This window comes from Struthio camelus, chromosome 2, assembly GCF_040807025.1.
Source record: "Struthio camelus isolate bStrCam1 chromosome 2, bStrCam1.hap1, whole genome shotgun sequence".
In the NCBI taxonomy this organism is placed as follows: Eukaryota; Metazoa; Chordata; class Aves; order Struthioniformes; family Struthionidae; genus Struthio; species Struthio camelus.
In genome coordinates this window covers 150,422,361-150,641,450 of record NC_090943.1, presented here as the reverse complement: position 1 = coordinate 150,641,450, position 219,090 = coordinate 150,422,361, and the positions used below count along the sequence as shown (strand labels likewise).

The window sequence follows — 219,090 nt, the reverse complement described above, 5'->3', positions numbered from 1 at the left end:
AGTTTCTGCGAGTGTGAAGAAAAATCTTGAAAACATGAATCAAATGCATCATAGGAATTCCAGAAAATCCCCAAATGGCAAATAAAAATGTTATAAACAAAACTATCTATGTAAGATACCTAAAAATATATCTTTTTAAACAATCATTATTTTTACATCTCAGACTTTTTTAGAGGATTGCCTGGCTCGTTTTTAACATTGAGAGATGGCGTTACTGAGTTACAGAGCTCAATTACAGCGCCTGGACTGAGCTGTGTTAATTCAGGATTTGTGATCTGAATGTTCTCTTTAACTGTAGACACTGCACATCAAAATGTCAACTAACCTTATTCTGTGGGTTGTGAAATGCACAAGGGGGGGGTCCCAGAAGCTACTAGCAGGACTGGAGGCCGAGGAGCCAGAAGTGCCACTGGAACCTGCTGGATCTGTTACCTCACAGAGGTTTCATCTCAATGGCAGAGTCTGCGCTCGCTGCCTGCAACAGCATTGACAGCACTTCTCAGTGGTGCCCTTTTCATTTTGGTATGCTCATCTGTGGCGCTGTTGAAGAAACTAGCATGCAGAGGGCACATCTCAGATACGGAAAGTTTTGTTTTGATACGATTGCATCAGATAGATAATGTGGAAAAAGATACCATGGGACCATTTTTCCATAGAGAAGGAAAACTGCTAGACTGCTGCTAACAGAGCTTCCTTAACCTTGAAGAACTGTGCACAAAAGAAGATATCCACAATCAGACTAGGAGAAAGTATCAAGATACCTACTGTTTGCTTATTTTTGTTATTAATAAAAGCAGAAGAAAAGAAAGTTAGAAAAAATGTGTGGTCCTACAAACCTTTAACAGAGAATGAATGAACAAAAATTCATCCACATCTGTGATCACATTTCAGAACAGAGTTCTATAATCTGTGTACATATGTACTTAGTAGTAGGTAGGTATAAGGAAACATAGTACATATAAATCCAATTGTATGTTTGTATAGAAATACAGGAAGAGAAACTCATGCATTTAATAGTTGATAATGTTATCCTGGAAGAGTTCAGTTTGCTTTGGGAGAACAGAATTTTGAAATAGTGGCTTAATGAATTTAGTGCAAGTTTTGCTTTCGTTTTCTTCCTTTGGACGACAATTACACCTGGTGTTTGTATAGGTTCTCTTTCTCTGAATTCTTATATCTATCGTAGCTGAGTTAGGCGAAAACCTAGAGTTCTTTAATGATGTTGGAGTTACTCTCTGGATCTTAAGCAAAACGGTGGGAGAAATCTGCTCCTGCTGCAATAGGATGTAGAATTTTGCTTTTCTGTATTTCAGTCATGGGAATTAGTTTTGTTCTCATATTAATCTAGATTCCTGCCATGGCTTTAATACCAGAACTATAGTATCGTATGACTAAGACATTGCTACTTTTAAATTCAGAGTATGCAGCATGATTCAGCAAACTGAATAAACAGAGATACAGAAATGTGGGGATAGAGGAGTCAGGACCAAGAGAAAAACAGAAAAAGACAACCAAAGCTTGGAATGTCGTATGAGGAAATACATACTAGCTGTGCAAAGGAGTACCAGTTGTAAAAATCACACACATGAAAACTGTGTATTCAAGTCTCTCTAGACTGTGATTATGATTCTAATAATCTGTTGATATGACATAGGTGGAAAGATGGTTTGCACAATTGGTTTACAAATTAATTTACCTACTAAATAAGAAATAGGATTTCAATATGGTATAACTGCTGAGTGTTCAGATGTGTGAATATATATAGGTATGTGAGGGTAAGAATGGCAAAACTGAAAATTGATCTATTGGCATGCATTCTGGGAAATCACATTTGTTTTGTCATCTTAATATATATTTTGTAAAGTGAGTAAGTGCAAATTACCAAAATACTGGAATGAAAGAACTCTGATTTCATTTAGCTTTTTCTAGACACAAGGTGTGACTGATTTATCAGGAATCAGAATCAAGTTTCTAATTTACATTGCCATTTAAATTTTAATTTACTGCAAGAGAAGGATTCATATTTACAGAATTACAGAATCACAGAATGGTTGAGGTTGGAAGGGGCCTCTGGAGACCATCTAGTCCTACCTCTCTGCTTAGGCAGGGTCCTCTAGAGCATATTGCCCAGGATCGCCTCCAGACGGGTTTTGAATATCTCCAGGGAAGGAGACTCCACAGCCTCTATGGGCAACCTGTTCCAATGCTCTGTCACCCTCATAGGAAAGAGTTTTTCCTCATCTTCAGATGGAACTTCCTGTGGTTCAGTTTCTGCCCGTTGCCTCTTGTCCTGTCACAGGGCACCACAGAGAAGAGTCTGGCCCCATCCTCTCGACACCCTCCCTTCAGATACTTGTACACATTGATGAGATCCCCCCTCAGTCTTCTCTTCTCCAGACTGAACAGGCCCAGCTCCCTCAGCCTTTCTTCAGAGGAGAGGTGCTCCAGTCCCCTCATCATCTCTGTAGCCCTCCGCTGGACTCTCTCCAGGAGTGCCATGTCTCTCTTGTACTGGGGAGCCCAGAACTGGACACAGCACTCCAGCTGAGGCCTCACCAGATGTGGCTGAGGAGAGGGGCAGGATCACCTCTCTTGACCTGCTGGCAACACTCTTCCTAATGCACCCCAGGAAATTTCTCTAGCTTTAAGTTAGTATTTGTCATATGTCACTGTTCTTCTAGGTGGTGGTGTATATTTCATAGCCTGTAATGACAAACTGTTAGCATCAAAGTATAACTTTAGGTCATACTGATCTTTCAAGATACTTTTACAGATATTTCTGTATCCCATGTGTGTATGTGTATTAGGGTTTGAAATGCCTTATACAAAAACATGCTTTCCAGTCAGTTCCATCTTTGCATCTGCATCTATATCACAGGACAGATAATGCTTCATGTAATATCCAGCAGACATATTCTAATCTTGGGAAAAGCCAGGAGGAACTACTGCAGCACCCTGCAGCATCTTTCCAGTTCACACATCCAGTCAGTGCTGGAAGGAGCACAAGGAAGAGGCAGAGGGAGGGAGAATACTAGGCGCCTGAGGCTTGCCCTAAAATGGAGTCTGGGCATAGCTGGGGCGTATCCCTACTCTATAGACATAGTCTGCCTATTCTGCATGCTGGTCCAGTGACAATTTAATATCACTGTTTGGTGATTAACTACATGGAACTGATCTCTTGCAATGCAAATTAACGTGAGAACAAACAGTTAATGCACTAAAGTGATCGGAGAAATTACAGCAAAGGCGTATACAAGAAAGTCTAGCAAAGGAAGTGCCACTAAGTGGCCGCCTTTCCTCTGCCAGAAGCAGCAGTTTGATAGTGTTCATGAAACAGCTCCTTGCAGTGGTACTTGCCTAACTGCTTGACAGTAGGAAGTTTCTGGTAAGGGAAGAGGGTACTAAGGGAAAATGAATGCATTACGGGGCTTGGCATTCCCTGCTGGAGATTACCCTGCTAACAGAGGCCAGAAACAGTACAGCTTGTGCTCCAATATGTCTGTCATTTACTTACTCTCAGTCATCTAATCTTCCACTTCATTGTAATAATAGGCCCATCAAATTTGGTCTGGTTACATAACTCAGAACAGTGGGTTGTTCTGACCAAGAAAGGGTTTTTTTTTTTCCTCTCCCAGATGCTCAGGGTCTTGCCCTGTAACTTACTGTGATCCTTTTAAACACTGACAAAGGTGTGGAAAAAGCAAGGGTCACTGAACAGCAGATGAGAATAAAGACCAGGAGCAGTACAGATACAAAATCATTGTTGATGCCATTAACCAAACATAGGGTAAATTAAAAAAAAAAAAAAAAACAGAATAAAACAGAAACAGTGTCTAAATACCCTGTCTGGAATCAAAGTCCCACAGTCATAACTGGAATCAGAATTAATTTGATTTTTTTTTAATAGGCAAAAGTCTTTTGTTTCATATATGAATTAGAGAAGGAAAATCACTATCTACAAAATGAACAGGTGAAGTTCTTGACATTTTGAGTATGAGCACAGAATTTGCGTGGTCCCTTAACTAGCAAAAACTAAAAGATTTTAGATTTGTCTTACTAAAAATAAAAAAGAAACATCAAAAAAGACCAGATCAGGTTCTCATTTCTAAGTAGAAAATACTATTTGTTAATCAATCTCTCTGTTTCTCTTAGCATATACTCACAGAAGCATTTGGCAGCACAAGGTAGCTAGAGGTAGTCCTTTGTTTTCATTCTAAATCTTCTATACAAGAATAATAATATATCTAGCTCTCAAACAAATTAATATCTGCACATCATATCTCTCAATTTATCTTACTCTGCTACAGTTAATATATACTACTTTTAAAAAATATTTTGGGATAAATATTTGTAAGACCAGCATTAATCCAAATTTATTAGATTAATTTAATGTTTAGCCTACAGGTATAGTGAAATAAATCAGCAAAAGTACCTGTTTATACAAGGTGTAACAAAAAATGCCATTATTTTTTCTCAAAGATTGCAAATATACAAAAGATTTTTAGACAGGTACTTTATTTTTTGTGCAGTCTTTTAGCTTTTATTGAAGTGACATAATTAAAGCCAAGCTTTATGAGAAACCTGAACTTTTCTGAATAGTCTTTTTAACAACCGGTTAGCTGTAATTCAATCAACAGATATAACCCATTTTAGATTTTTTTTTCATCCAAAACTTTTAATAAGCACAAAAGCATTTAGGAAGTTGGGATTTTGAAAGGAGTCATCTCCGCCATCCCTCACAGAAGTTTATTGCTATTCCTTAGTAATCAGATTCTGTGAGAAATCATCTAGTGAGTTATTATGACCCACTCTTAATTCCCTCACACAAGGGTAGATAGACATATTTTGCAAGTTCAACACTGGTGTCACTGTCACGCTCTTAAAATTAAGCATATGCTTCTGTGTATCAGGAATTTGCTCTTCAGAGTCTAATCTAGCTCCTGGAAAGTGACTTCCAAGGACTTCGGTGGTCTCTTAGTAGCAGTACCATTCTTTCACGTGTTGTAGGAGAAGTAAACTTCTGATGTCTTGATTAAAAAAAAAAAAAAAAAACCTTGGCAATATAATCTTCATAAAAACTATATTACACATAAGTTATACTAACCAGAAAATATTTAATTTCACTCTATTTAAAGAGTATCAAAACTGAAAAAAGGTTATATTCATCCTAGCATATGTTCCTCATCCATTTAAAACAGGTTGTAAACTTAGAAGAATGACAGAGATTTCATAAATACTAACGAAATAAAGAACGTACATGTTCAGCCAGCCACCTGAATCCTGATACATTAGTCATTAAATCAGCTCACAACAAGACTTTCCTTCAGACCAGGATTAGGATCTGCTGTTTGGAAAATCTCTTCAGGCTTGCTGGTTCAGACAGCAAACCTGTGCACTTACAAGTGTGAATCTAAAAGCAGATAATCCTAGTATGGATGTAAATTAAATTTCATAAATGTAAACATTTAAATTGTAAATGTTGTCATTCTCTTCTTACTCTGTCTGCTCTCAAAATGCAAGTGAGTATTAGTAACAGTCCAGTATCCTTACTGCTATATTAAAAGTACATGAGGTAGTTTGGGCATAGTAGGATTCTTCATTCTATTACGGTAGTATCTTTTCTTCATCTTTTCTGTCAACGCTAGAAGTTCTTGCCGATATCAGCGTAGCGACCGGTTACTGTTACAGGGCCAGGCCATTTCTCCAGTGTAGAAAAGGGCAGACTATCACACACAACACACAGTGCCATGCTGTCTGTGCATGAGAGAAACATTGCTTTTCCCATATTCAGTGAAGCATAACATAACAGTTCTCCACACTCTTGACCTGCTATGTCTTCGTAATGCTAACAGTTTGGAAAATAGAGTAGCTTATTTGACAAAGCCTGAATTAGAGGAGACGACAATATTTTTCTACAAATCATCATATAGGAACCTATGGGTTTCCTCATATGAGAGGGCATATGAGACGCCTTCAGCTTTCATTAGCTTCTTCCCAGAATGAGATACACCCTAAGCTTTCCATTTGGATTTCTTTAAATAAGAATACTCAGATTTCATCAAGCCAATTGCACTAAATTGTGGGAAATTTGCTTTAACTGTAGCCCGTTTTTCAACTACATTGAAACAAAAGGGCTGCAGAGTATTTTTGTTCTCGTTTAATGAAATTGGTTTAAAAAGTTATCTTTTCTGCTTTTTATTGAAAAACAAAAATGAAGAAAAAAGGTTTATTCTTGCTCATTTTTACTTTGGTAATCAGGGAAAAAAAAATTAACTAAGCTTCCTGCCATAGATTTAATACCAGAACTAAATAGTGTCTTATGACTATCACATTACTGGCTTTGCAAAATAAACTACAGTATGCTTCTAGATCTGAGGTTTTACTGTAAGTAAATGCTACATTTTATTTTTCAAAATATGAAAGTAAAACACATTTTGTGAGGTTGTGTTCTCTTTTTCCCTAACAGTTGCAAAATGTGCTAATTTACTGCAAGCCTACCAGTCCGTAAAGTCTATTGTGTGTCAATTCTGATACTCATGACAGGGCATTTTAGACAAAACTGGAAGTATTTTGAATAGAAATACAGATGATAAGGATTTTTCAGGAAACCTGTAGCATCTGTTCTGTTCAGCAGTATGTAAGTAAAACCACTTTAGTGTTTTTCTAATGAGAATAAAATAGATTAATTTCAGCACTGTTCTCATATTGGCACTGTAAAAGGCAGTATGTACACATGATGCTTTCAGTGGTGCTTCATTAACCTTGTCGGCGTAGTAAAGAGGGCTGACTGCACACAAACTGAGAAAGAGATTAATGCATAATGGCAATGCGTAACCCTTTCTTTGTGACAGCCAGATCTCCGAGCAAAACTTAAGCTATTTCATAATGGGCTTTGATTTTTTCCTTTTTTTTTTTTTTTTTTAAATACCATGCATGCACTTCTAACAATTTTGCTTAGCTCCACTATCATCCTAATGTCCAGCTTAGACAATCTAAACATAGCATAGCATACCAAAGCTTTGTAGAGTAACATCTGACCATTTATAATTTAAGAAATGCAAAATTAAGATTGCCCTTGTAATTCTTGTTTCCTACTTGTTTTGGCCCTTGTAAAATGGATTTAACTCCAAAATTTATACTGGCTCCCTCTTCTCCTGGGCCTTGTACTGTGTGCCTGGGTACTGTCGAGCTCAGATCATTTCTGCCAGGAATTGCAAGGTCCCTTGGTTGCACAGGAAGGAGGTGATGAAGGAGGTGAACTTGTGGGGCGCACAAGTATGCTCTCATCTCAGAGAGGGAGTGTGAGATAAAAAGCCCAGAAGTCCAGCTCTCAAACCACGTTCTTTCTGTCTTCATCCTTTTGCTATGAAGTCAAGTGGTAATGAACTGTGAGTGCTAAAAGATTTTGTCAGGGATGATGCTATGCTCTGTGGATTAGATACTGTGCCAAAAGGCGTTCTACACAAAAAAGGAGCAGCCTACAGCAAGGCTGCTTTAAGCAGAGTATGTTCATAAGAAGTGATTAGGCATTTCTTCCTCTTTTTCTCTAGTTTCATTTCCTCTATTCCTGCGCTTGGCCTGGCTTTCTCAGACTCTGCTTTCCATCTCTGCCTTTGTATCACTATCCTCATCTAGGCGACTACTTCATCGTGACACTCCCTGTTAATTTCTCTTTCACATTGTGCAACTGCCAACAGAGTACCCCACAATACAAGAGAAGATAGCCTTTTTCTTCTTTCAGATATGGCCAGAGTTAAAAGAAAACCAGGTATATATCCTGTACCTCTGCAATGAATCACGTAAAGACTCTTTGAGCAATCCTGAAGAAACAGGAAGTGCCCAGGATAAAACAGATCATCTGAGATGTTTGCTGACAACTGCTAACAAGCGTCTACTGAGAACACAGAGGTGACATTTTTGGGAGTCCATAACTCAGTCATATTTCGGCTCACTTTAACAGGAGAGTTGAAAACATGCCCAACATAATGCCAACCGATCCTGCCAAATTGCTCCAAAGCATGGTTTAGGGAAAGCTGGAATTTTCTGGCTATGTAGTTTTAAGCATGAGCAGATGAACAGCTTTTCCCTAGCTCTCCTTCCGAGAAAAATAGTACTGTTTAACCTGAAACTGAACAGAAAATATGCCTGAGGCAAACAGCTGGAATGGAAAATTTTGATTGAAAAGGTTAATGTTTGACAGTGTTATAAGCATCAAAACAGATAAGAGACAATTAGATCTCAGAGAATGAAAATGTTAGATAAATTAAATATAATTTTTTAAAGCATGCTTTCTAATCCTTTGACTCTCCCCTCGAAACAGCAATAAACCATACTTACGTTAAAGGGAAGGTAGAGCACTATTTTCTTACTTCTCAATAACAAGGGTACACAAACTGTAATTAGCACTTGTCTGTCAGTCCTCTTTAGCACTGATTAGAGCTAGCTCAGCATTTTTTGATGGGGGGAAGGGGAAGGAAATCAGAGAATGCCACTTTATCAAACTCAAATTTTTAAATGGCAGACTCCTAGGGTGATTGCATTTTCAATGAAATACAGATACAGAACTCTTGAAAACCTGCACGCTTTCTGGAGGCTCACCTGGTGGGCATTCGGGCTTCCTTGTCATATGCAGCGTGCTCAGGATGAGAGCTTCCACGCTCTCAGAGCTTCTTGGGAGGTGCATTATATTGTTCAAGCTGATATTCAACAGAAATCTTGTTATTAAAGAAATCAATTTCTTCAAGGTGCTTTATGCTTTAGCTCTGAAATGTTTAGACGTTATGTTCAGTATACTATAAAAGCATCCTCTAAATAGGCAAAAAATCAAAGTATTTTAAGAGAATAACTTAAGAAACAGCAGATACTGCAGGCTATGGTTAGTTTCAGATATAAGATTAGTCATATCACAAGACAAAAATATGATATTCACATTACAAAAATAAAAAGATCAAAAAAACTCCAAAGGTATTACTTTGGCAAATAATTGTTTTTAAGAAATAATTTAAAATATGCCAGAAAAGAGGCATTATACATGTGTATACTTCATTAAATACCACTGAAAGTTTAAAGATGTTGCTTTGGAACTATTAGAAATTCAGTCTGATCTTATTATGGAAGGTAACAGGCCATATGTCATTAGACCTGGACCTGTAAGCCTAATTAGCAACCTCTTTTTCACATAGTTCTTGCTCAAATCAGTTTTGAAATTCCAGCAGCCACATCATTTTCTCTAGTAAATACTTTAAAAGAAATAAGAACCATAGCATCACAGGTCTTTTCCTAACCTCATTTTCTTTGCTCAGCCTCCTTAAAAAAAAAAAAAGAAATCGAGCAACACACTTAAATTTTAATAAATTGGCTCTATAACTATGTAATTTCAAATTGATACAAAGCTATGCAAAAGAATATTATATTTACTTTGAAATAAATAGTTGTTTCTCCATTACAAAATACATTTTTTTGGATAAAGCCACAGTCTGCAGCTGTCCTTGTGAACCTATGCTTATCATCTAGTTTTATTTTATAGCCATCGTTAATAATAAATGATCTTAATGAAACCATTTGATAACCTTTTAAGTAACTGATTGCAACGATATACGACCCTTCACCAGGATCAGCAATTTCCATGCCACACACTATCATACGTTTGTTCACAAAATTTAGCTGAACATACTTCTTGCTAATAATCTCATCATTAAAAGAGATCCATAAAAACAGCCATACTGGCTCAGATCAAAGATCTGTTTAGCCCAGTGTCCTGTTTCCAAAAGCAGCCAAAAGGGAATGCCTGCAGTAGGATATAAAAGCAGAGAAAGCGATACCGCAATACCACCCTGGTAGGTTTTTCCAGCTTCCCACGAAGTGTAACATACGATGATTTGTTAGTTAGTCAAGCTAACAAGTAGGTTTATTGTTCTGAAATAAAAGCCCTTTGTGAGTATATCTGTAAGAAACAGTGAGCCTAGATATTCTTTTCTTGTTAGGTCAAACGACCATAACAACATTTTGCAAACATCTTGAATTGGTTCCCTTCTCCCTTTGTCTTCATGATCCCCCAGCCTTTTGTTCCTCTACGTTCATGGAACCTGCTGCTCATCAAATGGGCCAATAAAATCATTGAAAAAAATATGGATTAAAGAGGCACCCCCCCCCCAAGGGCTATTTTTAACTAGGATTTTTTCAGTGATCCGTGTACAATGCTATCCCTCAGATTCTTCTGGCAGCACAGCGTTGCTGCTGAACCATGGTATAGAGATAGACTCAACGGCAAAGCTGAGGAATTGAGAACATTCTAATCTGATTTGTCTACTGAGGCCAATGTATTTTGTAACTCCATTAGAAAGAAAATAATCTTTGGCATTAAGAGAGGATTTATTATAGAGTCCAGCTCTCAAAACTTATCCGTTATACTACATGTTATGGTTGCAATTTTCTATTGCAAGTAGTAAAAGATACTCACTTCTTAACACTGATCTGTTTCTCCACGTTATTTGAAAGGGAGACCTCAGTTCCTGACATTGTAAGTCTAAATCACACACTACTTCCTACATCACAAGTAGGAAAGTAAGATGGTTTAACTGAAATGTTGGAAAGCATAAAGAAATGGCCAGTTTGCTTCACAAGCAATTAAATAGATGGAGCTTGCTTTCATACAAACTCATGTTCTTTTTATTGTGATGCTGCCCTGCCCCGACCTTACCCTGCGTTTCCCTCCAAAGGCCACAGTCATGTATCCACAGGGGTCACGGTGACCCACGAAGGCTGACGACAGCGGTCCCGAGCTGTGCTGTTGCCCAGCTGGCACTTGTTTACTGGCCAGGGCACAAGGCAAGCCATCAGTAACTGTTGAGCTTGCTCTGTAACCTGTCACTCAGCAGGTGTGCTAAGCTGCAGCTCTTTTCTACAGAGCTGCCCTTTTTAAAGGTTTCTTTCATTTCTCTGTGCTTGAAATTGTCAGCGGTTCAAAAAAGCTGTTACAAACTACTGCTAAACAGACGAGGCAATTGTGTATTACTTTTTGAACAAAAATGTGAAATAGTAAGATAACTTCCAAAATTAGTGACTTTTATAACTCAGAAGTAAAAAAGAAATAGGTTCATGGAAACCAAACAAAGTCATTACTCATCATTGTCTTATCCGTACGTTTTTCATGAAGAAAAAAAGAAAGTCATTGAAATCCTCATTGACCTTTGAGGCCTCTGAAAAACAAGGTTGTGAGCATTACAAACCAAAACTCTACTAGTTTTGAAGTTCAGGCTTTTGTTCTACTGCTTTTTATTTTGTTTCACTTGTGATATGATCTAAGGGAAGAATACTGTTTCAGTATTACATTACTGATGCAGTAAAGAGATCTTCACAGAGGAAAAGACTTTGCAGTTCTGTATATGGCAAGTAATTGTATTTATAGCGTCTTCTGGTATTTGGTTCCAAAGCTAGGTATCTTGTTCAAAAATGCTTTATGCTCAGCTTTGTCTTAGAGGAATATTGTTTTCATGATGGTCTAAGAAAAACAAAAAACTCCAGGAATCTTTAGTGCATCTGGGAATTAATCTAGTAATCGCTTCAAAACTTTGGGTCAATGGTTGAGGCGTCAGAAGCTAGCAGCAGGGCCTTAAAAATCAAAGCAACAGGAAATGAGGTTGCGTGACGTGACTTTCCCTCTCCTGACACAACCAACCCATGGATCAGCTAGGTCTATCCCATTCCCAGCAGATGTTCAAACTTCATGTCAAACTACTCTAGCATTTCAACTGTGCTTAGTGTTAGAAAGTTTTGCCTAAGTTTCCAGTCTAACCTAAGCCTCCTTTGCCATTTCTATCTTCTTGCTTTTCCATGTCTACTTTTTATTCTCTGGTTATTTCCTGCCACCTTTCCCTATTTAAACACGTCCTTGTCAAAAGCATGCCATGCAAGGAAAAGCTGAGATAACAGGACTGACATCTTCAGTTCCTTTTGCTGTCCTCCAGATTAGAAACAATCAGTTCATACCTTACTTGAAATGTATCATCCAAAGCTAGAGAGCAACCCAGCTAAGGCTTTCCTAATACCAGAGAGGAGCAGAAAGATTATTTCATCTTTCCTCGCCGGTGCTCCCATCCCAGCATGATACTGGCACAGAAAGAGTGAGCATTACATTGTTAGCCCAGGCTCATTTGTGATACATTAGTTGATTATTCTTTCCTAGCCATAGAATTTTCTATTGATTTTATTTAATTGCATTTTCCCCTCAATTTAAGAACTTAATTTGACTTTTTATCCTGTCATTCAGCTTGCTCAATCAGCTTTCTATCAGCTAGACATAACATAGGTGATGTAGCAAGCACGCTAACATTACAAAAATATTGAGTAGTTCCAAATAGCTGACATGTATTTGCTACATCCTTCCAAGTTTAACAATCAGACTATCTTTTGAATTTAGCATTCCCTGGAGTAACTTTACTAAGTTATGTTTTTCAAGATGGCAGAATACTGCTGTTCTAAGCACTGTCAAAAAGGCAGTTAGATTGATCTAACATGACAAATCATATTTGCTTCTACTCATCTACTAGTTAGCCAAGTCCTTGTGGTCAGTTACAAGGGTTTTCTCACAACGGATACTAAAGGTGCCACCTTGTCTTTCCCTCTAATTGTAAAGACATGCATTATGTTTGAAAGAAAAGGAAAAGGCACATATTGCTCATCATCAATTTCTCAGCAATAAGCATGAATGCTTCCAATGGTGCTTCAGTAACTTCTCTAAGCACTTCATGGTGAATATCATACCTAGTGGATTTGGTATCTCTAGCTTTTTTCTATGTGCTACTTGTGATAAAGACCTCCAGATAATCAAATTACTTACAAATTACATACACTTTCAGAAATGCTACTCTCTTCAGTTTTAAAATAAAATACAATCAATGTGTAATAGGGATACAAACAAAAAAACATTAAAGACACTTACCAGCAGGTTCATAATTAAAAAAAAAAAAAGAAGTTGTTTTTGGGTCTGAAGTATTTCCTAGTCAGCAACATTCAATTTTTTTAAAGTTTTTTTGGTGGGAGGGAGAGAAGGGAAAGCAGGAAAGGGAGAACAGAAAACCTGGAAGTGCAAAAGCCCTTCCTTATGAATTTAAAAAGCTCTCTCCCTCACCTAACACAAAATAATAGGTCAAGGAAAATACCATTAGAAGTCAATGAAATAAATTAGTGATTAATAAAGCTAAAATGTTTGTAAATGACAGTATACACAGTGAACGACTCTTTTCTAAGAGTAAAGCGTACAGAAAACTTAATGGACTAAGTTGTAGTCCCTCACAGAATGTCATGACAGACTCCAAACAAGTCTGTTCCAAAAACTGTCAGATCTGTTTAAGTCCTTTGTAGGATATCTGCAAGTTCTGCTGATCACTTTCTTACAGAGTTAAGTATCACAGTTCTTAAGTTCCAAAAAAGTGGTTGAAAAGTAAGGATAAAGTGCATTTCACTTTTATAGAAATAACTGTAATGGTTCACTTTGCAAAAGGAAACAGTAGCCAATACTGTGCAGTTATCCTGATCCAGACAAAACAGAGATTGTGTAGTCCATTTATTTTTCTCATCTGTTCAAACAGATGAGGAGAAAACAAAGAAATAGGAGATAAGAGATACAGTTTCATACAGGCAAGAAGTTTCAAATTCTTTGCTCATTAATCTAACATTGTACCCAGGCTTTTTCTCTTAAGTTACAGAAGCAGTGGATGATTTTCTGCACAGCACCAGCCTGCTTTATTTCTGGATGCAGAGGGCAAGCATTATTTTGAAAAGCAAAACAGCTGGAAGGAGTATCCCAATGTTTAAGATGCAAATGAGCACAGTGGTCCTCAATAATTAGGTAAAAATAAATAAATAAATGAGGAAAAAGTATATATTAAAAAATTCTCTCAATGAGCCATTGCTACAGAGCGCATATTCCCATCAGAGGTTTCACCCTTCATTTACTTTCTCCTCATTCTTCCTAAAACATCAAGAAAACAATTTGTTCTTACTCTCACGCTCCTGAGGCTGCCATCTGGCAAGAAAAACAAGAGCTCACATCTGTTGTGCAATACCTATGTTGTTTCTACATCATTTTGACAAATTCTTTTACTTCTGTATTTATTTTATATATATGCATAAATAACAAAATATTAACTTTGAATAATAATCTTTATTTATTAGTTGATTTGTAAAAGGTACATTGTAATCCTGAGCTACTGCTTTTATACATTTATCATCATACAAAGACAGATCATTTACAGTTTGATCATTTACATTTATTGTGCTCAAAAATCCTTATCTGAATATCATTTTGTCCTTGCAAGAACATAGATAATTTAAGTTACATGTATCCCTGAAACATCCACATTAATTTACCCATCTGACCCCATTATCTAAATTACTACAGTCACCTAAACCACTCAGGACATTCCTTCTGAATTTAGCAAAAACTTGTTTAAAACTATAAAGATGGGCAGTGCAAGAACTGGTCCCTCAATCCTTTGTGAACACATCATTAAAAAAAAAAAAAAAACAACGCTGTTTCATATTCTCTTAGTAAGTCAGTGCTAAATTGACTAGATGTACTTTGATGGAATGATCCAAGTAATAGTTTACTTATTTTCCTTTAACAGCTTCCTTAATGTGAAGTTACAGTGTCTCCCTTTGTAGTGACCAGTGCATCTCTCCTAAACAGGGAAAAATCTGACACGATCAGATGAAAGTAAGGGGCAACCCATCACCAGCTTATTGTCAGCTACACGACATTGACGTATTACAAACAAGTCATATGGAATGCTTCCCTTAGACCCTGTAAAGGAATTTGTACAAATAACCAGAGTTAAGTTCCATAATCCAAGCATGGCTTTTAGGATTTGCCAGTTAAACAGAAAAGAAGAAAGAAAGGGAGAAGGTGGGGGGAGGAGGGGAAGGGACCAAGTCCCACAGTCCTTGAGGAGCAAGCATTTATTCTAGCTGAAGTCCATCTTGAATAAATGGGAATTTAGTTGGACTACCAAAATATTGCATCTTTCTACCTGAAAAGCAGAAAGCATACAGTGTTTACAAATGTCTCTCTAGCAACAGTGTCAGTCTTTTCAAGTACACTCATAAATTTCATTTCCTGAATAAGGTCACTATGATCTTAGGCAAAAAGACACAGTAAGCAGTTCAAGCAAAATGCTTATTGCTTAGGTTTTAAAGCAAGCCACTTTAATATAGTTTTAATTAAAATGTTAAGTACAAATGTGAAGCTATTGTAGAAACACTTATAAACACTTTTGCTTTTGAATTCTTACTGATCACCTGAAAAAAAAAAAAAAAACCTGGCAGACTGATTATAACATAACAAAGAAAGTGTAAAACTTAATACTGTCTGTTGGAATGAAATTCAACACCTATAAAGACAGAGTTATGAACATGTAAACAAAGCTTTAGTATTGAGAGCTAGGGAATCTAGCAGCAAAACAAACTATTTGCATATTATGTAGTGCAATGAACATTTGTTCTTATAGACCCCCACTCTTAAAACTACTTTGAACAGAATGGAATCCTTACAGGAAAGGTTTTAAAAGCGTCCAAGATGTAGTATCCAGAATTACTAGATGTTCATCTGCTATAATTGACCAATTTCTCTATGCAAAACTGTGCTCTGGATAACTGACTTTTATGGCTCCCCAGTAGCAGGCTCGAATGAGGCAGATTAAACCTAAGAGATAAGCGATAGCCCAAGAAACATATGTAGCATGAAATCGCCTGGCGAAATCTTGCGTACCAACCTAAAAAAAGAAAAAGAAAAAAGTCAAATATACAGCAGCACCTGCTCTTCAGAAAAGAGCAAATTTTATTAATAACAAGCACTTCAGTGCTGTCTTCACCCCAATAAAGATAAATCAGATATGTTATTAGCTTAATTTCAAACAACCACAAGGATAATTGAGCTTTGAAGGGCCATCAAGAGGTTTCTAGTCCAACCACCTAATCAAAACAGAGTCAGCTTTGAGGTCAGACCAGGTGGCTCAGGGTTTTGTCCAGTCAAGTCCTGGGCAACCTGCTCCAACACCTTACAGGAAAAAATATTTTCATTATTTCCAAACTCATTAAATGGGTGTTTAAAACAAAAAATACCAACCAACCAAAAACAACAAAAAAAGTGAGAGCCAGAAGTTGTTTCTATTAGGAAAATTGAAAAATCCTTCGTAATTCATTTAAGTTTGTACAACAGCCTGCATAATTTTTATGTTTAACTATAGTGCAAATCACACATATGAACATATTTCCCCTTATCTGGTTTTGGAACTGCAGGGTAAAAAGTTAGTTCTAGTGACCAGTACCAGCTTCTTCAAGTGGAAAGAAATCCAGATAGTTCATTGAATAATAGGCTAACGCAGTGTGAGCTTTTTATTTGTAAACAGTGTATTACCTGGTTTTACTCGTTATAGCTTGTACAAATTGTAAAGCTATATCCATATTTTTAACTCTTTGGAATCCCACTCCCCAGAGGAGAGCAAGACCTATTTTCCTGGCTGTACAGGAATTTTAGATTTCTGGAAATCTAAAAGTTTTGATAGCCCTAGCAAGAGCAAGATCTTCTGGTATTTCTAAAACAAAGTTAACATAAAACTGAAGTTTAAGAGATAAAGAGTCAGATTTAATATCAGGAAAATGAGAATCTCAAAGTGCCAGAACATTTTTCCAAAACAAAATGTTTTTTTTTTGGTTTTTTTTGTTTTTAAGTTAACTGTGATGATTAAATCTATGGTTTTAATAGAGAAGGAAAAAAAAATACAAACTTCAGAGACTTTGCTCAAATGCTGGGGAAAGAAGAGATGGTAATTCAGGTAACTCCTTCATACATGCACACCCCCTGCATAGCTGCAAGTACATCACAGTACATCACTCACAGTTAATCCAACTCCAATGAAGATGCATATCATTCCAATTGTAATGTATGCGCAGCATCGTCTCCGTGGCAATGCGCTTCCAACAGATGAACTGCAAGAAAATAATAAGCATTTAGATAAAAAATCTATTCAGTCTAAGTGGAAAAAAACAGAATGAGAATTCACTTGTATCATCTTAAGTTTGTACAGTAGTAGGAAAAGTCTACAATTATATCAAATAGAAAGTAAAAGACAGTTCACACATTTGTTTAAAAGGGGACTATAGATGAAGATTAACAAAAATTCTAGTACCTAAAAATCTAGACATCTGCAAAGAAAGGAATGCTAGACCTACAGATTTAGCTGCAACTTCAACATAACTTATTAGAAGACTAAAGAGTGTTTCACAATATATTCATAGCATCTAAATAACTGGAAATCAGTTCTACCATAGGTCAATGTCATAGCAATCACCTGCACAATCTATTTCCTGGAATAAGTAATTCAAAACCACTGATTGGCCATACTCTGCCCAATTTCTTGTAGATATTAACCCCCCCCCCCCAAATCCTTAGTCAGAAACATGAACATCTTTCATGCTCATCATGCTTCTGAAGACTAAAACTCTTTAGAAACATTTAAGTCACTTTTAATAGCTTCAAAAGATGTGACAAGTTCTTTTTACTTTCCTATTTTCTTTCAGAGCTCTACCACAAGTTGAATTAACTTCACAAGTCTGCTGACAGCCAAGGTAAATAAATCCCTCAGAAGTTCTGTCACCTCTCTAAACTCCCCAAGGCAGACCACTATCTCTCTCCATGCCAGATTAAACAGGCTACTACAGTCCTTCAGACAAACTGAATGCAAAATTTTATTAAGAGGTTAGATTCTTCACACTAGAAATTTATTCTAGGAGCTCGGTATCGTTTGGCAAATCTATCTCAAGTCAGGAGTTTTAATCACGTCTTTTAATCACCTACACTGGTGAGGAAAATAAAACATGATTTAATTCCACTGACAGACAGTGAATGCGTAGGTCAACTGAAAGGGCCAGAGAAGTAGAGGTGCTGCTCTCCTAGAGGTGGTTTTGAAGCCTCCTGAAGCATGCTGTCATCAGTAAAGTACCTCCTCTCGTTCTGGAAGATCAACATGCCTTTAGAAATACTGGGATGCTTGTACTTTGTGTTCAAAGATGCAAGGAAAAGCCATCTACCCCTCATGACAGTTCAACATATTTGAGATAAACACATTAAAGAAAGCAATGCTGAGCTATTCATCTGTCATATGACTGACCAGGTTTCTAGCTCCAGTTAATTAGCCACATAGCAAGGCCTCATATGCTTAGCATGTGACTAGAATTTTTTTTTTTTTAAACGTTCCTCTTAGAAAGCCTTCAGACAGATTGACTTAAGCAGCTTTACTACAGTATTATTTCTTTACAAGAAATTTCTAAAATGCTTCAAGAAAAGAAGTAGTCCTCAAGCTAATATGCACAAGTTGAGCTTCATCTTGCAAGGTGAGGACTATGGTGACCAATAACACACCATCTGCTATATGTTTTCAAAAGAAAAGAAAAAGTCATAGAACTGTTCTGCTCATTAATTTACGAGGAAAAGTTACTTCGTACTGAAAGCCTACCTGCTGTGGGTAGTGGATGGGGGACGGGAATTCCTAACTGGGGAAATAATGGTATCTTACCATTGACACACAACCTGACCTACTACACAAGCGAAAATAGTTTTGGTTCCCCAAAAGCCACCCTTAATACTTCTATGGCCATTCTAGAAGATGGGAAATATCTCATTCCAAGTAGCACGAGGGAAACAAATCAGGAGTTGTATAAGAAAGGGAAAGGGGTGAGACAGCTTCCAAAACGTCAATTAAAGTGAACTGAGCTTGCCAAACTGAACTAAGGCTCCTCCCCTTACAAAGTTTCCTAGCTATGTTCTCAGTGTGTTAATTTTCAAGTATTCAACTCCACAATAAAATAAGCATTAACCAGCCAACAAGCTGGTAGAAGCGTCATATCTAATTCACCTAAAATATGCATTAAGTTTATTGCACTGCATATTTCACATGGAGATGCAGTTCATTTTTAGGAAAGAGATCTTTACTTCTGGAGTTGTCCAATTCATGACCTTGTTTTTGCAACCATAACACTAGAACTGCCATGTTCATTTTCCACTCATATTTCCCTCAAGCTCTGCCCCCTCCTATCAAATAAAAAAGGCTGAGGGGAGGAGGGGGGAAGGAGACATCAGAAGATATTGTTTTCATTTTTTGATTAATTAGAATGAACTTATGACAAAGCCAGTTGGAAGGCAGTTTTTTTTTTTTTTTTCCCCCCCCTCCTGAGCTGCTGCTAAGGAAACAAAGGCACCTGCAAGACCTTTGGGCAGCAGCAGCACAAGTTATAAAAGATACCAAAGTCAATGTAGTTTGAGGTAGCAATTATAAAAGAGTACTATAGACATTAGGATGCAAAAATGTTAAAAATTAATTACGGGTCTTCATCATCATGCCAGACCTTAAAAAGAGTAAGTACAATGTTGGGGGTGGAGAGGGGGGAGGGCGGGATTTAATATACAACTTAGGAAAGACAGCAGCAGACAAAAACCAGCAAATATCCTTTCTCCATCATTAGGCAAGAAGAGAAAGATCCCAGAGGCCTTCTCTAAACTGCCACATTTTTGGCATCAGGCTGATAAACATCTGAGATTTTGTATTTGAAACACACAAAAATAATAGAACAGTGAAAACAGTTCCCCCCCTTCCCAGGTCATCCTCTACACTACCGAATACAACTATTTTGCAACAACTTAACTCCTTAACTGCATTTGTTGTTCTGATGCAGCAGATAACATGCAACTAACTGTCTATGTCAGGCAGAATCAATACAAATTGTAGAGCCGTCATAAACACCTTAAATATAGTGGCATGAGCAGGCTTGTAGGCCATTTCCAAAGAGAGCTGGACATTTACAGAATAAGTGAATTTATTCTGTGCATCACAAATCATTTCCTGTTTCTTAACAAGTGGTTTTGCCCAAATGACTCGTGAAAAAATTAAAAAATATTACATTTGTGACCACACTGGTGGCAGGTAGACAGAATTAAAAAACAAATAAGAAACTGAGTTTACTCAGTACTGAGTTTACACACTGAAATAGTGTTTCACCCAACATCCAGATATGAAAGGTTCTTTTGTTTAATTTATATATTCTGAGGCATGATCACTTTATTTTCTCAGAACATTATTACTGTTTCATTTTTGACTGCTGGGTATAATAAATCCTAGCTTCCCCCCTGCAATTTCATAGGATACATTCTTCATATTAAGACCTAGTTTGTGACCACCTACTTGGTGAATGCAAATAGCCTGTGTGCAGAGATTTATTGCAGAATGCATAAGAGATTGTTTACACATGCATATTCAGGTAGGTCTACAAAACTCAAACTCAGTGCACACCATTGAGTGTTCCATCCTGAAAGAAGAGACTAAGATTTTATCTGTAGGCTCATGAGCAATTTTAAAAACAAAGTTTTTAAGAGAAAAATGTTGAAAAGGATTTTGGTATCTAGAAGTCTCAAATGCCTTCCTGAAAAAATCTAGTGTTGTCATGATTTAAGGTGCCTCTTGCCTCAGTCTACTCTATCCTTTTTTCAGACACAATCTTCAGCTGATTCAACAGACGGAACGAATGTTTTCACATCTGACTGCTCAGCTACTAATGAAGAAACTTGTGTGTTAATTTACTGAAACAGAACTATACACATGCTCTTCTGACTACAGGTACAGTGACCTCTGGAAAAGGGCTGAAAAAAAGCAATGGGTCACTACAATTGTTTATTCAATCATCATGAGTCAGAGTTCTGCTTCACCTACACCGTGCCCTAGATGCATGCATAAGAAGTGTTTATGCTGCCAGAAGTGCAGAACTCCTGACTGTCACATCTCAAATGCAGGACAGGAAGTCATCAAACCACCCATTCAAAGCTAAATTTCAATGTTCAATAATTTGCGTCCCAAGCCCAAGGACAAAAGTGCCTATTTGTTAGGATTTGCTTTGTATTCTGCAACTCTTTCACTTGCCAGTTAAGTCGTAATTTACACAAATTATACTGCAGAGATGTTCCGGTTTTATTATGTACACACAGTATGCTATAGATGTGCTTTGCACTTCGAAGAAAAATGCTGAAAGGTCCTTTGACTCCAGGTAGATTAAAATACTACTTACATAGATCAAGAAAAGACAGCCAAGAGATCGCACGGTATGACTCTTGGATTATTGTTTGTTTTTGTTTGGTTGGTTCGTTAAGCTGCAGATCATTTTGTACTTAAGGAGATTCAAGTAGAAGGGATGAACTGAGGTCAGCTATCAAGTGTTAAATATAAAAACCAAAATTGCAATTAGTTAAAAAAAGCTGAAAAGGGAAAAATAAAAAAAAACACCCTGAATGCAGTTACTGACCGTACCCTGTAAAGCAACATCTCATCAAGATCCTGAGCTTATTTGATCTAAGCAAACTAGAACACGTCCACACACAGGGACATTCACCTCCATACACATTTACACTCCTGAGGTTAAAAGCATCACCAGACTGACTTCTTTATCAAATACTTCAGTAACATATTTCAATCACTTTCACTTTCTTTAAATAAACCAGCAGGACAAGTAAGTCCTATTTCACATCCTGTAGTTGAGATTCCATATAAAATTAAGGTATGTTTGGAGTATAGCCTTTAATGCTATTAATAGTAAACACACACACAAATCCCACTCTTACAAGTCTGATATTCTACTTTTAATTCTCTTTGAGGTAAGTGACATCTCTCCCTTGGTGAAGTAACGTCAAATGCATAGACAAAGTATACCATAATAATTCACAAACATTAAACAAGCTAATGCACTATGATGCCTAACACAAATTAGCTGACTTTATGAAATGAATGAAACCTCTTTCAAATTAAGAAAAGATTTCCTTTCCTTTTTTCAGATCAGGACAAATCAAGCTCTGCATTCAAACATGACAGCTGATTTACTGCATGAAGCGGTAAAATTTCAGGGACCTAAAAAAATTCCTAGTTGTTAATTTTAGCAACTCAGTTCTATCAATTTAGAAGCTTACTTTTGCCTCTGACAATTCAATCAGAGCATTTTACTAAATGCAGGTTTGATTTGTCAAAGTTACTGATCTGTGCATACTGAGGGGAGAATTCATGCGCACATAACATGCTCTTTAGTCTTGAAATTCAGGTGAACGTGGCAAAATAATACACATGGCAGACATCTCACTCCAAAGACTTCTACAGAAGAAACATTGGCAACATATTTAAAAGTTAATTTATGTAATCTTGTTCTCAGAAAACTTACATTTTTTTGCAGTGTGGGCATTTTGCCAGCGTGTTAAACCTCAGCTCCATCCACTGTAAAAAGAAAAAAAAAAAAGTTGAAAAACTGCCCTGAGAAAGTGTTTGTTTTACTTCATGCTAAATGTCACCGTGAAAATATTTTGCTTCTCAGGCTTTCTCTGACTTGTTTCTTGCTTTCTTTCGTAAATGGGATGCCCTTTTGTCAGTGGCAACTTACGATTGGGATTTCTATGTGAAATTTTCCCATGACATGCCTTACCATTACAAGATTTGCTTGACGTAATGTGATTCCTTCCACAGGCACAGTACAGGCAATATGATAATATTAATACAGTTTTTCCTCTTACTTCCAAGACTATGAACATACTCTTGAGTCAAAATAAATATGTTTTCTTTGGCACCATTAGATGTATTTTCCCATCTGCCCCCAACCCTTGCATCACTTGCTTAAATTAAGTGTTCATAGAAAGGTTCAAGAATAAAGGCATCTACTTTCTAAGACATAAGTTTTATGTAAATAAGAGAGAGAACACTATTGGCTACTTAGATGACCTTTTAAAGAGCTGACATATAGAAACACATATAGTATGGTCACAGCCTTCCACACAGAGACTGGAACTCATCTTATAGTCTTAGCAAGAGTAATAATACATAGCATCACCTTAAAGGATACACAGTCAGACCGGTTTTAAAAAACAGCGGTCTTTAATAAATTTCATTCTGTGATGATACAAGTGTTGAACATCTAGTTTTAACACATTTACCTTAAGCAGAGGAGTAAGAATATTTCTCTTTTCTCTGCAAGTAGTTATACTGTAACGGGTTAAACTATGATACAATTTAAAAACAAAACAGCTATCCAACTGGCATTCCTTGCCACTTCCTTTACTCCAAGAGGGGTAAGTAACCGTTCAGACACTGAATATTGTTAGTACTACTGTCTTCCAGGCAGACATTCTTTTCTTTTTTCTTGTGAAGTCTCCCTTCTTCGCATCCACAAGGCCAGGGAGCTGCCATTGCCAATATGATACAGTACAGTTCTATGACGGCAATACAGAAGTTTGGGAACTCTTCAGTTTCTGCTTATCAGGGATCTTTTAACGGAAAAGTCCTATTCTATCAACAGGTGTTGGGGGTAGGGGGAAAGAGATCATCACTACATGCCCTAGTCCAAGACAGGTATCAATCCAGTTCTCACTCTGGTTTCCAGATACGGTAAGCAAGAATTAACAGTTATGGCATTCTGGTCACATGTATGTGTGGGTCTTGCTGGTGTTCACATAAAGAAGGACCCAGTCTAAACATGGGAAGCTGCTCAACTCTTCTCTGCTGCTTGTCTCAACTGTAGGTGGTTAGCAGTTTCCTGGTTAAGTATACACGTAATTCTCATCGCTTCTCCTCTGATAACTTACAGAAGAGTCACACTACAAATTATTAGCGCAGGAACAAGCCATAGCACAGAATACTAACGCCTCCATTCAGATTCTCCTTATCTCTAGGAGAGATCAGAAGTCAAGTCTACTGAAATGAACAGTATTATTCTATCTGCTATAAACAAAATCAAAGTCAGACCCCCTAACAGTACTGAATAGAAGACCTAGCCACATCACAATGCTATTTAAATACTGAGAATGAATTCACGATTTTATATGCAAACTAAAATAACAGGCTTATAAAGCCTAGCCAATACAAGCTTTCTGATGCGAGTAAGATTCTGATCCATAGTATACAGAGTATGTTTTCCAGCTTTTTGAAGGTCTCCCTCAGTGTTATTTACTTCTAATGGGATTAATTCTCTGTTAAAAAACTCCTTTAATTTTTTCTGGTTCCAAAATATCAATTTACACTACAAGTTATACAGTTGCTTTTTAACAAAAATTTGTTGATGGGAAAACAGTTTGGGCGAGTCTTTGTAATTTAACTTCTACTTGACCAATTAAATGCCTGAAATGAAAACTTCTGCAATACTCCCCACCCAAGTAATGCATTTTATGGGCATTGATTCTACTTCCACGTTTTTGCCACAGAAATACATTGGCTATTTGCATGCATCCATGTCGAGCACTAATCAATTTCCCTTGGTTTTACAATAGGGAAAAATGGGGTAACATGCAGTTGGTCAGTACCCAAGATGAAGACAGACCTCTTCAAAGATATTCGTTCAGCTATTTAGATAGCAATTCTAGAAATAGACAGAAGCCTGATTCCAGGACTTACAAAGATGTTAAATTTAATTCAGTTTCATTTCTGTACACCATTTATCCCAGGGTAGGCAACTCTACTTCCAAAGTTACTTAATAGTGATTATTAAGTAGATTTCTCTTTCTTTTTTTTTTTTAAAAAAAAGATTCCTGATGAATTATCATCTGTAGTTTTTAAATGGACATAAAAATATATGCAAATGCATGTGAACTCCAATTTTTGTGGGAAATAACAGAAGCACTGATAATCTGTTTTCACTGCAAGTTACCTGGAAGTTACAGAAGCACTTTGTTTTAATGACTTCTGCAGACACAGTAATATTTTCAGAAGAACAAGAAATAAATTAAGTCACCCTGACAAAAGATTCAAACTAGAAAAATTCAGCTCGTGTTTGCAAAACAGAAAAAGCCCCTTTAAAAAAAAAAAAAAAGCTTATTTTCAAATAATTTTTAATTCTTGGAGTTTTGGTGGGCTTAAAAAGTAGTTTAACCTCAGGTTTAAAGTGAGTATTCTCACTTATATTCCAGCATGCTTTAAAGTACCTAATCTTGTTTCTAGTTGTTAATAAAATTTGAGGTTACAGTTACAGGAGATGTAGCTTTCCACCAATAATACAAGAGAGATTTTTCCAACCAAAATAATACAGTAAACCAATAATGCAAATCACTGATTAGATGTACTGAAACACTGATGGGAAATTTGGGGAAATCTTAAATGTGCCAGCTGTGGACAAAGAAAAATATCAGTCCAAGACACTACTTAAAAGAATGTGACAAGCTTCCTTCCTTCTGAGCCTAGGATTGTTATTAGCTCATCCAGTACAAGACCACGGAGGGGGACGGTGGGGGGAAGCACACACACGTGCGCGCACACACACACACACTCTCACTCACTGGTTTATGCAGCTATACACAGCTGCGTCTACCAAGGCAATCTTTTTTTCACCCCAGGAGTCCTTTTGGAAAGCAAAACACCTTCACAAATTAAAACATTTCTCTGTTTGCTGAAGAATTTAAAGTATTTCATTTAAGACAATAATAAAAATCCTTGTATATTTGAAATTGATTAGTTAAAAAAAATTGACAGAGCACAACTGACAAACCGCAGTGCTTGCTTACAGCCTGTGGCTTACATAGCCTACTCCTGGCTTGTCTTCCTTGAGAGTCTCTTTGAAAAGAAGAGGCGGCAGGAGGATGGAGATGGGGGGGGGGGGGGAGTTGGAATCACCCCTCTCCTGTCTGTCATCCTCTCCAAAGGCAGCTCAGTCTCATCCCTCTCACAGCCACAAACCAGCACAGGCAAAGGCCCTTGGGAGTGGGGGTAGGGGAATGACTTACTACTAGCTAAAACATTAACTCAGCCACAGTCCAGGTCCAGAAGATCTTTTTAAAAAAGCCCAAACCAGATCAGAATGCAGCTTCTCATGAGAGTTAATTTACCACCTTGGCCTCCTTTTCTGTTCTACCATTTTCCATTTATCTGAACCCCAAATCTGCCAGAAACAATGGAAACCTAAACACAGAAAAGGCTATCAGGTTATCCAAGATAAAAGTCTAATGAACAAGATTGCCAGTAATTAATGACAGGACTGAAGTGATACTACAGCTGCACTTAAGTTATTTCTACATTTGCTTACATCTTCTGTCTGCTATGTATAATTACACAAAACATTCTAGCATATAACCTGTCCAAAAGACCACATATTTAAGTAGTTATTTAAGTAGTACTTAATGATGCTCCATAGCAATCAGAGTGCTTTGGCTAATCTGCAAACAACAGGTATCAGGGGATAACACTAAAGTTGCCTTTCAGAACAAGAAAGGCATAAAAACAGAACAAGCATCCCTCACATCTGTAGGCGCAGAGAAAGCCCAGTCCATAATTATACTTTTTTATACCATGCAGTTTCTTTAAATGAGGTAGACAAATAGATACTGTTAGGAGACAACACAGAACAAGTAACAGACAATTTGGCGTTTTCTCCCCCAGCTATTCTAGCTTTTTCTTCTCTCTATCCCTCCCCGTTTTTCAAACTGGCAAGTGAAGTAAAGGAAATACCTTACTGAGTCACTGAGAGATACACCTTGCATGATAAAGCAAAAATATAATGCTGAGATACTGAAGTGCAGAAATATCCTCACAAAACTTGAGTTTCTACATAGGCTAAAGCACTTCTCTATTTTTTGCTACTTCTCTGCCTGCTCTCAAATCCAAGCAATTTAGTGATTTCTCTTATTAAAGTTTTTATTTCCAGCATCTAATACAACTTTGTTTCTAGCTTTTTCTGTTACTAAGAATGGTGGTAAAGGTCTGTCAAACAAAAGAAAGAAAAAGGTCTCTTCTCCTGATGTATTCTCTTACGCTGAACTAAGTTTCAAAATTTTTTTAAGATACTGATGATTTCTTTTTAATGTACTATGAAACTGTAAATCAGTCTTACTGGCAGATGGGTCTACGAAGTTCCAAATGATGCAGTTCCCTAACAGAGCCATCAAATCTGAAGTCACATGTACAAATAACAATTAGAAAACTTAGCTTCTTAGGGCACAATCTGGTAGTTACAGTCAAAAAATAGCCTTTATATTTTTTCTTATATTACCCTAACTTTTCACAGCAGAATCCCATCTAAGGAAATTCATACTGCAAACTACAGAATTAGCTTGGTCTACACTTACAGAAACAGAATAGGGGGACTAAGATACATAAAACATCCACGTTTATGAGAGTACGCAAAAATAGACCAAGAGTTTAGTAAGGAGAATTTGATGTTGTAATGCTAACTCTTCCTAATAAAAGATTTTTAGGTTAGACCATGTAGTAGAGATGCTCTTTTGTGTTAAGAGAACACTTTAAAACTTAATACCATAACCTCTTGTAGAGTATTGCTTTTGCCTGTGCAGTTTTAAAGCACTGCTAAACACTATAATTGTGTTACAAAATTCAATTACAACTTTGTACCAGACTACAGTGTTCATCTGGATGCCCAACAGTTTGTAACGTGCTATAAAAACAAACAAACCACACACACACAGCTCCAGCTCTCTAGTTACGCACTTCTGTTTTTCAGCAAGGATTATATTAGGATTAAATATAATAGGTTTATATATGGGCAGAATTAATGGAAAGAAATGTTTCTCAAGCGTCTAATGGTTTTTCAAATGCTATATGTAAATTCACAAATCAAGTCGCTATTCTCCTTCAAAAACACATCAAAGCCACCTTCTACTCCCTACATTCTTCATCTACTGTAGTAGTTAAGCCGCTATTATCCATTTAACTGATCCATGAATGTGACGCAAGATTTCAAGGAGCAAGCCTATTCCATTATAAAACCCATCACAAGCAAACCCTTGTCTCACTATGGATATAAGCCAACATGCAGTACCACCTTTACCTCCTTTCATGAGATGTCCTTGAGTCATCTTGGCCCTTACATATCTTCCAAGCCTTTGCTCCAGGAACATAACAACACTAATGACTACACTGGTCAATCAGCTGTACCACTTGCGTTAGCCCCGTTTCTTAAAACTAACAAACTGGCGAATGATGAAGTTGAAGCCAACGTACTGTCTCACATACTGCAAAATTCAAATATGGCAGCCCCTTGTTTATGTAAAGAGCTTCAAAAATGGCTTACAGCAAAACAGTATTTTTGCATTCTCTGCTACCAAAGGGGATGAAACTTTCAACCTCAGATATAAACCAACATCTCCAGTCCCATAACAGCTGACCAATACGCTAATAGGAAGAGCTAAGAGGAACAGCTTCCAGGGGTCCATAAAGCAATGGCAGAACCTGTACCACCTTAGCCACTGCAAAATATGACTATCATTGCAAGTCAAAATAGAACCTAGAAGCATATTCTCCATTACCGTCCACTCCCACATCTCTAAGAAATAACTCTGCCTTTGACCTTCCATCCATCAATATGAAAGGAACATCAGATGTTTCCTTGAAAATGCGGTGGAGATAATGAAATACATCCATGGCAATATCAGCAAAGAAGGAGCTTTAGTTCCTTGACAATACCGTAGAGTGAGGCGATATGCTCTTAGAAGTGCTTACAATAGTTGGAGTGATAGCACATTTAGGTGAGGAGGAGACTCTGGTACTTACAAGGAACGTATTTCCACAGTGCCCACATACCACTCTAGTTCCATCTGGTTGAACTGGCAAGGCAGGCTGAGCTGGCTGCTCTTCTGGAATCAGCATTACTGGACCCAGCGTAATGATGCGCCTACTGTGTTAAGAACATTAGATTTACATGCAATTAAGCTAGCAAAGGGAAAGGATGATGCATTTAAGCAATTAGCTCAGCCAGTCACTACCAAATGTGTTACACTTCTAAAAATTAGATTATAATTTAAGTAGATGATGCACCCAGTTTTGGCCTCTCTCATTGTAAGTGTTTTCTTTTTCCACTTTGAAAACATTTTCTTTCCTTATAAGATCATCCATGCATGCCAGATCCCTGTAGATCCTGCAGAGATCAAAGACTCGCAATCATATGGCAGGAACACCGTAGGAAAATTTTAATACCCAGGCTGAGCAAGGCTGTGAATTGAAATGCACACATCTATATGGAAATAAGGAGGAAGAGTGAGAATTCTTTCATAACCTACTTCTCTTTCCCAAGCCAGGTATTGCTTCTTCCCACATTACTAACAACAAGCCAAATAAGCAGTTTCCTTGCATTTTTATAGTAAAATTTCCATTCAAATAGAGTGGATCAAAGAAAAGCATCTAGGTTTGACTAAACACAAGCAGTCAATTTACTTTAAGAAAAAAAATAAATTTTTAACTATTCATTTTTATGTTCAATGTGTTTCCAACTTAATCATATGATTTGTCTATGAAAAATGACAGTGGGCAAATTAAACAATGCAAAGCAGAATGAGGATCAGACTTCCCGATATGAAATAAGTGAAGGGAAAACTAAAAGTATTGTTTAAATTGCACTGCATCTCTTCTCATCTAGAGCAAAAAATGTGGCCTGTGAGGCCTCCCTTCAAACTGAAGCCTTCCCTTCAGGGCATACTCCTCAACCCTCTCCTCTAAAGTACTATGATTTTGCTCATCTTCCAGTAAGAGAGATATGTAGGCTATCTTAGGGAAGCTGCTGAAGACACCCATACTTTCAGGAAACATTTTATTAGAACTAGGGAGCTTCAGATTCAGCCTGGTTACCAACTGTATCATGTATTACAACTGAAGAATCCCATGAACATTTTTTGAGAAGATATTTACAATTTTTTAATTTATAAGTTTTCCAAATACTGCATTAGTAAAAAAAAAATCCTCCCCACTCCCTAGCCCCAAATCACCCACGATGATCCAAAACAAAAGAGCTAGCAGGCTGGGGGCTATGGCACACAATGTGTTAGAGCTTCCACTCAAGTATCTGCACGTCCAGCCTTCACTTTGGTTTCTCCTGTTAGTGCTGCACCCCTTAGAACCAAATTACTCCTAGCTCAGTAGGATCTTCAATGATATAAACCCCATGGTAAGAATGCTCACTATGGCAATCATGCTCATCTCTTGTTACAGACAATGTGCAATCTAAAGAAAGAGAGTTGGGAGGAAAGATGTTACCTCAGGGTAACAAAGAGGGGAGGACAGGAAAGAAGCCAGCCTATTGCCCCTTCCCTCATTTCATTCTGAAATCCTTATTTTGAATCAGGTAAAGAGAGGAATCTGTGTATTTACAACAATGAAGTCTGTAGGATATTATGAATGCTACCCCCCAGAAGTGAGAAGTGGTTTTCTTCTCTGTTACTCTTTATATCATGTGTTCCTTATACAATATCTAATACATGAGAAATACACCATAAAGATTGTCACTAAATACAACAGAAAAGCAGTTAACCTTTTAATCTTTGAGCAAGTCAATCTAAAAAATCAAAATGACACTACCACTACCTGTCTATGCAGTAATTCACCAATGCTCTGTAAGTTTATGCACAGCTCTGCCCAGGCTCGAATCTCTTTAGTTTTAAATACTCAATGCATGATGGTGTGCCATTGCTTTAAAGAAAACGGTCTTAAAGCACTTAGAGTCTGTTTACTCTTACCAGTTGGGTCGTGGACAGCCTATTTTCCGAGATGTATCCTTACAGATAAGAAGACAATTACACTGACATCTAACATACTTCTTTCCTGAAGGAGGGTTTTTGATTGGCTAAATGAAAAAAAAAAAATCACATAACATACATAGTAAATCACAGCAATTCACTTTTTATACTTTTATGGGAGGGGGGTAGAAACAAAACACTACAATTTACACGACAAATTTATATTAACAGGGAAATACAGTTCTTACAGAAGGAAACTTGAGAGTCAAGTCAAACTTGAAAGTTCTCTCTCTCCCCCCAAAGAAAGAAAAAGATGATGCATATTTTCTCACCAGAACATCTTTGACAACAAACAAAAGATTCCGTAAACTAATGGAAAAGGCATTCATATTTTAGCAATAAAGAATTCAAGTCTTCTGTATAGCTCTTTTTTTCAAACGTAAGCTTAACCAGTTGTACATTTTTCAAAAAACAGTTAAAATATCAAGAAAGCCTCCTTGTCTGGTACAATGGCTTTATTCAGAAATGAAAGAATCAAAGTCTGGCTCACAGTTACTAAGAGAATAGGCAGCCATTGCTGAACTGTCATCTTATTTTAAACTGTACTGAAATTATCTTCCTCAAAGCTGGCAGTCAAGTTTCTGGGTTCTTTTCAAACAGAAAATCACAAGTCTCAAAGCTGGACAATCCTTTGTTTGGCCTGAAACATTATATGCAGGCAAAGAAAGTTATCTACTCTCACTTCTCTTTTAAGTGAAAAATGTTTTCCTACAGATTTACAGATCTTCCTGTTCTTTGGACAACAGTGTTTCCCCTCGCCCCTTCCCCCTCCCATAAATTCCAATCCAGTATTTTCCATGTAAACGCCCACAAGTAGCTGTGGGCCTCTGCAGTATCAGATCTCCAAACTAAAATTGTCAGGCAGAAAAACTACAGGGATCTCAAGAACTAAACACTTGAATTAAGAAAGGGTTGGGGGGGGAGGGGAAATCACTGCAGTATGTGGAACAGAACCTACAATTCCTATGTTGCAAAATTATCATGCTATGGTTTGTTAGCATGCTGACAAATTGATTGAACATATTTCGTAAGAAAGGCACAGATCCAGGGGAACATGCATGGGTTAGGCACTTTAGTTTCTTCTACTCTTAAAATAATTAAATTCTTTATTTCTTTCACCTTTCTGTACACATGAGCAATTATTTTAAAACTTTGTTTTTTATCCTCTGCCTCAGCATGCAACATTTCAACTAGTAAACTCAATAATATGAAGATTTATTCTAGCCACTTATGATCATCCTTGTGCTAACAATCCTTGAACTTGTATGCTAGCACACTAACAGCTGTACTGACAGATCCTTTGTAGGGATGTCAGTGACTCACCCTTTGCATGCAAGGACATGAATTCCAACAACTCTACAGTTCTACCTTTCCCCCTTTCTTCCACAAAAAGAAAATGGTAAAAAATCCATTTTTACCGTAGCTTCGTTGCAGACTGTGCACTTAACAACATGTTGGTGTAGCTTGCCATCCAAATTGATTAGTGATTGGCATACACGGCAGTTTATTACAGGAACACCACTGGCATCTGGACTTGCAATTGCAGTATATGGAGGTGGAAGCTCTGCTGCAAGAGAACATGAAACCTCAGTTGAGAAACTAAACAGGGGATTCTAAAACACCATAAGCAAATGTAGTCTCTAAAACCAACAGCCTTAAATAAAAAAAAGTTAAACTTTTATGGAGTTTAGGGAAAAAAAGAAAAAAACCCCACAGATTAGCCAAAAAACAAAAACTGGCTTCTGAAGAAAAACAGAAGATTAAACAAGATATACATAGTCCAGGTAGACAGAAGAGCCATAATCAGCGTTTACAAACATCTAGAGAGACAGCGTGAATGTGTATAGCGTGGTACCAAATAGTATTGTAAGAATATAGCAAAGTCCTATTAAGTTAAGGAGGAAAGGTATGGAAAATGAATAGCTCCAAAAGACCAAGGTATTTAGCCTCAACTAGCATTTGTGCTTATTTTGCGTAACTAACAGAAGCTGGGACTCTCAGAATTTAAAAGAGCAGAGAGATGAGTGCATATGCAGCGGATCTCGCAAGAATCCAGGCCGGATCCTCGATGGAAGATGACAGAAAGTGCTTCTTTTTTTGAGGTGCAATAGGTGTATGTTATCTTGAAGAAATAAACTGAGCTGAACCTTTAGAGCTCCTGCTTTTAAGGCTTGCAAAATTTTTGTAGACCAAAAGCCTAAGCATGAACGCACAAGGAGGTTTTCAGTCACTTAAAACAGGCCAACACAAACGGAGAAATGCAATGCTCTAATGCCCCTGTGGAAGAGCAGATTTCTTCTCCACCAGTCTTGAACTCGTGACAAGCCAGGAAGGAAACGTTTAAAATACTTCTAAGTTTAAAAATCCATGGAATATAAACAATTCATCTTATCAAACTCTCAAAAGCTTATTACCACATTTATTTGGCATGTAGTAGCTTAGGGCTTTATTTCATCAATAAGCTCAGGGTTCCTCAGGTAAGCAAGTAATAAGTGGGCATATGGTACAAAGGAGACAATTTTTTGCAGTCCATGGCAGCAAAGTACTACAAATTAGTCATCGAAAGAAAAGGAAAAAAAAACATCCTGTGATCTACTCAATAAACCACTTTGTAATTGCATCCAAAAACCCAGTAAAAGCTTCAAACAAGCAATGAAAGATCAATCTTCCTTCAGTTTACCAACAGCACTGAAAAAAGCAGTATCTGATGGGGGGGAGTGGGGGGGGGGGTTGGGGAGGAAATCACAAACTGCTATCAAAGGTGACAAGCCCAAGTATTACATTTAAGTCTATAAAGAAGCACCCATCAGTCCTTCACTCTACTCTAATAAGAATACTGGAGGCATATAAGAAACCAAACCTGTCCTTAGAATTCAAAAGTCATGGCAAAACTTTAAAGCAGCGGTATTGTTCAACGTTCTTTCTCTTTGCTGCCTGCCGTATAAACTATCCAGATCGTTACCTGGGTTTAGCTTACCAAGGCAGAAGAAGAAGAAAGGTGGACACCTTGAAGGTCTCAGAACAGCATTCATATACTTGAGATATTTTAGATAAGAAACAAAATTCACTTGTATTCAGCTATGCAACTCTGAAGTAATCATACAAACTGATGTTCTTATCTGAGAAAGCAAGCTTCATGCCTTCAGCTTTGATAACCTGGTTGCAGAAGCCAACACGTTTTCCAGAATTTCAGGTAGCTTGGAAGTGTTACTCTGAGTTTTTTGTTGCTTTTTCTGAAGGATTATAGCATCCAGGTAAAAATTTAAAAGAATAACTATATTTCATAGTACTGTGATACCATATTTTCAATACAAGAACCGTACAAAAGAGAGAAGAGTTACAAGATAGAAAATGCAACAAATAACAAAAAAAATTTGGCAACTGGAAACATTCTCAAGCCTATTAATTAGACCACCATAACTGCAGAAAACAGTTTTGGAATTTGGACAATTGAAATAGCAGTGTCTTAGCTGTGAGCATCAAAACTAAGGCTGCTGCAGGAGTTTTTTCATTTTGGCCATAAGTAGGCTGTTTAACTCTTCTGATCTGAGCAAACAGTAAAGTCTCTGGCTACAGGAACAGGCAGCCATAAAATAAGAAGCATGTTCAGCAGACTAAATACCAAATTCTCTGTTAGGAAACTCCTACAGTTCAATCCCAGCTCTGAGGTCTCTTCTCTGAAATGCTGCTATCCTGTAACTGAACTCTGCTTTGTTCTTATTTGCTCTTATCGAAAGGGTGAGTTTTCAACCCCTATCAGCTGGGCAATTGTATTTAAAAGATAATATCTCAAAGGGAACTAGAATGCAAAAAAAGAAAAACCCAAAGCCTCTGAGACTTTCAGCTTTGCGTGATCCTGGAATACTTTAAGTATTGGCAAGTATATACATAGATTTCCAAATATGTAAAAGATTCTACTTCTACTTGCAAGTGACAAGGTTTTTCAAAAGTGGTCAAAAAAGGTACATGAGCACGCACATACACTCAGTTTCTTCTGTAGCCTCACACTGGAGCTGCTTGGCTTCCAGGTAAAGCAAATTCTCTTTTCCTGTCCTGCTGTCTCAGCAGGTTTGAGATACCAAGCAAGTAATGGCTGCTTTTCAGAGCGGTGCTGCAGCAAATAACATCTGCTATATAGTAGAGAAAGCCAGAAGTATCTTAACATGCAACCCTCAAACTTAAAAAATTGCATTTGGAGGAGTTCCAAATCCAAACTGGCAAAAAACCCAAAAGCTAAGTTTAAATAAAATTATATTGCGGAGTGAAAAGGAAAATAAAGGTATTCCCTCATCATTTGCTGCTCATTAAATAAAATGTTCATAAAAACGGTGACAGCTTTCAAAACACCTTAATATATGAACTTTGGTATGTCTTGAGAGGTTAAATCTCAGGCTAAATACAGCATCTATAATATAGTTCATAAAGGCTCACCATGTTTGATGTGACTGGTGGTAGGCAAGCCTCCCTTACAAACCGCAGATATCAGTACAAACTTAGTGAGATACTAGATGTCCCGCTACTGACATTCCATTTTACAGATATTACGTTTCTTCTTAAGAAACGTAATAACTAGATCAGCAAGAGTAGCAAAATGCCCTGCCACGCAGTACATCTGACTCTAAGCTACAATTTCACACATTCCCAACACCCCTCACAGAATAGAGATGCTGTGGAAGAAATCATATATTCAACCTTAGAAAGTTCTTGAAGTGCTTACGCACTTTCCTTCTCTGCAAAAGAAAACAAAAACCACAGGGAACTACATCCCGTTTACCTTGGTCAAAGAGAAACTAAGTGACCCAGGACCTGTATAGAAGTGGGTTTTCTTTTTCTTTAAAAAGAAGAAGAAAGAAATTTTGTCCTCTCCTCCGGGGGGGGGGGGGGGGGGGGTGAGGAAGGAGGCAGCAGGGAAGGGAAGTTAGTGATTATTTCAGTGCCCCTCTTAGTCCACATTAATACTGTTTTATGGAGTCCACAGGCATCAGAAACCAGTAGTCAAGGCCTGAAAATAGAAGTTGAGGCAAAAGCTTGCTGTATAATGCAGAAGAGGAAAGCTCAAAAAAAAAAAAAAAAAAATCACTCTATACTGGAAGCAGAATCAATGGTCCCACCCCTTCGTTTGTGTGCAAAGTTTCTTAAGCATTGTGCCCTGGGACAACATCCAAGCCATCTTTTCTTCCTTGGCTCCACCACTAGGAACACCAAACCACTACCAGGATTCAAAAGCATGAAACCATCCACCATCTTACGCTGAAAAGAGTCAACTGGATCTCAACTGCAGCCCAACGAGCGAAGAGGAGGTGACCTCTTCCAAACTATAGCCTCTCCAATTTAAAGCTCAGGATTATGCGCTGGGCACGGTAGATAATTACATGCACGACGATAAATCTGTTAGCGTACACTCGGACAGTAGTTTTGAGGGCAGAGGGTTTCTTCCTCCTTCCTCTACCCCTCCAGCTCCCCAACATTCAGCTACTGATTAACAAGCAAGTGCTGTGGAAAGCATTTTTAAAAGTAAACTTCATTTCCCCTTGAGAGTGCTTCTTCTCCCTAGGCCAGACGTGGGCTGGGGAAAGAGATAAAGACTGTCTGTCAGCTAAAAAGGCTGTCTAGCTTGCACAGACAGGGAGCTGCTAACGATAGCTGAGCAAATACAGAGCTATGTGGTCTCTATAATACCTTTTCAAAATGTTGTTGTGCAATTTTTTTTTTTTTTCAAAACAGACTAGCATATTTGAACTGCTATTTGGTACAATCACTTAAGGATTGATTAAGCAAGAGATTAAACTTTTAAAAATACGTCTGACATTTAAGAAAGCTCTATGGTTCCTCCTCCCTTTTGAAAGCAAGGCCACTTCTCATCTCAAGTACCAAAATCTTCTCCTAGGGAGTAGATACCACTTGTGCCAAATTAGTTAACACAAGTTACAGATATGCACCAGAGACACAACAGGATACAACTATTAACTGAAACGAGCATTTGGGCCAGCTTGTTTGTACGTCACAAGATTTATCCTGCATTCAAACATTAGTAACTGATCTAATGCATTTTCATCACTTATTTAATACATAATGACTTTTAAAATAGATTGAAATGCACACAACAGTATCAGTTACAGAGTAAGGACCGCTAAGAATAAAGAATGTTGAACAGGAAAATGTCAGTTAAGGTAGATATATCAATTAAAACAAAAAAAAAACAACAACAACAACTTAAGGAGTGAAAGCAATCCTACAAAATCTGATGGGGACAAAAAGTCTGATTTCTGCTGTTTTTCACTATAATACTGGTTTGTGCAAGTCAAATGCAAGTTAATAGTCAAAATCAGCTACAGCACTGAAAGAAATACATTTTCATATCAAGGCACAGAGATCCAGATTTCCGTTAGTTTAAAGATTACTCAAAACACACAGACGCTCACTTGTGGGACTTCCTTTGGCAGTCCCATCTACAGTATTTTCATGTATAAATAGCTTATTCTGAAATTGTTATTATGTAGAACAACACACACATACATATCTATTTACATAGACATGTAATAAATCTATACAACTACATAAAAATCCTTAAGAAGTACCCAACACACTCTAGCCAGAAAGGGCAAGACTGTAATCTTACATTTAAAAGGCTAGCAAAGCTACAATAATCTTATTTAGTCTCAACTCTCAGCCCCTCCTCCCCCTTTCTTTCTTTTTTTGAGCCAGTTAAACTCTTTTCAAGAAAGCAGAACGCAAAAAAAAAAAAATTTTTGCATTACTGTATTTTGTAAACTGACCAAGTTTATGAAGCTGTATAGTCACATATTGCTACCTCCTAATTTGAATTATTTAAGTTACCCCCAACTACTAAATGTTCAACATTCATCAACAAGATGATTTCTGTAAGTCTGCACAAGAAAGTTGAGTACCACAAAATGAAGTTGTTATTCCAGATTTGCAACTAACTACTTGCTTTAAAAATAAAGCTGAAAACACCCATGGCCTTCGATCGGTTTGCAAGGGCAACCTAGTGTTTTGGACTTCAAGTACCACATTGCCCAGAGCTACTGGCTCAAGTCTGACTGCCAGAATAAGAACAGATCAGATCAGCTGGTGCCTCCTAGTAGGGCACTGAAGATCCCTAGAGATGCAATAGAGATGTCTGCGCTTTTAATCCGTTCTGTTTTGACTCTCTACATCATGCCTCTACTGCTTAGCATCCTACAACTCACTGTACGGAATTTAACTGTTCATAGTTAGGTATCTTTTCCCTAAATCCTACTTCTAATTAATAGGAGAACTGAAGTCCAACAATTACCTTGCAAGCTCCAACATGCGACTCAGCTATAATAACCAGACTGGTTCAAACTCGTTCTGCAACTGCAAACAACTTTTTTTTTTTTTTTTTTTTTTAAAAAGAAGAGTTCCTACTAGGATTTGGTGCAGGGTGCCACACACGACCCGCCCCGCTCCTCCACGGCGGCACCTGTCGGGCCCAGCGCTCCCCCGGCCCCCGGGGCAGAGCAGGGGCCCTGTCAGCCCGGCCCGGTGCCCCCCGCCCCGACGGGCCGCCAAAAAATAAATTAAAAAAGAAAAGCGCAAACGCCAGGAATAGGCGGCCCCAGGTTCGAGGTTGCGCCCAGCTCCGCAGCAGCGGGGCAGCACCGCCCGCGGCCGTTCCCCCCCCCGCAGGGCGCAGCGCCGCCTCCGCCAACGAGGGCGGGAGCAAACGCCTGATTCAGCACGGCCGGGCCGGGGGCGGCCTGGCCCCGCAGCGACATGGCGCCCGGCCGCCCCCTCCCCCTCCCCCTCCCCCCCCACGGGGCGGGCCCGCGCCCCCGCGCGGCCGGCCCGGCTCCGGCTCCGGCCCTGCACGCGCCCAACGGCCCGGCCCGCGCCCCCTCCCCCGCCGGCAGCGGGGCGCTCACGGCTGCGGCCAGCCCCCCGGCAGCCCCGCCGCCCGCGCTGGGGCAGCCCCGCGGCGTCCCTCGGCCGCCCCTTCCCCGGCTCGAGCTGCGGCGCCGCCGCCGCCGCAAGGGCCGGGGAAGGAAGGAGGGCGGGCGGCCGCCTTACCTCGGGGGCTGCTGTCCGGTAGATACGGCGGCGCCGTGGGGGTGACATTGCCGGAGCCGGGCGCTGACAGCAGCGGGGAGCGCTCGTCCGCCCCCTCAGCAGCCATGACTGCGGCGGGCAGGGCCCCGCGCGCTCCCTCGCTGGCGGCGGGGCGGGGAGAGGAGGGGCGGCGGCGGCGGCCGGCACCGGCGGCGCAGGGGAAGGGGGGTGGCAATGAACGGGGCCGAGGGAGGAGGAGAGACGGCGGGGGCGGCGCGGGCTAATGAGCGGGGCGGGCCGCGCTGCCTCCGCCCGAGCTGCCGGCCCCGGCCCCGGCGGCGCGGCGCGGCGCGGCGCGGCGGGAGCAGGGCTGCCCGGGGCTGGGCGCCGGCTGCGGCCTCCTCCGCCCCTCACCTGCGTGTCACGACAGGGCCAGGCTTTCCTTCCGCGGTCGCTGGCAGCTACCGGGCGCACAGAAGGACCACCTGAGGGAGGGTTGGGCGGGAAGGGGCTGCGGGGAGCCGCTAACGGTGCGACGTGCTGCGGCGCCGGCCGCCTGCAGGCAGCGTCCCCTGCTGCCCCGCGCTGCGCAAAAATAAACGGCGAGAAGGCCGGGGAGGGGGGCTTGCGGACATGGGTGTCAGAGAAGAGATGTTAAACAAGAAAACAGGGAGGTACTAGCTGATTTTGCTGTTGCCAGTTGTCTTTTTCAGGAGGTCGAGGAGGGAGACTGATGGGCCGCGCTGAGACTCTACTCACTGAGGCGCGAAGATGATGAGGTGACCTTTAATTCCGCTTTCAACGTGAGGCGATAAATCTACACGCTATAAAATCTGCTGTTCATCCGAGAAGGGTTGCCTGGTGTCACTGAACTCTCTGTGGACTTCAGGACTTATAAATTTGCTTCTGCTAGAAAGCCCACTCAGGCACCATCTGGAAGTCTCGGGCAGAGAGGGGGGAATAGCCTTTCCTCCAGGCAGAGAGCAGGGAACAGGCTTTCCATTGCAGCCAGCATTGAAATAAGCAGATGTTTGTCACCCGTGCGTCATGCAGATCCATTATCCATAGGTTAGAGATAGCCAGAGCCAGACTGTGATAATGCCACAAGATCTGCAGTTACTTTGAATAAAAGAGGATCTTCGTCATGACTTTCAAGTACTATCTAACATCCCAAAAGTGCAGTCCACTTCTTAAAATGACATTTTCATAAGAAATGGGTAGTGAGTCTTAACTGGGAAACTATATCAGATGATATCCTAGTCTGAAATTTCACTAGCCGGTCATATTCCTTCCTAAATATGATTTTTACAGGTAAAGTGCTGTTATTTACATCCCATTGAAAATTTTCTGCAGGAGCAGTTTTTCACAAGAAGAATAGAATCTAGGAAATCAAACTACTTTACAAGAATAGACTGATGTATTTGAAAGTCTGTATGAGAAATAATCAAAATATATGAAAAGGAGGCTGATGTATTTTATTTCTGTAAGGTTGAAACGATTCATTTTTACTTTAGTAATTATAATATTGAATAAACATGCTGTGGTAAAAACACAGCATTTTCATAGGTTATTGTAATATTTTAAAAATATTTTTAATTTTATAGCAAATTTTGAAATATTGCCTAGTCGTCTCACTTGGGACAAAATTACATTTTTAAACGTTGTTATTTGCTGCACAAATAAACTGCGTTTCAACTAGCTCTGAAAATACCACATAAGGAACAATACGCTACAAGGCAGCTGGCTGTTAGGCCAGGTATCTTCACTGTGCGGGAAATGGAGTCATGCCATGTCACACTGGCTCTTCCCGTAGAAAATGTTGTAACTAACTTGGAAGGTGCTTGTTTGATTTAAATTGGATTGAACTTTCACTTTCCAGTCAGCTTAAAAAGAACTCTCTCAGGATGAAATCAACACTTAAAGGCTTTTTCTGTGAGGAGTTTTAGGCCTTGCAGTGTTTTTTGTACCACTAAATCTTTCATGTTGCTGAGCTACTGTTAGGCTGATATTAGCAGGTTAGGAACAGGTCTTTACTCTTACTAGTCAACATGTATCTTGAGCACGTGTTCTGTATGTTTTTATTAGCACATACCCACGTTTCAACTGGTAGACACAGGCTTTCTTTTGGAATTTTAATATAGGACCTGGCATTTGCAACCAGGTTTCTTTATCACTTTTCATGGATTGCGAAAAAATACAATACTTTTTTTAAAGCCACTTACTAGGCAGCGTTGAGTTCCACCAAGATCCATTCCATCCTGTAATTTCATTCTGCAGTTTCAGAAAATTGATTATGTGGGACCTAGCCACTAAACTGATGTTCCATGCCTCAGAGGGAGACTAAAATCCCTAAGATCACTGTCAGCTATGCAAAGGGAAAGCTACGTCACAACTCAGTTCCGCCAAACAGCTTAAGCCTGCACTTACAGGCAAGAATTGTTATTTCACATCCCAGCATGCTGACCTATTATTGGAAATATGACTGTCATCTAAATAAGTACCCACTCAAGATTTAAAAAAAAATGCATTTCTCCAGCTCCTGTGATCTGACTTGCCAGAGTTCTTTAAATCTTTTATTCGCTGGAGCTGCTAAACATTCTAAAATAGCAGAAATCAGTTAATAGTTCAACCATTTGCCTCTTTTTCAGTATTTTGAATCCATTGTATTTAAGGTAACTAAATGTCTGCATTTCAGCTAAAACATTGCAGTCTGACGTTTAGATCTGCTGTCATCATCTGCAATATCCAAGTTAGTTTGACCCAGCCAGTAACAACAGAGGATACCAAAAGGTGCACAAACAAACGAGACGATACTTTCAGCTAGTAACAAACACTCTGTGCATGCTACTCAGGCTGCAAAGGGAAGAATTCGAGCACTGGATAATGCCAGATTTAAGACAACATAAGCAATGAGAATTTGCTACTTTCTTCCTGTCCTTCTTCCTCTGGACACAAATGCCTTATGATACATATTAATTACACCACGTGCAATTTTTCTTCTATTAAAATTCTGCCTTGTTCAGTGGGAAGGATGCTCTCTCCTGAGCAGCCCTGCTCATGACTGCGCTACCCAGATGATAAATCCTGCTTGAATTCAGTGCCACAGCATTTCTAGCACAGGCCATGATGCAGGGCGCATCACCTCCTTTTGTGCACTCAACCTCATTGCCCCTGGGCGCCTTTGACCTGTGAGTTACAGTGTGCCTTTGTGTATGCCGCGTAGTTGTATTGCGCTACCTGTTTATGGTGCCAATGAATCTTGAAGGTCCTCCGCTATAAAGCCCGTGCTGAATAGAATGTGGTTTTAACAGATTCTTAGTTTTGCAGGGGTTTATAGACTGAAACTGCTGTTTTACATACACAGAATAATGGTTAGAGCACTTTTATAGCTGGCAGCTGACAACAAAGGGAATTTTTGCTGGGGACAAGGTGGCTATGCCTGTATTTAGGATTATTTTTCGAGTTGAGGGAAATATTTTAGATACAAGACTTGCAGGGAAGATGCCTCTGAGAAGTTGATCTTCCAAAGGTTTCTCAAAGTGCCTTCATCTGTGTCGCAGACCTAAATCACACATGCACTGCTCCATCCTGCCCCAAAGTTGGGCTGTTGCATATGAACTTACGTATAATATGAGTAAGGGCAGAGCAAGACAGGATATTACTTACTAACAAGGAATATATTAAATAGAGGCATAAAATTAAAATGCCATGGCATATTTTCTTTCATTTTTTTATTTACTTTGCATCATTTTTGTGACCTTTTGAAAAGCCTGATAACGTTCAAGTTTTCTTTCATTTTGAAAACGTTATCTTCCTCAGTGGTTATTTTGTTTTTCATTTTTCCTAGATAAAAGAAAGAACTAAATTAGTTTAGCATGAGAAAAAAACTGCACTTTTTGAAGCTATTATCAAGCGCAAAATATTTGCGTATCAACATTATAGAAAGTTTAGCTACCGCTCTTTGTTAAATCAAGACTGTGTAACTCATAGTGCAAAAAATTATTGTATGGAGTCCGTAGGTATTCTACTGACTTTTCCCGGGTAACTTTGTAATGTATGAGTTAAATTTAGCAACAAATAACATCCAAATTTTGTATTGCTTAGACTGCAAGCCTAAATCCATTGTGGTAGGAGATGTTCAAACGCACAGAGCACTGCCTTGATCTTTTATAATTTAAAAAAAAACCCAAATTCAGTAGGTTTACAGTCATAATATGGGTATTGCACGTTCACATAACATCCCACTATTTGTGTAAGAAATGGAATACTGTTTTTCTCGGGTCTGATCAAAGGGCCTATTTGCTAGATCAAGCTTCCTCCTAAAGGCTAAAGGAAGAAGAAAGAAAAAACCTGGGATCATTTGCCTCTGTTATGAAACACACAGTTTTCAGATACTATGCAGGCAGTATAATAATCTAAGTAAACACAAATTAAAGTCATATTATACATCTAAACCTTTGAATGATAAAATCAGACTTGAGAATGGCTGAAATCAATGAAAAGCCTTTCTATTGCCCTTTTTGGTACTGGATAAGACAGTAAAAACAAAAATAAAAATCTACTGTAATATGCTTGCAGAATTTTAGTTTAAATTATTTTTGAAAGATCTAGTTATGGGCTATAGCTGATTGTTAGACTAGCTGAATTTCTAGGCATGTCAAAAATTGAATACAGCAGTGCTGTGAAGGAGAAGGTAAACTGAGTGACTAAGATTTTTGTAATACATGGTGTTTGTCTTAATCGTCTCTTTTCCTGTGTTACTGAAGTAAATTGATTTCTCTTCTGCTCCTTGGTTAGTATATGGGAAAAAAAAAGAAAAGTGCTTATTCTTATATTTTCCCAGATCCGCTACATTAAAATGAGGTGCAGTCGGATACAAGAAGATCTGGCTAATTTTCAAAAACTGTAAAACATAAAGGGAAATGTGAGCAGCATATAGAGCAAATGCAAAATCCTCTCATGATTTTAATTCACAGATGTATCCTATGCTGCAAGACTAAGTCTATAACAAGGTATAATTTTATACCTTACATAAGTCTAAGAAATGTAATAACGATATCGTGTATAATATGAAATATAGGTTATAATATAACAATTAACACGTTAAAATAACTAACTATAGGTTTGCATATGTGGTCACATGTAAGGTAACACAGTTTAATATAATATGTATGATACAGTATCCAGGATATCCAGGATAATTTGAGAGTATATTTTGAGAGACTGGCAAGTCTTTTGAAAATGCTTCTCAATTCCTGATCTTTGTGTTGTGTAACAACCTAGTGTAGACTTCTGACTGAAAATGCCTTTGTAAATTGGTATTGCTGTGAGCAACTCACATGATAAAGTCTGAAACTGGTAGTATGATGGGCTGTTTATTTTTCTTCTTTCTTTTAATTTATGAATCGGTCTATTCTTATTATCATTTATTCACATGCAGAAGTATACAAACAACGTGAAAATGGGAACATCATGTAAATCCCTATTTTTCTGTACTGAGGTTAGGGTTGGCTCCTCTCCATGCAGCAGAAATTGGATAATAAGTCTACGGAACACAGGAATTCACCAAATGTGAACCTCTTCTGTGCAAAAGTATTGTACGTCTAGACACATCAACACAGCTCATCCCATCATGTTTCTGATATAAGTCACCCTCCCACTAGCAAACCACAGACAAAGAAAGTTATCTTACTCAGTGATGACTTAAGGGGTTGGTAGCAGCTACTGTTGCAGCAAGTGGTTGTTCTTTCAAACCCCTCCTTCCCACCTGCAAAGCTACAAAGGCAGGAACAGCAGCAAGCAAGTGCAGCAAGAAGTGACGCCAGCTGCCCTCAGAGCCTCCGCTTGTTGCTACCCTCTCTTCCCAAAAGCAATGGGTAGCGTTTGGCCAGCAGCTTTACATACCTATTTTTTGGTAACTTTTTATTCTATCTATCTTCTCTGTTCCTATCACTGTAGAGCGTTTGTGCAAATGTGTGTATGGAGGCTGCTGTTATAAAGCTGTAATTTACTGAATTGCATTAATTTTCCTACAGTAGATGATGATGGCAGACAGAAGTGATCATGGTAAAGATGTCTACATTTACACAAAGGGGGACCTGTTATATTATTCCTAACTGGAATTGCGATTCTTATAAGGCTCATTCTTATTATTATCTTTTCCTGATGGCACATCTGTCATTTCTTTTATAGTCTTGGTGCTATTCTAGTTAACCTTATTTTTGGAATAATAGAGGTATTTCTAGCCTCAATTCTGAAATAATTCACATTGGAAAATGTAAGCCTGATTGGCAGGAAAATTGTTTATGTGATTTAATTTTTCTTCAAGCCTAGTTCCATATCAGTGTATTACCGTAACTGCTAAGCCTTTCCTTGGTCATCTTGAAAACACCAGCTACTTTCAAAAATCTTATTTTAATTTATTCATCTCCTCCTAATCACATTACACATACTCAAGATTCCTTCCTTTATTATGCATCAGAGTTTGCAACTCAATAAACACCTGTACCTAGATCCCTTCCTTCTACAGAAACATTCCATTCATTTACTAACTTCATTCAAATGTTATCCTATTAGTGGCTTTTGAATAACCTTTTAATTCCTTTTTTCTACCTTCTTTTCTATTCCTGAATGCATGAATATTACCAGATATAGTGTTTTTTAGATACGTCTAAATTATGGCATCTTAGATGATCTTCATTTGGTCTCTAATTTTTAGTTAATTTTGATCTCTGAGGGTGGGCGTTTGGGGAGAGGGAGAGGGAAGAAGTGGCATTACACATTTATTTGAGCATTTCTTCAGTTTTGATCTGAGTTATCGTTAGCTATAAAGACCTTTGAGGCTTTGGTCATAAAACTAAGCAGTATCAGACTTAGTCAATTCCTAGATGAAAGACATTCAAGAAAAACAGGCAAAGATCTAAAGTCACTTGTAATGCTTCAGTAGATGGCACTCTGCTCTAAGGATGGACTGGGCTGCTGTACCCTTGTGGTACTGGGTGGGGATTTAGAATCAAGAAGCAAGCTAAACATTGAAGTCGAGGTCATAACAGCTTTTGATCATAAGATGTCCCATGACACGTATCACAAGTATAGCAGCATCTTGGTGAAACTCCAGTTTGGGCAATTATTCTTTTTGCTTAAATTCCTCTTGCCATTTCAGTCTCATTGAGCATTATTCTTCACTTTAGACCAAAACTCTTGTCTCATGCAGTATTTTCATTAAAGAGTTGCTGTATTTCTACAGTGGATGAAGTGATTAATGCACAGAAGTTGTTTATGAAGTTGTCCAGCAGAATAAAAAAGAGTAACAGGGCGGGCCTGTTACTCTATGTTACGTGACCATCTGTATCTATTTCAGATGAGTGGTGCTTTCCACAGATGATCTAATGCTTCATAGGTTCATGGCAACATTCTGAACTGCGTTGCAAAGGCTGTTCCACATAGATTGTTCTGCATGGATTGAAGTGGCACAGTGCTTAAACTTGACTTCATTTGTTAACATGATGCTCATATGTGATAAGGAATAGTCCTATTTAACTGCCAGTCTTCAGGTTGCCAGAACTTGGAAAGTAAACATTTGAAATCAAACTAGGGGAGCGAAAATGCTGGTGATGGCCTGTCTACAAGATAAGCTTTATAAGTAGGATCTGCCAAAAGAGACGGTGCTGCTGAAAGAACGTGCAACTGTTGGAAATTGAATGAAATTCTTGAGCAGCCTTGGGTGTTTTGAGCTTGATTCCCCTATGGCTCATGGTTCTACAGGGCTTCTGTAAGTCAGGAAAGCTCCACATAACTTGATAGAAACAAAAGAGATTGAGTAGGGATGAACTGACTGTAGACACCAAGAAATTAAACTGTAAGCACATTATCTAAATATTGGCTGTACCTGCAGAACCTCTTTATTTCTTTATTTTCAATAAAGAAAAATTTAGTTTTACAGATATGAAGTCTTACTGTGTATCTCAGCATGTGGTGCAAGAGCTGTGTGGCAACAGTTAGTCTAATGAGGCTCACCAGTAAGGAGGAAAGTGTAATCAACTGGAAAACATAGTAGCAACGAGAAACCAAAAATGTAGAAGCGTGAAGGGACTCAGACTACTGAGAGCTGAAATTTCCAGCTGTAAGACTACAAATAATAAACATGTTGTTGGTACCTAGATCTTATCAGTACAGATTAAAAATGGAAAAGTGGACAGTCAACATATGTTATTCTCCCACTGATGAAAAAGACGTGAGAAGTGAGTGATTTGCCAGGACTAATGCCTGAACGCTAGAGAAGCTGATAAAGGCTTGATGAGTTCAGTGTTACGATTCCATACATAGTAAGACCATTTCTTAAATGAAGCCAAGAATCCAAAGAAGGAATAGATACTTATGTTAAAGAGCTGAAATCTGACATCCTTATGTAATTTTGGAGACTCACTAATCACAAATGGGTTTACAAATACGACTTGCTGGAAACACTTTTTTTGGAATGCATGGAAATGGGATGCAATTGGAAATTGCATAGGAACATGTTTACCAGGAAGACTGGTGAGAAAAATACCTCTAACACTCTGGAAGACTTTGAGAAGAAGCTGAGCTTTCTACGGAAGGAATCAAAATGATGCCAGCATCTAGTGCTCAGCAAGTACACAACGAAAGCTGAAGGAATGTATTAGAGAGAAACGCAGACCAGAAATGCATATGTTATAGTCCAGTATACGTGCTACAGAGCACAAGAAACAGGAGGATAATTACTCGGTATTTGGGCAGCAGAGCAAACGAATAAAAGAAAAATACCTTTTTTCATGTTCCACATGACACAATATTGATATACTGCCAACAGTTAATAATAATATTTAGCACTGACTAACAAAGTGATGATATCTTTGAGCATATTGTGGATATGTGATTAGATCACAGTTGTTAGAAATTGTCATGGAGTTATTGTTGAGTACACTCAGTTGATTAGAGGATGCTAATAAGAGCATCAAGTACTATAGTGGGGAGTTAATTGTTGCTTAGGAAAATCACTGCTGGAAGGTATAAAAAGCAAGGCATACATTCAAGACAGATATATTAGCATGCTAATACCTTCACTCTTATGATGGGAAGTTTCAGACGAACCAACAAAAGATGAACACAGCAGAATGCAACAGGCTGTAAAATAATAAATACTACCATAGTTGAACAGCTTTCAAGAAGCAGATGCTAAAGGAGGCTGTGGTGAGTGATGACTGATGGGTGCAAAAAGGGATTTTGTTCAAAGGGGTCAATCAATAGGTCCAGCCAATTTAAGAGGTGGCATTAGCTGTCATGGATAAAGTTGGGGGTAGGAGCATACCTGAGAAGAGGCAAAGGCCTCTACTGATCAAGTATGAGTATCCACTTGACATGGAACAGTGCAAAGCATGACAATAATACTGTGATCTTCAACAGAAGAAAAATTTACATCTTTTTGATACAAAACCCAATATGATCTTGGCGAAGGTCAAAACAGACCCAGGCGCTACTTGTTCTTGTCAATTCACCAGCCTAATGATTGTCAGGAATAAGATACAGGAGGTATAAAAAGGACACGGAATGCAAAATGGTAGAATTAAGGTAACAACTGAATAGAAAAAAAAAAAAAATCCCACTAGTCATACTACAAACAAGTTCCAAGATCAGTACAACTGAAAAAGGTGTACTGAAATGAGTGTACTTAATGCCATTGCAGCATTTTTATAAACAGTTCTTTTAATAAACACATTATTTGCATGTTATAACCCAGCACATAGTGCATGATACATGACTACTGTGTTCTCTTCATCTGAAGAAAAAACAAGAGACTTAATTGTTCGAGTTTATCACTGTGAAAGTTATTTTGGTGTGCCTCAGCTTTGGGAGCCAATGACCTAATATTCTTGCTGTGATCTTGCCATCAGGTAACTCAAGTTATCATCTTTTACTCTCTACTCTCTACTCTTTTACTTTTTAGATCTGTAAGGCCTCTCATCATGCTTGTATATAGTATGCATATAGTATGGATAGCTTCCACTTCACTTATTGTAGCTGGCAGCTACTACAATTCCAGCTTATCCTTTCTGCCTTCCTTCCATAACTCCTTCCAGATGACCTACTGTACTAGTTGAAGTCTGTAGTATGATAACTATTACACATCACATAAAACACTATATGAAATTTATAATCTCTATGGTCTCTTAATATGTCCTTAGCTTCTGAAAGCAATCAGACATGGCATCTCTGGGCATATTACTAGAACAGATGGCAGACCAAGAACAAATACAATTCTTCAACTGTCTTTGACGGACATGCTAGTGGAAGCTTAAATCCGGAATTGAAAGAGAGACATAGCTTTAGGATTTCCAGGGGAATGGAAAATTCAGCTCTGCCAGAGATTCAAGAGCTTAAAGTAGCTTTCCTTCTCCAAAGACACTGGAAGGAATAAAATTATGTTGGTTATTTTTGTAAGTATCACTTTCTTGTAAGTGTGGAAAAGGATTTTCATTTAATGTACAATAAGATGGAATGGAAATACACATCAGCTTTGTTTGTTACTTGCTTTGGCTTTGGGGAATCTACTGGATTTTCTTTTGTTTTCTGCCATATTTTCTTTCGGTTTCTGCTATTTTCCACTGTTAATACACATCAAAGGTATAGAGAGCTTCGGCAGGAGCTTATTAATGGGTTCTGTAAATATACAGATAAAATCTCATGAAGCATTTTGAAAGAGATATTGAAAGATGGCTGGTGTTAAGTACTGACACTGTTTTGAAATGTTTGAACTAAAGCTTTCATATTTGCAGCCTATCAGTTGTAATTTACAACTTTTTTGGTTCCTTTGACCTGTTCTCATCTGCCAAGTGCTGTATCCTTCGTATGTTCTGTACCTTTTCAAGTAATTAAATTGTGCTCATTTTTTAGTCATTTGTTGTCTTATTCCATCTCCTCAGCCTCCACAATTCAGACATAAATTATTCCATTTAGAGGCCGTTCGTTCTAACACACTGCAAGAGAGCAAACAAGTCTGTTGCCAAACTCATCAACTAGTTGTTTGTAAATGTTGTACATATTGTGATAGGTTTTTTTTTTTTGAAAGTGTGCAACAATGTCTCTGTAGGCCAGTCAGAATATTTGCGTGGCCCACTCTCTTTACGATCGTATTGCAAAGCTCTGGAGTTTGTCCGTCTGTTTTGTTAATCTCTTTTAACCATTCCTTTGCCCCAGTAACTCCTTTTTCCCACTCTAGGTCCTTATCCTTATTCTGTTTTTCCCCCAACTTCTGTTGTCCACATCCATGATGGGGATGTGGAGTCTCATCCATGATGAGAATTTAATGAGAATTAAATTATCTCTGGCTTCTCATTCAGTTCATCGTGGTTTTCTCTTGCAGCCTTGCTCCTTGCCAGAGCTATCTCCTTACTCAATCCTACAGATCAGTCATTCCCTCTCTCCTTATCTGACTAATCCTAGCCCCATTGTTCATCCCTTATATTACAATTTTCCTCATAGTGTCAATCACAGCTTCGCCAGTTCCCTCTTCCATTTTCTGTACTAGCTCCTAGTCCTTCCTCTTGTCACAGCCCTGGTCTCTTTGTCCAGCCATCCCCTCAGTAGCCCAAGGCTCCTTTCACAACGCTCAGACTCTTTCCTCTTCCCTTTTCCCTTTCCCTCCAGACTCTTTTTCTGATTCTTCTATTTTACTTCTCCTTAACATATTTTTGTCCCTAGGGCATTTAAATTAAGCAGCATCCTTTCCTCCTTGCCGCAGAAGAGAGTTCTAGACAATGTTGGACAGAATAAAACAGTGGTCTGCATGCTGGACAGCTGTGGTCTGGGGTATAAAGTGTAATTGTATTTTATTTGTATAAGAGGAAGAAATTATTGCAGTAATCACAGTCCAAAGTTTTAGTAATCTATTATTTGTCTTGAAGTCTGCTTATGTATAAGATGTAACTTTAGCACAAACACTTACTATTGAATGCTACTTTGAGAGTCTCAGAGATTGTAGTAACTGTCCAGTTACTCTATCTCAGCAGCCTAAGGAGTACCTACAGTCACTCTTTTCTCTTTCATTAAGAAGAGATCTGGGAAGATTATCAGATTGCCGGGGCGGGGGGAGGAGGGGGGGTGACCGCTTACATTTGTCACTCTCTTTTATTGTTTTATAGCAACAACACAGGCTATACTTGGCAATTTCACAGTTTAGAGGGTAGATACAGCTTACAGTGAAAACTGCAGTACCTTCAAGGGGTTAGCAGAGCATGGGTTAGGCCAGAATTCTTGCCAAGACTACAGCAGCAAAATTTGACAACGCTCAGTGCTAACCCTGTGAAACCTGACTGATAGTCTCTGCTGAATGCATTTAAGTGACTATTAGTAGTGGAAATTCCAAGCATCCCATTTTTTCAAATTTCTCTTCTGAAAAGCAGGGGAGGCGTTGGAACTTTGCTTTCCCCCCCCCCCCCCGCCCCCGCTCTCTTTTTGTTTCTAAGCATTCAGGACGCATTCAAGTCACCTTTTGTCAAATGCAGGTCACATATCTCAATCATATCGCCAAGAAAACTACTTAAAAATCCAAACACTTAGGTTTTAATGAAATCACTTAATTCCAACTGCTGAGATTTTAAGAAATCAAAACACTGTAAAACTCACAATACGCTTGCAGTGTTTGGCAAAATTGTGCTACTACTAATACAAACATTTCTCACTAGCAGTCTTCCTAGAAATCAAGAATATTTCCAGGTAATGCCTATAGTTTCTCTGGAACCTAGTGTTTGTAAGATAACTGAATAACCAGTGACCCTAAATCTGTGTGGCTTATAGTGTCTAAATATCTTACCGTACTAGGTGGCTTTAGGAACAAATTAGAATGTGATGTGCATGTCCTGGGTAGGCTTCACTATAATGTATAGTCCTTAATCGATGTAAAACAATTGCAAATCTTAAACTACTGAAACCAGCTGATATTATGGCACTGAGTAAAGGAAAGTTTAGCTACTTTTGCTTCAGTATTTGGGATCAAGGTGCCTTCACTGATTATATAGTATGTAAATCAGAAAACTCTCAACAAAACCTCAGTGCAACAATAAGGCCATTTTAGAAGATTTTTATATACAGCTACTACCAGTGTATCATTCACTTTAATGCTCAGCTAAAAACATTCTGGATGCAATGCAGGAAAACGAGATGCATTCTTACCTAAAAATAGTGATAGCTTTTTTGCTCGACCAATGTATTATACCACTTAGCTGGAGTAAGATTTGGATGCTCTTTACTGCTGTTGTGAAAACTATCTGCTAGACAGCTCTAGCTTACTGATTTTGCAACTGAAGAAACAAAATTAAGACTTTTGGAGAGTGCCATGGGTCCCACCCTGACTTACTCACAAAATACCAATGAACAAAAGACCTTCCTGATTTTCAGCGTGCTTAATAAACATTGTAAAACCAGAGTGGGAAAAAGATGATAGATAGGATGGCAAAGTTTAATAGTGTAAATAGCCAGGTACGCTTTCTTCCTCATAAAATAAATATGAAACAAAGAGAATACAACAGCTGGTTAATTCACTGTCCCAGTCCGCTGTTATCAAAGGTAACCATCACTCGTTGACTCCAGTGACTAGCATGACAATAGTAGAAGTCACATTTCAAAAGTGCCCATTAATCCTGAAAATTTCAGTTCTGACAGTATAAAAGACCCACTCTATGCCTCTTATTACAGAATATCTTACAACTATCTGATTTCAATGGGAGGTTTGAGTTTTCTGAATAAAACAGATTAACAGAGTCATAAGTTTCAATAGCAAAAATGACCATTATGATAATCTAGTCTGACTTCTTTGAATTTTAAAAGAGAACTTTAGTAAATGTTTCTTGCATGGAGCCTACAACTTACACCTCAGGTACACTATATTCAGAGTAATGCATCCAGTCTCGATTTAAAGAGGTGTGTAACAGTGAATCTAGCACATCCCAGATAAAGTGATTCAAGTTCATAATAAAATCTAATTGTTACAGGCTGAAGTGAAAAAAAAAAATCAAACGATCAAACGCAAAACTAATCTGTTAAACCATCCTTCCTACACAGGATTCATAATTAGCCAAACTGAGTTTATGTGCAGTAAGGCTTTACTAAAGGGTTAGCGCATCAGAGAATTTGCACAGAATTTGTGGGGAAAAACACACACACACATTCATTCTGACATACACGGTCCTGATGAACTGGCAGGTCAAGAGGTCCTTGAGGAGGCAGGCTTCTCGGGGCAAGGAGGCAGAGAGAGGCAGGGCCTACGGAGCAGGCAGCAAAAAAGATGTGTCAGGGCTTTTGAAACAGGCAGGGAGCACAGGCAGCACACTAGCAGCTCTGGCAATCCCATAGCAACTCCATGACTGCCGATCCCCATGATGGCCGTTCCGTTTCCCCCAGATTCTGGATTTTGTCCTTTTATAAGATGTTTGAGCTGCGCACTTTGTGATACAGGGGAGTGTTACTGTCACAGGTCACAGCAAACCTCTCCTCCTGTTGCTTGGTTGTTTTCCTCTTGCTTAGCTGTTGCTGCTTCTTTTTGGTACGCCCAAAGCAGTCTTCTTCATAGCTCTCAGTGTTGTGCAACTATCAGTAATTGACCATCAGTGAGTTGTTTATTTTGGGAGCCTCTGCTTTCACCCTGTTACAGTATTTTCAGTGTGTTTGCTGTTGTCCCATGCTTAAACTCTGTTTCATAGCAAGAGGTACCTGGCACCAAGCTGCAGGTCACACAGCAGGTTCTCACAACAGGTTGGTAGCAAGCCCAGCAGGCCAGGACTGGGGCCTTGCAAAGTTGGCACAAGGCCTGTGGCCTGCTGCTAGCAATGGCAATACTCTTCCGACTGGGCAATGACAATTTGCATCGTTCTGGAGCTTCATTTAATTGTTCATTTAAACTTCAACTGGATAAACTAAACACTTAATGGAATTTAAATAGTCCTGTTATAAGTCCTCTATTCCAAGTTTTCCAAGTCTTCGGTCATTGCTTTAGGTCTTTTTGCAACTTTCTCAAATTTTTCAACATTTTTATGATGCATGGACGTTTGAATTGAGACACTGGTGGTAACAGTCCCATTAATGCTAATGTAATAATAACACATCTCTAGGTTTTGCTTGTTAGTTTTTGTTTTCTATATGTTTCATGGCAGAAAAGGAAGCTCTTGTTTAGCTGGCTGTGTAGCATGACCTTCCACTCATTTACTTTACCACTCTTCTCTGAAATGCAGCCTTCCATAGTGAGCGTACGCTAAAATCTTCACTCTTATGTCACCCTGATCTCAACTGTATTAAGATATGTGCTGTTTTAATCACCCTACCAGGCTTTATCATCACTCACCACTTCCTTACATTTCGTCACTTGAAGATTCCACTAGTATTTATTTTATATTTTGTTTCAGATTATTGCTAAAGAGATGGAAGAACTCTGGACCAAGAATAGTCACTGTACGGACCTTTTCAGATGTTTCCCTTTTAATGGGGACAGTTGTGTTGAAGGAAAAGAGCTCCTACAAACCTTCTTCCCGAAAGATGTACAGTGGTAGTCCCACAAAACACTGCAGAATGGTGCATAAAGGATGGGATTGGGTCTTACGTCTGAACATCTAACTACAATGTCTTGTTATGGTAAAAAAAAAAAAAAACTTTGTTTTTTTCTTGGCTATAGCTTTATAAAGTTCCAAAATATGTGGGAGGTAAAAAACAGTATTTATTATTTCTGAATATAAAACATTTTTAAGAACATATACTAAATGTTCACATATACATGCATGTGTGGACAAATATATGTCATTGACAAACTGATATAAAGCATATACGTTGGTCAAGGCAAATCTAATCCAAATCTGGATTTGTCCTTATTCTAGATCTACTGGCAGTATACAGAAACATTTATAGGCTACCGCAGTATTTCCAAATGCTAACCTATTTCTCTAGCTGAAAGCTAACCTTTTCCCCACACTCTTTTTGGACGAGATTTTTTTTTCTAGCTGACAGACATCAAATTTGTGATCTGGTTTTATGCCAACTGGCAGGTAAAATCCCGTAGAGGTAAAGGCGTAAAACATTATATATCCAAGATATAGACATTTAAATCTAAGAACTATTTGAATTTCAATAGAATTATAAAGGGAATCTTGTTATGTACACTAACGAGGCTGGACCCTTCATCTACAGATTTGGCTTTATATATCTTTAAGGGTTTCCTTTCTTTGCACTTGACATTGTACTTGTAGAGGATTTGTTGATTAAAATGTAATATATTAATAGCAATGCCTAGTTAAGCACAATCTTACTGTTTCCATCATCAAACATTTTGCTCAATTTTAATAATTTTAAAAGTAGTTAAAAATATTGAAGTTTATAAAAGGTTATGACAAATAATTTCAGTGTGATGCAAACACCAACTACAAACATTATAATATAGCTTTGAAAATCTGAGTATTTTTTGTGCACTTAAGTTTCTTAAATAACTCCAGGTTAAAAAAAAACTGCACACACGCAGTACTGTATACTTTGCAGAAAAGTGAACAGGTTAAATCAATTTTTTTTCTCAACGTGATAAATCACGAATAAATCACTGATTCCTTTCCCAGCTCCATCCTTCCTCTTTACTAGGATTTCACCTCGAGTTATAACTGAGTTAAGAATACCCTATTCTCTTGGTGAAAACACGTCCATCGTCAATCCAGGACTGGGCAGGCGATTCGACGGAGTACCTTCGCAGCGCCGGGGGCGGACGTGAGGAAGGCGGTTGTTTCCCTCGTAGAAACGGTCCTCTTCGCACACGAAAACGGCGGCGGCTGCCCCGCCCCCCTCCCCCGTTTCTCTCGTGCTCTCGCAACCTGAGAACAAAGCAAAGTCTGCTTCTTCCGGCTGTGACCCCGGCTCACGGCCCCTTCACGTGCGGGCAGAGGAGGGAGGGCGGCCGCACCGGGCGCCCCTCAGTGACAGCCCGCGGCGAAGAACTGGTACGGGGCGGCAGGCAGCCAAGCGCGCGAAGGAGCCCGGCCGGGGGCGGGGCCGGGGGCGGGGCCGGGGGCGGGGGGCGGGGGCGGCGCGCGGTCCCCGCGCCGGGCGGTCCCAGCGCGGCCGCGGCGTCCGTTGGCGGCGGGCGGGGCCGGGGCAGGGCGCTCGCGCTCCCGGAAGCGCTGCGTGCTCCCGCCTCACGCGGCGGGTCGGGGGTCGCGCGTGCGCGGGCCGCGGCGGTGCCGGGGCCGGGCCGCGGCGAGCCCATGGAGGGCTCCGGGGACGAGGAGCCGGGGGCGGACGGGCCGCTGCAGCAGCTCGTGAAGCGGCAGCGCAAGGAGAAGCGGGAGCTGCAGGGTGAGGGACGCGGGGGGAGCGGCCTCCCTCAGCCCCGCGGTCGTCGGTCTCCGCGGGGCGCTGGCCGGCGCCAGGCGGAGCGCGGCCGCGGGGAGGGGGCGCCCCCGGCGCAGGGCGGCCCCGGCCCCGCTGGCGCCTCTCCGCCGAGGCCCTTGCGCGGAGGCGAGGCTGGAAACGCCGGGGTGGGCGCAGGTTTTAGGGCGCCCGGCTGAGAGATTAGCTGGGAGGTGCCGGGGGAGGTGGGGGCCCTTGTCGGGAGCCACACTTTACCTACCCTGTTACAGTAGGTTCACGTAACTAAGTGGTTCTGTGAGCTGAATTCATGTCAGTTGGAGTCTCACGGTCGGTTATCACCTTTTTGTTAAGCTTTTCTCATAGTTGCAGTATCGGTAAGGTCTTTTGCATGTTTGGCTTCTTTGGTGTCTAAAGAAATAGGTCAGCCTGCAGCCTTTCATCATTAAAATGGGTAAAGAAGATGCTATTTGTCTGCATGAAATCTGTAGGATTATGTTTTTGATATGGCTCTTCTTTCCTCAGATTTGATCGACACTGAAATGAAGGGTAGGATCTTAGACATCCGGTTAGTGGCTAGAGCACATGGTGAATTAATTAGAAGGGGAAGATGTGTATTTAGCCTACAGAAGAGAAGGTAAAAAGGGAGTATTTAGTTGCAGTGTTCTGCTACCTAAGACAGGGGAGATACCGCAGATATAACCAGATTCTTCCTGGTTAGGAAAGGCAAGTGATCTACAGGCATTAACCACTTGAAAAATGTGTTTTTGAGAAGTGCAACCGATGGATAGCAAAACAATTTTTTCATAAGAATTAAAGTAATACAAATTTCACCCCCGGAATATCCAGCATGTCCTCCACCTGATGATCCTCTGCATCTTCCATAGTGTTTGTACTCTCCTTGTGTGTTCCTTAAGTTTGTGCATGGATTTCATTCTCACTTTTAATTTTTATGAACAAAATTGCTTCCAGTGCTCAGTCACTGTCACAGTACAAAAATTTTTTTTCTTATGTTCAGATAGAACTTTCTGTGCTTCAGGTTGTGCCTATTGCCCCTTGTCCTGTCACTGGGCACCACTGAGAAGGGAGGATGTAAGAAAGATGGAGCATTTCCTATATTTAGGCACATTAATAAGATTCTCCCTGAGCCTTCTCTTCTCCAGGTTAAACAATTCCAGCTTTCTCAGCCTTTCCTCATATAAGAAGTGATCCAGTCCCTTAATCATGTTAGCAGCCCTTTGCTGGGCTTCCTCCAGTAAAACCATCTCTCCCTTATACTGGGAATCCCAGAACTGGACACAGTAGTCCGGGTGTGGCATTACCAGGGCTGAATAGACGAGGAGGAGGATCACCTCCCTCGACCTGCTGGCAAAGCTTCCTGTCCCTCTGGCAGCCTTCTTGGGCCGCCTTTGCCACAGGGCGCGTTGCTGGCTCACGATCAACTTGTTGTCCAACAGGACTCTCGGGTCCTTCTCTGCAGAGGTGCTTTCCAGCAGGTCAACCCCCAGCCTGTCCTGGGGCATGGGGTTATTCCTCCCTAGGGGCAGGACCCTGCACTTGCCTTTGTGGAACTTCAGGAGGTTCCTCTCCGCCCAGCTCTCCAGCCTGTCCAGGTCCCTCTGAATGGCGGCACAGCCTTCTGGTGGGTCAGCCTCTCCCCCCAGTTTAGTATGCTCAGCAAGCTTGCTGAGGGTGCGCTCTGTGCCTTCCTCCAGGTCACTGATGAATAAGTTGAACAGGATTGGAGCCGGTACTGACCCCCGGAGGACACCGCTAGCTCCAGGCCTCCAACTGGACTTTGTGCCACTGATCACAGCCCTCTGAGCTCTGCCGTTCAGCCAGTTCTCAGTCCACCTCACTGTGCGTTCATCTAGCCTGTACCTTGTCAGCATTCCTATGAGGATGTGATGGGAGGCAGTGTCAAAAGCCTTACTGAAGTAAGTTAGACAACATCCGCTGCCCTCCTCTCCTCTGCCAAGCCTGTCATTTCATTGTGGAAGGCTATCAGGTTGATTAAGCATGATTTCCCCTTTGTGAATCCATGCTGGTTGCTGCTGATCACCTTCTTGTCCTTCACGCGCTTGGAAATGGTACCCAGGATTCAGGTATCCAGGAGAGGCTCCATCAGTTTTCTAGGGGTCAAGGGGAGGCTGACTGGCCTGCAGTTCCTTGGGTCCTCCTTCTTGTCCTTTTTCAAGTTCAAAGTGACTTTTGCTTTCTTCTGTCCTTATCGCCATGATCTTTCAAAGACGATTGAGAGTGGCCTCACAGTGACATCAGCCAGCTCCCTCAGTACTTGTGGGTGTATCCTGTCAGGGTCTGTGGACTTGTGTATGTCCAGTTTGCTTAAAGTTTCCCTAACTTCATCCTCCTCCACCAAAGGAACGTCTTCCGTTCTCCAGAATTTTCCCCTAGTCTCTGTGGCCTGGGATTCACGTAAACCAGTCTTACCAGTAGAAACTTGAGGCAAAGAAGGCATTCAGTATCTTTTCTGTGTCCTTTGTCACCATGGCCCCTGTCCCATTCAGCAGTGACCCACATTTCATCTAGTCTTCCTTTTGTTGCTGCTGTGCTCTTGGAAGCCCTTCTAATTGTCTTTGATATCCCTTGCCAGATTAAATTGCAGATGTGCTTTGGCTTTCCTAGCCGTGTCACTGCAGGCTTGGACAATTTCCCTGTATTCTTCCTGGGTCACCTGTTCCTGTTTCCACCTTCTCTACGCTTCCTTGTTCTGTTTGAGTTTTGCCAGGAGCTCTTTGCTGCCTTTGCTTGTCTTGCCACTTATTGAGATGGACCATTCTTGAACGTGGAGGAGGTGATCCTTGAATATCAACCGGCTTTCTTGGACCGCTCTTCCTTCTAGGGCCCTATTCCTGTCTTCCGAGTAAGTCTCGGAACAAGCCAAGGTCTGCTCTCCTGAAATCCAAGGTTGCTCCTGCTTTTTGCCCTGCTCCCTCCTCTCAAGATCCTGAGCTCCATCACCTCATGGTCACTGCAGCCAAGGCTTCTCCCGACCTTCACATCTCCAACCAGCCATTTCTTCTTTAATACTAATTTTACTTTTAGAAACGTTATTCTAAGAACAGGTAAACTCTGTTTTTACTTTTTTAAGGTCTTGATTCCCAAATAATCGTATTTGAAGAAACTGAGGCTGAGGTGTTTTTAAAAAACACTGAGGTGTTTTTAAAGTTCATAATAGCAGTAATGATCGTAATGGGCAGCCTCGTGCCCATTAATGATAAGTGTAGAGTATAATGATAATACTGGAATAACTGTAGAGTATCTTATTTTCAGAGGTAATACCTTATTGCACTACTTCTTTAACAGCCAAAATTCAAGGTATGAAAAATGCTGTTCCCAAGAATGATAAAAAGAGACGAAAACAGCTGGCTGATGAAGTTGCCAAACTGGAGGCAGAACTTGAACAGAAGCACAAGGAGGAATTAAAACAGCTGAAAGAAGCTTTACCTGAGCAGAATAAGGTACGTGCTTTAACTTTAGCTGAAGTTGTACAGATACAACCTGTATTTTGGATTCTTTAACTTACTTTTAAAATTGATAATGAAGTAATAAATTAAGTCTTAAAGCATGCCTCCTTTTCCTCTGGAATCTTTGGTAAATCTTTTCATCTTGGGAAAGGTTCACCTATTACAGTGGATGGGCACTGCTGGAAGGAACATTTAACAGTATTATTGGTTTTTGTTGAGAGGTATTTGGTTTTGCTCTTGAGGCTACATTAATAGTTAAGTCTCCTTAAAGAAAGATTATCTTTTAGTTCCTGTTATGTTGTTGTTACCTTACATAGGCTTACTAGAATATTGATGACCTTTGATAGACTTTTGACTGAAGCAGTTTGTTTTATATTGCAATTCTGTCAAGAATGTAATTGAATTTTTTTTTTAAGAACAGACTTCTTGTGATGATGACTTGACTTCTTCTCTTGACTTCTTAAATGTTACTATTCTGCAGGTTTTAGCAACAGCTACTTAAATGTTGCCAGTGTGCTGTTTGATGGTAAACGTCACTGAATTTTAAACAGAGATCTAATGTTATTCAAATTAACTGCAGGAAATATGAAAATGTATGGATATATTATGAAATATCTAAATTAGATTCTATAAATACTTATGTGACTTAAGATAATTCGCCTATGTTTTTGGCACTTAATTAGTAAGTAAAGTGACTGAGACTCTTGTAAGGAATTTGCAATCCACAGATTTTATTTTGTGTATCCTGTATTAAAAAGAAATATAAATATATTTGTATCATATGCTTGAATGTAAGGACTGTTTGTGCCAATGAACCCGTTCCTATACTTTCCCTTGCCTAAAGGGGAATACAGTTAATAATGGCTAATTCGGTGCCGTACAGTTATCTGTGAATGATGCTAATGCTCCATGCTCGTACATCATCTTAAGTGTCTTCCTAACAATATGCATTTTTCAGCTGTGTAAACATTAAAAAAAAAAAAAAACAAATGAAACAAACATTTGTCCGTTTGACGCTTTCTGGACTAGTTCTTTTCTGATCAGAGACTTAGAAGCACGTTCTGCTTAAGCCTTTGTTGTTTTAAAATGAGAGTGAAAAATGGTCGTGTTGAGCTTTTAGGGAAATTGTGTTGATTGAGAAGCATCTGTTGAGCATCCTTGTGAAAAGAGTTTTGAATTGCAAGGGTTATGACCTCATAAAAATCTTACGTGTTTTAATTTTTAGTCAGATGCTTAAGCAGATGATTATTGCATAACTGCTTATGTTTATGCTTAGTAGTTATATTTATCTATAATTTAGATTGGTTTCAAGAGTTTGTTTCATTTGGCTAAATGAGCTGTCAAAACTAACTGAGGACCTTTCAAGCTAGAATCCTTGCCCTGGACATAGGTTTCCTTGAGAGGATTTTGGTTTGAGATGTGTGTGTTCTTTATTTTCTCAGCGTTTTTATTGAGATTGAAGTTATGTCCATATCTCTTTGGATGACATCTGATTAATAACATAATAAGAAGGCTAGTTTTGGCGTTCTTCTTGAGGACTAACGACTGTCTTTCACAACTGCTCATGATACTTTGGTATGGAAAATGGAGTCATTGTAATCAAACTTGGTAACAGCTGTTTAGGTACTTCAGCTTAACAGGCTGTCTGGTACTTTGAGGAGAACATTCCTTTTCAGCCAGTAAGCAGTATTCAAGCTTCAATGTGCAGCTTCTAAGAGAACATATGAATTAAATTTGAGATGTGCAGTTCATAACCTTTTTTTTTGTTGAGACTAGATTAAAAATAATCAAACACGTGATGATGTATTGGGGTGTGAGATGCTTTACTTTACCTTTGTAGGGTACTGCGCTACACAGGTTATTGTGGATAAACTTCATAAATATACACTGGAATTACCTGGAAACATGACTTAAAACTGTTTCAGGAGATGCACATCTCAGTTACCATTTCTATTAGTTAAAATATTTAACCCTTTCTTCCTTTTTAGCTAGATTCTGTAGCTGACGGGGTTGCACATTTAGAGCTTGAAGGACTTGAGCAACAGATTCAGCACCCTCGAATATCAAAAGCGCAGAAGAGGCGGGTATGGCTTAACATTTAAACATTTTACTTAAGCATTTAAATGAGTTCTTCAGAGAAATGGTGGTAATTCTGTGTCAAGAGTATACTTTCTAACATTTGATTGAAGTTACATTCATTTAAACATAACTGTAATAACTGAAGTTAAAGAATTTTGCGGGAGATATTACCTGTCTAACTCAGTATTAGGGTCTTATCTGCAAGACTGCTACCTAGAGATGTGTAGGCATTTTTAAATAGCTACACTTGTTTACGCTCAGTCAGAATCTGGGAACCAGAAGAGTTCAGGAGATGGGAGCCAGACAAAAATTCTCTCAGAATGATTTTGAAGGAATTTTACTGAAATTTCACTGAAACTATTAATAAAATAAAGTAATTGAATTAGAATAATTTAAATTGCATGAAAAATATGCAAGTAATAGAACTTCATAAATTTAACAAAAGAAGAGAACCTTAGTACTGAAATTCTTTTAAATTTTTGAGATGTTGAGGAAACACTGCTAGCTGTCTAGACCATTAGAGTTAAGTCTTGTTCAGGCTTCAGATGTGAAGTTGCAAAAGATCAACAGTCATCTTGTACCTGTGTGAATGTGAGTTTAGGGCAGACACTGTCTTCTGTTATGTGATCTCTAAGGTAGAGCTGCACTGTTACAAATAATGATAAATGGATGTTCTTAATTCATTGCACCATTTCTAGGCAAACTGGAAACTCTGTAGTCTAGTTTTCTTATATCATGGCTGCATAAACCAGTCTGATCTTGCTTTGTGGTGAATTTTAACTGTAAAAGTGAAAAGATCATCCCCTGTACTGCTTCCTTTTTTAGTTTATGTTTCTACTTCGATTCTTATTCCCTTGTTAACTTAAGCTAAAACTTACAAAGCATTCTATAGGAGTCATTATTACATTCTGCACTATTACATCTGTTCTAGTGTTCTTTCCTTTAGGTTAAAGCAGTCTTTTATGATGTGTAGCACCGTACTCTCCCTAATCAGTATACTACCTAATTTTACAAATCTCCTAGACCGAAACCTTATGAAACGTAAACGTCCGATACGTCCTCACTGCCTCAGATGCCACACCCAAAAATCATGTGACAGGAGAACTCTTAATTATTTGAGCATGCAGAAATAATACTCCACAACACCCATAAAGTGGCTATTAATCGTAATAATTTGTTCAGGATAACCTATGAATTTCACCTATGACTTGTAATATTTGTGTGGTTTGCCAAAGTGGTATGAGTATGATGTATTGGTTATTTACATTTCCTAAGGTTTCGGTCTAGGAGATTTGTAAAATTAGGTAGTATACTGATTAGGGATAGCATTCAGAAACATGAATGTACCGAGGAAACATTCGAAGAGTTAGACGCAAGCACTAAGCCAAGAACTGTACAGACGGTTATTCCAAATTTTAGCATTTGATACAGTTCCAATTTTAACAGCAAGCATGCATCTGGCAAATAATGTTGTGTGTTTTAAATCTGAGGAAAAAAAAGCTGCCTTGGAGAAAGAAAGAGAAGAAAGGATTGCTGAAGCAGAGATAGAAAATTTAACAGGTGCTAGACATCTTGAAAGTCAGAAACTTGCCTCCCTGTTGGCAGCAAGACACCTGGAGATTAAACAGATCCCATCAGATGGCCATTGCATGTACAGAGCTATTGAAGATCAGCTCAAGGATCACCACAATTCCTGGACTGTTGCAACTCTCAGGAGCCAAACAGCAAAGTATATGCAAAGTCATTTTGATGATTTCCTACCATTTTTAACAAACCCCAATACTGGAGACATGTATAGCAGAGGTAAGGATCATAGCATGAGAAAACTGTTGTAACTGTTTGTGATAATTCTTGAGCTTCTCAGCTACAGCTGAGATGGGACTAACCCATTACGGTATGTTTGTTCCTGAACTTTGCCATGATTTGGTTCTGCTGTGCTCTGTGGAACACAGAATTCCTGCTGTGTAACACAGAATTGATCTGCTGTGTAACTTGATATCTCCCATAAGAAGTGACAATATTTTACATCTGAATTGCTTGGTTACTAGGTGGTAATCATGTTCCAGGATGGGATTTTAAATTGTATTGTAAACAGTTTATCTACTAGGTTAGGGATGATTTTGTTGACTTTGATATCAGTGTTTTTAATTTGACATGGGAAAGTTATTGAAAAATAAGATGACCATGAAATTTAAGCAAATCTGTGAAAGCTATTACGAAGTAGATGTCTTTTCTTATTCTACACCTTCTTTTCACTGTTTACTTTAGTCCTTTTGGAGCCCTTTTTTTAGAAACAGATTAAACTGGAAAATATAAAGGCATTTAGTGTAGAACAGTATTGTAGACTGAGTAAATGCAGCTAAATGGAAATTGCGCGCAGTACTTATTCGAGCAGTATATGGTTTATTCATTTCTTACTATGTGTCTAGAACACCATGCAAGTTACTTTATCCACTTTTTAACTTACTGCTGCATTTATTTAATAATTATTGCTGTAGAATCCATTGGGTCACTGGATGCTGTCATGCAATAGGAGCCAGTTTGGAATAAAAATAATAATTAAAAAAAGCAGTTGAACTACATATAGTTTCAAGATTTTAAAAACATAGTTTGCATTTAGTTTAACATAAGAATTAAATATAGTATTTGCTGTTAAATTCTTCTCTAGCGTCTCAAATCACACTCCCTGAAACTTAACAGAAAGAAACTATGCAATTCCATGCTTTTTTATTATTAACCGTTTTTGGAGTTGAAAGTTTGAAATATAAACGTGTACTTTTATTCCTGTTTTCAGTCTACTTTTTTTTTTTTAAACTATGTTTTTGCTGGCCTCTAGTGTTGTTATTTTTCCCTTCCCTTCTCTTCAGGAAACACGTTATGACACAATGGATCTTGTCTTCTTAGGTCTTACTTTTTCATTGTACAGCCAGTACTTTTCCTTAGTTACTTGTTCCCGAATGAGACAATTACTGAAAGCTGGATTTTTTTTTTTTTTTCCTGCAGAGGAATTTGAAAAATATTGTGATGATATAGCAAATACAGCTGCATGGGGCGGTCAGCTGGAAGTAAGTACTGTATTGTTAGCTTTTATTTGTGAAATTCTGAAGTGAATGAATATATTTTCAAAAAGAGCTTTCTTTTTAAAAAAAAAAAAAAAAGAAAATCTGTATGGAACATATTCACAGCTTATCAAGAAGTTTCTGCAATAGTTATAACTTGCAAGTTGTCAATGGCATTAGAAACACTGACAGTAGAAGTAAGAAACAAAGGGGAAAGTATTTTATCATGCTGACTTAGATGGCCGCAAAGCTGGCTATAGTGGAAGAATATTAGATTTTGTGATATGGAATGGTATTTGAGCTTGAGAAAATACTTATTTCTGTTTGGCTTAGTTTCCGTTTTGCTTCATACTATTTTTTGTAAGAGAGTAGTTACTGAGTTACTGAAGCTTGCTAGCTTCAATGTTACCAGATTTTTTTTTTTTTTATCAAAACAATGATTAATGCAACCTATTTTCAATTAAAGTTTAAAAATAATAAAAAATTTTGCTTAGTTTTTGTAAAGTTTACTTTCTAATAATACTTGAAACTTTATGCATGAAGTTATCTGTTTATTTAAACTAAATGTTATGTCTTCCTGTCCCATCCTTGGATTTGATCCTATTTACTGAATTGTTTTTATACCTTAAAGCTAAGGGCTTTGTCACACATTTTGCAAACACCTATTGAAGTAGTGCAGATGGATTCCCCTCCCATTATTGTTGGTGAAGAATATTCAGGCAAACCAATAATACTTGTGTAAGTATGTAATTTTATGCCATCTTAAAATTAGTGCATGTATTTCTACAGGAGAGGACTCTCTGATCTGCTCTTTTATTTTATATTACATACCTGACATTGAAAAGCTGCTTAAATAATGGTCTTGCGGGTCAGAAATGGTGTTTGTGATTTTCACACTTTAAAGATTAATTAAAGTTCTTAAAAGGCTGACAATTAGTCTGTCTGATGTGTGGTTCAGTCACCGCTTTATTACAGTGTTATTTGTATATTGTATACCTGCATATGCTAATACATATATGTAATGTATATTACAATGTTATTTGACCTGCTAGATAATTAACAACATAATAGTGCAATTGATGTGCGAACAGCTGAAGACAGTTTTTATTCAAAGCTTACATAAATTTTAAATTTAATTCCTGACACAGATTAAATTAGAATTTAGAATTTAGAATTTAACTGGAATTTAAAACCTTTTTTATGCTCTCCTCTTTTATGACCATGTATTTTTCTGTGCTAAAACTTAAGTTTGTTTAAGCTTATAAATGTTAATGTTTCATGTGCAGTACTCTTTTTGTTAAACTGAACATAAATTTTGTAAATTTTTTTTAGGTATATGAGACATGCCTACGGATTAGGAGAGCATTACAATTCTGTAAAACTTCTAACAGACACTGCTACAGAAAATGGCAGCTAGCATACAGTTAACAGATGCATCTTGATATGCTGGGCTCTGGACAACTCCCAAACAGACTGGAAAGTAAAACTACCTGGAATGGATTAAAAATGAAAAAGGTTTGACTATAAATTGGAAATAGCTCTTGGTTTAAAAACAAACAAAACGGCAGTATTTTGAACTTGTGGGTATTAATTGATTATGTTTAGAAAATGTTCTCTAAAATGCTGGCCGTGTAGATCAGAACATTTTGATAGAACTTCATCCAATGACAGAGTGAAAATACTCAGTAGTAAATATTTTGCTTAATTTGCATTTCTGCTGAAGAATTAAGGTTGTCTCAAGAGTCCTGTTAAATTATTTCTGGTAGATTTGGATGACTGCGGAAGACGTAAGGCATTTAAAATTATTGATACTTCTATTTAGACTGGTGGAATGAGCTTTGCAGTGGTTCTTTAGTCCCATAGGATCAAGCTTTAATACTGTAGTAAGGATCCCCTTTATTTAGGCAGGGAAGAGCTAGAGGCAAATCCAGTAGTACTGAATATCTTACCTGGCTGAAGGAATCACAAACATAATGTTACTTTATGGACTTTCATCTAAGCTTGTACGAAGGTTTGCGGACTTCTCTCTTGTTTTGCAGCTGACAGTAGGAACCGAACACTTGATGCTCTTCCTATTACTCTATCTGTAGGAAGAGCATTGCTGTTTATGACTGTACGTCACAGCATTACTGTGGGTTAACTGTGCTCTTCATCCTTCATGATTTTTCATCTGTGCACTGTGATGATACACAAAGCTTATAAACAAAGAATTCCTCAACTTCCTCAGTTCAGGTAGTGAACTCATTGGACATTGTTTATGGATCTGCTGTTCTATGTGCTTCACGATCTAAAGTGCAATGTTTCATAATGCTTAAAACAACTGGTTGCATACATACAGATGTAAAAATAACCACCTTGATTTTTGTCAATAACTTTAAAGGCAATCTACAGGAGAAATAAGTTTATCTTCATTTCTCCTTTTGGCACAGAAAGAAGACTTGAAAATTTTTTTGATGGCTTGTCTCTTTGCATTAGAAATTTAGATTTTTGTCTTGAAGTTACTATAAGCATGACTTGAAAAGTGGCAGCATACTGAAACCAAAGTTTTCATGCAATCAGTTGTTTTTTAGTAACAGAAGTGATTTTTAAAAAGCCTTAGTCAATAAATTCATAATTGTCTGCATTTTAGTGCTTTCTGGAGAAGAGCAAGTTCTTGACAAATTTAAACACCTCTGCCCTGAGCTAACAATATTCCTCTCATAATCCTTCAGTAAAGCTAGGCAGCAGTTTGACGTTCCCGGGGCTTCTAAATTAAAATCTGCTGTTACTTTAAATCAGACATATGTGACCAATGAAGTGAACACTTATCTCATTTTTTTTTTTTCTTAAAGCATTTTGAAAGAGAGGAAAGTTTAAAATTTCAAACTACTACAGGCACTTTTTTTTTTCTTTGAACAGGCAGGATCTGTGATTATGAATTTATTAGAATGATGCCTGTCAGGAAAATCAAGTATTAACCAGATCTAGAGTTTGGCATATCCTCATTTATCTGATACAGTATAGCAAATATAGCTGTATTTATAGTAATTTGATGAATCACGTTTACTGTCTTGACTGTGTAAAATCCTGTTTTTAATTGCAAATGCAAAATTGGATACATTAGTATGAAAAGTGTTTCTATTCATAATACCATTATGAATTTCACTAAAAAACCGTTAAAAATACTCTTCTCACTGTTGCTTAAAATTGGTGTGATAGGAAATGCACATGCTGCTTTTTATAGATTCCCTGAGAAAAAAGTTCTTCAGTTTACTGGATTTTCATTCTTGTTTGATTAACTGACAGAGAAAAGATGCCAGAATTTTGGAATGCCTGCACTAACAGTTTGTCCTGTTGAAGATGTTTACAGTTTGTATAAAGGAAAAGAATGTTTTAATAGGATGAGCAGAAGATCCTAGCTCATGTTGTATGGAATTTGCCAAAAAATAATAAATTGTTTTTTGTGGCAAACTTTCTTGCTGTCCCTTTTAATTTTGTACTTAGATTGTTCATGTTTTAATTCCTAATCTTTAATAAGTTTACTCATTTAATTTTTATGGCTTCATGATCCTGCTGTAGTATGAGGAATGATTCTACTGTAGTCTGAGATCTCCAGTAATTGACTCTTCCAATTCAAGAGGGCAAAGCTGTAGTCTTTATGGAGTGGAGGTTGTTTATAAATGAATTTTACCTTCAGTATTTTGGCAGTTAAACTTGCATTCTTCTGAAAAACTCTAGAAATACCGTTGAACTTCTCCATACATGAGAATGACTGAGTAAAACTGAAGGTTTTTTGTAATTTAGCTTCTAATTTCTTTCTGTCTGGTTACATTTTCTCTGCAAAGTAGCACTGATAATTTTGAGTTTATATGTATTCAAATATTTTTTTCTGCTTTTGATTCATTTTTTGCAAGATAGTAGCGATTAATTTCCAGTAGGTACACTCGCATGAATGTGAAGCTGTCTAATGGACTGTAATGAATTTTTTGTTCTGTAAAGTGCAAGAAATGGTAATTCTGACACTGACCAGTGATGTCTATTATAGCTGTCACCGGAAAGGTAGGAGTGAAGAGCGTTGGTGACATCCAAGCTGTTGGCTCCGTGGGAAGGGCTTTGCAGAGCTGCTGTGCTCCACAGCTCTGGCGCTGACAATAGGTGTGCTCTGTGTTTACTTCATACTGGTTCTGGTACTTTGCGCACCCAATTTTTATGGCATTACACTCTTGAAGGGAAGAACTCGTTTTTGAAAGCGACTATTACAGAGATGGGCCGTGAACTCTTGAGCGAAGCCGGGTGCGGCGCGCGGAGCCGCTGCGCGCCCGTTGGCCGCGGCTGCGTTCGTGAAGGCCGCGGGCCGGCGGCCGGGCGGCTGCCTCCTCGGCCTGGCCTCCCACTCCTCTGCCGAGGCTGCGAGGCGACGTTAAACCAACCAGCGGACTTCGTGCAGGTGCGCGCTTCATAGCCGCAACGAAGCGGAAAGGGAGGAAAGGGGTTGTCCGAGCTCTGGGGCCCGGCCCGGCCCGGTCCGGTCGGGCGCAGGGCGGGCGGGCGCACCCACCCGCCCGCGCAGTCACGAACTGTTGCCGCAGCGGCGGGGCGGGGAGGCGAGCGGGCCCGCCCGGTGCTGTCCTTCGCCGCGCGCCGTAGCGTCGCGCTGTTGCTATGGCGACGGCGTGGCCGGCGGGTGGCGCCGTGCGTTTCCCAGAGGCCGCGTGGGCCGAGCCGTTGCCGTGGCGACGGGCAGTTGGCCGCTGCCGGCTCTAAACCCGGCTCCGGGCCGAGGACCCCGGAGAACCAGAGCGCCCTCGCTGCTGCGGCCTGCCCAAGCCCCTCCACCTCCGCCCCGCGCCCATCGGTCCCCCCTTCACCGCTCCTTCGCCCTGTGCCCGCTCCCCCTTGTGACCCCTTTTGCAAAAAGCGGTAGTGTGGCGGCAGGGGGCAGCGCGGGGGCGCTCGGCGCTGGGAGCCCCCCGTGGAAACGTCCCGGGCGAGGGAGCGGCCTGCGATCAGCTGCCAGGCCGTTTCCATTCGCTTCCTTTAGTGATCCCTTTTTTATGGAAGTTCGGAGTACTCTTCGTTAGAGAAGACGCGTACACAAGTTTTAATAGGATGCAGATTACTTTATAATATCATGAGTTTAACGCTTTCTTTGTCGACTTGCTATTTTATAATGAATGCTTCTGGATTTCCCCCACCCACTTGGCCTTTCACCATTCTGGTTTGGCACGTTTCTCCAACTGACGTGGAAGTACTTTCTTCACTTAGGTAGTCTTTAGTAGATGAGAACATGTAGCTACTATTTTTGTACATATGCAACTGTAATTTTACATATGAAAAAATGATTTGGTTTATGAGACTTGGTTCAAATTCAAAACGATGAAATTGGCAGGTTATCACAACAGGGAAGTATGACTGGGAGTAGGATAAATTGTTTTATACTGTTATTTTATTATTATTAAGTGTATACAGTTGGAGATTGTACATTTCATTAGTTTAAGTTCTTAGCTTTGGTGAATCACAAAGTAGATAGAAATTTTTTTATCGAAAGGTGAAACTTGGCCTTTCTACACTTAAGCTTAGGACTGACGTATTCCATTAAATCATTTTTTTGTGCATTAAAATCAAGTCACTTCACTTAGAAGGAGTCCTTAAAGCTTACTGCTAAATTGATAAAAATAATTAAACGTATGTTTTTACTGTGCTTTTAAAAACATTTTTAATTTGTGTTAGATAATCATTCAGAAGCACGTCATGGACTTAAGAGATTCTGGAAGGTTCTGTGTTTTATAATTTGTGTTTTATCTATGACAACCTCTGATTTTTACATTTACCTTTATAGTCTGCATCAGGATTTCTGGCATTTGGAGACAGATGTTTTGAGTATGGTCAACGTCTTTTAGCCTTATTGAGATACTGAGTTTCAAGTCAAAGCTTCTCCTGGTAAGAGCAGTACCTGCTGAACGCAGTAGTATTATTGCCCTTTTACATCTGCATCTGATTTACTGAATCAAACGCTCCTGTTAATAGATTAGAAGAGTAAAATAAGATTTTCTTGAAACTAATCTGAAATGTCAGAAAGTTGGCTAGGTATATGCATTTTAAGTTACTTTTTTATTTTTATTTTTTTTAGTGTTGGGAGGACTGAAAAAGTGTAATGAATATCTTAGTTTCCTGTTTAGCCTGTGCTCTTCTGTCTCTTTGTAATTAGGCTGTACAGAAGCTCTAACAATATTTATAAGCTTTTCTTAGCAGTCGACAGAACTCAATTTGGGAAATAATATATTTGACAGTGTTCTGGAGCAGCTGAAATATCTTCATGTACTGCAGAAGGTTCATTTTGTTTGGAAGTAAGATTAGCGCAATATTATCAAACATATTTGGTAAGTCATTGTCAAATACAAGATGACAGCTGAGTCACTGAGCTGAGATTGACTTTCTATTATTATAGTTTCCACATATTTTTAATCTTTTAAAATTTTAAAAGTTACCTGAGTAAGACTATTTTGTAAATTATTTTTCTCCACAATGTTAAAGAATCTTTTTGTTACACTTTTGAAAACGCATTAGTATTTTGCAGACTTTATACTATTAATTTATATGTGATTTTCGCAGAATAGTTGAGGTTGGAAGGGACCTCTGGAGATGATCTAGTCCAACTGCCCTGCTCAAGCAGGGTCAGTTACTGCAGGTTGCAGAGGACCTTGTCCAGATGGCTTTTGAATGTCTCCAAGGACGGAGACACTACAACCTCTCTGGGCAACCTGTTCCAGTGCTCAGTCACCCTCACAGTAAAGAACGCAGAGCTTCTTGTGTTTGTTTGTGCCTGTTGCCTCTCATCATATCACTGAGAAGAGTCTGGCTCTGTTGTCTTTACAGTCTCCCTTCAGATATTTATACCTGTTGCTTAGATCCCCCCTCAGTCGTCTTTTCTCCAGGTTAAACAGTCCCAGCTTTCTCAGCCTTTCCTCATATAAGAGGTGATCCAGTCCCTTAATCATGTTAGTAGTCCTTTGCTGGGCTTCCTCCAGTAAAACCATCTCTCCCTTATACTGGGAATCCCAGAACTGGACACAGTAGTCCGGGTGTAGCATTACCAGGGCTGAATAGACGAGGAGGAGGATCACCTCCCCTCGACCTGCTGGCAAAGCTTCCTGTCCCTCTGGCAGCCTTCTTGGGCCGCCTTTGCCACAGGGCGCGTTGCTGGCTCACGATCAACTTGTTGTCCAGCAGGACTCTCGGGTCCTTCTCTGCAGAGGTGCTTTCCAGCAGGTCAACCCCCAGCCTGTCCTGGGGCATGGGGTTATTCCTCCCTAGGGGCAGGACCCTGCACTTGCCTTTGTGGAACTTCAGGAGGTTCCTCTCCGCCCAGCTCTCCAGCCTGTCCAGGTCCCTCTGAATGGCGGCACAGCCTTCTGGTGGGTCAGCCTCTCCCCCCAGTTTAGTATGCTCAGCAAGCTTGCTGAGGGTGCGCTCTGTGCCTTCCTCCAGGTCACTGATGAATAAGTTGAACAGGATTGGAGCCGGTACTGACCCCCGGAGGACACCGCTAGCTCCAGGCCTCCAACTGGACTTTGTGCCACTGATCACAGCCCTCTGAGCTCTGCCGTTCAGCCAGTTCTCAGTCCACCTCACTATCTGCTTATCCAGTCCATGCTGTCAGTTACATTGACGTTTCCTCAAATGTCAGTTATATGCCCACTGGTGATGATAAATGTATGCAGCAAGCTGTCTGATTCCTGTTGCTCTCCCTTAATATGTTAGAAGTGTAAGATCTGCAATATTTGATAGAACTGATGATCTACAGTTTTTTATGCTATGCTTTCAATAGTTGTCCTGTTTCATATTGCATAGGAAAGCAAAATGTACTTAAATGTACTTACTGAGTTATATAGTTCTCAGTATGACATAGATATCTTTTCTTCTGCTTGAGAAATTATTGCTTTATTGGCATTTACTATAAAAACAATTCCTTTAACTCTTCTTGTATTGAAGCTTTTATTTTTGCAATCCGTCCATGTAATGATTTTCTGATCAGATATATGTGAAAGAAATAGTGTCAAACATATTATTTAGTGTCCTAGTGGTCGTTAGGTCATTTTGATTTGCACTTTGGATGTATTGAACAACATGCATGCAAATAAGGCAAGATGTGTGTAAGATAGGAAAATGTACTTTGTTCAAGTAGTGTAATTTTTGGATGAGAAATTAGATTTTTTTCTTTTTAAAAATTTGCTGACTTATCTAAAAACTAAGTAATCCAGTATGCCTTTGGTCAGTTCAGAAATGCATCCTTTCTGATGTGTTACTGTCTTTCTTTTGATTTCACAGTTTTTGGTATATATTCCTTTGGAAGATTTGAGTCATGCTTATGCTCTTTGTTTTCGCTTGTGTCTCTTCAGTCACTAAGGTGGTGCAAAATTGGAATATTTTTCTTTTAACAATTCTAATTTTATAGCTCCTTTAAACGGGTTTGATTTTACCATAATGCTAATTATTGATAAGATAGTGACCTATTTTTTAATTGTTATCAGAATCTATTTCCTTCCCTAAAGGAGCCAGATTGTCTGCGTTCTAACTTGTTACCCTGTTTATGGATTGTAAGATGTTTTGCAAACATGAAATAACTGTAGATGTTTGTTTGTTTTTTTACATTTGAGGGTTATAGTTTGAGTGGCAGTAGATACTAATGCCTGTTAAACACATGAGGTCACTAGTAGACTACTTTCTTCTGCTCAGACACAGAAATGTTTTAGCCTTTCTGTAGCTTGGCACGGTAGCTGATGTTTATAACAAAAAAGTCAGGTTTTGATATAAAACAAAAGATTTGTACTCTTTACTTTTGGATGTGTCTCGATGACCACTTATCTAAGTTATTTGATACATATGCAGGCTAATTCACTAATGTCTTGTGTAAGGGCAGCTTTATAATAAGTGTTTTACCACATATTTAAACAAATTTTGTTCAGTTTAAAACAATGAAAACTAGTATTCTTATCCAACAGCTATCATAATCAGTTCTGTACACTATACCCACAGGTAGTTGCAGTGTGGACAGGGTGTGCATATAGCACGTACTGCATTAAGCAGACTCACAGGATGATAAAGGAGGGGTCTACAGACCCATTTAGTACCCTGCTAAATCTGTGCTTGTGTATTTAATTATATACAAAGTTTCATTGTACACAACTAATTTGCTGTACAGGCCTGTTTGGTCATTATCTGCGTGATTATAGAGTCTGTTACACAGAATATTAGTGCTAATCAGTGTAGACTGAACAATATATCAGAAATATTGCACATCCTCCGTAGATTTGGCTATAGCAGGCACCTACTAAAATTGTTGCTCACACCATGTCAGTGCATACTTGATAACAACAAGCTATAATAATATAGTCTTTGTAGTCTTTGTAAACTTTACAGAAATAACTGCAATGCCTGGAGGAGAAGTTGGAGAAATGCAATAGATATGAGGTCATTAAAGGTTCTATTTGATGCTCATTTCTGAAATACAAAATGTTATACAAAGCAATCCTTTCTGTAACCACGTTCTTGTTTATTCTGGATAGTTACTTCAGATTGGACAGAGCTGTGATTTAAATCTGTATTTCTGTATTCAGCATATTTTCACTAGAAAATAATTTTTGCTTATATGTTTGAAATAGGAGAAGACTGATTTCTGTCCGGTAGATTTATTTTCCCTGGTTAGAGCCCTAGGAGGGATTGTATCTCAAAAGAAAGCATGCGTGCCTCTTCAGACTGAAACCTGATCCTCTTCGTTTATCTGCCCAGCTTTGTGTCAAATGGTAGAGGAAATAGGGCCATTAGCAAACGATTTGTGTTGTGCTAGGAGGACTAGGACCTGCATTTTATGCATGGACTGTACTCCTATGTACGTTCTGTGCAAATGGTCTAAGGATGGTTGGAATCCCACGCTCCATTTTTGGATTAGAGCTCATTGAATTTTTGCATACCTGTTTCCAAAGCTTCCAAATCCTCCACTGAGTCTGGAAACAGTGAGGGACAAAAGATGGCATACCTACTAAAGACTTTTTTTTTTTTTTTTTTTTTTCTTACCTGGATGCAGAATTTTGGAGTTTAAGAGTACAAAATGATAAAGACGAAGTTACTGGTAACTGGGTGTACCTAAACGAAATGCATAAAACATCAAGACAAAGAATGATCAGAGAGAGAGAGAGAGAATACAGACATATGGGGCCTAGAATAGCTGTGAGACTAGCCTGGAATAGAGACAGTGATTAAGCTAGTTGTCTGTTTTTTGAAGCAAAACATGAACTGCAGAAATGGATTCTGTGTTGCTCCACAGGATTTATTCTTATGCTTAAAAAAAAAAATTCTAAAGGGGCAAAGAAATGAAGGTGGGTGCTTTCAGCATTTATTGCTTTTTCTAGCTCATATAATTTACTTAATAGTATGAAAAATATCAATTTACAGCTTTGTACAAATCATACTCACGTGTCTCTGCACAGCACACGCTTCTCCTGCAAAATAGCTCTCCCCACCCCCAAAAGCACCATTAAGTAGCTTCACTGACAGGGTAATAGAATCCTCATTACATCTTATTTACTGATTGACTGAACTGCAGACTACTTGAATGTAATTCTAAGGTATTAACTTTCTTTTTAAATTTATTTTAATCGATAACATGTATTCATTGGTATTTGACATGCTGTTTTTTATGTCACTAGATTTAGTTCCAGTATTGCTGTCTCTTGAGTATGTTATACACCTGCTTCTGAACATTTTATCACAATTTTTCAGGTGACTTCAGATTGAGAGTTGACATGGAGAATTTTGAGTAAACCTGTATGGGACAAAAAGTTGGAGAAGGTAACGAATGAATATTTTAAATGCAACTTGCAAAACTATACTATATAATTAAAAGACTCTTAAGGAAAACTATATTTCTAGTATGAAAACTGAAATTTAAAACTATGGCATATTTTGTGTGTGGCAATCAGGTAAAAGTTTTGTTTGTTTTTAATAGAGAAGAAAATGGATGTCACACCTCAGATTGTGTATTCAGTTTTTGCAGATTCTCTCTAAAAATCTTTTGCAGATTTTTTTCTCAAAGAATCTTAGCTTTCTTAGACATAACAAGTGATATTTGCCCCTCCAATGCCAAGGACACATTACAAGACTTCTGATAAGGGACTTTCCATTTAGAGAATTGTAACTTCTAGCATCTTTAGTGAAATATGCTTGATGCTGTGTGTAGGAGTAGAGCTACATTGTTTTTAAAGTTTAAATGGTGTGTCCATAAAGGGTATGGGGTTTGGGGGGCGTGGGTGAGCAGGAGGTGGCAAAAAGTGCTGTTTGGAATTAGAAAATAAATGAACTGATGCATTAGCACCAGGTGGATATACTGAGAGCGCTGTGTTCCAAATTTGCCTATCAGTGGATCTTCTGCATTGCAGGATATGTGGTAAGTTGTAAAAACTGAGCAGTTTTTCTCAACGGGTATCATCTGGGACAGAGTTTTTGTACTGGAGCTGGAAGACCTTGGACACTTGTAGAGCTGTAACATCACTGGGATTACAAAGAAATAGTGTGGTAGCTTGCATGACTGCACTGATGGATAGAGAGGCTCTTCAGGACAGACAGGCTGGGAGTGTGAGCAGAACAGGTTTATGCCTTATGAAGAAGAGCAGCTTAGATACTTAGAATTCTGCTATGGAAGAGGTCACAGGCTTGTTCATAGCTTAGGGACCAGAACTAAAAGTAGATATAATTCTGTCAAAGTAACATCTATGCAGCTACACTTTTACATATTATCTAATCAAGCTACAGCGTGTAATGATTAATTTAAATTGAAACATGAACAAGATTTTATTCTGTTATTTTTAAGTCTCAATTTTTCAAGTTGTTTTTCTGCTCTACAGTTTAGCTGAGGGAGGGATATCGGCAGGGATTATTATGTAACTGCATCTGATTTATTGTGATTTGAAACACATTTTGTTTGTTTTCTTAGAAGATCCTTAGACATAATTTTCAGATGAGGATTTTTTTTGTTTGGTTTTTCAAAGAGAATGTCACTGTACTTAAAATACTGGATGCTGTGATATCAGTAACTAAAGTGGTGAAACTACTTGGTTTTCATGAGCTGTATTACAAATTAAAAGGCAAATAAAGGAAATAGAGGCATAAAGAAATAGCCACGCTCTATGCAGTATGCTAAGGTGAAGCTCCTCTTTGCTAAAATTTAGGAGCACGTAGTGCTTCTAATAAATGGTACAAATTTTAATCAGACAGCTAATCCTCATTTGCTCTACTAGATTTTTCTTGTCACTTGAACGACAGTTTACTGGAGAGTTAGAAGTTGTCAAAATTCGACCCACTTCTGATCATCTTAAGACCCAAGATTATCAGAATACTGGAGATTAACACAATACAACAGTTTTTTACTTGATTGAATTTAGATGTATTTAAATTTTTTCTGTAACAGATCCTGTACAAATCACAGATGAGTTTTAGTAGTACACTCTCTCAGCAGTGAAACACTTGCTTCCTGTTTTTAAAGTGAAAGTTGATAAATAATTAAAAGTTGACAAATTATTCATTAAAATACCCTAGAAAGAAATTATATATTGACAAGAATATAGCTCATGATTGTCAGTAAATCATAATGGAAGTGGCTTAAAAATTATGGAAGCCCCTTCACGTCTAATTTTGTTTGTGGTACATCTAACAAACATTTACTGTTACAATATAGAATTATCGGAATGCATAACTATGCTGAATAATTTAACTGAAGATATAGTTAAAAATATGAAAGTATGATTCCGCTTGTCACTCATCTGCCCATGAAAATATTAGAAAAATGCCATCTATGTATTTATATTGGTACTTTTTTTTCAGTTTATTTTCTTCATGAAAACAGTAATTACACAAGCAAATTTCTGGAATTACCGCTGAACACATTACAGGCAGACAAGATTGCAGAGCATAACATTCTGTTCATTTAGTTAATGGCTTCAAGGATAGTTTAACCAAGTATTTGAAGGACTGTGCACCAAGATTAGTGATATGTATTCATTCTCCTTTACTTTTTTCCACTAAGTAGAGTAACCTGTTTTAAAAATATCGTAAAGCTAGAAGGAAGGTCATGGAATTTGAAATTAGAATGTGGGTCTTGAAGCTTGGAAAAAAAATTCATAACAAGGTTCTCAGTGGCTCAGGATTATAAAAATGAGCATACTGAAGTTGATTTACAAAAACGAATGTCAAAATGCAATCACACTTTCCTAAAATGCAGTGCAAAACAGATGAATAAATATGAAGCACTGATTCCATAGTTACATCCATTCCTATACAGTGTTACAGAATCATAGAACATAGAAGATTGGAAGGGATCTTTGGAAGTCATCCAGTCCACATCCAGCTCAAAGCAGCACTAACTTCAGTTAGAACAGATTGATCAAGGTTGCCAACCTCGGCAAGTTGAGTTTTGACAATTTCCAAGGAATTGCTCTTTGAGCAACCTGGGCCAGTGCTTAGCTACTCAGACTGTGTTTCTTTTCTCAATGTATCCAATCAGAATTTCTCTTTCTGCAACTTATATGCCCCTTAACCTTACACTGCACACCTCTGGCTCTCTTTTCCCTGTAATCTCTACCCGCTTAAGTAATGGAAGACTGCACTGAGATCTCACTTTAGTCCTCTGTAAGCTAAACAGGCTGAGCTCCTTCAGCTCTCCTACATCACTTGTTCCAGTACTCTAACCATCTTTGTTGCCCTCCATTGACCTCTCTCCACTTTGTTAATGTGCCTCTTATATGGGAGACCCATAGCTGGACGCAGTACTCCAGATGTGGCCAGGCAAGTGCCAGAGGGGAACAGTTACTTCCCTCTTGCTAAAACATCTCTGTGTGCAGTCAGTCTTCATCACCATGAGGGTTCACTGATTCACTGTGTGCCAGGACTCCCGGGTTCTCTTCTGCACAGCTGTCCCCACCCACTTTGTCCCCAGTACTGTCTGTTCCACTGCGCGAGGTTATTCTGCTCCTGGTGCCAGATTTTGCACTTGTTTTTGTTAAACTTAGGAGGTTCCTTTATGCCCACCTCTTCCCTCCCTCCAGGGTCCCTCTTGACAGCAGTCCTACCCCTCTGATATAATTACTACCTCTCCCTCTCTTTTTTCGCCTAGTTTGGTGTCATGCGGTAACTTACTGAGGAGGCATTCCATCCCATCGTCAAGGTCAATGTTGACGATATTAAACAATATCTGTCCTAAAACCCCCGGCAGCACCGCTTGAAACTGGCTGCCAGCTCAAACCACTGACTGCTACCTTTTCAGGCCAGATAATTTTACAGTCACCTTTAAATTCACCCATCCTGTCCATACCTCCCCTGTTTGACTTCAGGGATGTTATGGGAGACCATATTGAAAGTTGTGCTGCAGTCAAGGTAAACAGCATCCGATGTTCCCCCCGCATCCATAAAGCCAGTCATTTCATTATAGAAGGCAATCAGATTAGTCAGGCATGGTTTACCCTTGGTACATCTGCACTGGCTGTTTCTAATCAGCTTCTTGTCTTCCACATGCCTTGAAATGCTTTCCATGAGGACTTGCTCATAGCCACTGCAGTCAAGGCTGCCATTATCACATCCCAGACCAATTATTTCTTATTCCTGGATTAGCATATGCTGACTTGGCCCATCCAGTAAGTACGTAAGAAAGGTGTCCCCAGTGCACTCCAGAAATCTCTTGGTTTCCTTGCACGTCAGCATGTTGCCCTGCTGGCAGATATCAGAGTGATTAAATCTGCCTGTGAGTACCAGGGCCTGCAACCCTGCAGGTCACAGTAGAAAGGTTAGAGTTCTGTGAAACTGTCATACAACTCTGGTTTCATGCAGATTTCTTAGAAAAACTAGGATTTTATTTAGGAGCATATCTATTGGATATTTTTGTTTCCTAACTGAGAACTTCTCTCAATTCGCCACCTTTTTTTTTTTTTTTTTATCGTCTTTATAAGTCTTACGAGATGGAAAGCTGTTTACTACTTAACTCTAAAACTCAGTGGCAATGATAAAGTTGTTTTGAAAATAAATAGTGATGAGATTGGAGACTGATCTTTGTTTCTAAAGTGTTAATTAGTAAATAATATTTGAATAAATTATTTTAAATCTTAAATGGTAAGATATATTTAGTTAAACCAAGAGCAAATGTTGTGGAAAACGTTAAAAAATTGTATCAGTCTCTCTTCACAAATACAGGAAATAGCTGCAAGATTTATTCTTAGTCAAATAAATAAGAAACAACTTTACAGAGAATAGTAAAACAAAACCCAGAAGCATGCTGGATACTTTCTGAAAAATGAGATTGTGCAATCATTGTGGATAAGGATTCCTGAGTATGTCTGGAATGTGTGTTTTTGTGCATGCAAAACAAGTAAAACAACCTATGTGCCTTCACCTCTCATTCTGCAAATGACACTCTTGATGATTTAAAGTGATCTGGTGGTTTTAGTGATCTTATGGAGATTTTTCTTTCACTTTATGGGCATCATCCTTCCGTCTGTGGGGAAAAAAAAGGGAGGAAAGGGTGCTGAGAACTGTGTAAACTTGGACACAGGAGAAAAACTTATTCTCCTGTGTTTGCTTCTGGATGCAATTCTCTTGCTTTTCTGGCCTGGCTAGTCAAAGGGACCACAATTTGAATCTTTAGTTGAGGTTTCCCTCAGTTTGCACTGGGTTACAGATGCTTGGAATCCGCACTCGTAGGTCGTAGTAAGAGGAGTTTTGGGGGGGATTTTCTGCTTGCTTTCTGTCTTTGATCAATAGAGGCAACTGACAGATTAGAAAAGTTCTAAAGATGCTTCTGATTATTCAGGTTACTTATGATACGTTGTATTCAGTAGTATTAAATCACCTGATACTTATTCCTTTAGACCAATTTTACATTCAATTCTTATCCTTAGTCATTTATTTCTTATCTGAGCTGTCATACTTAGGTCTTTTCAGATAAGTTATCATATTGGAAAATAATTAAGCCTTACAGAGTTGGATTATATTCTCTTTCTGCTGGTCCTGAGAGTTACTGAAGTTGTTACTTAAGAATTTCGCCTGTTCGATATCAGTCCCTGCTTGAGACTCACAGAGCTGTCAGCTGTATAACGTGGTACAGCTGAATGCATCCTTTGCAAAGAGGTGTTTTTACGACATTTGGGCGAACGATGTGCAATGCACCCTGCATTCTTTTCCACTTGAATTTTGGTTTGATATTTTTGGTTTGTATTTCCAAAGATCTTTTTATTATTTCTTTCTCTGCAGCGATATTTGAACATCCCTCCAATTCAGTAGCAGCTGCACACCTCATTAAAGCATTTTCTACTTCGTGCACGTCATTAAAGGAATGTTATGTAAGACTGAACTGGACATTAATAAAGTACTTTGCCACATGATATCAGCTATCTCACTTAGCTAATAGCTAATGCATTGTCCTTTTGTAATTTGTCTGGACTCTATCTTCAGTCTGTGTCACAGAGCACCAGCCCACACAAATATGGAGTATTTCTGGCAGATTTTCTTATGTGGTATCAAAGACTTTACTGTCTATCTGGAGCTAAACTACACCCACCAGTTATTACACAGAAATCATTTATTTAACATGCCTTAACGCCTCCTGTGAAAACACTTCATCTGAGAGGAGTAATGATTTATCTGCCCATTCAGGCCTTAATGTCTCTGCTGAGGCTGCCAATAAGAGTTCTAACCATATAATGATTTTTTTTTCTTTAACTCTGGACTTCATCCATGAGTATCTGGGTTCAGGCCAGGCAACTGCTGTCAAATAGTTTGTAGTAACAACTGTTGATTATTACTCATATAGTACATGATGAAAACAGTGACTTGGAAAAGAAGATCCTAAATTCCATTACCTTTTCCCTGAACCATCCAGTGCTCAAGACACATTTTTATATATATTCAATTTCTGTCATTCTGATGATCCTAACTTTTCCCTAGATCCTCTTAAAGTTATGAGGTTTTGGGAGTAAGCGATTTGTATGTTGGATAATGAACTTCCAGCCCCATATTAAATGATGTAATGTAGTTTAAAAACTCTTCTTGAAAAAGACTGAAGTGGATATACCTCATACCAAATGTGTGTGACTTGAAGGATCCCATTATGTAAAAGTAAATGCAGTTTCATAACCATAATCACTTTAGCTGACATGTTTAGCTGAGCAACAGTAAATCATACATCATCTTAATATATATTGTGGTTAATCTTGCTGATGATTTATACCGTGCAAGCTAAAATTACCTCACCAGGTTGGTTAGAATGCATGCAATGAAAAGCAGCTTGATAATTATGCTAGACAAAATGGCAAGTATATTTTTTACTGCTTAGTGTATGTTACTGCAATATATTTAAGCTCCGAAAGAAAAGACAATATGAAATTCCTACTTTTAGCTATGATTGCTCTTGTTATGAATGGATACAAACAAAAGAGGTATTTCATATCAGTAAATATACAATATTTTATTTCATTTGCAGAACTGCATCAGAATATGCTAAGATTTTAGGTTAAAAATATGTCCAACCTTGAGATTCTTCTACTGACTCTTGAAAGCAAAGCAACAGAGAAGAGGACCTCACTGTCTGGATTCTTTTTCCATTTCTTACTGTAGTGCTTGGGGGAGGGCCTTCTTGTTGTCTTTTGATTTATTCTCAAATAAGTTACGGGAGGAGGTTAGTAGGCTGCGTAGCATCCGAGAGGATGAGCAGGAGATTGACAGGGTGTTCTCGGAGACTGTTCAGCTCTGGGAGTCCCCTGCCCCTACTGCAGCAGAGTTGTCAGAGGGCTCAGCACCGTGTGTAAAGGTGCATCATAACGCTGTGGAAGAGGGCTGGAAGCTGGTGACCTCTCGTAGAAGGAGAAAGGCTCTTGCTCCTCCTCAAGAGTTGCCTGTGAAGAACAAGTTTAGCACCCTCCAAGCCGAGGAGGAGCTGGGCATGGCTCCGAGAGAGGCAACTGGCCTGGCAGACCCTGTGCTGTGCAGGAACCCCCAGAAGAAACGGCGAGTGATTGTTGTGGGTGACTCCCTGCTGCAGGGGACAGAGGCACCTATCTGCCGACCTGACCTCTTGTCCAGAGAGGTTTGCTGCCTGCCAGGGGCTCGAATAAGAGATGTCGTGGAAAGACTGCCAAGGCTTGTCCACGCGTCGGACTACTACCCTCTGCTGATCTTCCATGTGGGTGCTAACGACACGAAAGGCAAATTGGAAACCATCAAACAGGACTTCAGAGCTCTGGGAATGGTGGTGAAGGGTCTGGGAGCCCAGGTCGTTTTCTCCTCAATCTTGCCTGTGAGGAGAAAGGACAGGAGGAGGAGTAGACGAGTTTTCCAAGTTAACAGCTGGCTGCGCCGCTGGTGTTGGCAACAGGGCTTTGGTTTCTATGACCATGGGACCCTGTTTGAAGATCACCAGCTGATGGGGAGCGATGGGATCCACCTTACCAAGCGGGGCACACGTGTCTGTCTTTGCGAACAGATTGGCCAGCCTGGTAAGGAGGGCTTTAAACTAGGCAAGATGGGGGAAGGGGAGAGTTATAGTGGCAGGGGAGTCAGTAAAACACCGCTCGAGTCAGGAGGCCTCCAGCGGGTGCATACAGCCAGGGGAGACAGCATGGGACAAGGCTATGGAGGATCCTCTTGCACCTCTCCTGGGAAGCCTGCGTGCTTGATTGGCTCTCTGAAATGCCTGTACACCAATGCACGCAGCATGGGGAATAAACAGGAAGAGTTAGAGATCTGTGTGCGGTCGCAGGGCCATGATCTCATTGCAGTGACAGAGACATGGTGGGATAGTTCACATGACTGGAATGCTGTCATGGATGCCTATGTGCTTTTTAGGAAAGACAGGCCAGGAAGGCGAGGTGGTGGAGTTGCTCTTTATGTGAGGGAGCAACTAGAACGTATGGAGCTCTGCCTCGGGGTGGATGAAGAGCAAGTTGAGAGCCTATGGGTAAGGATTAAAGGGCAGGGTAACATGGGTGACACTGTTGTGGGGGTCTACTACAGGCCACCTGATCAGGAGGAAGCTGTCGATGAGGCCTTCTACAGACAGCTGGAAGTAGCCTCACATTCACGGGCCCTGGTCCTCATGGAAGGCTTCAACCACCCTGACATCTGCTGGGAAGACAGCACAGCTAGGCACAAACAGTCAAAGAGGTTCCTGCAGAGCATTGATGATAATTTCTTGACTCAGGTGGTGGAGACGCCGACGAGGAGGGGTGCAATGCTAGACCTTGTACTAACGAACAAAGAAGGTCTAGTTGGAGAGGTGAAGGTTGGGGGCAGCCTTGGCTGCAGTGACCATGAGATGGTGGAGTTCAGGATCCTACGAGGAGGGAGCAGGGCAATGAGTAGGATTGCAGTGCTGGACTTCAGGAGAGCACACTTTGGCCTCTTCAGGGACCTACTTAGGGGAATCTCATGGGGTAGGGCCCTAGAAGGAAGAGGGGTCCAAGAAAGCTGGTTAATGTTCAAGCATCACCTCCTCCAGGCTCAAGAGCAGTGCATCCCTCTGAGGAAGAAGTCCGGCAAAGCGGGCAGGAGACCTGCATGGATGAGCAAGGAACTCCTGGCAAAACTCCAACAGAAGAAGGAAGTGTACAGAATGTGGAGAAGGGGACAGGCCACTTGGGAAGAATACAGGGACGTTGTCAGAGTGTGCACGGATGCGACAAGGAAGGCTAAGGCCCATTTGGAATTAAATCTGGCAAGGGATGTCAAGGACAAGAAGAAGGCCTTCTTCAAATACATCAATAGCAAAGAAAGACTAGGGAAAATGTGGGCCCACTGCTGAATGGGGCAGGTGCCCTGGTAACAAAGGATATAGAGAAGGCAGAGTTATTGAATGCTGCCTTTGCTTCAGTCTTCACTGCTAAGGCCGGTCCTCAGGAATTCCAGACCCTGGGGACAAGAGAGGAAGTCTGGAGAAAGGAAGACTCTCCCTTGGTGGAGGAGGATCAGGTTAGAGATCTTTTGTCCAAACTTAACATCCACAAATCCATGGGCCCTGATGGGATGCACCCACGAGTGCTGAGGGAACAGGTGGATGTTATTGCTAGGCCACTCTCCATCATCATGGAAAGCTCCTGGAGATCAGGAGAGGTGCCTGAGGACTGGAAGAAAGCCCATGTCATCGCCGTCTTCCAAAAGGGCAAGAAGGAGGAGCCAGGAAACTCCAGGCCTGTCAGCCTCACCTCCATCCCTGGAAAGGTGATGGAACAGCTCCTCCTGGAGGTCCTCACTAAGTATGTGGAGGGCAAGAAGGTGATCAGGAGTAATCAGCATGGATTCACCAAAGGAGAAATCCTGCTTGACCAATCTGATAGCGTTCTCTGATGGCATGACTGGCTGGGGAGATGAGGGGAGAGCGGTGGATGTTGTCTTCCTGGACTTCAGCAAGGCTTTTGATGCTGTCTCCCATCACATCCTTGTAGGTAAGCTCAGGAAGTGTGGGCTAGACGAGTGGACGGTGAGGTGGATGGAGAACTGGCTGGATGGCCAAGCTCGGAGGGTTGTGGTGAATGGTGCAGAGTGTAGTTGGAGGCCTGTAGCTAGCGGTGTCCCCCAGGGGTCAGTGCTGGGTCCAGTCTTGTTCAGTGTATTCATCAGTGACCTGGAGGAAAGCACAGAGTGCACCCTCAGCAAGTTTGCTGATGATACTAAACTGGGAGGAGAGGCTAACACACCAGAAGGCTGTGCTGCCTTTCAGAGGGACCTGGAGAGGCTGGAGAGGTGGGCGGAGAGGAGCCTCCTGAAGTTCAACAAAGGCAAGTGCAAGGTGCTGCACCTAGGCAGGAATAATCCCATGCAGCAGTACAGGCTGGGGGTTGACCTGCTGGAAAGTAGCTCTGCGGAGAAGGACCTGGGAGTGCTGGTGGACAACAAGTTGATCGTGAGGCAGCAGTGTGCCCTTGTGGCCAAGAAGGCCAAGGGTCTCCTGGGCTGCATGAGGCAGAGTGTTGCCAGCAGGTGGAGGGAGGTGATCCTGCCCCTCTACTCAGCCACATCTGGTGAAGCCACATCTGGAGTGCTGTGTCCAGTTCTGGGCTCCGCAGTACAAGAGAGACATGGCACTACTGGAGAGAGTCCAGCGAAGGGCTACAGAGATGATGAGGGGACTGGAGCACCTCTCCTGTGAAGAAAGGCTGAGGGAGCTGGGCCTGTTCAGCCTGGAGAAGAGAAGATTGAGAGGGGATCTCATCAACGTGTACAAGTATCTGAAGGGGGAGTGTCAAGAGGATGAGGCCAGCCTCTTCTCCATGGTGCCCAGCAACAGGACAAGAGGCAATGGGCAGAAACTGAAGCACAGGCAGTTCCATCTGAACCTGAGAAAAAACTTCTTCACTGTGCGGGTGAGTGAGCCCTGGAACAGGTTGCCTCGAGAGGTGGTGGAGTCTCCTTCGCTGGAGGTATTCAAAACCCATCTGGATGCGATCCTGTGGAATGTGCTCTAGAGGACCCTGCTTGAGCAGGGAGGTTGGACTAGATGATCTCCGGAGGTCCCATCCAACCTAAACGATTCTGTGATTCTGTGATTTATTTTTTGTTTTCTTTTCTGATCCAGTGCAAGTCTGCATGGAAGTGATAGGAGCTGGGAATCTTCTGTAATAATAGAAAAATCAAATCTGCATTATTCTATTGGAAGATAACTATTATTTAGATGAAAATAAACCATTTACCAGGATGTTTTCAAGTACTTCAGAGTAAAATGAGATATATTTCATCGGCCAACTGTATCTTTCTTTTTACTTTGTCCTTTGGGGCTTTGTTTTGCTAGCATCACTGCACAAGGTGGGCTTGTCAGTTCACTAAATTTTTTAAAGCACACCATAATGGACAGTCATAATGACAAGATTCTTTAAAAAAAAGGCGGGGAGGGGGGAGGAAGGGAAAGCAGCATTAATTCAACAGTTCAACCCAAAAGTCTGGAAGAAGAAAGAATCCATCTGGCTTGCAAATTTTCTTGTTTGACATTCTATGAACAACTTGAGTAATATCCTCATAAAAGATCTCAAACAGAACTCAGCTGGCTTTTTAGTTATGGTTACACAATCATTTAATTGCGCTAGCACTTACATTCTATATCCCATTGAATGTAGAGTGGGTAGAAGACAAATCTCTTCAGAACAAAGGCCTGATTTGCTAGCCTTTTTCAGTTACTCTTAGTTTTTGTTTATGAGCGAATCATGGAAGATGTGCTTTTATAGAAGCCTAATTTTTATGCTGTTGATACATAGCTGTTGGCTTTGGATCTTTTTCGGATCCTGTGTGGTGGGCCCGTGGCTCTAAGAAGCATCTGTTATTCTTTGTGTCCTTTTCTCATTTTAAAGTTTCTGAGGTAATTTGGGGGGTGTTGGTCCAGCCCAGCAGGGTCATATTTTTAGAGAATGAAAGTGAAGGCATATATGCATGCTTTCAAATGTAGAGTGTAACATGAGGATTTTTAGGGGTATGTGAGGATGCACATCCTTCTGGGAGATAGTACTGGAGGAGTGGGTATGCCGAAGAAGGCAGAACTGATGTAGCCTTATCCATACTGCCTTTTGGCAGTGTTTTTTGGAGTGAACCATCCTCCAAGTTTTGCTCAGTTGTTTGGAAAAATCCAAAGTTACCAGGTAGTGAGCTAAAAATGAAGCAGGATGGGCACTGAAGAATCCAGTGCATGAGATCATTCTCACGTCTTCTGTTATTTGCTGCTGTAGATGTTTTTCATGAAGCCCAATCCCAGCTAGGCCCGTAGAACTGCAGTACAAATAATAAATAAATTCTTGCTTCCTAGAATTAAAAAAAAAGTATAAATCTTTTTTTTTTAATCTCAGAAAACTTCTATATATTCCAGAAATAAAATTCTCAAAATTGAAGAGAAGACATTGTTTTTGAGCCATATATTCTGCCTTAACAGTAAAATCAATCTTAGTTACATAGTTGTGATCAGCAGCTACATAACAAATTCATTTCAAGACACAGTCACTGTAGATCAGTGTACTTTTCAAGACAGTGAACATGCAGAAGTCTCCAAACATGAAATATAACCATTTGCTGCCACTACTTACTCTGTTGTTAATTTAGACAGAAGAAGAAAATTCTTTAATACCTTATACTATTTCATGCTCTAATGTCTTGATTTTCTGAAGTATTCAAAAGTAAAAAAAAATCAAACTCTTGCCAAGTCTTTTCATGTTAGGTGCTCATTTAACACAACTGTAACTTAATGGTCTAGTCTTTTATGTAAGCAATATCTGTCCACTCATAACTCAGTGTTGCATGTGACACAGAAGATAACAGTCATCCTGAGGATCTTTAAATGTAAATATTGGTCTTGTTGACAAAATCTGAGTTCAAATTGTGCCCTGGTGAGCCCTTGTGCCTTGTAAACCTTTATTAAAAAAAGCTAAAAATCAAAGACCAAAACTATTTACAAGGTATTTGACAGAATAAGAATTTAGCAGTATTTATTGTACAAATCTGTGGAAAGTGATTTTGAAACACTGATTTTAAAGCTTTTGTTTCAAAAGATATGTGAAATAAATATAACAATGTTTATAAACATAATTTTTCCTTTTTTACGCTTATTTTTAGAAGAAAATAAGCCAAAACGTTCACCTGCTACCTTTAAGGATATTGCTGTGCTCCTACAAATACGTTATGCAATGTGGTCACGGACTCTTTGCTGTTGCTGTACCGTAGAGCAGACAAGGAAAGCACTCAGTAGATCAATGAGATTGCTCTCTTTGGCATTGTTTACAATAATTGTTAATTAGCTTCCTAGGATAGTACCTCATTTGTGGTCAAAATAAAATGTGCACCAGATGGAGAGAAAATTAATTACGAAGTACTAATCTATCCATATACATAATTATTCCTTATAACTGTGTCATGGTGGTGTTTTTGGCTGTTTCAACTTCAGCAACGAGTGGATCAAGCAGATGACATTGTTTTGACATTATGCAGGATTTTATTAGGTACATTGTAAACCATTGGTGTACAATTGCTTCTTCGACTTGCTTCTCATGATCCGTGTGTTCTGATGTGATATTGTGATTCGCGTTTGTTGTTTAGAGACTTTGCATTCAAATTTTGAAGTTGGAGAGAGTGATACTTTAATGTATTTTAGCATTTCCAGTATAAATCCAAATTTTCAAAGGTTTAGAAATTGGCTTTTAAATTTTAATATATAGATATCTTAATACATAAACAGAAACAGATATGTTTTTGAAAATGAAGATCAGGTTTGAAATATTTAGATTTTTTTTTTTCTGGAACCACCTCAAATTTAAAGTGGCACTTATACCTTTTGGAAAACATTGAGAAAGCATGAAATACTTTATCTCTAGGGATTTTATAGTTATATATAGAATATATATTGTTATATATTGTCTTTGGTTTGATTCCTATGGATATTTGTATGTGGAAGCAAGATTATTCTTATTTTCTTTTACCATGAGAATCTGATTACTCCAGTCTTTTCTCTCTTCCCTAAAAGTGTAATTCTGTTTGTTGTTTCGCATCTTTTTCTCATAATCAGAATATTACAAACACAAATCTTATTCAGGGAACCTGTTCTTAAGTACATAAGCAGCCAGATATTTCAGGGGCATTCTCAATGTGCTTAAATTTAAGGGTTTGGTTTTTTAGGAGTCTTTTTCAAGTGGTCCAAAGTTACTTATTTTGAAGTAATTCTACTGCTAATCTAGTACTCCTACAATAGTTTCCATACAACTGAAGAATAGTAAGTAATAATAATATGAGTAATAATATGAGTAATAGTGTGAGTAAAATAATAATGTGAGTAAATAAAATTTCACTATAAAGATGCAGAATTTTTCATCAATTGAAATATTTCTGTCAGTTTTCTGCTTTGAAAAAGCATTGCTGGAATGCAAACATTTCTGGGACTTTTAGCTCATAGCATGATCTGTTCATTTTAAGCAAAGAAAATTACTGAGAGTAGATGAACTTCTTTTCTACTACTGTGCAAGCTATGAGGGCTATGGATAGGGTTATCCTAGTAATGGTGCAGCTGTTCTAGCATCTTCTTGGATCTTGGATTACATTTGAGTAAAAAGGTGATTTAAAAGCACTGTACTCTTTTCTAACTTTGAGGCAGAACAGCTATAAAAATGTCTATACCTGATATATTAAATTCATATCCTCATCACATTAAGAGAATGTTAAGAAGGCTGTGTGAAGCACCCAAATGTATGGAAATCACAAAACTAAAGTTGGTTGGGGAGCCTTAATATGAGGCCTTTATAGATCAGTGTTTTATGTACAATCAGATTGTGTTTCCAAATACTAGAAGATTCAGAAGAGTCAGACTTCTTTCCTGTCTAAGTAGTCTAAGATACGACATTCTGCAAGACATAAAAATCAATTATTTCAAAAATTTAATGAGAAACTGCAGATTTTATTTTTTACATTCTACTAAGTTATGTAATGTATATAGTGCTTTTCCTTTAGGTAAAGCATAATCCAAAATCCATTTATGATGGGAAGAAAAATATATTACTGGAGCTTACACAAGTGCTGGCACAGAGTAAATGTCTGTGTGAGCATTTGCACAACTTCATCTTTGTATAGGAAAACATGACAACATAAAAGTATATAATTTATAAACCTTGGTAAAATATATATACATAGAGAATTTTGTAGGAGTTTAAAATTCTGTGTAAAATATAAGAAAAGCAATTCCAATCTGATGCAGGATGTATGTATATGCTAATTGCCACAGAGTATTTATGTCATTTTACTTTTAAAAAGCAGTTTTGTTGCAGCATCAAGTTTCACAGTGTTTTCTGTTTGATGTTATAATGACATCATGTTGAGTTGCTGGCTTTTTAAATGACATTCTTTAAAGAAACCCATACAAACGTTAAGTAAGACAACATGTAAGTGGCAGATATTAATCACATACCAATAAATTAAGTCCTTGATGGCACCCAGGGCCCTCATTTGACAGATTCGGAGGCCTAGGCTTGAAACAGCAGGAGGTAAAAGGAAAGAACAGTTGGAAAATGAAGTCATGCTGTGGCAAAGAGGGTACTGGCTCTACTCGCTGCCCCAGTCTCGGGTCTCTTACTGTGGGTTCATGGATTCCCTTAATTTCCTCTTAGTCCTTTGCAGTATGCGTAAAGGAAGGCCATCAGGACCTCTCGCTGCTTTCCCTTTACATAAACTTCTCTGTAATGTTTCCTCCTTCCCTTTACTGATGTTTACAGAGAACATCTAAAATGTAATAGACGTGTATACACAGAGTTCTTTTCTCCACAAGGACTGAAATTTTAGTTGAGAGTGACAAATTGATATCAGTACAGGCAGGTGATTTTTTTTCGCCTTGTTTCTCATTCAAAATGTAAAACTAAGCACACCACGTTTCATTTGGGTGTGAAAAGACACTCTCTGAATTAATCTGCGTTTCTCTCTCTCATTCTGGATACTAGGTTTTCTGTAGAAGTAGTCCCAAGATAAATTTTAAAACAAGGTATTTTTAAACTAATTGTATCTTGGAAAAAGCTTCCCTTCTCTCCAGTGAAATCCTATACAATTCCAGCTTTGGCAAAATTGACTTAAAGTAATTACAGCTTGAAACTACATATTTATACCATGCAAAGGACTGAGCGATCCTTATTTCAAACACTGTTCTGCCTACATTTTAATTTTTCTTTTATAACAATGACATCAACTGATCCGTTTTATCAGCTGATTGTCTAATAAATGTTGTAAGACAAGCTAGATACACATTTACACAGTTAGCTTCCTAAATAACTATTGTGGAGTATAATGAATATTATCTTATTTTTATCAGCTAAGAATCACTTTGTAGAGGTATTACTTTTGGAAAGTAAAGCTTAATTTTAAACTTGTGATTTCAGACTGTCTTAAGTGCTTTCTCCGTAATTATAAAAGCCAGCTGACAACACCAACCCGCTTATTCCCCAATAAAATAATTTTAATTTTATTTCCTGAGGAGGTGGCTAAGGTCTAGGATAATATAATATCTGTAGTATCACCTTGTGGTGCACACTTCTCTGTATTTCCAACAGGAAACTTACCTCAAATTACAAGAGGAATCTGGCGATAGAGTAGTGCCATGCCTTTGTCACTGATGTTACTCACAGAAGTCTAACATGTTAATTTCTTTTTGTCAACCTGCATTTTACATCGAAAGACAAGTAGAGCAATTTCTTGAATCTAGAAATAATAATTTAAGGTACCCAGAGAGATTGTCTCTCCTTAAAATTTGAGACCAATTTATGGTTGCACTTGCAACCTCCCTTGCCCTCTCCAGAAAAAGTAAAATACCCAGACCACCTGTGATGCATTCTTTGGTTTAGGGGGTACCATAAGAGAATTTTTAGGGAAATGTTTTCCAGTAGGAGTGTAAGCCGCATTCGTGCATAGGATAGCCGTGCTAGGGAGTTCGAACAATTATTATTTCAGAACTACGCTCTTTTGTGTTTAAATTAGTATGACTAACAGATACTGATCACTGTGATGTGTGTATACCATGCTTTATGCCACCAAAGGACGATCTCCATTGTGTGTTTTTATGAAGAAGAATTCTGTGCTATCAGTAATGACCCTGGCTCAGAATATTTTACAGGAATTACTAGGATTTGAGACTGTCCAAAATTCTCAACCAGTCTTAAATCCAAATACTTTGCTTTCACAGCACTTAGTGTGAATTTATCTCCCAACCATGTTTTCGATCTGGAAGACTGCTGGCTGGTTAAGCAGAAATTAAAAATGTCTTACCGTCCACTAAAATTATCGCTAAATATGTCCATTGTTTTCAGTAGGAACAAACTAACCTGGGGAGTAGGAGACAGAAGCAGGTTAACATGTTTAAGTTGGGAAGGATGTCTTAGTGTCAGGTTTCTCCCTGCATTGTAATCCTAATTATAGAGGTATTTTGCATTCATCTTTCTGCTTCTGCCAGCAGGAACAAATACAGGGGAAAATAATTGCTTTCAGCTGTTCTGTAAAATCTGTTAACGGAAGCAATGCACTCCAAGAGGTAGACTTCCTTTTAAAGGATCTTTCCCTATGGGTATGCTATGCTTACCGTATAGTCTGTGTCATTATCCATCAGGATGACTGTTATCGTTCTTCATTTATCCAACTTTCTTCCCTTATGCGGTTTCTACTGTTAGCAGAGGATGCTTACATATTAATCCCATGTGCAATTATGTGTTATGTCAATGTTAGACAAGTCAAAAGAGAGAGCTCTAATAACTTTAGGAAGAATGAGTATACTTTGCTTGTCGTAGAATATCTCAGTGGAAGGATGCTGCTGCAGTAGGCAAATAACTTTTGAAAAGGATGAAGACAGCGGAACTTGACAAGGCAGGGGCTTGCAAACATTGCGGGTTTCTGAAGGGCAAAGAAACATCCATATGAGGGGTGTAGTTGTAAGTAGCTGGAAAAGTGCAAAATGAGATATGAGAGAAAAATCATTAAATATTTGCATCAGTGCACATGAGCACATCGGACAGGCTTTAACTACATAGGAGGGAAATGTCTTTATGGATGATGAGAGTCAGAATGTAGAATTCTTGCATAAAAGGAAAATGGGTTGTAAATGAGCAGAAGAGAAGACAGCATCAACACAAGAGCTAAAAAATCTCAATTTCAAAAGTATCAGTACAAAAGGAACTGTGAAGGGAAAAGACAGAAGAAGGTGATTTCTATCCTTCAAACAAATAAGGAACTGAACAAAGCAACTGTTAAGCACCTGAATCAGCAAACTATCCAGCCATACGCTCAAGTGAATTTTTATTTAACAAAGCACTCTACAGTCAATTAAGCGATGACTGAGGTCAAGAGAAATCTTTCTGTAACTGCAGTGGGAATTAGTTTAAGCCCTTTTCCTTTTTTTTTTTAATTCAGGAAACCAAGGTATTGTGTTCCTATTGCGTATGGGATTACAGAAAATGCATATGAGAAGACAATAAAAACATTTTTTAAAGTTTATATCTAAAATTTTAAATGTACATACACTGAAAAGCACAGTCAGTCTGATTACCTCCAAAGTATATTTGAAAAAGTTGTGCATAATCAGTTGATGTTTTTCTGTTTTGACAATACATTTTGTAAATACAGCTTTAAAATCACTTAGAACAGAGCATGGGTGTGACATGCTCTCAGCTGTCTGTGCTCTCTCTCCCACTGTTACAATGACATTTTCAAGAGCTGGAGCTGTCTAGGGTAGATACAGATTATTTTGAAAGACAGCTAAAGTTCTGCAACAGTTGTAAAGTAGCTGCACTGTATTTCTCTTATTCTGACAAACAGATTTCAAACAAGCATTTTAAACATCTTAAAAGCAGAATTTAAGTAAAGCATACACAATTCTGTCAGGTGATAATGAATTAACCATTTATTTGCAGTGAACCATGGCTGAAAGTCTTAACTCTTACTTCCTGCTCCCCCAAATTGAATTGAAAACTGTACATTTCAAGATGATTTAAAGTGCAGCCGTGCTAAACATGTAATCCTATTTTTATCAACTGTTCTTTACTCTCTTATTGTTGCTTTTTTCATATACCTAGGAAAAATGATATGTATTATGTTGTGCAATAAAGACCGTTACCCTAGGATCCTGGGAAGGGGATCATGTTTCAAAGCCGTAAGGCATTCAGTGAGACTATTCATTTCTGTTCTGTTTAGTTCTTCTCTATCTTCTTTTCATTTAAATTTTTGAGAGTTTCAATTGATCTCAGCTAGGACACAAGGAGTCTAGCATAAGACCTACTTACACAGGACACTATATTGCCTATAAACTGAAACTGTAGGAATTAGTACAATAGCTTACTACTTTTGTTGTAAAATAATTCAGTCACTTCGGGGAGAGAAATGGATCTAATTTCTTAAACTGTCTAATCTAAGTAACAGCAGATACTTAAGAAAGTAGAAAAACTTTATAAATAAGAGAACTTTATAAATAAGAGAACAGGGGTATATCTTAATAAACATGTGAAACAGATGTAAAGACAGAATTCATTGTTCAAGATGACATAAAAGAGATTTTTTTTTTTTTGCTGTAAATATAGGCCAATAACAACTGGGGTAAAAAAGTTCAAAGGATGGAGCTCTGGCCATGCAAGTCTTATCAGACATGAAATTACTTTATTATACACTCAATTGCATAAAATGTGCACAGGTTTCATAATGCCTTAATGTGTAACTAGCTGCATTTGGTTGGGTTCTCATTTGGATTATGCTGTACTTTTTTATGCACGTTGAAAGTGGACTGTGCATTTGGAATTGGGGAATATGGATCTGTGTAATGGGAACTCTGAATAAAATGTCTAGTCTTGTGTGGACATGGTCTTTCAATGAAACATCTTTTTTTTTTATTTATTATTTTCTTAGCCTATTAAGGATCTGGCATGCTGACTCACTGTGTTCTGAGTTGCAGTACACAGACTGCGTTGTTTTTGTTCCTGACACTTTGAAAGTTAAGTGCTGGAGAAGTAGAAACAAGGTTCCTGATTTCAAAGCACATGGCAAGTATACTGGAGAATTTGGTTTGATTTATTTCTAAACTACTAGAATTTACAGGCTCTTTTACAAGCTGTGGACTCATGTACGGGGCAGCTTAAAATACGTTATATCAAACATAAATACTTTGCGTGTGTCTAGTTCATTACATCCCAAGTGAGGCTGAGACTTTTCTTTAAGGTAAACAAGATAGTTCAGTACAACTCTTTGTTGTGTGAGTTTTTTGAGGCTGCTATGTTTTTTAGTAGTAAAGTTGTTTAGAAAAATGTTCTTGTACCTGTATATAAATCCTTCTGGTTTATTTTTGGAACCAGTAAAATCTGATGTTACAATTCAGATTATTATTTACACAGAAGTTTTTATTTTCCCTCTAATTTATTAGCAACTGGAATAGCATTGCATACAATGCACTGGATTTTCATATGTCTTAATCACTTACTGATGATTATTAGTTTAGCGACAGCAGTTTTTGGAAGGAAAAGCATTTAAGCCTTTCTGGGGTCATGTTTGAAAATGAGCTTTTTATTTTTTTTTTACTGCGTGCTGTACATTCTTCATGAGAAGCACTATATGCATGTTACAGAGTAGTAGTCTCATAAAAATATACATTCACATATTTTAAATTAAAATGAGGAAATAATTAAGGGTTTATATGAATTTTTAATACTTTAAGATCAGATTTTTCAAGAATTATTTTAGCTGTTCCATGGGCTTTATGGAATTCATTTGGTTGTCACTTCGGAATTTTATTGGTTTACTATTTCAGAGGGCAATAAGATGCTAGCTATTTAATTACTAAATTTTAACTATTCCACTTTACGGGCTGCTCTTTTTGAATGGCCTAGTTTTCTGTCATACGTTGTAAAATCTATTACCGTTATGGTTTACACTATGATAGCCTACAGATCTGCATTAATATGATGCTGCTGCTGTTAACTTAGTTTCTTCAGTTAGGTGATTAACTCTCCATTTCATTGGGGTGACTCTCTTTTTGGTCACACATTGCTATGACTCCAGAAACCAAAGTGAAGTTTGTTCTGTTTACTTTAACATGTTTTTGTATCTAAAGGCTTGGAAACAATTTATGTTGCTAATTAATACAAAAGACAATTAACATTTTGAATAACTTTATGCATGGTCACTTTTCTAATTAGACTGTCTTGTTGGATATATCTGAGTTCACCTGAAAGTGAAATAATCTGAACTGAAGCAAAGGACTCTCTTTTCTGAAGAAGAAATAAAGGAAGGTAATAAAGAAAATAGAATGAGTCTGTTTCTCAGAGTTGTATAGCAGGGGGAGAAGAGGTCATAAGTAGCAGCAAGTGAAATTCTTTTTGGATACCACATAAAAAATATTGCAATGAGAGTCATTAAGCTCAAGAATAGGTTGCCGCTGAGGCTTGTAGAATCTCCATCCTTGGAGATTTTCAAAACTGTCCTGAACAAGATCCTTGATCTGACTTTGAAGTTATCCCTTCTTTGAGGAAGTATTTGGATTAGCTGACCTTCAGAGGTCCCTTCTTACTTACATTATTCTATAATTCTAAGAATATCTGGAGATAAAATTATTCAGCAATGCTTATTTTATGACAGCTGTTCCCAGATAATTCTCTGATAATAGAAGGCATAGGCAGTGAGTACCTAAATGTGCTGTGGTTAATGAGGACATTATATTTGTACAGGTAAGAGATAACTTGATGTATGAACCCTTTGTAGGCTTGGAAAAGGAGTGTTGTACTTTTTGAACACAGTTACATTTTAGACTTATCTGCTGGTTATCTAGCTTACAAGGTTGTTGCATCTGGATTCCAGAAAGAATGGAGCTTTATTACTGGGAATGCTTAGAGCCTGGGCATTCAAATCTGGGTCTTCCCAGCTGCATCAGGTACCAGAGCACCTCCACAGTTAGATTCTCAGGGCGGTATTTTACAAGATTAGGTCTCAGACACAAAGACAGGTGCTCAGTACCCACTGATTTTAAATTGAAGGAGATTTGGAGTGAACAGACATTTTGAACCTTGTTGTCCTAAGTTATAGGCTAGAATTGAAATTGGTGAACAGTTTTCGAGTTGGTGCAGCTATTCTAATTTCACAATTTTCAAAGCACAGGCCAGCCTGTAATATTCACAGTGAAATGAGATCTTATGAACTTAGATCTAATTTTTTTTTTCTAAAGTTAAAATGCTCTCCTTTCAATTTTTGTCTTACAGGCTGGTTTGTGCATTCCAAAACCAGAAAACTTGGTTTATGAACTCTGTCCCACCAAATGGATAAGCAAAAGTAATACCAGTAAACTGGTATTTGTTTCTTAAACATTTTTTCAACAAGCATTTTTTGTGTTGAGACCTTAAACAGATCTTTTGTCTTTTTCGTCTCTTTTGGACGAATGTCAAGGCTATGGGTTACCACAAAATATTTCTATATTTAATATATTTTTATCTGTGTGTATATATATATTTGTTTATTTATTTTGGCTATGAAGAAGAGTTCTCAAATGTATGAGTCCATAAATCTTCATTTCCAGCCCATTCTGGGAGATTTATCCCGAGCTTAAAAAATCAACACTTTTTTACTACTGTGAAAGTATGCTGACCTTTGAGCAGCCCCTAGAAACAATCTTAGGAGAGAAGGGAAAAATTAGATTCTTCTTTTTAGAATATGTTACGATTTTGCTAAGAGATGGACAGTGTTAGTTTGCTCATGTTCATTTTAGAGGTTCTGAAATAATTTAATATGATTTTCCAATCATTTAAAATTTTTTTTCTTCGTTAGCAACCACATGGCAATTTATTAGCAGACGAATATAAGTAATGTGTTACAGGCTATTAGCAGAGCTTAAGAGAATGGTTGCATTGTCAGATCTTTTGCCTGCTCTGTGCTTGCATTTTTGTTTCATCACCGTTTGTTCTGGGAACTGAGATTAATGTGATACTTCTTAAAGAACTCCTATGTTTCCCTCTTTGGGAGATTAGCGGAGGGCAGGCTGTACCCAAGTACTAACAGCACGCAGGGTTCAGTACCTTGCTGATCTGGCGGGTGATCTGTTGTCTTGAATTTGTGACCAGTACACTGGGAATGTACTGACTAAGCCCTTTATTGCTGTTGTAAGTCTTTAGTTTTTAACATACCTTATTATTAAATTGTATAGTTAATATTATCCACTTCAAAAAGCATTATCTGATGAGGCAATCAGATCAGAACAGTGTTCTTGGATCCTGCAATGATCGAAAAAAATACCAAGCAAAACCACTTGATGTCAGTGTTGCTTCAGGCAGTTCTATACAGCACAGCGTAATTAACCCTGTCGAAAACCCTGTTTACAGATCAAGTTGACCCAAAGGCATTTGAATCAGGATGTGACTTTTGTGTTACCTGGATGTCCCTCTTTATCGTCTGATAGTTCCGATTGCTCTATGGCAAAAGAGGTATCAGGGTCAAGCCACAGTGGTTCCTAAAAGTTCTGTATAATGAGGGAATGGGACTTTCAGCATAATCTGGTGTTTGAAGGGCTAGGATCTGATCTTTTTTGATTTAGGTCCACATGTAAGTATTTGATGTTTCAGTTCAGGGTTATTTTTAAAGGAAAGTATTACTAAACATTAATTTAATTATTTGCATCTAGTACTGAAAGGTATATTGGGAAACTTTGGAGTCTGTAAATTATGTTTGGGTTTGATGCACCAAAATTTTCAGAGGAAGAAGTTCCTTAAGTTTCAGCAGCAAACACTTTGCATACTTAAAAGGATGTGTCTTCTGTGGACTAGTTCAATATTTTATGTAATATATGTGATTTATAACCTTTTTTTTTCCTAATTCTCAAAATGCAGGCAATACTTTTTTGAAGGTGTGTCTTTTGTCATTATTTTTGTTTTGTTTCCTTTTTCAGCATCCTTTTATCGTTCCAATAGCTTGTATAATATTCTGATGTGCTATGTTCTGCAATGTGTGAAATGCACAGATTAGTTTGTTTGAACCAGTACGTATCATCCTTTATTTTAATTATGACTTCCATTCTCAAACCAGCTACGTTTTGTTAAACACGCTTGGACATTTTCAAGTGTTTTCTCTTAGAATTTTAGTGAGATTTCCTATAGAAGCAAAGTTTATGTGGCCAAGGTTTCTGCCTGATTTTTTTTCTTAAGTCTTTCACCCATGCCCTCTGAATCCTTTAGCCATTTTAATCCAAATTTGACGGAAAGATAGCCGTATTAAGTTCACAGAAATTGGTGATCAAGACTGAGGACCAGGATGGACTGAAAGTTCTTCCACCACTGAGCAAATGGTGAGGCGAGCTCAGTCAATATGTGTTCAGTTTAGCAGTGTCCAGGCAGCCAGTAAGATGCATTTAGCTTTTGACTAATGAAGCACGTTCTTTTCCTTAATAATCATAGTTCTTGAAATTTCCTGTCAGTTTATGTAAAAATTAAAACATAGGGGAAAAATATGTATTCAAAGTAAAAGCAGTTCTTATGCAAAAATCCTGTAGTTTCATGTGAAAGTTATTTTCTTACAAAGTGGGGATTAGGACTTCTATCTCAGAGACTGTCTGAAATTTTTCTAGGTGGGGGTAAGATGTTAGACTAATTCTATCTTTTGAGGCCAGAAACAGAGAACCAAGCATCCTAACTCCACATATCCACCAGTAAATGTATGAAAATTAGAGGAGCTCATGAAAATACAAACCGACCCCAACATGGTTATCCCATTTTTTCAGTGAGTATATTTTAAACCCATTTTGAAAAGTCCACCGGAATTGATTTATAATGCGATAATCTTTCCTTTTATGTGCTATCTATATTCTAAATTGTGACTTCTGGTAGTTACATTTATAGTCTGGTACATATTTGCACTACTATAATCATACTATTGTTTATTTTCCAGAAAAACTATTCATTTGAAAATAGGCTCTACTTATATAAGATCACCAAAAGACCTAATTGTGTACAATCTTACCTTACAACAGTGTGTATTTATGTATACATACACTGACTTAAACACATAAAAACGAAAGTTATTTATGTTTATTCTTTAGAGTTCCAGAAAACTGTTTTATACAGCTGCTTCAGGAAAGGATACTGACAATACCAGTGGTTCTTATGCATTGTAGTACAGCCTAAAGTGTGACAGATCTGCATAGTTTTGGGTTTATATAGGTTTACAGGCTACTGATAGACATCTGATGTGAAAATGTTTAAATGTGCATATATGGTATGGGTTTCAATTAGAACAGTGATTTGTTTTAGAAAGGTATTTTTTGACATTTCTTTTAAGATTCAGATATTGCACTACTGTATAGGGTAGTATGGATTTGCTATTAGAAGAAGCTGTACATCTGGTTCACTTAAACATTTTGATTCCTTTATCCAAAAGGTTGTAAATGATATATGGCTTAGTGTAATTGCTAACTAAAAGTGCTGTATTAGTTTCAAAGTTACAAGGAACGATGTTTTTCAAGACTAATGACAATGTTGATGAACTCCAGATTTAATGATAATACAATCTGTCTTTTGCTCCTCTTAGTAAATTTTTGAAGTAAGATTCAAGTCTGAAGACTTTGCACGCAGAGTTTTGTGTGCTTCTAACAGTGCTTATTTGCGAGGATTAGCATAAGATGTTTGCTCTCATGCATGCACACACACCCATAGACAAAATCATCCCTTGTTATTGGTGTTGGATAAACGTCTGTTGATATGACTAATCCTAACAGTTCAGATACTTATCTGGAATTGACGAAAACTGTCCAAATCCATGTACTGTGCATGTACTAAGTGGGAAAATCTCAGTCACAGTTTCTCAAACTGTTTCAGCATTTTAATACCAGAAGCTTGAAGGATAGGGAGTATGTTCCTATTTGCTTAGTGATAGTTCTTTAGTTTCATAATGCTTACTGTTTCAGAATATTCATTCCAGTGAATTGTGATTATTATTATATTTTTTAATTAGGGTTAGTCTCTTTTACATGAGTATCTGTATTTTTGTAAATACATATCTATATGTATAAATGTATTTTGGATTGTTTTTATTCAGTAAATACTATTGCAGTTAGATGTACTGAATGTTTCCCCAAAAATATGCAGCCCTTGTCAGCTGAGTAACTCTCGCTGTAGCTAGAAGGATTCCTATCCGCTTTTGATCACTTGAAACTAGGGAAAGGTCTGTGTTGTGAAACACTTGGTGGGTATAAAGACCTTGATTCATAAGTCCTTGAACTGCACTTTTAGGAGACACAATGTAGTTATTCCTCAGCATGGCTAAATGCAAAAGCTAACCTCAGGGGCAAAGTAGAGGAGTCAGTCCCTAGGGCTTTAATACGGTGAGCCAAAGTAAGATTAGCCTTGTGCATCTCTTCTGTTCTTTAAAAGGTGTGCAAGCTTAAAGGATGGGCAGGGCAAAGAGTAGGTATGCGTGAAATAGTCTTACTGGGGAATTTTGGCAGAAGTGAGGGTCTTTCTTAAGCAATCTTTTTCTGCTATTTTTTTTTCCTCTTTCCTCTTCCTTTTCTAAGTGTCACAATAGTGGACACCATTTGAATGACACTTACTAGCATTTCCCCTTGTGCTTTTCTCCCTACTGCTTTTGAATGAAAGGTTTGACTTCTAAAAAAATTCTTTTGTGTTTTCTTTTTTCTGTTTTTTTTTTTTAGTTCTTTTTAAAATGCATAAACTGAATTTTAAGGTTAAGTTTAGAGTACGTCCAGCAACCACAATGCATTATTAGTAATATTTTGATAATAATATGTACTGGAAATGTGATTGAAAGAAAGCTATCATATCACAAAACGTCAGCTAACCAAATTAGAATATTACATGTTAGAAAAAATATATCTTATGCAGTCTGAACTGATACAATTTGTGGCAGTTTAGAAAAATTCTGAATAAGAAAAATTAGACACACAATTGGACTTCAATCACAAAGATATAATATACCTTTCAAGAAAATATTCTGGTAATAGTGGAGATTAATGAAATTATGCTAAGCATTGCTTAACTACACAACATTAAACACAAAACTAAACATTTTCTAAAATTGAGACATTGTTTCAGTCACCAATTCCAGTAGTAAAAAAAATTGAGTTAGCTTTAAAAATATAAGGAGACTGAGATTAAAAAATAATGAAGTTTGATTATTTTTGTTTTGCTATTTTAATTTTAAGCCTTTTGTGTAATTCCAAGGACTAGAAAAGTTTTTATTTTAAGTGAGAATTAAGATTTTTTTTATATAATAGCATGACTCAGACCTGCTGATTTGAGCAGAATATCAAAATCATGATATACTTAAGAATGGATGATGCTTCAGTTTTGTTCATAATAGTCTAAATAATAAAATTAAAATGAATGTATATAAATTGAAATACTTTTTAAAAAGACATATTTATATTGCCTACTGTAGATTGCAGCATAGTGATTAGGGAAGCACTTCATCCAGGACGTTTTAACTTGTTTTGCCAGAAAGCCAAAAAATCATAAAGGGATGCCACGGTGTCCTTGTTCTGTAATGGATGAGGCTGTTAAATATCTTGACCTTTAATCTTCTTCCATGCTCTTATCACTTTGTATCTGAGCACCTGAAACAAGGTGCATGAATTTATTGCAAGACAAAAGTTACTTGTTGAACTGTCTTCACAGAGAGTACCTTTGCTGAACAAACTACCAAGAGTAGAAAGGAATAAAAGAATTGCGGTTGCAAGTATTGCTCGCACTTCACACGGGGAGCCGATAGCTTGCTGTTCTTTGCTGCGCTTGGAGCTTGTTAAACTTTAGCCTGAGACTGCAGCCTACAGAAAGAAACTGTATATGTTTTTCAGCAGGAATTATTGCTACCTGATGTTCAGATTTTTCTGTATAAATGAGTATTTTACTGTCATTTAGAAGACAAAACAGTAATGAAGTAAACTAAGGGTACTGTTAGGGTTACTGAGGTCTTAATGCCCTCTAAATACCACAAGAAAAGTTCTGTGCAATGCTTTCCTCATAAAAGAGCTAACGCTGTTTTTTGTGTGGTTGGCAGGGAGATGCTTGCTTAGCTGGGCACTTCCTGGTCATATTAGCATAGCCCAGCCTATATCGAACATACACCCAGTAATACCTCTTTTTGCCACTGGACTGAGGCCAAAAGCGCAAGCATTACAGTGAATATAAGATGGGAGGTTACTGGAAGGAATCAGAATCTAACATGAGACTAGACCAACTTTTTGAAAAGAGCAGAAAAAGAGCGGAAAATGTTATCTTTACTATAAACAATTCTTGCATTTCTTACAACTGTTTATATGAGTGAAACATTTAACAAGTGTTTTTATTGAATGTAGAAGAGAATAGCTGCAGAAATCTGAGTGCTTCTGTGTTTTTTTTTTTTTCCTTCCTCTATAGTCTTGGAACTGTAAAATCTAAGAAGATAACTGGAGACTGACACAGATCAGGGTAATTCTACGCTTGTGCTTTCTTCTGAAAGAGGAACTTCTTTGAAGAGTGGGAATAATGACAGGGACAAAAAGAAGAAGAAGGGCATTCTGGAGGAAGATCCATGCTGTTCGCTTTGAAGATATCAAACTGTGGTGTATAAGAAGGCTGCCCATTTTGAAATGGATGCTTATCTACAATTGGAAGGAAAATTTGATTCCTGATACAGTTTCTGGGGTGATGCTAGCCATTCAACAGGTGACCCAAGGTACAGTTAACACATCTGAGATTCATATTTAAAATCTGGTCATGTTGAATTGCTGTCTGATTTTCTTTTTTCCTTTTTTCTTTTCTTTTTCTTGTTTAATAATATCTAAAAGCTTGGATTAAAACAAAGACAATATATCTATTGCTAGATTTAATCTAAATGAAAGTAGGAGAAAAATATTAGTAGTCTTAATTCTTAGGTGTATGTAATGGATGTGTAAGTATGGATAGAAATATACTGTGTTAGTAGCTGATTTCTGTGACCTGGAACGTTAATATCTGTGCTGTCCCTTGGACGCTTTTTCAAAGACAGATTATAGAAGATAATCTGGTGTATGGTTATATACAACGTATTATCAATTAAATGACTATCCTTCCCTATGTCATATGAAAAACAAAATACACCTACAAAATAATTGCTTTATAAGAAATCCTTTTCTGCTCTAGGAGCAAACTTTGGTATTATACTGTTACCTGTGGAAACCTGGAGAGCAGCAGTAAAAATTACCAGCATTCTGTGCATAGAGGAGGCTTCTGGCAGGGCCATTATGCGCAGAGGGGTTCTGCCTGCATGCAGGCCTTGTGTATTCCAGCTTCTGTGTTGGGTTCATGTTGTATTACTTTACCTATCTCATCTCTTTTCAAATAGCAATATAAAGTAGGGGTGGAGCTAGACTCCATTTGGCAGCCTGAGAAAAAAGGGAAAAAAAAAAACCAGAAATAAATTCCCATGACCCGCAGGAGCCAAAAAGCCCCTGTAGTCTGGGCTTGTAAAGTGGTTGCTTCTGGGAAATAAATATTTTTGTCCATTTTTTATAAGTCTTTGATAATGTCACCTTCTTCAGGTAATATTTTATACTTGTCCCAGGCAAATCACAGCTTCTTATCTGCCTCAGATGGACTTTAACTCCTTCCCTTATGTAAACTCTATATGTTAACTATACTACTAGACATATTATTTATTATTTCTTTACAATTTCTCATATTAGCTATGCTTAGCTATCATTCATGTTGTTAAATTATAAATGTTCCTTTAATTGAATTACGCTGGAGCTGGAAACAACCGGTTTGTGTAAGTATTTGTGCTTTTAAAATAATTAGGAACATCTGCGTTGGCATGATTTAGCTTTAAGAACCTTAATACCGTAACACTATGAAGTATCTAATTTCATTGGTATATGCATGTACAACAACTGTAATTAAAATGCTGCTAATAACAGTATGTTGAAATCCATCAAAAATGTTAACAGCAGTTCTACATTGCTGGCAGTTTTAGCCAGGATTTTCTTGCTTGAATCTTGTACCCAGAAGTAATTTAATGTACCAGATAAATTTAAGAAGACCTACTGAAGCTAAAAAATGTTATTTTTGATTTTTTTAGATTTTTTTTATGTATTCCAAAAGGTATTTTATCTTAATTTTATTTTATGCTGCTTAAAAACAAATACCCTTTCCTCCTTCTGATTGCTTTTCCTTTCTCTCTCCTCACTTCTCAATATTTTAGAATGATTTTAGAGGTTGAAAAAGGAGGATAGTTAGATACCAAAATGTTTTATCATGCTTGTAATATTCTAACCTGAATAGAACCTATTTATTTAGACCTTGCTCACATTAGCTCTTTGCATAGTGTCATAATTCTTCCAGTTTCCAGAATCAAATTTTAGTGTTTTCAGAGAGTGTTATGCAAGAAAATAATAAGTCCAATTTGTTACATAGCATGAAGAGTAAGAGACATCAAATTTTGAGAGTTCTTGCTGTGACTATTTTCCTTCCACCCACAAAATAAAGCAAGAAGTCCTTCAATAAAATGAAAGGCAGAAATTCTAACAAAGGAAGGAGCAATTATAAACCACTGAAAACTGACATGTAGAGCACAGTGTCATTTGGTGTTGCAGCAATATGTTTAAGTAAACATCCTTCAAAGAAGGATGAGGTATATGGAAAAATCTGCAGTTGTATTAGTGTGCTAATCAGTTTTCTGAGTGATAAAAGCCCCATTCTCCAGGGTAGAGAACAATGCAATCACTCAAGAATAACTAACAAAGATCCTCCATCTCAGCTACGTTTTTCACGATTTCATCTGATATTGCCCAAGTTCAGACTATTCAGGATGGACAACTGCTCTGATTTGGTGTAGTGTTGTTCCCATTCCTAAACAATTTTAGACAATATAGTTGGCCTTTCTTTGTTAGGGAAGGGAAGTAAGGAAAGAGGGAATTCGCTGTACTTGAACCATGTGTCATAGTCAATGCAACAAAGATAATGCTACTAATTGCTCCTCTTAGAATTTTTGAAAATTGTTTCTGAAGAGTTGTGATACAGTAGCAGTTTTTGTAGTCTGCTTTATGGGGTGGGTGGGTGGGAAGAGCAGATTAAGCTAAAGAAGAGCAATCAGGGTACGCAGATAATGTTGGCTCTGACATATATAAAAGTATCCTTTATAAAAGTATGGGCTAGTTCAGAATAGCTGTTCTTAATGTCAGCTTTTAATTTGAATTAATTTTTTAAGAGCTACTACCATTAATTTTCTGATTTTCAGTGTCCAAATTATTGATCTCTCACATGACTTATGCCTTCAAACTCTAAGATACCCAAGCTAGGTTCTTGAAAATGGAATGGCTTGAGCTCATACATCACTTACTTTAGGATTAAATACCTTCTTCCCTCACTGCACACTTGAATGAGAATCTATGCCCTGCGGTGCCAGAGTCTAGGAATGGTGTACAAGAAGCGTGTGCTACCTGAATATTTAATTGTCTCTACTTTTGCGTGCAATGTGGAAGAAATGGATCTTTAGAAGGTAAAGTTACCTTGCCTTCAAGGTAACACCTATGCCTTAGTGCCTAAGGTGTTATCCTATGCTTAGTCTATGACAATATTATCCAATTAAAAAAAATATATAAAAGAATCCATAAGAAATTATATAATAATGTCTACAGAGCGTGAATCTTTTGAAGCTGCCCTTCAGATGTTCAGAAGCGTGTTTAGAACATGCCCAAGTCATATTTGATGATTCAGAGGGAATTCATAGATTAGTAGTATTCAGTATAAATAAAGATCCAGTACTGGGGTGGGGGAGAGGGGATACAGGAGGGCAGGGAGATGAGGAGGAAAAGCTTGGGGCTAGTGTGATATGTGATGTCATTTGTGATGAAAGAGGGCTCAACTCGGGGTCATTGCTGAAACCAATCTGTCGTTCTCAGTGCTTTCTCCAAGTATTCTTATAGTTTCTTCATTGTCCTCTTCTTTGGATAATAGCTAAAAATGCTGCTGCTGAACATGTCTGTCCTATTTGCATATGGAAACAATATTTGTACTGTCTTTGTGTGTCCTCTACTTTTAGATTCCTTTTGCTAATTTCCACAAAATTTTGACAGAGAAATAGAGGCATCAAAGATAATTATGCTTCTAAAAGTTATATATGAAAATAGCCAGTGGAAACAAACCCTATGAATTCTAAAAAGCTTGTAATAGAAACTCTTAGCTTGTTAGGCATTAGACAATCTACATAGCAAGAAAGCCCTTACAAATGCCCTGATTGCTGGAAAGCTTTAGTTGGAGCTTACACAATCTCAGACAGCAAAGACAGTCAGCCCTGAGTCAAAATCAATAAGAGAAACTAGGCTTCATTAGTTTCAACTCACAAAACTATCATTTAATAGTACAAATCTCAACACCTCATATTTCAAACATAGAATCATTACTCTTATATGTAGCTAAGGCTGAAAAATAACCTTAGAATCTAAAAGGAACTTTGTCACCTGCTCTCTTGAAGTTGGCTATATATTTTCACAGACAGTTAAGAAAATTGAGCTTCTGTGTTTTGATAGTCACTACTTAATATTTATCAAAAATCTGGTTTTTAGAAACTAGAGCAATGTCCTCTACAATCAACAAATAAATGCGTCCTTCACTTGCTTCTCTAACTTATACTTTCTTCCTTTCTCCTCTTATCTTTATAACTCATTAAATACCCCACTAAGAGTCACCATATGAAGATATTTCTTTCAGTTTCATTCCTCACCTATACACACAAATTCAACTACAGTGTCCTTATAAATGACTGACGAGTTCATAATCTGTTTTTTTTATTTTCAAACTGAAATTGTGTTAATTAATAAAATAAAGGTTCTGCAGGGTAGGTAACTAGATGTCAGCAACCCACTCTCACATTCTTTGCTAATCAGTGGAGATCTGTTTGATACAGTTAATGAAATTTATGATGTGAGTCATCTGACAAAATGTAGGTGTCTACTTTGCCAAGGCTAATTGATTATATTGACAAGATTTCCATTGAGTGTTATAGGAGACTTGTGCAGATGTGGACACTGATGTGGTAGACATTGAAATTCAGGTGTAATGTTTCCTACACAGCGTACTGTGGCATTGCGGGTAATCAGCAGCTCATGTTTAACACAATTAAAAGCAAGTCTTAAGGGTTTCCTTTCTGTAGCTTGTCCACTGAGCTACCACAATAATACCAGGATTCTGTTTGTGGCTCAGTCTTGTGACCCGGACAACAACATCTGCTTAGAAGAAATGCAGACTTTTATCAAGCTATGTTTAAATTTTTCTGAATTTTCTTTGTATGGCAATATTAAGATGCATTAAGATGTAATCTTTCCATGTCACTAAATCTCATAAAGTTGTCATCCTATTTTTTCTCTATTTTTCAGAGTGCAGCTGCTCAACTCATTTTAGCAGTCTATGGTAACTCTTTATTGCTCTAAGCAAATTACTTGTCTTTACTTCTAAGGCCTTTTGTAGCTGGTCTTCCCTGGCATCATTTATTTATTGTCGAGGTATAGATCAATTTCTCATTAATCTATTTTGCTAGCCTTCTTCATCCAATCTTATCTTTTCAACCAAATACTGTTGTGCCTTCTGTCAGGATTTGAATTAAGCCATGAATGTTGGCTGGTAAATCATATACTCATCTCAGTATTTGATTTTGGATTATTATTTAGAATAAGTGGGTTTTTCTTGGGGGGAGGGGAGCTGCGATGGAGGGCAGAACTACGCTCACTGTCCACAGAGACAGCATCTACAAACCGTGTAGGTAACGCTTCAACCTATAAACTTCTCTGACTCTCGTGGACTGCAAGAAAAGGAAATCTGAGTTTGTATGAGAAAGGCTGTGCAAATTTACCTTCTATTGTGCAGTTAAATTCACCACCAGAGAATTTATGTCTAAAGTTAATCTGTTTGAATATGTGCATTAGTGTACATAACTTATTTAGATTCCTCAGTTCTCTTTACAGTTAGGGAACACAAATACCTCTGAAGTATAAATGAGAGTACTTTGAGTAGGATATTATCTAATGTTAAGTGTTCTGAATTAACACCTGAAATTGCCGTACTCTTTCTGGATGTAGTCTCCCAATATAAGAACTTAAACATAAACCCTTCCTCCCAAGCTTCTTGCAAGATCTTGCTTGAGGTTTTGATAATTATAATCCTCTTCTGCAAGCTCTTGATGATCAGAGTGATTCCTGCTTAGACATATATATGATTTAATTTCTCTTCTGACATTCACCAGGTGATGGTAATACTTGCATGTCCCACTTTTCGTTAGAGGATCTTGGAGCTCTTTATGCTGTCTAGTAAGAGCAAAGTATTGACTCCCCTGTGTGGGGAGCAAAATTAGAAACACAGAAGTGCTTCTGCTTGAAACACAGAAATTACTCACACAAGACTGCATAGAAAGTTTATGGTGCAGACAATACAAGTTTCTTCAACTAATAAGATGAACATCCAAAGTCACAACTAAGTAAGACCTTTTTAAAAAAAAAAAAAATCAAAAGCTTCCTCAGCCTTAGGAAAAGAGAGAACAAAGCAAAAACATGGTACTTACTGCATTAAGGATTTGATCAATATCGAAGATAATAGTCCTGTAGCCTCAATACAAATTTAGTACTTTGTCTCAGTTTTCTTGAAGGATGATGACTTTGTCCATGTGGGAAATGGGCAAGGGCATGGAACTGAGATGGTAATACACCACAGAAAGTTAAATTCACTCAGATCAAGGGCTGAGATGGGTAGTCTTTATCTCTGAACTCTGGAAGAATAGGTAAATGACAGCACAGATCCAGTAACAAGTACTTTAATGATTCTGTCAAGTTTGGAATAATATTTTATGACTGAATCATAGTGGGTGCGGTGTCACATCCAAGTTACAATCCTGCTTTGCACAAAAGATAACAGACTAAAAGCAAGCAGTAGAGGCATATTTCTCTTTAGTGATAATGACAAAATACTTGCACGTGTAGCAGCAGTAAAGGATACTAGAGTGAATGATTCTGCATAACTACTTCTGAAGTGAGGCTCCAGCACAGCTAGTGGGTTTTGTTTCAGACTTACATATGCGATCTAAGTTGTAGCACATGAACAGTTGTAGAACATGAACAATTTTTATAAAGTAGCATAAATAAGTTCAGGCTTAAAACTGGAAGTTCTAAAAGTATTCCATTAAAATATTGAGATAAAAAAGTGTATTTCCTTATCACATAATTCCATTCATAAATGGGCTAAATTATATGTTTGCTGTCGTAACAGGGATAGAACTCAGTACAAAACGAGGGTCCTTCACAAGTTTATGTTCCCCTTCCATATCTTCTGCTGCTCAAAAAACTGGAAAGTTTTAAACTGAGATATTTATATCTATAGATTATGGTAAGTGATTCTCTTTCAAAGAAAAATACCGTCACTGTATTTCCGGATTCAGTCTTTATCTTGATAAGGTCCTGATGTTTGTCTGGATTCGTAAGTATTATTTTCTGAAATAGACACCTGCCCATGTGCTATATTGCACTGCACTCAAAAGATCTCTATTTGGAAGCATATAAAATTTGGACTTCCAAGTCAATCAGATTTGGGACTATGGCAGCATTCAGTGATTAAAAAAAATTACTTTTTTGTAGTCAACTAGCACATGGATATATATTTTATATAGAATTTATATGTAACATTATACATTTGCTGGCTTTTCTGTGACCTATCATGAGCAAGAAACGCTGTGGCTCAAACAGGTTTTGCTGGGGGTTTTTGGGGAGTGGTTGGGGAGCCCTTGAGACATGTGTTCTCTAAAAGTAAAATATGTAGTTGGCATCTGATGAAATCAGTATTGTTATTCCTGCCAACTTCTTCTTTCGTTCTGCAGGACCTATAATAACTCACTGAGGACTGGTGTGTTTTGTGTAATGTTTTAATTAAAGTTAATTTAATCTTGAGCTGGATTTATTGCTGAACGACTAATTCCTTAACACTGACTGGAGACCTTGCCATTAAAAAAAATGGACTTTGCTGGCTTCATGCATTCCAGAACTGGTGCCCAGTGTTTTGGAAGGCATGATGCCAAAAAAAAATTTTGTTTAAAGCTTTTCATGGAGGAAACCCAGCTGTGTCTTCTCAAGGGTGATGATTACCTGTTTTTTTCTTTCCTTTTTTTTTTTTTTTTTTTTTTAGGTTCTGACCATAAATGTAGACATAAATATACTTTGAGCAGACTAACTGGAGCTAATAATTTTATTAAGGAGTAGGTCTGTCTTGTAAATATATACTTGACATACAAATAGTATGTGTAGATGAAATTGAATAAGCGGTTTTGAAAACAGAGGCAGAAGAATCTCCTAGAGAATGCATGTAGTAGTATCCATGCAGTTCATAAATGGAAGAAAGTGGAAAGTGGAAGAAAGTCTCCAGCTGAACTCTGTTATGGCTCTCCTGTACAAAGAATAATGATGGAAGCCAGTCATGAAATGTAACATGTTAGTAAGTAAATGCAGGCCAAATTTTCATATTTATGCAACTTTTCAGCAGAGGACTAAGGAAGTGATGTTGTTGTGCACGCACAATTTGAACTCTAATGACTGTGAAAATTCTTCTGAGTCACACATGGGCTAATATAGAGCTCTCTGATAGACTGACAGAAATGTGAATTCAGCATTCAGTCTGAATGACCACCGAATCCTCTGGATGTTAATGCAAAAGTACATTTCTCTTAGTATGAGCAGATAAGCTCTGCAGATCTTACATCCATATGCCTGGATGGTGGCTGAGCACCATGGACAGAAACCGTCTGCCCACAAACACAGGATATTTTGATGCAGAAGAAGAAACTACTTCACCTATAATCTTCGAGGTGAGAGAGGTGGAGAAAACTGTTAGTGCTGAGATCCTTGATCACCAATTTGCCAAACAGATGTCTTTTTCATGGGCTTCATAAAGTCCATTTCATCTTAGTTTAAGGCTATCATCAGTCATTTTTGGTCTTCATTTCTCCACTGTTGATGCTCCTGATAATTGCCTACTTAATAGAAAACCTCTTATAGGTTTGGTTCCCTGTGTGTTCTTATTGAACAGGCAAGTGTCCCTATACCACTCTTTCAAAATACTTTCATTTTGCTTTGGAGATACCCAGAAGCTTCAGGTACTATGGCTGACAAGTGTATAATAGTTTATAGAGATTTCTCTGTATAATAGCTTGAAAAGTCTCTGTGGTATTCAGATATCATGTCCAATTCACCCTGCAGATGTCTAAACATTTCATCTCAGGTAGTCAACAGTCATTATTTTTTTTCCAGGAGCTCCAGGAAAAGAAAAGAAAATACTAGTTTTTTTCTTCTCCGTGTTTCTTTGTGTATCCAAGCTTTTATGTACATAAAGGTCAACCTATCTTGTATAGAAATAGGGTTCTCACAGTTCACTTGTTTCTACTACCGTAATACTTAGGTGTCCTTTCTTTTGAACAGCAAGATATAACTATCAGTATCTGGAGTCTGCAAAGTGGCAAAGTTGAACAATGTTTTATCAAACACATCTTGGACTTAATTCTCAGGTGGCACATTGGGAGAGCAGTATTTCAGATCCTGTATGACTAATACAGCTGAGATGCTTAATTCTCACCAGAATGAAAGTGATAGTTACTTATGAAGGAGATGCATTGAGCCATCCTTCAAAAAAGAGAGACTGGATGCTAATTCAACACTATGTGATCTCTAAAGACTTCTGGTAGGTGTGGATTGCAAGATCTGTCCTCCTATCCTGCTTTTAAATTCTTCATTTGCTGCCAGTTTTGGAGGACAGAGGAACTAAGAAATGATTGTAAACTCTTTGCACCAGTCTTTAGATAAACTAGGGAGAAGGTACAATCCACATCTGTAGCTGCAGCAAACAGTGATCTTGCATGCATGAGATGCATGTGTGCACCATTTAGGAAATCCATACTGAGCTTTGCAGTTTTTGGAGGCAAATGATATTGTTTCCAAGGGATCATAGCTTTTAACCAGACAGCGTCAAATAATCTTTCAAAACTGTGGGTAGATATTTAAAAAAATTTAGGGAATATAATACTAAAAAATATTTTCTGTTTTTCTTTTTTTTTAAATAAAATGCAAATTACTTTTAGGGGGATCCATATTTGCCCCACTTTATCTCAATGCTGATATTAGCTTCTGGAGAAGCAAGTGGTAAGACTGATCAAGTTGAATTTGACTATGCTAAACACAAGAAAATAAAAACTAAAGAACACCTTGAAAATCATTGGGAAAGGGTAACCCCAGGGTTAGAAATTAAAGTCTGTGATATGAATTGTTGAGTGTCTGATTTGTTGGTTCCCCAGGAGGTATTGATAGGAGACTCAGTTATCATTCTTGCTCACGTTTGTTATATCATATTAAGTTTGTAGTAATTTTACATTTCAGGGCATCTCTCAGGCTCCTGCCTAGCTGACAGAAAATATTTTTCTTGTAACATAACTGAGCTTAGGGAGCAAAGGCAAAAATTTGTCTTTTCCTGAAGTATGAGAGATTGACCAGAACTACAGATAGCGTTTTGAGTGTGATGGAATGCAATAGTGTTGACTTGGGTTCCCTAAACTTGGGGTTTGACCATCTTTAGTATCGTCACGTTAAAAATGAAAGGGAGATCATCTTCATATAGCTCAAGTTCCTGATAAAGTTATTTGAATATATATAAATATAGGAAAACCTATCAAATTTATAGCTTTTCACTGCAAAAAGGTAACGATCACAAATGTCAAATTCGTCAAATTAATTGTAGACTTATCAATTTCCTGCTTCTTAAAAAAAATTTCTGATGTGTATATCATATTTCCAAAAGGCGTGGTATAGCTTTCCTCTGAGCATACCTATGTATCAGGAGCGTATTTCTGGATGCAGAAAGATGTTATATTCTGATGATCCATAGCTCTTTCTATGGAAAATTTTTTTCATGGCTGTAATTGTGGTTTTGTCACTAGCACAATTAGCAGAAACTATCAAATTAACGTGCTGAGAGACCTTTTTCCTGTGACAGAACATGGCCTTGTTTCTATTTGCGTCAAGTGTGTTACTTAGTAGTTATCTGCATTTATCATCTACTTGCAGCGGTGCCACACGTCTCCTGCTTGTTCAGTGCGGCATGCCAGTTGATTGTTATGCGTCCAGTGCTAGCCAGAGAACATAGTTTTCAATGAAACTGTCACACAATGTTATCTTATCATACGAGTTAGTTAAAACAAAGTACTTCAATATTAATGCACTGTATGTGAGCTTATTGTTCATTCTTTGTTTGCATTTCTTTCAGTGGAATTTATTTTCTTATTGGAAAACCTTAATGTCACTGCCATCAAGGGTTTTCTGTGTTACCAGTGCAGATTACCTGGGATCTTTATTTTATGATCTATTTCTTTTGACTATTATTACTGTCCGGCGGGGAAAAATTATAATATTTTTCCTATCATTTGACTAGTTCTTGAGCATCTGGAATGCATTGTGGCAAAGTTGAATATAAAAATTAATGAAGTGAGCTGAAATAAACTACTGGTTATTTCTTAATAAAGTATTGGAAATTTTAAAAATACTATATGTCTAATCAGAAAGAGTGAAATCTTTGCTAATTCTGTTTTATAATGCCCCTCTGCTCTTAGGCACAATCGACATACTTCAGTAATAGGAACAAAATGCCAGCAAACAGAGCCAGGACTAGAATCAAAGCCTGGTAATTTTAGCTCTGTCCTGACTGCTGCTACCTCATCATGAAAAGAATGAAACCCCACTTCTAGAAACTTAATGGACACAAAAGGACTAGATGTGAAAGAAAACCATCAAGGGCTAGATTTATGTTTAGATTATCTGCCTATAAACCATGCATATTTCTCAGTGGGTAAAGCAAAATTCTTTTATGGCTTCTGAGGCATTGCTGGACAGGGTAGTCCCTTCTACACAGTCCTGCAGGACTCATGACAGATTTCTGTGAGCCATTTCCCATGGCCAGAAGGCTTCACGTTGTGGCTCTCTGTTCCTCTCAGCCCTGTGTAGAAAGCTGAATGGAGATGTTAACACAGTTTCTGTTTTCCCGGTGTGCGTGATCTAGGGCTGCGCTGAGCTTCTTGTGCTCTAGCCGTAACTTGTGCAGTTTATGCTGGATCAAATGCAGTCTGGCCATAATTGTCAAATGTTTCAGATTCAGAATGTCCTAGAAAACGTAAAAACAAAGGAAACACATATAGAGGGGTTAGAATCAACTTTTACAGCCATATGGTTACAGAATATTTTGCGGTAGCTAAACCCTTGTTTTCCTTGTAAATGCTGAGATGAAAGAACAATGTATACTTGTTTAAATCCTGTATTAATTGGAAGTTTTGAATAGTAAAAGAGCTAGCGGCCCCTCTTCTGGAAATATTTTAGCTTAGCCTGAGGTACATTACTGTGCCCCTCCAGTTTTGTTCTGTACAACTTCTAAGCTAAGCTCTGCTTGCACTGAGCGATAAAGTCACTTAGGCTGGAAACCTATTAAAAGTGAAATGTGTTGAATTTATATGAAAACTTTCAGGCCCCAAATTAACATGATTTAAGTGAAAACTTAAAATTTATATAAATATCATCTGATTTTAGCAAAATGGACTTGATATTTTGAAACATATCTTTCAAAGTTGTTAACTTTTTCTGATGAGGACAGAGTTTTTGTGCCTTCCTTTTAATAACTGAGGGAGGAGTCCAAACACTAAAATAAAAAAAATTGCAAGGGACAGAACATACAAAAATACTAGCTGAGATGAGTTTTGTAAGTATTGCATATCAGTTCTGTAGTAAATGAATAGGAATTTCACACACTACAGGGAATGAATTCTGTTTTATTTTCAGACAAAAATATCCTATATTTGTAATTCTCTAGTTTAGTGTTAGAGAATTCATTCCATGTAATGACTGAGTATTTTAAACTTACAATACTTTGCAGGTCATTTTAGCCAAAATGCCAGACATCTTCCCAACATTGCTTGTAAAATATATACCTGGCTGAGCATTCAGTAATGAATATAGTATATTTCCCTTAGGCTCCTCTACATAAAAAACTCACTCCATTTCAATCATATTGTTATAGTTAAAATGTGACTGGAGTTACTAGTTTTGCTGGTTCCTTTTCTTTTTGGAGAAGAAAAGGAATTAGCCTTGCATTAATCCTCTTTTGCAAGGCTAGAACGCTTATCTCTGTGAGTGATATTCTACTAGGTAGTTAATTATAAAGTTTTTATTTGTTTTTGGTTTTATTGCTAAGACTGATAATAGATAATAATACTTGTAGAACTTTTAGTGCTGAGCAGGCCTTAAAAATCTCGTTCTCCTTTTCTCCTCTCTCTCTCTCTCTCTCTCTCTCTTTTTTTCTTCCCATACTCTTTTTTGCCTGGGTAGAGCCATGCAGCTGCTGTCCTCAGCTGTTTCTGTTCTCCTCAGGCACACCCTCTTCTGTTGCTCTTGGGTCAGAATCCTCCTTTATATCTGTTGATTGTGTGAACATGGAGGTGAAACTATAATTTCATTTCAACAGATCTTCCTGGCTTATGATAACAATATGCTAAAAAGGAGAAAAAAGCAGAATCGATGATCAATAAATGCATAATCTTTAATTTTCAGTAAATATGTTAATTTAAAAGGTAAAAGAGCAGTGAAGACTGTTTTTGTTAAAAAAAATCAAAATTTTAAGACAAACTTTTGAAAATCCACTAGTACTTAAAAAAAGTTTATTTCTACTGTACCGTCTCTCACTGACTGTATTTGGGAGTGTCATCAAATCAGTTCTCTCATGGATATGGCAACACAAGCACCTTCTTCCTATGAGCTCCACTATAATTTTTAAGTAACAGGAGAAAAAAGCATAGCAATGAAATGTGTTCTCCAAGCAAAGGGAGACTGTTTTTTTGGAAGTTTATGATATCAGACACTAGACAGCTGGAATACAGTCAACTTCTTGAGCTGCTGGCAGTCATGATATAAGGAAAAGGGAAACAAAGAAACTCAGCCTCACTTATTCCAAGAAGCCAAGGCTTTCTAGCCTTAGCCCTTCTCATAGATAGCACTAAATACAATGCAATTTATTATCAAGTATATTTGCAGTTCACTTGGTTAACATGCATTTAATTGCTAGCAAGACACTTCTGATCAATTTCTGGGAAGGTGAGTACTTTTCACCCTGTAAATGTCTGTATCAACAACTGTTTGCTACCACAACATGCTGACAGGTGTTTTTTGTGTATTTGTTCTTCATGTAAGTCATAACTGATAGAAATAATCAGAAAATGCTACTCAGCATATGAGACAGCTATAATCAGTTGCTGCAGTCATTAAGTTCTACTTCACGGAGTCCAGAGTAAATGAAGCTGATCGGTGTAAGGTTTATGCTCAGAAGAATCTTCACTGGGATGTTTTTTAAGAACAGATGAACTGTTTGACCTTGTCTACTTCACAGACAACTTGAGGCTTATGGCTTTTGACATATTTCCTTGCCCTACCACATGCTCTTTGTCACAGTTTCAGACCTGCATTCAGGAAGGGAGCTCTTGAACCAAAATGTTCTTCATTGCCACTGAAAACCTAAAAGAAAAGAAATTGTTTGCCACTCTCCTTGTCATTAAAACCGCATACACCAGTGCTTCAAAAAATAAATGCTTTCTGGAGCAGTCAAGAAAGTTTAGTAGGAACACCTAATTTTCTTGAGGGATTTCAAATGTAAATTTGCAGGTCAATCAGCCTAACAGATCTGAATCACCTCCTTCTCGCAGAATGTATGTGATCATTCTTCCAGTATACATGCATACATGCTACCTTAGATTGGTTACTCAGTTTGGAGATGGACTTCAGAAAGGCACCTTGTGTGTTACACAAACCTTCCCTACTGCAGGACAAGGTACAAGGTGTTCACCAAGATTTGTGCAGCAACCCTGCCAGGCAATTTCCCCTAGTCTTCATTTCCAGGAGGACAAAAAGACACAGAGTCCTCATGTCACATCACCAAAAGTAGCTATGTTACAGGGATAGCCTGCCTGGTCATGGAGACCTCACTGAGCAACGAATGAAGAGAATTTCCAGTGCAGGCTACTGCTCTGAGAGGATTCTAGTTCTTCCTGTTGACTCTTCCAAGAAGTCTATGCAGAGTTGTTTCCTAACTTAGGTATCAAAAGCCACCAAAGATGTTCCTTTGCAGGAGTATCTCTGTTAAAAAATGATTTCTTGTTATATTCAGAGACTTTCTAAGAGAAATGAGGACACTGTCCTCTATATCTATGCAACTAAGTAAATCTATAAAGTTAAATCCTTTACCAGACCATTCATTCCCCATCTCAGTATAAAATTCAAATACTTTCTATATTTCAACAGAAAGAAATATGAAAGAAATGAAAGAAATATTAAGAAAATTTAATGAAAGAAATATTTATATCTGCATGATTAAAAAGATCCAGGCACATGAAGACAATGAACTCTAAATTTTTGTTGTTGTTGTTTAAGAAATTTGAGAAAAGCAGTCTGAATGGGCTCCATCCAAACTAAAATTATAGTTTTTGAACTGTTCATAAGAAATAACACCTGGTCTCCTAGAGCTCTGGCAGAAGCAAAATTCTATAACTTGTTTCAGTTATTACTAATATTGTTAAACCAGTGTCTATCAGTGAGAAATGGAACGTTGCTGACTTCTCTGCTGAGACTTGTCTATTTAAAAAGGTTTGGAACCACTGGTAGAGACAGCCTGGAAACATAGTAGCTGATGTCATAGATCCTGTCTGTGATCTGTTAATTTCTGTGACTGACCAAGACCAGAAACTCGGAAGTGTAGCTGAGATGTGAGGTTTTTGGTGACAGACAATGTATGAAAATCGTCCATAGTTCTTCCTGATTCTCACTGTCTAGTAGCTGGCTTATGCTCTAGATTTTTATAGGTTTTTACTTGCTTTTAATAAAATTAGACCTTTCCTCATGAACAACAACTGAATGCAGTTTTATTTAATCTTCATGCAAGGAACTAATTCCACTTAACTTTCTATAGGACTGGCCTTTGCTGTTCTGTCTTCAGTTCATCCAGTTTTTGGTTTATATGGCTCTTTCTTTCCTGTCATTATTTATGCCATATTTGGAATGGGACGCCATGTTGCAACAGGTAAGGGTCTGTCTGCTAAAATATTTCGAGAAATAAGGAATTGGAAGGCAAAATTTTTTCAAGTTTTAAAATTAATTGAAGGAAAATTATCTAAGACTAAACAGAAATAAGGATTTTGTGCTTCTTTTTACACCTTTTTTTTTTCCAGTTTAAGAGAAATACTTTAAAGAACCTCATTAAGGATACTGGAGTTGCTCCTGCTACTGTAATTTAGTATTGCATTGGCACTTCCTTTTTAAAAAGTAGTTTATTAAGGGCTTTTGTAGTTTTACTCTACTTTACAAATCTGCCGCAGGCTAAGACTTTAACAAAGGGCTCAGCCAACAAGATATTTGCAAATAGGAATGAAAAAGGCTCAAGTGCTTCCTAAAACACAGAAAGCATGCATCACTTTTCACTTGACTAAGACACAAACCAGCATTTCTCACAAAAAACCTTTCTATGCCTATTACCTGCTATTGTATTAAAGCTAGAAATTCTCCTAATGAGCTGCATCAATATTATTCAATACAACTGCCTTTCCATTCACAGTGTAATAGATAGACAGCAAAAGGTGTTTCACTGGCTACTGTGCTAGTAGTTCTGAGGTACTTACCTTCAGCAGAGCTGATAGCAGCAGTAAGAGCAGAATGAATAGGTAAGTGAACGCTCTGCTTCTGACTCCAAAGAACCCCTCTAGCTGCAGATGGCAGTTGGAAATAATATTCATGACTGAAACACAAATCCTTTACTGGGTAAAAGTGGGTCACTTAGTGACCTCTGAACTTTGGAGGATGAATGAGACAGGCCTAGTAGTAAACCACAGCAGAACTGGGTAAAGGGACACAGCCTTTCTAATCATCAGCAGATTTATGTAGTGGGGAGGTATGTTTCCCTTGGAGAAGGAAAAAAGCTTATGAAATGAGGAAAGGCAATTCTGGGAAATCACACAAAATGAACTCTTTCGAATCAAATTGCTAGCCAAATACTTTGAGTAACTTTTTTGTTTAAACATATGTTAATGTCAAAATGCATGCTTAATAATATTGTTAACAGCCTAGTAGGAGCCACTTCATATGGTCTATTGAGAAACCGGGCCGTTTCCCAGAGTTCATAAATTTGTACCTCATGATCTGAACTTCTGGCCTGGTCCACAGTAAGAAAAAAGTAGATGAATTCCCACTTTTTGACTCCATGATGTCAGATAAATGCAACTAGCTCTCCTCTGAAGTGCTGGATGGCTGCCCATATCTGTACTAACAAATAGATGGTAAAAAGCTGTGGAAAGAAGGGTTTAACTCTATGTACCTCCAGTGCTTCTGTGTTGTCCACGTGAACAAGATGTTGTCTTGTGCTGATGCTGACAGGCTGCATATGGGATGCAGAGGGTATGTGGGTAGCCCCAGGACATGGTAGCGTGACATTGAGAAGCTGATCATGTCCATCTGCACGAAGATGCAGAGCAGAGGATGCATGGTGGAGGCCTTGTGCTGTGTTAAGTTCGAGTTCCCCGGGCATCAGAAGATCCACATCTCCATTACACAGAGTTCAATATGGACAAGTTTGAGGAGGTGGTAGCCCAGAAGTAACATACCTCTCACAGCAACCCAGCTGAGTATATGCCCAGACACAGTCCTGGACAAGAAGCATGTGCTTCATGTTACCTGATCCTCCCTGTAGTATCCCATATTCCTCCCAGCTCAGACATGCTCAAGGGGCTCTAGGTGACCCTGCTTGAGCAGGTGGAGTTGGACTAGATGGTCTTTAAAGGTCCTTTCCAACCTCAACCACTCTGTGATTGTGTGGAGCAGGGCCTGGATCAGAAAGCATTAATAAAACTCCTTTGACCTCTTAGAAATATCTACCCATCAATTTATCAGTCTCTATGCATAGCCCAACCCCTGTGCAATGTCTGGTAAACCAGATCTGAATTATGTCAGTCTCCCTGGGTCTTGAGACATGGACACAGCAAACTAGGAACTCTTCAGTGACTTTTATCTATATTTCAGAGGAAAAGCTGTCAATATTGTGCTTGGCTGACACATAATTCTTATGCAAGGCATTCCAATATTCAGCTGATTTACCTAAAACTGCTGACAAACTGTAAATTGTCTTGGGGCAAGCGGAAAGCTGCAAGTGTGTTTTGTCTGAAGGCTTAGAAAGGATTTGTGTCTTTAGATATCTGAGAAGGATCTGGGGATGCTGTTAGTGACTTGATGCTGTAATGAGCAATGGAATGTAATCAGCTAATGTAAGAAAGAGAAACATTTAAAAATGAAAATTTTGAATTTGGAGTATAATTTTAGCACTTGATTGGAGAGAGGTTACATTTCTTACTTGACAGCCTTTTTCATTAAAGATATTAAAATAGGAATATTTCAAAACTGAACAAATAATCTAGCAAGAGTGTCAGCTTTTTTATATAACATTATTAGACAGACAGGAATGTCTCACACATGTAGGAAAGGTGATAGATAAATAAATTTATGATTGACATAAATTCTAGTAAGAAAACAGAAGATTATTAGAGAAAAATGTAAAGATGCAGCAATTCATATGAAAAAAAAGGAGCAATCTCAAAAGCAAAACACCTACAAGTATTGTGAATGTTGATTAAAAAAATGTGGTACAATAAGCTCAGGAGAAATGTGTCTTATGATTCAAAAGAGAAAACATGATCCAAAGAAACCCTTCACGGTTCAATAGGAAAATGAAGAGAGCTATCATAGGGAAAAGTTTGGCACTTAAAAAATGGAAAGCTTGACCAAATGATGTGAACAGGAAAGCCCATGAAATGTGGTAGGTCAAACACATCCAGGAAGCTGAAAAGACTAAAAAGGGGAATTTAAAGAGTGCCATGGAGAGAATGATAGTTAGAGTTCTTAAAATATCTTGAAATATATCAAAATCAGGAAGCCAGGGAGGAAACTGGTGGGATGTCTTTAGGACAAAAGTGTAACATGGGCACTCTGTGATGAGGCTCAGTGATTTGTTTCTGTGGGCCTCTATTGCTGGAGGTACTGGGGAGTTTCTTACACTTAACGTGTTCTGCGTGCCATGTTGATCAGCACAGCTAGATCAACCTGAAGTAAGCATAGCTCAAGGAAATAGTAATGAAGTGATTGTAATATATCCCAATAAATCATCAGGGCTGGAAGGCATTTGCCTGGGAGTTTTGAAGGAGCTTAAATGAGGGACTGCTGAGGAATGAGTGTAACCTGTCACTACAATCAGCCACAGGACTGTCAGGTTACCAGTGTAATCTCATCCGTCAGAAGGGCTGTGGAGTCCGGAATCCTAGGAACTACAGACCTGTCTTTCACCCTGGACAAGATAGTCTGTAATAAAAAAGTAAGATCACTGAAGAGATGTATAATCATAGTCTGTTGGAAAGGAATTAAAACGACTTCTATTAATTAAAATCCTACCTGACTAACCTCCTGCAGTTTTGTAAGAATGTCAGTAAGCATGTAGAAAAAGAAATATTTTGCATATAAAATATTTCAATGGTCAAACAGCCACTGATGAAGTTCCACATCAAAGGTTATTAAAGAAACTAAGTTGCCCTTGTATTTGGAAAAAAGTTATTTTATCATTTGTTTCCTGGTTAAAAGTTAAGAAGCAAAAAATAGAGGTTAGTGGTCATTTTTCAGGATGGAGTCGTCCCTGGTAGCTCCCCAAAGAATTAGTGCTGGGGCTAGTCTTACTCAATGTATTCATCAATGATTTGGAGAAAGGACAGCACAGACAGATTTCCAGTGTTAGGAATGATACTGTCCTGGGTAATCAAACATTGTGCTGTTGGTTAGGAAGTCTAGAAGGACCTTGCACAATTGAGAGAGTGGACAAAAAGCATGTGAGTTTGAAAGTAAATAAGCATAGGGTAATGCACCTGAGGGAAACAGATCTAAATTTTGCCTACTTGAGGCTGAATTTAGAGGTTGCAGATGCAATTAAGGGAAGAGACTCTGAAGTCGTCACTAAAATTGCCATCACAATGAGCAGCCGAAAAAGATAACAGAACACTGGACATTATCAGGCAGGTTTTGAGAGTAAGACAGAGAACACCACTTTGGCACTATGTAGCATCTTGGTGCCACTGCATCATGAGTATCATGCACAATGCTGGTCTCTGTATCTCAAGAGGGATGTGTGGAGTTAGAGACAGTATAAATAAGGGCAACTAAAATAATTAGGAGATGGAACACTTGTCTTATAAAGAGAGACTAAGAAGTGTGGGATTCTTCAGCTGGAAGAGAATATGACTGCACAGGCATATGCCTGAGGTGAAGGCAGAACTATATTCAGCAGATCCTGCAGCAGTAGAAATTAGGCATGCTCAGTGAAACTAGTAAGAGATCATTTTAAAAGAAAGTATAGATTAAGGAAGATACTACAGCTGATAGTGAACTCCTGGGACTTGTGCCAGAAGTCCTGCCAGAGGACATTGTGAAGGCAGAAAGTATATGCAGGTTCGAAAAGGGATTTAGACAAATCTATGAATGCTAACCCATAAACAAATGATCAAAGATCCAGACAAGGGTGTACACACTAACTTTCCGAATACAACAGTTGTGGATGCTGGGGGATTATGAGGGGAATGGACCACAGAAAGGGGCCAGGCTCCTGTGGTTTTCCTAAGTAATACCTGATTGCCGCAGTTGGAGGCAGAGTATTCTGCCAGGTGGATTATTGGTCTGACATAGTAGCACATTTCTTACAGCCTTAGAGCTTTCCGTGAGGTGTCCATGCCTTTTAATATTGAATTATCATCCTTCTTTGTCTCTTTGTCACTAAATTTGCTTTATACCTTCCAGCAAACTGATGTTTCTCATAGCCTGCCTCCATTTGTTAGTGTGCAGATTGCTTGTTTGTCGTATTTTGGGGCCTACACTCTTCTAACTCTATTGGTTTGGGTACTATGTATACAGAATGAGTTAACTGCCCTAAAAGTTTGAATGGTGAACATTTGGGACCCTCCGTCAAAAAGCTATTTTATCACACACACAGTGAGTCGAAAGCATCTATGGTATGTTGGACTGATTGTGAACTGTTTTGTTCCAGTCTCTTTTGTTAATGTGTGTACATCAATATGCTCACCAAAAATTTACATTTAATTTGCATGTCATTCACAAAAGAGATTTACGTGTAGAAATTTGTGTTAGACAAAAAAATGATGATGAAGTTTGTTCTTAGCATGATGGGCGTATTGAAAAAGGCACTTTCATTCATAATGGCCAAGTTTTGAAAAAGAGACCATTAGTGATGAGTACAGACAGGCAGAATTATTGATAACTAATCTGTGGCTTTTTTTCTATAGGAACTTTTGCTTTAACTTCCTTAATATCTGCCAATGCAGTTGAACGTCTTGTTCCTTCAATCAGCACTAATTTCACTGCAAACAATAATTCAGGAGCCTTGGGACTATCAGAGTTTGAAATGCAGAGGATTGGAGTTGCTGCAGCAGTTTCATTTTTAGGGGGACTCATTCAGGTAGGTAGTGAACACGTAATCTCTGTTACCGATGTATAGCATTTGTGATAGCTATGACATTTGTAACAAATTTTTTACGTTCTATGAGAAAAACTGACTATGGGTCTGGTCAGACACTCATGAATGATGAAATTAATGTGTTTTAAGAATTTACTGCTCTGTGTGGAGATGTAGTAATTGTCTGTATACATGATCCTGAAGTGCTGCTATATGAAGTAAAACCACATTCAATCAGCTCTAATATTCAGTTGCTCTTGGTTCCCCTTTTCCTTCTCCTTCAGAAACAAAGCATGAATCAGTGCTCTGGTAAGTATTGACATATTTCTGAGGTTTTTTATTGCTCTTGGCTTGAAGAGAAAATGTATACAGTATTCAGTAATTAAAAACAGTAGGGAAAACATCTTTAAATACTCTTTAGAGTTCTCACGCCCATCGTTAAAGCAAAATAAATTAGTAAAACAGATGTCTTCAAATGATTCTCCAAAGCTTATTCAAATGATCAGAGGTCTTTTAAATTTTTCCTCTTTTCCTCTTCTGACCACAAACACTGAGTTCCTTTATCCTTTGCCAGTTGCTTAAGTCTTCAAAGAAAGCTTCCACCTTTCCTTGTAAATATTAAGGCCTAGATCCACAATGGGAAGAAATGTTCCAACACTCAACATTGCAACACCTAGGTACCTGGCCTCCTGAAAGGAATACTGATGCTCTATGCTTGATGCTTTGGATCCCTCTGCCTCATAGAAGAAGAAATAAGGAGCTCAGAACGGGATCTTCAATGGCCAGCATGCTCAGCAGGAACTGGGGCATATGCTTATGTTAGACAGTAGGAAAAATCAAGAAGCACCGTCATTTCTGTTTGTTTGTTTATTTGTTTGATTGATTCTTTTATTGGTCACAGAATTACGACTTGAGTTTGAGGGAAACCCCATAGACAGCATAAAGAAGACCTGATGCTGATTGTGCCTGGCCTCTGCATGAGCTGTGCTGTTGCACCAATGGGTGCAAAATGACGCTGCATCACGTGCAGAGTGAGACTGGACTCACTGCTCATAACTGCATGAAGTTCTTCGCGCATATATAGCACACTTTATGTGAGAGAGCTGGGCTCAGAGCCTCACAATTTCTTACGTGGTCCCCAGAGAAGCATGTGCGTTAAAGGTCAAAATGCCTTAAGTGGGAAGTTGGTGCCTGCGTTTGATCTAACTTCAAAATTAGGTGTGGAAAAACTTTGCTTAGCTGCTGAAGAATCCCTTGAGGTTTCTAAATCCTCTAGATCTCTTACCTTTTCATTTTGAGTTGTGCTTTTATATAAGCCCTACACTGCTCCAGCTGAGTTATCTGAGGCTATGTCATGTCTAAATCTGGTTGGAACGAGAACTAGAAAATCCTCCGCCTGAGTCTTCAAAGTAGGTCTGACAGGGAGCCGTGCCAAGCACATGCAACAGGACCTGGGCTCCTCTCCCACTTCGGTAATGTCACTTTCAGTGGAATCATACTAATACAAATAGTGCTTGCAGTGCTGCCACTAGTGTTTTATGCAAATCTAATGGCTAGAGCATTTGCCCAGGATGTGGAGACTAGAGTAAAATACTTATATCCTATATCCAAGAAGAATGCCTTGAAGCTAAAAATCAGCGATATTCAAGTGGAATTCTGGACTACAGCTGTGATTAAATTTTGTTTAGAATTTGCCATTGTCCCAGATGTTGTTAAGTGTGAGACTCTGTATTTCTTGTCATGATTCCAATGTCCTAGCTAGCAGTTACTGCCCTTCCCGCTTAAGGTGAGAAGGTGGTTCTTGCTAGTAACAGAGAGCTAAGTCAGTGACCTGCTTCCACTTATCACTAAATTAAATTTAATGAACAGCCCCAGCACAGATGTGTTATTCTGGGACAAGAGGAATGTTATGATGTATTTTGGGGAAATAATTTTCTACTGAAGCTGTACTGAAAGCAACAAGAAGTAGAATTGTCGTGTTCCACACTCTAGTTAGGAAGTACTCATCTGGGAAGGGAGTAGAGCGGGGTTCTGGTGTTGGTCCATAACACTATTTCTCTATATTTAAAAAAAGTACAACATATAGTGGTCTAACCAGTCTATTACACAAAAAATAGCAGATGCTATGACTGTTCTATTCCTTTGCTCAGTTTTCACAGAAGGAATGAAATATCCTGCTCCAAAAAAGCTGGGGCCTTCTCAGTTGAAGGAGATAAAGACTTGAACCTCCTTGGCCAGAAAAGTGATCACAGAATCACAGAATCACAGAATCGTTTAGGTTGGAAGGGACCTCTGGAGATCATCTAGTCCAACCTCCCTGCTCAAGCAGGCTCCTCCAGAGCACATTGCCCAGGATCACATCCAGACGGGTTTTGAATATCTCCAGCGAAGGAGACTCCACCACCTCTCGGGGCAACCTGTTCCAGTGCTCTGTCACCCTCACAGGGAAGAAGTTTTTTCTCAGGTTTAGGTGGAACTTCCTGTGGTTCAGTTTCTGCCCGTTGCCTCTGGTCCTGTTGCTGGGCACCACGGAGAAGAGTCTGGCCCCATCCTCTTGACACTCCCCGTTCAGATACTTGTACACGTTTATGAGAAGGCCTCTCAGTCTTCTCTTCTCCAGGCTGAACAGGCCCAGCTCCCTCAGCCTTTCTTCAGAGGAGAGGTGCTCCAGCCCTCTAATCATCTTTGGAGTCCTCCGCTGGACTCTCTCCAGGAGTGCCATGTCTCTCTTGTACTGCGGAGCCCAGAACTGGACACAGCACTCCAGATGTGGCTTCACCAGATGTGGCTGAGTAGAGGGGCAGGATCACCTCCCTCCACCTGCTGGCAACACTCTGCCTCATGCAGCCCCAGGAGACCCTTGGCCTTCTTGGCCACAAGGGCACATTGCTGGCTCATGCTTAACTTGTTGTCCAGCAGGACTCCCAGGTCCTTCTCTGCAGAGCTGCTTTCCAGCAAGTGCATGGGGTTATTTCTCCCTAGGTGCAGGACCTTGCACTTGCCTTTGTTGAACTTCAGGAGGTTCCTCTCCGCCCAGCTCTCCAGCCTGTCCAGGTCCCTCTGAAAGGCAGCACAGTCTTCTGCTGTATCAGCTATTCCTCCCAGTTTGGTATCATCAACATTTGATGCTGTTTTTCCAGTATCATGGCTAAGTTCTCTAAGCAGCAAATAATGCTAAAGAAAAAAGATTAAAAAAAAAGAAGTGACTCAGAGAGGGTAGGGGGAAGGAAAAGCTACATTTTTGAGCAAAACTGCTGGTGACTGTTTTGTCTTTTGTAAGGAACATAACTGTACGTTTGTGTGCTAGGTAAGCTCTAAGTAGACTGGCTGAGCCCTTCGGGGAATGTAGGCTCTGTGAATCTCAGTGGGGTCTAGATACCAAGGAAATTTAGAGCTACTTCATGATAATCAGTCAGGAATAGGTGGAGATCGTGAGTTCTGAAATTTTTGGTTTAGCTGCCTAAGTTTTTTTGAAGTAATTAATTTTAGATTCCTAAACCACTTTTTAAATCTAATGTTTGAGGAAGCATTCATAAAAGAGGGAAGATATTTGACAGAGGTCCAAGACTGGATATATATGAAAGTAGAAGACTTTCTTAAGAGGCATTCTGATGAAGATAACATAGAATTAAAAAAGAAGATAAGTAAACATAAAATAAAATCTTACTACAAGCATTTAAAATAATACGTACATAGAGACTATTTCATTTTTAGAAGCAGAATGCAAGGTATAATACATATTTTCTACGCCTGTATAACTGCTACTCTATAAAGATACAGAGTGCATGGAAAGCTAACCAAGTTAATGGAATTATTCCTTGCTATTAAAAAGGGTTTCCCCCCTCCCTAGGTTCTGGGCCAGAATCACTGTGCTCTACACTAGTTAAACTGATATATGAAAACTGAAATGTTCAGTAGTTCATAGTGGAAAGATCACATGAGTAATTTGATGTAAAATATTCTAGAAATGAAATAACAATGTTCTCAGAGGTATTAGTGGAGCAGGGAAATGACAGAATGAAACAAACTCCTATGGAAAAATTTTGTAATTGGAATTTGATGATGCCTTTATAGCATCAAAATTTCCTAAAAAAAATATTAGGTAAGATTTTTTTTTTTTTCCTGTTAGCATACTGATAATTACATGAATATATGTGTCTGCACTAAACAAAAAATGGAAATATAATAACTTGAAATTTAGCAGTAAATAAAGAGAGAAAATGCTGAATAAAGAGAGGAAAGCTACCTGCTGTTGAGGGTGAGGAAAAACAATTTTGGTACTAGAAAAAAAAGTAAGTTAGGAACTGCTCGTCTGGAGAATATATTTAGATGGTCTATTATCAGCTTACCTAGCAAGGAAGGAACACATTTAAATATATACTGTGTTTTTATTAGGCTAATATTCTTATGCAATGGTTTGTTTACCTGTGGGGAAAAGTATGTTGCGCTATTCTATGTTACATGTAGTTCTTTAGGAACAACAAACTGAATGGTTTATTATATAGTGATAATCAGGGAAAGAGTTCCTTCTCTATCACATTGGAAAAATTTGGTTAATAGCTTCTCATAGGCAGATATTTTATATCTTAAAAAGGAAAACTAGGCTGGGTGGGAGTCCTGGTTTCCACAACTACAGTAAAACATACCATATGTTCATCCAGAAAGGGCACTGAAAGATGTCTTTTCCAAGTTCTGGAGTGAGAATTTGAGAATTTGAGAGACTTAGCCAAGCTGACCTCTGTGGGTGTATGGCTATTGGGCTCCAGAACTTCCTTAGATGTCTTTACCTTTGCAGCCTCCTATTTTGAAATAACAGATGGAAAATAGTAAATGAGATGCTCACAGTCTGTACAGCTGCCTTCCAAGACCTATTCCCTGTGGCTGACCTAGTCTCCTTAGCCTGTGCAGCAAATCCTTCTGAAAGAGAACCACCTCTATACCTTTTGTTCTGTTGAAGGTTCAGAAGAAGCAACTCCTTCCAGAATGCACAATTTTGAGCATTTTAAAATTCATATTCCAAAATGCAATTCATGTAACAGATAACATAATCTTAGACTTTCAGCTTCTGTGGGCGTAAAGTTTGATATTACTGATTTCCAAAGAGCCTGTTGTGCGATTAAAATTTTTACTGGCCATAAAGTTCTACTGACTACACAAAGGGAGGGGAATTTTAACAATAATAAACTGAGCTCGTTGTCATGGGAAGAAAGTATTGAAAGTGGACAAGAACCAAAAGGGCTTGAACTAATGAACAAAGAATTTGCTTTTACAAATACTCCTTTCTTTTCTCTTGGCTAATTTCTCAACATCATCTTCTTTTTGAAAGGGTAAAATTATGGGCAAGTAAAGACAGCTGTAAGAAAAGGTACCCTTTGCATCACCTTTCTTCCATTCTCACCTTTGCTTTACACTTTAGTCTACAGAATCTTTCTTTTCATTTTTTTCTTTTTTTTTTTTTTTTTTTGGTAATCCCACCTTTCTCCACTTCAGAGTTCTGTCTAATCACTTGATTTTGTAATTTATTTCCACTTTTTTTTCTCCTATACAGTGCATTTACTCTCCTTGACTCTCCCCTGTAGATTTTTTTTCTTTCTTTCTCTGAAGCCTCCTCCTGATTTCATTCATATGAATTCCATCAGGAATGTAAATGTAAAACCAAAATTCATCTCAAGAAATTTGCTTCTTCCTAATGAAACTTCTTGTATGATGAGATGTACTGAAAAAGCTGCACCAAGACACTAGAGCCATGCACCTTTCAAATAATTTTTTTACTGTGATTTTTCTCTTTCTGAAATATTCCATCCTTCCCTAAGAATTGAATTTATGAAAAATGCAAAAAGAATGAAGTCACTCCAAAAAAATGTAATTTTTTTCTTTATATAATTTTAGTAAAGATCAATATTAGTACAAGCAAAAAAAATTGCTTTTTGCAATATTCTGTATATTATCTTTGTTGTTCTGACTCTTCACTATCAGTTTTCTCTACTGTTTATGTGCATCACCAAGGAAGAAAAATCATACGGTATATCAGAAAATGAGGTTGGAAAGCTACAAAAAGGAGCATCAGGACCACAGAAAAGATACAGTAGATGAAATAATTGAAAGTTTATTGCAAGGACAAGGACAGGAATTTCGCATGCCTACACACGCTGAGAATCCCACCCTCCTCCCTAAATGTTTTCTGTCCTGGTGGCTTCATTGTCAGATCTTCGCTATTGAAGACATAGGGACACACTTTTGGTTTATTTAACTATAATGTAAATAAAAAGTAGGACACACATGCTGGTGAAGCCTTGCCTTTGTCCAGGGGTTATCTTCTGCATTAAACGACCAGGTCCGGAGACCAGCATAAGCTTCTGCTTATTGTTTAATTGAGTGGCTACATAAACAGTATATCTGAAATCCTGGTTTTGATGCATGTCACACAACCTATGTTTAAACGAACAATAAAAATCATTTTTTAACTGGGACCTTTTATTTAATACCTGTGAAGGAGGGTCACTTACCTCCAAAATGCTGAAAATTTAAAGTAAAAAATATCAGTTCAAAGCAAATATGAGGGTGATGCTGAAGCTGTTTTTTCCAGCACCAGCTTGCTAAGTTTTTGAGTCATGATACCACTTCCCATAATTCACCGTAGTAGTTTTCTCCAAAATACTAATATTAACTAATATTTCTCTATGATATTGTGTACTCCACAGAACTGTCACTGTAGTTTACTGCTATATAAACCTCCATCTCATTCTCTGGAAACTAAGCTATAATACATTTAGAAATTTCATCTCTATAGAATACAAACTGATCTTAGGAAAAAAATCTCACTAGTGAAGGGAGAATTTATTTCTTATTGAATCTTGCTACTGTGAGCAATGTTTCAAATATATGAATAGGCAGACTAGTAGAACAAACAGCTAAACAAATTATCTGAAGTTGGTAATTATCAGTTTTAGGCCTGATAAACTAAATTACTATTCACTCTGAGTATAACAGTCATTATCATTATTGAGGTCCAATCCTGAATGGCAGTCAATGTTCTGATTATACATAGTACTGAGCAGTTTGCGTGCTATTAGTGGAAATACAGAAAAGAAATCTCGGATTTGATGCCTGAAAAGGAAAAGGTAATTGCTCACTAAAGGTTTATCTGCTAAATTAAAAGCCATTCAGTTTGGTATTTTTGTTTCTTCTAGGCTATTATAGTTGTAACTCACTGCATACAGGTGAGATATATGGTGAAAAACAATTGGCATTCAAGCCTAAAAAATGATAACATTTGGCAATCATTACTTTAGCTTAAAAAGAAAATACAACAAAGGAGACCAATATATTGCAAAAGGATGATATTTAATATGGTAAGCATAAAACAGTCCTCATGGAAAGCATTGATTTAAACAACTCTCAGCCAAGAGCACGTAACTTTTCAGGCAGAAGAATAACAAATACAAAAGACTATAGAAGGAAGAAACCACTTTTTACCTGATGAGTACACAGAACTCATTGCAGTGGGATATAATTTGGGTAACTTAATACAGTTCAATAAAGGACTGAGTGTTAAGCAAGCCACAATAACATCTGTAGGTATGTAACAACCTTGTTCAAAGAAATAAGAGCTGTCAAATCTGAGTTTTCAGAGGAAAAGTGATTGCAGTCTGAGATCAGGGGAGAAAATGCATTAGTACACATAATACTTTTTGTATTTGTCCTATATTCCTCTGAAGCATCTATCGTAGTTGTAAACAGATTCCTGGATTGAAGAGGAATATTATTCTCTCATTATATGCTTATAATCTGAAATAACTTCAATAAAAGTTGCAACAAAGGTGAAATAATCTTCAAGATCAAGCATAGCTGGGCCAAAGCCTACTCCTTGTTCTAGAGGTGCAATCCAGTTTGTATATGGGAATGTGTTTATGAAATTGAATGTTGAATTTTTCTTCCTGTGTTAAATTTTCTGATTGAATGCAGATATTCTAAGTTAGTTCAAGTATTTCCCAAATGTATAGGAATTTGATTTTAAAGTTCTTTAAAATGTTTTACTTTTACTCTAACTTTATAAAATTTGTTTATACAGAACAAATAACTATATAAACATTCTTGTTTCTCTGTAAAGGAAAAAAGCATTTTCTGTCCTCTGTGATTTGAAACAACTTTTGTAGCTCCCTTTCCAGAACACCTGCAAAAACAGAAACCTCAAAGCATGAAGCTGATGTAAACAGAGGCACTGGATGCTTGACTGTGACGACACGTGACACATTTGATATTATGATACTGTAGCATGGGACCACCAAGTGTTTTGGTATATGAAACCCTATGCACTGGGTCAGTGGGATATCAGGAGACTATGGGTAGGCTTTCCCTCTTTCTCCCTTTTCCTCTGCTGTCACTGCTGGGAAATTTGTCCCCCTCCCTCAGCACACTTGTCCCGCAGCCCCCATGGAACGAGCTGGCCCCACAAGTGAGCAGTTCTGCTTGGGATCTGTGCTGGGGAAAGAGGACATCACTGCTGGCCCAGAGGAGACCTGGTGAGGCACCGATCACCTCCAGCCTCTCCGCCACCAGAGGAGCAAAGGAGCTGTGTGATTGTATGGGACTGGGAAACCAAGGACATAGCAGTCTGGAACAGGGCCAAACTCATATTTCAGTACTTTTAACACCTAATAAGTTTGGTACCTGTGGAAACTACATTCACCGGGAATCATTATTTTGTTAGGATATCCATATATTGGCAATGAATAAGCTGGACCAAGATATAGCCGTTTGTTTAGTCAGGCTGAATAGCGGTGTAATGAAAGAAGTGTTAGCACCACCTTCACCTTCACCTTTCTCAGAGATTACCGATTCAACTCTTAGTCACTTACGATTTTAGGTAGTTTGATTGTGCATTGGGAGAATATGAATTCTTTACTTTATGTTGCTCTGATTAGTTGATTTTTGTGGTGTTTGTTGTGCTCACGTATTTGAGCAGGTGAAAACAATAAGCATTGCATATGAGTTTCTCTGAGTCTGCTTTTGTCATTAAAAAAAATTAGAATCTGGGAAACCAGTGAGGTGAACAAGATAACGTAAGTAAACCTACAAAAGTTCAATGCGTTTCATTTTAAGCTGTATTCATTCTTCAGAAGACTTCTGTGTTTTATACTGATTTATCTTACAATTTATTAAAAATATTGTGTCTTATTGCCCTGCCATCAGACAGCTGCATTTTATTGCAATTGCTGATATACATACCTTTGGTTTTTAGGTGGCGATGTTTCTGCTGCACCTGGGCAGTGCCACTTTCTTGTTAACAGAACCAGTGATAAGCGCAATGACAACTGGAGCAGCTACACATGTTGTGACTTCACAAGTGAAGTATCTACTGGGAATGAAAATGCCGTACATATCAGGACCACTGGGATTTTTTCATGTGAGTTCAGCAGAAGAGATGGGTCATTTCATTAGCTAACGTTTTCTTCAATTACTATGCTATTTTGCTGTATACATGTGAGGAATTTATTATGTAATTCTACAGACACTTGTATGTCTGTAAATGAAGAGAAGATACAATACTAATATCTTCATCTTGCTAGTTCCCTTTGTAAGAACAGATAACGAAAACTGGATGAAGAATTAGCAGGACTGGGTCTTATTTTGGAATGGTGTAGTAGCCAATTTAGAATAGATGTGTGGTAAAGTATTAGTAATTCCATTCATTAGCTTGAACAATTACAAACATTATACACTTATATATAGAGGACCTGTAGGTGGAGACTCTTTTTTGAACAACCTCTGGGAGGTAGCCTGACATATTGCAAATGTCATTCTGAACACGTTTCCTTCATATTTTGCTGAATGTAACCTGGCCATCATTGTGGCAAAAGGAACATAACCCATGATTTGTGGATTTCCCCTGCAACAATTACCTTAGATGTGTTGCTTATTACTTTATGATATGATATTGCCTTGCTAGAAACACAGCAAGTGTACAGCTTTTTGTTAATTTTTGTAAAATATATACAGTCTTTCATACAGTATCACAGTTGCTCCCTTTGGAAAGCAAATATTGTTGACTGAGATATTTAAGGGCAAAGGTATGTAATCTTACTGCCTAAAAGATATATTAGTGAGAACATATTCTCTAAGATAACTCACTCTCGCAAACTCTAAGTTTCAGTATTGTGAGAATAACCTCTTAGGAGAACCATTAATGGTATGATAATAGTATCTGTTTAAATGATATTTTCCTCATTATAAAATTATATTTACTTGCTAAGGTGATATTTACATTCAACTGATAGCAATTAGTGAGTTCGTTACCAGATGAAGTGAGGCCTCATCTAGTTCGTCCTGAAGTAGGACACCTTATTTAAACATACAGACCATATTTTCTTGCGTTACTCCACTCTCTTATTTTTCCCCATTATTTTCAGAAATTTGTTAATATGAACTCTGTGATAAGAAGATGTTGCCTTATAGACTGTTCTTTATAATATTTTATATATTGTATAACACCTTATGTAGAGATTCCATTGGTAACTTTTTTACAGGACTAATATATTAAAAAGAATAAGGGGCATGCGATAAACGTAAGTAGTATGTGTTGTGAGTGCATAACGAAAAGTGTTATAGCCATTTTTATAAGTAGTTAGTTCAGCTTGGAGACTATTAGAAATGATTCATCATATATTAAAATATCTGTTAAGCCTTTAAAAACCTGTTCATAAAAACATCTTGATATAAAACGTGACCAACCTTTTTTCATGTTATTTCCTCGGAGACTATACATAAAGGGATATTATCATCTTGTAGAGATGACTAGTGTTGAGTATGGCAGCCAAGACACAATCAAAACATACATTATTAGCAATTATAAAGAACATCAGTGATATAAGGAAATATTTCCATGTTAGTATGCTGGTGATATCATCAATGAGGTCATACAAATCCTTTGAAGAAAATATATTCCCATATCCCTTGTATTTTTTACAGTATCTGAAACAAGTTTTTTGCCCTTTGCTTCACTTTTGAAACCAAGCCCTTTTGAACAGCTTCCAAAGACAAATTTTCTTGACTTTTTTAAGATTCTGAATTGCTCCGTAGACTTGTGTAAAAACAAATAAAAAATCTAGAAACCTTGTACAACTTAAAAGAATACTAAATACAGTATCTCCATATTTAGAGGTGATAATTGTACCATATAAGTATTTTTTAAAGTTTTCTCATGTCTGTTCAGACTTACAGATTGCTTTAATAAGATCCAGTACATCTATCAGAAGGATCAGAAAATGATTTTGACAATTATTGTTTCTGTAGTGATATTTTTATGTAAAAACTATAATAACTAGATTAGGTTATTGTTCACATGCAACTAGAGAGTGAAAGGCAGATTTGACATAATCTCTTTCAACATGTTCTTTACTGCAAATTCATGAAATCCAAAAAGAGTGGTATTTTTGCTTATATGTTTTCATATTTCTCAACTCCAAACCACCTCCCACTCACAAAGCCTATTTTGCCTCAGGCAGCCTCTTGGTCTGCAAAGCAAGATGTTAATAAAATGTGATAAGAAAGTTGAAAGTAAAGCAAGCTAGTGAAGCATAGTCTTTTAAAACAAGTGAGATCACAATTAAATATGTAAAAGTGAGCTTTATATGCGGAGAACAAGTCTACCACAGTGGCACAGAGCCTACAGAATTTTTCTGTTTAGACATAGTTTTTGTAATTTATTAAATTTAATTTTTCTTATATGCAGTTTGCAACACTGCAATTGAGCTGCATGTTGAAGCTTCAGTTGAGATTTTACAAAGAGGAATGTCAAGGCAGGCAGAACGATATGTATCAAAGCTGAAGAAGAGAAATGGTTAGGGAAGAAAAATACGAAGTCTAACTTTTACAGGGAATAGCTTAGAGAAAAGCTGCTGTCATGATTCACTTAGTATCCAAAGAAAGAAAAAAATGTTTGCCATTTATCCATGTTTCAACATATTTATCCTTCCACAAGTTCTGAAAAAATCCAGCACTAAAAAATGAACCCCTGCAATTTAATAAACCTACTTTGCAGAAGAAGGGGTCTTTTGTGGTTGTGTCGCAAGTTTGTTGCAAAATCCTTGTGGTTGTGTTGTAAATCAGCTAAAAAAATCTTCATGTTCCCACTATCATCCCTTCTTTTTTCAGTCTGTTCCCTATACAGTTCATAGTAGTTATCTTTTTTTTTCCCCCCACAGTGGGTTGTGTTTTCTGGATAATCTTCAATCAGAAAGAAACACTTTTCAAAATGTAATAAGGTCATCTACTCTGAAGTTGTATTTGTTGCATTTAATTTAATTTGTTGCTTTTATTTCTTCTTCTGTTTGCTTCAACATCTATAGTCATTTTTGGAACTAATCTTTCAGGTTTTCATGTATACTTTTTAAAAAGGAACTCAGAGGATTTCATTAATGTGTCAGGATAGACATTCTTTTTAGAATATAAACCAGTACAGTGTGCATTGTTACCCTGTGAACATATGCAGAGATATAGCGGAACTCAAGGCCAGTGTTTTCCCATGGGAATAGTAAAACTTCAGTGGCATTCAGCATCTGTATATGTATGTATCCAAAGTTAGAAAACTGTTTTTTCCACGTATTTGCGAATTTACATCAAGATCACTGAAATGTTCGCTGATTCCTCAAATATTGTCATGTCATTCCCATTAAAAATCTTTACACTAGCAATAAACTATAGCTATAAAATGGTATTAAAATATAAGAAGCAAGAGACAACCAGCTCAACTTCTTAATGTATCTACTTCTTTTATTGTAACTTTTAGTTTTGTTAATTATGTAATGACATGAAAAACTACTTTGTACACTGCAATATCAACCTAAACTCTGCTGTAGAATTTGTAAATTATTTCAATATGTGCATCATCAAAACATGAACTTGAATATTTAAAATATAGAATTCATAATGACATTTGTGAAGAAAACATTCATGAACATTCATTTAAGAAATACCCATTCAAACATTCTGGATCAGTGCTATTGCAAGCCTGAGTCTGAGGTGCTTATATTCTGTATTTACATTTTCACCTGTGATGAATACAGTAACTGAATGGATAATATGACATGTGAACTGTATAATATACAGATAGTTATAGTATTTGTTAACTGCACATTTAGCTTTGCCTGCACCTAATATTATGAGGTGGATGTTTTTAGGTTTTCAGATGACAGCTACCTGGAAGTAGAGTAGTCCACGGAAGCTATTTAGTCTGATGCTGCAAATGATTTAATCTTTATATATTATTGCCAGGTTTGTTTCAGTGCACACCAAACACTGATATTTCCAATATCTTCTCTAGAAATGTGGTGCTTTGAGGATAGGGCTGTTAGTGCTACTGAACTCATATGAGCTATGTAATGTTGGTAAACCTGTTCTTTTTCACTTATTGTCTGATGTAGAGTACATATTATAGAGTATGATTTGAATGGAAACACCAAAGAAAACAGTAGGTTATTTTTTATAAAAGTGGTTGTTACAAAGTCTGACAGAGCTACCACAAAAGTCTAGAAGATGTGGCTATATTTTTTTAAAAATTAAATGGAAGGAACAGTTGCTTCTTTTTATTCAATTTGTAAAGAAAGAATTTCTAAAACTTATGCATGTTTCTTGGTAATCCTTGATTAACATTATATTGGTTCACCCAAACATAAGTCTTAGTTTGTCTATCAAAAATTAAATTCAACTCTATGAATGTGAATAGCATATGCTGACACTATTCATTTCAAAAAAGCCGATAGCTCTTTGATTTCTATGATTAGGAATTAATTCATTTTTTCCCTTTTCTTACCACTTGATCTTAGATCTAATTTAGCCATTGGTGATTTTGTGGATGGTCTGCAGTATTGTTTTCCAGATTGCCTTCTTTTATTCTAATTAATCACAGCTTCTGCTTGGCACTGAGCTAAGCCCTATGCTCCCTTGAAAATACATTCTTGGGAAATTATGCGTATAAAAGTAGTCCCAAGCTACTCAGGATATAATCCACACTGTCTGATTACAGTGGGCTAATATGTGGTTAAAAACTGTGGTTTGATTACTATTCTTCAGATTTATAACATATATAGATCATATTATTTACAAAGATCAGACAATAATTTCTGAGTTGATTTTAAGATATGTTTCCAGGTTCCAGGAAGCATTTGTGCTGTGTTATACTGTATGTCCTTAATCTAAAGTTTAAAGATTGTATTTCAAAGGTTTCCCTTTTTCTCTCCCTTTTTATGAGGAAAATTATATCTCTTGTTTATTCTGTAACCATTTTTGTATAATTTTATTTTTTTTCCTAATAGAATATGAAAATATTAGAAAAGGTAAGGGAGGAAAATTATTATTAACTTTGTTATTTACTCATTCTTCAAAATGAGCGTAGTCTCTTTAAGGAATAACAGAACTGGAACAGTGGGAAAAATCTTTTATCATCATATTGACCTTCCTTCTGCCAGTATGGGGTTGTTTCCTAAGATAATTTTTCTAGTACTTTCTCCTGTCTAGTATAAATATCTATATTTAAGCTCCAAACTGTCAAATCTTGTTACTGTTACAAATTTATCTGAAAATAGATTCTATAGATAAGAAAATTATTAATCTCTGTTTTGATAAAACTAGAAGCATCACTAAAATACATGAAAAGTGACTATAGATTTTGCTACAGAAAACACAGACCTCAGTTGCTTGTTTTTATTATTCTTAATGTTGTGGTTGAAAAAGAAGCTATTTGTGATGCAGCCTAAATCTACAGCCAAGATTTTAATGTCCTTCCTCTATACAGTTTACGTTTCAGCCTACACAATAGTTCTGAAAACCTTAATGCGGAATTCAAGGGACTGAGCTTACCTTGTTCTTTCCCTGCAGCTTTAGTAAACATATGTATTATGTCCAAGTTCATGTCTCTTTGTTCCTTAAGGCAGTCATTGCTATTACTCATGAGATGTGAAAGTACCGTGTGACAGACATGTAAGTTTTTCTCTATTTTTCTGGATAGAAGTTGCCTTCAACTTTCTTCAGCTCTGCTAAATATTCCAGTGAACTTGCAAAATTTTTCAAATTTTTTCATTGTTTTCTATTTCTCTGTTATCATACTGATTTATATCTTGTTTTCCAGATCCTCAGATTCAGAAAAGAACTAAAATTACAGTTTTCCCTGTACAGTAGTGATATAGTTCCAAGCCAGCAGAAGATCAGTGATTTCTGAACTAAGAAGTGATGGTGAACTCTGTTGATAATTAGATGAACCATACTGGAGTGAAGGAAAAATCATTCTTCTAAGCCTACTTATACTCTTAGAATATTTTATTCATCATCATAGATCCCTTTTATTCATCATCACAGGTCTTTCTATTCCTATTCCATATTTCTGTTCTTATTGCACAGGTTCCTTATATTCAGCCCCCTTCTTCAGCTTGGGTCCAACCTTACTGTACTGCCCGCTGTTTTAGGTCCTGTTGCACAGTGCCTTAACCTTTGTAATGCTAAGGGCCTCCCATCTGCAACTCCCCTTTTTCTCCTCTCCTTTCTCTTCTCTATCTCTCTCCACCCTGCAGTCTGCCTTTCACTTGCAGTTCTGTAGTCTTTCTCCCACATCCCGGAGCCTGCTGTGGCACTGCTTTTAACCTTGTGGCCCCAAGTGCTTTACCCTCACAGCCGTGTGCCCACAGATTCCCACACATGGTTAGGAAGGGTTTCCTCTGGGAAGGAGTCCCACTGATGTGTGAATCATCCTTTTTCCTTCTACCCTCTTTTTACCACTCACTTTGTAGCTTTAAACTTACAAACTTATGCCAAGGAAAGAAACAGAGCTTAGCAGATAACATTAGTCATTTAAGTAGTCATTTAAATAGCCGATAACATACACATACAAAGCTTCACAGCTAATTAGTGTATGCAACATGTGGACCTGATCAAAGCACGCTCCTCTGAGCACTATTAGCGTAATGAGCAGGAGCAACCAACCAGCAGATTGAGCTGGTCCTGTTGAAACCATACAGTTACTGTGGAAAAGTGTTTGGGTGTACTCCATGCTGTGCTGGCCTCAAGAGGATGATCGTTCCGGGAGACACCTGTCACTTCTCTTCCCAAACAGCTACTGTGGGATTTTCTCTTTCCTCTCTTTCTCTCAATGCCTCCCCCCCTTTTTTTTAATTTTTCCCCCAAAGTAGCTTTTACTGTTGGAATCAATGTATGTCATGAGCTACAGACACTGAAAATAATTCTTTGTACATGTAAGCCTTTCTCAACATCTTTTGTGTGAGATTTGTTCATCTCACTGAATTTAATGAAACTGAGTAAGAAAAGAATAAATACTGGATTTACTACAATTTTCCTGCTCGCTTCTACTAATAGAAATTTATAGTATTCTTCATATTCCAATATTCACTACATTTAGAGAGTGTTTCAGAAGTCCACAGATTTTTAGCTAGCATAAATTGATGATTGTCTTGCCTGCAAAATGTTGTATGAATGCCAGTAGTCAGCTCCTGAGTATTGACTTAGCTATAAAGGATAATTCCAGATGTCTGATATGGTTTAGAATGTGCCGTAACATGGGAGCCGGAGTGATGTGTCTTGTGGTTTGTGATTGTTATTTGTTTTTCATTTCAATCACTGTAGATTTATGCCTACGTATTTGAGAATATCAGATCAGTTCAAGTAGAGGCTTTACTTCTGTCCCTGCTGAGCATTGTGGTGCTTGTTCTTGTTAAAGAATTGAATGAGAAATTTAAAAGAAACGTTAAAGTTGTTCTTCCCATCGATCTGGTTTTGGTAAGTATAACATCAAATATCAGACTTTTTGTTTCACAGAGCTTTCAGTGGTTCAACTAATCTGCTGAAGTTTACTGTGTTGTCTATAGTTACCCACAGCCACACCTGCAATTTATTAAATGAATAGCTAATTTTCATGGCTGTATGTTAAATACAAGAACAGAAAACACACTAGCTAAATAATTAAGAAAGAAATGACATGCGTTCCCAGTTTGTAAAAATATTTTTCATGTGTTTACTATTTCTTACATAATTACAAGAACATGAAGCCTAAAATGTTACAGTTTAAGAAATTTGAAACAGAAAATGAAAAATAACTGGCATATATAAACTCCAGAAAAGTCTTATGCTGGATAGTTGTGATTTATATGTTGCTTGTTATTTATCAGCAACAAAGTTAAGTACCTAAGCTATTGTTTTCTGTAATTTTACTTACACTTTTCCTTTCACATAGCACAAGCTAAACTGAAGTTAGCTACAGCACTAAATCCCTACTGTTAAGGATTAAGATCTGGTCAAATTACCAGCACCAGGACAGAACTCTTCTCTTTTTCTGACGACCTCTAACAGAAAATAAACAAGTTTGAAGGGCAGGTGCTTTCCAGAGTAGATTATCACAATTGCTCTTTTGTTGAAGGAATGATTAACAAAATGAATATTTTTTTTCTTGGACAAAATGCTGGAAAAGGAGGCAGTGTGGTTCTGGTCCCTGCTCTAAGATCTGTTTTTCTGTTGCCTATTAAACTGGATAAAATGTACAAGCAAACCTAGGATCATAGCCTGGAACCTGTGACTGTTCTTCTGGAATTTATGTATTCATCTCATAAAAAGTATGCAAAGTGAGTTTGAACCTCCTCAGGGTCAAACTTTCCACTATCTCAGCAAGATTTCTACCCACTGGAACATAAATATGAGAGGCAGGCACATTTCCTCCTGCTCTAATCTAGATTAGGTGTGCTCAGAGAACATCAGCTGAGCCAGGAGCATCTGAATTACGAACTCCTTTACGTTGTTTGCATGAATATAAAATGGCAGTAACCTGGGGTGTGTGCTAGGCGGAGGCATTTTAAATGCCAATTGGCAAGTTTCCTGCATCTTTTCAGAAACCTTTATAGATTAGTTTCATAAAGATAGAGCATCTAAATTCCACTATAGTCCTTCTTCATCCTTCCTTTCTAAATTAATTTGTACATCCAGATCTTAGTTTCTTTTGCCTCACATCTATATGTATGTAATTTGCCCTGTCTTACCAGATTGATGTAAGTGTAAATGCATAAATACTTTTTGGTATTGCAGTAAGAAGGATCATGTGAGAACCTAAAAGTGATAGAAACTGAACATCTTTTCTGTATTGAATCACATAGATAATTGCTACCTCCATTGCCTGCTACTATGCTGATATGGAATACGTCTATGGGCTAGAAGTTGTGGGACACATTCCTGAAGGGTAATGTGTTTTTTATTAGCTTGTGGATTTTAAATGTGTATACATCTGAGAACAGACACGAAGAGGTCAAAAGAGTTTTCTGAAATAAGAAACAGCAAAAATCTATGATGTTCATTGCAGTCCTCCTCAAATAGTGTCTTGCAGTTCAGCCTCACATTAAAAAGGTTTGTCTATATGGATATCATTACAAAAATGCAGACTTTCTTGTACATTTTCATGGCAAATTTATTACTTTATGGGATAAAAATTGGGTGCTAAATGCTTGATGAAGCTGATGGATGTATAATAGCAAGGCTGAACATTCTCTACTGTTTCTGTAGGCTGCCTTGGGTCATTGTAGCGGAAAGGACTTACAAGCAGATAAGGCTTGTAGATTGCTACACTTCAGTCTTCTTCACTCATTTATGCAATAATTTTAGCAAATGTGTTTTCTTAGCAAAAATGAATGAATTAAATGTTTTTAATCTAGAAGAGAAACCTGATTGGAGGTATGTTGTTCATCTTCATATATGTAAAATATTATAAAGAGGATGGCAATCTAATTTTCTCCATGACCTTGAAGAGAAGGACAAAAAAGTTTCAATATAATTAGCTGGAAATAAAAATTAGATTAAATATTAGAGGAGAATATTCAAAGCCTAAGGTTAGTAAGGCAGACAGGATAGTGCAGCTGTTGTGTAATCTCCCTGTTGGAAATTGTAGGGTTTTCCTAAATTTCACAAAATATGCTCTAGGCAGTTCAAGACAGAAAGACTGCATGTGTGGAAGCCTGCATCAATAGAAATTAAATATGGGAAGTTACTGAGAAAGAAAACAATTGGAGCTATTTAGGGCAAATTGCATGCCAGGTAACCTGAAGTTAAAACAAAGTTATGTATTTTTGATATATATTATATATTGTTAAATTGTATTGGCACGGCTTTAATCAGAAGCTAATTTTCTGTCTAACTTGACATGCTAATATTCTGTAGCGCTGACAAATACAAGTACAGGTACGGATCCTTCCTGGATGTTTTCAGGCACTTACTTGGAATATCTAATTGCCCTGTCAGTGGAGAGTGTTAGAAACTTTAGGAGCACAATTCTGCTCTTAGGTGGTGTGAGCTCTGGAGACATTGAAGCCTTTTCATGGAGTACAGAGAAGGTCTCGGGTGATTTAGTTCTTAATGGAGGCATTTCAGTAAGGTCTCCAAAACTAGATGAGATAAATGTGAGCTACTGCCCATAACCTACAAAAGTACTGAATTGCTTAAATTTAATCTTTAAAAAGCCAATTATAAAAAAGAAAAAAATGCCAGTAGAATCTCTTTTATTTCCCATTACACAATTAGGGAATGATTGCTGATTATATTTCTCAGTAGTAGAGTTAATTTACAGTGATGCTTTAGTAATTTTTCAAATCGTAATTTATAAATGGGAGACTCCACCTGAGATCGTTTCATCTTCCTGTAGAAGTTCTCCCCTGCAGTTCTCAATAAACTGTGATCTTATTAATCTAAAATATTGAGAAAAATTGCTTTGTAAAGTATTTAAAAAATTAGCTATGTGTGCAAAGGTTATTTCTCTTGTATTTTTGTGAATTACAGGTACATTGAGGCTGTGTACAAGGCTTTGCAAAAAGGACTGTCTTTATTTTTACAGGATACCGTCACCAAGGGCACCACCCATGAACGTCCTGCCTCAAGTAGTCACAGAAGCTTTTGGAGTAGCTCTGGTTGGTTATGTAGCATCACTAGCTCTAGCCCAAGGCTCTGCTAAGAAGTTCAAGTACTGTGTGGATGACAACCAGGTAAGGCTCTTTCTCTTTCCTGTCATTATGCCTTGAAATTGCTTCATCATTTTGAATATGTATTATAGATTAATGCCCAGTAGGAAAGGGAAAGTTCCATACGTCATCATGAAGCCTTCCAGCAATTACCGTAAAACTCAAATCTTGCCGAAATCTGCTCTGCAGAACTTCCTCATTGGTTGAACCCATGCCTGGAGAAGAAGCAAATCCTTAGGGATAATCTCATAAAGCTCCATTCTGTGTAGCTAGCAACCAATTCGGGTGTTTTTCTCGTGTTCTAAGATGAGACACTGCTTCTCTTCTGGTAGCTGAGCTCTTAAACCCAGCTAAGATTTTAAATCAGCCACTGATTAAAGAAACAGAGCAGTTCTAAAAATAAGTTAGGTGCTTATAGCCAGGACATCTCTGATGTTATAAAATGAGGCTTGTGCAAAGTAGAAGTCTCCTTTGAAGTAAAGGTTTATTTGTATAAAAGAAGCTGGATGGGTTCAGACAGCACTGTCAAATTTGCAGCCATATGGACTTCCTATACGGAGAGTTCCCCTTTGTAATAGGTAAACTTAAATAAAAGTGGGATGTTTACTTATGACCACCTTCCTGCTGGTCGGAGAGGATGGGTAATTTCAAGCCAAGTGGAAATCTGTGGAGATAATAATACAAGCACTATGGCAAGAAACATTCAATTCTAGATAGGATTCTAGCTAGTAATCATGCTGTGTGATTAAAATGCTGTCTCCACCTTTCTGTTAAAGGGTTTGGGATAGATGACATAAGATTGAATGGAGAACAGCTGGCTCTGCAGCTGGAGGCCTATTTGAACACCCTGTCAAGAGAGCTCAATTCTGCATGATCAGTACAAGACTTTTGCAAGTCTTGTTATCAGGGGAAAATACGTTGAAAATGTTCTTGTCTGGTCAGGTCTCTAAAAAAATTTTCAGAAGGAATATGTTGTGCCGTTAATTTTTATTGAGGCTGTGGGACCATGTGGTATAGGGAGCGGAGGGAAAATGCTTTATTTGAATGTAATAGAAGCCTGGCTTTCTGACAATAGGCTGTAGTGCTTCAGGGCACTTAACGGAGCACGTACACCTGTATTTCTTCCCGCACCCTTAGGAAATATGTCACTCAGCCTAATTACTGAGGTGGTGGAATCTATGAGTACGTCTTCATAAAATAATGGAACAAAGGGCAAAAATCAGCACGATAGGACTGATTGGAACCAGGGCAGTCAGTGATGCAAGCAGAGTGCTGCATCGTGCCATGAGGAGTACAGTGGCACTGGGCTGATATAGCAGTGCTGCATTCAGGGGCGAGACATACACCTCTGCTCTGTGGCAAGCAGATGTGCAAGGCAAAAAAAAGGATATTTGTAACGAAAGATAGCATATAGTGTAGTGTTGCCACCATACTTCACTTTCACTGAAGCATACCCTAAAAGAAGAAAATCAGTGACTGGCATTTTCTCAGTAGAGTGGCAAGCCAGAAATGATCTGGACCCACTCCAGATCCCACTACTGCAAACCCTGGCCTGTTAAAATGCAGATGTGGATTAAGATGTAAATGTTTTGGCTGAAGCTCATCTTCAAAAATTAGCAGTGCCATTTATTCTGTGAAGATAATGTATGTCCTTCAGCTTTTGATGAATCTGGTTCAGCAGCTGTATTATTCAAGTTAAGCCTGAGTCAAGAGAAGATACAATACATTGAAAGACCGTTTATCCTGTATATATGTAACATTTTCCCCCCCGAAGCATGACCATTCTTTATCATTACTGATATTTATGCGGGGAACTACTTTGCCAGCAAGACGCATTGAAATGATAGAAAAATAGGAAAAAACCTATATATTCTTTTTAACAACTTTGCAGGAGCTTTTGGCTCATGGTCTCAGCAACGTGATTCCTTCATTTTTCTTTTGCATACCAAGTGCTGCAGCGATGGGACGTACGGCGCTTTTATATAGTACGGGCGCCAGAACACAGGTAATGTGTTAGACTGAGGTAAGTAGGACGATTAAGGCTGTGATGCTTCTTACTGGAACTTGTACTGATTTATCTGTTACATTCTTCTATCCTCCCTTTTCCTGTATCCTGGAAAATAACTTTTCACTGTTACTTTGAACAATCTGCATGGATTTGCATCTAATCAGCAAATGTTTTACTGGAAAAGTAAATGGTTCTACTTGTTCATTTGTAACTATCTAATTCAACATAAACTTTAGAGTTTGGGGCAGTGAGAAAGTTAGGTGTTTTGTTTTGTCCTTTCGCAGACTCCAGGAAACTGCACATAAGCCCTTTCAGTTTTATGCAGAATTGTCAGCACTGTAACAAAAGTGCCCTCTAATGGCGTTTAATGGATTTAATGGTACAGGCTAAACTGAAGTTTTTTCAAAAAGCAAATTTCATTTAGCGATTGTATTTGAGTTTCAGAATGAAGTGAAAATAACCTTAAGAGCTGCTCCTAAAAGAACCAAGTAACCTGCCAACTTGTACCTTGTGGCATGGTTCATATGCCCTGTCCATCAGTAGATTTGCCCTGTGCCCAAGGAGATGACATTCAGCTTTTTCAGGATAGATATTAGCTATTTCGTACTGTTGGAAACCAAAACTAAAAGTTCTTATTGCAGCAACTCAGAAAAGAGGAGCAGCAACTGAGCAAAATGACCGTTGTGGCAGTGCAAGTTTGGTAGCTTTCTGAACCGTGACCGTGAAAGGAGAGGAAAGAAACTGTGCGGCCGCGACCTTGGCGTATGACTGGCACCCTCTGTGCCCCGCCAACCAGGACACCTGCAGGCAGCTCCAGGCACCACCTATCCCACCTCTCCCGCCTTCTCCAAAAACTCGGTGTCTAAGACACCTTATAAATATTATGCCCTTTAGAGCTGAATCACTATTATTCTTTTATGACTGTTGTTCTTGCCTTGTGTAAGGGTTATATTACTAGCAAAAGGGTTGTAAGGTATGACTGACGAGGCTAAGCAGAGTCTGCAAGTGCTGATTATTTTTTGACCGCGGTGTGGAATTGTTTCTCATGGAGATGCCACAAGACTGAAAAAGGATACGATGCTTTATTTCAAAGCTCTACATATTAATTATTTGCTAATTTACCTACACAATACTCTGAACTAGATCAGTAGTAATGAATAGTTTATCTTATCGAATAACCATCTTTTAAAAGCATCTATTTTCAAATAATTTAGCTACCACTTTTTTGTCTATTTCAAGTCTGAGTTGGATCCAATGTCATACGCTGTTGCCCTCATCCTTTTCAATTACCTGTGCATTTCCTTTCTGTCCAAATTTCAGTTGTACTACACGTGCTACTTCTAAGGAAACTTTAGGGTAACCTGAAGGCATAGGCACGTAACCCAAGGCACACGGAGTTGAGGGGAAATGTACAGTGATGTAAATCATGGGTGCTTGTGACCTTAATTCTGAAAATTGCTCAGCTTATTTTCTGTGCTGGATAAAAAGTGATCAAAAATCTAGCACTCGGTCACAAACAAGGAGTGTCTTTGGCACAGGAGAATCGATGCAGTTATGTCTCTGCTTTTTTATCCTAAGGTATAACATAGGTAAATTAGAACATTTTTCTGTCTTCCTTTTTTAGTGGTATAATGTGCAGCTGCTGAGCTCTGAGTTACCTTAAGGCTACTAGCAGCGGTCTTTGACGTTAAGTAACTATATTCAGTTTTCTGGCACCTTCCAACTTCTGTGACAAACAACACTGTACCGCAGGAAAGACTCTGCCCAGTATTTCCAAGCACTTTGTTGCGGGAACATAAGCAAAGGCCATAATAGAAGGTGATATTGTGAATGGAAGAAGAAGCCACCATGATTTGATGTCAGGGTAGGAAGAACACAGTAAAAATAACAAATATCCACTAGGTTCTATCCAGTGGTTTTCTACTATAATGGAGTCTGCATGTACAAATTAGAGTGTGCTTGTGCATTAACACCATGAGAATAATTTGTTATGCAATACACCTAAAATTCTCTCTCCTGTTTTCTTCCCCTTCTTTTTGGAAAGCAACACATCAGCTCAACTTTCTTCTTTTGGGTCTATTTGGGCAGAATGAGTAGATGAGAAGAATATCAGTAATAAACGTTGGTCTTCTTTTGCCTGTGATCTTACGTAAGGGTTGCTTTGAGTAGACAGAAGAAGTCAGTTTAATTTGAAATGTGTCATGAGGAAAATGTGAAGAGCCTTGCAAAAGCTCTGAAGAGCCCCTTTTTCTCCAAAGACTATACTTGGATTCAGTGATGTCATTTACTCTTCACTGCTCTCTTTCCCTAGGAGAAAACAGAAGTGGTGGACTCTCATGGGCTGAAAAGTGTCCTTGAGGCAGAATCAACACTTTTTTTTTTTGCTTTAGGGGGAGGTGGGGAGAAGGAAAAGTTTCTTATGACTCTACCACCAGATTTTGTGTCTCTTCTGTAAACAGTCCTTGATGGTATTTTTTAAGTAAACCATGGCTTTTTCTAGTATTTTAACAAATTGTCTGTTTTTGTTTTTAACAACTTGTCTGTTAAAATGAAACCTAATTATTTTAGTAAAGAAACATTTTATCAATACAAAAATAAAGTGAGCATCTGTCTACTTATCATCAAAGACCTTCTGTGAATCTGGGCTGTATCTTAATGAGGCCTGAAGTACTCTGCTTTATGATCAGTAGGAGTTGAGTAGGAGACTACTATTTTACAGTAATTTTCCATCAGATCAATATAATTTAATACTGTGAAGAAAAATTTGACCACGCTTATCTTGATTCACATTGCCTGCATTAAGTGTCATTTTTAATATAAAATTATAATTTGCTACTGCATTTTCTATAGTAAAATACATAGATGCTAACATGAGAATCAGTGATGGTTACTGACTTAACACAATAGTTTCCTTTTAGTGTTGATCCCAGTAAAAGTACAAAGCTTCTCTTGTGCAAAGATAACGGCATAGTTCTCCATACAGAATTTTTGTTCAACGCTATGACAAAGTTTTGCCATCGGGTACCTTACTGTGAATACATTACAGAATACCAGTGAGTGCTGTGAATATTGTGAAATGAGTTATTGCACAAAAACACACAATATTTAATAGCTGATTGTATAAGTCATGCTGTGGTTTGTGTCTGTATAATGACATCAAGGTCAAACACAAATACAGATATCCATTTCAATATTTTCACTGGAGTTGGCTGAAGGTAATCACCAGAGATTAAAACTGAAATTATATGCACCTGCAATCTGTAGATACTCTAAGAACCAGGATCTCCAACATCTTGTTCTTGACTTTGTCTACAATATTTGATCAGTAGCTCTTTTGACAGATTTTAATTTTTCAGTTAGACTGAATGATGTGCTTTTCTTGTTTGTTTATTTTTAGGTGGCTTGCCTTATCTCTTGTGCATTAATTCTTGTAGTGATCTATGCAATTGGACCAATGCTATATTGGCTGCCTATGGTACAGTACTTGTCTTCATTTTTAAATGTTACATCAAACATTTTCTAAAGACTTAATTTCTTTCAGGAGAAAATGGTTCTCCATCTGAAGCAGCTCTCTTTCATTTCAATGGCAGTGAGAAAAGTAATGGTAGAGCATGTTTCAAAATCATAAAATATATAGGTTACCACATAATTATATATAAATTTTATATATATGTAAAAATATATATGCATAGATATATAAATATTTTTATATGTGGTTACGTGTATAGTGTTCCACCTAAGTATATACTTATGCCAAAAGGATACGAGAAATGTTTGTGCAAAATGTATCCATATTAATACAGATGAAAACTGACAACGTTTGACAGAAATTAATGAAGATACTCAAGTTTAATTCAGTTATGAATATAATGTAGGATTTTGCTTTTCAAATACATTTGACATATGATTGTAGACAGTGATCTAAGCTTAATTTCCTGAAAAATTATGAAGTATTCTTATGCCTCTCTCATGGAATAAACCCTTTATATTAAGACTGGGTAAAACAAGCTGATGTGGTACCATATAAGCTATATTTAACTCTTGGTATTACAAATTAATGGTTAATTTTAACCAAAGATTTGTCAAAGATGCAAAATACAACTACAAAATTATCCGGAACTTCACCATGTTTGCATATGAAATTTTAGCTCAAAAGTATTTTAAATTTACTTTGTGCTACTGTTTAAATAATGTCATATGAGGACAGAACACTTTTTTTTTTTTTTTTTTTTTTTACTATACTGCTTTCCTCCCTCCATTTGTGTGTGGATTATATTTAAGTTTCAAATGTTTTCTTACAGGCATATTCTTTTTTACTTTTTTAAAAACTCTTTTCATATGTTGCTTTCTTGATATTTTAATTATTTCCCAGTATGTTTTTTCTGCCTTTCCTACCTATGCATTGTGAGTGCATCCTTCTGTACTCTATCTTCTCATGGATCCAGATGATTTTTTTTGTCCCTCTCCTCCCCCTTTCCTATTTGGAAAGCTATAAATTATCTGAAGTCTACCTTAAACTTCATGAATTCTTTGCTCTAGAAGCCTTTTGTAAGGGACAATGAAAGGGAATTAAAATTCTTGACTACAGAAATCCAGAGCTGCTGTGCTTTGGAGTCCCCAGGACTATGCTAGAATGTTGTTGATCTGATGGCGTGTAGAGAGAGCCAGGACGTCCTGAAGTTTCTGTCCTTTGCTCATGATTCTTCAAGAAGGAAAAATTAGATTTGATACTTCTGTGTTTGTGTCACAAGGACACCAGTAGCTGACCCATACTTGAAGCACTAACTCCGGTTTTCTATAACTAAATTATATTGACTACTGAGTTGGAGAAAGAACCTCTGTTTTCCCTACTAATCCTGTAATGAACTTTTTAAAAATTTCTTCACAGTGTGTTTTAGCAAGCATTATTGTTGTGGGCTTGAAGGGGATGCTGATGCAGTTCCGTGACTTAAAAAAATATTGGAATGTGGATAAAATAGACTGGGTAAGTGAAACTTAACCTTAGGAGGTTTTCCTGAGAAGCTTTAACAAAGCTTGCTACTTACTAAGCAAACTTTAATAGTTCTGTGCTCCAAGAAGAGATAAGCACAAGCCACGACTGTTAACTTTTTGTGTATGTACTATCAGCTTATTTTATGTCTCAAAATAATAGTACCTGAAATGCTAATTATCTTTATATAAAGTAGAGGAATGGAGCTCTGACAAATGATTAAGGATGAAGCCTAACTTTAATATTAAAGTTGCATGTACAGACAGATCAAGTTAATCTGAACAGATGTGTATCTAATTCTGTATGTCTATACAGCCCTATTCTAGCTGGTTAATGCACTTTGGCTGTTATAGGATTATCAGAGGTCCTGATATCTTTGTTCTTTTTGTGTATGGAGTGCTTGTACTCAACAACCAGATCTGGAAATGATACAGGCCCTAAGGTGCTGTAGGTAAATTGCCTGAACTCTTTCGGTTTTTGCAAGCAAAAGAGATATTCATAATGAAATATTCCACGGTATGAGAGGTGAAATAGGGCGGAAAGAGAGCAAGTAGGAGGAAAGAGATATAATATGAAAATATGGTTTAGTGCAAAGTCTGAACAGTGCAACAAACACTTGCACAGAATTCCTAGAAAATATTAAAGAGACATTTGGAGTGGACACACTCCACAATATGGTCGTTTCTTACTGCCGGTTAGATTCAGTTTGATTGCATCGTGTTTAGGAACACTCCTAGTTTTCTCTTCTGAGAGGGCTTTTGAATATATTGGCCAAATAGTGGAACCAGAGCTCCAGTCACTTTCTAGCTTACGTATAGTGGTACTGACATCCTTTAAAAATTTGGGAACTTCTGTTTATGCACATTTCAGTTAACACATGTTCAGGAAGGTAGCTTGGCTATATCTTTCTGTTCTGTGGTGAGAGATAGCAGTTTTCAGATTCTGTCAAATTCTTCAGTGATTCAGTATTCTACAGCTGTAATGGTAAGTCTAGACTGAATAAAATATTTTATAGAGTACTATGTTTCAATATTGAAGGCACAGTTGAGTAAACACAATAAAGTTTAGCTATGCCAGATTTTTCACATTCTGTGACAGAAGAGTAGAGTTATTTTTTGGTGGCATCCGGAAGAAAGGCTCTATCTTTTCTGAAATATTATGTTCCTCCAGCAGCAAAATTCAGGAGCTGATTTGTGCCATTTGCATTATATTTGGTCTTCTGCTTGACACAGGTTGCCAGTGACCTAAACAGTGAATGGTATGGAAAAATAATAAGAGTGGACTGAAGACAGTTGATAGTTATGGGAGGGAGAGCTATAGCTTCTCTAGCAGTGCACTGAGATAATAGCTACCTAAATTTTCTAACAGCATATTCTGGAAGCTCACTAGATTTGATGAGTCCTCAAAGACAGACTAGCCTGATTTTTTGCTTTTGTGGTTTTGGCAGTAAAGGATGGGTGAATAGTTAGTTATTACACCTCTGACATCTGTCGTTATTTTGAAGAGAAGTTATATAGAGGAAGACTTGGCTAGGTTTATCTTTTTGACTGAACATATCTGAAGCAATCATTTATCTTTAGGTAGTTGTACCATCAGTCCTTAGCCTGACAGGGTAAATCATCTTGCTCCAAGTAGCATAATCTAAAATAAGTCTATAAACTGAAATGTTGATCTTACATGGCTACATAGCAATGACGGAGCCCCATGAAGCCTAGTGATTGAGTAACTGCACTGGTGTTGATTTTGGATTGAAAAGATTCACCCCAGCAATGGACAGAATGTTGAAAATAAATCAGTTCCATCACCTAGGTTGTCCAAAATGTTTTGAAGACAGGAATTCTAATAAGTCATTTGGAAATAATTAGCAGCTGTCCTTTCTGGAACTAATTCTTTGCGGGGTGTGCATCATGTAACACAGAAGTCAGGTTTGCGATGCTCATATGTCTGGCAAATGGTAGTGCATGGAAACAGAATATTATAGTTTAAACCAAATTCTTACCTTGTTCCTTACCACTTCTTTAAGATTCTTATTGAACACAAACAGCATGAGTAATATTTATTAGTCAATTAGTGTTTATAAAACCTACTTCTTTTTAAATGTAAAAGGTGCAGCTCAAATCTCTCTATTTGAAACATGGTTTGCTTTTTCTTGCAAATGTAATGTTTAGGAGCAGCTGAATTTAAAGCAGCAGCTCGGCTGACAGAGCTAGGTTGCTAATACCAAATGTTATCAGCTAAATATTATTATATATGTTTATTTTGGTTTTCTTTCACCTTATTTTTTATAAATTCTCAGGAACATCCTGTTTTACATGCCACATCTCAAATCACATTTGATTCCTTTTTTGCAAGAGGAAAAGAGTTATTCCAAAGAGTCCTTACCTGTCATTCACAGCATTCATATGAACTTAAAGGTCTCTTCCTTCACTTAAGGTTTTCTGTCAGTCCCTATACCATCTAGAATGGCTTTAACGATTTGCAAAATCCTTGCTTAGTTCCATTCAAATATAAATATAAATAATATAAAATGTAGATAGAATACATAAACATGAAAACATAAATTAAATCATAAAATAAATGACAAAATTAATTACACACATATATAAATATAAAAATAATATAAAATACTTGCTCAGCCATTCAAACTAGGCAAAGACTAGTACCTGATGATGGACTGCTAAATAAAGTATTCTTTTTGCTGTTAACAGCTGGATTTGAAAATGACCAAAGAGAAGGGAAAAGCATTTTAGAAGGTGATATTGTACGTGAAAAATGACAATAAAATAAGCATTATTCTCATTAGTTTTAAATAATTATGTGATTTAGATATTCAACAGAGAAATACTTCTATATTTGAAGACAAAAAAATGTTAGAAATTGTACAAATGACTTTGCCAGGAAGTGATCAGACCTGAGACAGCTGAGTTGCATAGCCGAGTTGTAAATCAGAAAGAATGGTAATAATTTGTGTTAAAAATAGATGTTCCCTGTATGATGTCCTGATGTGAGGGGTAGCTATGGATGTATGAATTTAAAAGTGTGTAAATATATGTTAATATATAAAGGATGTAATGAATGACATTGTCAGCAATGAAAATGTATTTGAAAAGGAGGAGCTTACTTTTGACAAGGATCCTCCGAGATTTAGCCAATATGAAGTTCTGAAACGCTGAGCCACAACCCTGTGGTGAGGGAATGAAGAAAATGGTACAGGTAGTTGCCTGTGTAATTTTTCTTCATCATTCTTTCTGTTCTTATCACACTGATCAATGCAATATCAGAACACACAGAGGGACAGGAGAAAAAATGTGTTTTGAGTATTGAGAAAGGTATTATATGAGCTCCCGTTTCCAAGCATGGGGCTGAGTGTCAGGCTAGGCATGCGCTCTCTATCGCCGTTTAAAACAGTCCAAATATGAAAATCTAAGCTGTGCTGAAAATATTTGGAATAGGAGGCCCTGGGATGTTCTTCTACAGAAAATTTGAACTTAGTGGTGCAATTTCATGTTTTTTTAGAACATCAAATTTTAGCATCATATGCTCAAGAGGAATCATTTTCTAGTCTTTCAGGTTTGTTCAGGTATTCATGACCAGGGGCCCTGATTCATGACCGAGCTCTGAGGGATTTGACACACAAGTCACCACAGAGAAACAAGTCAGCTTTTCTATGATAATAGTTTTACGTGAATGCTTCTAATCTCAGGGATTTTCTATCCCTCCTTTGTTAGTGGATACACTGCCTTGAATTACTTTTGCTACAGCTGTTTAAGGGGGGAGAAGCGGTTTACAAATGCTTAATCCTTTGAGACTGTGATTGCCATATAAATTCTCTTTAAAGAATAACACTAACGTCAGTTCACCTGTGTCCTGGGCAGTCTGTGCAAACAAGTAACCTCTCACCCCTTGTGTATGGAATGCTTGTAAAAAATTATGTTAAAGAACTACTCTATAACTCTACTATTATGCAGTCTCTATTGTATGACTGTAGTGATGATTTTCCACTTTAGCACTTAGATCGTGAGTTTCAGTGCAGGTTACCTTGAGGATGTATGCATGCATCCATCCGTTGTCTGCAGAAGCAGAGCAGAGCACCTGCAGAGCAGGTGTGTGCTCCACAGCCTCCTGTGGGTCACAGCATCCGTCTAGACTCCAGCATCTCCTCTGCTAAGGCACGCTCTGAATGAACAGGGCTTTGATAGCATTCTTCTGGCTACGTACTGGTGACTACAGCATGGGCTTCTGTACCTGAGCAAGTCATCACAGCCTCACTTAATAGACAGCAGAGAGCTGGTCAGTATAGTCAGTAGAACTTAGGGTATGATTCATCTCTTACTAAAGTAGATACATGCATAATCAGGTACAGTGAAAGGAACAGCATCCTAAACTCCCCTGGATCTGATAACCAAATCTCCATTGACTGTGGTAGGAATGTAGACAGCTCACTCATCTGTAGACATCTGTGCTGTAGATAGCTAATATGAGGTAAAATGAGTCTTACACATGCAGTCAATAGCTGATCATCAACTCAGCTTGCAGTGGAAAGCGAGGTTTATAATCTGGTTTGAAAGTAGTATAGAAACAGAGTTTTGGAGACAGCTACAATATGTGCACAGTCACAATACCTCCATGCTTCAAATGCTTCTAATCCCTTCTGGTATATGCAAGGTTCAACTCCTACTTGCTACTTTTCTCTCTTTAGATTTTTTTTTAATTAATTCAGTACGAGCTTACTTTGAAGCTGGATTTTGTTTTAATTTTGGGGAATAACATGTACCTATAATACATTATTGCAAAGACTTGAAGAATGCAGTGGTTAAATTCTATCTATCTGCCTTGGCATATGTAATATCCATCTTGAAGTAAGTTGCCAAAGAAGCCTTTGATGTTTTTATGACTTCTTTATTGAACCTTATGACAACCCATGAATTAAAAAAAATGTCTAACAAATCAACGTAACTTCTTTCTACAAGTTGACGCTACCCCGTCCAATAAGGTATTGACTCAAAGCCAATAATAATCACAGAAGGGGTGACTGACAGATGAGAATATGATTATTTTGGCTCATCCTCTACAACAATAGCTGTCTCTGGTTACAATAAAAATGCAAGATACTAGGCTGCTAAAGGGACACTCAGCTAGCTTTCTCAGTACTCGGTGATATTTAAAAATTTTTTTGGCTTTGATTCTTCCTATATAGACTTCGTATTGGTTTTTCCATCCCTTTTTTTTTTTTTTTCCTTCTGAGACTGAGAAGAATTTTACAGGTCTTGCAGCCATGATTTAGTTAGATGTGCTATTAAGAACAAGCTGATAACGAGGCTCACATTTGCAGTAGAAGCAGCTAGCTTGGTCTTAGGCTTTGTCAAGGGTTCCGCCTTCACAGAATGGGCTAAATGGTCCAGTCTGAATTTCAGTACTTCTGTTAGCATTTTTATGTGCAGTAAGCAATGTTACAAATATATACTGAATTTATAAATCTTAGGTTTAATTTTTTACTGATTAATCACAACTGATGAATCACAACTCAGTGTTTGTTGTTCGCACAGCTATTCTTTGTAAATACACCCAATAATTTGTATAAGATCTTATTTTACTTTTTATCTTATTTTTAATACATAACTGGAAATTGAACATTGTTTTAAAGAATCAACCACCTCTTTAATTAGCTAATGCCATTGAAAAGACTGCAAAATCTTTTGCTCAATTTAGAATTTTAAGGAGGAGGAAGAATGATTTCTCAGTAGAGGTAGATAACATTCCATCCTCTAGAAAGCACAAATTAATACTGTATGGCTTACCTTTTATAATTTATAAAATAACAGTTCTGAAACCTACTTGAGCAAAATTCCTGTGGTTAAGCTGAAAGTATCCTCTTGTCTCTGGCTTTGCTGAAGTACCTGAAAGGATCAGAAAGGATAATTTTAACACTGATTGCGCCATTGTAATGTGATCCCTTCCTCTGAAAACACTAACAAGAAGCACTGTAATTGTTGAAATGGGCACCTGGGGAGAACAGTATATTCATAAAAGTTAAGATACTTTCCATTCTTCTTTTACACTTCATATATAAAGATTAGGTGGCAGTCTTTGCTTAAGGCTCCCTCAAGGAAAGAAATATTTTCTGAATATTCCTGATAGTAGGCTGGCATAGGAAAGCAAGTCATTCATACCTTTCTCATTTTAATTTTAAAATCTGGATATGTCTATGCCATACCTGGCATTGTAGTATGGAAATACTAGTGATTATTTCTCTTTAGAAAATAATTGAGGGAAAAATTCTGAAATGTCAAAATCTTTTGACTTTTTAATGAATTAAATTCTTTTTTTAAAGTAATCTTTGTTTGAAATATACTTCTTTGTATATTTTAAATTGCAGTTAAAATGAATCAAAAGTTTGATCAATCAGTTATTGAGAGATGGGGAAGCATTCTGCAATTCCAACATTTTAATGTGAATAAATTGATTTCCCAATAATTGCTAGTTGTTATTGAGTTGGTTTAGTCTGCTATATGCTGATAAATGCCGCTTATAATTAACTTCATTGCAAATTATAACTCTCACCTCCGTAGTTAGTGGGAGAAGAGCTCTCTGTATGTGACCTTTAGGACACTTCTCTGTGTAAAATGAAAGGAGGATTTTAAATATGTGTAGTGGAAATAATTTGGCAATGTGGAGAAACAAATATAGGTTTTACAAACTGACTGAGTTTGTCCTGAATTATATTGCTATCATAGCTACATACGCTCTTTTGAGTAACTTTGAAATGAACTTCCATGAGCATTAGGATTTGTAGTCTCTTGTCATATTTTTTTCTCCAGTGGAGAGACATTATTTTATTCCCTAATTCAATCTTCCTTACTTGCTGGTTCTAAGATGCTACTATTCACTTCTTTTTATTGATAAACTGTCTACATTTTAAAAAACCTTATTTCTAACTTGTAAAATATACACTGTTGCAGAAATTGAAACTAATCATCTCTTTCTGTTTTGCCCCTTAAAGAGCATATGGGTTAGTACCTATGTGTTTACAATATGCTTTGCTGCGAATGTGGGACTGTTGTATGGAGTTGTCTGCACAATAGTAATTGTGATTTTCCGCTTTCCCAGGTGAGAAATAATTTATTCAAATATTCCAGTAGTGCATGGTTATGACTGCTTTCTGCCATACTGCTTCACACTGTGTAGATATGCAGTACACTGAATTTAACAATGAAACTTCACTTTTTAATTGCAGCAAATTACAGGATAAGATAATTGAAAAGGGAACATTCCCTGTGCATTTACTGAAGCATAAGGACTTCTAAAACATTTCCTTCTATGGGGTTCTTATATGTTTTCTGTTATTAGTTACACATCTCTATAACTCATTAAGTGAGGGCATAACATCAACAGTAAGATCAATAATATAAATTTTGTTCCGTTAGATCCTTGTTTTCTCTTTCAAAAAATGCAGGAAGCCTTCGGGATTAAGTTCCATTACAAACTTCCAGATAGTACATTGTAAAGGAGATGCCAGCTGACAATTTCATTCCTAAAATATCATAACAAAAAACAATTGCACAACTATTCTCAGTCTGAAAGTACATTATGAATGCTATGTATGCATTAGGAAATTCAGGATCAAGAAACTGCAGCTAACACAAATGCTTATACTCTTTTTCATCATATATTAGAACTTTGGTGTGTGAGTAAAGAAAATTTCATTTGAGGTCTGTGATCATCTCGTACTACAAAATTAATCCGTAGCTCATCTGTCCTACAAATGATTTGCTTCATGTGAGCAGTTATTTGGACGAACATTGAATCCCACTGGAGTTAACTGCAATATAGATAGATTGAGTCAATGCTTGTTAAAATTAACGGTGTTAACTGACAATTTGTGCAGGGCTCTATTCTCATAGATTAATTTGCAGAATCAGCGTTTAAATAGTTTAAAATTGCACCACAATTATAGATTGTAGTAGATGGTTTCTGCTTGAATCAGCTAGTGCATTTTTAGCAACCTCCTGCTACTCAATGAACTAAACTTCTGGAAAATTCTGCTAGTAAAGGAAAAGGTATGTTTTCATATTATTGCATGCTGTTACTGGATGTCTGCGGTTCAACAACAGCAGAGGCCAAGGGATATTTGCCACAAAACAGCATTATCCTCTTTTGTCTGATATAATGGAGATGTGAATCTGAATCTGCACTAATTAGAGTAAATAAGAATCTTTCCAGTGATTTCTGTGGTCCCCAATCAGGGTGCTCATGATTGTTGATGCAATTTAAAGGTGATGAAATGACTAACGTCCTTAAAAATTGTACTGTGCAGGTGAGTTTAGTAGGAGAAAATGCAATAAGTCACTCAATAATGGAAAAAAGTGTTCATAGTAATGACTGTTGGAGAAGAGAGAGATAGCAAAGCAAGAAAAGTAATTGAGACGATGTGTTGCAAAGTTGCCTGTTACTGCCCTTCTGCTCATACACTAGAGTATCAGATGTGGTACATTTTATGTATCAGAGTGTGTTAAATACAGCAGAAGCTATAGATGGATATATGCAAACAGGAGAGAACAATTGACTTTTGTAAGCCTTATTTAGCCTTCCCCAGCACCTGCGAATAGTCCCTTGTACAGACATTTAATAGATGCCTCATTGTATGTGGGAGTATTTCCATTGCCTAGCTCTAGGCACATAGCTTGGATGATAGCTAGTTTTATAGTCTTGTTCTGCAGTTAAATGGGTTCCCACACATGGTGATTTAGAGCAGAATATCCTGCTCTCAACTGTCTTTTCAAATCTCTATTTATTGTATAGAGAGCCTAAGGACAGACTAAACTTCTCCAGTGGTCTCCTACTTTGATAGCTAGAGTGCAATATTCTGCGTTACCATACTGAGATGCATCAATTTTAATTACAAACAAAACATCCTTAGTTCTTGTGACCCGTAGCTGTCCAATATCTTTTTTTCTTTCTTACAATCTGATATTACAGGTAAAAAATATTAATTACATCTCTTTACTTTGGAAGTAGTTGGTTATATATTAGCTACCTTGACCAAAGAATATCTCTCTGGCCAGAGGTCTAGCAATAATGAAACTTAAAATTAACGTTTTATTTACCAGAAATTTACATTATTCATATATGAGTAAAAATAATGATATATTATCACATATCATATGATATATATATCATATCATATATCATATTATATTATATTATTATATATAATATCTTGTCATATATTTTATATAGATATCATATATTATATTTTATATATATATAATAATATATTATTATTATATATATCCACCTGCATGGATGAGCAAGGAACTCCTGGCAAAACTCGAACAGAAGAAGGAAGTGTACAGAATGTGGAGAAGGGGACAGGCCACTTGGGAGGAATACAGGGACCTTGTCAGAGTGTGCAGGGATGCGACAAGGAAAGCTAAGGCCCAGTTGGAATTAAATCTGGCAAGGGATGTCAAGGACAACAAGAAGGCCTTCTTCAAATACATCAATAGCAAAAGGAAGACTAGGGAAAATGTGGGCCCGCTGCTGAATGGGGCAGGTGCCCTGATGACAAAAGGATATAGAGAAGGCAGAGTTATTGAATGCTGCCTTTGCTTCAGTCTTCACTGCTAAGGCCGGTGCTCAGGAATTCCAGACCCTGGGGACAAGAGAGGAAGTCTGGAGAAAGGAAGACTCTCCCTTGGTGGAGGAGGATCAGGTTAGAGATCTTTTGTCCAAACTTAACATCCACAAATCCATGGGCCCTGATGGGATGCACCCACGAGTGCTGAGGGAGCTGGCAGATGTTATTACTAGGCCACTCTCCATCATCTTGGAAAGGTCCTGGAGATCAGGAGAGGTGCCTGAGGACTGGAAGAAAGCCCATGTCACCGCCGTCTTCCACAAGGGCAAGAAGGAGGAGCCAGGAAACTCCAGGCCTGTCAGCCTCACCTCCATCCCTGGAAAGGTGATGGAACAGCTCCTCCTGGAGGTCCTCACTAAGCATACGGAAGACAAGAAGGTGATCAGGAGTAATCAGCATGGATTCACCAAAGGAGAAATCCTGCTTGACCAATCTGATAGCGTTCTCTGATGGCATGACTGGCTGGGGAGATGAGGGGAGAGCGGTGGATGTTGTCTTTCTGGACTTCAGCAAGGCTTTTGACACTGTCTCCCCATCACATCCTTGTAGGTAAGCTCAGGAAGCGTGGGCTAGACGAGTGGACGGTGAGGTGGATGGAGAACTGTCTGGATGGCCGAGCTCGGAGGGTTGTGGTGAATGGTGCAGAGTGTAGTTGGAGGCCTGTGGCTAGCGGTGTCCCCCAGGGGTCAGTGCTGGGTCCAGTCTTGTTCAATGTATTCATCAATGACCTGCAGGAAGGCACAGAGTGCACCCTCAGCAAGTTTGCTGAGCATACTAAACTGGGGAGAGTGGCTGACACACCAGAAGGCTGTGCTGCCTTTCAGAGGGACCTGGAGAGGCTGGAGAGGTGGGCGGAGAGGAACCTCCTGAAGTTCCACAAAGGCAAGTGCAAGGTGCTGCACCTAGGCAGGAATAATCCCATGCAGCAGTACAGGCTGGGGGTTGACCTGCTGGAAAGTAGCTCTGCGGAGAAGGACCTGGGAGTGCTGGTGGACAACAAGTTGATCGTGAGGCAGCAGTGTGCCCTTGTGGCCAAGAAGGCCAAGGGTCTCCTGGGGTGCATGAGGCAGAGTGTTGCCAGCAGGTGGAGGGAGGTGATCCTGCCCCTCTCCTCAGCCACATCTGGTGAAGCCACATCTGGAGTGCTGTGTCCAGTTCTGGGCTCCGCAGTACAAGAGAGACATGGCACTCCTGGAGAGAGTCCAGCGAAGGGCTACAGAGATGATGAAGGGACTGCAGCACCTCTCCTGTGAAGAAAGGCTGAGGGAGCTGGGCCTGTTCAGCCTGGAGAAGAGAAGACTGAGAGGCGATCTCATCAACGTGTACAAGTATCTGAAGGGGGAGTGTCAAGAGGATGAGGCCAGCCTCTTCTCCATGGTGCCCAGCAACAGGACCAGAGGCAACGGGCAGAAACTGGACCACAGGAAGTTCCACCTAAACCTGAGAAAAAACTTCTTCCCTGTGAGGGTGACAGAGCACTGGAACAGGTTGCCCCGAGAGGTGGTGGAGTCTCCTTCGCTGGAGATATTCAAAACCCGTCTGGATGTGATCCTGGGCAATGTGCTCTGGAGGAGCCTGCTTGAGCAGGGAGGTTGGACTAGATGATCTCCAGAGGTCCCTTCCAACCTAAACGATTCTGTGATTCTGTGATATGATATCCTATTATATAAGTTATATATATATATGTATTATAACTACGTTTCCTGATTAGCAGAGAAGTTACTTCTTGGTAGCTGTCTATCATTAACTGGGTGGAATGATATTTTTTCTGTAATGTATGCCCTTTACTGTTTTTATTGCATCTTTGTCATACAAAATAAGCTTTATAAGCACAAAAATATGTGTGAATTGTCTTGTTACCTCTTTAAATGTTTATGTTATGATTTTGAGGTGTATCTGTTCCTGTTTCTGTTCAAGGCTACTAACACTTTGTCCTATTCTTTTTCTCTGTGTATTGATTACAGAGCAAAGACAGTGAATTTGAAAAATATGAAAGAGGTGGAATATAAATACAAAACAGAAGATAACTGTGTAAGTATAATTCTCTTTTTTTTTGGTAATAATTCAGTTTTGTTTATCTTCTGTTCCTGGCTACAAGATTATAATCTGTGTCTTAAAGGAACATTTTTGTGAAATGACCACTTCAGATCTAAAGCCAATGTGAAATAGTAAATAGAGAAGTAGTTTGGGATTCAGGAAATTGGAATCTTTTTCTGGTCCTTTTTTCTGGTCCTGCTGCTGGTCCTCAAAGTGAAGTTAGGCGAGTCCTCTTACCTCTGTTTGTCTCAGTTTATTTATTACTTTTCTGTTTGGAATTGTTTTTTAAAAAAGGAGTTTCCTAAATCCAGTCAGTCTGGGAAAATCTCCTGGCAGCAAAGGCCATCTACGCAGACAATAGCTGTCTCTGTATTGCTCTCAGATGTCCTCACTTCCTGCAAGTCCTTTGACGTGCTCAGCACACACAATCTCTTTTGAGATAGTGTGATTTGGATAGCAGTCTGAAGTCATGGCAGACCACTTCACAGATCTTCTCCCCACTCATCAGATAAGGGTACTCGCAAATACTCATGGAAAATGGATGCAAGTCTCTTTCCTGATGATTAAGGTTTTTACATTTGACCTTCGTACAAACTTTAACTTATCAGTCAGGGTTTTAAGATTATTTTGTTTATTTTCATTGCAATTGTCACCAAATTTCTTGTGGGCTGGTTTGTGATAAGAAGAGAAAGGTAACGACCCAGAGAGGTGAACTCCCTTGTCCAAAATCAAACGGTAGGTCAGCAGCCAGGAGAGAAGGACAACCACTTGTCTTTTCAGTACAGAGTCCTAGTCACAATGACACCCTGCCTTCTCTGCTGTGGTGGTTTCTACTATGTCTGCTTTTCTCTTCAAGTACTTACTAAGTATCTCGTATACCAGTGAGCGATATACTCAGCAGTTATTACCTCACTGTTTAGAAGCTCCCTTCCAAAGAATTTATTTTTCTGGCAAATGTTTTCAGACAGAGCTCAAAATCTAAACTTGGCTCAGGAGGGTTTACTGCTCTGGCATGCTGAAAAATTCTACAAAGTAAAACGTACGTGAGAAGGAGAGGACTCTAAAACGAACACTGTTGCTGAGCCTGACCCAACTGTCAATTGATATATCACTTTTCTTTATTAAAAAAAGTTGGACTAACTTTGTCAAAGATGTATAAATCAAAATTTGATTTACGTGTTTCCTTTTCATATCAATTTGTAAAATATTTGTACAAATCCATATGCATTTCTTCTTTAAAGCTAAATTCTCCCCTACTTTTTTTCCTTAATCACATTAATCACTAAGATTAATGCCAGTCACTGTGTAAAATAAAAAAATGTTATTCCCCCAGTGTCTGCAGACATTAATTTGTTATAACATTTTTTTTGGCAAGCCAATTGCTCAAGAGCTTATTACATACACACACAAAAAAAGGAAAATAGTTTTAAGATTTAGAAAAAAGTGCCGTTAATTTAATTTAGAGTCACTGGGTTGCAGCAGTAATTTAGCAGTAAATATATGAATGTTAGAGTGATCCAAGTCCCCTGGTAAATAGCAGCTCAGACATAAACAACAGGACATTTTAAACATGAAAATATGCAAGTTTAATGATTTACCCTGCTATTAAGGTCTGTGGATTTATGGAGATTATTTCATCAATAGGAAAAGAGACACTTTAATGTGGAAAAAATCAAGACAATACTTAGAAACTTATGTGAAACACATTGCATCACAGACATTCACTGAACCGAATTCTTACTGAAGCGCAGATAATGCTGTGTAGTGTGCATAGGGCAATCGCTAGTATCCTTCTAAGTGCAATAATGAGTTGGCCACTTCAGATAATTTTCTTTCATTCTTTGCAAGGATGCATCAGAAAGGAGCTCATTTTCCTCAGAACACTCTAGATAAAGTTTGGAAATGTTTTACAAAAGGCACTAGAACTGAACTAGAGCTAGGAATAACTGCAAGTCTGGCACGGTTTTCCTTGCCCGTCCCACAAAAAAGATTATACACAAGCCTTCCATGTGCTTGTTCTGGCCTAATGATTTGAGCCTTTCAAGAGTTTTGCCTTGTATTTTTGGAAGACTATTAGCTTGCTGATCATCATAGGCTTTGGTCTTTGCATGTCTATCTTCCTTTTGCTTAGTTTTCTTCTTTCACTTTGCCGTTTCTGGTATGTCACCAAAGTACCTACTTCTCTCAATATCAAGCAGTGTATAGTATTGTTTTTAAAGGAGTCTGCAGGACTGCCTTTCCATTCAAGCATGCATTGTCCTCTGATTTTCCCTTGTTTTAGAGGTTTCTTTCATATAATCTTAGCTATTCTAATGGAGAGTTAGGCTTTGCCACTTGACTGACCGAGGTATGTTGGTGATGTGATATTTACCATAATCGCGTTCCTAGGTAAATTGCTCAAAATCACTATACATAATCTGGGGTTCATTGCCTAAGTTTTGGATGTTTGAGATGTTTCATTAGTCTGTTTGATGGTTGCTGCGGTGGTGTCTGAGAGGTCGTCTGGTTCCCAGAAGTCTGAATAGTAGTCTACAATAAGGAGATAGTTTGTGTGGTTTGTGGTAAAGATTTCCATTCCTGTTTTGCTTCAAGATCTGTTGGGAAAGCTGTGTATCTTCAGTGCAATCCCCTACTTTTCTTGAACTACTTGAAAAATTATCTCTGTATCAGCTCCAGTTACTCCTTGTGTTTGAATATGAGCTTGTTAAGTAGCTTCATGTATCTCCGGATTTTGTTAGGATGAATAGAGGATTTTGGGCTTCTATTTTCTTGTGAGTTCTTGCTTTTTGCTGTCTGTTACTAGTTTGTCACAAGTAGTTCTTATACTTGTATAAATCAGATTTTTTTTTTTTTAGTAGCAGGTGCATGCCTTCGTTATCCAGACCCTTTTTTACACCTGGTGATAAGATACCTTATTATATAAAACAGCTCTGTGGGTTGAAATCCTCTGGAGTACTTCTAGGGACTAGGCCCTCATGATACATTGCTAACGTATTGAGATGTTTTTAGCTGTGTGAGAGTATTTTTCCATTAAAATTAGTTGAATGATGTCTCTTATTCTATTCGCATTTTTCAAAGGTGGGCAATTTTTACATGAGACTATTGAAACTGAGGCTCTCTGATACTATGTATGTTTTGCATATTGAAATAAGCAGTGAGAATCATCACTGTGCAATGTTCACGTTGTGCATTCAAGGATCCTTTTTCCCTCATCTGAAAGCAGAATTTTCTGAATTTCCATATGTAGTCGAGAGAGCCTCAGAATCCATAAAGGATATGCCTGAAGCAAATTAATGCTATTAAATCGTTGGCAACAGGAGCTAATTAGTTGTGTTATTATGCCTCTTTAAGAATGTCTAGTTGCATATCTGTTAGGTAGAAAATGCTATTGAAAACACTAGAAACTTTTACAGGACAGCTTATCTTGCTTATTCCTGTTTTACAGCATTAGATGCATAAAAGCTTAATACAGTTATTTATCAGAATGTAAATAAATAACATTGTAAGTACGTGTAAAGTGTTTTGTAGGTCTGCCTTGTATATGAGAGAAAAAGTGCTTGTTTTGTGGGAAATGCTGCCTACTGCTAGTTGGGTGTTTCTGACCTCTATCAGTTTTCCTTCAGAATTTGTTCTGGTGTGTGAATCTGTGCAGTGAACTACAGTTTCGTGAGGATATTTGGTGAATTGAATAAAATGTATTCCAGGAAGTGCAAATGTAGGATCCAAGGTTGCTGATGGTTCTTCTGTGAATTACTTATTGTGCTGGTTATAGAAATATGTTAGCAAAGCCTTACATGTATCATTCAGGTTTGGTCTAGATTCATTTTGTATAAGTTAGACCATCAAGAGTTTGCTTGTGCTGAAGGTTTTGGTGAGGTAAGAGCGGTTCCAGGAGGATTTCTTTCAAGGCAGGAACTTCTGCTGCAGACTGTAATTGTGAAATGATTTTCTTCTTTGATTCCAGAACAAGGTGGTATGAGAGCGGGGCAGACAAGATTAGTAGGAATTTCCTTCAGTACCAAAGTCTCTTTGTTCTGGTAGCTTTTTCCGTTTCCCTAGAAGAATGTCCTTGTTGTATTAAAGTCATCTTCAGACGACTGAGATGAACACTGTGAGTGTTCCCCAGACAACCTGTACTGCGTGTCCCAAAAACTTGTCTACTTTTTTCAATATTCAGGTTTGTTTAACGAAAGATATTCCCTGTCTGTAAACCTGGTCTTGCCTTTGCCTGGGGACCATACCAGCTGAAATAATGCTACTATTATTTGCCAGAAAATAGTTCTTAATATGATATATTGTGATGAATATGATTTTACTTTTCTGCTAACTTGAATTAAGGATAATTTTCCTTATAGCTTACTTATATTTCCTCCTTGACTTAAGGCTTGTGTGAAGATCGGTCAAGACAGTTATCTGTCTGTTATCACAACCCAAAGTTTTTATATTGATTTACAGGAATTTTTCAGATTTTTAAGGAAATTATGTTGGGTTTTTTGCCTCCAAAACCAAGATAATCTTCCCAGCCTTTTATTTCATCCCACAGGAATCATTAAAACACATAAAGATAATTTCAGTCAACAACCCATTAGTCTTTCTGAATGCCAGGAAATTTCATGCTGACTTGATAAAAATAATCCAGAAGGATAGCACAAGCACCCAGGCATATGAAGATGTAAACAAGGTAGGATGTGCTACATGTATCACGAATCATGATGACAGTGTTAAAGATCATGATTGCTTTCCTTGCTTTTCTTAGACAATGTAATCAGATATTGAAACAGATAAAAACAAGTAATACTGCAAATAACTAAATTATGACATAATAAAGTTAATCCTAATCTTAATCAGGTTTGATATATTTTGTTTTTCGTATTATTACTTGAAGAGTGTCTCTCTAATATCTCTCTATATGTAATTCTGTAAAAGACCTAAAGCCTTCTAAAATTTCTGGCAGACCTTACATAACCTCAGCTAATAATATAAGGTAATTTTTAAAAAGGCAGTGAGTCATTACAATTCTAGTTGCATAAAATGTGGGGGTTGTGCTGGAGATCATTCTGGAGATCATTTTTGATTCTGACTGTAGGTGATTCCAATAGTAAGACGTTATAAATGTGCAAAACTGACTAAAGTTTTCTTTTAAAGCAATACTGCTTTTTCATTTTCTGCACTGATTGTATTGATATTTTTCCAACAAAAAACCACTATAAAATTGTATATAATTTGGTTCTGGGGGTTGTCACTGTAATAGTATTTTTCAAGTTTATCTGCCCATAACTACAGCAACTTCCCATAACTTTCCCTAAAAGGGAAAAATTCTTATTAATTTTCTTTCATTACAGTGAAGACATTCCAATCCTATGCAAGGCTTACTGGAGGCGATTTCATCCAGTGTGGTAGACCGTGGTGATAAAACCACAGGCATTTCCTAGACAGGCATCCGCCAATATTTCCCCATCACTACTTCTGTTTCTTGCCAAAGACCTGTGCTACCCAGGCTTGGGTGGGTGTCTCTTCCTCATTGTTTGGAAACTCACTTCAAAAATTATAATGGTTATTTTCCTTTGTTCTGTTGAGAGTAACTAATATTTGGATTAGTATGATAACATGCCCCCAGACAGAAAGAAGTTACTTTATATTTATTTGAAATTAATTTATGAGTTAATTTGACAAGTGTAATAAATTAATAAGTTAATGTAATAAGTTAAATTATTTAAGTCATTGAGGAGGGAGATGTTATCCTTTGTCTCTTCTGGAAGGTGCTTGACAGTAAAGCTGGCTTAAATACAGTGCATACATTTTTGTCTGTGGAATAACGACCCTTTTGTAGAACAGTGGGGGTGAATGAAAAAAATGCACTTTAGATTTTTGTTTCTGTGCTGTATTATTTCAGATTTTTACCTGCTCTTTTTATGGTAAGCTTAGTTAATTTCATGCAGAAAGCATTATTAAAAATTTTTTCTCCGGGTAAAAGTAATTCTTTAATAAATTTACGTGTCAAAAACATTCTCACTAAAATTTTAGTGGGTTAGATGAGATTGCAGCAAAAAGAAAATAAGTCAAATGTTAATCTTATAAAATTACTTACTTCAATTTATCTTTTCAAGAATATCTTTCCCATGTTTTGACCACCTCTGCTTATCCCTCCCCCTTTCCCCAAAAGTGTTATGTTCATGTGTTATGTTCTAGTGGGTCCAAACATCATAGAAGTTGTCAGCTCAAAAAAAAGGGAGTAGTTTGCTGTAACTTTATAAGAATGCTCAGCAAACAGAATATATCCACAAGGCTGTTGCACAGAATTCTGAGTGTGTAGAGAAGGAGTTAACCTTGATGTTGAGAAACAGAATTCTTATGCATTGCATTGATTTTCTCTGGTTATTACACATTGGATTCGTTTTCCTTGGTATGTTAATTGTTTGTTGTTTTTGCTTCAGTGTGAGCAGAACACATTGCTCTGTTCATTTTCCAATGGAAGTTGTCGTGGTGAGTTTCTTATTTACAAATCATATTAAAAATAAGATGGCTGTAAGTGTGCAAAATGGCTCCACATTTTTCCGTTTATTTCTAGGTGAACTCAAATTGTCTGGAAACTAATGTTTTCAGTTAATCCATACATTAAGTGAAGTATGAGTGCTAAACAGTTTCAAACTTCCTTAGCCTTAGCCCAGAAGGACTCCTACCAAGAACAGGAAGTAGTTCATCTTTATTTTTATCCTATTCTTAACTTCCTTTCTAAGATTTCAAAAGTGGGAATCAAGGAAGATACCTTTTCTCTAGGAGTCCCTGCTTATTTCACATGAACGCCTATATGTTCGCTGATACATGTACATAGTGGAGGGATATTAGCATGCAAAACTAAGAATAGGAAAGGATTAGACCCATGTTAAATCTTTATGGTCTTTAAAGACATTTATGAGGAGAAACTCACAAAAAGTCAATTGAATTATTAATGATACCATGGCCACCAGTATAGTACAGTACGCCAGTATAGTATGGAATAAAGAAAAGAAAAAACTAGAGGTTTGCTTTTAATTAAGGATTAAGCTGGATAATTCCGTCTTTTACCACATTTTATAACGCACAAATCAGATGAGAGTACATACATTCCCATGAGATAGCTGCAGCAACCTTTTACAGAAGATGCTTTATACAGATGACCTCATCATGGACAGAATTCAAATATTCTGTGTGTTTAAAACACTTATGAGCATTAAGAGAGAATCTGATTTGGGGATATGGAATGTTTACACTTATTAACTAGACTTATGACATTTTTATGACATTACAGTGTTTTATTTGGGGGTGACAAAGTGCTTTACTGTAACACATAGCAACATAATGGTAATGGCTATCAAAGATCTTATAACACTGTACTGTAAAATACTGAAAGAATGTGCAGTATTGTATTTGGGAGGTGATTTTTGGAAGGTCTTATCATTATGCATTTCAGCCTTATTGGGATGAACTTGTTTCTCATGTTATAGAAGTGACAGACAGCACAAGACCTCTTTTCTGATTGCTTAAGTCCTGTCTTGAGTCCTGTGTCAGTTGTTCCTTCTGCTAACCAGTTCATGATGACTATTCGTATGAGTTTCAAAATAAAATCGGGGAGAAAAAACAAAAATCCTTAGAAAATAAAAACAAACTATGAGGCTTAAAGTTTTAGAAAGGAGGAGAGCAGATAGACATGATCCTTAATCCTTACAGGGGTTATCCTTGGAAGACACAGCAACTTCCCTCTGTCAAAATCTTTCCTTTCCAGCTCTGAGGAATACCAGTTTGCCATTGGCCCATATTAGCAGCAAATTAAATAACTTATGCTCCCCTTGCCCACTTGTTCTGGAGGGAGCGAGTCTGTACCTACCCTCACATTCAGAATCCAGGCAGTTTGTGCCGATAACGCAAGATTCCAGTTGAGCAGAAAGGTGGTATGACCTCCATTCCAGCCTTACATTCATATATATACATATATACATACACATATATACATACTTTGAAGTGTGCCTGTGTGGAGTGTGTGTTTGTGCGTTTTGCCCTTCATAAGGTTTATTAGAGAATAGATTTCATAGCGTGCTGGTGTAACATATCAGCTAGTTACGTTTTAGGTATTAGGCAATCTCAGCTCGTGTCCTTGAAGGTGACATTTCTAAGCTGAAGCAATGATTATTGGCTTTCTTTCCTTTTCTTTTTTTGTATTTTGTTTCTGTTGTACAAAGGTTTAAGAGCACGGTACACACAACTTACTTTTATTTAAACTCTATTCTTGAACTCTCAAAAGTTAAATTTTATTCAGGTAGCATAATGATCACAAAGAAAAACATATCACAGGGCATTTTTGAAGGTAAAACTTGTTGGAGCTTGTAAATAAAAATGTGTATGTGTTTAGGGGTAAGTAAATAATACAGAGAAGGACTAAGTTCTTTTGTTTCAGAGACGCAGGAGGTATGTGGAAAAGATTGCAGTGAACAGCCTAGCAGAGCTCATAAATCCTTTTGGGTTTCCATAGTATTAACGTGAGGCAGAAGATTTCCTTTGAAAGTCTTTATTTTTGTTTGTGATATATTTATTAACGTACACTAGGCGGTAAAAGGACAATTCGTTTTTGGAGGTGCAAGTCCAAAAGGCTCTGTCACTCAGACTACTTCCAGGAAGGAATTAGTGCCATTATAAATCTACACTATGGGAAATTCTAAGTCGCCTCAAGATTTTAAACTCTTTTTTTTTTTCCTCTGCTCTCTCAAAATCATCCAGCTTAACCCAACTTTACATTCAAACTTCTTTTCCTTTATCTTTTTTTTTTTAAGTGTTTTGTATTATATGATAACTAACAGTAAAGCTAATATTTATCCACAGAGCAATATAAATAAGCATGCATGTTTTCTGAGTTTTCCCTTTATGAAAGGAATCATTTACTTATGTCCTACTTTGGGACACGTTTAGTGCAGTACGTGCTTTGTTTAAGCACAAGCTAGTCTGAGTTTGGAGAGTGGATGTAAGACCATCATAAATCTTAATAACATCTTTTTTTCTCTAGGATCAATACAGGATAGCATATATATTACAAAAACATTAACCAAACAAAAAAGAACACATTAAAAACTTGTAAAATAAAGCACACCACTTTATATGTTTTTTTTCCTTATAGGGGCATATTAGTTATGTTGCACCAGGGGAAGGCATTTAGTTATTACAGAAATTAATGGTGTATTAGAACCTGAAAGAGGGATATGTCCTTTTTGTATCCCATATAAAGTTTCCTAAAGTAGCCAAGATGATACAAGATGATATCAGGACTAATTTAGAAATTCAAGTATGGAGAAGTACTTCTTTTTTCCCTCAGAGAATATTCTCGTTTAGTGCATTTCACTAATAATGTGTTCTCCCTGTCATCACTTCATCCCATTACTCTAAATATTCTTCATTCATATTTCTAAAATGAGCCATTTTATTGACTGTTACACAATAGAACATTTTGTATTATGATAAATTTGATTTATTTTGGTGATATATTATTAATTTCTGGTGCGTGTTTCTTGAGTATTCTTCCTTTTAGTTGAAACTCATTTCCTATATCAAATACATAGGTGAGTCCTTGTTGCAGCCATGCTGCAGGGAGCGACATGCTTTGATACTAGACTGCAGTGGACTGAATTTCTTTGACTATACTGGAGTTTCAGTGTTGCTTCAGGTATTTATGACATCACACACACTCTGTATATAAACATACATAATTGCACATACCAGATATTGAGGTTAGCTACTAGTTATCTCAGTCACATCGGTGGATTGGCATGGTCACTCGTGAAAAAGATGAGCATAGATTTGACATGGAACTGCCATATATTTGTATAAAATTATCTACAAAAATTTCTAAAGATCTTGAGAGGACATTCAGTGCAGATGCAAATATCTATAGTTAATGGAGATGAGTTTTGGAAAACATTCCTTTTTTTATTAAATCTGATTTAGGTCATGTTCAAGCCTGGTTCAGTTATGCCACTTGCAGTGGAGCTCTGTGTGGATTTATCCCTTAGAATTTCGTCTTTTATTTCTGTGATTTTATGTGTATGTCCTGCTTTCCACTAGTATAGAGGTCTTAATGATCCCTGTGTTTTATTCTGTGGGTATACATAGCTAACAGATGGGGTTCCTCATTCAAAGTAGGAGCTCCTATATACTCCCAGAAGACCAAAAGCAGTAACCACATAATGATCAGTTCTGTATAGCAGATGAAAAGCTGTGTTCAGAAGCTATCTCCTACTTTGCCATTGGGCTTGGCATTATACAGAAGATGCTTAGTGGGTATAGATTAACAGGGTATGCAAGATTTGTTTCATATCATCTCTCTGAATAAGGTAGAAGATTTGATCTGAACTGGGGTCTCAGCCCAACCCTTTTCTTATCCTAACCATTTTCTCAGTTTACTGGACTGATTAAACAGCTAAGTAAGTGCTAAATTAAAAAAAAAAAAGTGTCAAATTGAAACTACACATATAGGTGGGAAGATAGTCAAAAAGAAAACTTAAAGAAGGTGAGTGGGAGTTACTCTTTATTAGTTCTCACAAAAAATAAAGAGCATTCAATAAAATTAGTAGGAAAACCGTTAATTAAAAAATTTTTGAAATGGATTTCCAAAAGATCTTAGAGACTTCAGAATTACAAGTGACATCAAAAGGATGTTAGACAAATTTAGGAGTGGTAAGCCCATCTTTGGCTATAGAATGCATGGTCTGCATGAAATGCATAGACTTTCACTGAATGACTGGTCAGAAATTGAGACGCCCAAGAGAGGAATACACTAAGCATCCTATTTGTTACTCTCCTTCCCTAAATATCACTGCTACTTCTAGAGATAAGATACTGGTAAGATGGATCTCTAGAGTGAGTCAGGCTTTTGGTTCTTTTCATAAAATAGGGTATTCTGATGTGGTTCTGATGTAATTGCTCCTCTTAGAATTGTTCTACTTTATATAGATTATTTAAATATTTTTTGAAACAGAGGCTGTAAACAGGAGTTCTCATCTTCCAGGAAAGAGCCATACTCTGATTCTAGAGTTATTTTCACCTTTTCTCAATCACTTTCTAGCTTATTGAATATTTAGTCTCTGTGAAGTTGAACATTTTCTGAGAAGGAACAGAGAACAACTTGCTGCAGAACGTAGCGTGTTGGTTAAGGCACTTTTCTGATAGACTGATGGAAGTTTCAGAGTCTCCTAGGTCCTATTCCTATCTTTGTGGACTGGTATGTAAGAGCATGAAGACGAGTTGGGGAAACTTGTAGGAAAAGGCATGCTAGTAAAATATTAAGAAAAAATAGCATAAACAAGCCAAAGCTATTAATCAAATTGAGTTTATTTTAAGTAGGGCTGTAGAGCACTTTGGGGAAGGGGGAGGAAATGACCCTTCTCTGTTTAATGTGGGCTTTGCGATGTTTATATTATAGCATGGCTCTCTCTAGTGGCTACTGTCAGTATAGCTTGAATAGCAGTGCTTCATGCTCTTTGCTTGCTTTGAATATGTTCTTTTGCGTATCTTATTGCATTTTAAACATTTTTTTGAATTTCATGTTTTCACACATTTAGATTTACATGGATTGTAAAAACAGACACATTGATGTGTTGCTAGCACACTGCAAAGGCAAGTATCAGCTTACAGAAAAATTTTTAACGTGATGGTTTAGATATCCTCACTACCTTATCAGTTCTCATCTGTTTGTTTTGTTACAGCTTCCTTGATAAAAGCTATGCAGTACGGCGGAAACCTTGAATCTGAAAATGCCATCTTCTTCGAATCTATTTCTTCTGCAATTGACTCCATTCAAATTAACAGGGTGAGACTTACAGCAGCGGGGAGGTGAAGCCTGGAAGGCTTTTTGGGTGCTTATAGCAAGACGCTAAAGTCTGGGGAAATCTTACTTATTTAGTGAACCTTTTGTGCATCAAACTTTATCTGTCTCTGTAACAACTTCCCAGCCTCTGGACTGCATTTATTAAGGTTTTCCAGCTTGAACTGTCTTCACATCATCTTCTCCCTTTCCTTTAGCAGTGAATTCTAGGTTTTCTGTTCCAGATCCAGAGGCACCATGTGCTGGAGCATTAGTCTGGGTACTTTCTCCACTGGAAAGGGTGATGTCATCTAGAAATACCTAATGTAGTCTCTTGGTACCTTAGCTTGCACCTTGTTCTTGCACCTCCATTCCTCAGCGAGGGTTGCTTAAAGCTACATCCCACAGCAACACGCACTGCGAGCCACACCTCCAGCCGGGCTGTGTTTATGGTACAATACAATCCCGAGATACACAAGCGCAAAGTAACTGAGAAACAAGAGAAACTCAAACAGGGCGCTGTGCTGCTCTGACTGAAATACCTCTGGATACTTAGCAGATTTGTTTACAGCTAGTAAGCGTGTCTGTCCTACACTGCAGTGTGCTGTGTTGGCTTACTTGTTGAAAGAGGAGAGGGGAATTGGATGGGGTGGAAGACAGAGCTATAGGGGAAGGAAGAAGAAGGGTTGGTTCAGAAACTGAGGCTGGAGCCTTGAACGTGCGTTTATTTGCTTAATAATAGTTCTCGCATTCCTGCTTAAAAGGCTGGGCTTTCCTCATAAACAGTTTGAGCCTCTTCCATTGTAATCCCACTGTAATTGAGCGTGCACTGTAAGTAGTGTGCTTTCCCATGGTTTTATTTATGATTCCAAACATGGCTAGGGCTCAGCTCAGAGCCTTCTCCATGGGACATTAAACTAATCATGATTTATGTGTGTTCCCCCCACTCCCCTGTTACTGTGATCTGGTACCTTTCACTAATTAGATTAGAGTTGCCCATGGACAAAATGATTTCAGTGAATTGGCACTGTTGATCTAGTAGATTGAAGACCAAGAAAAATATGTTCTCTTCAGTGCTTTTCAACAGTCTTCACTTTTTTGTCCTGCAACAAAACCCTTGCTGAAATGGTAACTGGAGGGCAAAAATAATGGGGTTAACTATTGTATATTTTTTCTGGGTCTTATTAGATCAATTAGGATGATTACTATGTTATAAAATGTCTGCATTCTTTATAGACTCTATGTAACTGCCTAACGTTCTCTGAGATAGTTACGTAGTAGTAGTCCCATTTTATGGAACCGGGGCATGGAAAGACCAGCTGAAATGTCCGAAGCCACTGAGGGAGTTAAAACTAGAAGTCAGGCATCCACTTTTCCAAGAACTGATATTATATTTCTACCAGAGCTGCTGAGCAAATCAAAACTCTGAGCAGTGGCTTGCTCCTGAAAGGCTTGCATGCAATCTCAAATTATGAATGTAATTATGAACAGTGTATATGTGCTGCTGACTTCTCTTTTGAGCCTTCAAAGTATTTGGTTTAGTTTCTTGCTCTGTTCCTTGCTGTTAATACCTGAGGATGAGAGATGATGGATAAGAATAAAAAGGCTGGGTGACCACAACAGCAACATCACACTGTAGCTAACACTGTTCTGTGCGTGCACTATTTGTAGGCCTTTTGATGAGGCTGAGGTCAGTAGGAGTTGTAAGTGCTTATATGAGCAAAACATGGTAAGGTTAGAATAGAACATAATAGAATGGAAGGAAGTGGAGATTTATGGAAAGTGATTTGTTCCAATTTACATTTCAGATTCCACTGCAGGAAATAGTCTTTCACTGGCAGAAAGGTAGAGGCAAGAGGACTTAGTTACATGTTATCTCTAGCTGTCATTTGGAAATGCAAAGGTGCTCTTATCTAAAACTTCCAAGGATAATATCATATTATCCTTGTTTTTATGTTGATGAGAGACTCATCTGTTGCTTTATGCAGTTCATCCTTATTATAAATAACCTTTGTTTTATTAGTCTTTATGATGGTGACATTTTTAAATTAGCACTGCTTCATCTGCTGTTTTTGTCTGAGGTTATAGTCTATATATATTTAGATTATATATATTTTTTCTGTTTCTTCCACTTCAGAATTACAGCAAATTCAGTGAACAAAGTGAAGTGTGATGTCGACTCATTGCATGTGGCTTTCTGATCTATTCATGTTTGGAGTGAACTACACCACATTTTTTATTTGGCTTCTTTTCTCTTCAGGATGTCTTGTAGATGATATTTTGTATACCATACATATTTACTACTCTCAGTAATGATAGATCTGCAATTCAGAAAAAAATTCTTTTGGATGCTGTCACTCAGATGATATTCATATAATTGTACTATAGTGGTTTTTATAATATTTTTATGCACATTTAAATACAAATTATTACAACCAGATATGTGGTATGATCATGTTTACAAGTAAGATATATACTTTTAGATCTTTTCTATTGTAACATTAGTTGTAATATGCATCTATAGTTTTGTGCATGGAATAATAAGAGATTATAAATCTTGAAAAACTGTGTTATAATTGACTTTGTATATGCAGGAAGCCATATACCAATGCACACTCTGTTTCTAATATTTTTACCTATACTTCTGTTCAAGACAGTCATTTGCAGTAACCACATCGCATCACAGCTAACATATTCTTGCATCTTTTGTGCTTAGTTATCATATGCTTTTTAATGGCTGCCAAAGTCAGTGGCAGCTCGGCATATTCAGAGCAGGCAGATGTATGTTGGCAAGGTGCTCTAGATTGTCTCCCTCTCTAGTAGTTGTCATGAATTGTTATTATGGTTTGCTACATTTCCAAAGCAACAGGTATTCTTAGCTGAGTTGGAAGAGGAAAAAACTGGCAATGTTTTTCCAAAACTTTTAATTGTTTCTAGCATAAAGTAGTCCACACTTTTAATGTGAGTTGTGATATGGTTGATCCTGAAATCTTCAACTGTGGCAGCTGAGAGATGACAGGGGAGAGACCCGTAAGGTACATGTCACGTTTCAGCTCAAATTTCCGTGTTTAGTACCGTATGAGAGCGCATAAATGAGGTGGCAGAATTCACAGTTTGAGTATTTGCTTTGTAATTGTGGACTGCTATCAACAATGCTGGATTATGCTATCATATTAATATCATACGCAAGAGGAATAAGCATCATACATTGTTATACATACGTACATATCAGATGCTTTAGCTAGTTGCAAATGATTCATTATGTTCTTGGACTCAAAAACAGGCTATGATATTTGGTTAATAATTTCCTCAAATAGTCCTAGTAATTTATTAACACTATAGATACTATTTACGTTGTACTTTAATTGTAGAGCATCAATTGTATGTTACAGATGAATGGAGATCTCTACTTAAATACAAACTTAATAAATGAATAAATGCTATCTTCTCTACTAACTTCAGTATTTACTCTTTGATGGCTAAACATATTTTATGAAAGTTTGCAGATAAGTTGCTTAATGAAATTGTTAAAAATAAAGTCTTTAACAAACATAACATTTATTATGAAACCTTTGTTCTGAATGATCTTGTGGTGTTCCATTAACAAAAGCTTTTAAGAATCTGTGTAATATTAGCTCTTGTTGCAATCCTCTGCACCTCTGCATCAAATTAAAAGTTTGTCAGTGCTAATCAAAATCGTTTTCCGTTTTCCACTAATTTCAATAGGAATAACTTCACCACAGCTAGATGGCTGTTTTAAGACAGACATTTATTTCCTGTTAGGTCAAAGACCTGCTTGTGGCACAGTGTCATTTAAAAATATGTTTCATCGAGGTAAGACTACACATATAAAATTTCTTCATGCTATCATTATTGTTTGGTGGTCTCTCAGGGCAGAATCAAGGACGAAATGCATTTCTTACCTTAAAATATTTGATTACGACTGAATTTTTTAACATTCCAACACTGAGCTTTGGGATACTTGTAATATTCCTGTAATGTATTTTACCTTACATTATTAGCCTAAATTTCCTTTTATTTCTGAGGACATAAATTGTTAATTAGCTTTTCTTTTTGGCAAGTGGCCCCACAGTGGATGTGATACTTATTTCTGAGCAGAACAGAATGTTCAAGGAACCCATAAAGACAGCTGCCTCCTCAATTGTTTTTGAAATACCTGTTCTACTGCTAGGTACAAAACACTTTATATAGCTTTGTCAGACCAGCACTGCTTTACAGAATAGTGATTAGTAGATGAAGAAGGGTTTTTCTTTTTTACTGATGACCTAAGAAGGCAAATTACTTCAGTTGATGCAGTTTCCTTTTTTTTCATCACCATCCCTCTGAGTTATTGACGTTTACAAAAACTCATAACTGCATGTTGCCTGTCTTCAAGCGACCAGGATGACGTGCCATCAGATTTCAAACGCTAGTGACTGACCACCAGGAAATAAATCACTGATTGTTCTGGTTGTGGCCGTGAGGTGCTGGGCACTTTTTCCGAGTTGCTCATTGCAAATGTCTCATGATAATGTGCTTGCTTCACTTATAGAGCAAACTGACAAACAACAGCCTGATTCTTCTTCATGAAGCTGTAAGGAAACATCCTAAGCCTTTTAGACTAAGTTGTGGAGCACAGTATCAGTTCCAACCAGTTTATCCATGCTACTCTTTATAGACTGTCAGTTGGTTTCCCTCTGGCCGATCAGGATGTATTAGAATGTAATTATATAGGAGCTTGTCGTAAAACCTCCAATTAGCTTCCCCAAAATTATTCTTCTGAGTCACCAGGGCAAAGTAAGCCAAACTCAACGTGTAGGAAGGACACTGCATGAAGTCTGTGTGCTACTGAACTCCCTCTCATGGTGGGGCAAACTCCAGTTCCCCTATCCACGCAGAGGTGAATTTGAGACACTAAGAGTAAGGGGATTTAGTTATTGTGCCTTCTTAAGGCAGAGGTTTGTCTTTGTACCTTACAGACTTATTTACCTGAATATCCTGAGGCACCTTTCAGAATAATGCACATTTTTATTAGTTGTCTTTGGATACATAAGACAGTGCAGTGTCAGCACGAAGGGCGCAGTCCTGCAAAGTGCTGAGCTCCCCCCATTTCTATTGATTCCTTAAGGTGTGAGAAACACTCCACACTTCACAGTAAAGGCTCAGGGAAGTGTCTCAGTTAGTTACTAAAAAAAACTGTTTGGAAAGGTTTTAATTAAGGAAGTCACCAGGGGCTCTGACTATTAAGCAATTCTGTAAATGAAACCATTATTTTTGGTTCCTACATGGGTACACTTAGATGCTCAGATTTTGCACTCTTAAATCCAAAGCATATGAATCATGTAACTTATGAAAATCCATGCTTCAATATTGTACATTTCTGTATATCCGCACTTCATAAGAAAACATTAAGATATGATTGTTTTCAAGAGATGGCCAATATTTTGAGAGCTACTTGCTTGACATTTTTAGGAATTTTTAGCTAATTCTAGGAAGCGATCCTAAACTTTAGGATTCACTCGTTATGTGAATGAATATTTTTCTGCAAATTTTAATCTAATCAGAGTATGCTAAAACAGGGATCTCATCATATGCTTCTTACAGAATTTGTGTTTCACACGTTCCAAAACAAAGCAAGCAATGATGGAAAAAATAGAGTGCAAACTGATGTTAAGAAATGAACATAGTGACAATTATAAATTGGGCATAAAATATGTAATAAGAGAAAGACTGCTAACATTATATTTATGCAAATTAAATGTTCCTAATTCTCATCATATGTCTTTCATTTTAAAGGTTATTTGCCCTGATTCTGTGATTCAAGTGTCAGAAGGTCTGAGTTTAGCTGCCTTGACATAATTTATTTGACAGCTCTATATGCTATAAATATGTAATGTAACAAGGAAAGGTATCTTCACTGTTGAATGAAAACATTAATATGTCAATACTGTGTATGAATATTGTTTGACATTTACTAGTTACCAAAATAAAATATACAGTATGCCTTGAAAATATGGCAGTCCTGTTTTTGGGAGATACTTTCTTTGTCTACAGAAAATAATCTCTCATGAATAAATAAATGAGTGCAATTCCAGAGTGGATGCTAAATGATGCTTTCATCATTAAGTTGGATTTTTAGTAAGGATCACATAATCTGTACATTTCCATATGTTCTACAATGCATTTAATTGTTTTTCCCCCCTTATTTCAATTCTGTGTATTAGCACATGCAACAATAAATTCTTATGAAAATAAACTGGAATAGAAGATAATTTACAAGTAGACAGAGGAAAATGCCCTTGTTATTTCAATATTTAACAGATTTCTTTTACGTTCTGTACTAACCAGTCTGTAATGATGTACATTACCTTCTCCAGCCTCAAAAAGTATTAAATCTTAATAATGAGACAGAAGAATTTTACTATGTTCAGAACCTGCTTCCTCACAGGTTTTTAGGGGCAGACCTCTATAAGAGATACAGAAATCTTGGCCCAAGTTTTCATAATGTTACTTCTATGCATGTGCAGTCATTTTAATGTCTTTTTTAATGCTGTCATTTGCATCTACAGATGGTGCAGTTCATATCTAGTTTGTGGTATTGCTTATACAAAGTCTGTGGCTTACTGCGGTAGAGGGGAATATATGGGTAATCTGTTCCCCTCCAAACCCCAATAACTGCAATGATCTAAATGGAAAATAGATTGAGATCCCTTTAAAATTTGGCCTTGATAATAATAGCCTAATTTTTCAAGGCTGTTAAATGATTAAAGCACTTACTTCTACAAAAAATTAATGCCTCCTCTACATTTTTTATTTTACACTGGTCTGCAAAAATGTAAATGACTTGCAGTGCCATAAATTGGTAGTTGCTACAGAGCTAAATATTCTTAATGAAATTCTTAATAAGGAAGGCTATTTTCTAGAACTGTTTTTCACAATTGCACTTGCCAAATGGTAAGGAAACTGCTTTGGAATCAGATGGCTGAGTAACCTTTTTCTTCTCGTTCCCAGAATTGGAGAGTAGCAGTCCAAGATCAGTTCCCACCAAGGACTTGAAAGGTAGCATAGGGAGCAACTCATTCCCTACTGGGAATTCTCAGGTTCTGTAGCGTTTCTGGACAGCATGACATGCAGAAGCAGAGAAATGGCTATTTGTTTAATTTTTTTCTAGTGTGCTTTCTAATAATAAAAGTTTTTGCTAGATACATTCAGTTGATTAAGAATTGAGAAGAACTGGGAAAATGGATCATTGTGCTGCGTAGGTTGTCATAAAAGTCTGTACTGGTGTTCTGTCTAGCTTGGTGATTCTAAGTACTTTTTATCCCCATTGTACTTTAATTGTTGCACTGTCACAGTTTTGAAATGCAGCCAAATCTTAGGAACACTACAGCTCTTAAAAACTCCACAACGCTGAATCAAGCTGCACTTTGTCCTTTCACTTCAATCCTGCAAAATATGTCCCATTAGTTGTCTTACATTCCTTCTGCGAGAGATAATAATCTGATCCCTTAATTGTTAATAGTAGCTATAAGTGGGTGGTGAACTTACTTTTTGCGCTTTTTTCCCTTTGTTGAGTAAATCACAAACCTTATATAAAGAGAGGCATCAGAAGATATTAAATGTATGTATAGCCTGTCATTTGTAGCCCCAGGTGGTAGGGTTAAAAATGCTTGTGGGTCATCAGTTCAGGAAAAAAGATCCCTCTGTTAGTCCACAGAGGAAGTGCCAGGAGTATCGTGTAATGACACATAAACATCTCTTAGATGGTCTCAGATTTGTGCTACCTCCAGCTTCTGAGGGGGTTGAACCAGCAAAATGGAACAAAAAGTGTACAATTTTAGGAGCAGAGGACTGGACAGGACCTGTTCCATCACTGACCTGCATTTTCTGTGATAACTGGCAGCTCTGTTTTATAATTCTAAAGAATAATTTTTAAACCAAATTCATGATTGCTTGGGATTTGACTTGCTATTTCAAACATCTGAAGCCCGAACAAGCTATAGTAATTATAGCAACAATTCATCTGTGGTAGTCTACAGATGGAGAGAGTTTTCAGAAGTGGAAAGTCGTATTGCCCACAGAGCAGTCTTTCAGCTCCGTGGTGAAGTGCTTCACACATCTCCACTAGCTGTTACCTTCCCTATTCTGACTTACAGTCTCGTATAAGTGCCAAGCCTCATGTGACCTTGAGCCTGTAAACTACTGGGACAGAGCCCTGTAAACCCCCCTGTAAGCTGGGGGAACAAGATCCCTGTCTGATATTCCCCAGAACAGGAGCAGGAAGGAGCTTATAGTATTTACTAATTCATCCTTGAGAATGAGTTTATACTCATTGGCAAATAATATCCATCCTACACACTTCCTGTGATAAGGAGAGGAGGGTTTTCTTAGCCTTTAGTTTTAAGGAAGACTGTCTATACATCACACATCAGCTAGATGATCCCGCTTGCCTGTGGTATTGGTGGATATTATGGTAGTTTGCTGCAGTGTCTATAGCTGATAATCCATTGTGTTATTGTGAAGTCCTGTGTTTACATCACTATTAGTAAGTCGTCCTATAATAAATTTTAAAAGAATATTTTGACATTTCCTGTACAAGACAGTTTAGTAGTCTCATTGCTGGCGTTGTTAGTTTATACTCCAATATAGTTACATTACACTCCAGTATAAACTAATAGCATTAAGCACTCTCAGCATTTTCTTTAAAGTTACTCTTTCTCTTTGCTCTGTCTGCCACTGTGTTTAAATCCTTGGAACTTCAATTCTTTTCTCTTTTAGCTTGTTTCCTACAGGCAAATTCTTATTTCAGAATACCTCCATAAAGGAAGGAGTACTTTGAAAGAATTAAAGCAAATCTAATAGATAAGAAAAAACCCCCTACTTTTTTCATCTTGGAGTGTTTCCAGGTTTGAAATAGATTTCAGAATGCTACATTTGCAATGTACAATTTGTGATCATTTTCACTTTATTTTCAGCAGTAAAACTGTGTTTTAGTCTGCTGATTGTAGCTCAGACCCGATGCTGGCATGGCCACGCTGTTGCCCCCACTTCACACCTTTCTGATGGCCTGTTCTCTTCAAGTCCCCATTCCATGACCTGGAGATGGTGACCCAGAGGGGTTGCGTTATGCTCTGCAGACCTTGGCTTTGTGTACCGCTCCTTCCTCCGCCCTGGAAGAGGCCTATCTGCTGTCAGAGAGGCAGGCGGGGACAGGGGGACGCTCAGCATATAGTCTGCTTTGTTTGGACTGGAAGTGCAGCTCACATGCTGGTGGGGTGCACTGGTGGAGGACACACAGGTATGACTGTGCAGTGTGCAGCTGAAGACCAGGACTAAGGCACTGACAGGCTGTGGGGCGATGGTGCATGGGGCTGGAGGTGGGAAGGTCCTTCTGAAGGTGCGTGGGAAGGGGACAGGGAGCACTGTCTCTTCTGTGGTCCTCTTGTAATTTATTCCCACTGCCCACCCAGTCAAAGCAGCTGGCTGTCACAAACTTGCTGTGTATATACTAAAAAATAAAGACAAATAGCTGATAAAAATGTGAGTAGTTTACTATTGGCAGGCACTTGATCAGCATGTGTTTTTGTTTTCTTCAGAAGCGTAGCCTGCCTTGCACAAGTGTAGTTCCCTTGCACTTCCATTGATCCTGCTAATGTAGTTTTTAACAGCATTTAAATTACTTCATAGCAATGAGGGTTTTTTTTTTCCTAGAGTAAGATTTCTTTTCCAGACAAAATTAAGCATTTGTATGTATTTCATCCATAAAAGCATGAAGTACATGTATGAGCAAGCTCACATCTGCCCCTCTTCAACCTCACAGACTATACCTTTTCAGAGAGACAGGTGGTCCATAAGGAGGAACAGGTGTATCCTGAGCATTACCACCTACATGTTATGGACAGTCATTGCAGACACCATACTCAAAGCACTTCAGTCATCTCTTTATCAATGCTGCTACTCAGACACTTCATCAGAAACCAGCAGCGGTAGTGGTAGCTCAGTTCATGGCATGCATCCAAGAAAACTGAGGACTGAATAGAAAGTATAACTAAAGAAGATAAGGGCAGAAGAGAAATATTTTCATTTATAAGAACTAATTCAAAACTAGAATAACAGTTATAGAATAACTAGTCAGTTAGAACTTGTCAGGGGTTAACCATGAAACTATTGATAGCGTTTCATATGTTAAAATCCTAAATTTGGATGCTTGTTGTGCGGTCAACATCTACTTCACTGCATTGACATTTAGGTTAAGAAGAAGAAAAGCTTCCTCGGTGATGGGTAGTGTGGCCACGTCTACCCGGGAAGCATGATCAGCACTCCCTTGGGCCATGTCCCACAGCTGCTTGCCCCCGAGCTCCCGTGGTGTGCTCAGAGGTGGCACCAGAAGGTCCTCAGGACAGGAGGGCTGCTGCACAGACAGTAAGAGTCCTGTACTTTCCATATTGCCTTGGGGACCCAACCTGTGACAGCACTTAGCCCAAAAGGGGACATGGCTGAGCCACACTCTGCCATGATCTCAGCACCCCATGCTCTGCCATGTCACCCGCACCCCCTACAGGGTAGTGTGAAACCAGACTGTATAGACATCTTTACACTAGGCTACCTGTGCTGCCACAGCTGGACTAAGGTGCCCAAGGAGATGTGTGGTGATTACACAGAGGACTGCTACTACCCCAGTTAGTGCAGAGAAAGTATTCACTAGGGTAGCCAGAGTGCATTATTGCCTCATATATCAGGGGAGAGACATCTGCGTGGGTTTGAACGTCTACTGGTCTTGACTTCTATGTGATATTTGATTTAGAAAGACAGCATCCTTCCAACTTGAGTTTTCTTCACCAACATGTAGTCTGAGAGCTTAATTCAGGCCTAAGACCTGACTGCTGCCAGCTCATCAAAATCTGCCTAGCAACCACTGTGTCTAGTTCAAGGCTCCTCAATATGAGAGACATAGACATACTGGAATGAGTCCACCAAAGGGCCACTAAGACAATTAAGGGACTGGAGCATCTCTCATATGAAGAGAGGCTGAGAGAGCTGGCACTATTCAGCCTAGAGAAGAGGGGGCTCAAACAGGATCTTATCAGTATGTATAAATACCTGTTGGCGGGGGAGTAAAGAAAATGGAGCCAGACTCTTCTCAGTGGTGCCCAGTGACAGGACAAGAGGCAACAGGCACAAATTGAAACACGGGAAATTTCACTTAAATATAAGAAAAAAATTTTTGTGAGAGTGGTCTAACACTTGAACAGGTTGCCCAGAAATGTTTTAGAATCTTCATCCTTAGAGATATTCAGAACCAAATAGGGCATGGCTCCAAGCAACCCGCTTTAGTTGACGCTGCTCAGAGCGGGAAGTTGGACTAGAGACCTTCAGAGGCACCTTCCAACCTCAGCAATTCGATGATTCTACTTACCTGGGGAGCACAGAATGACTTAGACCAATTAAAGTGTGTCTTTCAGCCTCACGTGCTGGCTGTCACCCTGGTTTTCACCAGCTCTTGTACAGGGGAGCAGTTGCAACCTGCTTGACCCACCCTCCCCTCCCCTCTCCAGAGAAACAGCAAAGGCTGATGCATCTGATACTGTTGGTTTCAAATTGTGGCTGTTATCCAGTATATAAACAAATACACAGACAAAGGAGTCTGGAAAGTCTTATGTGAATGTTGCTCAAACAAAAAACATTTTCTGGGATATAGAAGCCATCATGTAATAGCCCCCACCTGCCAGCATTGACTTGACACGTGGTTTGTGGAGAAGAATTAACTCTGACTCAGTCCTGTGAGACTCTTGGAAATCTGTCCCAGTTGCATGCCAGCTGATATCTAGCCTTGTATTTGTCAGAAACTCATGTCATAGCAAGTCAGGTGGCTCTGCGTGGTTGTAGCTGGACCTGTGGAACAAAAAAGCAGGATATCATAGATAGAGGTCTTCTTTCCCGCTAGGTCATCCCTGTTCTGGCCTGCAGCTTCCTTATCTGCAGCAAAGATTAATCTACACTATGGTCTGTCTTCTGCTGTGACTCACCCCATGCAAAATTCACTTCTTACTTCTTTGCTTTTCAAGAAGGAGGAGTGGGCATTTTTGGAGAGAACCGGCTGAGGTGAAGGAGGTAAGCTTGAGACTGGTTTTACATTGAGAAATACATTTGTTTCTGCTCCATAACCCCTGTGGCACGACAGGGTCAAGACAGGATCATCTTTCAAGAGTGGTTCCTTCACATGGAAGTCCTGCAGAAGAGCCCTAAAAGAGCATCTGAGATCACTTAGACATCAACTTAGTCCTCCACTGCCATATCGGCAGAGTGCTTGTTCAACAAACTTACCAGCTCATTAATCTGCGGGAGGCTCCCTTTATAACCTACCAAACTCCCGTCATGCTGAAAGCTCTGGGGGAAGCCTCTTGGAAGGAGACTTGGCTGTGGCTGTGCCAGCTAAAGCTCATCTCCAGCTGGGCACTGCGAGAATTTGCTCATAGGTTAAAGCAAGAACAGAATGGCCGGAGCAAAAGCAGAGGGAACTTGCACAGAGGTGCACCTGTTTGCTTCATTAACACTGACCTCCAGCTCAACAGCTTGCCTTTGTTAATCAGCCGTTGCTATCTCCCTCTACACCTCCCTGGTCTCAAGGAATCCTCCAGTCAGTAATTTCTATCAGCAGCCTTTGCAATTATTGAGCATTGCCCACACAGTTTATTACCATCATATCGCCACAGTGCTACTGCTTGCTAGCAAATTGTCCCAGCCTTGGGATGTGTCTTTGCCTGTGGCCTTGTTTTGCAGTGTTTTTTTTTTTTTTTTTGGCACAGGGACAGTGTTACTTTGGGAGCTTATCTTAAGAGCCAGAACCAAAATGATTTCTCTCTATATTTCCTGTCTACATTTCCTATCAGCTGCAAGTGAAGTCTCTTTCAGGCTGGATCTCTGTTTAGCTGCTTGATTTCACTACTCTAAAGGAAAACCAGAGAGCGAATCCTGTGGCAAATCAGGAAAGCACTTGAAAGAGAGTGTTGTGGGCTCATTTTCAGGCCCTCCTGTGCCCACAACCTGCCTTACCTTTATAGTCTCACTGTCAGTTTGCCAGGTTTGCTCCTTTCAGTTCATGGCTACGAGCACTCACTTATACACTATACTCTGAAAAAAACATGAGGGGAATAAGCATGCAAGAAAGCTATGCTGCAGCTTAATAAAAGAGTGAAGATTTGTTAGGAATTTCCATCTCAAACTGCTGTTTTTATAGGTCTTCTTAGGCTGCCAATATTTGGGAAATCCAGAATTAGAGCATTTGTGACGCCTATTTTGAGATCTGACTATTGGCATGCCTTCAAGCAAGATATGCTGCTTACGAATGTATTTTGGAAGTGTTTGGTGCCTCGGTTTGTCAAAAGATGCAGGAACAGGTTTTCAGTGTGATGCTTGCAAAGTGAGGGTTTGTGCTCAAAAAGGGTATAGGCAACTAGTAGAATACATTTTTGGTCCTGGAAAAGAATATAGGAGAATTTAGGAGACTGATGCAGTCAGGGAGGCACTCTCAGTGCCCAGGGACAGCATCCAAGTAGACAGCCAGGGACTTCAGAAACAGCTTAAAAACCTCAGTGCATAGGCTTGAGGTAGCTAGTAGGGTGGGCTTAGAGAAGTGGTACAGCTCACCTCAGGCTGCAGCAAACCACCTTCATCTTCTCATGATCAATAGCTGAACAGTGTTTCATGAAGGTAGATATTGAGGACTTTCCTTCTAAAAAAGTAAAAAGGGCTTATGTTTCCTTTTCAAAACAGCTAGAATAGGGCCTAGGCTTTCCGTGCCCTTTATAGTTATCCTCATAGCTGAAAGAATCTCCTGAGAGTCAAGATGTCCAGATTCAGTTATTGTTTCTGGCTGGTGAAATTCAACCACATATTTCCTTTTCTTCCCTGAGAAAAGTGCCTTTAACTCTTCTATGAGGGGATATGATTTCTCTCTGTTATGGACTTGATGCTGCTGTGGAGAAAACAGTGAAAAATTCATTGCAGTGGAGGACAAAAACAACAGACAACACGAGCTGGTGATCTAGGAGTTAGTGTCCTGGGTCTCTTTGCAATGGTAGTTTAATACGAAATACAAAAATGGTCCTGGGATGAGGGACGGGAGCTCAGGAATTCCCCACTCATACAACTTCCCCAGATGCTAAAATGAAGTCTCTCTCTTTCCCAGACTGCCTAAGTTTGCCTTGAACTCATCACTGTATGGCTTCAGTAGAAGGCGTCCCTGAATTTCCCTGAAGGTAAAAAGGTAAATTCAAATCCTAACAGCCTGAGAAATAACTTGTTTCTAGACTTCTCATCTTGAATGACAACAACTGGGCTATTGTATTGAAGGAGCTGCTTAACTTAATGTTTTGTTAGCTCTGCAGTTGAAATGGTGGAAACCCTGAAAGACTGAGGGGGAGCAACTTGAGATTTCTTCAAGGTGAAAGAGAAGAGCCTATCTGCCTGGCCTGGTCAGCAGTGGGTCAACTCCCAAGCAGACAGAGCCACAAGTCTAGGCTGTAGGTAAACTAACAAGACAATGTCCTAATGGTGGGGCACCCTCAAGGTAAGATGGCAACAGCCAAAATTTTACCAGGCTTTAGAGGTAGCTGTCTTTTCCAGTGCAGGTGTCAAAAAGCCTTTTAGGTTCTTGCCATAGAAATACCATTTCCTTTAGCAAGTGCCAGCATAAAAAAAGTGTTCAGTTCTGCGACAAGTAAAGTGCCTCTGTACCAGAGGCTGTCGCTCCACCAGGAAAACAGCAGGTAAGTTTTGAGGAGAGTCAAATTCAGATTTTTTTCTTGAATTTCTTGGTGTTTGCTCCTTAATGTTATATTAACATAGGTTTTTATGTGCCAATGAACAACTAAATTTATTATGAAAACCCATTCAAAAAAGGCCTGACACCAGACAAAGCCTTGAGGCAATGCTGGAACGCTGGGATGCGATATCTGCTCCAGGAAATTGTACTCAAGATGTTCCCATTCCTCTCCTGTCTGCCGCTGTTCGATGGCTTCTCCATAGCTACTTTTCTCCCCAGCACATTAAGTTTGTACACAGACCCACAAAGGCCAAATGTCTCCTTTAATTCTCCCAGGCATAACCAGCTAAAGGAAATTGTCAGGATACATAATGTTTTGACACAGTGAAAGAAAAAAATCTGAACAAACTACACAACATGTTGTTTTGCCATATGACATTTGCTTTTGTTCATTTATTTATTCAATATTGAATTTGACATCCATTTAAAGTATTGAATCTACCTTAGGAGCCCACCTATTTTAAAGTTTAAAGATCTCACTTAGTAATTTAGCTAGTCTAATGCCTTCCATTACTGCTGGTGATGATTCTCATGACATAACAGAAATTGACTCAGAAAGTAACATATGCTGTTATCACCCATAATAGATCAGCCACATCTCAAAGATTGGAAGCCAAAATTACCATTTGGCATGTCTGTAAATTCAAATATACCGTCTGTCCCAAGCTGAAAATTAATGGAATTTTGTCTATTTCATATCTATATCAAAAGCTTTGCTTTCACTACTGCCATAAAAGATTTTTCATTTAGTGTTTATATTATGATAACTCTACATGGGTGCTTAATGTTGCTGCAGAGCTCATCAGGCAGCAGTTCTGCAGTTCTGTAAAGCACATCACCTCCTCCCCCTTTGTAAACCATTTTTTCTATAGATCAAGGGTCTGTGCTTTTGGAAACAGAATTTGCAGGAAAGACTCTGAGAAGTCATTAGATCATCTCTTCTTCCCAAGGCATGACCCACTAAACCATTCCCAATAGATATTCTTTAACAAAATGAAAAGCAATACCAAGTGTGTGTGTGTACATATGGGTGCATATATATCTGCACACACACACACACACACACACACACACACACACACACACACACACACACACACACATATATGTACACACATGTGTATATATAATGTATTGCAAAGTTATGGAAGAAGCCAATATTCTAGCAGACTTGGTTGTTTGCTAAATCCTTTTCTATTTAAAAAGCACCTTTAGAAATACCGTAGTGCCAGTAAAGATTCCTCTGTGAGGACTAACACTATTTAACTTTTGTTTTAATTGACCTGTAATTCAGAAAAGGGCAATTACTGAGGAGGGACCATAGCTGCACACTTTCTGAACTCCCTGCGAGTGGGCACATTTCCACGCATACACATGGCAGACCTTTGATGGGTAGTTCATTTGTATAACTGTAGTTGTGGTACATTTTCAGCCAGCAAATAAACTCCTTTTTAGGATTTCTTTTTGGCTAATTGAATCCACAAACTTTTTTTCAGGCAGCCTCTGCCACTTGAACATGATTGTTTTTGATGAAGACTTCTTTTCGACAGCTACAGTTTCTAAGAGGGACAAATTATGCGTCCAGTCCTGCAAGCCTGTCTACAGTGAACGCCTTTTGAAATCAGTGGAGCTTTCACATGGCAGATGGCTCCCTAGGATTGAGCTCTACATAATTTTGCGATATTTTAGTTAGGGATATTTTAGTGGCTTTTTCCCTATGCATGACAGCATGATTTGCTGGCTGCTAGAAAATGTCATCAGACCCTTTCTCATTCCACAGTGAAACCTTTGGATTTTTTTGAAACAGCAAAAATGTTTTCATTCTCTGTTCTACAGGACACTCATATCTGATAAAAAACAGTTCCAGATAAAAAAAGTGGTGGTAGAAGGGTGAAATAGTGATGTTATGTTTCAAAATAGATCTAACACCAGAAGAAGGGAGATATATTTTTTAAAAATCCTTTAAACTAATGTCCCACTGTTGAAAGTATTTCTGTCCCTTAAAAACCTTGCAGAGGACTTTCTCATGTATTTGATTTTATTTATGGCATCAACTGATACCTTCTAGAATGCAAGAAATGCAAGAATGTGATAAATTCACCAGACTGAGTTCATATCTCAAAAAGGTATTTACTGAATAAATTCAACGATCACTGCAGAGTGGTCTGCAGCCAGCCTGCCTCCTACGAGACTACAGCAAGGGGAAAAAAATCAGGGCAAACTTCCCTTTGGAAAAAAATCAGGGCAAACTTCCCTTTGCTTTGCCAGCTTTTGTCTCTGCCCCAGAAAAAATTCATTATCCCAGGCCATTTCTGTACAAGCATGTGAGTTTGCAAAGCACCAGTGTTGTTGGCAGACTGCAGTGTAGATACTTCTCCATGAAACTGAAACGTCTAAGTAACTATGACTTAACAGCTCTGGCTGGTAAGTTGCCATTAATTTTTTGTGTAGGTGTCATTCTAATCACCTGAATCTGTTTTATATACCAGAATAGGTAGTCTGGATACATCTTACTTGTGTCTTAAACTCACTAGACTTTCAAGGTAACCAATTTGTAATATCATTTACAGCACACACACATACACATATCTCTGTAGTTTTTTTGGTCATTCTGAGCTTGTGAATAGTTATTTCTTCTCAATGCTTCCATTTGTTTTCATTAGATACATATTCATTCTTTGACCCTTGAATATGATGTGTATTCAACAAAACTAAAATTAATGTGACTCTATTATTTCCTTCTACATACAACAGCATAATCGATGATATCAGTAGATCTCTGGAGACAGGGACTGTTACTTAACCTGCATTACCAGTCTTGATTGAACAGTTGCTTGGCTTTGCAGAGCATAAGACATTGTAAATTACAACAAAAATAGTGGCTATATTTAAAAATATGGTGATATAACAGTTATTTTAGCTTCAGGATATTTTGATTACAGTCATTCCTTATTTACAGAATAAACATTTTGGAATCTGAGTTTGGGCTACGGATTTTCTCATTATTCTTAACCATCTGACCGGTGCAGCTCTGAGCCAGTCCGTAGAGCAAAAAGGCCAGAATGCATGGGAAAGTATTCAGAATCCCAGCTGAGATCTGTATGTGAATTTCATGTGCTGCCCTGCCTGAGCTTGGAAATACAAATGAATAAAAACCTCCCCAAATACATAGGCCTAGGCATGATATGGGATCCTTGTTTCATTTGGAGGGAGATCTTATACCAAACAAAGAAGAGAAAGCTATATGAAAGGAGAGAGGATAACAAAGAATTTACTTTGACATTTGAGAGCCTTGAATGATTTTGCATCAGGTAACCAACCAGGGAGGAAGAGTGCTTTTTGCTGCACCAGTGAGAAAAATTCAGGATATGAAGAGTTAATAAGCCCAGTTTTAGAAAATTAGGAAAATGGGATCTTGAGGAAACACCCTAAGGCACAACATGCAAAGCCATGTTTGCTAATCGAAGAGGCATTGTAAGCTTGGCTGACGGTTGCTTTAATGAAAGACTTACATTGCTGTCCAGCTCCTTCACAAAATTGAAAATTGCTTATCTAAACTACAAATTGGCTAATATTTAGTGTTGAAGGACTGGACCTCTTTGTCAACATAGGAATCGACAGATTATGATTCCTGTTTTCCAGATTCTGTCCAGTCAGGGTGCCTGACCTCTTCAGCTACTGTTCACAGACTGCAGACCCAACTCAGTTCATGAAGATGAAAAGGGAATTCGTTTTGTTACGAGATGAATACACCAGAATGAGCTTTCTTTGGACAAACACAATGAAACAATCAGTTAGATTGGTCCTCTATACATTTCACTTACTTCAAATTGCCCGTTCACTAAGTTATACGAGCACACTTCTCCATATTTTGGAAGAGCCTACAGTTTTTGAAAACTTGTCATAACACCATCTAAGTAGTAATTTTCACATACACATGTGCTAAGCAGAACTTCAGAATAGAGGCAGTCTTGCAGTCTCCATTTATATTCCAAGAACTAAGCTACATGCTGGATTATAACCTGGAAACAGATATGTCTTTTATAGATCCTCTTCACTGAGAGTCCTTAAAAAGTAAAGTTAGTATAATTTATATGAAAATTCAGGTCACAAAGGAGAGAAGAATGATTGTTGTCAGATGTAACAAGTTTCTGAAATGCCAGAATTTTTCAAAATGCTTTTGTGGAGCTACACAGGGAATAATGACGATGGTTTCATGTCAAGGAGAATGAATCTCCGTGAATCTGAAAAGGCAGATCTCAAAATCCTGAGAAAGGATTTTATTAAGAGAACTAGGTCAGTTCATTGGTCATCAGAAAAGGTCATCAAAGAAGTGGTGGATTCCCAGGTCGACCCCTGAAGAAAAGTTGATATCACAGAATCACAGAATCACAGAATCGTTTAGGTTGGAAGGGACCTCTGGAGATCATCTCGTCCAACCTCCCTGCTCAAGCAGGGTCACCTAGAGCATATTGCCCAGGATCACATCCAGACGGGTTTTGAATATCTCCAGCGAAGGAGACTCCACCACCTCTCGGGGCAACCTGTTCCAATGCTCTGTCACCCTCACAGGGAAGAAGTTTTTTTCTTCATATGCCTGAGATAGTCTCCTGCCATGACCACCATGATAAAATAGAGCTAGTTAAAGAGAGAGTAAGTGTGTCAGACCAAATTAATTTTGTATTTTATTTAGAAAAAAAAAAGTTTAGTTTCCTTCTTTTAGGAAAGGCTTTTGAGAATAAAGATGTCATTTTCATGACAAAATCTTTCTTCCACCAGTTAAAGGTAATTGGTGAGTAAAAAGAAATTGCAAGTTAAAATGCCTTTTTTCCACCAATGAGGCAAAATAGGTTAGTTTTTTTTCAAGATTTTCCACTTGCAATTTTGTACCATTAATTAAAAGGATCAGAACCCTTGAATTCTTTTAGTAGGACTTTCATGTTCGTTGAAAAGTGCTTTTTCATGGGTAAAAAAATTTTGATAGAAAATTGTTGATTCAGTAATTGACAATAAAATCCTCCTATGTCAGTGGAGAATAACAGTGACATAAATACAATTATAATTACTAGGGAAAAACAAGTTTAATTTATGGGAGGCAAGAGCCAAAGGGGCAGTTCAGTTGAAAGCCCTTAACATCCTTCCAGAGGCTCAGTCTGAGTTGCTTCTGATGTTCTGGATGCTTACAAGATCTATATTTTAATTTAGAGGACATGGAGCTGTCTTGACCAGAACTTCTGCTGTGTCACATTTCCCAGTTGTTATCATTCCAGAAGATAATAAAATAAGAACATTGTGAAGGGCTGACACCTTCCAATACTGTGATACCATTACATGAACATTAACTGAGATGTAATAATATATATTTTTTTGCAACTTTCATCCATGATAAATGGAAAACTTAGTTAATTTGTCCATCTATTTCTTGGACTTTCAATATGCAAAAAAATAGTTTTTCGTAGTCAATTTTTTGCATTTAATTTTTACTAACATTTGAACAATAGAGCTCTACAGATACTCCAGTTCACAGATAGTGAGCTTAAAGTATGCACAGCTATATTTGGAAACAATTTCCAGGCAAGAAATGAAAAGTAGTATTTTCTCAGTCTAGGAACAGAAACAGTGTAATTTGATTCCTCTGACCATTTACAGTGGATATTTATAGTAATCATGTTAATTATATAATTCATTTGTTGAGTCCACCAATGTACTAGTATTAAGTGAAAATTGTTTGCACTTGATATGTATTTGAAAACATTTACAAAAAGCTGAACAAAAATTATGCAACAAACTGCAGAGGCTGTCCATGGGAATTTCACTGGACAACTAGGTTTTTTGACTCTCTGGCCCACAGCATATTTAAGGATAGAGCTACCTAAGAACAATTTGATAGAGCAGCTTCCTGATGAAAGTGCAGTTTCATTACTATCAAAATACATAATCTATTTATTTTGAGAAAATGTACCACTAAAAAAAGTCAAAACAAGATCCATTACTTCCTCAAGTGGTTTAATTCTTTTTTTTTTCATTAAATTAAAAATATTCTGAGTGGAATGTTGGTTGTTTTTTTGACTATTCTATTTAAATATTTTGAACATTGAATTATAGGTAATTTAAATTTTAATCTAATATAAAATCCCAATAAAATGTCTGAAATGATAACTGGAAATTTAACATTTTGAAATATTTTTATTTGGTCAGAAAGAATGTTAATGAGGTTGGAAGAAAACAATGCTATTGAAATAAGATTCAATAAGATTTCAATGGGCCTATATTAACATTTTCTGGAATTTTTTTTTCATCAGCAATTTTGGAATTACAGCTTGCCATTTCATTTAATTCAAAGTAGATAAAAAGGAAAATATTACATAAAATAAAGTGGAACTTCACAATAAATGGAATGCCTGTATTCCAAACGGTATTGAAAACTATGAAAAGGGAAGAGAGAGAACCTTGGTCTGTGGGAGTCAGATTTATATAAATAAGTACTAATATGACTTTTTATATTAGTGAATCTGCATATGTGCGTATATGAAATGTAAACAAGGATTTTGGCGTGACAGTAGAATATTCAGGGATTCATCCCTTGTATCAAATTACCTTGTAGTGTATATTTATCCCTTTCATGAGAACACATAATTTATACTTACTTTTTAGTTGACCTGAGCCACTAAAGCAAAAGTACTACCATCAATTCAGGTTTATACAAAGACTCTTTTCATTGACAATATGCCTCTCCAGCACAATAACCTATCAAAAACTCCATGTAAAAGAATCTGTAGTATATTTTTAGTACACTCTGTATAATTTTGGTCTACTTCAGTTTACTTTGCATACCTTCCCTTTGTTAATATTACTGGAGTTATAACTACAATGGACTTCGTATAAAAGGAACCAAACAAGGAAGGAAAAAATGAACCCTTCTATTTGTGGTCAGTCACCACTCTACTCGCTCTCATTTCTTTTGCGATTTGTAGCCAAGAGCAGATCTATGGCCATCTGTTTTTAATCTGCTATTCAGGAAGATAGTCTGTGGATCAATGAACTCTAGCCACAGTCTATAGAGAAAGTGCAAATCTTTTTTGGGATCATTTCCAACAAATAATAATATTCACCAGAGACGTCTCTTGCCTTCCTTATCTCAAACTACAGTTTTTCACAAAGGAATGGTATCATAGCCGCCTGTTCCAACAATTGGTTCTGTGACAATGCATTATTGCCAATGAGCTAAACAATTGAAGTCATAACTCTCTGAGCTCTTAACTATGCTACCACTGCCCAAAGGAGATTTTGTGAGACACCAGTGAGCTAAAGACTAAAAGTGACTAAAAGAGGGTAAAATGGGACTGGGTAGATTTACTTCTAAAAATATTATTTGGATTTTCTTGCAACAGAACATAGCATCAAATAAAAGATATCTGATAAGTCTGAAATTAAACGGGGTGCATTTGTTTCCATTAATGCCCAATAGACACTAAACTTACTGACACAAATGAGTAACTCTACCAAGCGCACATTAAGCTGGCAAAAGGTTTAAGCAGGAAATAAAAAATCCTACTTGCTGTCCTGGTGCCTATTGACTTGGTATCTGTTGAGAATAAAATACACAAGCGCATATGTCAGAAAGTGCTGTTCACCGTGACTAGAGTATGGTACCGTTTGCACCCCTTCGCGCACACATTCACATTTCTGTGCATGAGCTGCAGCTGTCCTGACAAAGCCAAAATATATCTGGCTTAGTAATTAAACCCCAGAGAGGGGTCTGCAGTGCTTCTTTTCCCCCTCTCCCTTCCCAGTCCTGAAGAGAAAGTTGATAGAGGGATGTATTTTGGACTGAAGGAAATACAGAGCCTTCATTCACAAGCTGAAGTTAGTTACTGCTGGGCAAGACAGTGGTACCTCCAGGGATGGATAAAGTCCCTTGACCCTTCAGGGTCTTCATTACAATGTGCACAACCCCATTTCTCACCGAGGGGCATGAAGACAGGGCAAGACGGCCTCCCAGATTGCTCCAGATAAATAGAAATATGCAGCAATCCTTAAACATTAACCATCCAATATGTTTTGTTATTTCTTTTAGAAATCTGTCTCAAATGAAATCATCATAAATTCAGAAACACTTTCTCATCTGAAATGCAGCCCTGCTAACCAAAATGCATCACCGCACTGAAAAATCCTTCCGTGTTCAAGCAAATAACCATCTTTTCAAATTATTGTTATATACCTCATGTAAGCTGTAGCATCCTCATGTCTCCTGAGAAAAACAACCTAAGCTGACCACTCTTTGAATCACATGCTTGTAACACTATTTAAGTATGTCAAGATTCTGCATTTTAAATATGAACAGCTGAATTCTCCCCTTAGATACGTAAATGCAATTCCCACTGAAATCAATTAGAGTACCCTGAGCTTTATAACCGTTTATATCTTGGAAATAATTGGAGGTATATCATGCAAACTGTCTAATGGAATGATGAATCAGCCCCATTTCAATATCTGGAAGCAGAGTTCAGATATTTGATCCGTAGCTTTTCTATTACTGTAGCTTTTCACAGCCATAGTATTTCTGTGCATCTCAATTTTTATAAATTATTTCAATTTCATGGTGCTAAACTTCTTTTTTTTTTTTTTTTGTGAGCCTTATATGGATTTCCTGCCAAGGAGGAAAGGACTGTGAGGAAAAAAATTTATTTTAAGTTTTAATCAAAGCAATTCTTATGTAAATATTTCTACTCTGTAATACTATGGAGACTATTTTATAACAAAAAGTTTTTATACAAAAATCAGAAAGTTTGTGGTTTTAATCTGGAAAGTGTTTGCCAAGGAACTGACTACAGGAACGGAAATTCAAATTCTTGGAAATTAAAGCTTACCCCCATCCAAATCAATAGAGTTTTTGCCATTGATTTATGTTGGGTGGGATTTCACCCTCTCCAAAGGGTGGAGCTTCTCATTTGTCAGTGGAATCTTTATAGCCTCTAAGGAAAAAAATGGAATTGAAATGTCTTTCAGGAATATTCTTCCAAAACCTCCTTGAAATAATGATAAGATTGTTGCTGATTCTGAAATGACTTTTTAGTTCCAAGCCGTCTCTATTTATTAAAGCAAGGCTTTTGACACTGTCTCCCATCACATCCTTGTAGGTAAGCTCAGGAAGTGTGGGCTAGATGAGTGGACGGTGAGGTGGATGGAGAACTGGCTGGATGGCCGAGCTCCGAGGGTTGTGGTGAATGGTGCAGAGTCAAGTTGGAGGCCTGTGGCTAGTGGTGTCCCCCAGGGGTCAGTCCTGGGTCCAGTCTTGTTCAATGTATTCATCAATGACCTGCAGGAAGGCACAGAGTGCACCCTCAGCAAGTTTGCTGAGCATACTAAACTGGGGAGAGTGGCTGATGCCCCAGAAGGCTGTGCTGCCTTTCAGAGGGACCTGGAGAGGCTGGAGAGGTGGGCGGAGAGGAACCTCCTGAAGTTCAACAAAGGCAAGTGCAAGGTGCTGCACCTAGGCAGGAATAATCCCATGCAGCAGTACAGGCTGGGGGTTGACCTGCTGGAAAGTAGCTCTGCGGAGAAGGACCTGGGAGTGCTGGTGGACAACAAGTTGATCGTGAGGCAGCAGTGTGCCCTTGTGGCCAAGAAGGCCAAGGGTCTCCTGGGGCTGCATGAGGCAGAGTGTTGCCAGCAGGTGGAGGGAGGTGATCCTGCCCCTCTCCTCAGCCACATCTGGTGAAGCCACATCTGGAGTGCTGTGTCCAGTTCTGGGCTCCGCAGTACAAGAGAGACATGGCACTACTGGAGAGAGTCCAGCGGAGGACTCCAAAGATGATTAGAGGGCTGGAGCACCTCTCCTGTGAGGAAAGGCTGAGGGAGCTGGGCCTGTTGAGCCTGGAGAAGAGAAGACTGAGAGGCCTTCTCATAAACGTGTATAAGTATCTGAAGGGGGAGTGTCAAGAGGATGGGGCCAGCCTCTTCTCCATGGTGCCCAGCAACAGGACCAGAGGCAACGGGCAGAAACTGGACCACAGGAAGTTCCACCTAAACCTGAGAAAAAACTTCTTCCCTGTGAGGGTGACAGAGCACTGGACCAGGTTGCCCCGAGAGGTGGTGGAGTCTCCTTCGTTGGAGATATTCAAAACCCGTCTGGATGTGATCCTGGGCAATGTGCTCTGGAGGAGCCTGCTTGAGCAGGGAGGTTGGACTAGATGATCTCCAGAGATCCCTTCCAACCTCAACGATTCTGTGATTCCGTGATTCTGTGATTTTCTACTGAAAATAGTAAGGATTCTAAACTTGCCCCAAATATTTCAATGTTATTTCAATTCAGTATTAATTGAATTAATCAATATTAATTACAAAATATTTTGTCTGAAGCAATTTTAGAGATACTATTTTTGTTGTTTTAACAGAAATGTTTTCCTAGTTTTAATGTCTTTAATTTAGATTGAAGTAAATTTTGGTTGGGATGGAAAAATCTATTTTTAAAACAGATGTAGCTGGAAAATTGAAAGTCAGAATTAAAGGTCAAAACCTATTTATACCCATTTTAAATTATCAGTGTGAACTGTTATTACTGAGAATGGAAGTGTGCAGAATCTTATAATCAGGAGCTAGTACCTAGGACCAGGGACTGAGGAAAGCACCTTTTCCATATTCCTCTCATTTACACCAAGGAGCTAGTTAGCTTTAGCTTTATATAAGAAATTGCCTTCCTGACCATGCTTTTAGTAGATCAAAACTTTAATTAAGGGATAATCTGAATGAAACAGAATATTTTTGTTGAGTAATAATCTCTTGCTTTCAAATAGGCAAGGCATTTATTGAAATGAGATTTATCTTCAAAGCAGGAGATATTGATCTTGTGCTATTATAATAACAGTATTTTTTCTTCTACCAGACGATTGGTGTTGATGTAACGGTGTTTCACAGATGTCAGTACACAAGAAAGGTAATGGTTTCACATGATGTTACTAACTAGCACATTGCTGAGTAGTTCAAATCATAATTGCCACATCTAGGGGTCAGTAATCTAGGAAAATTTTAGAAAGCAGTGTCTAGTTCTTCCACAGAATAGCTTATCCATTAAAAATACCACATGATTAGGACACATTTTAATCAACTGGTTTATAACTACTTATTTATAATAATTTTAAATTTTTTCAATAAATATTTCTTAGCTCTGAAGCAATTTTGTTAATAAAGAATAATAAAGATTAAAGAATAAATTTGTGCATTCATCCTCAGAATTTTGTCTAAGATTCACGAAGTGTTTCTATGAACACAGAATGCACCTGCAACAGTCATCTAGTTGCATATTTTGCTGTTTAATTGTGTTTTTCCATAAATTTCCTACTGGAAATTTGAAATGCAGTTACTTCTTAAGAATAGTGAGGAAGTGTGTGTGTATGTGTGTGTATGAGGGGGGGTAAGAGAGGACAGTTGTAATTTGTTGCTCATTTTCCTACATTTTTGGTAGAAGATGCAATAATCTTGTGGAAGATTGCGCAGCCAACAGAGGCAGCGAACAGACGCAGCAGTTTGCGCAGCAGTGTCTAGGCTCTGCCTGGGCCTTTTGTGGGCCTTGTTGGAAGTTGTGGAGACTTTCTGGGGACCCCCAAGGAACTAGACGGTGCTTGCTGCTAGCAGGAAGGGAGAGCTGGGCAAGGACTCCTGCAGGGGACCTTGACTGAACTTCTCCTGGGAAGTTCTAGCTAGGTGGGGCTGCTGCTAACGAGCTCTCTGGGCTGCCCTGGTCAGAGGGAGTTGGGGCTTTTGTTTCAAGTGGCTCCTCATTGGGTGGGTCAAGCACCCTTGTGAGTCACTGCTAGGCAGAGGCCTATATAAGAGCCAGGCCTAGAGCACAGCTCCCAGAGTGCAGCCAACAGAGGTAGTGAACAGACATAGCAGTTTGTGCAGAAGGGGTGCCAGAAGGCAAAGAAGGCACCTCTGCATTTTGCACAGTGGTGTGTCCTTCCCTGGGGCATGGTCATGACACGCCGCAGAGCACGTTCCCCAGTGGCTGCTGGAGGTGCTGCATCGGCTGTGTCTGAGGCTTCAACCTAGACAGACCCTCAGACAGCAGATGCAGCCCTGCAGGTGTCAGGCTGCAGGGAGTGCCTGGGCTGACAGTCAGCTCTCCTGTGTGAGGTGTGTTGTGGTTGACCAGTTGCATCACCAGATAAAGGAGTTACGGGAGGAGGTTAGTAGGCTGCGTAGCATCCGAGAGGATGAGCAGGAGATTGACAGGGTGTTCTCGGAGACTGTTCAGCTCCAGGATTTCCCTGCCCCCACTGCAGCAGAGTTGTCAGAGGGCTCAGCACCGTGTGTAAAGGTGCATCATAACGCTGTTGAAGAGGGCTGGAAGCTGGTGACCTCTCGTAGAAGGAGAAAGGCTCTTGCTCCTCCTCAAGAGTTGCCTGTGAAGAACAAGTTTAGCGCCCTCTAAGCTGAGGAGGAGCTGGGCATGGCTCCGAGGGAGGCAACTGGCCTGGCAGACCCTGTGCCGTGCAGGAACACCCAGAAGAAACGGCGAGTGATTGTTGTGACTCCCTGCTGCAGGGGACAGAGGCACCTATCTGCCGACCTGATCTCTTGTCCAGAGAGGTTTGCTGCCTGCCAGGGGTTCGAATAAGAGATGTCATGGAAAGACTGCCAAGGCTTGTCCATGCATCAGACTACTACCCTCTGCTGCTCTTCCATGTGGGTGCTAATGACACAAAAGGCAAACTGGAAACCATCGAACGTTTTGGGGATGGTGGTGAAGGGTCTGGGAGCCCAGGTCGTTTTCTCCTCAATCCTGCCTGTGAAGAGGAAGGATGGGAGGAGGAGTAGACGAGTTTTCCAAGTTAACAGCTGGCTGCGCCGCTGGTGTTGGCAACAGGGCTTTGGTTTTTATGACCATGGGACCCTGTTTGAAGATCACCAGCTGATGGGGAGCGATGGGATCCACCTTACCAAGAGGGGCATATGTGTCTTTGCCAACAGGTTGTCCAGCCTGGTAAGGAGGGCTTTAAACTAGGCAAGATGGGGGAAGGGGAGTGGTATAGTGGCAGGGGAGTCAGTAAAACACCGCTCGAGTCAGGAGGCCTCCAGTGGGTGCATACAGCCGGGGGAGACAGCATGGGACATGGCTATGGAGGATCCTCTTGCACCTCTCCTGGGAAGCCTGCGTGCTTGATTGGCTCTCTGAAATGCCTGTACACCAATGCGCGCAGCATGGGGAATAAACAGGAAGAGTTAGAGATCTGTGTGCGGTCGCAGGGCCATGATCTCATTGCGGTTACAGAGACATGGTGGGATAGTTCACATGACTGGGATGCTGTCATGGATGGCTATGTGCTTTTTAGGAAAGACAGGCCAGGAAGGCGAGGTGGTGGAGTTGCTCTTTATGTGAGGGAGCAACTAGAACGTATGGAGCTCTGCCTCGGGGTGGATGAAGAGCAAGTTGAGAGCCTATGGGTAAGGATTAAAGGGCAGGGTAACATGGGTGACACTGTTGTGGGGGTCTACTACAGGCCACCTGATCAGGAGGAAGCTGTTGATGAGGCCTTCTACAGAGAGCTGGAAGTAGCCTCACATTCACGGGCCCTGGTCCTCATGGGAGACTTCAACCACCCTGACATCTTCTGGGAAGACAGCACAGCCAGGCACAAACAGTCAAAGAGGTTCCTGCAGAGCATTGATGATAATTTCTTGACTCAGGTGGTGGAGACACCGACGAGGACAGGTGCAATGCTAGACCTTGTACTAACGAACAAAGAAGGTCTAGTTGGAGATTTGAAGGTTGGGGGCAGCCTTGGCTGCAGTGACCATGAGATGGTGGAGTTCAGGATCCTACGAGGAGGGAGCAGGGCAATGAGTAGGATTGCAGTGCTGGACTTCAGGAGAGCTGACTTTGGCCTCTTCAGGGACCTACTTAGGGGAATCTCATGGGGTAGGGCCCTAGAAGGAAGAGGGGTCCAAGAAAGCTGGTTAATGTTCAAGTATCACCTCCTCCAGGCTCAAGAGCAGTGCATCCCTCTGAGGAAGAAGTCAAGCAAAGCGGGCAGAAGACCTGCATGGATGAGCAAGGTACTCCTGGCAAAACTCCAACAGAAGAAGGAAGTGTACAGAATGTGGAGAAGGGGACAGGCCACTTGGGAGGAATACAGGGACGTTGTCAGAGCATGCAGGGATGCGACAAGGAAGGCTAAGGCCCATTTGGAATTAAATCTGGCAAGGGATGTCAAGGACAAGAAGAAGGCCTTCTTCAAATACATCAATAGCAAAGGAAGACTAGGGAAAATGTGGGCCCACTGCTGAATGGGGCAGGTGCCCTGGTAACAAAGGATATAGAGAAGGCAGAGTTATTGAATGCTGCCTTTGCTTCAGTCTTCACTGCTAAGGCCAGTGCTCAGGAATTCCAGACCTTGGAGAAAAGAGAGGAAGTCTGGAGAAAGGAAGACTCTCCCTTGGTGGAGGAGGATCAGGTTAGAGATCTTTTGTCCAAACCTGACATCCAGAAATCCACGGGCCCTGATGGGATGCACCCACGAGTGCTGAGGGAGCTGGCGGATGTTATCGCTAGGCCACTCTCCATCATCTTGGAAAGGTCCTGGAGATCAGGAGAGGTGCCTGAGGACTGGAAGAAAGCCCATGTCACCGCCGTCTTCCACAAGGGCAAGAAGGAGGAGCCAGGAAACTCCAGGCCTGTCAGCCTCACCTCCATCCCTGGAAAGGTGATGGAACAGCTCCTTCTGGAGGTCCTCACTAAGCATACGGAAGACAAGAAGGTGATCAGGAGTAATCAGCATGGATTCACCAAAGGAGAAATCCTGCTTGACCAATCTGATAGCGTTCTCTGATGGCATGACTGGCTGGGGAGATGAGGGGAGAGTGGTGGATGTTGTCTTTCTGGACTTCAGCAAGGCTTTTGACACTGTCTCCCATCACATCCTTGTAGGTAAGCTCAGGAAGTGTGGGCTAGATGAGTGGACAGTGAGGTGGATGGAGAACTGGCTGGATGGCCGAGCTCGGAGGGTTGTGGTCAGTGGTGCAGAGTGTAGTTGGAGGCCTGTAGCTAGCGGCGTCCCCCAGGGGTCAGTCCTGGGTCCAGTCTCGTTCAGTGTATTCATCAATGACCTGGAGGAAGGCACAGAGTGCACCCTCAGCAAGTTTGCTGAGCATACTAAACTGGGGGGAGTGGCTGATGCCCCAGAAGGCTGTGCTGCCTTTCAGAGGGACCTGGAGAGGCTGGAGAGGTGGGCGGAGAGGAACCTCCTGAAGTTCCACAAAGGCAAGTGCAAGGTGCTGCACCTAGGCAGGAATAATCCCATGCAGCAGTACAGGCTGGGGGTTGACCTGCTGGAAAGTAGCTCTGCGGAGAAGGACCTGGGAGTGCTGGTGGACAACAAGTTGATCGTGAGGCAGCAGTGTGCCCTTGTGGCCAAGAAGGCCAAGGGTCTCCTGGGGTGCATGAGGCAGAGTGTTGCCAGCAGGTGGAGGGAGGTGATCCTGCCCCTCTCCTCAGCCACATCTGGTGAAGCCACATCTGGAGTGCTGTGTCCAGTTCTGGGCTCCGCAGTACAAGAGAGACATGGCACTCCTGGAGAGAGTCCAGCGGAGGACTCCAAAGATGATTAGAGGGCTGGAGCACCTCTCCTGTGAGGAAAGGCTGAGGGAGCTGGGCCTGTTGAGCCTGGAGAAGAGAAGACTGAGAGGCCTTCTCATAAACGTGTATAAGTATCTGAAGGGGGAGTGTCAAGAGGATGGGGCCAGCCTCTTCTCCATGGTGCCCAGCAACAGGACCAGAGGCAACGGGCAGAAACTGGACCACAGGAAGTTCCACCTAGACCTGAGAAAAAACTTCTTCCCTGTGAGGGTGACAGAGCACTGGACCAGGTTGCCCCGAGAGGTGGTGGAGTCTCCTTCGTTGGAGATATTCAAAACCCGTCTGGATGTGATCCTGGGCAATGTGCTCTGGAGGAGCCTGCTTGAGCAGGGAGGTTGGACTAGATGATCTCCAGAGGTCCCTTCCAACCTTGGCCATTCTGTGATTCTGTAACCCATAGAGAGACGAAAGCTATGAAAAGACCACCTGGTGGCTCTTAGTAGCTGCATACAAGACCAGCACTGACTGCGTTGTGAGCTTAACACCTTTTCCCTAGTCGAGGTAAAGGTGTATCAGGGCTTAGGAATGAGCCAGCTCCATCACAGCTCTGCTACTGCAACAGCAACTGCTGAATGCTGCCCGTCCTCAGGACCAGCAGCAAGGGTTCAAACTTACCTACTGAAGGAAAAGCAAATAGAGCTTAGATGCATAATTAAACTAGACAAAATTTTGCTCTAATATTTATCAATTCCAGAGTAACAAAACTGAGAGAGAAGTGAAGAAAACAGTACAAAGGTAAGAGCAGGACTGATCTGAAGTAAATTTTTTGTTCTTGTGTTGTCCTCTTGCATGCTCAAAAATAAAATTATTATCATGATAATATTTCTTTTCCTATACACACTGAATAAAGCTTGCGTGTTTGCATCCCGTGTGTCTGAACAGGAACCTGGCCAACACAGTAGGTTTGTGTTTCCACCCGTGCCAGTGGGTTAAACTGCTCTGTAAAAAGGCCTCTCTTATAGCAATTTGTGTTAAACTGGTAAGAACGTGATGAGCTAGGAATTTGTACTGAACTTGACTTACCTTTAGATTAAAAAAAGTCCAAAGAAGCACACAATCTGAAACCTTTACCTCTTTTCCCACATAAAAAGAAGGGCAGGTGGGAGCAGTAAGCGGGATGAGTTTTGTGCTCCCTAGCAGAGCAGCCCAGGCAAACAGTGCTAGAACAGCAGGAGCAGGAGCTGCCTCTTTCAGACATCAGTATCATGTCTGAAGTGAAACTGTACAGACAGAAGTCCCTCAAAAGAGTTAATCTAGCCTACAACAGAGATCTCTGATTGTGCTGTATCCAGTGCATGGGCCTTTGTGGAGACACTTCTGTCATGTTCTTCGCTTTGACAATTTGCCATCCCAGGCAATTGCAAAGGCAGTGCTCCTTGCTGGATAATATTAATGAAGGTGTGTTTCCTTGCAGTTTTTACAAATAGCTGGTTTTCTACTTCTCTCCCTGTTTCCGTTTCCTGTTGGCACCACATCCTAAACTCCTAACCTCTTACACACATGCATGATTTTTTTCACTTGCTGGGAGGTGCTGCACAATGAAATCCATGTAGTGAGAGTTCAGTTGCTGCATGTTAGAGCATTGCATATGCTAGCCAGTTTTCTCACCCACACCCCTCTCCGTGGGATTTCTCAACGCACTTGCTTCCCAGCTCTTGCACTCAACATGTGGTGCAAAGTATAGTGGAATATGGGGGTCTGAGGCCCTGCGGTGTACATGAGGACTCTTCCTGACTTGTATTACTCTTACTGCCAGTGAAATCTGTGGCATTTTGATTACTTTGGAGCTCTAGTGCTGAAATGCATTTCTTTCCACTTACCCATATGACTCTCCTTTTAGCTTTTTGTCTTCACATGAAAGAGAGGGCAAAAAAATTCTTTTGATGTTTTTGAGAATATTGCAAGATATTCTCAAGCAAACACCATTACATTTGCTCAGGCTCTTGTTCATACAGGCTTTCATGACTTCCAGGATTGACTATTTTAATTTGTTCCTGGTGGTGTTCCAGATTGTTTGCTAAACTGGCTGCAGATGGTTTTGAACGTTGCTGCTGCCAGAATTGTTACTAGGACTTGATCTACAGATCATATTTCTCCAGTCTCACGTTCCTCTACCCTGGTGCCTGTTAAGCAGCATATGGCTTTAAAATTCTTGTACTAACTTATAAAGCTTGTAGTGGTCCTGATTCTCTCTACCTTCCTGACCTTTTAACTCTTTAGATTTTGGCTTAGGCTCCTGGCTTATCTGATGTACCGTCCATCGATAGTTCAGAGCCAACATTCAGAAAGCAGTGCCAAGTATGGCTTTGGGTTTGCTCCTTGTCATGCTTTTCTGTAACTTCAGTGATGTGAAAGGAGTGGGGCTTTTTGCTTCTGTTGCCTATTATTCAAATGATTATCCCAAGGACAATATATTATGGCCTTATGCTAAGCTTTTATACATAGATGCACACACGCACAGACACCAGCACACACACACACACACACACACACACACACACACACACAAAGTCTACATATAATGAACCTACTGCTCCTTTAAAATTAGTAAGTGCAAATAAAAGCAGTTTGATTCTAGCTGATGTAAAAGAGAACTGTTTTAATAAATTCTGGAGAACTGCTTCCCAGCTACACCAGGTGAAGAAGGAGAGCTCCTTATGTGCACATGGCAGGAAAGGAATGAGAACAATGCCTTCTTTTATTTGCATGCCCTTCAAATAATCTGATTCCCAAAAGCTCAGGGGTCTCACTCTTAGCTAATTACGAATATTGCCTTGCTATCAGTTTTAGGTCTTCCCCTCTGACAAGCAGGTGTGCAAAAATGCATACACAGAATTTAGTCGCCCAATAACAACTAGAACCTGCCACTGGTTTTCATCACTGTCAGACGCAGAACAAGGACTGCAGAAGTGAACTGGATTCGTTTCATGTGTAAGTGCTGAGGGAGTGGATGTGCTCACAGATGTTTTTATTGACTGTGGTACTACAGAGACAATTAAAAGCACAGTTGGTGAAATTTTAGACTTACTGAAATCTCTGGGAATTTTGTTGGTGACTTTGTTACGGCTGAGACTTTAAGGAATGAGGTTTAGAAGCAGATTATGTTGCTAAGGCTGACAGGTGCATGGAAAAAGTCCCTGTCATTAGTACACTAAGTCAGGATTGCTGTGAAAAGCAGTCAGATGCAATCAGGGGATATCATAGTTTTACAGACCACTGTCAGAGCAGAGCCACTCTCCTGGCATTTGTTGTCTGAGGGTCAGTCCAGGGTGAACTCTAGTCCTCTTGGTAGCCTTCAACCCCTCTGAAGTACTGAGATTTTTGTCTCCTGCTGGAAGGAATTCAAAGTGCTCTCTTCTACACCTACGTAAATCCACAAAACCAAACCAAGAACCCCTGCACTTTCCACCCTCCTTCCTTGACTGACTATAACACAATTATTTCTGAGGAGATACATAATGGTTTCTTGGATCTAGGTAGCACCAACTTTACAGATCTCTTTATCTTCTTAGTTTTCTCAATCTGATTCTCTTGCCGAGTTCTTAAATCCTTTGTACTTGTTCCTAGCATTCTCTCTTTCTACAAGCTCTCTTTTCTTTTTTATTTTCCAGTAAGCCCTTCTCTACGGAAAGTCTTTACAGCCTTTCCTGTGTCTCTCATGTCTTCCAAAGTGGATCATGGCTACATATTAGGAGATCCTGCAAAAATTAGAAAAGGAAAAATGTTACTAGGAAAAAGAAGGAAGGAAAAGGAAAAAAAAAAGGGAAAAAAGGCAAAATCCGAAAACTGATCTCTACTACCTTTCAATCTGAGCACTTTCTGTTTGTTCTGTCAAGAAAACCATTGGGGAGGAGAGGGAAGAAAGAATAGACATATCCGCACTTCTTCATAACAACCCTTTTCTCAAGAGAGTTGTATATATTACAGAGAAAGAAGTCAAAGTTCAGATTACTTTATGAAGCACAGAATATACTAGGTTTATTCCTGGTATGGTAAATTCATCAAGGGAGAATTGTACTACTCTATAAAAAGTTACAGGGCCCTAGTAGAGCTTATGAAGTATATGGAAAGGAACTGTAACTATAACGGGAGGCAAGGAACATGAGACGTAGGACATGGGAATTCATTAACATTCATGACAATTTACCACTGTGATGTTGAGGCCAAATGACTCATGCAGTCCTCAGATGTACCAGTAGATCAGCAATAAGTGGAAATGAGCAGTCACTTTTCACCCCATGTTTGTGCAGGTAAGATTAGTATAAGAATTATAGGTCTATAATCAACTTTTCAAAAGGATGTTGAACTACTAGAGAAAAGGAAAGAAAAAGAGCAATCTAATATTTGAGGGCTAGAGAAGGTACTTTGCTTATACAAACTTAAAGTTCAGTGAGTTTATCTGGGAGAAAAGAGGATACTGAAGGGATCTTTAATCAAGCAGAGATGGACATAACAAGAGTTATGGCTGGAAGCTGTAGCCTGTCGAAGTCAAAAGAAGACATGACACATATTCTGAGCAGGGAGGACAGGTAACCACTGCAACAAAATACCAAAGAAACAGTGATATTGCCTAAATAAGTCTGAATGCTTTTCTGGAAGACTGACTTTTACTCAATGCAATTTTTAGTTTAGTCACATGCACTACTTGGCTCAGTATGTGAAGCCTGGATAAAAGGTAGTGCCCTGTGACATGTAGGAGATCAGAATAAAAGATCTGATGGTCCATTCTGGCCTTAGAGTTTAGCAGTCTGGGGGAAGACTTACTGGATTGGGCTAGGTGTCTGTCACCCCCTGCTTAAAGGCAGGCTTAAAGGCATCAACCCTGAAGGATTATTTTTCTCTGCTTTTAAGAGAGAAGGAAAGAGGAGGAAAACAATCAATATCAATCTTTCTCATGGAACAAGTTAAAATGCATTTCGGCAGATCATTCCAATTCTTTTGACTGAACTGAAATGCCTTAACGTTTCCCTGTAGAAATGAATAACTTTGATTTGTTGGCTTGAACTAATATGTTGTTCCTATGAGCCCCTATGATTCTTCACAGGAATTGTAGTTGAGATGCACTATTTTCTCATTTTTCTACTGTATTTTGGCGTCTTCAGATGAACTAGATCTTGTCTAATGTTTTAGCATGAGGAATGGCTATGGTTCAGTCAGGGAAGCTTTCTCAAAAGGAAGAAATGGAGCATGGGCTATCCAATGCCCGTGAGGCATTGCTACGACTCTTGTGACCACAACATAAAGTCAAATTGACCTGGTCTGATGCATTTCAGCTAATCATGTTTCCTTTGGATTCCGTATTGTCCAGTCAAAAACCTCCAAATCAAAAACCTCAAGGAATATTAATATTTCCTCACAATACAGTTCAGTTTTGCAGAAAATGCATTTTCTATTAGAAAGTATTCATAGAAACCTCCTGACTAGTTTTATTTAAGAACGAGAGAACCAGCTCTTAATTGAAAAGGGAAGAGAGTGCCAAATACTAACACCCCCCAGGGACAGCAAAACTGATTAAACATGTGTCTAATGTTCTGTTTTTAATCCAAGGGAAACTACACTGATGGCATACATGTTGTTTTAAGTTTTTTCATTTTTATGAAAAAGCATCTAAGTAAAACAGCATGTTCTTTATACTTGGGTTCCATTCCCTTGGGTTACTTTCATCGTGCTCATGGTGCACAGACCCTGCTGTTTTCTCTGAATGAGAAGCTGAGCTAGCAATGCAAGAGCTAGAAGTAACAATGAAGAAAACACTGAAGCGGTCCTTGTATACGCCTGACTAACTGCCAGGTCATGAGCAGCAGTGATCTAGAGAGCTGAGCTCTCTTACACAGGCATGATTACAGTTTCCATTGTCTTCCTATGTAAGTGTTTGCTTTTAGCATCTTAGAGCACCAACTGTGGCACTGAAATAATCAGGCCACGCTGAGGTCATGGAAAGACCGTTGCCCTTACTGACTTATCCCTTCCTGGAGGTATAGCTGTTTCAAATAGCTAGAGATGATGGCTAAAATGATGGATGCGGGATACTAAAAATAACAATGTTCTTGCTGCTATTGACGGAACTGGAAAAAACAGATTATCATGGGAAACCTTACTTTGGCCCCTGCTCAATCACTCAGAACAAGTTCTGCCATTTAAGCATCCAGATGCAGATCCAGATGCATGGCTAGCCACACTTGCAGTGATGCAAATTAGAAGCTTTTCTGCTGTAAGCAAGCTCTATCACAAGGACAATTTTGTCTCCAAACTGCTTACACATTTGACCGGTGTGATGCAGCTTGTAGGACTTGCACATGGTTCAGAAAAGTGTAGGCTTAACTAACGTAAGACATAGAATTTCAAGGAGACCTCGAGCACTGCTTGCAAAGTACCAAAAGGCTAGTGCCTTTTGCATTGCTGCTTTAGTAAATATTACTTTTTTAGACAAATTTTCCGTTCTCTGTACACACCAATCTGTCCAGAAGGAAGCACCACAAAAGTTAAGTCTTTTGTTAAAGTAAAAGTCTTCATTAAATTTTATACTTGAGTGTCTTAAATACTTTCTGATTAAAATAGACCTTCCCAGATAACAATCTTTCTTAGGTAGACACAAATTATATTAAATGATAACAGATAATTTGGAGAATATCATTCTGATCTTCTGTCTGCATTTACTGCTTATGTATCCACCAACAGTACCATCAGATAGATAGTCATCAAAATGTCTTACCTCCTGCTATACCTGATCCTTCTTTTTCATAAAATGTATATTTTGTTGATCAATATACTTTAATAATGGTGAAAATGTAAAGATGTGGAGCTACTGAGATGACCATTACTACTGAAATTACACTACTAAGGCTTTCAAATCTCCTGTGCCAAGAAGGAAATCCACATCTCGGTAGTACAGAGTTTTAACTTCCTGACAGCAATCAGATGGTCTGTTGCAATACAACCAGGTGACTTATGGAAGTATGGATCAGAGTCAAGACTCCTTGAGAAGCTCTAATTTCTAAATCATTTTGAATCTGTAGAATGGATTATGGCAATGCTATTGTAATAACTAATATCAGCTCTTCTCATACTCATTAAGTTACTGCAAACAGCATGAAATTTCTTGGAATATATCGCATATTTGTATGTATGTATACACAGTGTTTTTTAATGAAATTCATAAGATGCCCAGCAGACATAAATCTAGGTACAGTGCCACACTCTGCTGATTCTTATTTCCTAGAAAAGCTGATGGATAGTGATAACTCTGGAAAATCTCTTTGCTAGGTAACTTTAAAGCTGAAAAGCCAGTTTTATCATCTGAAGTGTTAAATGCCCTTTAAGAAAAAATGTCTCCTCTAAAAGTCACATGTAAATGTAGCCAAAAGTTAAATCCGAACTTCTTTTGCAGTATAGAAAGGTGGAACTGAGGTCACATTAAAAGCACAATCCTGTTCTGGAGACAACATCCTGAGAAAAAGCAGAAGCTCTGAGGAAAACTCATCCATCCATAACAAGCAGGTTCTTCTCATCAGTGAACACAAAACCAGAGAAGCAGAAAAGATTGGCAAAGTATCAGTTTACTCTTACCACTGATTTGTGGATGACTAATTGCAAAGCACTGTGTGACAGCGAGCAACAAATACTCAATGTTTATATCAAGTAGTTCAGCAAAACGGTCCAAGACAAGCCAAATCATTTGCAGGAGGCTTTCAGTGTGGCAAAGGGTTTCAGAAGGACTTTGCCGATACACAGTTAAACTCTGCTAGAAACATTGTACGTGACTAATTCTCAGTGACTGATTCTTGTTTCCCTGTATAGGGTTAGTGACCCAGTCTATGTAAATACTCCGGGTTTAATCCCTAAACTTGCTGGCTTTTGATATCTCTCAAATGGTTAGGAACATAGCTTTGGAAAAATCACTTGGGGATGCCAAATCTGGTCTCTAGCAGCTTTATGTATTTCCTTTCATAAAGGCACCTTTACAATATGGTATAGAGGTAATAAATCTTGAAGTCACTATGACATTAAAAATATGAAAAGGAAGGAAACCATTTGAATATCAACATTAGAAGGAAATGTAAACTTAACAGTTCTCTACAGTGTGCTATGGAAGGCTATTACACATCTGATCCGCAATGCCAAAGGCATGCCTAAGAGAGGAAGCAGAAGAGCTGCGGTGATTGGGACTTGTTACCAGATCTGCTCCTGGATTAGATTAGGACTTCCATATTTGTGACAAGGGTTTCCTGGACAGAAATATGTATGCCTGCACCACCCAGATGGCCTACACATGCACTGGAAGTGCATCCTATCCGCAGTATGTCTGATGTACTGTGCATGTGCTATGCAGCTGTGCACAAACAGTTAGTCAGATGGATCCAATACTCATTGGATTTATGCTGTCATCTGCACAGTGTATAAACTACTGGGGAAATCAGGCATATGTCACATATCACCGTGTAGGATTTCTGATTGCTTTTGAACATCCTACATCCTCAAATTCAGCATGGGGAAGAAGGAGGACATGCCAGGGGAAACCCAACCAAACGGAGAATACTCTTTTTACATCTGATTTGCACAAAAGCTGATTTTGTGTAGAAGTTGGAAGACACCTGTTGTGCACTTACATACCCTGACACAGACAGTGCGAGCAAAACCAATGTTCTACTCATGCAGTGGAAAAAAGTGTTTAATACACAGCTCCTGGACCAAGCTGAGAATGAAATCATATTAAAGGAAAAATGCAGCGTTCAAGCAATGCAGCATAACTCCCATGTGCATACAGCTTTGGAGTAAAATAAAACCACACGATCCCCATTCATAAAAGCAGCCTTTGGTGGCATTTGCTCTGCCTTTGACTTGCAAACATTCAAATGTGAAAGCAGAGGATATATCTGCAGCTCTGTGAATACTCCTGCACATGCACAACTGGCATTAAAAATCTATATATGTATGCAAACCTGTGTGTAAATGGGTATTTACCTGAGAGATGAGTGGCCATCTTGAATGCTTGTCTTCAGTTTGGAAGTCAAGCATCAGGCACTGTATAGATTTGATGACCAAATGCAGAAGTGAAAAAAAAGAGCAAATAAGCCATTCATATAGATCACTTTTTTGCAGAATTACTTGATGAAATGTGTGAAAATCAATTCTGTACTTTGATAAAGTGATATCTATGAAAGAAAATATATGGGAAAGGATACATTGCTTATAGTGATAGGTGTGTGCAGTTTTCAGCGGTGTAAAGATGAAATTTTACTACACATAAGCAGACATCCTTGCAAGATTTACAGAAAAAAAAAAGATAAAAATATAGTGAGCATTTTTGCCAATAACAGAACCTCTTGCAGAATGTTCCTTTCCCTTGTCATTTCAATTCAAGACCTAAATGTTATTCACTGACACGCAAACCAACAATGACATTTTAAAGCTTGCACAGTGAACATGCATCCAGCTCCCCCTAGGAAAAGTCAGGCAAACACCTGACGCCCGCTGGGAGTTTAGCCGTGGGTGCCACACAGCTGCTGCCCATCAGTGTTTCCAGGTGTGCTTATTCGGCTGGGAGGTCGTTCCAGCTGCAGACACAATCATAGCAGGGACTCAGGCAGGCTGGAGAGACAGAGGACATGTTCAGATTTTGCTGCTTGGGCTGCCTTGGTTTTGCCCTGATTTAGAGCACCTGGCTTGTTGCAGGATGCAGATGTTTGCTCTGTTGCCCAAAAACCAGCACTTCATTCCCTTTATAATGAGCACTGTGACCTGGGGGAGTTATTAAACCTCTGAGTCAAAAGAGTCTAGTTTTCCTCTCTTTTTATTTCTTAGCTGACAGTCTGAAGTTTGCAAACACATTAGTGGAAGGAGTATACAGAAATTAAAAATTTAATTTTCAGACTCCTCTGAGTAAAATCTAATTGACAATTTGAATTATAGCTCGTGCTGTTCTTTGTTTCATTTTCTTTGGGGAAATTCCTGGTTATAGTTTTGCTTTGTCCTTTACTATAATTTTCCAAGACTATATTTAAAAATTATTCTGAAGCAACTTCTAGCGTCTGAAGCAATTTTACGTCTACTGCAGTGCTTGTGTGAGTCCAGGCAATATTCAAAATTGAAGAGATTATACCCTACTCAGGAGACTAGGTACCTTTTTTAAGACCATCAATTTAATTAAAAAACACAGGCACTATATTAGCAGCAAGCTTATGGATCACCATATGCCAGTCAAACATAATGAAATACATGCAAATGCTAGATGGCATATTCTTTTGTCTCTGAAATTAGCAATCTCAGTGAACACGCTCCACTCCATGGAGGGGGATTTACGTATTTATTTGGCTTTCTATAAAAAAGAGTGCCTATCCCAGTGTGTACCTTTTGAATGATAAGAAAGGTTATAAATAATCCGTTGGCAGCAATGTTTTCTTTATAGCTTATGGTTTGGCATTCGCACCTTCCATCAGGGATGTCTGAATTCTGCAGTGCTGACACTGAGTCGAAATGCCTCCTTTCTAAAAACACATTTCTGATTTTGGAAATTATTTTATTGAAGGGGAAAAAAGTCATGAAACAGAAGCCCTGGAGAAAATCATCTAAGCTCAATAAATTTATTTCAGCCTTTCTGCCTAAACGGGTTTATTTTCCTTTCCAGCTTCATTCTGGATCATTGTCACCCATCCACTCAGCCATTTGTACTTGAGAAGTCAGAGATGTGGGAACAATTGCTCTTTGCATTGTTGCAGTGGTCAAGAGTTGCAGCAGAGATTGGAGAGCTGTTATTATGTAACAGTTCCCATGGCTATGTATTTCCCCAAACCTTACTGAAAACAAACTAAATGTAATTCAGGAACAACTTTACAATTGAGAAACATGCAAATAGCACAACATATCTAGGAAAAAGCCTCCAATGTGTGAATTAGATATGTGGAAAACTGCAGAAATAATACTTAAGTTTCTGAAATATATATCTAAAACATAATCTGAAAATAAAATAGCTTTAAGACAAGTTCTTAGGGATGTCATCAATATATGATATTAAGCTTATGCTAAGTGGAAGGAACTCTGCAGTTCTTTTCTCCTATGGAAATATGATTCAATACTATTTCTAGGTCCTCAGTTGGCAGCGCTTGCTGGTATATTTTCTTAAATTGTTTAACCTCTGTCAGAAGATGCTATTTCTTTCAGTACAGAATCTTCAAAAGTTCCCTAATGACTAAGTAATATATTTTAAAATGTCATCATGTGAATAAATTACTTTTTAAATCAATGCATCTGAATAATTTCCTTCATTTTTTTCTTAATGAATACGACCACTCTTCTTTCAAGGATTACTACTGCTAGTGCTCTCGCTTTACCTTGAAGATATGCTGTCATATTCTGATTAAAGTCTATTCTTTCAAATTTGTTTGGTAACAATGTTAATCAAAGTATTTCCAGTGACAGTAAGATTGGGAAGGTCTTATGAAAGAAATAGCTGGATTCTAGGCCTGATGTGACTGTGTTTCTGAAATGTGAAAAAGCCAGGGCATTCACTACAAAAGCCACTCTTCATATTCATTTTAAAATTATTATTAATTAAAATTCAAAAATAGTCCCAGTGTATTTTGGTTAGCATAAAACTAAAACTAAAATGTCACATTTATTAAACACCTCAATACCCTGATTTTCGTAATCCTAAATACACACAAAGCTTATTGCACCTGTAAAATACAGTTTGTGGCTATCTAATTAATATATTTCTTTTCATTGCTAATATTTGGTCTATTTTTGCTAGGTTACACAGAAAAAAAGAGAGATCGCATCTGAGATAGGGTAATGACAAAGTATGTGCTTTTCACACAGTTGAACCACAGGATGTCGCTGTTTCTCTTTCACAAGAAACAAGTTTGACGTGAACGTAGACCAGATTCTTCTTAAAATGACAGAAATGCACAGAAATGAGATAAAAAGCACAGAAATTAACTCAGACATTTCCTTTCGTATGTGTGAGTCAACCTAGGCAATGTGTTGCCTATGTGGAATAACAATTTAATATTCAATTCAGTCTCTAGAATGTACCAAGTTTGATATATTTTTGGTACATCCCTCCAGACAGAACTGACACCTATCAATGTGTCCCATATTGCATAAAGAGTCAGGCAGAGCTGAACAGAGTTCAAGATAAAGTTGATGTAAGACAGTAAAACTTCTTGTAGCCTTTTCTCTTTAGCACTGAATATTTCGAAAATTTAGCACCCTTCGCTACCACAAAGCTGGATCTTGGAAAGAGCATGCTGTTTCTTGAGATTTAACGTGATCCCTCTAGAGGACCAGTGGTTGCTCCATCTTAAATACGCCAGTGGGATCCTAAAAACGACCTTACAGGGACCTCAAGAGGATGGTGTGCTTCAGGCAGCATTTTTCAGCAGGCTTTGAGGGTACTGCAGGATAAAGTCCCTTTCATACAGACATGTTGATGCTTCCTATTACACATGGAAGTCTATCCTCATTGTGGTATATGAGGGAACTATGTTGCCTGCTCCAAATCTCCTTCCAAAGTAAATTGCCCAGAATCCCAGTGATGCTGATCTGCCAATGCACACAAGCAATGCTATTTATTTACTTACCGTTAGCTGACGATTCCACTTTTAGCTGCTGTATGGCTTTTAGGAGGCAGGAATCTTGTTCCTTCTGAATTTCTTCTCTATCCTGAGCACCATACTTGCACACAATAAATAATGAAAGCATTGTATTAATATCAGCATTATCTATTAATATTGGCATTGGTTTTACAAAATGCTATATGGGAGACTACTGCTCCCTGATTTTTCTGGAATAACTTGTGTAAAATGGAGGCATTTTGGCACACTTTGCTCACCTCACTGATTTCTGTCTTCCTCTTCCCACAGATTCAGTTGAAAGGGACTCTTCTATTTTCATTCCTTTTGTGGGATGACATGTGAAATATGTGGAAAATGTGTAGGAAGATTCTTTTCACAATCACCAATTTCATCCCTGCAACCCACTGAGATCTCGAACTGAATCACACCCCATCTTCTACATGTCTGAAATAATTCCCATGCTATTCTTTAAAATGGCAGCCAGGAGTCAGTGGGAGGTGGGTGCAGTGGCATGAAATAGAAGAGTGTGCAATACCTGAGGAGATCTTTTTTCTAAAGTCAGGACCAGATCATCTGGCATCTCTCGATATGTCTAAAAACTGATATCACTGAGGAGCTCCTAAAAATAATTATGCTTTAATCTACATTATAAACAATGAGTGTGCTTTGTATGAATCAGTCTCACTAGGTCTTCTTCCAAAAGAGAGAAGAGCTAGCAGTTTAGGGTGAAGGATTGTGTGGTGGTTAGCAAGACATACGGTGTGCAGCATAAGGACCATACTGGATGCTATTACAGGCAATGGCAAAATTCCCTCCCACATCAGTGGATCCGAACCTGGCTCATAAACATTTTCTTTATTTAATAAGCCACAGTATAAATGACTTTCCATTAAAAAAAAAA

At 38.5% G+C, this 219,090-nt stretch overlaps 3 protein-coding genes and 1 long non-coding RNA gene across 8 annotated transcripts; 2 read left to right on the top strand and 2 right to left on the bottom strand.

The window, feature by feature from the left end:
• Window positions 1-14,144: 14,144 nt before the first annotated feature.
• Window positions 14,145-39,029, bottom strand: PIP4P2 (phosphatidylinositol-4,5-bisphosphate 4-phosphatase 2). Of its 2 annotated transcripts, none has more exons than XM_068933070.1 (7): window positions 38,633-39,029; window positions 31,999-32,147; window positions 30,521-30,627; window positions 28,566-28,689; window positions 22,249-22,301; window positions 16,896-16,986; window positions 14,145-15,770 (listed from the first exon to the last, which is right to left on the bottom strand). In XM_068933070.1, exons 1-7 carry the CDS (start codon window positions 38,736-38,738, stop codon window positions 15,627-15,629), a joined length of 774 nt encoding a protein of 257 aa, XP_068789171.1. In that variant the 5' UTR covers window positions 38,739-39,029; the 3' UTR covers window positions 14,145-15,626. The 2 variants fall into 2 exon arrangements, with proteins under 2 accessions (XP_068789171.1, XP_068789172.1); XM_068933071.1 differs by having other exon boundaries at window positions 31,999-32,144; window positions 38,633-38,977.
• A 3,319-nt stretch (window positions 39,030-42,348) lies between these two features.
• On the bottom strand, window positions 42,349-55,659 carry LOC138066075 (uncharacterized). The gene is made up of 3 exons (XR_011139285.1): window positions 55,276-55,659; window positions 52,808-52,887; window positions 42,349-42,454 (listed from the first exon to the last, which is right to left on the bottom strand). It is a non-coding gene; the product is annotated as an uncharacterized lncRNA (long non-coding RNA).
• Window positions 55,660-55,789: 130 nt separating this feature from the next.
• On the top strand, window positions 55,790-68,041 carry OTUD6B (OTU deubiquitinase 6B). 2 transcript variants are annotated; one of them, XM_068933069.1, is made up of 8 exons: window positions 55,819-55,948; window positions 57,676-57,897; window positions 59,288-59,442; window positions 61,437-61,532; window positions 63,018-63,330; window positions 64,531-64,592; window positions 65,218-65,324; window positions 65,919-68,041. In XM_068933069.1, the coding sequence occupies exons 3-8, from the start codon at window positions 59,302-59,304 to the stop codon at window positions 66,001-66,003; spliced, it is 804 nt and encodes a 267-aa protein (XP_068789170.1). In that variant the 5' UTR covers window positions 55,819-55,948; window positions 57,676-57,897; window positions 59,288-59,301; the 3' UTR covers window positions 66,004-68,041. The 2 variants fall into 2 exon arrangements, with proteins under 2 accessions (XP_068789169.1, XP_068789170.1); XM_068933068.1 differs by lacking the exon at window positions 57,676-57,897 and having other exon boundaries at window positions 55,790-55,948.
• A 7,303-nt stretch (window positions 68,042-75,344) lies between these two features.
• Window positions 75,345-178,711, top strand: SLC26A7 (solute carrier family 26 member 7). 3 transcript variants are annotated; one of them, XM_068933061.1, is made up of 19 exons: window positions 75,345-75,413; window positions 103,475-103,772; window positions 119,087-119,197; window positions 124,497-124,669; window positions 133,908-134,072; window positions 141,296-141,448; window positions 142,813-142,895; window positions 144,537-144,684; window positions 146,552-146,665; window positions 150,066-150,143; window positions 151,557-151,652; window positions 158,659-158,765; window positions 163,260-163,326; window positions 167,876-168,013; window positions 169,767-169,815; window positions 172,917-173,020; window positions 174,915-174,969; window positions 175,059-175,162; window positions 177,294-178,711. In XM_068933061.1, the coding sequence occupies exons 2-19, from the start codon at window positions 103,583-103,585 to the stop codon at window positions 177,327-177,329; spliced, it is 1,971 nt and encodes a 656-aa protein (XP_068789162.1). In that variant the 5' UTR covers window positions 75,345-75,413; window positions 103,475-103,582; the 3' UTR covers window positions 177,330-178,711. The 3 variants fall into 3 exon arrangements, with proteins under 3 accessions (XP_068789162.1, XP_009674326.1, XP_068789163.1); XM_009676031.2 differs by lacking the exon at window positions 75,345-75,413 and adding an exon at window positions 94,986-95,113; XM_068933062.1 differs by lacking the exons at window positions 75,345-75,413; window positions 169,767-169,815; window positions 172,917-173,020; ... (1 more) ...; window positions 175,059-175,162; window positions 177,294-178,711 and adding exons at window positions 94,986-95,113; window positions 168,675-168,743.
• Window positions 178,712-219,090: the final 40,379 nt, after the last annotated feature.

Excerpts from the sequence above, each read along its gene's own strand:
- PIP4P2 (XM_068933070.1), bottom strand. The coding sequence starts at position 38,738 with ATGGCTGCTGAGGGGGCGGACGAGCGCTCCCCGCTGCTGTCAGCGCCC. Across the intron at positions 28,690-30,520 it reads GGCTGTCCACGACCCAACTG|TAGGCGCATCATTACGCTGG; the intron begins GTAAGAGTAAAC and ends TTCTTAACACAG. Across the intron at positions 15,771-16,895 it reads TCATTGGAGTTGGATTAACT|GTTGGTACGCAAGATTTCGC; the intron begins GTGAGTGATGTA and ends TTCTTTTTTTAG.
- SLC26A7 (XM_068933061.1), top strand. The coding sequence starts at position 103,583 with ATGACAGGGACAAAAAGAAGAAGAAGGGCATTCTGGAGGAAGATCCAT. Across the intron at positions 103,773-119,086 it reads CATTCAACAGGTGACCCAAG|GACTGGCCTTTGCTGTTCTG; the intron begins GTACAGTTAACA and ends AACTTTCTATAG. Across the intron at positions 150,144-151,556 it reads TGCTATATTGGCTGCCTATG|TGTGTTTTAGCAAGCATTAT; the intron begins GTACAGTACTTG and ends ATTTCTTCACAG.
- OTUD6B (XM_068933068.1), top strand. The coding sequence starts at position 55,858 with ATGGAGGGCTCCGGGGACGAGGAGCCGGGGGCGGACGGGCCGCTGCAG. Across the intron at positions 63,331-64,530 it reads TGGAGACATGTATAGCAGAG|AGGAATTTGAAAAATATTGT; the intron begins GTAAGGATCATA and ends TTTTTCCTGCAG. Across the intron at positions 64,593-65,217 it reads CATGGGGCGGTCAGCTGGAA|CTAAGGGCTTTGTCACACAT; the intron begins GTAAGTACTGTA and ends TATACCTTAAAG.